This window comes from Balaenoptera acutorostrata, chromosome 3 (genome assembly GCF_949987535.1).
Source record: "Balaenoptera acutorostrata chromosome 3, mBalAcu1.1, whole genome shotgun sequence".
Taxonomy (NCBI): domain Eukaryota; kingdom Metazoa; phylum Chordata; class Mammalia; order Artiodactyla; family Balaenopteridae; genus Balaenoptera; species Balaenoptera acutorostrata.
This window is the reverse complement of record NC_080066.1, coordinates 62,522,296-62,788,154: the sequence shown is the minus strand read 5'-3', so window position 1 is coordinate 62,788,154 and position 265,859 is coordinate 62,522,296. Positions and strand designations below refer to the sequence as shown.

Below are 265,859 nucleotides of genomic sequence, written 5' to 3'. Positions count from 1 at the left end.
TCCAAGGTCACCCTGCAGAGAGGGGGCAGTGGGACCTTGGCTCTTCTCACTCAGCTGCACTTTCTCTCCCCACCCCCTCCAGGTGCTACAGAACCCAGGCAGGCTGGGTCCTGCAACAGCCTCTCACCTCCCTTCACCTCTGGTTGGGGGGGAGTGGGGAGGGAGGGAATAGGGTGCCTTCCCTGCCAACTCATCTCCTATTTGAGGAGAGATGGCGTCTGGCTGCAGCATGAGTGGCTTAGACTAGAAAGGTGTTCCCTAGGTTCTTACCTGGCCTTGGGCAGGGTGCCCTCACGTGCTTCCTGATCCAAGTGCCCAGGATACCTTGAGTCTGTCTCCCTAGAGGTCCTCAGACCCCTCCCCTGGGCAGTCCCCTATCCTGGCCCTGGGGGATGCCAGGCACAGCCATCCCCAGGGCTGCCCCACCAAGACAGGCTCTGGCCGCTGCAGTTTCCTCCTGGAGCCTTGGGCCATCGCCCTGCCACCTTCCAGCCCCTGGGTGAACACCTAGCCCATAGCTCTTGGGCCCTGGACTTGGACCTGAGGGTCCCTCTGTTGTGGATGAATCTTCTTGGCAGATTCAAAACACATCTTTGCTGGATGTCCCAGGCTGGCTAGGCCCCCTCTCCACAGCACTGACATCTGTCTGTCAAGCCCCAACCAGACTGTGAGCTGAGGGTGGGGATAACGTCTGACTTATGTGGACAAGATGTCCCAGGATGACACTTGCTTAAGCTCGTGGCCCCTGTAGTCTCTTTTGGGCACCGCATCCCCCCACCCCTGTGCTGAGGTGCCTGCATTTGGCCACAAGTGCCTCTCCTGCCACCCTCCCTACCTCAGGCCAGTGTCAGGCACCTGTGGTTCCAGGCAGAAGGCCGAGTGCAGAGCCAGGTCTGGCAGACGGTCCCCAGGTGCTGATGGCCTTGCCCAGCTGCTCATGGCCTTGCCCAGCTGCTCATGGACCTGAGCTCCCTCACTGCGGCTGGTGAGTGACACCCCTCCCCCAGCCTGCCGTCCCTTCAGGGGCCAGGCCTGGGCCCAGCTGACCTTTGTCTGCTTCTGGCCCCTCCTTTACCTGCCAGGCTCTCACTGAACATGACTGTCTTGCCCATTTCCTCATCTGTCCTTAACAGGAAGTTTATAGATCCGCTCAGGGACATTGCGTCTCTTATCTACCAGGCCCTCATTGGAGATGTGGCCACCTTGGTAGGCCTGGGCCTGGCCTTGGAGTGACCAGGAAGTCATGCTGTCCTTCTAGGATACAGCCCCCATGGTTCCCATAGGCTCTTCTCCATCTGAGCAATGGCCTGGTGGGCAGCTGCCCCTTCTCCCCTGCAGGGCACCTTGGGGTGGGGGGAGAGGGTGAGGCAAGAGATCTGGTCCTCTCTCACCCACCTGAGGCTGCTTGGAGGCAGCGTGCCCATCCCTGCCCACCTCCCACACCTGGTGCAGCGGGGCTGAGCCCCTTCCCTGCCCTCTGGCAGGTGCTGATTCAAGGTTCCCAGTGAATGTCGCTGGGGTGGGTGGGGGAGTGGCTCACAGCACTCTCCCTGCCCTTCAGACCCTGGAGAACCACTGGCCCAGTGGGCTGGCTTGTTTCCTGCACTGCCACCTCCCAAAACCTGGGGCTGCACGCCCTGTCCTTTGGGTAGGCGTAAGAAAGCAGCAGGGTTCCCACCTTTCAGGTGCAGATGCTAGCACCGCCCTGCTGTGGGCGTGTGGTGGTCAAGAATGCAGGCTCTGGAGCCCTGTGACTGTGACCTTGGGCAAGTCACTTAACTCCTCTGCCTCCCTTTCCTCGGCTTCGAGATGGGGATAATAGCACCTATTCACAGGTGCTTGATGCGTGTTAGGTTTTTAGAATGAACTGAGTTCTGGAGGAGGCAGCAGGTGGAGTGATCAAGGTAGCACTGCATGTTCATCTCTGAGCCTCTGTTTATTCAGCTGGAGAATGGGACTGTGCAGTTCCAGAGCTACTGAGAATTAAAGTCCGTGTAACGGTGGGCCGTGGGAAGTGTCCTGCAGGCCCCATCTGGCCCATGGAGAAGACTTGCTTAGGAAAGACTCCTCTGCGTGAGGGTGCTGGTTTGCCAGGCCCCTCCGCCATCCTGTAGACCCTGGTGATGTCTGTCCAGCCTGGTGTCCGCATGGCTGGCTCACCTTGCCAGGTAGACCCTTTCTCCTTACGTGTTGCAGGTACTGTCACTTCACCTCCAGAGAGACCATGCTAGGTCCCCACATGTGGGTTCCCTTCCCTGTACCTTCTCCTTCAAACCCACAGAGGTCACTGGGTGTGTCTGAACTGTACCTTCATGCAAGGCCTCATGTGATGCTTGACAGCCTGGCTTGTGGAGGGCCAGGCGACCAAAGCCTGAAGAGCAGAGGCGCTCCGCGTTCACTGGCCAGCCTTGGCCCTCAGGCTCTTTCCTGCTTATCCCACCCCCTTCTCTCCTGTATCACCTACAGGGACTCTCATGGTAAGGGGGGCAGCTTGGGAGAACAAGGCTGGCATAACCCTCCCTCCCTAAGAAAAACACTAGCAGGGATGTTTTAGGCATCCTGACGGTTGGGGGGGCATCTTGCGGGGCCACCTCCTAGTCCCTGGCCTGCCCTGGCCCTTGAGTCAGAAATCGTGGAGAGAGGGGGCTGACCCAAGATAGGTGCAGGTAACAGGCTAGTTTCTGGGTACCAAGGAGTAGAGGCTTGGGGGGCAGGGCCCCTTCAGGGGTATGAATGAAAGCTTAAATATTCCAGAAGTGCAGAGGAGTCGGCAGCCAGCTACAGTCAACCTCTACATGGTGACCTTCCTGTTGACCCTCTCTGGCATCTTGGTGCTGGCTGCTATCTTTGGCCAGGTAAGCCCATGGTCTGGGCCCTGGACTCCTGGGTCCCCTCGCCGGGTCTGCTGGCTCTTCTGTAGGTCGAGGGAGCCTTTGGGGTAAGACTACACTTGAGTCTCCTTCCCTTCTAGGTCATGGTTTCAAAGACCATCACCCCGTGCTACCAAATCTCTCACGTCCCGGCGGGCCCAGGAGTCGCTGGAGCTTTGTGGGCCAAGGCCTTCACCTCCCTGGCTGTCGTCCAGGAAAGCTGCCTCCCCCTCCAAAGCCCCACCCTCCGACCCTGAGAGGCTGTCAGTTCAGCTTCCGTCCTAGACCTTCCCCAGCTAGGCGGTCTGTTCTCTGAGCCTGGCTTGCCCCGCGGTGCCTACCTTCCCTGGCACACAGCCAGGCCTCACCTCGGCCACCAGCACCCCAAGGCCTTTGGTCTGAGGGTGACGGGCCCTAAGGCGGAGGTGGGGCTGGGACCAGGCCTTGCCCCCAAGAGTCCCCATTCCCACCCTTGACCCTGTCAGTCTTCTGCCCCCACCTCCTCCTCCTGTGGGCTCCGCTCTGAACCTCTCCTGTGTCCTCATGCTGGATGACTGCCTAGAAACAAAAGCAGTCTTTTGTACCAGCTTCTGATTGCGCCGTGTCATGTAATTTTCCATACCCCAAAAGGACCGGAGTTTGGCTTGAGACCAATGATACCTCCAGCCCCACCACCGTGTCAGGCTGGTGTGAGGGCGCCAGCTCTGTTCCCCTGCCTGCATCTTCTGCAGGCCTTCATCTCGCCCTGTTCCACTCCCCAGGGCCTGACCTGAGTATGACGATGGTATCGAGTAGTTTCCCAGATCTTCCGGGGGGAGGTGGGTGCCGTGGTTAGAGCACGCCTGGTGTGCCTGGTGTCCCTGGTGTGGGAGGTGAGGCGCTGTCCCCCCCACCCTGCCTCTGTCGCGGCCCTGGGAGTCTAGTCCTTGGATGAGCTAGGAGGGAAGAAGCCCCCCTTGCTGTGTGACCTCAGGTGGTGCCTTCCTGCTCTGGCTCTCGTTGTCAGGGTTGAGGCGCTGACTGTGAAGGCTGGGGGCAGGTGGGGGAGGAGGAGAGGTTTGGAGGGTGGTTTCAGTGGGGGAGCAGCCGCGGGAAGGGGCACCTGGGGGGGGTGGGGAAAGAACAAAAGCCAGGAGTCAGGAACAACAGTGTACCCAGAATGGTGCTACCTGCCCTCCCCCACGTCCTCCTGGCTTTTGGGTCAAAGGGGACACTGAGTTGGGGCACGTGTCCCCACTTCTTCCGGAGCGTGGGGGATCACTGCCTGGTCCTCCGGTGGTAGAGGCAAGCTCCCCTCCCCAGATCTCCTTCCCTGCTCCAGCTCTCCTGGCCACATGGGGCCCTAAGTTCTGCCTCTGTGCACCCACCCTCTGCAGCATTTCTGGGGCTAAGTGAAGCGCATTTAGAGGGTTCTGCTTGACCACCCCGGGTTCACACCCCATGACAGAGGGCGTGAGCTTTTGGGGCACAGTGACTGTACCGCCCAGGCTCTGTCAACACCCACGGGGAAATGTTTGCACGAGGCCTTGGTGGCTGGGAGGCAGCCCCCATCCAGAGTAAACGTCCTGGGGGAGCAGGAAGAACTGACCTCTGTACCTGGACACTCCGAAGCAGGCCTTCCGCGTCAGCACCTGGGACGGGAAGGGTGGGGTCAGGCCAAGCTCCCTGGCTGGAAGCCCCTCAGTTCCTGGGGTGGCGAGTGACCCCTCAGCTTGACTCAGAGGGTCAAGGGCCCAGCCTGTCTCCCGGGAAAGAGACCCTGGCCCAGTCAGACGCTCACCAGGACAAGGGCGATGCAATAAGCAGGAGCCCCAGGATGGTGAGCGCCACAGCACAGCTGGGGATGGAGGTGTGACGCTGACCTGACGCTTCAGAACAAAGTGGGGAGATGACGGCTGGGTGGGTCCCCGTTCTTCCAGACCACAGACCCCTGAGAAGGCAAAGCCAGGCCTGCAGAGAAGTTCCAGGCGAGGGGTCCTGGTCCAGAAGGTGCTACAGGAATAGAGCTCTAGAGCTGGGGACCCCTTGGAGGGCTCCCGGGAAGAGGAGGAGCCGGACCTGGGCCCTAAAGAGCAGCCAGCTGGGGGCTAGTCCAGGAGGGGGGGGGCAGGAGGGGGAAGCAGGCCTCAGAATCAGGGCCAGCAGGGGCAGCAAGGCAGCGAGCCTGAGGGAGGATGCAAATGGCCGGATGACACAGATATAGATAGAGGGAAGCCGGGAGAGAGGCGCTGACCGAGGTCTGGGCTGACCATCTCTACGGAGAGGCCCTCAGCTTCCTGCAGGGCATGCAGACCCCGGAGCACGCAGTCCTGCACGAGGGCTCGGGCCGGCGCGGCCCTGAAGAAGGTGGCACCCACCCTGGCAGTCAGAGGGTCGGGCCTGGCAGGAGGATCAGCACGTGTCAGGAGGCTAGACAGCCTGGGGGTCTCAGGAAGGCCGTTTCTCCAAGCCACTGGCCCCACCCCTAGAGCTCAGCCCTGGGCCCCAGGCCACCCAGAGCCACCACGGCCTTACTGGAACTTCTCCACCACCCCTTGGCCGAAGTTCTGCAGAGGCCTGAGGACGGTGGTCAGCTGGGGAGCAGAGAGGATGAAGAGGGTCACAGCTGTACTGCAGCCTTGTTGGGTCCCCACACATGAAGCCTCCAGCCTCCTGCTCCTCCCTCCTCTCCCCCCGCCCCCACTTCACCCATCTCGTCAGCACCCCCCGAAGTTGCTGGGACTTAGGGCCGCTTCTGTCCCGCAAGGCCTTGGTGAAGGGTTGGTCCAGGATCTGCAGCCACACTTCATACTGCACCATCTCTGCTTTCTCCGCTAGAGGGGCGGGGAGGTGGGCATCAGCCTAAGCCCCCTCTCCCGGGAGCCCTGGGAGAGGACCAAGCCCTGCCCCAGGGCTGCTCACCCCAACCTCTACGCTCTCAGCCAGCAGTCAGCCACATCCAGTCTGAGGCTCAGTCCAGCCCCGCTGCCTGTTTACGTATGGCCCATGAGCTAAGAATAGTCTTTACATTTTTAAATAGTTGAAAAACATCAAAAGGATAGTATTTTGTGGCACACCAAAGTTATGTGATATACAAGTTTCCGTATCCATCAAGTTGTACGGACACACAGCCGTGCCCATCTGTCTACATGTTGTCTGGGGCTGCCTTCTAGCTATGAGGGAGCAGTTGAGTAGCTGTGACAGATACGATGGCCCACAGAGCTTATCTATCCAGCTCCCCATCTGAGGCTCCGTATCTGATTCTTCTCAGTGGCCCCAGCACAAGAGTATTCGTGGTCGACATGAAATTCTGTCCATTCTCCAGAGGAGGAACATTGAGACCCAGAGACATTAAGAGGCTGCTGGCCAAAGACACACAGGGATCCCAGCCCTGACTCACCATTGGCCATGATGCTGGATTTCTGGACAGCAGGATCCATGATGTTCCAGGCCAGGTGATTGGCCAAGCCTGGGAGGTGGGTACTGATGGGGGTCTGGAACTTGTATTCGATGTAAACACCCACCCACTGGTCCGCATTACTAGGGTGAGTACAAGGGGGGAGTGCAGGGGTTACAGGCTCCGTCAGCACATGTTTCTAGAAGCAGGTATCCAGCCTCCCACCCCAGCACACCCTCAGGCACTAGGGCTCCCCACCTCCTAGGGCAGAGCTTTATAGGGCCAGCTGGAGCTACCTGGGACAAAGCCCTCCCTTGGTGGCCCCCAGCCCATGGCTCCCATGGCCTGGCTCGGAGTCACGCCCCCCTCTGCCCCAGGGTGGCCCCCAGGAGAGGAGCAGGGCAGGCTGGGCAGCAGGGGAAGAGCCCAACCCACCTGAAGAGGAGCAGGGGGTCTTCCTGGGGATGCGCTGTATAGAATCCTGACACCATGGGCGTGACCTGTGGGGAGTCCTGGAGGTCAGGGCAGACCTGGGGACTGTCGCTCCTGAGACCCAGCATGGGATGGGGTGGGGGCAGGACTGGGGTGAGGCAACTGAGCGTCTCCTTAAACATTGCATCCTGGGTGTCTCACTTCCTTACCCTAGTGCTGGCCCTGGATAGGGGTGTCTGGTTACAGAGCCTGACCATGTGCCCCCTGGGACAGAGCTGTCACCTCCCTCAGGCAACCTCCCCACCCCTGGGCGGGGCGTCACCCCTCAAACGGGGGCCCATCGGGCAGGGCTGTGTGCCCTCCATGCCTGCCTCCCCCCACAGGGCCGTGGCTGGGTGCCACCCCACGCCTCACCCCCAAGCCACGGAGGCCTGCACTCAAGGAAGGCAAAGTGGGTGTCCCAGGCTTCAGAGGGAGGGCAAGAGGCCACCTCACCTGTCAGAGGATCGTCTTTTCCAGCAGGACAAAGGGGGCAGAGCCAGGCAGGAGGAGCAGAGGCTGGAAGGGCCTCATGGCCGTGAGACGGATGCTGATGGTCTCCAGGGCCAGGTCAGTCAGGTTGGACCCTGCAGGGCCATGGCTGGGAGTTCAGGAGGCCCCAGGAGCCTCCTGATCCACCACACCCTGCCTCATGGCCAGGGCAGGAGTTGGACCCCTCTAGGGAGCACCCCCAGCCGTCTGTGGGCAGGCGAGGAGGCACTGAGGTAGGGGGTTGGGGGGGCGGGCGGAGACTCACCATCAGAGGCGAGGCTGCTCTCATCCAGGGACAGGTTCCCCAACATCTTCTCTGCGGCCTTCACTTTGTGGTACAGAGTCCAGAGGACTTCACAGGCAGAGGGGCCCGGGGCGGGGCCCCCAAACACAAGGGAGGCATTCACAGCTGCAGAGTCAGGCCTGGGGACAGAGACACATCCTTACCAGGGGTCCAGTGGGGGCAGGGAGGGCCCTGGGGGCTGGATGAGGACGTGGCTGGTGCACAAGTAGGCCAGTGTCCCGAGGAAGGGGAATCCACCGGAGGAGCCGTGGACTGAGTCCCTGTGTGACAGCACCCCTCTGGGTCTCAGCTGCCTCCTCGCTAAAATGCGGATAATGATTCCTTTGCTGTAGGGTTGTGTGATGACTAATGGTGCAGCCAGCAGAGCACAAAGCAGGTGCTCGGGAAAGCAGGTTCCCTCGGACACCCCAACAAACTGGCTCTAACGGGAACACTGGGAATCCCGCCCAGGGAGACGGCCGCTGTGAGCAATCAGGAAGTCAACCTGAGCCAGACTGAGAAAAACATCTTTGGTGGCATCACAGGAGCAGGGGGTCAGGAGAGAGGGAGGTGACAGGCCTGAGGAATCTCTGACAGCCTGTAGGAGGTGGACCAACTGGCCATGTCCTGAGGAGGCAGCCTGGCCTGAGCATGGGGTTGAAAGAGTTTGTGGGGAGAGATCTGAAAACAAGCAGCCTCGGGATCCAGATTCCCTTCATCCTTCCCCTGAGCACCCGTTTTCTGCTGTGCCATCCCGGGGCTGGGGAGACAAAGCTTCTGTTCAGACCCAGGGCAGGGAATTCAGAGAGAGATTTCAGTTCATTAAAAGGGGAAACTTTCTAACCAACTTGGCTCAAGGCCTGGAAAGATAGTGGTGGTGAACTTCTCATCACTAGGTATAATCAAGCCTCTATCAAGGTCTACACCGAGCTCACAATTCACACGTGATGATTTGGACCTTTTCAACCTTTTTTATGAGATTGCAGGGCTGGCATCTGCTGGCAAATCTGGCTTTAGGTCCCCCCAGCATCCCCAGGGACTCAGAACCAGAAAGGGGATTTGCATCTGTTTACATGTCATTTATGGGCTCCTGGCCCCAGGGAAGTCCTCTGCCTTTCCCACCACATTCAGGCAATGCCTGGCACCCCTGCCCAAATTCTGCAGCTGGAATTGGGGCTCAGAGCAGGCAGGAGGTCACCTGAGGTTACGCAGCCAGGGGCAGAACCAGATGTGGGCCTTCTGCCCGCCCGCTCAGGGCTTTTCCTGGCCCCTAAGGTGCTTCTGGCCTTGGTGGGGCTGGGCACGGCGGGGCAGCCTGGGCGAGTGCTCTTGCGGCCTGAGAAGACACAGACCGGCTGGCAGGCAGGTGGTGGACCCTGAAAGACTCGCTCACTTACCTGAAGAGCAGGTCACCGACACCCTGAAAGCTGGAGAAGGCCTCGTGATAGATGGACTGCAGCTGAGGACAGACAGAGCCATCTGAGGGTCATTGTGGCCCCCCACTTCTCCACAGCATTAGCCCACCCTCGTCCACTCTCATTATCTCTGGTCTGGCCCCTGCAATGGCCCCACTGGCCACCTGGACTGCCGGGGGCCACCCAAGACTTCCCCGCATGGCCGCCAGGGACCACCTGCCGATCACCCTCTACTGAGAACCACAGGGCGCCTCCAGCTGTCCAGCAAACACAGCCTTCCCAGGCCTTTCCTTCTCTGTAGTTTTATTGAAAATCACTCTCCAATCCAATTGTCCTGTATCCCTACAGCCGCCACCCTGCCATCACACCTGGACAACAGCCCCTCCTCCTCATTCTCCCCCTCCCACCCTGGGTTTCATGTCTTCTCCGTTCAGCCCCTCTCTCCTGTGGCCTCAGCCTCTACCCACCTCTTCACCTCAGGGTCCTCACACACGCTGTTCCCTCTGTCTAGAAAGCCCCTTCCCATTTTATCTGGCTGCCTTCTCTCCATCCCAGTTAAAATTCTCCTGTCTCAGAAAGGTGTTCTTGGACTTCCCTGGTGGCGCAGTGGTTAAGAATCTGCCTGCCAATGCAGGGAACACGGGTTTGAGCCCTGGTCCGGGAAGATCCCACATGCCACGGAGCAACTAAGCCCGTGCACCACAACTACTGAGCCTGCGCTCTAGAGCCCACAAGCCACAACTACTGAGCCTGTGTGCCACAACTACTGAAGCCCGTGCGCCTAGAGCCCGTGCTCTGCAACAAAGAGAAGTCGCTGCAATGAGAAGCCCGCGCACCGCAACGAAGAGCAGCCCCCGCTCGCCGCAACTAGAGAAAGCCTGTGCGCAGCAACGAAGACCCAATGCAGCCAATAAATAAATAAATAAATAAATAAATTTATACTAAAAAAAAAAAAAAAAAAAAGAAAGGTGTTCTCTGGGCCACCCCCTAACCCTGGCCATCTAAATCAGTCTTCTGTTTATCCTGTAACAGCCCCCCGCCCTCCTGGGAGAGCGCTCTCTCCACACCCACTCTCTGCAAGGGTCTCTGCCTGGCTCCCCCCTCCTTCTGGAGCCACTCACGGGACAGGGTCAGTTTTCTACCTTTTGGGCTCCCACCTTGCACCCCACATGCTCCTCCCCACACCGAGGGGAGGCACAGGGTGAGTTTCATTGACTCCACACTTCCAGTGCCCCTGTGGGCACCCAGCCCTGTGCCCAGCTGTCCTCAGGGAGCTGAGGTCTGCGGAGAGCCACAGGTTGGGGTGGGATGGTGTGGGAAAGGCAGCTCACAAAGGGAGGGATGCCGATTCTGCGGGGCAGGGGGTCTGAGTCACCAGGGGAGGCCTCTCCAAGGAGGCAGCCTTCGCCAGGCAGCAAGGGCAGCGGAGGGCGCGAGGTGGCCCAGGGTGGAGGAACAGCCCATGCCAAAGCACAGAGGTGGGACGGCCCTGGGTGCTCAGAGGTAAGTGGGGTAGGGGGTGGGCTGGGGTCAGCACGCCTGAGCAGACGGAGGAAGAAGCCCGCACCTGATGTCGGATGTTTTCACTCAGCAGCTGGTACTCCAGGGAGGCAGGGTTCCCGAGCGCCGCTGAGAAGGCTTCATTGGTGATCCTGAAGGTCACAGAGCGAGTCACGCGACTGGGTCCTGGGGAGGGAGAGCCTGAGTCCTGCAATGAGACAGCCTGGCCGGGGTGAGGCAGGAAAGACGACTGGGAGGAGGCAGCACCTCCAGGGACGCTTGGGAAGGCCAGAGGCACATCCGAAGGAGAGGGTGGTCAAGGGGGCTGGGTTGGCAGGGACCACCAGCCCAGGCTGGACTGTCCACTGAAGAGCAGCCATCCCTGTAGCCACCAGAGGCAGGGCAGGTGGGACGCTGGAAACATTGAAGGGAAGGCCTGAGGTTGTAGGTGGGAACTCAGATGCAGAAGCATCCGGAGAGGTTCCGGCTCCGGTGGTGAAGGGGGAAACTGGGGCCAGGACTGGTGATGGTGATGTTAGTGCAGGTGACGGGGACGAGGGTGGGGACGACAGTGGCAGTGATGCTGAGGACGACTGTGAAGAGGGTACCGCCGAGGGCAATGGCAACATTGAAGGACCACTGGGCGGGCGCTGGGCCCAGACTGGACGCCAGACCACTTCTGGGTGAGCCTGAGCCCACTGTGAGGGCTGTGGAGGCCGTGTCCAGCCCTGACCACACTGTTGCTACAGGGAGAAGAGGCTCTGTGGCAGCCAACGTGTTACTGATCGATGTAAACGCAAGTGGGCCCTGGGGTGCTGAGGACACGGCCTTCTCTGGGGCCTTCGGAGCCAATGTCAGAAGTGGGGCGGTCCCTGGCCTGAAGTTGCTGGCCCCTGATGCACATGGCACCCAAGCATTGGGGCTGAAGGTGTGCCTGCCCACAGGCCAGGCCAGCGGTGGTGGAGAAGCCTGCGATGGTGACGTGGCAGCTATCTCTGGAGACCCAGTGACCAAGATCTCCTCTCCAGGTCCAGCCACGTAGGACACTGGCTGGGACTCAGGGGCCCTGTGGGCTGCAGGCTCAGCCACTGCTGATGGAGCTGGTCTGGGTGTGGACCTGCCTGAGACCCCAGTGGTTCCCAAAGGGGCAGGCTGGTCCGAGTGGAGAGGCAAGTCCAGGAGCGAGCCTAGAAGAGCCTGCTGGTCCCCAGGTGCCTCTGGAAAAAGGGCTCCTGCCTTCCTGCCAGGAGCCTCCCCTGGCCTCTTGGCTGAGGGAAAGACTCCAGCGAGGACTGTCACCCAGGAGTTTAATGATGGCAGGAGTATCTTCTTGCTGTCCCCTTGCAAAGCAGATGTGCCAGAAGCCAAGGGAGACGGACCCAGGTCTTTGTGAGGAGGAAGAAGGGGCAGGGTGGAAGCCGAGACCACCAGGACAGCTGCAAAACAGGAGAGGCCTGTTTTGCCAGCCGCTTGGTGGGGTGGGATTGGCCCACAGCCTCTTAGATGCCTGCCCTCCCTGCCTCCTCCCTCCTTTAGGGCGCCTGAGGAGACCCAAACCCTGGCCCCGGCTCTGCCCCAAACCACTGGGCTACCTCTGGAGAAACTTCCTTTCTCTGGCCCTAGCCCTCCAGAGACAGGGGAACTCTGCCCTGCCACCAGAAAGGGGGACAGTGAGGGTAAAGGGGCATACCTCAAGGGTCCCTTTCTTCTCTCCCATCCCAGCTCCACCCCATGGCAGGACCCCTCCCCAGAGGAGTCTTTCCTGGTGAGACCCAGGCTGCTTGAGGATGCTGGGAAGTGCTGTTCAACCTCCAGCAAGGAAACGAGGCAATTACCTTATTCCATTCCCAGAACACAGGATGCTTCTTGAGGGCTGAAGGGGGGTGGGGGGATGGGGAGGGGACCCATCTCTGAAAGCTGTAATACCACACCTGGCTACAAGGGTGCACTGAGCCCCTTGGGGGCCAGCCCCATGCCAGGTTCCCCCAAGTGGGTGACGCTGAGTGCCCTCATGGAGCCCCAAGCGTGGGGGACTGAGGAGGGGATCCTGGCCCCGTCTCAGGATCCTCCGAGCTGACCAAAGCCAAGCTGACCTGAAGACAAGGAAGGCCAGCCCTGACGTGGGAGCCATGGAAGTCCCCCAGGTGAGTGGGTGTGGTCTAAGACAGGCCCCCCCAGGGGCCGCACCTCCACTTACCAGCCAGGAGAAGCCCAGCGGCTGGAAGCCACTGCCCGCTCATGCCGAAGGCTCCCGCTCAGGCTGCCAAGCCTCCAGGGCCACGTGGAAGGTGGCAGATGGAAGACTCCGCTCAGGTCCCCCTTCAGGAAAGGAAGGTTGCCCGGCTGTGAGCTCTGGTTGGCTGAAGCCTCCAGCCACTCCCTGAGCTGCGTCTGCCCGGCCCCTTCCACAGTTCTGCCCTGCAGCTCAGCTGCAAGCCCCTGCTGCCTGACCCTCCAGCAAAGCCCTTCTCCCTTTGGGCTGCAGACTCTGTTGAATGTGCCAGCCCCACAGCCCGAGAGGTTATAGGCCTGAAAACATATTGAAGAAGAATGAGAAGTTCTGTCCAGTCTTCAAATGCGAAGAATGGAAAGTTCTGTCCAGTTATAGGCCTGAAAACCTATTGAACAAGAATGAAAAGTTCTGTCCAGTCTTCAAATGCGAGGTGGGTGCTCTTCGTGGATGTGGTGAGGGTCTCAGTGGTGCAGATGGTCCGGGCGTGGGTGGGGGCGTGAGTGGTGCTGACGGTGGGGTGGGGTGGGGTGGCTGTGGCGACAGTGGCAGTCATGGTAGAGCTGTGATGATGGCAGAGGTGCTAACATGGTGGGAGCTCTGCTGGTGTCCAGGTAGGATGGGACTTGGTGGAGGGCAGTGACACTGACAGCCACGCCCCATCCCCTGCCCCAGCTCCTGAGGCACTTTGGTCCCCACTCCCACCACATTAGGCTAGGAGGGGAGTCTGGAGGAGGGCAGATCAGAGAACAGTCCCCATCTTGCCCGCCCCCACTGGGACCCTGTGGAATCCTGGCCAGAGACCTGGACTGGGGATGTTGGGTGTGGAGATGGGTGGGCTTTGCGTTGAGGGGTCCTTCCCGGGTACCACCGCAGACCTGGCATTCTGGGCAGACCCAGAACGGTATGCAGTCTCAACCAGAGCCTCCTGGTCCTTGCTGCAGTCATTCCTGCTTTCCGCTCACCAGCCCCCTTCCTCCCCCTGCCCCTGCAGACACAGGAGGAGAAGGACTGGGGCGGCCCTAAGAAGCTCTGAGCTGCTGAGGGCAGGAAGGGCAGGGGTCTGGTGCCTTCACAGGAGCCAGCCCGGCTTGGGGCTCAGACCATGCTCCGCATCCCTCCCCCGCCAACCTCACCCCCAGCAGCCGTAGGAAGTTTTCAGCTCTTTCAAAGCCTCTCTCAGCAGGCTCCTGGCCTGTGTGTGACCTCCGAGAGGGTCAGTGACCTGTCTGTCCCAGGTCACTCAGGACAGGCAGACCGCAGAAACCCCTTAAGGGGAGATAATCCCTAGAACCCTTCACAGCAGGAAATCAGGCTGGAAACTCCCACCCTCCTCGCCTGCCTCTTGCCACCACCCAGCAACTCCTACCTGGAGGCACTCCTTCCTCTAAGGGAAAAATCCTCCATGGTCCGACCCAGCCCTAACACATATATCATCCCAGGATCAGGCAAACCCCTCAGCCCAGCCCTTTCCCTCTATTCAATCACAGCTCAACTGCTTTGTAAACCTGCACTCCTCTGTCTGCACACCCAGCGGCTGCCTTCTGCACCCCAGCCCCTTCGGGGTGAAGAGGTTAAGAGTCCCGGCCTGGCCAGGTTGTGGGGTGGATGCCCTCCTAAGGGCAGGCTTTGGTCTTTGACAACTTATACCTCCAGTCCTAGTTCCATTGCCCCCATTCTCCCACCTACCCTTCCATAAGCGCCGCCCCCCCCAACTCTGGCCTGTGACCCCATCTCCCAGGCCAGCCAACCCACTCTGGCACCCCCATTCCGTCTCCCTTGCCTGTGCTCCCAGGATGCCCAGGTCTTACCTGGTGACGCCAGGAAGCCTCTGTCTCCGGAGATGTCAATGTTCCACAAAGGAGGGAGTGATTGCAGAGACCCCAACCTCTGCCCAGGCTGGCAGGGCCGCCCCCTTCCCAGCACCCTCAGGGCCAGGAAGATTTGATTTCTGATGGCTCCAGTCCAAGAGCAAAAGCCACTCACACCCTAGGACACTGGGTCCTCATTTCCTGGCCCCTTCAGCGCCCCTCCTGGCCAGGCCAGGCCAGTCTAGGCGAGGCTGGGGCCAAAGCTGGGGGCAGGGCTAAAGATTCTCTCAGCTCTGAGGCCGGTTTAGCAGCGATGGTCAAAGCAGGAGCTCCCAGGGGCAGGAGAGGGATGCAGGACAGAAGCATGCCTGAAGACCACTGCACACCACCGGACAAGGGCTCTGGGCTCAGGCTCCAGTGGTGGGAGAGGAGCACATGCTCACTCTCCCCATCAAGCCCCTGCTGATCAAGAACAATTTTACAGGGGGCTTCCCTGGTGGCGCAGTGGTTGAGAATCTGCCTGCCAATGCAGGGAACACGGGTTCGAGCCCTGGTCTGGGAAGATCCCACATGCCACGGAGCAACTGGGCCCGTGAGCCACAATTACTGAGCCTGCGCGTCTGGAGCCTGTGCTCCGCAACAAGAGAGGCCGCGATGGTGAGAGGCCCGCGCACCGCGATGAAGAGTGGTCCCCACTTGCCACAACTAGAGAAAGCCCTTGCACAGAAACGAAGATCCAACACAGTCATAAATAAATAAATAAATAAATAAAAGAACGTGAATTTCTAAAAAAAAAAAAAAAGAACAATTTTACAGAGAAAGCTCAATCAAGAGCTAGAGATCAGGGCTCAGCCTGTGTCTAGGATCAGGGCTTAGGTTATGCACAAGGATGGGGCTCAGTCTACGACAGGGCTGGTTCTGGAATTTGCGCTTGAGCTGGGCTAGACCTGGGGTCTCGCTGCTCTTCCCCTGCGCTCCAACAGGATGGCCATCCCAACACCTGAAATAAACTGTTCCTCGTACCTGAAATAAATTGAGTGGGAATTCTAGCTTAGATCAAGGATTTCAATACAAGAACTTTTAGAAGATTCACAGCCTCTAGGGCAGGATGGGGATCTGGCACCAAGGGTTGGGTAGTATTCCTCCTCTGTGGAGCAGCTCAAGCCCCTCAACCAGGCCCTTGCCTGGCACTGCAGCTGGTGCCAGTGCCTCCCTCCTCCTGAGCTCCACAGCCCTGAGAGGACCACAGTCTAGCGCGATTATAGTCTGACTGTTCTGTGTAAGAGCTCTGCACCGCCCCCATGCCCCATTCCTAACACAGCACAGTACAGAGGGGAACCCTCTCTCTCTGTGATCATCGGGGGCGGCGGCTTCCTGGGGCAGCAGGAGGGTCTGCACTGGGGGTCATCCTGTGACCCTAGTCCAGCACCAGAAGAGAGGGTGTGTGGAGACCCAAAGAGTCCTGGAGAACATGACAGCAGTGGGCAAGGTGAGACCCCAAAGGGAGGAACAAGACAGGTGGTCCCAGGGCTGACCAGGCAGACATTTGCCTAGACACACCGGCAGTGGGGCTGGCAGATGCTCAGCTTTGCCTATGTACCTTCCGGAGGTAAGGCCTCTCCAGCTTCGAAGGTGGGCCTCCACTTCCTGGCTCTCTCTTCCGGGCTCCCAGCCCTCTGGTGGAGGAGTCGGGGTGGGGGATCAGCTTGCACTCCTCATGTGCCCCTTGGCAGGTGCCTGCCCGATCCAGACCTTAATCCCCGTCTGTTACCTTGCTCCTCACAGGAGTGTTGCTATGATGGCCCAAGGGCTCCAGCCACTTGACCAGGACAGAATAGGGGGCTCACAGGAGGAACAGGGAGAAGAGTATGGGGGAGCCCGGGACCCTCTGCATCCTCTGCTGAGTTCTCAATTCTCCACAGCCATTGGAGGCCTCTGGCCAGCCTGCCTGGCTGACCTTAGTCCTGGCCCACTCCCCAGCCCAGCTCCAGCCCTCTCCCCTCGACCCACCCCTGCCACGACTGCTGAGGTGGCCATGTGCTGGCTGAGGAGGGACAGGAGAGGCGGTATGAGAGAGGAAACAGCACCTTCCTGCCTGACTGTGCTTCCAGGGAGGGTGTTCTGGGCCAAGAGAATAGCCTTAGCAAAGCTCTACAGGTGAGTCAGCTCATGCATGGGAGGGAGCCGCATTCCAGAGCCCCCAGTTCCCTAGCTCAGGGACCCAGTCAAGGCTCCCCCAGGGTCGGGGAAGGGTCTCCGGTTCTCCAGTTACAGCCCTGCCCACTGCTGCATCACCCAGGTATCCACGATGTCAACCCACCTCTTTCAAGCACATCGACAGGGTGAGAATCACTCTGTGAGGCCCTGTCTGGGGCAAGGACAGATAGATGTCCCTGCTGAATCAGGCAAACTGACTTCTTCCCTGCCTCTCCCCTGCCCACCTTTGCCTCACCTGCTGTCTGTCCTTCCTCCCCGGGAATAATAGTGCCCAAGTAGGAAACCTGGCCCCAGACCTGCCCTTTATCTCCAAAGGTGCGTCCTCTAAGGTCAGGGGTCTGACACCTAGAGCCATTTTTCCTGGGTTTTTCTGCCCAGACTGGCATCTGTCCTGCTGGAACCTCTGGCTGGATTTCCCCCCTTACCAAGTCAGGCTGTGTATGGTGTTGAATGATAAAAAAAGGAAAATCATGGCTCTCATACAGATAAAAAATGAACACATGTTAAAGATTGTGTTTAACTCAGTATTAATGAGGAAATCAGGCAGATGTTACAACCAGTTCAAAGGAGAATTCAAAGAAGCCTTAATTTATATGGAATAAAGGAATGTTTAAATAAATTTAGAAATACATGTAAAACTGGCTTTTTCTATTGGTGGGGGGAGGGTCTAAATCTCCAGCGAACAATCTACTTGCATGATTATAAACAATTATTTTGCACTGCTATCAGTCATCCACAAGGTACAGGTTGTAAAAAAAGAGATGTTTGTTTAAAAATATATAGAGAGAGCATCAGAAGAATGTGTTCTAATCAAAACAATGCATAGTTTTCCATTGGAAACATCCAGTAATTTTTTTTTTTTTTAATTCAAAATTTCCTTACAGTGATCAGACTCTCTGAGCTGTGAAGCAGAGGAAATGGGACTTAGTAAGTACTGGAGATGTCAGGGAAGGCTTCCTGGAGGAGAGGGGGAGGGCAGGATAGGAAAGGGGAGGGCACTAGCAGAGACCACTGGTTGTCCCTGAATATTCCTCCTCCCGTTCTTCATTACTAATACTATCTCTTATTTTTTTTAATTTATTTTTTGGCCGTGCCGTGCAGCATGTGGGATCTTAGTTCCTCAGTTCCCCGACCAGGGATCGAACCCGTGCCCCCTGCATTGGGAGCGTGGAGTCTCAACCAGTGGACCACCAGGGAAGTCCCCACTATTCCTTATTCTTAGCTGGGCATGGGGTGGTCCAGAATAAAGACTATATTTCCTAGCCTCCCTTGTAGTGGGTGTGACCACGTGACCCCGTTCTGGCCAATAGGATGAGTGCCGTGAGGGATGTAGGGTAAGTGTCCCCAAAAGGAAAAGGTGTTACTCTTTGTCCTTCTCCTTCTTGCCGACTGAAATGTGAAACTCAAGCTCTTGGACCGTGAAGTAGAGGCTGTGAGTGGAAGATGGTGGAGCAAAAAAGGAAGGTCCTAGACATCCTTGTAAAGTCACCTGACCGACCGTGGACTACCCACCTCCAAACTTGTTTGATGTGAGAGAGAAATAAATGTCTGTCTTATTCAAACCACTGTTATTTGGGGTTTTCTGGTTTTTTTTTTTTTACTGCTCTAGCCCTGACTTTACACCTGTGTTGGGTAGAAACTTTGCATGGCCTCCCTTCTCTGACTCAGCAGCCCCCAACTCAGCCAACATGAGCGGGGCTCCCTCAGTGGGGGCAGTGGACGGTCTTTGGGGCATGCATCCCTTTCAGGCAGCCCAGTCTTCTAGGCGCTCTTAGCCCTTCATGATTTTCCTCTCTTCACCCTTCTCTATGTCTCCCCAACAAGCACCCTCCACTCGGGCTAAGTGGGAACCCTCATCCTTTCCAGGTTCATTTCCAACTCCATGCTTTTACTCCTGTCTCAAGAAGGAGTAGGCAGTATGAACTGCCCATTAACCAAGGAAGAAATTGGAAAAGCAGTGCAATTTTTACCTTTAATAAAAACTCTGGCTGCAGAGAAACAGAAATCTGCTTGAAGCTGTCAGAGAGTCAACACAATAGTGAAGAATTCCTAGAGCAAGATACAGGAGGAGGCAAAAATTCAGAGAGGGAGGCTCAGCATTTAGAGCTGTTTTCCCATGGCAGGCAGCGGGGGCGGGGGTGTGTTGCCAATCCTAAAAAGGCAGCTGGGAAGCTGAGCAGTACTTTGAACAGCTTTGAGATTACTACAGAGACAAAAGTAGGAGCCCAGGGCCTGCCAAAGTTTGGGGCAGGGTGTGTGAATGGCTCTTATAAATCCACAGACCACTGGTTTGAGCCCCTGGAAGGCTGTACCTTGGGAGTAAGGGTGATCTGGAAGCCAGACCTCACATAGACTGCAGCCCAGCTTTGAGTCTCAATCCCTAAAATTGGATTAAAATGACCTTTGGGGCTTCCCTGGTGGCGCAGTGGTTGAGAGTCTGCCTGCTAATGCAGGGGACACAGGTTCGAGCCCTGGTCTGGGAGGATCTCACATGCTGCGGAGCGACTGGGCCCGTGAGCCACAGCTGCTGAGCCTGCGCATCTGGAGCCTGTGCTCCGCAACAAGAGAGGCCGTGATAGTGAGAGGCCCGCGCACCGCGATGAGGAGTGGCCCCCGCTTGCCGCAACTGGAGAAAGCCCTCGCACAGAAACGAAGACCCAACACAGCCAAAAATAAATAAATAAATAAATAAATTAATTAATTAATTAATTAATTAATTTAAAAATGATCTTTAATTTCTAGTGAGTTCAGGCACCGGGACAGGAAAACAAAATTGTCTCTGCAGGAAGATAACATTATGTTAATCCTCAAAACATGTTACAAACTAATTTTTTTTTTTTTAATATTCGGCACACAACTAAGGCAGCCAGGCACAGGAGGAGACCAGACAATTGAACCAAGAGCTAGCAGAAACAACAGACAATAGAAACACTCTCAGAGGATGGTTGCAAAACTCTTGCCTTCAAGCCTGACTGGGGCAAGGGCTATTCATGAAAAGCAGAAGCTCTTGAGTTCTTAAACCCATTTGAAGAAGCCAAGCGAACCTATGAGGAGGGTTTAAAACACAAAGCAAACAATCCTCAGCTCAAAGAGGGTTTACAGAGTATGGAGGCCTGGCTGGCAGAGAGGAAATTCATGAACCCTTTCAACATGTCCAATCTGTACCAGAAGTTGGAGCGTGATCCCAGGACAATACCTCCACCACCACCTCCTCCCAAAAAGGAGACCAAGCCAGAGCCAATGGAAAAAGATCTTCAGGAGAGTAAGAAGCAGGCACTGAAAGGAAAAGAATTGGGGAATGATGCTTGTAAGGAGAAAGATTCTGACTCAACCTTGAAGCTCTATGACAGAGCCACAGGCCTGGACCCCACCAACACGACTTTCGTGACCAACCAAGCAGCCGTGTACATTGAAAAGGGCAACTACAGTGAATTCTGGGAGCTTTTTGAGAAGGCCATTGAAGTTGGCGAAGAAGACTACCGACAGACTACCAGAGCTTATGCTCAAATTGGCAATGCCTATTTCAAAGAAGAAAAGTACAAGGATGCCATCCATTTCTACAACAAGTCTCTGGCAGAGCACTGAACCCCAGATGTGCTCAAGAAATGCCAACAGGAAGAGAAAATCCTGCAGGAGCAAGAGTGACTGGCCTACATAAACCCTGAGTGGGCTTTAGAGGAGAAGAACAAAGGCAATGCATGTTTTCAGAAAAGGGACTATCCCCAGGCCAGGAAGCATTAAACGGAAGCCATCAAACAGAACTCAAAAGATGCTAAATTGTACAGCAATCAAGCTTCCTGCTATAGCAAACTCCTGGAGTTTCAGATGGCACTCAAGGACTGTGAGGAATGTATCCGGCTAGAGCCAACGTTCATCAAGGGTTATACATGGAAAGCAGCTGCCCTAGAAGTGATGAAAGACTACCCAAAGGCCACAAATGTCTACCAGAAGACACCAGACCTGGACTCCAACTGTAAAGGAAGCAGCGGATGGTTACCAATGCTACCTCATGGCCCAGTACAACCAACACAACAGCCTGAAGATGTGAAGTGATGGGCTGTGGCTGCCTTGAGGTGCAGCAGATAATGAGTGACCCGGCCATGCAGCTCATCCTGGAACAGGTGCAGAAGTACCCCTAGGAATGTAAATTGGTACAGCCACTATGGAAAACAGTATGGAGGTTCCTCAAAAAACAAAAAAAGAGTTGCCATATGACCTAGCAATCCCACTCCTGGGCATACATCCAGACAAAACTATAATTTGAAAAACACGCACCCCTATGTTCATAGAAGAACTATTTACAATAGCCAAGACATGGAAACAACCTAAATGACCATCGACAGATGAATGGATAAAGAAGATGTGGTACATATACACAATGGAATATTACTCAGCCATCAAAAAGAGCAAAAGAATGCCATTTGCAGCAACATGGATGGATCTAGAGATTATCATACTAAGCGAAGTAAGTCAGAAAGAGAAAGACAAATACCATACGATATCACTTATATGTGGAATCTAAAATATGATACAAATCAACATATCTACGAAACAAAAACAAACTCACAGATATAAAGAACAGACTTGTGGTTGCCGAAGTGGGGTGGGTAGGAGAAGGAAGGATTGGGAGTTTGGGATTAGCAGAGGCAAACTATTATATACAGGATGGATAAACAACAAGGTCCTACTGTATAGCACAGGGAACTATATTCAATATCCTGTGACAAACCATAATGGAAAAGAATATGAAAAAACCATAATGGAAAAGAAATATCCTGTGACAAACCATAATGGAAAAGAATATATATATATATATATATATATATATATATATATATATATATATATATATATATATACATACACACACACACACACCACACACACACATATATATATGAGACCTGGGCCCCTTTGCTGCAGTGCTGCAGTGCTTGCACCTGGACACACATCTCCTCGAGCAACAAAATACAAAGGAAGTATCAATATAAGGGACTAAAAATAACTGCATGCATGCACAGTTGGGGCAAATTCCGGACAACGAGATACAAAGAGACCAAAAAGCCCAACTGCCACTGCTGAAGAGCCAGGAGTAAAAGCAGGGTACTGCGCATGCCCCCTGCACACAACACCACCAAAGGGATGGGCAAACCTCCTAAGCCACCCCTCTGGCCTGACCCCTGGTCACACCCCTACCCTCACCCCATATTAGGAACCAGCTCACCCCACCTCAGAGAGTGAGCAAGCAAGGGAACCTGTTGTTTGTTCTCGCTCCCCCGTGTTGTGGCAGGAGCCCCAATAAAGCCTTGCCTGAATTTCTTGTCTGGCCTCTGATCAATTTCTATTGATTAAGGAGGCCAAGAACCCTGATCAGTAACATACACTGTGGTGACACCACGAAGGGACTATTGGCCCCTTCCCAGGAGAGGATCTGGGCACCTCTGGGACCACTGAACGCAGCTACCCTGTGGTGACAAGCGGCCACCTGAACCTCTTGTTTCAGCGTCACCACGTTTGGTAAGTCTGCCTTCTTGGCCCCTGAGGGCCTCAGTACCCTCATTCAGGCAACGTTTTCCCCCTCTCCTTGTTCCTTTTTCTTCACCACTTTCTCTTTCCCCTTTGTCCCTTTCCCTCTCCTGAAATCTCTCTACTTCTCTCTCTGTCCTCTCTTACTTCTGTCCTATCCTTCCAAGAGAGTGGATATCAGGCAGCTACAGCATCACTCCTCTCAGCTTGTGAGACCTGCTCCCTCTCGCTGGCAATGGCTCACATTGACAGGTGACAAGCAGAGGTGGGAGAGGCTCACCTCACACCTTGGTCCAGTGGGCTCTCCTCAACTGGAGATTTGTGAGTGATAGAGGTTCAAACCTCATATCGTGTAGCGTCTGGAAGTCTGATCGTCCCAATATTCTTACCTTTATTTTCCTGCCTCCAAGAGAAGTCCTGTTGGGAATGGGCTGAAGCAGCAGATTTCTATATACTGGTGTACACGTGGGTGAGAGTCCCACCTGTGCATTGGGGACCCACAGATGACGTACAACTGGCTGGTTTCTGGGCTTGATCACCCGGTGGGCAGTGGACAGGGTGCTCCCTCCTTCACTAGCCCTTTCTGGAAGCGCACAGATTGTTGCCTGAATAGACACTGACAGGGGGCAGGTTGAAATAGCAATCTCTTTCTCTTTCTCTTTTTCAGTCTTTTCTGTCCCTCCTCCCTTTACCTCTCCTTTGGTCCTCATCCTTATATTTCCATCTCCCTGCATCCTGAAGACTCCTTGTTTGTATCTTTAAGTTTCTGTCATTGGTACATGGTTTTTTTTTTGTTTTTTGTTTTTGTTTTTTGGCTGCATTGGGTCTTTGTTGCTGTGTGCGGGCTTTCTCTAGTTGCAGCAAGTGGGGGATACTCTTCGTTGCAGTGCATGGGCTTCTCATTGTGGTGGCTTCTCTTGTTGCGGATCTCGGGCTCTAGGCACGCAGGCTTCAGTAGTTTTGGCTCACGGGCTCAGTAGTTGTGGCTGGCGGGCTCTAGAGCGCAGGCTCAGTAGTTGTGGCGCACGGGCTTAGTTGCCCCGCGGCATGTGGGATCCTCCGGGACCAGGACTCAAACCCATGTCCCCTGCATTGGCAGGAGGATTCCCAACCACTGTGCCACCAGGGAAGCCCCCTGGTACATGTTTTTGAAAGGACCTTTGTTTTATGTAGTTTTGTCTGTCTAACTGCTCGTGCAAGTCTCTGCCAACATTGTGAGCATGGTGGAGCATTTACGCCTTGAAATGAAAATGCAGCCCACATAAACTGAGACTCCAGCCTTGGGTTACTTAGTGAGATTTTAAAGAGCAAAAAAAGAAGAGAGGAGCTTGCCTCTCTCTCCTCTGCCTTTGTAATGTAACTCTGCCTGGGCTCTCAGGAACCACCTGATTCATCTGTAGTCCCCCAGATTGAGGGGAAAAATAAAAGAGGGTTTTTAAATTCAAGCAGGAAAACTCTGAGATCTCTGGTTCTGTCTTTATGTAAAAACTAACTTGTAAATAAGCTGTATTTAATTAACTTAAAGAAAATTGAGTACTTATATACATTCTCAGAAATTTAAAAGAAAACTTGGGGCTTCCCTGGTGGCGCAGTTGTTGAGAATCTGCCTGCTAATGCAGGGGACACGGGTTCGAGCCCTGGTCTGGGAAGATCCCACATGCCGCGGAGCAACTAGGCCCGTGAGCCACAATTACTGAGCCTGCGCGTCTGGAGCCTGTGCTCTGCAACAAGAGAGGCCGCGATAATGAGAGGCCCGCACACCGCGATGAAGAGTGGCCCCCACTTGCCGCAACTAGAGAAAGCCCTTGCACAGAAATGAAGACCCAACACAGCCATAAATAAATAGAATAAATAAATAAAGATACATGAAATTGCTAAAATTAAAAAAAAAAAAAGAAAACTCACCAGAATATATTTCAGGTTCATGTGATCTGGGAAATATTCAATATTGAATTAATATCTGATATTAGAGCTAGCTTAAGCTTATGGGTTTAATTAATACAGACCTGTCTTTAGAGTCATCAACATTATTTATTTATTTATTTATTTTTGGCTGCATTGGGTCTTCGTTGTTCCCTGCGGCCTTTCTCTAGTTGCGGCGAGCGGGGGCTGTTCGTCATTGCAGTGCACAGGCTTCTCATTGCAGTGGCTTCTCTTGTTGCAGACCACGGGCTCTAGGTGCGCGGGCTTCAGTAGTTGTGGCTTGTGGGCTCTAGAGCACAGGCTCAGTAGTTGTGGTTCATGGGCTTAGTTGCTTCGCAGCATGTGGTATCTTCCTGACCAGGGCTTGAACCCGTGTCCCCTGCATTGGCAGGCAGATTCTTAACCACTGGGCCGCTAGGGAAGTCCCAGGAGTCCCAGTATGTAGGGTTACTGAAAGTTAATAAGTGCATATTGTTTCTGTTATGAAATTTGTCAACGGAAAATAATCTTATATGATTAAATTTTTCAGTAAAGTTAACTGAGATAACAGCTTTTTGGTAAACTCTATAGGAATAATTATGTTTTGGTAATGTCCATCTAAATAGTCTCTCCAAATTTTGGTAGTGTGAAACTAAATTAAGTTAAATGATAGGAACTCATTGAGTATCCAGGCCATTTCAAATAAGATGAAATATTGGAATATTAATTGCTAAACAGGTCTAAATTTACCTACTTTTGTCTTCTTGTGAGAGAGAAACTAAAGCTGTTTGGTGCCGCCTTGAGATGTTCTCTACCAATCTACAGAATGCTAATGTAAAAGACAGTTCATGGTTCCTTAAGGAAAGTAGGATGTTTATTTTCAGAAAAGAAGGTATGAAGAATGGAAATATATTTCGTTAAAGGAAAAAGGGTGATTTTTGTCCTAGAGCTGGTTATTTTTGAATGGAAAGAATAAGGGACAGGATAATATGGCTACAGAAAGTTGCAGAAGGTTTGTGGGAAAGAAACATTGAGAAAAGAATTTTGTACATGGTCAGGATTTTCTAAAGTTGGGTTAAATTTAATTAGGTAAATGGATTTTCTTAAGAGTAGGCTGATCCAAGACTGGATTTGGTTTCTCTCTCTCATAAGAGAACAAAGTTTTCCTGGAATGCTGCTTTTGATAACAGACTGTGTGAGTTTCTGTGCCTTTAAGTGATCTGTTTTTATTTATTTATTTATTTTTAAATAATTTTTTAAAAATTTATTTATTTTTATTTTTGGCTGCCTTCGGTCTTTGTTGCTGTGTGCGGGCTTTTCTCTAGTTGTGGCGAGTGGGGGCTACTCTTCATTGTGGTTCGCGGGCTTCTCATTGGGTGGCTTCTCTTGTTGCAGAGCACAGGCTCTAGGTGCATGGGCTTCAGTAGTTGTGGCACTTGGGCTCAGTAGTTGTGGCTCGCAGGGTCAGTAGTTGTGACGAATGGGCTTAGTTGCCCTGCGGCATGTGGGATCTTCCCGGGCCAGGGCTCGAACCCGTGTCCCCTGCACTGTCAGGTGGATTCTTAACCACTGCGTCACCAGGGAAGTCCCTGTTTTTACTTTTGAAATCTTTTTTTCACCTTAGCTCAAGGAATAATTGTTTCACAGTGACCTACAATTCTATCCGACAAGGTGTTTTAAAAATTCTCGAAATTTTTGACAGACTTCCCAAATATGAAATTCTAATTAAAGTTCTTTTGACCTCCAGCTAACTTTTGGATGCTTCCAACGGCCCCTGGAGCACCCCAAAGAGAGATCCTAAACTAACTGGGTTCATTTGGTATGTTAAATTACATGGGAAACACTGTCCAAACTTGCTGCTGCCTGTGTCAGATAGAATCATCAGGCTCTCCTCAATTTCATCGTAGCCACCAAACAGATAGGCAAAAGGGTTTGGGGTTCTTCTGCTGTCTAGTCTCTCACCTTACTCTATGTCCAAAAAATCCCCCATGGGAATACTCCCACCTCTAGGCCCTCAGGTCCTGACCCCCATGGCATCTTCCATTGTGCCCAACTCCAATTCTTCCAGGAGTTCCTTTTTGCACCTCTAGGACCCCCTCACTCCAGGTCTTGGCAGCCCATACCTTGTTACAGACTACCTATTGGGCTGGCCAACTCCAAGCAGCCCACATCCTAGTCTTTATAGATGCTCAATTTGGAGGAATATATCCCAACATAGGGAACCTTGTTATAGGACATAAGCTTTATAGAGAACAGATCCCCCTCAAGGGAGAGCCCTGACAATGCACTGGCACTGGTTCAAATGTCCCTTATTGGGGACCCCTCGCTCGAGGGACTGGGTTGACCAGCGACATCTGGTTAGGTGATGGGAGAGTAGAGGACACTCAAAATCCCATTAGGCAAGAGGGATTTCAGAGGACACTCTGACCCCCTTCTGACAAAAGCTTCCTGGTAAAATGTCTCTGGGATGTTGGACTTCATTTCTAGAAGTGCTCTTGGTTGCAGCTTACTCAACATGGGATGATCCTCTTCTAAGCCAGAAGAAACATCTCTGGAGTGTATCCTTAAAAATTGGAAAATTTTCGATTGGTTCAAGATGGCGGAGTAGAAAGACATGCTCTCACTCCCTCTTGCGAGAGCACCGGAATCACAACTAACTGCTGAGTGGTCATTGACAGGAAGACACTGAAACTCACCAAGGAGGATACCCCACATCCACAGACAAAGGAGAGCCACAGTGAGATGGTAGGAGGGGCGCAATAACAATAGAATCAAATCCCATAACTGCTGGATGGGTGAGTCACAAACTGGAGAACACTTATACCACAGAAGTCCACCCACTGGAGTGAAGGTTCTGAGCCCCACGTCAGGCTGCCCAACCTGGGAGTCCAGCAACGGGAGGAGGAATTCCTAGAGAATCAGACTTTGAAGGCCAGTGGGATTTGATTGCAGGACTTTGACAGGACTGGTGGAAACAGAGACTCCACTCTTGGAGGGCACACACAAAGTAGTGTGCGCGTCGGGACCCAGGGGAAGGAGCAGTGACCCCATAGGACTGAACGAGACCTACCTGCTGGTGTTGGAGGGTCTCCTGCAGAGGCGGGGGGTGGCTGTGTCTCACCGTGAGGACAAGGACACTGGCAGCAGAAGTTCTGGGAAGTACTCCTTGGCGTGAGCCCTCCCAGAGTCCACCATTAGCCCCACTAAAGAGCCCAGGTAGGCTCCAGTGTTGGGTCACCTCAGGCCAAACAACCAACAGAGAGGGAACCCAGCTCCACCCATCAGGAGACAAGTGGAGTAAAGTTTTACTGAGCTCTGCCCACCAGAGCAACAGCCAGCTCTACCCACCACCAGTCCCTCCCATCAGGAAACTTGCACAAGCCTCTTGGATAGCTTCATCCACCAGAGGGCAGACAGCATAAGAAAGAAGAATTATGGTCCTGCAGCCTGTGGAACAAAAACCACATTCACAGAAAGATAGACAAGATGAAAAGGCAGAGAGCTATGTACCAGATGAAGGAACAAGATAAAACCCCAGAAAAACAACTAAATGAAGTGGAGATAGGCAACCTTCCAGAAAAAGAATTCAGAATATTGATAGTGGAGATGATCCAGGACCTCGGAAAAAGAATGGAGGCAAAGATGGAGAATATGCAAGAAATGTTTAACAAAGACCTAGAAGAATTAAAGAACAAACAAACAGAGATGAACAATACAATAACTGAAATGAAAAATACACTAGAAGGAATCAATAGCAGAATAACTGAGGCAGAAGAACGGATAAGTGACCTGGAAGACAGAATGGTGGAATTCACTGCCGTGGAACAGAATAAAGAAAAAAGAATGAAAAAAAAATGAAGACAGCCTAAGAGACCTCTGGGACAACATTAAACGTAACAACATTCTCATTAGAGGGGTCCCAGAAGGAGAAGAGAGAGAGAAAGGACCCAAGAAAATATTTGAAGAGATTACAGTCGAAAATTTCCTTAACATGGGAAAGGAAATAGCCACCCACGTCTAGGAAGCGCAGAGAGTCCCATACAGGATAAACCCAAGGAAAAAGACACCAAGACACATAGTAATCAAATTGGCAAAAATTAAAGACAAAGAAAAATTATTGAAAGCAGCAAGGGAAAAACGACAAATAACATACTAGGGAACTCCCATAAGGTTAACAGATGATTTCTCAGCAGAAACTGTACAAGCCAGAAGGGAGTGGCATGACATATTTAAAGTGATGAAAGGGAAGAACCTACAACCAAGATTACTCTACCCGGCAAGGATCTTATTTAGATTCGATGGAGAAATCAAAAGCTTTACAGACAAGCAAAGCTAAGAGAATTCAGCACCACCAAACCAGCTCTACAACAAATGCTAAAGGAACTTCTCTAAGTGGGAAACACAAGAGAAGAAAAGGACCTACAAAAACAAACCCAAAACAATTAAGAAAATGGTCATAGGAACATACATATCGATAATTACCTTAAACGTGAATGGATTAAATGCCCCAACCAAAAGACATAGACTGGCTGAATGGATACAAAAACAAGACCCATATATATGCTGTCTACAAGAGACCCACTTCAGACCTAGGGACACATACAGACTGAAAGTGAGGGGATGGAAAAAGATATTCCATGCAAATGGAAATCAAAAGAAAGCTGGAGTAGCAATACTCATATCAGATAAAATAGATTTTAAAATAAAGAATGTTACAAGAGACAGGAAGGACACTACATAATGATCAAGGGATCAATCCAAGAAGAAGATATAACAATTATGAATATATATGCACCCAACATAGGAGCACCTCAATACATAAGGCAACTGCTAACAGCTCTAAAAGAGGAAATCGACAGTAACACAATAATAGTGGGGGACTTTAACACCTCACTTACACCAATGGACAGATCATCCAGACAGAAAATTAATAAGGAAACACAAGCTTTAAATGACACAATAGACCAGATAGATTTAATTGATATTTATAGGACATTCCATCCAAAAACAGCAGATTACACTTTCTTCTCAAGTGCACATGGAACATTCTCCAGGATAGATCACATCTTGGGTCACAAATCAAGCCTCAGTAAATTTAAGAAAATTGAAATCATATCAAGCATCTTTTCTGACCACAACGCTATGAGACTATATATCAATTACAGGGAAAAAAACGTAAAAAACACAAACACATGGAGGCTAAGCAATACGTTACTAAATAACCAAGAGATCACTGAAGAAACCAAAGAGGAAATCAAAAAATACCTAGAGGGCTTCCCTGGTGGCGCAGTGGTTGAGAATCTGCCTGCTAATGCAGGGGACACGGGTTCGAGCCCTGGTCTGGGAAGATCCCACATGCCACGGAGCAACTGGGCCCGTGAGCCACAATTACTGAGCCTGTGCGTCTGGAGCCTATGCTCCGCAACAAGAGAGGCCACGATAGTGAGAGGCCCGCGCACCACGATGAACAGTGGCCCCCACTTGCCACAACTAGAGAAAGCCCTTGCACAGAAACGAAGACCCAACGCAGCCAAAAATAAATAAATAAATTAATTAAAAAAAAAAACCTACAGACAAATGACAATGAAAACACGACAATCCAAAACCTATGGGATGAAGCAAAAGCAGTTCTAAGAGGGAAGTTTATAGCAATACTATCCTACCTCAAGAAACAACAAACATCTCAAATAAACAATCTAACCTTACACCTAAAGGAACTAGAGAAAGTAGAACAAACAAAACCCAAAGTTAGTAGAAGGAAGGACATCATAAAGATCAGAGCAGAAATAAATGAAATAGAGACAAAGAAAACAATAGCAAAGATCAATAAAACTAAAAGCTGGTTCTTTGAGAAGATAAACAAAATTGATAAACCATTAGCCAGACTCATCAAGAAAAAGAGGGAGAGGACTCAAATCAATAAAATTAGAAATGAAAAAGGAGAAGTTACAACAGACACTGCAGAAATACAAAGCATCCTAAGAGACTACTACAAGCAACTCTATGCCAATAAAATGGACAACCTGGAAGAAATGGACAAATTCTTAGAAAGGTATAACCTTCCAAGACTGAACCAGGAAGAAATAGAAAATATGAACAGACCAATCACAAGCAATGAAATTGAAACTGTGATTAAAAATCTTCCAACAAACAAAAGTCCAGAACCAGATGGCTTCACAGGTGAATTCTATCAAACATTTACAGAAGAGCTAACACCCATCCTTCTCAAACTCTTCCAAAAAATTGCAGAGGAAGGAACACTCCCAAAGTCATTCTATGAGGCCACCATCACCCTGATACCAAAACCAGACAAAGATACTACAAAAAAAGAAAACTACAGACCAATATCACTGATGAATATAGATGCAAAAATCCTCAACAAAATACTAGCAAACAGAATCCAACAACACATTAAAAGGATCATACACCATGATCAAGTGGGATTTATCCCAGGGATGCAAGGATTCTTCAATATACACCAATCAATGTGATACACCATTTTAACAAATTGAAGAATAAAAACCATATGATCATCTCAATAGATGCAGAAAAAGCTTTTGACAAAATTCAACACCATTTATGATAAAAACTCTCCAGAAAGTGGGCACAGAGGGAACCTACCTCAACATAATAAAGGCCATATACGACAAACCCACAGCAAACACCATTCTCAATGGTGAAAAACTGAAAGCATTTCCTGTAAGATCAGGAACAAGACAAGGATGCCCACTCTCACCACTATTATTCAACATAGTTTTGGAAGTCCTAGCCATGGCAATCAGAGAAGAAAAAGAAATAAAAGGAATACATATTGGAAGAGAAGAAGTAAAACTGTCACTGTTTGCAGATGACATGATACTATACAGAGAGAATCCTAAAGATGCCACCAGAAAACTACTACAGCTAATGAATAAATTTGGTAAAGTTGCAGGATACAAAATTAATGCACAGAAATCTCTCGCATTCCTAAACACTAATGATGAAAAATCTGAAAGAGAAATTAAGGAAACACTCTCATTTACCACTGCAACAAAAAGAATAAAATACCTAGGAATAAACCTACCTAGGGAGACAAAAGACCTGTATGCAGAAAACTATAAGACACTGATGAAAGAAATTAAAGATGATAGAAACAAATGGAGAGATATACCATGTTCTTGGATTGGAAGAATCAATATTGTGAAAATGACTACACAACCCAAAGCAATCTACAGATTCACTGCAATCCCTATCAAATTACCAATGGCATTTTTTACAGAGCTAGAACAAAAAATCTTAAAATTTGTATGGAGACACAAAAGACCCCTAATAGCCAAAGCAGTCTTGAGGGAAAAAAACAGAGCTGGAGGAATCAGACTCCCTGACTTCAGACTATACTACAAAGCTACAGTAATCAAGACAATATGGTACTGGCACAAAAGCAGAAATATAGATCAATGGAACAGGATAGAAAGCCCAGAGATAAACCCACGCACCTATGGTCAACTGATCTATGACAAAGGAGGCAAGGATATACAATGGAGAAAAGACAGTCTCTTCAATAAGTGGTGCTGGGAAAACTGGACAGCTACATGTAAAAGAATGAAATTAGAACACTCCCTAACACCATACACAAAAATAAACTCAAAATGGATTAGAGACCTAAATGTAAGACCAGACACTGTAAAACTCTTAGAGGAAAACATAGGAAGAACACACTTTGACATAAATCACAGCAAGATCTTTTTTCATCCATCTCCTAGAGTAATGGAAATAAAAACAAACAAATGGGACCTAATGAAACTTAAAAGCTTTTGCACAGCAAAGGAAACTACAAACAAGACAAAAAGACAACCCTCAGAATGGGAGAAAATATTTGCAATGGACGAATCAATGGACAAAGGATTAATCTCCAAAATATATAAACAGCTCATGCAGCTCAATATTAAAAAAACAAACACCCCAATCCAAAAATGGGCAGAAGACCTAAATAGACATTTCTCCAAAGAAGACATACAGATGGCCAAGAAGCACATGAAAAGCTGCTCAACATCACTAATTATTAGAGAAATGCAAATTAAAACTACAATGAGGTATCACCTCACACCAGGTAGAATGGGCATCATCAGAAAATCTACAAACAACAAATGCTGGAGAGGGTGTGGAGAAAAGGGAACCCTCTTGCACTGTTGGTGGGAATGTAAATTGATAGAGCCACTATGGAGAACAGTATGGAGGTTCCTTAAAAAACTAAAAATAGAATTACCATATGACTCAGCAATCCTACTACTGGGCATATACCCAGAGAAAACCATAATTCAAAAAGACACATGCACCCCAATGTTCATTGCAGCACTATTTACAATAGCCAGGTCATGGAAGCAACCTAAATGCCCATCGACAGATGAATGGATAAAGAAGATGTGGTACATATATAAAATGGAATATTACTCAGCCATAAAAAGGAACAAAATTGGGTCATTTGCAGAGACATGGATGGATCTAGAGACTGTCATACAGAGTGAAGTAAGTCAGAAAGAGACAAACAAATATATATTAACACGTATATGTGGAACCTAGAAAAATGGTACAGATGAACCAGTTTGCAGGGCAGAAATTGAGACACAGATGTAGAGGACTAATGTATCGACACCACAGGGGGCAAGTAGCGGGGGGTGTGTGGTGGGATGAACTGGGAGATTGGGATTGACACGTATACACTAATATGTATAAAATGGATAACTAATAAGGACCTGCTGTATAAAAAAATAAATAAATTAAATTTAAAAAAATACACCAAAAAAAAAAATTGGAAAATTTTCAAAATTGACGGGATGAAAAGGGAAAAACAAACTCTATTGTAACATTACCTGGCCCTTATATAAGCTGGGGAATGGAGAAAAATGGCCTGAAAATAGGTCTCTAAATTATAATACCATCTTGCAATTGGATCTTTACTGTCACAAGATGGGAAGATGGACTGGGGTTCCCTACGTTCAAGCGTTCATGATCCTTTACCAAAACCAGCTCTATGCAGCTCCTGTCATCAAAAGCCTAGGGAATCAGAAAACACTCCTGATGTTTTAGATGACCCCATTCTAACCTTCCCCAACTCTCAGGGGGGAAATCAAGCCCCACCTACTTCCCCGGAGCCACCTACTTCTCTGGGTCCCTCTGACCAATCCCAAACTCCGCCTCGCTATGTCCCTTTATATCTTCCATTGCCCCAGGAGGGAGAGACTAGTCCCTCCAGGGTAACCTGTAGTGGAACTTCCTGTCACTCTGAATCAGGTTCAAAGTTAGCCCCCACCTCTGCCCCACAAGGCCTTTACCCCCTTCAGGACGGAGGGATGACAAGAGTGCATGTCCCCTTCTCAATGGGAGACTTAGGAATCTGTAAGGAGATGTTTGGCAGGTTCTCAGAGAACCCTGACAATTTTAGGGATGAATTTATCAGGTTGGGGTTGACATTCTCTCTCACCTGGCAGGACATCATGGTTATTCTGGCCCACTGTTACACCCCAGATGAAAAGGAGCGTATACTGAGGAAGGCCAGGGAACATGGAGATGGCCTACTGGCAACCAGTCTACACCACCATATTTATCAGGTAGGTGAGAACACAATCCCAGAACATGATCCCCACTGGGACTATGAAGATCGTCTAGGCCAGGGTAGGATGAGACATTATATCACTTGCCTATCAGAAAGAATGAAAAGATGTAGGGTGAAGCCTGTAAATTATGATAAGATCCGAGAGGTTACACAAGAAAAAGATGAAAACCTGGAAATCTTCCTGAGCTGGGTGACAGACACATTCAGGAAGAACACCAATACAGACCCTGAGTCCTCAGAAGGAAGGACACTCTTGGCCATGCGTTTTATCACCCAGGCTACTCCTGATATCCAGAGAAAATTTCAAAAGCTTGAGGCTGGTCCCCAAACCCCGTTGTCAACCTTGGTAGAGGAGGCCTTCAAGGTCTAGAACAACCGAGACTTAACGGAGGAGGCCAATAAGGATAAGAGGCTAATAAAGAAAAGGCAGCTTTGGGCTGCTCTGATTCACCCACCACCTCGAGGGGACCCTGGAGGGCCGAGAAGGCTGGACAGACCACCAAGAAGCTGCCTGGGCCCGAATCAGTGTGCCTTTTGTCGGAAAGGGGGGCACTGGGAGGGGGAATGTCCTGAGCGCCCTCTAGTGGGATGCCCGAGGGGCAACTCTGACTGGCCCCAGTTCCTTGTGAATCTCTCTGATGAGAGATTCCCACACACCGACTGACGGGGCCCGAGCACCTGCCCAGCTCCAGATCCCACTCGATCGATCCTCATTACTCCAGCGGAGCCTCAGGTGACCCTTGATGTGGCAGGTAGAAGAACTAAATTTCTTGTAGACACTGGAGCCGCCTGCTCTGTTCTGACTTGGCCAGCTGTCCCCCTCTCCAACCGAGCGTACTGGGCTGGGAGTTGATGGACAGCCAAAAGTAAGGCGATTTACATCTCCCCTTGCCTGCAGAATCGGGTCCATTAGTATCACTTACTCTTTTTTGTATATGCCAGAATGCCCTGTCCCTCTCCTCGGGAGAGATGTGCTAAATAAGTTAGGAGCTAGTATATTCTTAGGACCGGGTGAAGCCCAACGAGGTAGAGAATTCAGAGAATGCCATCTATTAGTAGCCCCAGATGACCCACCTGCTGGTCATTATAATTCTCCCCAAAACATCCCCCAAGGTGTTAGAGAATGAGTAGATCCTGAAGTTTGGAATACATCGGTGCCGTGTTCCCCCAATAAAAAAAAAAGTTTAAGGCCTGGGGAAAAATACTCCTGGAAAAGACAATATCCTTTAAAGCCTGAAGCCCTGAGGGGAATCCAACTGCTGCTCAGCAAATTCCTAAAACACTGACTCATTAGTCCCTGCCAATCCCCTTGCAATACCCCCATCCTCCCCATTCAGAAGCCTAACGGGGAATATCCGTTTGTGCAAGACTTACGAGCAGTGAATGAGGCAGCCATCCCTATTCACCCACTGGTGCCAAACCCATACACCCTCACCCATGTGCCCGGGAGCGCTCAGTATTTCTGTTTTGGACCTCACAGATGTGTTTTTCTGTATTCCCCTACATCCTTTTTGCCTTTGAATTGGATGGATGCTGACATCCTGGAGGCTACCCAGTATACCTGGACAGTGCTTCCTCAGGGTTTTCAGGACAGCCCCCATCTTTTGGGAAACATGTTAGCAAGGGAACTGAGGAAACTGGGCCTTGAGAAGGGAACTCTGCTACAATATGTTGACGTGATTTATTGATGAGTAGTGAGACCAAACAAGATTCAGATCAAAATACCGTTAGGGTCCCAAATTTTCTGGCAAAAAGGGGATGTAAAGTCTCTTCAACCAGGGCTCAGATCTCACAGCAACAGGTTCAATATTTAGGATTTGTTTTGAGCCCAGGGGCATGAGCCCTGGCCATAGATAGAAAAACAGCAATTAGTGCATTACCATCTCCAACCACAGAGGCAACTCCGAGGCTTTCTCAGGATGGCTGGGTTCTGTCGTATCTGGATTCCAAATTATGGCCTTATAGCCAAACCTCTATATGAGGCTCTAAAGGGAGAAGAAAGGGAACCCCTTCAATGGAATAAGGACTACCAGCAGGGCTTTGAGACTCGAAAGCCTGAGTTGAGCAGAGCACCAGCACTGGGGCTTCCAAATCTGGAGAAGCCCTTCACCCTATACGTTCACAAGAGGTCAGGGACAGCACTAGGAGTCCTGACCCAAAAGCTGGGACTGGATCAAAGACCAGTGGCTTACTTTTCAAAACAACTGGATTCAGTGGCCCTGGGATGGCCAAGCTGCCTGCGGGCAGTAGCAGCCACAGCTCTGTGGGTTAATGAGGCTTCCAAACTCATCCTGGGACAACACTTAGATGTGTTAACCCCTCATGAGGTACAATCTGTGCTGGAAGTCAAGGGACATCATTGGTTGACTGGCGGAAGGTTAACAAGATATCAGGCCCTCCTAATGGGTATCCCTGACATTCCCTTAAAGATATGCCAAACCCTGAACCCGGCAACTCTGTTTCCAGCGGTCGAGAGTGGAGACTCAGTGCATCTGTGTATTGAGACCATAGAACAAACTTAGTCCAGCAGGTCTGATCTTCTAGATGAGCCTTTTGACGGCCCTGAGGTCGAATGGTTTACCAATGGGAGCAGTTTTGTAGAAATGGGAACCCGAAAGGCAGGGTATGCCATAGTTAGTCTAGATGAAGTTATAGAAGCCAAGGCCCTGCCACCCCAGACGTCAGCCCAGAAGGCTGAACTAATTGCATTAATGAGAGCTTTGCAATTAGGGAAGGATAAGAAATTAAATATTTTTACTGACTCTAATTATGGGTTCCATGTGCTACAGGCTCATGCTGCCATTTGGAAAGAAAGGGGAATGTCAACCCCTAGAAATTCCCCCATAAAACATAAAGATTTGATTCTGGCTCTTTTAGAAGCAGTGCAGCTCCCGACCCAGGTAGCAGTAGCCCACTGTAGGGTCCATCAGAGGGGCGGATATTTTGTGAGCCAAGGGAACAGCAAAGCTGATCAAATTGCAAAACAGGCAGCTTGATTTCAGGAACCTGAACAAATTATGGCCCCCTGAACTCCCTAGCCTTCCCCAGTATTCCCCACAGGAACAAGAAAATGCTGAGAAATGGGACTATGAGAAAGGAAGCAAAAGGTATAAAAAGGAGGCAAAAGGTATAAAAAGGAGGATGAGGTTCTAATCCCTGAGGCCCAACAGTGGAAACTCACTAAGAGCTTACGTGATGCCACCCACTATGGGAGGATGCACTATGGGACTTGATGCAAAAGGCTTTTTCAGGGAAGGGGCTTAAAAGAACAGTAAAACAAGTAACACTTGCCTGTGATTTATGTGCCTGTAATAACCCACAGACCCATCCAATCCCCCCTTCGTTACTCAGGCCAATTCAATGCCGAGGGACATACCCAGGGGAAGACTGGCAGTTAAATTTCACCCAATGCCCCCATGATGAGGATATAAATATCTTCTGGTGTTTGTTGATACTTTCACAGGATGGGTTGAAGCCTTACCCTACCCGATCTGAAAAGACTATGGAAGTCTGTATGTCCCTTTTAAAAGAAATAATTCCTTGGTTTGGACTTCCAAAGTCCCTGCAGAGTGATAACAGGCCCTTTATAACCATAATCACACAGGGGTTCACAATGGCCCTAGGGATAGATTACAAGCTACACACTTCTTGGCACCCCCAGTCTTCAGGGAAGGTAGAGAAAATGAACCATACTTTAAAGAAAACCTTAGCAAAGCTGTGCCAAGACGCTCATGAACCCTGGACCAGCTTGCTTCCTACTGCACCCCTCAGGGTCCGTATAGCCCCCAGGAGTGGTCTGAGGCTTAAGCCATTTGAAATGACCTATGGGAGGCCTTTTCTTACTACTGACATTGTACTGGATGAGGAAGTAAACCAGGCCCTGAGATATATTATTAATCTAGGACAAGTTCAGAAGGCAATCCAGGACTATGCCCACAAAGCACTGCCAGCTCCCACTAAAAATACAGAGGAAGGAGCAGTTCCTTCACAAATAAACCCCAGGGACCAAGTTCATAAAACCTGGAAAGTTGGATCCCTGAAGACCAACTATTGCCAAAATGGAAGGTCCCCTATAAAGTAATTTTAGCCACTCCCACTGCTGTCAAACTCAAAGGATATCTAGTTGGGTACATTTGTCCACACTAAAGTTTTTACCTCCAGAAGCCCCCCAGGTCACAACAGAAGAACAATACACCTGTGAGCCAGTGGAAGATCTGAGATATCTATTCAAAAGACAGGCACCATTGACAGATAGTCTGTGTGTAACTAATACTTTCTGCTGCACCTGGATCAATGCAACAGGACAGGTAGAAGTTAATATTAAGGAAATATATGCCCGAGCAAAGTGGCTTCACAATTTTGGCAGGGGTGATACCGCCTCAGCTATCTGGTCAACAGTTAAGGAAGCCCTCCCAAAGTGAACCTGGTTCCTTCCCTTTCTAGGCCCTTTAATGGCTATTGTTGTTCTTCCCCTTTTTAGCCCTTGTTTGTTTAACCTTCTGGTTAAGGTTGTGTCTTCTAGGCTCCAACAATCTTAAGTAAGGCTCATGATGGCTCAAGGCATTCAACCCATTCCAGCGGAGAGTGGCCCAGGTCCCTACAAGTCCTTGAAACAGTCAGCAAGGGACTTCTACATCTCTAGCATAGGCTAAGGTCTGCAGCCCATCCAGGATGAAGAGTTTCAGAAGAAGAGACCTTCAGCCCCTTACCCCTTAAGAATAAAGGTGTAGAGTCTCTTGGGGGAAATGAGACAGGCTGGGACCTGGGACCCTTTGCTGCAGTGCCACAGTGCTGCAGTGCTTGCACCTGGTCAAACATCACCTTGAGCAACAAAATACAAAGAAACTATAAGGGACTAAAAATAACTGGGTACATGCGCAGTTGGGGCAAATTCTGGACAACAAGATACAAAGAGACCAAAAAGCCCAACTGCCACTTCTAAAGAGCCCGGAGCAAAAGCAGGGTACTGTGCATGCCCCCAGCACACAACACCACCTAAGGGGTGGGCAAACCTCCTAAGCCACCCCTCCAGCCCGAACCCTGGACATACCCCTACCTTCACTCCATATAAGGAATCAGCTCACACCACCTTGAGGGAAGGAGCTAGCAAGGGAAACTGTTACTTGTTCTCGCTCCCCACTGCTGCAGCAGGGGCCCCAGTAAAGCCTTACCTGAATTTCTTGTCTGTCCTCTAATCAATTTCTATTGATTAAGTAGGCCAAGAACCCTGGTCAGTAACATATGTATAACTGAGTCACTTTGCTGTACATAAGAAATTAACACAACATTTTAAATCAACTATGCTTCAATAAAATTTTTTAAAAAAGAATTACCCCTAGGCACTCAGTGAACATTGAAGAATCTTGTAATAGCATGGAAGATCCAGATCATGGATATGAGTCTGATTGCAATTTAGTGATGACGTACTCGTCATTCCCCTTCCTTTCGCCCTCATGTGGAAAAAGGAGCTGGGATTGCAGCAAGCAGCATGAAGCAGGAGGGAGAGAAGGTTGGGGAAAGTGACAACTTATCTCTCTGTACTTATACAGACCTATGTGGAAGATACAGAGACTTGTACTCATGTTATTCATGCAGCTGCTGCCTCTGGGCCCTCCCAGCCTATGCATGGTCTCTTCTGCTGCCCTTCACTTCCATTTCTCCTTCCCCTGAACCCCAGTCACTGTCTCGGCTGCTCCCTCATAGTTGGTTATTTTTTATTTGTAGCAGTGGGCATGTATGGGGAGGGGAGGATGTTTTTCCCAACCTCAGATACTGAGGTAGGAGATAGATGGGCCCCTGGGCTGGACAGCTGGTGTTTGTCAAGTGGAGTAAAATTGAAGCTTTGTTCTCACCCAGACACTCCAAGGACAAAGCTAGTGCAGAAGCTGAGCTCTGCTGAAGTAAAGAGATAAGATGACCACTCCTGAAGTCAAGGAAAACTTCCCTGTCTGCACATGCGCAGAAAGGTTCCTTGGGGGTCAAAAAGGGAGAGGGTGCCACCCCATAATAAGTGTGGACATACAGCCACAGGCCTCTGCAATGGAATCCATCTTAGCAAAAATTTGTGCACGCAAGTTGGGAAGGGTCCTAGGACCAGTCAGGTGTGAAAAAAGAAACAAGATAATTGGCCAAAGGTAAACAAAGACCCGGAAGAACTGCCCTATATAAGTGATTTGAATCACCTCTTTCCTGCACTCCTCCTCATTAGGAAGGACGCCCATACCCTTTCTCTCCGGGTGTGTATTTCTGCCTGATTCTGTTTTAAATAAACAAACTGTTTCTCTGTGTGCTCTCCCACTTGTTGTGCTGTGTCTCTAATAATAAACTTTGTACCTGTTCTTACAGTTTGTGCCTCCCTGAAACATTCTTGCTTTCGATGGGGTAAGAGCCAGGGGAACTTTGCTTCTAGCCTCTAGCCTCTGGTGGGCTACTGGCTAGGATTCCTGGTTTTCATCCAGGCTACCCAGGTTCAATCCCTGGGCAGGGAATTAAGATCTGTCTTCAGCACCACTCACTGCTGTCTCTCCGAGATCAGTACCAACTGTCTTCACGTTGTTAACTCCACATACTCTTCTCTAATAAAACAAGCCAGTCAGGCATGGTTACAAAAAAAAGAGAGAAAAGAAAAAAAGAAACACCCCCAGAGATTCCAGATATTGGAATCAACAGACACAGACTAAAAAATAACCATGCTTCAAGGAGATAAAAGACTGAGAAAACTTCAAAAACTACAAAACTACAAAAAAAAAAAAAGGCACAGCAGATTGGAAAAAAAATTGAAATAGAAAAGTACAATAATTAATAACCCCATGGATGGTTTTCATAGTCAATTAGACAAAAATGAAGAGAGAATTAGTGAGCTGGTAGATAGGTCAGAAGAAAATATTTGAATTAAACATGAAGAGACAAAAGAATAAAATATGCAGAAGGGAGAGTAGGAGAGACAGAGGATACATTGAGTAGATCAAATATGCCTTCAGTTGGAGTCAAAGAGGGGAAAGAGGTAATGAGGTTGAAGCAATATTTTAAAAATAATGACTGAGAATGTTTTTCAAATAATGAAGTCTTATAAATTCCAAGCAGGATAAATAAAATTAATTATACACCTAGCTACATTATGGTAAAACATCAGAAAAGCAAAGACAAGTACTTTTAAATCTTAGAAGAATTTGAGGAAAAAAGTCAGCTTGCCTTCAAAGGAGCAAGAATGAGGTTGAAAGCTGACTTCTCAACAGAAACAGCAGGAACAAGAAGACCATAGAATGACACCTTCAATGGGCTAAAAGAAAATGACTGCAGCTTCAAATTCAAGACATAGCAAAAATATATGTCAGAAAAGGAGGCAAGATGAAGATACTTGCAGACATATAAAAACTGAGAGAATCTATCACTAGCAGACCTAAGAGGTACTTTCAGACAGAAGGAAATCTATCCAAGTTGGAAGGTCAGGTATGCAATAGGAAATAAAGAGATAGATAGATAGATAGATAGATAGATAGATTTATAAATTCACACACATGTACATCTAAATGAATATTTCTACCCCATTTTAATGAAAATTTTCTATCTATATAGAAGAAAATATAATAATCCCATTATTCATCTTCAATAATTATTGACATATAGACACTCTTGCTTCCTCTATACTCTCCACACTCTGCTTACACTGGATTATTTTACTCAAACCCCAAACTTCATATAACATCACCTATAAATAATTCAGTTTGTATATATTCAAGATAAGGATTTTTTTTTTAACAAAAGCCCAGGACTATTATGAGACCTAAAAAGTAAAATGAATAATAATTCCTTAAAATCATCAAATGTCCAGTCAGTCCATCATTCAAAGTCCAATTTTTGTCTTTTTTTTTCAGATGGATGTTCAAATGAAGATTCTTAAAATACCCTTTTTTTATATTTGACTAATGTGTTTCTTGTGTCTGTTTTTCAAAAATTAATTTAAAAATTAAAAAAAACTCTTTTTGTTTTAAAATTTTCAAATATGAACAAAAGGAAAAAAATAGTATAATGGACCTAGTGGGAGCTAGGGTGGGTAAAAGGACCCTGTCCTCTGAATGTTGGAGATCATTTTTTTTTCTTTTTTGTTTTTTTTTTCTTTTGGCCACGCCATGCAGCTTACTTCCCTGACCAGGGATTTAACCTGGGCCCTTGGCAGAGAAAGCACAGAGTCCTAACCACTGGACCACCAGGGAATTCCTGGAGATCTTTTATGATTGCTGATTGCTGCTTCTGACCACAGAGGTGCAGAAAGAGAAGTGGGCAGCCATTTTTGTTGCACCTCCCCCCATTGTTGCAACCCCACCCCATCTGATGAAGTGACTTCCAAGAGATACAGAAGGTCAGCACCACTTTCACTCCCTTCATTTTTCCCCTTTTAGGAGCCAGACATTCAAAAACAACTAGAAAACTAGGATGCTCAAAAACAACTGCATATATGGGGAAAATTAGAATGTTACTATGCATGCCCAAGGAAAGGCTCAGAAAAGACCTAAGAAGACATTAAATGTATACCTCAGGCTGATCCTCAGCACAGAGACAGGCTACATCAATTTTTAAAAAAACCATACACACAATAAAGAAAATCAAAAACAAAAAACAGCCCTGAGGAAGGGAGAGAATCTGATTTCCAGAGTTACCACATTATTAGATTCAAATGTCCAGTGTTCAACAACAAAAAAATTGCAATGCATAAAAAGAAACTGGAAAGTATGACCCATTCAAAGAAGAAAAAAGAACTCAACAGAAACTATCTCTAAGAAAGACATAATGGCAAATATACTAGACAAAGACTTTAAAACAACTGTCTTAAAGATGCTCAAAGAACTAAAGGAAGATGGGAGAAAGTCGAGAAAATGATGTGTGAATAAAATGGAAATATCAATAGAGAGAGAGAAAACCTAAAAAGGAACCAAGAAGAAATTCTGGAGCTGTAAGTAAAATAACCAAAATGAAAAATTCACTAGAGCAATTCAAAGGCAGATTTGAACAGGCAGAAGAAAAAACTTGTGAACTTGAAGATAGGACAAAGGAAATTATCAAGGCTGAGGAACAGAAAGAAAAAAGTACGAAGAAAAGTGAACATAGCCCAAGGGACCTGTGAGATACCATCAAGTGGATATCATATATACTGTGGGAGTCCCAGAAGGAGAAGAGGGAGACAAAACAGCCAAGAGAATATTTGGAGAAATAATGACTGAAAGCTTCACAAATTTGATGAAAGACATGAATATAAGTGTCCATGAAGCTCAATGAACTCCAAGTAAGATGAACTCAAAGAAGACCCACACAGAGACACATTATAACAAACTTTCAAAAGACAAAGTGAATCCTGAAAACTGCAAAAGAGATGCAAATAAATACATGGGATTCTCAAAAAGATTATCTTCATATTTCTCATCAGAAAAGCCAACGGGCTTCCCTGGTGGCACAGTGGCTAAGAATCCACCTGCCAATGCAGGGGACACGGGTTCGAGCCCTGGTCTGGGATGATCCCACATGCCACGGAGCAACTGAGCCCCGTGCACCACAACTACTGAGCCTGTGCTCTAGAGCCCATGAGCCACAATTACTGAGCCCGTGTGCTGCAACTAATGAAGCCTATGCGCCTAGAGCCTGTGCTCCGCAAGAAGAGAAGCCACCACAATGAGAAGCCTGAGCATTGCAACAAAGAGTAGCCCCTGCTTGCCGCAACTAGAGAAAGCCCGCATGCAGCAACAAAGACCCAATGCAGCCAAAAATTAAAAAATAAAATAAAAATAATAATAAAATAAATTTTTTAAAAAATAAGAAGAATTGGAGCCAAAGAAGACAGTGGGCCAATATACTCAAAGTGCTAAAAGAAAGAAAGAAAAAAAAAACTGTCAGTGAAGAATCCTATATCCACAAAAATGGTCCTTCAAAAGGGAGGGAGAGGGAGTTCCTTGGTGGCCTAGTGGTTAGGATTCTGGGCTTTCACTACCATGGCCCAGGTTCAATCCCTGGTTGGGAAACTGAGATCCTGCAAGCTGTGCAGCACAGCAAAAAAAAGAGAAAACAAAAAAAAGGGAGGGACAAATCATGACATTCCCAGATAAACAAAAGCTGAGGAAGTTTGTGACCACTAGACCTGGCCTGCTCAAGAAATGCTCAAGAGAGTCCTGCAAAGTGAAATGAAAAGACACTAGACAGTAACTCAAAGCCATATGGATAAATAAAGATCACAATACAAGTAAATATATAGGCAATTATAAAACCCAGTATTATTGTAACAGTGGTTTGCAACTGCACTTCTTGTTTTCTACAAGATTTAAGAGACTAATGCATTTAAAAGAATTATTAGCTTTTTGTTTCAGGCACACACTGTACACAGATGTCATTTTGTGACAACAACCAAAAGAGGTAGGGACAGAGCTGTAAAAGAAAAGAGATTTTGGACTTCCCTGGTGGTGCAGTGGTTAAGAATCCACCTGCCAATGCAGGGGACACAGGTTCAAGCCCTGGTCTGGGAAGATCCCACATGCTGCAGAGCAACAAAGCCCTGCACCATGACTACTGAGCCTCCACTCTAGAGCCCATGCTTGGCAACAAGAGAAGCCACCGCCGTGAGAAGCCTGCACACCGCAAAGAAAAGTAACTTCCACTCGCCACAACTAGAGAAAGCCCACATACAGCAACGAAGACCCAACACAGCCAAAAATAAATAAAATAAAAAATAAATTAATTAAAAAAAAACAGGGATTTTGCATGCTATTGAGGTTAAACTTGTACAAATTCAAGTTAGAGTGTTATAACTTTATGATGTTAGATATAATCCCCATGGTAGCCACAAAGAAACTAGCTAAAGTATATACACAAAAGGAAATGAGAAAGGAATTTAAACATTTCGCTACCAAAAGTTGACTAAAGAACAAAAGACAGGAATTCAGGAAATGAGGGACAAAAAGGCTTAGGGCATATAGAAAACAAATAACACAATGACAGAAGTAAGTCCCTCCTTATCAGTAATTACTTTAAATGTAAGTAGATTAAATTCTCCAATGAAAAGACAGATTGGAAGATTGGAAAAAAAACACATGGCCCAATTATACAAGGGACTCACTTGAAATTCAAAGACACAAACAGGTTGAAAGTGAAAAGATGGAAAAAGATATTCCGTGCAAATAGTAAACAAAAGAGAGCAGGACTGGCTATACAAATATCAGACAAAATAGACTTTATTTATTTATTTTTTAAAATATTTATTTATTTATTTATTTATGGCTGTGTTGGGTCTTTGTTTCTGTGTGAGGGCTTTCTCCAGTTGCGGAGAGTGGGGGCCACTCTTCATTGCGGTGCGCGTGCCTCTCACTATCGCGGCCTCTCTTGTTGCGGCGGAGCACAAACTCCAGATGCGCAGGCTCAGTAGCTGTGGCTCACGGGCCTAGTTGCTCCGTGGCATGTGGGATCTTCCCAGACCAGGGCTCGAACCCGTGTCCCCCACATTGACAGGCAGATTCTCAACCACTGCGCCACCAGGGAAACCCCCAAAATAGACTTTAAATAAAACAAGTTTACAAGAAGCAAAGAAGGACATTATATGTTAATAAAATGTTCAATACAGCGAAAAGATATCACAATTATAAAAATTTATGGGACTTCCCTGGTGGTCCAGTGGTTAAGACTCTGCGCTACCAGTGCAGGGGGCCCGGGTTCAATCCCTGGTCAGGGAACTAGATCTTGCATGCCGCAACTACCCACATGCTGCAACTAAAGATCTCACATGCCACAACTAAAGATCCCACACGTTTCAGTGAAGATCCTGCACATTGCAACAAAGATCCCGCATGCTGCAACAAAGATCCAGCAGACCCAAATAATTAAATAAATAATTTTTTAAAAATTTATGCACCTAATGACAGATCAAATATATGAAGCAAAACTGACAGAATTGAAGGACAAAATAGACAGTTCTATAATAATAGTTGGAGACTTCAATACCCCTCTCACAATAATAGAACAACCAGATAGAGGGTAAGTAAGGAAATCAAGGATTTAAACACAATAAACTAACCAGATCTAATAGAACACTCCACCCAACAACAACAGCATATGCATTCTTTTCAAGTGCACATGGGAAATTTTCCAGGATGGACCATATGTTAGGCCACTAATTAAGTCTCAATAGATTTAAAAGATATCATACAATATATCTTCTCTGACCAAAATGGGATGAAGTTAGAAATCAATAACATAAAGAAAACTGGAAAATTCACAAAATTGTAGAAATTAAACAACATACTTTTAAGCAATCAATGAATCAAAGAAGAAATCAGAAGGCAAATTAGAAAATACTTACAGCCAAATGAAAATGAAAACACAATAACCAACACTTATGGGACTCCCCAAAAATGGTACAAAGGGGGAAATTTATAGCTATAAATGCTTACATTAAAAAAACAAGGAGGGACTTCCCTGGTGGTCCAGGGGTTAAGAATCTGCCTTCCAATGCAAGAGACACAGGTTCGATCCCTGGTCGGGGAAATAAGATCCCACATGCTGTGGGGCAACTAAGTCCATGCACTGCAACTAGAGAGCCCACGAGCCACAACTACTGAGCCTGCGTGCTCTAGAGCCTGCGTGCCACAGCTAGAGAGATGCCTGTGCACCACAATGAAGAGCCCACGTGCCACAACTAAGACCCGACGAAGCCAAAAATAAATAAATAAATATTTAAAAAAATAAAAAACAAGATAAATGGACTTCCCTGGCAGTCCAGTGGTTAAGACTCCAAGCTTCCACTGGAACTAAGATCCCACATTCCATGCAGCCAGAAACAAAAAAACAAAAACAAACAAACAAGAAAGATCTCAAATCAATAACCTAACTTTACAATGTAAGAAACTAGAAAAAGAACAAACTAAATAGAAGGAGGGAAAGGAAGGAAAAGAAAAGGAAAGGAAAGACAAATAAAGATGGAACAGAAATAACTGAAATACACTAGTTCCAGGTCTGGAGTTTTGCCCAAGATCACAGAATTCAGCAGGTGATATAATTAGGACCGGAATCTAATTTCAACTAGATTTTTTTCTAGGGAAAAATATATTTTTTAACTTTTTATTTTATATTGGAGTATAGTTGATTAACAATGTTTTGATAGTTTCAGGTGTACAGCAAAGTGATTCAGTTATACATATACATGTGTCTATTCTTTTTCAAATTCTTTTCCCATGTAGGTTGCTACATAATACTGAGCAGAGCTCCCTGTGCTATACAGTAGGTCTTTCTTGGTTATCCATTTTAAATATAGCAGTGTGTACATGTCAATCCCAAACTCCCTAACTATCCCTTCCCCCGACCCTTCCCTGCTGTTAAAATAACTGAAATACAGATTAGAAAAACAATAGAGAAAAATCGATGAAACCAAAAAGTTGATTCCTCAAAATAATCAACAAAATTGACTAACTTTTAGCTAGTGGACTAAGAAAAAAAGACTCAAATTACTAAAATTGGAAATGAAAGTGGTGACATTACTAATTCTGCAGAAATAAAAAAGATTATAAAGGTATTATGAAAAATTGTATGCCAAAAAATTGGATAACCTAGATGAAATGGAAAATTTCCTAGAAACACAAAACCTACCAAGATTACATCATTAAGAAATAGAAAATCTGAACAGACCTACAACTAGTAAGGGGATTGAATCAGGAATCAAAAATCTACCAACAAAGAAAAGCCATGGACCTGATGGATTCACTGGTGAATGCTCCCAAACATGTAAAGAAGAACTAATACCAATCTTTCTCAAACTTTTCCAAAACATTGAACAGGAGGGATACTTCCTAACTCATTCTGAGGCCAGCATTACCCTGATACAAAAGACAAAAAAAGACACTATAAAAAAACCACAGACCCCGAAGTGGAATTGCTTATGAACACTGATGCAAAAATCCTCAACAAAACACTAGCAAACAGAAATCAGCAGCATACTGGAAGAATTATACACTAAGACCACAAAGGATTTACTCACGGAATGCAAGGATCATTCAACATACAAAATCAATCAATAAGCCACATCAACAGAATGAAGGGAGAAAAACCACACTATCATCTTAATTGATGCAAAAATAAACAAAAAACATAAAAGCATTAGACAAAGTTCAAACATGCTTTCATAATAGAAACACTTAAGAAAATGGGAATAGAAGGAAAGTATTTACACATAACAAAAGCCATATATGAAAAACCCACAGCAAACATAATACTCAATGGTAAGAGACTAAGAGCTTTTCCTGTAAGAGTAAGGCAAGGATGCCCACTTTCACCACGTCTACTCAACATAGTACTAGAAGTTCTAGGCAGAGCAATTTGGCAAGAAAAAAAATAAAAGGCATCTAAGTTGGAAAGGAAGAAGTACCATTATCTCTCTTTGCAAATAATCTTATAAGTTGAAAATCCTAAAGCTCCCACCAAAAAACCCTGTTAGAACTAATAAACGAATTCAGCAAAGTAGCAGGATACTAAGTCAATGCAGAAAATCAGTTGCATTTCTATACGCAATGTGCAATCTGAAAAGAAAATCATAAAAGCAATTCCATTTACAGTAGCATCAAAGAGAATCAAATGCTTAGAAATCGATTTAACCAAGGAGGTGAAAGACTTGTACAGTGAAACATACAAAACACTGCTGAAAGAAATTTAAGAGATATAAATAAATAAAAACACATCCCATATTCATGGATTGGAAGACTTCGTATTGTTAAAATGTCAATATTACCCAAAGTGATCTACAGATTCAATGCAATCCTAAAAAATTTCAATGACTTTTTTTTCAGAGATAGAAAAACCCATCCTAAAATTCATATGGAATCTCAAGGAACCCCAAATAACCAAGACAATCTTGAAAAAGAAGAACAAAGTTGGAGGATTCACACTCTGATTTCAAAACCTACTATAAAGCTACAGTAATCAAAACAGGGTAGTATTGGCATAAAGACAGACATATAGACTACTGGAATAGAATAGAAAACCCAGAAATAAATCCTTTCATATATGGTAAAATGATTTTTAACACGGGAGCCAAGACTATTCAATGCGGAAAAGACAGTCTTTTCAACAAATGGTGCTGGGAAAATTAGATATCCATATGCAAAAAAATGAAGTTAGCTAAAAATGGATCAAGGACATAAATGTAAGACCTAAAGCAATAAACTCTTAGAAGACAACATAGAAGTTTCACAACATTGGATTTGGCAATGATTTCTTAGATATGACACCAAAGGTACAAGAAAAAATAGACAAGCTGAACTTCATGAAAATTAAAAGTGTCAGAGGACACTATCCACAGACTAAAAAGGCAAACCACAGAATGGGAGAAAATATTAGCAAATCATACATGTGATAAGGGATTAACATACAGAATATATAGAAAACTCCCAAAACTCAACAACAACAACAAAAACAACCAGATTTGGAAATGGGCAAAGGAATTGAATAGACATTTCTCCAAAGAACATATACAACTGGCCAACAAGCATATGAAAGATGCTCAACCTCACTAATCATTAGTGAAACACAAATCGAAACTATAATGAGATACCTCACACCCATTAGGATGGCTACTATTTAAAAAAAATACAACACGTGTTGGCAAGGATGTGGAGAATATTTTTTATTGAAGTACAGTTGATTTACAAAGTTATGTTAGTTTCTTTTTTTTATAAATTTATTTATTTATTTATTTTTGGCTGCATTGGGTCTTCATTGCTGTGCACGGGCTTTCTCTAGTTGCGGCAAGTGGCTTCTCATTGTTGTGGCTTCTCTTGCTGCAGAGCACAGGCTCTAGGTGTGTGGGCTCAGTAGTTGTCGCTCGTGGGCTCTAGAGCTCAGGCTCAGTAGTTGTGGCACATGGGCTTAGTTGCTCCACAGCATGTGGGATCTTCCCGACCAGGGCTCAAATCCCTGCATTGACAGGTGGATTCTTAACCACTGCACCACCAGGGAAGTCCCAAAGTCGTGTTAGTTTCTGCTGTACAGCAAAGTGATTCAGTTATACATGCATATATATTCTTTTCCATATTCTTTTCCATTATGGTTTATTACAGGATATTGAATATCATTCCCTACAGTAGGGAACAGTATAGTAGTGCTATACAGTGTTGTTTATCTATTTTATATATAGTAGTTTATATCTGCTAACACCAAACTCCTAATTTATCCCTACCCCCCTTGTCCCCTTTGGTAATCATAAGTTTGTTTTCTGTGTCTGTGAGTCTGTTTCTGTTTTGTTAAATAAGTTCATTTGTGTCATATTTTAGATTCCACATATAAGTGATTATCATATGACATTTGTCTTTCTCTTTCTGACTTACTTCACTTAGTATGATAATCTCTAGGGCCATCCATGTTGCTGCAAATGGCATTATTTCATTCCTTTTTATGGCTGAGTAGTATTCCATAGTATATATATACTGCATCTTCTTTATCCGTTCATCTGTCGATGGACATTTAGGTTGCTTCCATGTCTTGGCTATTGTAAATAGTGCTGCTATGAACACTGGGGTGCATGTATCTTTTTGAATTAGAGTTTTCTCTGGATATATGGCCAGGAGTGGGATTGATGGATCATATGGCAACTCTTTTTTTAGTTTTTTAAGGAACCTCCATACTGTTTTCCATAGTGGCTACACCAATTTACATTCCCATCAACAATGTAGGAGAGTTCCCTTTTAGGATGTGAAGAATTTGGAGCCCTTGTGCACTGTTGGTGGGAATGTAAAATGGTACAGCCACTGTGGAAAATAGTATGGTGGTTCCTCAAAATATTAAAAATAGAATTACCATATGACTCAGCAATTCTACTTCTGGGTATATACACAAAAGAATTTAAAGCAGGTTCTCAGAGAGATATTTGTACACCCATGTGAATAATGCTGCTATTAAACAATAGCTAAAATGTGAAAGCAACCTAAGTGTCCATTGACGGATGAATAAATAAGAAAAATTGGTATATGCATACAATGGTATATTATTCAGCCTTAAAAAGGAAGGAAAGAAAGTTGGCAGAAGAGTAAGAAGTGGAGATCACCTTCCTCCCCACAAATACATCAGAAGTACACCTACATGAGGAACAACTCCTACAGAAGACCTACTGAACGCTGGCAGAAGACCTCAAACCTCCCAAAAGGCAAGAAACTCCCCACGTACCTGAGTAGGGAAAAGAAAAAAGAAAAAACAGAGACAAAAAAATAGGGATGGGACCTGCACCAGTGGGAGGGAGCTGTGAAGCAGGAAAGGTTTCCACACACTAGGAAGCCCCTTCGAGGACGGAGACTGCGGGTGGCCGAGGGGGGAAGCTTAGGAGCCACGGAGGAGAGCACAGCCACAGAGGTGCGGAGGGCAAAGCAGAGAGATTCCCGCACAGAGGATCGGTGCCGACCAGCACTCACCAGCCCGAGAGGCTTGTCTGCTCACTCTCCGGGATGGGTGGGGGCTGGGAGCTGAGGCTCCGGCTTCGGAGGTCAGACCCCAGGGAGAAGACTGGGGTTGGCTGCGTGAACACAGCCTGAAGGAGCCTAGTGCACCACAGCTGGCCGGGAGTGTGTCCGGGAAAAGGTCTGAAACAGCCGAAGAGGCAAGAGACGTTTTCTTCCCTCTTTGTTTCCTGGTGCGTGAGAAGAAGGCATTCAGAGCGCCGCCTAAACGAGCTCCAGAGACAGACGTCAGCCACAGCTATCAGCGCGGACCCCAGAGACGGGCATGAGACACTAAGGCTGCTGCTGCCGCCACCAAGAAGCCTGTGTGCAAGCACAGGTCACTATCCACACCGCCCCTCCCGGGAGCCTGTGCAGCCCGCCACTGCCAGGGTCCCGTGATCCAGGGACAACTTCCCTGGGAGAACACACGGCGCACCTCAGGCTGGTGCAACGTCATGCGAGCCTCTGCCGCCGCAGGCTCGCCCCGCCTCTGTACCCCTCCCTCCCCCTGGCCTGAGTGAGCCAGAGTCCCCCAGTCAGCTGCTACTTTAACCCCGTCCTGTCTGAGTGGGAACAGATGCCCTCAGGCGACATCCACACAGAGGCGGGGCCGAATCCAAAGCTGAACCCCAGGAGCTGTGCGAACAAAGAAGAGAAAGGGGGGGCTGGCCGAGCGGGGTCAGGCGTGGAGGGCGCGGAACCTTCGCCACCCGGAGCTGTCCCGGCTCCAGCGCTCTGGCCGCCGGCTTTTGGGTGCAGCGTCTTCGCCGGTGAATACCGCTTCCGCTCTCCGGGTGTGGCCGCCAGTCGGGTTGCTCTGCTGTGCTCCATCTCCTTCTCCTAAAGATGCATCCTGACTTATCTCCACACTTGCATACTGAAGAATGCAACGTCTTGATTAACTTGCTTAAGGAATGTCACAAAAATCACAGCATTCTGAAATTTTTTGGTCATTGCAATGATCTTGATCGGGAGATGAGAAAATGCTTGAAGAATGAGTACATGGAAAAGAGGAACAAGAGCAGGGAGCGTGGCAACGCAATGCGAAAGAGACTTTTTAATCCTCCAGAGGAATCTGAAAAATAGATCATATTTTCACTGGATGCCTTGGCTGAGAGAAGACCCAAAGACTCTTGGGTGGTAGCTGAAGGAATCCCGTTGCATTTGGTCTCCAGAATCCTTTGAATGGAAAGTGACCCATGAGAAATCGAGCCTTGGAGAAGTATGGAAGCCCTGGATCCGGAATGTTGGTTGGGCAGAGCTGTTAGAACTCTCTCTCCTCTTCCAGCGCACCTGAGACTTCTAACGTGTTTGTTCCCTTTGCCTGTGGCCCGTTGACATTTGAGTAACTTATCTCCCTCAATAAAATCATTGATTCTAAAAAAAAAAAAAAAAAGAAGAGAAAGGGAAATCTCTCCCAGCAGCCTCAGGAGCAGCGGATTAAATCTCCACAATCAACTTGATGTACCCTGCATCTGTGGAATACCTGAATAGACAAGGAATCATCCCAAATTGAGGTGGTGGACTTTGGGAGCAATGATATATATATATTTTTCCTTTTTCTCTTTTTCTGTGTGGATGACAGGGTCTTGGTGCTCTGGCCGGGTGTCAGGCCTGTGCCTCTGAGGTGGGAGAACCGAGTTCAGGACACTGGTCCACCAGAGACCTCCCAGCTCCACGTAATATAAAATGGCAAAAAACTCCCAGAGATCTCCATCTCAAGGCCAAGACCCAGTTCCACTCAACGACCAGCAAACTACAGTGCTGGACACCCTATGCCAAACAACTATCAAGACAGGAACACAACCCCACCCATTAGCAGAGAGGCTCCCTAAAATCATAATAAGGTCACAGACACCCCAAAACACACCACCAGACACGGACCTGCCCATCAGAAAGACAAGATACAGCCTCATCCACTAGAACACAGGCACTAGTCCCCCCGACCAGGAAGCCTACACAACCAACTGAAACAACCTTAGCCCCTGGGGTCATCAAAAACGATGGGAACAACGAACTTGCAGCCAGCAAAAAGGAGCCCCCAAACACAGTAAGGTAAGCAAAATGAGAAGACAGAGAAACACACAGCAGATGAAGGAGCAAAGTAAAAACCCACCAGACCAAATAAATGAAGAGGAAATACGCAGTCTACCTGAAAAAGAATTCAGAATAATGATAGTAAAGATGATCCAAAATCTTGGAAATAGAATGGAGAAAATACAAGAAACATTTAACAAGGACCTAGAAGAACTAAAGAGTAAAAAAACCATGATGAACAACACAATAAAAGAAATTTAAAATTCTCTAGAAGGAATCAATAGCAGAATAACTGAGGCAGAAGAACGGATAAGTGACCTGGAAGATAAAATAGTGGAAATAACTACTGCAGAGCAGAATAAAGAAAAAAGAATGAAAAGAATTGAGGACAGTCTCAGAGACCTCTGGGACAACATTAAACGCACCAACATTAGAATTATAGGGGTCCCAGAAGAAGAAGAGGAAAAGAAACGGACTGAGAAAATATTTGAAGAGATTATCATTGAAAACTTCCCTAATATGGGAAAGGAAATAGTTAATCAAGTCCAGGAAGCGCAGAGAGGCCCATACAGGATAAATCCAAGGAGAAACATGCCAAGACACATATTAATCAAATTATCAAAAATTAAATACAAAGAAAAAAATATTAAAAGCAGCAAGGGAGGGGCTTCCCTGGTGGCGCAGTGGTTGGGAATCTGCCTGCCAATGCAGGGGAGGCGGGTTCGAGCCCTGGTCTGGGAGGATCCCACGTGCCGTGGAGCAGCTGGGCCCATGAGCCACAGTTGCTGAGCCTGCGCGTCTGGAGCCTGTGCTCCGCAACAAGAGAGGCCGCGATAATGAGAGGCCCGCGCACCGCGATGAAGAGTGGCCCCCACTTGCCGCAACTGGAGAAAGCCCTCACACAGAAACGAAGACCCAACACAGCCATAAATAAATAAATAAATAAATAAACAAACAAACCCAAATTAAGAAAAAAAAAAGCAGCAAGGGAAAAACAACAAATAACATACAAGGGAATCGCCATAAGGTTAACAGCTGATCTTTCAGCAGAAACTCTGCAAGCCAGACGGGAGCAGCAGGACATATTTAAAGTGATGAAAGGGAAAAACCTACAACCAAGATTACTCTACCCAGCAAGGATCTCATTCAGATTCGACGGAGAAATTAAAACCTTTACAGACAAGCAAAAGCTAAGAGAATTCAGCACCACCAAACCAGCTTTACCACAAATGCTAAAGGAACTTCTCTAGGCAGGAAACACTAGAGAAGGAAAAGACCTACAATAACAAACCCAAAACAATTAAGAAAATGGTAATAGGAACATACATATCGATAATTAACTTAAATGTAAATGGATAAATGCTCCCACCAAAAGACATAGACTGGCTGAATGGATACAAAAACAAGACCCATATATATGCTGTCTACAAGAGACCCACTTCAGACCTAGGGACATACAGACTGAAAGTGAGGGGATGGAAAAAGATATTCCATGCAAATGGAAATCAAAAGAAAGCTGGAGTAACAATTCTCATATCAGACAAAATAGACTTTAAAATAAAGACTATTACAAGAGACAAAGAAGGACACTACATAATGATCAAGGGATCAATCCAAGAAGAAGATATAACAATTGTAAATATTTATGCACCCAACATAGGAGCACCTCAATACATAAGGCAAATGTTAAAAGGGAAAATCGACAGTAACACTATCATAGTAGGGGACTTTAACATCCCACTTTCACCAATGGACAGATCATCCAAAATGAAAATAAATAAGGAAACACAAGCTTTAAATGATACATTAAACAAGATGGACTTAATTGATATTTATAGGACATTACATCCAAAAATATCAGAATACACTGTCTTCTCAAGTGCTCATGGAACATTCTCCAGGATAGATCATATCTTGGGCCACAAATCAAGCCTTGGTAAATTTAAGAAAACTGAAATCGTATCAAGTATCTTTTCTGACGACAATGCTATGAGACCAGATATCAATTACAGGAAAAAATCTGTAAAAAATACAAACATATGGAGGCTAAACAATACATTACTTAATAACCAAGAGATCACTGAACAAATCAAAGAGGGAATCAAAAAATACCTAGAAACAAATGGCAATGAAAACACGACGACCCAAAACCTATGGGATGCCGCAAAAGCAGTTATAACAGGGAAGTTTATAGCAATACAATGCTACCTTAAGAAACAAGAAACATCTCAAATAAACAACCTAACCTTACACCTAAAGCAATTAGAGAAAGAAGAACAAAAAAACCCCAAAGTTAGCAGAAGGAAAGAAATCATAAAGATCAGATCAGAAATAAATGAAAAAGAAATGAAGGAAACAATAGCAAAGATCAATAAAACTAAAAGCTGGTTCTTTGAGAAGATAAACAAAATTGATAAACCATTAGCCAGACTCACCGAGGAAAAAAAGGGAGAAGACTCAAATCAATAAAATTAGAAATGAAAAGGGAGAAGTAACAACTGACACTGCAGAAATACAAAGGATCATGAGAGATTACTACAAGCAACTATATGCCAATAAAATGGACAACCTGGAAGAAATGGACAAATTCTTAGAAAAGCACAACCTTCCGAGACTGAAACAGGAAGAAGTAGAAAATATAAACAGACCAATCACAAGCACTGAAATTGAAACTGTGATTAAAAATCTTCCAACAAACAAAACCCCAGGACCAGATGGCTTCACAGGCGAATTCTATCAAACATTTAGAGAAGAGCTAAAACTCAACTCTTCTCAACTCTCAAACTCTTCCAAACTCAAACTCTTCTCAAACTCTTCCAAAATATAGCAGAGGGAGGAACACTCCCAAACTCATTCTACGAGACCACCATCACCCTGATACCAAAACCAGACAAAGATGTCACAAAGAAAGAAAACTACAGGCCAATATCACTGATGAACACAGAGGCAAAAATCCTCAACAAAATACTAGCAAACAGAATCCAACAGCACATTAAAAGGATCATACACCATGATCAAGTGGGGTTTATCCCAGGAATGCAAGGATTCTTCAATATACGCAAATCAATCAATGTGATACACCATATTAACAAACTGAAGAATAAAAACCATATGATCATCTCAATAGATGCAGAAAGCTTTCGACAAAATTCAACACCCATTTATGATAAAAACCCTCCAGAAAATAGGCATAGAAGGAACTTACCTCAACATAATAAAGGCCATATATGACAAACCCTCAACCAACATCATCCTCAATGGTGAAAAACTGAAACCATTTCCTCTAAGATCAGGAACAGGACAAGGTTGCCCACTCTCACCATTATTATTCAACATAGTTTTGGACGTTTTAGCCACAGCAATCAGATAAGAAAAAGAAATAAAAGGAATCCAAATCAGAAAAGAAGAAGTAAAGCTGTCACTGTTTGCGGATGACATGATACTATACATAGAGAATCCTAAAACTGCCACCAGAAAACTGCTAGAGCTAATTAATGAATATGGTAAAGTTGCAGGCTACAAAATTAATGCACAGAAATCTCTTGCATTCCTATACACTAATGATGAAAAATCTGAAAGAGAAATTATGGAAACACTCCCTTTTACCACTGCAGCAAAAAGAATAAAATACCTAGGAATAAACCTACCTAAGGAGACAAAAGACCTGTATGCGGAAAACTATAAGACACTGATGAAAGAAATTAAAGATGATACAAACAGATGGAGAGATATACCATGTTCTTGGATTGGAAGACTCAACGTTGTGAAAATGACTATACTACCCAAAGCAATCTACAGGTTCAATGCAATCCCTATCAAACTACCAATGGCATTTTTCACAGAACTAGAACAAAAAATTTCACAATTTGTATGGAAACACAAAAGACTCCGAATAGGGGCTTCCCTGGTGGCACAGTGGTTGAGAATCTGCCTGCTAATGCAGGGGACACGGGTTCGAGCCCTGGTCTGGGAAGATCCCACATGCCGCGGAGCAACTGGGCCCGTGAGCCACAACTACTGAGCCTGCGCATCTGGAGCCTGTGCTCCGCAATGGGAAGGGCCGCGATAGTGAAAGGCCCGCGCACCGCAATGAAGAGTGGCCCCCGCTTGCCACAACAAGAGAAAGCCCTCGCACAGAAACGAAGACCCAACACAGCAAAAATAAATAAATAAATAAATTTAAAAAAAAAAAAAAAAAAAAAAAGACTCCGAATAGCCAAAGCAATCTTGAGAAAGAAAAACGGAGTTGGAGGAATCAGGCTCCCTGACTTCAGACTATACTACAAAGCTACAGTAATCAAGATAGTATGGTACTGGCACAAAAACAGAAATATAGATCAATGGAACAGGATAGAAAGCCCAGAGATAAACCCACGCACATATGGTCACCTTATTTTTGATAAAGGAGGCAAGAATATACAATGAAGAAAAGACACCCTCTTCAGTAAGTGGTGCTGGGAAAACTGGACAGCTACATGTAAAAGAATGAAATTAGAACACCTGCTAACACCATACACAAAAATAAACTCAAAATGGATTAAAGACCTAAATATAAGGCCAGACACTATAAAACTCTTAGAGGAAAACATAGGCAGAACACTCTATGACATAAATCACAGCAAAATCCTTTTTGACCCACCTCCTAGAGAAATGGAAATAAAAACAAAAATAAACAAATGGGACCTAATGAAACTTAAAAGCTTTTGCACAGCAAAGGAAAACCATAAACAAGACAAAAAGACAACCCTCAGAATGGAAGAAAATATTTGCAAGGAAACAACTGACAATGGATTAATCTCCAAAATTTACAAAGAGCTCATGCAGCTCAATATCAAAAAAACAAACACCCCAATCCAAAAATGGGCAGAAGACCTAAATAGACATTTCTCCAAAGAAGATATACAGATTGCCAACAAACACATGAAAGAATGCTCAACATCATTAATCATTAGAGAAATGCAAATCAAAACGACAATGAGATATCACCTCACACCAGTCAGAATGGCCATCATCAAAAAATCTACAAACAATAAATGCTGAGAGGGTGTGGAGAAAAGGGAACCCTCTTGCACTGTTGGTGGCAATGTAAATTGATAGAGCCACTATGGAGAACAGTATGGAGGTTCCTTAAAAAACTAAAAATAGAACTACCATACGACCCAGCAATCCCACTACTGGGTATATACCCTGAGAAAACCATAATTCAAAAAGAGTCATGTACCATAATTTTCATTGCAGCTCTATTTACAATAGCCAGGACATGGATGCAACCTAAGTGTCCATCGAGAGATGAATGGATAAAGAAGATGTGGCACATATACACAATGGAATATTACTCAGCCATAAAAAGAAACGAAATTGAGTTATTTGTAGTGAGGTGGATGGACCTAGAGTCTGTCATACAGAGTGAAGTAAGTCAGAAAGAGGAAACCAAATACCGTATGCTAACACATATATATGGAATCTAAAAAAAAAAATGGTCATGAAGAATCTAGGGGCTGGACGGGAATAAAGATGCAGACCTACGTCAAGAGAATGCACTTGAGAACACGGGGAGCGGGAAGGGTAAGCTGGGACAAAGTGAGAGAGTGGCATGTACATATATACACTACCAAATGTAAAACCAATAGCTAGTGGGAAGCAGCCGCATAGCACAGAGAGATGAGCTCGGTGCTTTGTGACCACCTAGAGGGGTGGGATAGGGAAGGTGGGAGGGAGGGAGACGCAAGAGGGAAGAGATATGGGGATATATGTATATGTATAGCTGATTCACTTTGTTATAAAGCAGAAACTAACACACCATTGTAAAGCAATTATACTCCAATAAAGATGTTTAAAAAAAAAAGGAAGGAAATTCTGCAGTATGCTACAATGTGGGTGAAACTTGAGGACATTATACTAAGTGAAATAAGCCAGTCACAAAAAGGCAAATACTGAATGATTCCACTTACATGAGATACTTACGTAATAGGGAAGAACAAATCTGACTCCATATTGGATCCGTTTCTTTTACTTTGTAAAAGTTTCTTTTACTTTGCATTCTATTGCTTTTGCTACAAGTTAATCACTAAAGGGATGTTGCCTATAGCTTATAGTATACATAATAGCCCATCATGGGGAACCCTGCCTCCCATGCAATGAGCATTGAGCTAAAATACCTTTGTTTAGCTCACAGAAAACATTCTGATCAGGCCCACCTGTGAATGGCTGCAGTAAGGAAGAAATTAACACCTCCCCTCAGGCACCTGGCCAGAATCAGGAAATATTTGCAACAACTCATCGCCCTTTTACTTTACCTCCTCACCTCTCCCTCTTCATTCTGTGAAAGAAACTAACGTCCAAAGCCGGGTAAGATGGTTCTTTGGGACAGTAGTCCGCCATCTTCTCAGTCTGCTGGCTTTCCAAATAAAGTCACTATTCCCTGCCCCAACAACTTGTCTCTTGATTTACTGACCTGTCGTGCAGCAAGCAGCACAAGCTTGGAGTCAGTAACACTTAGGGTAGTAAAAATTATAAAGACAGAAAGTAGAATGTTGGTTGATACGGGCCAGGGGAAGGGGAGAATGGGGAGATTTTGTTTAATGGGTAGAGAGTTTGTTTTGCAAGATGAACAGGGTCATGGGGATGGATGCTGCTGATGGGTGCACAACAACGTGACGGTATTTAATACCACAGAATTATATACTTTAAAAATGGGTAAATGGTAAATTTTATGTTACTGTATTTTACCACAATGAAAAAGAATTTTCCCTTCTCAACTCTTATATTTGGTAACCCTATAGTTTGTTTAAGAAAGGCAGAAAAAGGACTTCCCTGGTGGCGCAGTGGTTAAGAATCCATCTGCCAATGAAGGCAACACAGGTTCGAGCCCTGGTCCAGGAAGATCCCACATGCCGTGGAGCACCTAAGCCCGTGTGCCACAACTACTGAGCCTGCGCTCTAGAGCCCATGAGCCACAACTACTGAAGCCCGCATGCCGCAACTATTAAAGCCCATGTGCCTAGAGCACGTGCTCTGCAACAAGAGAAGCCACCACAATGAGAAGCCCGCGCACCGTAACGAAGAGTAGCCCCCGCTCGCCGCAACTAGAGAAAGCCTCATGCAGCAACGAAGACTCAATGCAGCAAAAATTGATTAATTAATTTTTTAAAAAGGCAAAAAAAAATACTTGATTCTTTCCCTTACCAGGTTTAGAATAAAAGTTGAATCACTAACATCCTCCAAAGGTCATCAACTTGTTTCTTCTAAATAAATAGAACGACAGGCTTGACCTGGATAACTATCAACTCAGAGCTCTCATAGCTTAACATAGTTGATGTGTTTCAATTCATAGCAGTTCTTTTTGATGCTTGAAATATTATATTTTGTCCAGCGAGAGGCTCTTCAAAGACAGGATTTAAAGAAACCCTCTTCTCCTGCCCCTGGAAAGTAGAATAGGCAGAAAATCAGACACAGAATTGAATCATAAGGATGGCAGAAGTGCAAAGGAGACTGCATGATCAACCGTAATTGATCTCCTATCCTAAATGCAGGGTCCCTGATAGAAAAGTAATGGGATCCAGATACCTGGTATGGGAAAATTTGAATGGATACACTCGAGAACATTGAACCTCCAGTTTTCCCTGAACGTGCTAGGCTAGAAGCAGCCCCCCACCCCAAACCCTAATAAGCAGAACAGCCTCTTGCTGCCTGGAGACTAGGTGAAGACCTTCCCTGAGGTGGGTACCTTACAGAATGATAAAGTGTGCCCTTCTCATTGCTGCCCCACATTGCCACCAGACCAATAACTACGGTCAGTCATCATCACGGCCCAAGATCACAAGTACAGTCCTGCTCTGGGCGTAACAGTTTATTCACCAAAAGAGTTTCAGGAGCTAATATATACTGAAAGAAATTGGGAGAGGAGGTATAAGAGAAGACAAGGGTGTTGGGCCAAGAGTAGAATAAAAGGTTGTATACATGAGAATTTATTGACCTGGGAGCACTCTCCTGTGACTAAGAATTTAGTGCCCTGTCAACAACACCTGGAGCTCTAACATGCTGCTGGAATGGCTCCTTGAAGGCTGGACATGACGTTTGCTGCAGTAAATTAGGTGGAGATCATATAACTACTTTCCCAAAGAATCAAGGAAGGACATTCCCAGAAACTGACATGAGGGCGTCAAAGGCTATGCTTTGGGAGTAAGGAAGATTCCCTAGGCATAAGGAAAAAATGGGAAAAAACACACCCTAACAAAACCTAAACCAAGCCTTGACATACATGGTCAAGTTAATCCATTAGTAATTTAATTGCTGGCCAGAACAAAACTCAGCACTATTTAGAGTACAGTAACACAATCCAAATCTCTACAATGTATGTTCAATGTCCAGCATATAAAAAAATATTTATGGGACTTCCTTGGTGGCACAGTGGTTAAGACTCCATCCTCCCAATGCAGGGGGCCCAGGTTCAATGCTTGGTCAGGGAACTAGATCCCACATGCATGCTGCACCTAAGAGTTCACATGCTACAACTAAGGAGCCAGCGAGCCACAACTAAGGAGCCCACATGCTGCAACTAAGGAGCCCAAGTGCTGTAACTAAGACCCGGCTCAACCAATATAAAACAAACAAATAAATAAATAAATAAAATTTACTAGACATGTGAAGCAGAAAGAAAATGTATCCTAAAATTAAGAGAAAAACCAGTCAACACAAGCAGACTCATAAATGGCTGAGATATCAGAATTAGGAGACAAGGGCATAAAAAAAAATCACATTAAATACATTGAAGAGCTTAGAGGAATAATTTCTTTTAGCTTAAGTATGTCCCAAATAATGCATGGGACACAGTTATACTAAAAAAAACATATTCCTTGTTTATTAGAATTCTAAATTTCACTGTGCATTCTGTATTTTACCTAGCAACCCTACCCCAATGCCAATCAGGAGAAGAGTCCAAAGCCCCAGCCTCCTGCAGGTGGCCTGGTGGGGGGCAATTGTACATTGGATGGATTTGAGATGCTCAGTCATTTACTATGTCAATTTTTGCCAGACCTGTGTACTGTTTATTTTTTTACTTAATATTTTAATTTAAATCAATTCTTTTTCAGTTTTCATTTTTTAACTTATCTGAAATCATCATAGATTCAGGGATTTCAAAGATATTGCAGCGAGGTTCTGTGTACCCTTCACTTTGTTTCCTCCAATGGTTACATATAAGTATAGTACAATATCAAAACAATACCAAATGTATAGTTCTATGTCATTTTATCACATGTAGATGTGTGTAACCACCTATGATCAAGATTCAGAACTATTTCATCACTACAAAGAGCTCCCTCTGCTACTGGTTTGTAGTCACACCTTACCTTCCGCCCTCCCACCATCCCTATCCCCTGGCAACCACTGATCTGCTTTCCATCTCTATAATTTTGTCATTTCAAGACTGCTATATAAACGGAATCATATGCTATTGACCTTTTGAGATTGGCTTTTTTTTTCTATTCAGCACAATACCCTTGAGACCCATCCAAGTTGTTGCTTGTATCAATAGCTTGTCCCTATTTATTGCTGAATAGTGTGAAAATAAAGGGAAATCTCACTAAAATGGAGTCAGAAGGCCAGAAGGGGGAGCTCTTGCACAGTACCACTCCATGTCAATTACAGGAAGAATTGTCAATTACAGACCCCAACAGGAAAAGATGTACATTGTATCTTCTACAAGACATCGACTACCTCCCCAACTCAGCCAAACAGAAACCACCATCACCCTGAACTCTCACTTTTCTCCAACGGACTTTCATTCAGAACAAACCCTCTTAATTTCCTCCTTTTACTCTATAAAATAATGTTCCTCTCCTTTGTTTGTTGGACTTGCTTATGACTTTTGCTGTAGCTTGCTTATCCAGAATTGCAATTCCTCTGCCATTTCCAAATAAACCCATTTTTGCTAGTAAAATAACTTTCTTTCTAAGGTCAACAATAGTAGTTTGTAGTATGGATATAAAACAGTTTGCTTCACCATCATTCGAGGGATATTTGGCTGTTTCCAGTTTGGGGCTCTTACAAATAAATCTGCCATGAATAATCATATATAGGGTTTTGTGCAGGCATAAGTTTTTATCTTTCTGTGATAAATGCCCAGGAGTGCAATTGCTAGGTCATATTAGGTATATGTTTAGTTTTTAAAAGAAACTGCCAAACTATTTTCCAGAGTGTTTGTACCATTTTATATTCCTATCAGCAACATATGAGAGATCCAGTTTCATCTGTATTGATATTGTCACTACTTTTTAGTTCACTACCTTTTAGTTCAGCTGTTCTAATAAGTACGTAGTTCTCTTACCATGGTCTGAATTTGCATTTCCCTAATGGTTAGTGATGTTGAACATCTACTCCTTTTTAAAACCTAAACAAATGTATTTAAAAAGGCAATTTGGTAAGTGATTCTCAGAGTGTGGTCCCTGAACCAGCAGCAACAACATCACCTGGGAACTTATTAGAAATGTAAATTATCAGGCTCCACCTCAGATCTACTGAATCAGAAACCCTGGGGAGGGGATTCCCTGGCAGTCCAGTGGTTAGGACTCAGCGCTTTCACTACCGAGGGCCCGGATTTGATCCCTGGTTGGGAAACTAAGACCCCACAAGCCACACAGCACGGCCAAAACAAACAAACAAACAACAAATGTGGTTTAATAAGCTCTTCAAGTGGAAAATCGGTATCATTTACTACAAATAGAAGGTAACTATAAGAATGAATGCATTTGTATACCACCTAAAATCATCTTGTGTACCAACAGGTTCACACACCATATTTCGGGCAGGGCCCATTCATTACTCAGCTCTGGGCACTCCATTCACACAGATTATGACAAGAATACCCTTCCTCCTCCCCCTGGAGTTGTGCAGTGCACAGCCTGCCCAGCTTTATGTGGCAGTTCTGACTTTCAGACACTGATCCAGTACTACCCACACCCTTAATTTGACCAAGAAAATCGAGGCTCTGAGGAGGGCAGAGACTTACCCAAGGTCACCCAGCAGCCTGGTTAGTCTCCTCTTCCAGTGCTCTCACCGCTGCTGGAAACCAGGGCAGGGCCCGCACAATTCCTAGCCTATTCAAAGCCTGCCACTAGTCACCGCTGAGTGAAAAATTAGGTTCCAAAACAGAATATAGGGTAGGATACTATTTTATAAAGCTTATTTTCACATTTGCTAAAAGGAAAAACGCTATTCCTCCACACTGAATACTCTGACATCAAACGTGTGGGTTTCTCCCCATACCAACCAATTCTCCAGCTGAGTGTCCTACAATTCAATTCAGTTCTGACACTGTCTACCCGAAGATAGCATCAGACCACACAGGATAAGGCTCAGTCCCACAAGACTGCCCCTTACTTCAGACACCAATCGCCAAGTAGTCGGTCCCCTGGTCGGTCCAACTTGACTGCAAATCAGGGTCCTCACAACCCCTTCCTCGGGTTAGATAATTTGCTACAACAGCCCACAGAAGCTAGGCAAATACTTACGCTCACCAATTTACTATATAATAAAGGATATGTAAATCCTTTCGCGAGGATCCATTGGAGGGCAAGTCTGGTGCCAGCAGCCGCGGTAATTCCAGCTCTAATCCTGCCAGTAGCATATGCTTGTCTCAAAGATTAAGCCATGCATGTCTAAGTACGCACGGCCGGTACAGTGAAACTGCGAATGGCTCATTAAAGGATATGATAAAGGATACAGATAAACAGCCAGATGAAGAGACACATAGGGCAAAGTCTGGGGGGGTCCCGAGCACAGGAGCTTCTGTCCCCGTGGGGTTGGGGTGTGGTTCACAGATCATTATAGAGGCTTCATCATGTAGGCAGAATCAACAGTTAATTCACTCTGCAGCCCCTCTCCAAGCTTCTAATCATGGCTTGGTCTTCCTGGCGACCAGCCCCCATCCTGAAGCTACCCAGGAGCCCACCCAGAGTCACCTCATTAGAACAAAAGAGGCTCCTACTGCCCAGGAAACTCCAAGGGATTTAGGAGCTCTGTGTCAGGAACCCACGGTGAAGACCAAATGTACATTTCTTACTGGGTCAGAGTTGCGTATGCATGGGAAAAAAGTCAGAAAGGGCTGTTAGAGTAGTTATTTGGGGAGAGAAGGGGTTTACTGATTTTTGTTTGTTTCTTTAACTTCTCTGTATTTTGTGATTTTTATTGCAATAATCTTTAGTTATATAATTCAAAGGTACCAACTATCATTTTGAAAAATCAACATGAAGCCATTACCTGTGATCCAGCCAGGGCCTGCAGTTGGCAGGGTCAGGAAGCCTTCCAGATAGAGCAGGGCCTGCTGCCACCCCAGTTTCACAAGCTGGGCTCTGCCTGGACACCCTTGTCCCGTGGTCGCCCGCCCACACCCCCTCCACATTCACACCTACCATCACCTCCTGTGAGTGAGGCCTTCCCCTTCTCAACCCTGGGTGCCCATACAATCAGAAGACATCTGAGTCTGCCTGTCTGTCTGTCTCTAAACAGAGAGGGAAGGGACTTCCCTGGTGGTCCATTGGTTAAGTCTCCGCGCTCCCAATGCAGGGGGTCTGGGTTCAATCCCTGGTCAGGGGACCAGATCCCACATGTTGCAACAAAAAATCCCGTGTGCCACAACTAAGACCCGGCACAAATAAATAAATATTAAACAAAAAAACAAAAAACTACCAACAGAGATGGGGAAACTCCTCAGTGTGGGCACCCTGCTTGACCTATCACCCCAGAGCCTGACATAGAGAAAGAGACAGTGAGTATTTGGTAAATGAGTGAATGAAGGTGGAACTAACCCCAAAGAAGGTGATTTCCTAAGACCTTTCTCCAACAGGTGCGACCAGTTCCCCTTTCAGCAGCCTCCTGGACAGGGAACCTAGTGTGAGGAGTAGCGGGTACAGAGCCCAATGTTTGCTGGGGTTTTTTAAATTATTTATTTATTTTTGGCTGTGTTGGATCTTCCTTGCTGCATGCGGGCTTTCTCTAGTTGCGGTGAGCGGTGGCTACTCTTCATTGCGGTGCACGGGGTTCTCATTGGGTGGCTTCTCTTGTTGCAGAGCATGGGCTCCAGGCATGTGGGCTTCAGTAGCTGTGGCCCGTGGGCTCAGTAGTTGTGGCTCGCGGGCTCTAGGGCGTAGGCTCAGTAGTTGTGGCACATGGGCTTAGCTGCTCCACGGCATGTGGGATCTTCCCGGACCAGGGCTCGAACCTGTGTTCCCTGCACTGGCAGGCAGATTCTTAACCACTTCGCCACCAGGGAAGTCCCCAAAGCCCACTGTTTTCTGAAGCCTGGAGAGGCAGGCTGGATGGACACGGGGCTTGAGGTGGGGTCTGGGGAGGCAGAGCTGCTGCGGGGCCGCTAGGAGGTTGCCAGTCTCACAGAGGTCAGTCCTTGGGTCCCCCCTTGCCCGCAGCTGTGGCTGTACTGTGCGGTGTGGGAAGGCCTGGCTGAGGGTGAAGATGCACAGGGACTTGTCTGGGACTGGCCCCCTGGTCCAGCCCGAGGAACTGACCCTGGACCGTGGGCCTGCGCCCCCAGCCCCTCAGACCCCCTCAAGGAGACACTCACCTCTGATGTGGGGCTGCACAAGTTTGGCAGGCAAGAGAGAAAGGCGAGGGCCTGGGCATCAGAAGCCAAAAAATCACATCCTGGCCAGAGGCTGGACCGGACTCCCATGATGATCTGTGGGGCAAAAGGATAGGGTCTTCAACTAGCCCAGGGTCCCAGGGCTCTGGTCAGGGCTCTTGTCTTATGGGCTCAGTAACTTGGGCTGCCCCTCACAGCGCTGACCTGGGGCTTTCTCTCAGGCAGGCAGGAGGTCAGACAGATGAGGCCTGAGCTCCCCTGCTTGCCTCCACCTCCTTACGAAGCCTTCCTCTCTCCACCTGTGAGGTGTGTGCGGCTGGGACAAGCAGGCGCTCACCTGTGGACCTCTGACTCCTCTGCACCAGGTGGGCCTGGAGAGCCTGGTCTACATACAATGCTCCAGCACACTCCACTAGCCACCGACCACCTTTTAATTCTTTGCTACTGGGGACCGTCCTACACCTTGTAGGATGTTTAGCAGTATCCCTGGCTTCTGCTCTCTGCCTTCTGGATGTCAGCAGCACTCCCTAGTTGTGATAACTAAGAGTATCTCCAGACATTGCCAAATATCCCCCCAGAAGACAAAATCACCCCCAGTTGAGAACCCCTGGCCTTAACACCTCTAGGACAATGTTGGGTCACAATAATGAGAGTGCGTTACTGATTCTGACTTTAACGGGAATACGTCTAGTATTAAAATATACACTAGTGGGACCTCCCTGGTGGTCCAGTGGCTAAGACTTCCTAATGCAGGGGGCCCGGGTTCGGTCCCCGGTCAGGGAACTAGATCCCACATGCTGCAACTAAAGATCTTGCACATGGCAAGGAAGATCCCATTGTGCTGCAACTAAGACCTGGCGCAGCTAAATAAATAAAATATTTAAAAATATATATATACACTAGTATCTGTATACTCCTGTCCAGGGCTAGTACACAAGTATACTCTATCAAAGTTTAACTTGCAAAAATGAAAAACATGACTTTCATACAAGTGAAGGAATGCATGTCAAATATTTTATTCAATTAATGAGGGAACAGTAAGATGGTAAAGCTAACTTGAAGGACATTCTGAGAAGTATTTCTAGTGCACTGGCAAAGGCATTTTGAAGTGTGTGCTAAGTTAGAGACAAAAGCTGATAATTTCCCATGGGGCAATAAAACTGTAATCTTTGGGGTTAACTTTTCTATTGGACAGAAATCTGTGGGTTAACATATAATTTCTCAGGTACATTTTCCTAAATGAGTGGTTTTCAAAGTGTAGTCCTCAAACTGGAAATCTCAGCACACCTGGGAACTTGTTGGAAATGCAAATTTTCAAGTCCCATCTGAGACCTATTTAATGAAAAACTCTGGGGGTGGGGCCCAACACTGTTTTAACAAGCCCAGCAGATGATCCTGATACACTGTAAAGTCTGAGAACCACTGCTCTTAATAGGCAAATAATCTTTATTTGTGAAACAAATCTGTGAGACAATGCTCCAGTATGACATTAAAAGGACATGTCACCCACCTTTTTGCCTTATTTCCAAATTTAAATAATTTGTCTTTTTGATATTTGCTGTTTTGTTTTTCAAATACTCTATCAACTTAAGGCAGTTTTCATCTATTACTAATTTTTTCTTTTTTCTTTTTAATAAAAAAAATGGTTTCCCAAATTTATCAGTTCTTTTCTTCTTTAACCTACTGAGATGATGAAATACAAATGGAACTATCCTTATACTCTTAAAATAAAAATTTTTATTGATATGGTGTATTGTAACACACTCTTGACTTCAACATGCTGATGTTTATGATTTTTAAAAAGCTCTTTATAAGTGAGATCAATTTTAGCAGGAATTAGCTTTCCATCTCTTTCTATTTAGGGAGCAGTTTAATTGCCATAGGCTCTATCTGTACTTTGAAAGCTTGAAAGCCTGCAACAATAAAACAAGCGGGGCCTAGTGTAAGGGTGAGGGGCATGGAATTGAAGACAGATCTCAAACTGTTCAATTTCTTCTTTGGTTATTGGTCTATTCTCTAGTGTATTTTTGTTGTTGCTATTTTGGTTTTTTTGTTTTTCCCTATTCAAGTGAACATGGGAAACTTAAGTTTTCCTAGACTAGCCATTAGCTCAAACTCTCAAGTAAGCAGACTAATGCAATTTAAAGCAACCTATTTTTCTCCCATTAGGTTGGGAAAAATTAAGATAAACATCTGATGTTGGTGAAGCTGCAAAACAGTTCTCCTGAGCGTGTCAAATGTTACAGGCCTTTTTGCTAGGCACCTTAAGGGATTCATCAAAATGAAATAAAATACCTAGGCACTTGAAGGAGATATCTGGGGTACTGGTAATGTTTCCTTATTTGGGTGCTGGTTACATGGGGTATATGGTTTATGAAAATTCATTAAGGGGCTTCCTTGGTGGTGCAGTGGTTAAGAATCCGCCTGCCAGTGCAGGGGACACGGGTTCCAGCCCTGGTCAGGGAAGATCCCACATGCCACAGAGCAACTAAGCCCGTGCGCCACAACTACTGAGCCTGAGCTCTAGAGCCCGCGAGCCACAACTACTGAGCCCACGAGGCACAACTACTGAAGCCCGCGTGCCTAGAGCCTGTGCTCCGCAACAAGAGAAGCCACCGCAATGAGAAGCCCGCGCACCACAACAAAGAGTAGCCCCCACTCGCTGCAACAAGAGAAAGCCCGCGCACAGCAACGGAAGACACAACGCAGCCAATAAATAAATTAATTAGTTATTTAAAAAAAAGAAAATTCATTAAGCTCTGTGTTTACACTACGTACAATTTCCTGTATGTGCATTCTATTCCAATAAATTTTTAAAATATGTCTTTTGCCACAGCCCACAGCTGTATGTAATGGCATTGCTTACAAACATGGAGACGACCTGAATACCCCGGCAGAACGGAAGGCTCCCGCTCCCTTAAGGCGAACAAATTAAACGGCTTCCACTCCCTCTTCCTACTGCTTTGGTTCTGTTCTCAGTTAACCTGGGGGTTGGCGCTGGTCCTTGCCAGGGAAGGGTTCTGGGGACTGAGAAAGCGACCCGGTATTCCGCCCCAGCAGCTCAGAGCTGCGCGACTTGCTCCCGCCCCGATCCGACAGGGTCCCCGCCCCAGCGTCACGTGACCGCCACATCACCTGACCCGGCGCGACAGGAAGGTGAAAGTCTTGGGCGCGGGCTTCCTGGCGTGATGGTGAGGGATGAGGGGTGATGCGAGGCAGGGGGTGCTGGGGGCGGGCAGAGTAGGAGACCCCAAATCTCACCGCCGCGGTTGCAGGAAGGGTGGGGCGCCGGGTGCGGGGAGATGGGAAGTCTGCCGGGCCCCTCAGCAGACACTTGGGTGCAGTCGTGAGGGCCGAGGCTCTGGTAGAAAAAAGCCTCCCTTCACCCTCCTCCCTGCAGGATGAGTAGGGCAGGGCGGGCCGGCAGGCTAGGAGTGCCTTGACGGGAAGGAAGGGCCCGCGCACCCCCAGGCCACGAGCTGGGGCTTGTCCCTGCAGGCCTTCCTCTGCCTCTCCCAAAGGTGCCCACTTCCCAGCGCTCCTGTGGGACCTGGAGAAAAACTTGCTTACAATTAAGCTCAGTCTTCTGCACTGTTAGGAAGGCCCTTCGCTCTTCCCAGAGCCAGAAAGGAGTAGATTTGGGGTTGGGATTTCCCAACTCATCCATCCATTCATCCCTTCAACAGATTGTGAGTGCCTGCTGTATACCATGCACTGTGCCAGGCACTGAGACTTTGGCTGCAGGAGGGAAGGGCTAAGTTGGAAGCTTGAATGGGCAGTCATAGTTAAGACTTGAGGGGAAGGGTCCAAACTCACCTTGTGCATAGTGTCAGGGAGGCGACCCAAGGATGACATCATATGAGGGCCTGGGAGCAGGGAAGAAAGCTAGCTGGGTGCAGTGCAGTTTGCGTACCAGGGGTTAGGAGGCATGGAGCGGGGCTGGTGGGAGGCTGTATCTTCAGACAGGGAACAGCATTCAAAGACTTCAGGTGAGAGAGAGCATGGCTCCCTAGGAATGAATGCATTTCATCACCTGGAAGAGTAGAAACTGCAGGCTAGTGAAAGATGAAGCTCGACAGGTAAGCATAGACCAAAGCTTGCTCGGTCTTGAGAGCCACATAGAGGAGTTTGGTCTTTAAGAAGAGGGTGCTGGGAAGCTAGGAAGAGCCTTTCAGCTGACTTGTGGAGGGAGCAAGAGGGGAACAGAGAGCCCAGCTTGGGGCAGCAGGCCCCCCAGGACATGGTAGTGACTTGAGATAGGGTGGAGAGAGTGGAGATAGAAGTGGGGGAAATCAGCAGGGCTCAGGGACTAAATGCATGAGGGAAAAAGGAGAGGGAGGGGTCTGGGCTTGGTTCCCAGGTGGTGATGCTCACTGGGGAGGGGGGCAGGTTTCAGCTGGAAGAGAACCAGCTACTTTGATACGCGCTGAGTGAGGCGTCTGAGCTGCCAGGTGCAGCTGGCTAGGAGACAGTCTAGATTTAAGTGTCTGGAGCTCAGAAGAGAATCTACAATGGCAGTTATAAATTTGGGAGTCATCAGCACAAAGATGATCATTGAACCCTGAAATGTGTAACCTGTCTCAGCCAGAATATGAGTTGGGAAGAGAGGACCTAGGACAGAACCTAGAGAAAAGCCAGCATTTTAAGAAATTGCACAAGGAACACGTGCTTATGGTAAAAAAGTAAATAATATAGAGATGGTAGAAGTCAGAAAAAATGCAGAGATGGTAGACTTCTATGGGTAGAAGTCAGGGACCCATGAAGTTAGGAAAAATATTACCTCTCAATTTTGGCTAACTTCAAACTGAAATTTAGTATTTTCTTCAATTATGAGTGTTGGCAACAAACCCCAGTATGATTAGCAGCACCTCTGACTTTGTCACTAATAGAAATCAGATATTTTCATGTCACATTACAGCTGTTGGCATTGTTTACATATTGTTTATGCTCATTTCTAAATTACTGTCATTATTTGACTTGAAACATATGTCACATCACCAATTTGTTTTGAATACTTTGGTAACTTTTTTTTTTTTTTTGGCCACACGACGCGGCTTGCAGGATCTACGTTCCCTGACCAGGGATTGAACCCAGGGCCATGGCAGTGAAAGCCCAGAATCCTAACCACTAGGCCACCAGGGAACTCCCTATTTTGACAACTTTTAATTAGTTTATTTTACTATGGAGTTTTTCCTATGTATTTTTTTTTTCTCCACACACACACACTGTATTTTATTTTTACAAGAGATAAATAGACTGACACCAAGCATTGTACATGGATGACCACAACAAAAGCAACAATGATTGCAATTACCAAACATGAAACACACTCATACTATGTCATAATATTGACATTCAGTCCAGTAATCCTCCACTGTAACAGCTCCTTTACTTTGCAGTGAAAATTGATTTGTATATTCTTTGCCTCTGAGTCCTTGTGGGATTTTTTTTTTTAATTCAGACAGAAAGTCACAAAAATTATACTCATCCTCATCAGTTCACTCAGTCCCATGTAATTAATTTTTTTTTTCATCTTGATCTTTTGTTAGCACTTTTATGAGTTCATCTGTTTTTCATTAGAGTTCTGAAAATGCTTATTCATTCAGTTCAGCAGTACAGTCAGTTACCAGAAACCTGTACTTGTCAGAGTCTTTTCCATGAATTTCTTGAAGATGAAACCCTTTTATAGGAACATATTTGCAAAATCATCATTTCCTATGTATTTTTAAAAATATTTATTTATTTATTTGGCTGAGTCAGGTCCTCGTTGCCTCATGTGGGATCTTTTGTTGCGGCGCTTCTTGCAGTGCGCGGGCTTCTCTCTAGTTGTGGCGTGCGGGTTTTCTCTTCTCTAGTTGTGGCGCGGCCTCCAGAGCGCATGGGCTCTGTAGTTTGTGACACACGGGCTCTTTAGTTGCGGCACGTGGGCTTAGTTGCCCCGCAGCATGTGGGATCTTAGTTCCCTGACCAGGGATCGAACCCGCATCCCCTGCATTGGAAGGCAGATTCTTTACCACTGGACAACCAGGGAAGTCCCTCCTGTGTATTTTATTTTTTTATTATTTTTTTTTTTAAATTATTTTTATTTATTTATTTATGGCTGTATTGGGTCTTCGTTTCTGTGCGAGGGCTTTCTCTAGTTGTGGCAAGTGGGGGCCACTCTTCATCGCGGTGCGCGGGCCTCTCACTATCGCGGCCTCTCTTGTTGCGGAGCACAGGCTCCAGACGCGCAGGCTCAGTAATTGTGGCTCACGGGCCCAGTTGCTCCGCGGCATGTGGGATCTTCCCAGACCAGGGCTCGAACCCGTGTGCCCTGCATTAGCAGGCAGATTCTCAACCACTGCGCCACCAGGGAAGCCCCCTCCTGTGTATTTTATACATCTAAAAACATCATTTTGGGAAAAGCCTATAGACTTCACCAGATGCCTGATGAGTCCATGCCACAAAATGGGTAAAAACTCCTGAAATAGGAGAAGTACAAGGCTGTCCTTAACACTCCCACCACCTCACCAGCAGTCCCAGTCCCCGGCCCCAGAATAATGACAGTAGGCAGCCTGCAGGGATCACCATTTGGGGGCTGGGGAAAGGAGGGTGAGCCAGAAAATGAGACAGAGGCCAGGCCATAGGGAGAAATCCAGAAGAGTATGTGGCTTCAAGAAGAAGGATGGGTTTGTGTCAGATGCTGCTGAGGAGTTGAGGAAGAGGAAGACTAGATTTAGTGAAGAAAGTCATTTGTGACCATGGCTAGAGAACTTCATTGGAGGCCCATGTAGAAGCCCCAGTGCAGTGGGGTCAGGTGTGATCAGGGGGATGACAGGTGAAAAGGAGGATTCGAGGTTGAAGGGTCATGGAGCAGGTCTGAAGTGACTGATAAGGTGAACGATGGGGCCAAGTAGAGGACATGGGATTATGGGGCTGCACTGAGGGCCCAGCAGAATCAGGAGAACGTGGACTGACCGTGTACCCAGTTTGCGGGTTTTGTTCCCATCATCTGTAAGCAGCCCAGATAGAGGGGTGGGAAGGTGAACATGTATATTGCTGTGCATTAGAGCTTTGCCACAGAAGCAGGACAAAGGACAGTTGATCGGGGGGTGGAGGATATTGTCAAGATGTGGTTGACCAGGTGGGTTTGCATCCTAACAGAGGAGATGGACCTTGAATAAGTAATAAAATGTGATATATGCTGTGATAAATGCCATGGAGATCAAGAAGGAAAGATAAACAGCTAAAGCATGATGGTGAAGAGCTGTTTTATTTTTTTTAACAGCTTCCTTGAGATAAAATCGACATAAAACAAACCATGTGTGTGTAAATATATGGTTCAATAAGTTTTGATGCGTATATGCTCATGAAAACATTACCATGATCAAGATAATGAATACATCCACTGACCCCCAAAATTTCCTTGTGTGAGGGGCTATTTAAGAAAGCATAGTCAGAGAAAGTCCATCAGAAGAGGTGTCATTTGAGCAGAGACCTGAGTGAAGTGAGAGAGCAAGCCACGTTTAATTTGCAGCAGGAGCAGCAGGGAGGCCAGTACGGCTGGAGCTGGGGAGGGAAAGGAGGAGAAGGTGAGATGGTCACTGGCACCCTGAGGCCAGGTGCTTTGTTGCGTTCCATGCTGTACCCCCAGCGCTTAGAGTGGGCTCTCCCACAGAGAGGGTGCCCAGTCATGTCTGCTGAGCACATGAATGCCTGGGACAGCCGTGAGAACAAGGTTTGGTGGCAGGGTGGGTCAGGGAGAGGGTTCGCCAAACAGCCTGGTAGTAGGGGAGAACAGGTGGGCCAGAGGGCACGCATCTTGGACAGGGAGCAGGAACCCTGAGGAGCAGTAGCGTGGGAGACGCCTGGCCATATGTCAGCCGGCCCTCCAGCCTGACCACCTACCTCACTCCCTTGCAGAGGTTCCGGTTCTGTGGTGACCTGGACTGTCCTGACTGGGTCCTGGCAGAGATCAGCACGCTGGCCAAAATTGTTGAGTGCATGGGGTCTTGGGGGTGGGGGCAGAGAGGGATTGCGGCTGGGGGTTCTGAGGGTGGAGGGTGGTGAGGTCACTCTTGAGTTGGGGCCTCCGCGCTCTCGGGCTATCCGAACATGCTGTGTGACTGATGATGTATGTGGCCAGCCCTCTCTGAGCCAGCCCACCAGCATGGAGGGGTGAGGTGGGTCAGTCTGGCTGATGTAAGGCCTTCCCCTCCAGTCCTCCGTGAAGCTGAGGCTGCTGTGTAGCCAGGTGCTGAAGGACCTTCTGGGACAGGGGATTGATGTGAGTGCAGGGCCCCGCACCCCACTGTCCCATGACCCTGTGACCCCCACTACCCTGAAAGTGCACCAGACCCAGGGAGATGGGTGATCAGCTCCCACCCTCCCTGGATACCTCGTGTCCTTACCGCAGGATCCACGCCAGGGGTTGGGGGCTGGTGAGCAGGGGCCCGGCACCCCTTGAGGGCCTCCTTTCTCCACAGTATGAGAAGATCCTGAAGCTCACCGCTGATGCCAGGTTTGGTGAGTACCCCACTGGGTCCACAGACCTTTGGGCAAACCCGGGTACTCAGCGTGGGGCCTGGCACAGAGGCCCCTCCTCCCAACAGCCCACTCTGACCCACCTGCCTCAGCAGAGGAGCATGAGGGAAGAAAGACACTGCCAGCCCTAGGGTCCTCTGCCCGCTCCCAGTGGGGCAGTAGCAGCGCTCATGGCTCAAGGAGGCCTGGGGGCTCTGAGCTGAAGATAGTGGGGTCACAAGGAGGTGGCTGGGGCCACAGTGACACCCCCCACTCCACCCACGGCTCCCCCCAGAGTCGGGTGATGTGAAGGCCACAGTGGCAGTGCTGAGTTTCATCCTCTCCAGTGCGGCCAAGCATAGCGTGGATGGCGAGTCCTTGTCCAGTGAACTGCAGCAGCTGGGGCTGCCCAAAGGTACGGGGATGAGGGCAGGCAGGTGGGTAACCTGTGGGCCAAGGGGTGCCAGGCAAAGGTCAGGCTGTGTGACCCTGAGATGCACCTTGCCCTCTCTGGGCCAGGAGCCTGAGACCTGCCCTTTGAGTGGCCTAAGCCCCAGCACCCACCTGCTAGCTCAGGGGACCTCCCTTCGGCCCCCAGAGCATGCAGCCAGCCTGTGTCGCTGTTATGAGGAGAAGCAAAGCTCCCTGCAGGAGCACCTGCGGGCCTGCAGCTTGCGAGGTGAGTGTGGGGTGCCAGGGTGGGGGCTGGGCTCCATTCTAGAAGGTGCATGTGGCTTGGGAGGTGTTGGTCCTCAGAAAGGAGACTTAACCACATCACATGTCGAGCAGTCACAGAGCTGGGATTCCTGACACCAGCCCCAGTTTCTTTCCTCTGAGATCTGCTGTGGGTAATCTGAGCTCCTGGATCAGAGGGATGAGAGCTCAAAGGCCACATAGCCCTGAAGGGTTCAGGGCTGAACCAGGGTGTGGGCTAGGGCTGCCTGGCTCCCCTGCCTGTGACCCTGCGCCCCTTTCGGTCTTGCAGTGAATAGGCTGGCAGGCGTGGGCTGGCGGGTGGACTACACCCTGAGTTCTAGCCTGCTGCGGTCCGTGGAAGAGCCCATGGTGCACCTGCGGCTGGAGGTGGCAGCTGCCTCGGGTGCCCCGGCCCAGCCTGTTACCATGTCCCTCTCAGCAGACAAGTTCCAGGTCCTCCTGGCAGGTGAGGCTCAGCTGTACCTGGAGGGTAAGGGGCCCTCCCAGATCCTGCCTAACTGCCGCCTGCCTACCAACCTCTTCCCCCTGCAGAACTGAAGCAGGCCCAGACCCTGATGAGCTCCCTGGGCTGAGAAGAAGAGCTCATGGGGCCCATGTGGAGCTGCCCTCCGAAATTCTCTTCAGGGGGTGCCCCAGCTCCAGGACCCTAGGGGCCTGGCCTCCTGGATGTCTGGCTTCCTAGGTTACCACCTGAGGATTCAGCCTAGGGATCCTGAACACTCTTGCAGCATTGTCTTCCCTCCCCCATGAAAGGCACATGTCAGTGGTTTTCATGAGAAGGAAGAATAAACAGAAGTGTAAGAAGTGTAAAGAAGTGTGTGCATGGATTTCTTTTGGGTTCAAATCAGAGGTTTTCATGAGAGAGACCAAGTGACATAGTGACCTCCCTGACCTATCGCACGTTTTCTTTTTTCTTTTCTCAGCTGCTGATTGAGGCAGGTCAGGGTTGAGGCAGAACGAGAGCCAAAATGAAACAGCTTGTCTGTAGACAGGAAAATCAGGGTTCTAGCTCCCAGTCCTATGATGCTCTTGGCTCTGCCCTCTCTGTGCTGGCCCTGTCCTTAGGCTGGCAGCAAGTGGGTGGCCCCAACACCAGATACCCCAGGTAGAGAAAGGAGAGAGCCCTTGCCTCTCTGTCATCTTTAGGAAGAGAAAAGGCCCATGCCTGAACCACTCACTGGCAAGTGGAATGGGATAATGGGCTGAATGTTTGTGATGCACCCATTCCCCACCCCCTGCCAAATTCATATGTCTAAGCCCCAACTCTCCCTGAGATGGTTTTAGGAGGTGGGGCTTTGGGGAATAATTAGGTTCAGATGAAGTCATGGGAGTGGGACCCTTGTGATGATTAGCACTCTTATAAGAAAAGGAAGACAGACTCTCTGTACCATGGAAAGCATGTACCGTGGAAAGGCCATATGAGAACATAGTGAGAAGACAGCTGTCTAACAAGGCAGGAGAGAGCCCTCACCAAGAACTGATTCTGACTCGAACTTGGACTTCCCAGCCTCTGGAACTATGAGAAATAAATGTCTGGTTTTGGGGTTTTTTTTTTTTAAATAAATAAATTTATTTATTTATTTATTTATTTTTTGGCTGCGTTGGGTCTTCGTTGCTGTGCTCAGGCTTTCTCTAGTTGCGGCGAGTGGGGGCTACTCTTTGTTGCGGTGCACAGGTTTCTCATTATAGTGGCTTCTGTTGTTTCGGAGAACAGGCTCCAGGGCACGTGGGCTCAGTAGTTGTGGTTCACGGATTCTAGAGCGCAGGCTCAGTAGTTGTGGCTCACGGGCTTTGTTGCTCCGTGGCACGTGGGATCTTCCTGGACCAGGGCTCAAACCCATGTCCCCTGCATTGGCAGGCGGATTCTTAACCACTGCACCACCAGGGAAGTCCCTAAATGTCTGTTTTTTAAGCCACCCAGTCCATGGTATTTTGTTATAGCAGCCTGAACAGACTAAGACAAGTGGCCTCCCAGGACTGGCTTAGGCCAACTAGGGTCCCTTGTAGAACAGACTGATTCCAGGTGTGGGGCAGGGAGAATACAAGGTAAGCCCAGAACATCTCGGGGTCCAAGGAAGCTATCAAAGAATAATAAGTAATGTCAACAGGAGCCAGCTCATCCCACTGGCTAAAGATGGGACAATTTAAGCATCAAAGATATAAGGACTCACTCCCCTCCTGGCTTCTGCTTCTGGAGAATTGGAGCAGATGGGCTTTTCTCTATTCCTTCCACTAAGTTCAGCTAAAAACCTTAGACATTATATATAAAACAAACATAAGACGACTATGAAAGATGACGAGAAGAAGGCAGACTGGCTAGACCTCAAGACCTGAAGAACAACACAGCAGAGAATTCCTTAGATTTTCTTTTTGCTTCATGTATCCCAAGCTGGGTGCTGGAGAAGCCATCCACCTAGAAACAACACACAGACAAAGGAAGGCCCAACAAAAGCCTACTCTCTCTAGGCAAAGGACCAGGAAAAGGACAGTCCAGCAGGACAGAAAAAGTTACAGACAGTAACGGCTGTACTCCAGCCACACCCTGCAGAACTGCAGCCCCTCTTCAACCCCTGACTGCAAAGGCTGAGTGGAAGCCTAGACTCCCACCCCATCCAGCAATAAGGAGGTGGCATACCCCTTTCCCCACTGGTACTGTGTCAGAGGAGGCCTGCTAAAAGAGAAGATTTAAATAAGATGCAGAGTCTCATAATACCCAAAATGTCTAGGATTCAATTTAAAAAATCATTGTACCAAGAACCAAGAAAATCTCAACTTGAATGAACAAAGACAACAAATGCCAACACGAAAATGACTCAGCTGTTGGAATTCTATGCTAAGGATTTTAAAACAGCTATCATAAAAATGCCTCAAGTCTCAGCAGAGAAATAGAAGATATAAAGAACCAGATAAAAATTTTAGAACTGAAAACTACAATAACCCAAGTAAAAATCTCAGTGGGTAGACCTAACAACAGAAGAAAGAATCAGTGGATTTGAAGATAAATCAATAGAAATTACCCAGCCTGAACAACAGAAAATAGCTTGGAAAACAAACAACAACAACAACAAAAACAATAAAATAGAGTCTCAGGGACCTGTAGGACTATAACAAAAGATCTAGTATTTGTGTTGTCAGAGTTCCAGAAGGTGAGGAGAAAGAAGGTAGGACAGAAAAAGTATTCAAAGAAATAATGGCTAAAGTTTTCCAAAATATGGCAAAAGACACAAACCTACAGAGTCAAGAAACTGAATGAACTCCACACAGGTTGAACCCAAAGAAATCTATGTCAAGATACATCATAATCAAACTTCTGAGAACTAAAGAAAAAAAAAAAATTGAAAGCAGCAAGAGAGTGATGACACCTTACATATAGGGGGAAAACAATTTGAATGACTGAATATCTCATCAGAAACCACAAAGGCCAGAAACAAAAAGTGCAACACATTTCGGGCCCTGAAAGAAAAGCGTCAACCCAGAATTTTATATTCAGCGAAAATCACCTCAAGAGTAAAGGGGGAGTAAAAGAATGAAATTAGAACATTTTTCTCACACCATATACAAAAACTCAAAATGGATTAAAGACCTAAATGGTAAGACTGGATACCATAAAACTGGAAGAAAATGTAGGCAGAACACTCTGACATAAATTGTAGCAATATTTTTTTGGATCTGTCTCCTAAGGCAAAGGAAACAAAAACAAAATTAAACAAATTGCACCTAATTAAACTTAAAAGCTTTGGCACAGCAAAGGAAACCACTGACAAAACGAAAAGACAATCTACAGAATGGGAGAAAATATTTGCAAATGATATGACCCATAAGGGGTTAATATTCAAAATATATAAATAGGTCATACAATTCAATATCAAAAAAACAAGCAACCTGATTAAAAAATGGGCAGAAGACCTGAATAGACATTTTTCCAAAGAAGACATAGAGATGGCCAACAGGCACATGAAAAGATGCCCAGCATCGCCAGTTATTAGAGAAATGCAAATCACAACCACAGTGAGATATCACCCCACACCTGTCAGAATGGCTATCATCAAAAAGACCACAAATAACAAATGTTGGCAAGGATGTGGAGAAAGGGGAACCCTTGTACATTGTTGGTCTGAATGTAAATTGGTGTAGCCACTGTGAAAGCAGTATGGAGGTTCCTCAAAAAACTAGCAATAGAACTACAATGTAATCCAGCATTCCTACTTCTGGGTATTTATCTGAAGAAAACAAAGGCACTAATTCAAAAACATACATGCACCCCAATGTTCATAGTGTGTGTGTGTGTGTGTGTGTGTGTGTGTGTGTGTGTGTGTGTGTGTATGTATGATATCACTCAGCCATAAGAAATAATGAAATTTTGCTATTTACAAAAATATGGATGGACCTGGAGGGTATTATGCTTAGTGAAATAAGTTAGAGAAAGACAAATAGTGTATGATATCACTTATATGTGAAATCCAAGAAATGAAATGAATGAATATAACAGAACAAACAGACTCACAGATATAGAGAACAAACTAGTGGTTACCAGTGGGGAGACAGAAGGGGGAGGGGCAAGATAGGAGTAGGGGATTAAGAGGTATGAACTACTATGTGTAAAATAAATAAGCTTCAAGGACATATGTACAGCACAGGGTATATAACCAATGTTTGATAATAACTTTAAATGGAGTATAATTATAAAAATATTGGATCACTATGTTGTACACCTGAAACTACTATAGTATTGTAAATCAACTATACTTCAATTTGAAAAATGACAAAATTGTAAGGCATTTTAAAAAAGAGTAAAGGGGGAAATCAAGACATTCACAGATGAAGGATAACTAATATAATTTGTCACCAGCAGACCTAATCTAAAAATAAAAAGGCTAAAAGGAAACCATAAACAAAACAAAAAGACAACCCACAGCATGGGAGAAAATATTTGCAAATGATGTGACCGACAAGGGATTAATCTCCAAAATATACAAACAACACATGCAGCTCAATATCAAAAAAACAAACAGGACTTCCCTGGTGGCACAGTGGTTGGGAGTCTGCCTGCCAATGCAGGGGACACGGGTTCGAGCCCTGGTCCGGGAAGATCCCACGTGCCGCGGAGCAACTGGGCCCGTGCGCCACAACTACTGAGCCTGTGCTCTAGAGCCTGTGAGCCACAACTACTGAGCCCGCGTGCCACAACTACTGAAGCCTGCGCACCTGGAGCCCGTGCTCCGCAACGGGAGAGGCCACTGCAACAAGGAGCCGGCGCACCGCAGTGAAGAGTAGCCCCCACTCGCTGCAACTAGAGAAAGCCTGTGTGCAGCAACGAAGACCCAACGCAGCCAAAAAAATAAAATAAAATAAAATAATAAAATAAATAAATATGTTAAAAAATAAATTGTTAAAAAAAACAAACAACAAACAACCCGATGAAAAAATGGGCAGAAGATCTAAATAGACATTTTTCCAAAGAAGACACACAGATGGCCAAAAAGCATATGAAAAGCGATGCTCAACGTCGCTAATTATTAGAGAAATGCGAATCAAAAGTACAGTGAGGTATCACCTCACACCAGTTAGAATGGCCATCATCAAAAAGTCTACAAACAATAAATGCTGGAGAGGGTATGGAGAAAAGGGAACCTTCCTACACTGTTGGTGGGAATGTAAATTGGTACAGCCACTATGGAGAACAGTATGGAGGTTCCTTAAAAAATTAAAAACAGAGCTATCATATGATCCAGCAATCCCATTCCTGGGCACATATCCGAGAAAACCATGATTCAAAAAGATACATGCACCTCAGTGTTCATTGCGGCACTATTTACAATAGCCATGTCATGGAAACAACCTAAATGTCCATCAATGGATAAAGAAGATGCGATACCTATATACAGTGGAATATTACTCACCCATAAAAAAAGAATGAAATAATGCCATTTGTAGCAACATGTATCGACCTAGAGATTATCATACTAAGTGAAGTAAGTCAGACAAAGAAAGACAAGTGTCATATGATATTACTTACATGTGGAATCTAAAATATGATACAAATGAACTTATTTACAAAACAGAAACAGACTCACAGACATAGAAAACAAACTTATGGTTACCAAAGGGGAAAGGTGGGGGGGAGGGATAAACTGGGAGGTCAGGATTAACATATACACACTACTAATTATAAAATAGATAATCAACAAGGACCTACTGTATAGCACAGGTAAGTCTACTCAATACTCTGTAATAACCTATATGGGAAAGGAATCTGAAAAAGAATAGATATATGTATATGTATAACTGAATCACTTTGCTGTACACCTGAAGCTAACACAACATTGTAAATCAACTATACTCCAATATAAAATAAAAATTTTGTTTAAAAAAGGCTAAAGGAGGATCTCCAAACAGAAAGGAAATGACAGAAGAAGAAATCTTGAAACATCAGGAAGGAAGAACAATGGAAAGACTAAAAACATGGATGCAGTAGACTTTCCATCTCTTGAGTATTTTGAAATATGTTCGACAGTTGAAGCAAGACAAAATACTGTTAGATGCGGTTCTCAATGTATGTAGAGTAGATATTTAAGGTTATTATAAACAAGGGAGGGTAAAGGGAAGTAAGGTTTCTCTATACTTTACTCAAATTGATAAAATGTCGACACCAGTGAACTGTGACAAGTACATACATGTGTATAGTGTAATACCTACAGCAACCACTTCAAAGGGTATGCAATATAACACACTCAAAAACAATATAGGTAAGTCAAACTGGAATTCTAAAAGATGTTCAAGTAGCCCACAGGAGGGCAAGAAAAAGAAGACAAAACGAAAAACAGGGAACAAACAAAGCACAAATAAAGTGGCAGACAAAAAAAGTCACAAAGATGGGCTTCCCTGGTGGCGCAGTGGTTGAGAATCTGCCTGCCAATGCAGGGGACACGGGTTCAAGCCCTGGTCTGGAAAGATCCCACATGCCGCAGAGCAACTGGGCCCGTGAGCCACAATTTCTGAACCTGCGCGTCTGGAGCCTGTGCTCCGCAACAAGAGAGGCCGCAATAGTGAGAGGCCAGCGCACCGCGATGAAGAGTGGCCCCCGCTTGCCACAACTAGAGAAAGCCCTCGCACAGAAACGAAGACCCAACACAGCCATAAATAAATAAATTTAAAAAAAAAAGGTCACAAAGAAATTTCCAAGTCTCATCAAATGTATAATATGAACTTGGTTTCCTAGGTAGCATTCCCTCTTCTGTGTTGTCACAGAATCCCGTAGAATCTCCTCTCATTGCTATTGTAGCACTGCATTAATTTTGTATTTACTACCTGCCTTTTACCAGCCTTTCTTAAGGATGGGAATTGTATATCCCTGTTTGTGTAGCCACAAAGACTAATATAGTACTCTTTCAGTAAGTGGGGGTAAAAGATAAAGATTGCAACAAATTTAAAGATATCAAACGTGGAAAAAAATCTATGAGTCCATTAAAGATAACCCTCCCAAATCAATTCTAATTTGTCACCATTGGATATTATTGCACCAAATTCTTAGTCTAAAAATTGATAATTAAAGAGAAGGGTTTCAGAATTTATCCTTTTTAGTATTTCAGAATACCCAAATAACCCTAGTCAATGAAGTAAATCTCTTCTTTACAGAAGAATTCCTGCTAATGTAGAAGGAATGACAGAATTAGAAAATCACCATTTTGTAACTCCCAATTAAATACTTGATTGAGGCAAGGATCACCAGTGATGATAAAGCCATTAGGTGAAAGGTTGATGTGATGTGAAACTGGGTATTTGCGTGGTGCTAAAGAATCACCACATGTAAACAACCCAATGTCTCTCTGCTGGTAAGTGGATAAACATGCTGGTATGTCTACACAGTGGAATACTACTCAGCAATAAAAAGGAATGAACTGATTGATAAGCATAACAACGTGGATGGTTCTCAAATGCATTATGCTATGAGGAAGAAAGCAGACACACAAGGCTACGTGCTGAAGATTCCATGTACAGGCATACCTCGGAGTTAACTGCAGGTTTGGTTCCAGAACACTGCAGTAAAGCAAGTATGGCAATAAGGTGAGTCACATGAACTTTTTGGTTTCCCAGTGCATAGAAAAGTTTTGTTTACACTATACTGTAGTCTATTAAGTGTGCAATAGCACTGTGTCTAAAAAAACAATGTACTAATTAAAAAATACTTTTTATTGCTGGGGGTGTGGGCGAGGGATGGATTGGGAGTTTCGGATTGGCAGATGCAAACCATTATATATAGAATGGATAAACAACAAGGTTCTACTGTATAGCACAAGGAATTATATTCAATATCTTGTAATAAACCATAATGGAAAAGAATATGAAAAAGAATATATATATAAATGTATAACTGAATCACTTTGCTGTACAGCAGAAACTAATACAACATTGTAAATCAACTATACTTCAATAAAATAAACTTAAAAAATACTTTATTGCTAAAAAATGCTAACCATCATCTGACAATGGAGAATTGCCACAAACCTTCAATTTGTAAAAGAAAATGCAATATCTGTTAAGTGCAATAAAGTGGAGCACAATAAATGAGATATGCCTGTGTATGATATTGGCAAAAACTATAGGGGCAGAAAACAGATCAGTGGTTGCCAGCGGGTACGGTGTAAGTGTTGACTAAAAAGGTGCATGGGCAAATTTTGGGGGGGGGGTGATAGAAATGTATTATCTCTTGATTGGGGTGATGATTATGAGTGTATGAATTTGTCAAAACTCATACTCTAGGGACTTCCCTGGCGGTCCAGTGGTTAAGACTCCACGCTTCCAATGCAGGGGGGCACGGGTTCAATCCCGGCTGGGGAACTAAGATCCTGCATGCCGTAAGGCACCACTAAAAAAAAAAAAAAAAAAAACCTACCCAAAACAAACAAACCAAAAAACTCACACTCTAAAAAGGATGAATTTTACTGTATGTACATTTTAACTTAATTTAAACAAACAAAAATAGACCAACAAAACAAAGAAATCACCCCATAGATTACTTAGTGGTCACAAGGTGTGAAACATACCTTTACAACACAGAAGTCTGGCTGTCACAGCCTCACCAGTGATCAATTTCAGCCTCACTAAAGTGAGACAACCAGATGTTGGGCGCCTCCTAATGTGATGCAGTTTGGAGTACAGAGCAGCACCTAGGAGACATATGTATTTCCAAGCTTTAGATCTAATTTCTGGTGTGCAGGGAAAACTAGAGATAGAGGAACAAGTTAACAACACCCAAGGAAACATCAGACAAATCCAGAATGTGATGGGGCATCTCAAAGGACAATTGGCTTGGAATCTTCAGAAAGGTCAGTATCATGAAGACCAAAAAAAAAGGAGGTGAGGTGGGTAAGAGGTGGGGAGGGTGGTTCCATCTAGATTAAAGTGACTGAAGAGACATAGAATCCTTATTTGGTCTCTGCCTTGAACAAACTAGCTATCAAAGACATTTTGCGGACAATTAGGGAAATCTGAATGTGGGCTATGTATTAGGTAATATTAAGAAGTTATTGTTGGGACTTCTCTGGTGGTGCAGTGGGTAAGACCCCGAGCTGGAGTCGATCCCTGGTCAGGGAAATAAATCCAGCATGCTGCAACTAGGACCCGGTGCAGCCAAAATAAATAAATAATAAATAAATAAATATTTTTTTAAAAAAGTTGTTAACTTTACTAGCTCGATAAAGGCATTGTCTCATTTAAAATACTTCTGTCAAAATAAATGAATAAATAGATTAAGGGGAGAGGAAGGAGAAGTAGTATGGATCCTGGCTGTGGGTCAAGCACCAATGCCTGCTACACTTAGGATGAAAGGCCAGCTCCTTACAGAGGCCTCCAGAGGTCGGACCGGACCAGACCTGACCTTGCTTGGGTGTCTGTCCTCACCTCTCAGCACTCCCCCCAGCCACCGTCTTTGAGTGGGTCAATCGCTCGCTTTCCAGCCTCCAAGCCTTTGCATTGGCAGTTCTTTGCGCCTGCCGTAACGACTCGTCCCCTCTCTTTTCCGGATGGCTCCTTCTGAGGTTTCAGCCTAAATGTCATTGCAGAGAGACCCTCCTCCACATCGGAAGTAGGTTCTGCTCTCGGCTCCTGCCTTTGGCTGCTTGGCTACACTTCATCACCCGTGGTGATGATGTTTACTTGTTATGTCTGACTAGCGTTGAAACTTAGAGCCACCACCGGGTCCCCAGAGCCTGCATTTATCACTCACCTGTTCGCGCCCTGCGCACAGCTGCAGGCGCCTCTGCTTCGGGACGGTGCTCTGTTTCCTGCTGGGAGTGCCGACCCGGTCCCGGACTAGCCGGGTGGCTTCTCACAGCCACAGAGACGGCTGCAACCCGGCACCTCAGACCTGACGCCGGATCCCGCCGTCGCCGGGCAGCGGGAAGCCAGGTTCTTCCGCCACCCCCCAGCCAGGTGACTGCCCCAAAGCCTTTCCCACACCCCAGGCCCCCCAGCTCTGGGACCCCACCCGGAACAGTCTTTGCCACCTACCTGAGGAACTACACTTCCCATCAGGCGCTGGAGCAGCGACCGCAGCTCCCAGTGTGCTCTCAGGATCCGCTCCGCCCCCGGCCTTAACCCCATAGTGGCTGCAGGCTGGCGGGAGCGGCGCGGAGCCCAGGTAGCCTGGGGGTGGGCCCGGGGTCGGGTTGTGTGTGCAGCAGAGCTGAGGAGAGGACGGGATTGGGGGCCTTGGGGAGGCAGGGAGCCAGGGTTAACCGAGGACAGGCAGCGGGGGTGGAGGAGGAGGGTGGGTGGGAGGCGAGCCATAGAGCGTCCGCCCCTCGCGAAATTAAGAACCTGGAAGTTCACCTTTTCCCGCAAAACGAACACTTTCGGGTGCCAGGTCCGGGGCGGCGCTGAGGTTGCGGCGGGGGCGGGGTGAAAGCAAAGAAGTTTGCCCTGGCTAAACGTCCCCCTCTGCCCAACACATACCTTCGCCTTCGATCTGGCGAAGAGGAAAGTGGCAAACTCTCCTCTCTCCGCCAGCGAGGGTGAGGAAGGGGAGTACGCCTCTCTCGGCCCGAGGCGCTGACCGGGGCGCTTCCTATTCCCCCCTGGATCTTGGGCTGGAGCTTGGGGAGCCCTTCTGACGCTCCTATCTCCTTCCTCGAAGTCGTGTGTACCTGACTCCAGCGCTGATGTACCTGGAGACACGTGCATTCCCTCTTCCTTGTCCTCGCTATGGTCCTGACCAGTGGGTGGTGGCAGGCCTCCACACTGCCGGCTGAGCCTCTGAGCAACCGTTTTCCCAGCTCTTCTCTTCCAGGCTCATTCCCTCAGTCATTGTGACAACCTGTGCAGGCCTGATTCCAAGCGGTGGGGTGATGAGCAAGCAGAGCTTCCACTCTGGGGTGGGAGTGGAGGTAGAGGCAGAGAAGAGATGATAAAATAATTTCAGGTTCTGGGAGTGACACGAACAAAGGAAAACGTGTAGGGGATCGGGGGGTACAATGCTGCCTTGGATAGGGTGGTCAGGGAGGTCCTCTCTCAGATGTTCCTAGACTGAGGGGGGACAGCAGGGGCGAAGGCATGGGGGAAAGAAGAGCAGTGTGCTTGAAGCAAGTGAGTCAGAGGGAGCGTGGGAGGAAATGAGATGACAGTGTGGGCCAGGGAAGGATCTGGACGTTATTCTAAAATCAGGAAGGGTTCATGGAAGCCCATGGAAAGTGTTAATGAGCAAGGCAGTCACATTTCCCTAGTCTGAGCTTTCTCACCATTTTCGGGGGGCTGGGGGGGAGGGTTGTGGAGCAGGGGCTGTGGCCAAGCCAGCTGATTTCCTGCCAATTATCAGTTGACCATGGCCCCCTCTGACCCTCTGAAAACTGGGAGTGATAATTGCTACCTCACTGGATGCACACCTGGCCCAACCTGCTGTCATCCTCCCCCACAGGGCCGGGCCACCCCTCCCACAGAATGCCTGAGGGCCCTGAGCTGCATCTGGCCAGCCACTTTGTGAACGAGGCATGCAGGGAGCTGGTGTTTGGCGGGTGTGTGGAGAAGTCCCCTGTCAGCCGCAACCCTGAGGTGCCCTTTGAGAGCAGCGCCTACCACATCGCAGCTTTAGCCCGAGGCAAGGAGCTGCGCCTGACACTGAGCCCCCTGCCTGGGGCCCAGCCCCCACGGGGGCCACTGGCCCTCGTCTTCCGCTTTGGCATGACCGGCTCCTTCCAGCTGGTGCCCAGCGATGCGCTGCCACCCCATGCCCATCTGCGCTTTTACACGGCTCCCCCTGGCCCCCGACTTGCTCTCTGCTTTGTGGACGTCCGCCGCTTTGGCCACTGGGACCTCGGGGGCAAGTGGCAGCCAGGCCGCGGGCCGTGTGTCTTGCTGGAGTACGAGCAGTTCAGGTAGGGCCAGCACCAGGTGTGATGAATACAGTCCTGGGCTCCAGGCCTGGCCGTCAGTGCCTCGGTGGCCAAGAAGAAGCGAGTTCCAGCCCCCTTTGAGCTTCAGTCCCTTCATCTGTAGACCAAGACAGTGTCCTTTCCTGGGGACAGCTCCCTGAGCTAATGGATGTGGAAACCCAAAACTGACGTGGGAGAAGGTGGGAGCAAGAGGTGGATGAGGACATGGCCAGTTAGTGTGAGAGCTGGGTCTCAGGTCAGCATCCCACTCTGTCTTTTGGCACCCTCCAGAGGCTAAGATGAAACGTGGAGAGGCTTTAACAACCTAAGAAAGAGGCTGAGCAGGAAGGAATTGCTTCAAGGGAGTGGGGAGAGGACTGCCTAATGTGGTTTCTGAATCAGACTGTGGTCTCCCACATTCTGCCTATACCCACTGGTCTGCGTCCCGAGGTCTCTGTGCCTGTCTTCTGTCTGAGGGAGGGGTAACGGCCTCACCTGGGATGTGATCCAGGTCACGTAAGATGGCACAGTGTCAGCCACTTCCCTTCCTCTAAAGATAAAACATGTATGAGTCTCTGCTTCGTGCCAGGCCAGCTCTAAGTGTTGGGGGTTCAGCAGTGATCAAGAGGGATGTGGTCCCTGCTCCCACAGAGCTAGTTCAGGTAGGGCAGGGGGAAAAGGGGACTAGATTAATTCAAATAGACACATGCCTGAAGAAAAATCCAAGAGGTAGAAAATGACTTTGAGCTGTGGAGGTGGGGGGAGGAGGAGGGTGCATTAGGAAAGGCCACCCCAGGTGACGTGTGAGCTGAGGCCTTCCTGATGAGAAGGAGCCAGCTGTGCATAGCTCTAAATTAAAAGCAATCGGACAATCACAAACACAAAGGCCTGGAGTGGACTTGGCAAATCCTTTCTTGGGGAAGGCACGCCTTCGGCTGCCCCCTGGGGTGGGTCAGGGCGTCTCTGGTGCCACAGAAGGCAGCAGACTCCTGGCCTTCCCAGGTATGACCCCAAGTGCACCCCTAGGGAAGTGTCTGTGTTGTCTTGGATTTCTCCCACTTCACCTTTTCTGGGGAGTCATGCCACAAGTTAACTCTTCGCCAGCCGAAGCTTCTCTCACAAGATGAGCATTTTGGCTTGTTTTGTCCCCCAGCTACGGAGCCTGTGGGGATCTGCCCCCCCTCAGGGATCTGAACACCCAGACCAACCTTCCACTCTTACCTTTACCCCAAAAACTCTGTCTTCTATTTCATTTGCTTCTATTTCATCTGCTTCTATTTCATCCCCTATTTCATTTGCTTCTCATGCCCATCACTGAGTCAGTCTTGCCATGATCCTTTTCCACAAAGAAACGAGATACATGTACCCTTCATGGTGGTGAAGAGAGACCCATGACCCTTGGAGGTGGGGTGGGAGCTGCTGGGGCACCCACCAGCCAGGGCTTGCCCCCTCACTCCTGCTAAATAAACAGAGCCAGTACCAGCTTCCTGGAAGATCTTCAGCTTCTTGAAAAGACCTGACCCCACCAATATCAAATCTTCATATCTAACCAACTAGAAGTCCTAGACAGGGAGTTCCAGACTGCAGACACACCTGAGGTCCTGTGATCACCTTGTTCTCAAAAATGTCTTGAGTCTGAGGCACTTTGGTGATATACACACCACATACCTAGACTCATGTGTTGAACATGCTGCTTTTGACTGGTATTTTTTTACCTTTTGTAATGCATTAAAATCCCACACTGTTGTTCCCATTTAACAGAAAACTGAGGTTCCTGCTGCCAAAACACCGAGGCTGGGAAGAGGGGAACTGGGACTCCCCATTTCCTTCCCTTGCACCCAGGAACGGGTTCCCCCAGCTCCCCTCCCCTAACCCATTGGGAGGCAGGGAGGGGTGGGGTGGGCAGAATGGGTCTCATGTGCCCAGACTGTGTCCCTCCAGGGAGAATGTGTTACGAAACCTAGCAGACAAGGCCTTTGACCGGCCCATTTGTGAGGCCCTCTTGGACCAGAGGTTCTTCAATGGCATTGGCAACTATCTGCGGGCAGAGATCCTATACCGGTCAGCAGGCAGACCCTGGGCACGAGGGCTGGGGTGGCTGGGTGTGCCCACATTCCCCACTGCTTAGCATGGCGCCCTCTCTCCACCTCACGGCAGGCTGAGGATACCCCCCTTCGAGAAGGCCCGCACGGTTCTGGAGGCACTGCAGCAGCGCAGGCCGGTGAGGCTGCAGGGAGGGACACACGCACCTATCAGTGCAGGCCGACAAGGGTCTGGGCTGGGTCAGGTGTCTCCAGCTTAACTCAAGCAGGTCCCTTCTCGGCTTCCAGCCTGTTTCCCCATCTCTTCCAGCCTGTTTCCCCATCTCTGCGTGTGTGTGGGAGGTGACGGGGGGCAGATGAACTGTCTGAGTCCTGCCATGCAAGGGGTCTGTTGCCTTCTGAGTCAGGGGTCAGCTGACCGAGGGGTCAGCTGCCTTCTGAGTGGCCCTGCCTCATGCTGACATCCAGGTCCTACCCCTGCCTCTTCTCCAGAGCCCGGAGCTGACCCTGAGCCAGAAGATCAGGGCCAAGCTGCAGAACCCAGACCTGCTGGAGCTGTGCCACTCAGTGCCCAAGGAAGTGGTCCAGCTGGGTGAGGCCTGGGAGGCAAAGATGGCCAGCTAGGTCTGCTTTGGCATATCGTGTAACCTGGGACAGTTCCTGCCCCTCTCTGGGCCTGGTTCCCTGCCTGGGGAATGGAAGTTTGTCGACCTAGTCGTTCCTAAATGGACTAAGCCTCCTTCCCTGAGCTTCACGTGTCGGGTGTCTATGTCCCCTGAGCTGCCCATGAGGAAGGCAGGGCAAGGATTCTTAACTCCAGGATGGGAAAGCCATGGCCCAGAGTGGGGAAGACACCAGCCTGAGGTCACACAGCTGGAGGAGGGAGAGCCTTGGCCCCCTGACTCAGTCCATCAGCTTGTAAAGCTGAGGTCTGAGCCAGGTCTAACTGGGCTCCCCACCACCGCCCCCCAGCCTAAGTCAGCCCTCTGACCTCCACCTGGCTCCTCTGTCCCACAGGGGGCAAAGGCTATGGGCCGGAGAGCACGGAGGAGGACTTTGCTGCCTTCCAAGCCTGGCTGCGGTGTTATGGCACGCCGGGCATGAGCTCCCTGCGGGACCGGCAGGGCCGCACCATCTGGTTCCAGGTTTGGGCTCTAATGCTCACACAGGCAAACGGAGCCCTAAGGAAGCTGGTGGGATGCAAAGACCTGGGGTCGCACTGTTCCTGAGGATCTAAGCTTTCCCCTAAGCTACGCCCGTCCCCTCCTCTGAGTCCCAGGGTCCCAGCTAGTGGAGCAGCCCAGGGCAGGGTTACCTTGCTGTTGGCTCTGACCTGGGGGGGAGGGGACGGTCAGAGAGGCTTCCTAGGGGAGGGGCTTCACTGATCTGGAAGGACAGGTGTGAGTTCTGCCTCTCCAAGGAAAACTACCCCTGCCAGACTGACTGCTGAATTCTCCTGATTCCATTTTAGGGGGATCCTGGACCCTTGGCGCCCAAAGGTAAGCTACGCCTAATGTAATGAGAGGAAAAAGGACTAGTTGCTTGCAAGGGCTACAGCACCCTTCTCCATCCCAGTCCCCACTCCAACCCTCGGCGGCACTCCAGAGTGGGAGCATGGGAGTCTAGAGAAAGGGGGCCGCGGCCACAAGACCCTCCAACCCCATCAGCAACTGTATCCTGCAGGGGGCAAGTCCCGCAAGAAGAAATCCAAGGGAGCACAGCGGGGTCCTGAGGACCAAGTGGAGGTATGTCTCCCTGATCCTACCCCCTCCCTACACCCTCTCCTGTCCTGGCTGCACCTCCCAGGCTAGGCTCTTGGGCAGCTCCTTCCCTTGACAATGGAGGGCAATGGTGGGTCCTAACCAACCTGTGACCTGCTGAGCTCCTCAGGGACCCGTGTCTTCTCCACCCAGAACCCTCCACCTCCAAACAAGGCCCCTTCAAGGAAACGAAGGGCACGGAGAGGCCTTCCTGAGCAGACTGCGGCCCAGCAGCCCGAGGGGACCAGCCTCCAATGGGACCCAGAAGCCCCCCGTGTCCCTGAGAAAGGGAAGAGGAGGAGGCAACCAGCGACCTCAGGTGGGCCTTCCTCAGCATCTTCCTCTAGGGAGGGAAGGGGCACCACCAAAACGGGCTCTCCAGGAGAGGAAGGGACGGCAGTGCGGGTGGGAGGAACACGTCGACAAAGGTGGTAGGGAGGCTGTTGGGGCAGAGTCCTCAGCCTGGGGTCCGAGCTGCCACCTCACCTGTCCTCCCCACAGGCCGCCGCAGACCCCAAAAGATCAAGGCTGACACCCCATCCTTGGAGCCTGAGGAGACCTCAGCCTCTTAGCAGGAGGGTCTCCTTGCTTGCATCCACCCCTTCCTGCTGCCCTGGATCTGGGCCTGTGCGGCTTCCTGGAAGTTGCAGGGGACTGGCTGCCCCTGGCCCTGTGGCCATTCCCTATACAACTATGATGTTTTTAATTGTACCCATTGTCCCCGTTTTTTAAGCCCACGTGAAAAATGCTGTAATTTTTAGTAAACTGATAAACCTTGAACTTCTTGGGCTGGCTGCAGGTCTGGGAAAGCCTAATGTGGAGGGCCTGGTGCCCAGCCCTGGGGACAGGAGGGCCACTGCCTCAGCATGGCAGACTGAGCCCCATCCCAGGCCTCAAGGCCCTGGCTCTCAGGACAGTCTGCCTCTGCAGGGACAGCCCTTCAGAGGTGGTGCAGAGACCCACCCCGTCCCCCGGGGCAGCCCAGGCTCTACAGCTCCTCCAGTCCAGGATTCCTCATGTGGCTGCTCCCCTAGCCTAGTCCAGACTAGTCAATGCTCCCCTCCTAGTGGGGGCCAGCCAGAACCCACCTACCAGGCGGCCTCCCCAGCCCCAGGCCCTCTGCCTGTGGACACGGGGGAAGAGCTGCTTCTTTTTTTTTTTTTTCCGGCCGCACCACATGGCATGCAGGATCTTAGTTTCCCGACCCGTGTCCCCTGCATTGGAAGCTCGGAGTCTTAACCACTGGACCGCCAGGGAAGTCCCAGAAGAGCTTCTTATATCGTGGTCTTACAGTCAGCTTATGGTCACCGATATCCCCCGTCTCTGTCATGGGGCCTGCAATCCAGACCTGGTGCGCACAGATAACCTTAGATCTTGCCCCTGTCCCCAGATGCCTGGGGTAAAAACTTACCCCCTCAATGCCTGAGTTTGGGCCCTGAGGGGACTGAGCAGGGGCTACCAGCAGGGTTCCTAAGCCAAGCATTTATTGTTCAAGAGGTAACTGATCCTTGCTTCAGGCTTGGGAGGCAGAAATGAGGAGCCCCGAAAGCCTTCCACAAACAAAACCCCACGCTCAGGGACTCAGCTCGGTGCGGGCTGCAGCACGAGCAACAGGGACTGCACTTGGAAGGGAGAAAAGGTGAGCTTCAGGCGGCTGTCCCGAAGGGGCAGGGGGCCAGCAGGGTCACGGCGCTCCAGGAGGTCACAGCTGGAGAACAGGACGGACCATGAGCGCCCCGCGAGGGCAGGACTCCCACTCCCACCCCGCGCCCCCACTCACAGGACGGCCTCCTGAACGGGCAGCGACGTGTGCAGCCAGCAGTCCACGTGGCTGCCATGGGCCTCGTACAGCCTCAGGACCAGCTTGCGGCCCTGGAGGCTGGTCTCCGCCTACGGAGGGAGGTGGGTGGTGGGTGGTGGGTGGTGGGTGGTGGGTGGTGGGCGGGGCCGAGGGCGGGCCCAGCTCGGGACCCCAGCCCGCTCCCCGCACCCCACCGGCCCTTGCCTGCTTGACGGTCTCCAACACGACTGCGGGCGAGGACACTGAAAAGGCGCTCCAGGCGGCGGCGGGTGCCGGGCCCGGGGCGGGCAGCGCCAGCAGGGGGAAGTTGAGGCTGTAGGCAGCGGGGATAACGCCAGCGTCCTGGAAGGACCCTGGGCCCAGACCGGAAAGGGACGCGTGGTGTTAAATGAGGGTAGGGGCGTGGGACTGCTGGAGTGCTCCCCACTTACCGTTGGGGCAACCGAGGCTGAGAGGGGCAGAGAGGTATCGGGGCCGCAGCACTCACCCTCATGCGGCATCAGCGCGTAGGTGAACTCGTGGCGCCCCATGTCAACCGTGGAGTCAGGGGACTTGGGCGCCCGCAAGCTGGGGTGGGGAGGGTGGGTAAGGGCCAGGCTGGAGCCGCTGAAGTTCTGTCCTGGGAAGACCGCGCTCCCACACCAGTCCCCGGGAGGCACCCCACTCACAGGGAGAGGCTGAGGACGCTGCCTCGTACTGACGCGCCATACTTGCAGTCATTGAGCAGAGCCAGCCCAAAGCCGTGCTCTGACAGATCCATCCAGCGGTGGGCCCACACCTGGAGGGTAGATCGGAGACCCACTTGGCGGCCCCGCCTCCTCCTCGTGCTCCAGAGCTCCTGTCAGTAGACTGAGGGACTCTCTGGGGCCACACGATTGAATGCCAGCTCTCACTACAGGAGGCCCTGGGCACACCACACACCTGTCTAAGCCCCAGCTCCTCATCTGGGAAAGGGGGATAAGAGTACTTACCCTACCTAATGGGCATGAATATCAGACTAAACAGAAAGCGTTTAGCACCATGCCTGGCATACAAGTCAGGAACAAGCAAATAGTGATCATCATCTCCTCCTCACCCCATACCACACAGCTAGTCTCTCCCCAGCCAGGGAGGATCCAAACCCTCCACCACACCCCACCCCACACCACCCCACGTCAGACCTCAAATCGGGCCCAGTCCCAAGAGGTGTTGTAGTGGGTGGGCCGCTGCAGATGTCCGAACTGGACCTCAAAGGTGGCCTGGGGGCTCCGCACACGGGCAGGGAACTCCACCTTCAGGAACTTGTGGGCCTCCTGCCAGTGCACCTGTGGGGGGTGGAGGCAGGGGTGCAAGGGGAGGGACCCCTCCTCACCAGCCACACCCAGGGAAGATACCCACCACCCTGTCCCCTGCTACCTCGGTGTGGAAGCGGACATAGGGGCAGCCGATGTCCAGCACAACCTCTTGGCTGAGCCGACTGTTGGGGCTGATCTGCAGCAGAAACCAGGCGCTGCCCCGCATGCCACCCTCAGTGCCCACAGCCAAGGTCCCTGCCTGGCCCAGCACTGGCTTCCTGTGGAACAGGGGAGGGAGGCGCTGAGCCAGGACAGCCTGGCGGAGGGGGCCCAATACTCTCGTATCCCACACCGCCTCCGAGTCCTGCCCACCCCGCACCGTGTTTCTAGGTGGTAGTCCATGACGTCCCACGCGTCCCAGTACAGGGGGACATCATCAAACAGCACAAACTGGTTCCCCACAGCACCCTCAGCAATGGCCTCTCTGGAAGGACATGGAGACTGGCGCTTTACAACTGTATGACCATGGTCTCTCCAGCTGTTTGAGGTGGGTGGGGTGGGAGGTAGGGTGAGTAGGCCCAGAGGACAGGAGACTCCTAACCCAGCCGGCCCCGTTCCGTGTGTGGGTCCCAGTCCTGAGCCACCTGTGGGCTACTGTGGTCAGCTGTGGCCAGAGGACAGAGGGAATGAGAGGTCTGGGGTCCCCTGCCAGGCACTGGGAGAGGGCAGCGAGGGGTTAGCACCTGCCAGAGGCCACCAGCACCAGAGACGTCAGACGGCCAGTTGGGTCCAGCCTCACCCGGATGATGCCGTTGTCCAGAGTCACAGAACCGTCAGTCTTGGTGGGAGGGGGCCTTGAGGCTAAGTCTGCAGAGGCTTCCCGCCACCAATAGCCCGCCCAACCCCAGCCCCAGGCCTGCCTTGCCACCTGCTCCAGGTTGGGGAGCTCAGAACCCCCACGTTGTCAGGGACAGCCCAGGACAGCCAGCCCCTGCCCACCGCCATGTGCCAGCACTCACCTCCTGCACTGCAAACACAGGCTGCTGGGGCAGCAGGGGCTGCAGTGAGGTGGGGGTGGGAGCAGGAGCGTAGCCCATGCCGGGCACTGTCACCAGAGCTGGGGATGAGGCCTGGGCGTCAGCGCAGCCTCCCTCACCTTCCAGGAACCATACTCGGGGAGGGGTGGGGGGGTGGAGGGGGTGAGTATTACTAGTACTCTCTAGCCTGGGGCAACCCGGGGCAGAGATCCCCAGGGGAATGCCCCCAACTCTCGATTTGGCCTTGATCCCTCCTGCTACAGTAGCCACCCTTCTCCCCAGCTCATACCTAGGCAGTGGGCCCCACCAGGCCTGGGCAGGGCCAACACTTCAGTGCGCTTCCAGGGCAGTGTGTTGACAATGAGGAGGCCCTCAGGACCTGGCTCCCCAGCACAAAGGGCTGCGGCTGCAGCGCTGAGCAGTGTGTTGCCACGGGAACGGATGTCTGGGGAGAGACTGGCTGGTCATGGGTGGGCAGTGGGTCTGGGTGACCCCTGAATGGCCCACAGGAGACACTCTGCCCTGGGTGCTGGAGAGCAGCGGAAATGTTGTCAGCCTCACCTTCGTAGTGGCACATGGCTTCCTCTGCCACCAGCTGGATGCAGCTTGCAGTCACCACATCATGGAACTGGTTCAGGAGCAGGAGCCTGCGGGGGCCGAGGGCAGGGCTGCGGAAGGCTGGGAGGGAGGGGCAGCCACAGAGGTGTCTGGGGTGAGGTTAATGGGTGGCAGGGGGCAGAAGACAGGCTGACCTCCAGAGGTCCTGCAGCTGGGCGGCCGGGTAGAGGAACTGGGCACTGCGGGCCAGGGCCAGGCTGCTGAGCAGCTCCACGTCGTGAAGGATCCGCTCACACTCCCGGTTCCCCTTCTTGATCTGAGCCCAGGGTAGGGAGAATTGGTCTAGACTCTGTTCAAGCATCCCAGGACACCTTCCAAAGCCTTCCCTTGCTCAGAACCCCTGGTGGCTCCCCAGGGCCTCTTGTGAGTTACCTGCCCCAGATGCCTCCCTCCTCTCCCCTCAGCCCAAGCCCTTCCTCCCTCAGGGATGCTCAGTCCTGCCTCCTCCAGGCTGCTGACCACCCGGCTCTTGCACTTCTCTCCTCTCAGCTCCTCCGTGGAACACAAGCCTCTTCCCCCAGGTCTGGGCTGGGCTCTGTCCCGTGCTTCCTCCTCTGACCCTCTGGGCCTCTCAAGGGCACGCCCTCCCCATTTGGCTCAGCAACCAGCTCCTGACCTGGGCATGGGTGGTGTAGGTGCCATTATGTAGCTCCAGGAAGAGCTCTCCGACCCACGTGCACAGCTGCCCCGAGTGGCCCTCCAGCGCCGAGAAGAGTCGCTCCGGAGAAGAGAGCTGCACCCTGAGGGAGACTGCAAGCCTGGGTCTCCCAGCCTGGCCGTGTGATTCACCCTTCTTCCATGAAAGGGTGACAAGAGATCCAGTCCCGACAGAAAGGAGCCACCCCCAGAAAGCTCCCTGTCCACACAAAGCCAGTTCTGGACACTCCAGGAGAGTTTTCTCTCTAGTAGGTTTAAGCCCCATCCCACCTTTAGGTTTCCCCCCACCCTACCACCAGGGTAGAAGTTGGGAGGAGTCCATGGTCCGGGATTGGAGGGGGACAAGGTTTAGGGGAGGTGTCGGGCCCAATGTTTGAGCAGAAGGAAGGACTAAGGGCAAGGGCGGAGGGTAGGGCTGAGTGAGCCCAGGCCTGACCTGGGCAGCCCATCTGTATTGCACAGCCGCTTCAAGCGGTCCACCATGGTCTGGGTGGGGCCACCACCCCCATCCCCAAAGCCAAAGAGGAAGGCACTGTGGTTGGTACGCCCCTTGTCCCGGTTTTTGGCCACAGTCTTCAGCACCTGCACAGGCGGGCTCAGGGTCAGCTTAGGACAGGACACCCAGCCCTCTCCAGCCTGCCTCCCATCCCCGACCTTGGCCACTAGGTGCCCTCTCACCTCCTCCACACTGCCCTGCATCCCATATGAGTCACCAGGCGGGAAGTGGGCCAGCACCCGGGAGCCATCCAGCCCCTCCCAGAAAAAGGTATGGTGCTGCAGGCAGGGAAACAGGTAGAAGAGAGAGGGCAGAGTCAGGGCTGAGGCAGAGCCGGGCCTCCTAGACCTGCCCTTCCTGTTGTGTGACCCTGGGGGAGGCATGCCTTCTCTGGGTCGGGGTTGGGTGGTTTGTCCAGGGCCCCTCAATCAGCCTGGACAGAGATGTATGGGCCTGGTGGGACCCAGGCCCACTCTGAGCCTGGTTCCTTGGGGCCTGCTCACCGGGAAAGAGTTCACCAAGTTCCAGCTCAGTTTTTGGGTGAGGAAGCGCCTGATGCCACAGCTGCGCATGATCTGTGGGAGCTGCGCTGAGTAGCCGAATGTGTCTGGCAGCCAGAACTGCAGGGAAAGGGCCTCTGGGCACAGGAACCGGGGCTCTCGGCAGCATGGCCACAGCCTCAGCCCCTCATCACTCAAGGGCAAGCTGCAGCCCCACGCGCCTGCAGGCGCAGCCGCTCCCAGCCTACCTCGGAGCACATCTTCCCAAACTCCTGCAGGAAGAAGCTCTGTCCCTGCAGGAACTGCCTCACCATGGCCTCTCCACTGGGAAGGTTCCCATCCTGGCAGTGAGGGAACAGGGAGGCAGCCGGGGTCAGCACCAGGTGGAATGGGCAGGAGCTCAAGCCAACCACCCCGACAGGAGCAGCCAGGGCTCTGACACTGGGTTATAGCCAGTGCCCAGGGAGTGTCCATCTCCTCACTTCAGGCCCAACTGTCTGTCTGCCAGAGGGGAGGTTTCTGGGGCCAGGTCAAGCAGACAGTCTATCACTGTGCTTGAGACCCTCCTCCCCCTTGGAGTGCCAGGCCGTGGAATTCCAGGGACTGATAAGTGCTGCCGCGGAGGGGGCATGAAGGGCCTGCAGAGAGTCACCAGCAAAGCCAAGGAGAGAAGCCCATGATGGTATGGCCTGAGGCTGAGGGGCTGCAGACTGCACTTACCATCTCCACCCAGGTGCCCCCCACGGGCACAAATTGCCCACGGCAGGCGAACTCCTGGAGCCGGGCATGCAGGCCAGGGTAGTGGCTCTTCACCCATGCGAGCTGCTGCGCCTGTGGGGCAGATGAGGCGGGAGCTGGGCCAGGGGCGACAAGAACCCCACCCAGGGCTGAGTACCTGGGGCCCAGTGGGTGGCTGAGGGTGAGGAGCCCTGTCCCTCAGGCCCCAGAAGCCCTTGGAACCTCACACTAGCGCCCATTGGGTTCCAGGTACCACCCGCACAGCCGTCCCTCTGACCTGGGAGCAGACAAAGATGAACTCAGGATTCCGCTCCATGAGCTGAACGACTGTCACCCAGCTCCGGGCACATTTCCGCACGGTCTCCTTGAAGGGCCAGAGCCAGGCTAGACGGGGAGGAGGGTGGAGGATAGGAGAGCAGCAAGGTCCCCAGCTCCTCACAGATCTCCAGCCACACCCCTGCCCCCCAGCACCCAACCAGGCCCAGCCTGGGCCTCCAGAGGGTCATCCTAGCCTTCCGTCCATCCCAGGCCCTTTCCCTGCAAAATCCTGTGGCATCTCTCCTGAGCTGTCACTTTACATCACTCTTGCAAGGTAGGAGTAGAGACTGGGGAAAGGAGGTTGGCTGGGGCTATCGGATCAATTTTACATCAGGAAATGGAGGCCCCAGTCCCTGGAATAGCCTTACTCTGAGGTTTAGACACCCCCGAGAGGATCCTATAAGAGGTAGCAGGGGTTGGCCCTTCCCCTGCACGCACATTGAAGGACAGCCTGGAACAGAGGGCACAGCTTCCTGAGATGGACCTGCCTGGGCCAGCCGTCCTGCGTGAGGCACTACAGCCTCTTGCAACCTCTAGGCCTCAGTTCCTTCTTTACCAGCCCAGAACTCTACATCCCATGCTTTGACACAGCAGAGAAAGCCCTTGTTCTGTGGTTCAGAAACTTTAGCTGCATCAGAATCAATACCTTAGGGAGTTTTTAAAAAATGTAATTTCCCATAAGCCTCACAGACACTGCAGACATACCAGGTTCAAAACTGACCTCCTGATCCTCCCCAGGAAACCTGCCCCTGGGCTTGAGTCCCCATCTCAACTACTTCCACATCACTCCTATCTGAGGACTTGGGCACTTGTCAAATTCTTACTCATCCTCACGCTGTTCAAAGGTCATCTCCTCCGAGAAACCTTTCTTGAATCCCCCAGACCCAGCTGGGTTAAATGCCTCTTCTGGTCTCCCCAGCCCCCCATCCTTCCCTCCATCATGGCAGCAACTGTGTCTGCCTATTTTGTGATCATCAGTCTCTATAATCCTACCCCCACAATATCTAGCATGGGGCCACATGGGGCATCAGATTTTGTTAAAAGAGTAAATGAAGCCACATCTAGCAGAGCCTACAAGCCATTCCCCTTTCCCCAGGGAAAACTGAGGTCCAAGAGGGGCAAGAACTTAATGTGGATCACACAGTGCTTCCAGGGCACAGCCAGGTCTTCGAGGCCACTCCTGCCTCCCCGAACCAGCCCAGCCAGCTGCTGCCCTACCTGTATCAATGTGGCAGTGCCCCAGGGCATGGATGGTATGCTGGCTTTCACCCCCACGTTGGCCAAAGAACTTGGAGGCCAGGGCCTGGGCCACTGGGAAGGTCTCCGGCTGGGCGGGGTCACATACGTTCACCATCTGGTTGGCTGTGTACAGGGCCTGGTAGCTGCGCTGGTTGTCCTCCCCGAGGCCCTGCAGCAGGGTTCTGTCCCTTAATCCCCATCTCAAGCAAGCAGAGTCTCCAAAATTAGACCCCAGCTGATCTCCCACGGGTTCTCAGCAGAGTTGCTCCCTACCTCCAACCCTGTGCTCCTGCTGGTCCCCCGCTCAGCACTGTCTCCTTCCTCCCCTTTACACAGGGAAATCCTCTCAACACTCAGGCAGGCATGAAACACCCTCCCTATTCTGGATTCCCAGAGCCCCAACTATCTGACCCAAGAAACAGCCTGCCTGGAACAGGGCTCTAGAGGGTGACCAGGTGGCGCGGGGGTGTCGAGTACCTTGGCCATACCCAGCAGCAGCTCCAGATCCACCAAGAGCTTGTGGACATCCCGGTGGAACACGGCCAGCTCAGCCCGGCTCACCTGGAACATCTTCTCTGGGTCAGGGGCTGCGATCATGTGTCCCTTCCCGGCCCCCAGGAGCCCATTGCAGGCTACTTCCACATAGAGGGTCAGGCTACAAATGTGGGGAGGCAGCCTCAGGCCAAGGGACTGGCAGAGGACTCTGGGGCTTGGGGAGGGAGGACCAAAGAGGCATCCAGCAGACCCCTCCCCATTCACCCCCAGGATCTACCACCCAGAGGAGCTCACAGTTATGTCAGGTGCGTGTGAGAGAGGGTCATGGTAGAAACAACAGACTACACCAAATTCTGCTGATGAGTGTTCTGCCTTGGTTGGGGAGAATAAGTAGCGAGGTTTGGAACCATGTGAATTATGCTGTTGTTTAGACTTTTATTTCCAAAGCTGTCTTTACAAAGCACTGCCTTGGTCTCAGAACCCTCTTTGCACATTAAAAACATGTTTGGATCTCCCAGGTCCAGTCTTTCAGAACAAAGATCCATCAGCCAACATGGGCAGGCCACTGTTTGGAGAGCATGGTGGGCTGTGGTGCTGTTCTACTCAGTCTTCAGAGAGCAAACATGACTTCCTTCGGGAAGCCTTCTATGACTCTCCTCTTATCCCTCTCCTTAGTCTAGAACAGATTTCTTATGTTGAAAGGTTTTTCTTTCAAAGCCCTCATCAGTTTTGCAATTATATAAGTATATGTGAGTCCCCCTTGCTGTCAAGAATCACATCATTCACCCTCACAGTCCCAGTGCCTGGAAACATCAGACACACAATGTTCAATAAATATAATACCTAAGAAGAGTTTTTGATGGTGTCATAAAATGCACGTTATAATATGGATTTTTAAAAAATCAGGTTAAAATATCAAAGAAATACAACCTCAACTAGTAAAAACTACATTTGAAAGAATTCCTGAGAACAATGTTGAGATGTTAATAATGGGCGTCACTAAGTGGTGGGATAATGGGAGTTATTTACTTCTTTGTGCTTTTCTGTATTTAACCCAAGAACGAAAACACTATCTTTATAGTCAGAAAAATCCTGCTTTTCAAAAATAAACTATGAGAGTTGAAGATGGTTGTACTGAAAGTGGGTGTGTTTCTCAGATCGTTCTGGGCCTCAGCTCCTGCTTGCCCACTGGTGCTCCCTCCCCTACAGCACTGGTCAACCACAGCACAGGGACTCACTCACCTCCGGGGGTCTTCTTCCCCCAGCTTGTCAGTCAGGACATAGCTGGTCTTCTCCCCCTCTTTGGTCAAACCCTGGTGGGGAGTGCAGTGAAAGAGACAGGACCTGAGGCTTGTGAACAGCTCAGATGAAGTGTAAGCTGAGGGAGGCCAGGCCCCTCTACCGGGTCCCTAGCACTGGCTCCTCTCTCCCAGACAAGGATTGACAAATCAGGGACCTCTGGTAGCAGGTGCCCCAACCCCCATGGCAGTCAGTGCCATGACCACCAAATGGCACCTATTTGCCAGCAGAAAAGCCACTGGTCTTGTGGAGTCTTGGGGAGGTATCAGGTCCTTGGTGGCTTCTGGTGGCCTCTGTACCCCTGAATAAGCATCTGAAGGGATACTCTATGAAGTTAGGGACAGGTTTACCTCATTCTCCACTATATCCCCAGTGCTTAGCACAGGGACCTGCCAGAGAGGGCACTCAGGAGACATCCGCTGAGCCAGTGAAGGGAGGGAGGGAAGGAGGGAGGGGTCTGCCATCTTTCTGTACAGGAAGAACAACAGTCCTGACCTGAGACTGAGGGTTAGTCAAACTGAAATGGAAGCTGTGTGAACCTGAGCAAGTGTGTAACCTCTATATATCTCAGTTTCTTAGTCTGTAAATGGCCATAAAGACCTACCACATAGGATTATAAAGGTTAAACCTGTTAAGGTTGGATGCATAAACAAGGTACTTAATAGTGGCTATATCTGGGGAACTGGGGGTGAGGTAGCAGGGAGATATCCATTATTTCAGGTCAAGAGGACTTTTTAAACTTTATACTATCCAGAACTGTTTCAAAGTCCCCCTCCCCGACTGCCATAAGCATATATTACATATAATAAAAACCAGTTTATTTAAAACTAAAAATAAAAAGTGATATAGTCTGCAAAGTCACTAGTCTGGCACCTAGTAAAGGGTTAATAAATGGATCTGCTGTATATATTATTGTATTTGATTAATAACTATTTTCATCCCAGAATGGGAGGGTGACCAGTCAGTGGCAGGGTTGGTTTAGTATTAATTATGTTGAGACCCTCAGCGATCCTTTCAAACATGAGAAGGAACAATTACACAGGGGCCCAAGCAACAACTTGTCCAGTCCTGAAATCCTGATACCACCCTGCAGGCTTAGCCACTCAGCTGTGGCTTCTCCAGAGACCAGGGCTGAAATGTGGCCATACCTGACCTAGGGCAGGGCTCCTCACCTGGACAGGTTCCCCATCACGCCACACCAGGCCTTCTCCATCACTTTCCCAGCGAAGGTGAACTTCCTGACCCACCCATGCCTCTGGGATGGTCAGCTCCACCCGGAACCAACAGGTCCACCATCTGCAACAGAACCACTAAGATGGGCCTAGGGATCGAAGCCCTTTCCTTTCGACATACTTCCTTGGACTAAGGGTCAGCAGGGGCTTGAGACTTTCACCAAGTATCTGCAGCATCACAAGGTATTCAGCTTTGATCCACAAGAAAGGAGCAACGGGGTGTACAGCAAGGTGAGGGAAAGAGGCAGAGAATCAGGGGTCTGTGATTTGTCCTAGAGTGTCCTGCCTAAGGGATGTCCAGGGACTGGGAGAAGGGGGGAAATGAAAATTCTCCCATGAAGTCTTGAGGGATCAGGGATCTGTTCCCAGCAGAGGGTGCTGATCTGCCCCAAGTGACTGTCTAGGGCAGAGGGCCGACAATGGAGGTGTGGCCCTTAGGGGAGGCGAGTAAGCCGGGAGCGGGGCCCTGTTGGCCACGCCCTCCCTCTAGAGCGTTACCCACGTGGGTCCGAAGCTGTCGCCGACCTGCGCGGGGCGGAAATCCTGCTGGACTGCCTCCTGGTAGGGAAGCCTTTCGGGTGTCAAGAAGCTGGAGAGCTCGGCCACTGGGCAGCTGTCTCCGAAGAGCCTGGGCGGGAGGGGCAGGTGGGCACGCGCCCGTGGGCCAACCGGCGGGTGGGGACTCGCATTCCCTCGATCCACCGCCGGGAGGGCTGCCTCACAGCTCAGTCTTCCCCCACCCCCTCCTCCTGGACCCCAGCCCTTCCCGCGGCGGGCACTTTGTCCCTCGGCCCAGGTGGCCGAAGCTTGGGTTTCCCCCCGGAAGGGAAGGCTAGAGACGCATGGATGCGGCCGGCCGGCGCCATGGGCGAGGGGGCCACACCTGCCGCGGAGATTACAGTCGGTAAAGTAGAGCGGCGACACGAATTTCTCCACCCGCTCCAGCGTAGTGCGCCAGTGCTTCAGCGCCGGCGCCGCCGCCATCGCCGCGCGCCCTCTCCTCTCCCCGGAAGGCTCCAAACGCTGCCGGCGCGGCCCACGGCCTGGAACCAAAGGTTCCGGCGTCCAAAGGGCGCCTTCCAGGCCCGGGCAGCTTTTCTTGGAACACCGGCGGCTCTGTGAAGTCTCGCTGCTCTGAACTTTGAGCAGGGAGCTGAAAGCTAAAAGCCGCGCTTCCGATGCTCTCTTCTTATCTCGTCCGAGCTGGTGGCCATTTAGGGCAAATCCCTAAATAAAATAGGAAGTTTGACGCTTTGATTCTGCAGAAGGCCTGGGACAGAGACAAGCCGTTAGGCACGACGGGTGGGAGCCTGGGTTGCTGCCGACGCAGGTCACCTATTCTCAGAAGCTGCAAGCGGGAACCTCCTTGCCCTCTGGTCCCAGCCCGCCCTCTGGCTATCTCGAAAACCCGTGTCTGCTTAACGTGGCAAGAGCCGGGGCGCCAGGACCGGTGCTTTCAAGCCAATCGGCAGACATGTGTTAAATAGAGAGGGCTTTGCACCCCAGTAACCTCAGCTTCCTCTACTACATGTTTTGTTTTATGTATATGGGTAAGTGCTGCCCATCGCCAGAAACTCCGAAGATTTTGATTTGAGACTGCAGATCACATACATAGAATTCACGATCCTAACAGAATAATGTATTTCCCTACACGGAACTGAAGAGTTCAGAGAAGCCATAATGCCAGAAACACCTCCAATTTCATCCTCACGTTACTCTGCTAATCTGTTGGCAGCTTGTTCCCCCCTCCTGGGAATGCTATTAAGTCCTTGTCTATAAAATCATTACGAAGAAAAGTATATACACAACATGAGCCCTGATATTTTAATAGAAATACTGACCAAGTTTACAACATTTCAAATGCAAATCATAGGGAAAGGTGATTAAGTACAGAATACCAAATGTGATTTAAAATATAACTTCCTGCTATGACAGGCTGAGTTGAGCTTGGAGCTCAGATGGCAGGAGGGATATAAATGCTGTTTGTGAAACCCTGGCTGTCGGTGAAGCTCCCCCTTCTTTTGGTTGCACTGGTAGGATGGGGTTTTCTCCTCTATTGGCCCTGAAACCCTATCCTGACCTGCAAGCAGCTGCTCTGGGCATAACCCTATGCAGAGACAGCAATAGCTGGGGCTGCCCCTGGTCAGGTCCCATCAGTACCCCGCCCACCCCCCCACCCCCCCAACCCACCCCCCCCGGCTGTAATTCCAAGTCGACATGGTCTTAAGCAAGCAGAGGTGAGTTATTTTTGGGAAAACCTGAAGATCTTCCCCCCCAGTATCACTCCATCTCCCAAGTCAGGCATTGCCCCAGCTTCACCAGAGAATCTCCTCCCACAAGGCTCTTTTGCCACCCTACACTTTTGGGCTCTGAGTCTCCTGTAGTTGTCCCATCCCTTCACTGCCCCCCCACCACACCCAACAAAAAACTCTAAAATCGGAAAAGTCTACCATGTGTTATGAAAGTCCAGAGCCAAAAAATTTGTGGTTTTGTGGTGGTGATGTTGGGAATTTTTAATTAAAAAGCAAAAACCACACAAATCACTGCTGGTTACTTTACAGCTATGACTAGGGTAATGGTTGCTGGAGGAAAATTCACTAGAGTACTGGGAGGGGCTCAGTTGGTCTTTGTTCAGAAAGTCCAGGCTGACCACATATAAAAATCCTAATCACTCATGTTTAAATATCTGCCAGTTTAAATTTATGTAGTTTAAAAAAATATATATGTATATATTCCATTTGCAGTTGCTAATGAAATGTATCGAATCTCCCTCCCAGCCCCATTTATACCACACACTCTGTACACACTTCTTTCAAACACTGGTTTGGTATTTAAGCTGTTCACTCCCATTTCCAATAAGGATAAGAAAAAATACAGAGAAGTACAAACTACATAGCTGCACAACTTACCCAAATATAAAATATTTCCAAACAGCTGAAATAAGGGGGGAAAATACGTACTAAAAGAATGAATAATTCTATTTAAAAAATTTAAGATATTTTGATTTGGAACACATACAACTGACTGCTAACTATTTAAAGCTAAATCCTGTTTGTACCGTAGATAAGGAACTGAAGCCCAAATCCCTGCTTCACAGTAGTTCTCTGGTGAGGACAAGGGACTTGGGTTGAGAGTTTATTCCTTAAGTAAGAACCAAGCTTTATTTATTTACAAAAAAAAAAAAAAAAAAGTTGGGGCAAGGGGGAAGACAAGTTTTACACAAAAGTACTACAACGGTAACTCCCTTTGGTAAAAAGTGTAATAAATGTCTTGTACATCTGTTCATAGGTACTAAATCTGAAGCCACATAGAACTATGGTACACAAGAAGCTAGAGCAGTTATGCTAGCACATCAAAGCATATTTCTTTTAATAAAAAATTGACAGTATGTACATTATTTACAAAAAAAAAAGAAAAACCAAGTTAAAACTGTGTGTGTGTGTGTGTGTGTGTGTGTGAGTAAAGCTGGTGGATGGCACTAGGGTAGACTAGTAAAGAAGCAGGTACAAAACAGTTCCACGGGAGCTAAAAAGGACGACTGATTTGAACTTGTTGAGGTTGAGAACCAGAGGAGAGAATAACGGGTGGGCAGCAAGGGATTCGTCAGGAATCAAATCCACAAGATGATCAATCCCAAAGCCAAACTGCAGGTCCCAGAGAAAATCTAATGGGTGATCTAGATGTGCTCAAGTGACCAGGAAAAAAAAATCCAATCCAGTTTTTTTTCCTTTTGGGGGGGAAGAGGAAAGGAGCAGTGACCATCAGAGTTACAATCCATCTAAGCATTGAGTCCTTCCCCAGTCTGTCAGTCAATGCTCGCCCATTCCAATCAAGGTGTGAACAGCATCCGGTTCCCTCATTGAAGGTCAGGCCCCAGGAGGCTCCAGTCTTAGCTCTGCTGGTGTGTGCAAGCAAACTGCATGTCCCTGTGCTTGCATGGATTTCTTCCCCTCCAGGGCAGGGTAATGCCCAAAACCCCTGGGAAAAGTTCCAGCTCCGGCTTTGTAAGGTATCCACGTTCCTTATATGTAGCCCACTTGGTGCCAGGTTGCACCAGCCACACACAGATCAGGTGGCCATGTCCCAGAGAGGCCCAGTGAGGCTTGAAAGGCATCTTCCTTGTTTCTTCGGTGTGTGCGAGTACACGTGCCCCCCCCCCCAACACACACACACCCCTCAAGTTATCTGCTCTGGCTCTGCAGTTATGGGGCTTTGAACACTGTGCCATATTTGACACGGTACTTGTTAATGCTCACAAAGTGCAGGGTCTCTGTGTCACAGGTGGTGGTGCAGGGCACCAGGCCCTCCAGCCCCTCGCCCATGAGCCACTTGCTGGTCTCCGCTGCCATTTCACGGGGCACATGCTCCTTGGTCCATTTATCTACCCAGGCCTGGAACCTCTGATGTAGCCGCTTGCTTACCCGCTCATGGGACTGCAAAATAGAATGAAGAAAAAAAAACCCATGAACTAGGACTAAAAACCCTTCAAATACAAAGCCCAATTTTCTCCTCAAGTGCCAGAGGAAAGATGTGGGCTTATCAGTGCTGATACCACTGACAAGTTAAAAAAAAAAAAAAATTAGGAGTCTGTTTAAAGAAAAGAATTGAAAGAGATTAAGAACCTAGAACACATAAGGAGTTGGAATTCATAAAGTTCCCAAAGAAATACCAACACAGGGTCTGGGCAGATTTTAGCCTCCTGCATCATTATCACGTAGTGGGGCGGGGCGGGGCAGGGGGTGGGGAGAGAACGACTTGATCAATCTGCAGTTTTAAACCAGCAACCGGGCTGATTCGTACCCGGAGTGAGACACTGAGTTGAGGCCATTAGTCACTTCTGTCAGCATGGCAATCCACTTTTAAGTAAAACAAGGTAAAGGGCTTAAAGCCCACTCTCCCTTCCCGCTATTACCCCACCCTGCCCAGCAGAGAGCTGGGCATAGCAGATCTTCAGTGGAGGTTTGTGTTCCTACCTATACATCCGGTAAATATTTATTAGTGCCCACAAGCAAGGCAGAGAAGGGGATACAAAGATAAATTAGGTGTTGCCCAGCTCCCCAAATCATTTGAATCAGAAACATGCAGGCATACAACACAGAGCACCATGAGAGAAGTATATTAAAAATCGCCCACCCTATGGTTCCCACTTGAATGTTCTGTAGTCTTTTCATCTGCCTTCCAAACCTGGTAACTCCTTCCTATTAACAGATGTACCCCTAAACTTCCCATTGACTCAAGCAAAATGAGCAAAGAAACAAAACCAGAAAACAAAAACCACCAGGCATCATCCTTAATGTTCCCCTTTCTCTTAACCTCCCTACATCCAAACATTACCACATTCAGACAGTTATATGTCCAATCTTTTTTTTTTTTTTTTGGCTGCACTACACAGCATATGGGATCCTAGTTCCCCGACCAGGGATCGAACCCAAGCCTCTTGCATTGGAAGCGTGGAATCTTAACCCCTGGACCACCAGGGAAGTCCCTCCAATCTAATTATAATTCCTCTACAACCCTGGTAGTCTGGGTAGCCATCACATCTCATATGAATGAAAGCAGTCTTTCGAGTGGTCTCTGCCCTTCCAACTTGGGGCCCTCAACTCACTCTCATCAGTCTATGTCTTTGTCAACGATGTCTCAATGTACCTCAAACAAAATCCAAACCGTGGCCTATGAGACTAAGTAATGTAGCCTCTGCCCACCCTTCCAACTTCATGCATCCCACTTTCCCTATGGCGCAAGCCACGTTGATGTTATTAGTTTCTTGAAAATGCCAAGTCCTTTCCTCCCTCCCAGCCTTGTGCTTGCTTGTTTCCTTTGCCTAAAAAGTACCAACCCCCAACTCTGCACCAGGTTGGATCCTTGTCATTGTTCAGGCCTCAAGCATCACCTCCTTAGAGAGGTCTTCCCCAACAAAAGCAGGGCCCTGCCTGCCAGTTACCCTTGATCACTTCACCTAGTTTCCTTGGCAGTGCACATCATCACACTACCTTATCTGCTCTACCTCATGGTTGTAGTCCCAGGGCCTGGCATAATACCTTGGTACATAACTGCACTAGGACTTTCACAATTCAGGTAGCATGTGAAAACAGGCAGGATTCATACAAGCAATACTACCTGAAATGTAAATGCTAGGAGTAGCTTCACTGGAAGGTGCCACCAGCTGTTATTAACTGAATTGTGTCCCCACAAATTCATATGTTGAAATCCTAGCTTCCACCCTCCAGAATGTGACGTTATTTGGAAATAACGTTGTTGCAGATGTAATTAGTTAAGGTGAGCTCATACTGTCTGTTGTAGGGTGGACCCATAATCCAACATGGCTGGCATTCTTTAAAGGGGGAAATTTGGACACAGACACGCATTTAGGGAGAATGCCATGTAAAAATGAAGGCAGAAATATGCAAGCCAAGCAATGCCAATGATTGCCAGCAAACCACCAGAGGCTAGGAAAGGCAAGGAATAGTTTTTCCCTCACAGTCCTCAGAAGGTTCAAAGCAACTCTGCCAACACTTCAACCTTGGACTTCCAGCCTCTATAACTGTAGGACAATAAATTTCTGTTGTTTAAGCCATGCAGTCTGTGGGACTTTGTTACGGCATCCTTACTCAACAATTCTCAAATCCAAGAGATTTTCACAAAGGGAGAGAAACAACCAGAAGCCTCTGGGGCAGGCCTGGTCCTGGCTGAGGAGGGAGAAGTGTGGAGAAATTCCAGTTACTGGTTCTCACCTGATGAGCTCGGAGCAAGGCGGTCCTCCGATACATGTAGTCCTCTGACTTGATCACATACACCATCTTATAGGAATTCAGCTTGAATCTACACTCCAGCTTATCCAGGCTATCCGCATTCTCCATGGTCTTCTTGCTGTTCCCTTCCTTCCCTTCCTTTTCCTGCTGTTCTCGACCACGCTGACACTTCCGGATCCGCCGCAGATTCCTACAAAGCAGCAAAGCCCTGCAGGATGAGAGCTCCTCCAGGTGCAGGTTCCCATGGCTGCCCCAAAAGCTTTCCTTATTATTTGCCTTCACAGCACTTATCACAATTTTAATTACATACATTTTTAAAAATGTCCAATGGTTTTATTGTTTAAAAAAATTTTTTTTCAACTGCAGAGATACAAAGAATAAAAAGTAGAAATTGCCAACTATCCCCTACCCCAAATCTGGAAATCCCACTTGCCTTGGCAGAGGTAGCCACTGTTAGCAGTTTTCATTTAAAATCTTCTAGGTCTCTCTCAATTTTTCACTTAATGTCATGAAGATTTTTTCATTTCACTACGCATAGATTTGTGTCATTCTCTTTAACTGCTACAGAGGAATGTGTCTTAACTGAACAATTCCTTAGCAGGAATTAATCAAGTTCTTCATCTGAACCACAGAGCACAGAAAATTACTTAAATGTCTATTTTTTTCAATTCTCCCACAGATGGTACATAACTAGTGCTATTCTACACATCTAGGAAAGAAGGTAATTCACATCAGTGGATGCCTTGGCAGGCTTAATTCCCTCCAACACAAGCAGAGAAAGGTTGTCAGCTAGACAATTCTACTGTTTCCTACACTTTGCTATTAAAAACATTGCTTCAGTGAATATCTTTGTGTATATACATTTCCGTAGGACAGCAGTTCTTTGGTCCAAGGACTACTGGGGGCACCCACGATGCTTTTTAGGAAGTTGTAAGATCAAAACTACTGTCATAATAATACTAAAACATTATTTGTCTTTCTTTCTTTCTTAAAAAAAACCCAAAACAGTATTAACATTAGCATGGGCAGTGCAATAATAATAGTGACCACTAAAAAAAAAACAAATTGGCGATGGCACCAAGCTGTCCTTAGATATCTTTGTACTCTTCTCTGGCCACACACTGGCAATTCAAAAAGGAAAGCTGGTCTGACTTAAGAATGTCCTTAATGAAACAGTAACATTTCTTATTATTGATAAATCCCAGACCCTTAGTTCACATCTTTTTAATATACTGGGTGATGAAATGGGAACTAAACATAAAGTACCTTTGTGTGCCAAAGTACCATGGGATTCATGAAGCAAAGCACTTGAGCACTGCTTGAGCTGCAAATGGTTCACCATTTTTACCTGAAAGAATAGCTGACTAGCTAATCTGGGGTATTTGGTAAATATTTTCTCAAAAATGAACAAGGGAGACTGGTACATCAAGGAAAACAACTGAGCACATTTGTTGCCAATGATAAAATTTAAGCTTTCAAGTAAAACTTTGAATTTTGGTAAACTGGTATTGGCCAGCATGAGGTGTGAGAACTTCCCACTACTTAAAGATGTGACTGATGAGGTCAACGGCAATATTAATAAATGTGGTGTTTTTCTTGGGGGAGCTGGGTGGGGGGTGGGAATACGTAAAATGAAGACGTGTCAACATTTGGTAGGTCTGCGTAACTTAGTGAACTAACATTTTCCAAATAACCAACTGCATGAAGTTATAAAACCATGCATGAAAAAAATTCAAAGTACAAGATAAACCAATGGATTTTGACATAACCACATGAAAAGTTCACTGATACTGCAACTAACCTTTAAGAAACTACTACTGGACAGTTCTGCTGTCATATCAAAGAATATCCACAATTATCTTGAAAGGATATGGAAATACTACTTTTCTCAGCTACATTTTTCAGTAAGGCCAGATTTTCTTCACATATTTCGATGAAACAAAATAGTGCAGCAGAATGAATATAGAAGCAGATATGAGAATCCAGCTGTTCTTCTATTAAGCCAGACATGAAACAGATTTACAAAAATGTAAAGCAATGCCACTCTTCACTAATTTGTTTTGAAGTAGCTTTTCATTAAAATATTACTTATGATAACACAGAATGCATTTAGCATTGTTTTTAATGAATTCATAAACATAGTAAACATTTTTCAGTTTTAATTTCTAATGTGGTAAATATTACTAGATATAATCCACATAAACAAAAGTTTTTTGGTGTATTCAATCTCTAAGACTGTAAGGGGTCTCAAAGACAAAAAGACTGAGAAAGAACCTCAGCTGTTAACAGCTGTACAGCAAATTATTAAAAATGAAAGTTCCAGGCAGGGTAAAGGTCCTATACATTTTAACTGCCCTGATCTTGGAATGATTGTATCAGTATTTCCCCCACAGTATATCAAAGTGCCTCCCCTCTTCCCCACACCCTCCATAACACAGATTACAAATCTTTTTAAGAATTTTGCCAATCTGGTGAGAAATATACAATGTTATGTTTATTTGTACTGTTCCATAAGCATGGAGGGACTTCCCTGGTGGCGCAGTGGTTAAGAATCCGCCTGCCAATGCAGGGGACACAGGTTCGAGCCCTGGCCCGGGAAGATCCCACATGCTGCAGAGCAGCTAAGCCCGTGCGCCACAACTACTGAGCCTGCGCTCCAGAGCCCGCAAGCCACAACTACTGAGCCTGCGTGCCACAACTACTGAATGAAGCCCACGTGCCTAGAGCCCGTGCTCCACAACAAGAGAAGCCACTGCAATAAGAAGCCCACGCACCACAACGAAGAGCAGCCCCCGCTCGCCGCAACTAGAGAAAGCCCGTGCGTAGCAACAAAGACCCAACGCAGCCAAAAATAAATAAATAAAATAAATTTTTTAAAAAAAAGCATGGAGACTATAAACCTGTTTTGTTGAGAAAGGGGCCTGGCACAGAGCAGCTGCTTGAAGTCTGTTAAATGACTCACTGAATGGAAGAAGCTGGCAGGGCCCTTCTGTTCACACCCCTTTCCATGTTCCAGTTAGGACTAAGTCTAATAATACTGGGATAATACCTTTCTGGGAATGTAAGACATGAGATTTCAATTCGCAAAATTTGGGGAAGGAAGAAAGCCAATCTACTACAGCAAAACCTATTTTCTACTTCTGAAACTCTGTTTTCATCCTCAGATAGAGGTCCAGCATACAATTTGCCCATATATGGGGAGGAAATTTTTAAAATTCCGTGAAGAGAGTTAACATAGCAGGCCTAAGACTGCTATCCTTTGAAAACCCTGCTTACAAGGTTGTCCCTTGGCTGGGTTCTAGGATCTTGGATTTTGGGAGAGTTTCCCCCATTCCCTGAATGATAAGAGTGCCTCACTGTACCTAAACTGCTTGTACAAAATAAATGGTTTATGCTGAAAACCTGCTTTCCTTCTGGAAGTCTGGAATTTTGGTACAAGCTAGGCAGAGGGTGCCTGCAGGACTAGCACCCAATAAAACCCCCAGGACCAAGTCTCCAATGAGCTTCTCTGGTAGGCAGCATCTCAAACATATTGTCATAGTTTGCTGCTGGAGGAATGAAGAGTGTCCTTGTGCCTCCAGTGGAAGTCACAGACCCTTAGAAGCTTGCGCCTGGCGTCCTCTGATTTTGTCACAGGCACCTTCTCCCTTTGCTGATGTAGCTTTGTATCCTTTCGCTACAGTAAACCATCACTGTGGGTATGCCTACATGCTGAGTCCTTGAGTCCTCCAAGAGAATCATCAAACCTTGGAGACTCTGACACACATTCCTAAAGGGAAGTTACTACTGACTCCTAAAACTCTTACCTCCCTGATGCTTTGGCACATGCTCCAGGTAAGCTCATGGTGTAAAAACCATACAAACCCTGAATTAGCATCCTCAGTAGACAGAACAACAGAATAAGTGAAAACCAAGAAACTGAAAGTCATCTAACTCCTCGTTCCTGGACTGTGCGTAAGTGTTATGCTGCCGATACAGGACTTGGTTCACTCACCGTGGGAGAAATACTGGTTTCCGTGCCAGATGCTCACGAAGCTCAGGAGAGGTAGTATCAGAATTCATGTATCGCTCCACATAGTCTGACCAGCGCTGGGATTGTAAACACAAAATGGGGGTGGGGGAGAGAGCACAAAAACTGAACTCCAACCTCATCAGGTTGTCTAGCAAATTCTATGACTAAAATGTCTGAAATACTTAAATTCAAGATCAAAAAAATCTCTTTCCATAATGACATGCTTGTTACTTGGTATTAAAACACAGCTTAAAAAAATCTGTGAGAATACAAAACCTAAAGTTTCTCTGAGATACTTAACAGTTACCAGAAGTCATAAATGGTTAGAAGCTGGCTCACTGACAAGTTTTATTTCCCTACAGAGGGTTTTGTTAAAGAACAAAGTGTATAGTGACAAATGTTTGAAAATCAGAATCTTTCACATCAAAATCTAAATTTCTGGCATCTCTTTTAAAAAAAATTTAAGATTTGGCAACCATGAGCCAATATTCCCATAAAACAACAGTCTCCACCCCTCCATATGCCCTCAGCATCATACATACATGTGGCTTGCATTTCTCATTAATATTACCTGCTAGACCCAGCTATGATAACCAACTCACTCTGTCTACCCCGTGGGGTTGAGAACTCCTGGCTCCATCTATCCCAATAAAAAGTAAACATGACACAAAGGGTCAAGATGATACTGGGCAGATGGCACCTAATTTGTTGTTTCTTGTGCTTTAGGAGAAAAACAAGAAAGCTGCCAACCATGAGATTTCCTCAGAGGAGAGGGATTTCCTGAAAGCTAGATGAGACTGCCATCAATCCTAAATATCTTACCACCAGGCAGTCCTTCTCTTCAGCTGAAGACATGGCTGAAATGACCTGTACTTAAGCATCAGGTCCTGACCCTTAAACAAGCTAACGCTGGCTGGGCTTCTAGAAGACACTCACTGGGCAGACTCTCAGAACAAGACATACCCTCCCCAGTTTCTCCAGTATACTCATCCATACCTCTGCTTCTACAGGGTCATCCGAGTTCTCCTCTTCCGTGTCCAAAAGCTCGATGGTCAACTGAACCTGGCCTTGGCTCTGAATGAACATAAGCTGCAAATAAGAAACCTGAATGTAAACAAAAGACCATCTCCAAAGCTCTAACTAGATTCTCAAGGGTTGAGAGGTGGGGAGGCAATAAAGTTATAAAAAAACTTTTGCTCCAATTTAAGAGATGAGGAAGATAACTCAAAAGCTTAGCAGGTGATAAAAAGGCAAAGGTCCCATCTTGCTACCAGCAAAACGAAATGTTACAGCAAGAAGCACCATTTCATGTTTCTTACTTCTTGAATTAGCTAAAACAGTAATCAATATCAGAAAGAGTGCTCAAAAGTCAGAACCATAAAATGTCAATGCCATTTCACTTGATAATCCCATTTATGGGACTTGATACAAAGATGTAAACAAGTCTACAGTGTTTAAAAAAAAAAAGGAAACTTCTCATACCAAAGTGAAATGGAAAACATCAAACAGAAAACAGCAATCACATTTCCACCACAATAAAGACTACCCAAGAAATCACACATACCATGAGGTAAGGAACACAAAGCATCAACATAAGAAGTGATCTGTTGCAATGGTACCAATCATATTTGAAATTGAGTTCTGCTAATACTATTTGTGTGATTTTTTTAAAAATTCATATTTAAAAGCAGTACACTGAGAGAGGCAAAACCAAGTCACATTTTGCACAAAAGAAGTATCAAATGGTGATGACACACAGATCTCTCTTTTTGGAATCCCAGGATTCTCAATGCCCTTATCCTAAGGGCTCGCTGCAGACCAGATCACTATTGGAATCACATGGTGAAGATCAGCGATTAGAAGAAAGCTTGAGAATCATTTATTTCAACACTCTTCATTTTACATAGGGAAAAACCTAAAATTCAGAAAGTTCTGATTTCTCAAGGCCACACAGCTAGTCAGTAAGCAAACAGGACCAGAAACCAGTTCTGGTTCACAGTTCTTCTGGAGAAGCTTTAAAAATTCCTATTTGCTAGTAAAATTTAAAAAGTAACAAGAACATAACACACACACATACAAACATAGTTACTTCCAAAACAGATTTGAAAAAAACTGCTCCTAGGAGTTTGCTAAACCCCCCTGGATTTAGGATGAATGACCTAGAGTGTCGAGATTTGTCCCACTGCTGTAAAGAAACCACTCTTCAAAGTAATATTGAGAAGACAGTCTCCTCTACATGCCTAAAACTGAGCTCAATTTCATCCCAGCAGGCTCCTCGCCTGTCTGACACCTGTCTTGTTAGGTCCTTTACCATGTGTTCACCCCAACTCTCTGACCTCTGCAACCACTCTCCAAGTCTTGACTAGCTTTATTATTAGACTGCCCACATCCATCACCCAAATTTGGTAACTGCCTCCAGTTGTAAACATGACTCTGATTCCTCCCCTCCTCCTTACTCAGCGTTACTAATCTTCCTGAAAGCTCAAATCCAGTGGAATATTTAGTCCTTAAAAATGCTTCGCTGTTCGCCAACCACAACAAAATTCATACCTTTTCCTTAGTATGGCTGTGAAGATCCTCTACCATTTGGACACCCCCACCTCCTCTCCATGGCTCCTCTGCCAATCTCCTAGGCTTCATTCAACTAACACATAGTCACTGAATGTTTGCTATTTATTAGGCAGAGGCACACGCAGAAGAGAACATGGTTTCTAGCTTGGAGAAGCTCAATTTAGTGAAGGAAAAGGGATACAAATAGCTGTATTTACATTACAACAAAATAACTACAAAGGTACTATTCTAGAAACATGCGCAATATGTTATTCCCCCTCAGTGAGATGAGAAAGATTTCACTTCACTGAAGTGACACTCAGCTGAGCACTGAAGGACAGGACATAGGGGAAGACCAATTGATTTCAGAGAAATCATGACAAAGAAAATCATATTTGAAAAAGTACATAAAAAGAACTACAACCCCTCTCCCCCGCAAAAGGTGAAGGATACGAGTAGGCCATACACAGAAGAGAAAAATAGGAAACAGTAGCAAACAGGGAAATGTGAATTAAAATATTTTTCTAATCATCTAATTGCCAAAAATAAGTTTGATAATACTAAGTGTTGACTAAGAATGGGGAAATAAATGCGCTTATCAAAGTGCACACTGGTATAGCCAGTCACTTTGGAGAGCGAAATGGGAATATCCATTAAAGTTTAAATTTTAAAATATGCATACCATTTAACCCAGTAATTTCATTTCTCTGCCTCTACCCTAAACAAACACTACCACATGCACGCAAGCATACAAATACAACAAAATGCAGTTCAATGAAGCACTATTTGAGATAGTAAAAAATGGAAATAGTTTAAAACGTTTACCCATAAGGCAATGATTTTTTAAAAAACTATGGTACAGGGAATTCCCCGGCAGTCCAGTGGTTAAGGACTTGGCGCTTTCACTGCTGGGGGCTGGGTTCCATCCCTGGTGGGGGAACTAATATCCCACAGGCCATGTGGCATAGCCAAAAAAACCCCCAAAAACAAACAAAAAAAACCCCCAAAAACTATGGTACATTCATACTATTATGTATGACACAGCAGTTGAAAAAATGAGCTGGATCTATATAAACCAAAATAGAGCAAATTCTAAGACATATTAAGTTAAAAAAAAAAAAAAAGCAAGATGTAAAATACGCTATCTAATCCAATCTAAATCTAATCATTTATTTCTACATAAACATATGTTGATATATGCAAATGCACAGAAAAGGGTCTGAATGGATATACAGAGAGCTAAACATGCCTGATTTTTAAAAAACACTGTAGAATATGCACAGAAAAAAAATGAAGGGAGAGGAGGCGGGAGGTGGGACTGGGCAGGGGATATGAAGGGCTGCTTATCCTTAGCTTAATGCTAATACTATGGATTTTTTTTCTCTATGTAAACATTTTAAAGAAAAAGGTCACTGTGATGACACAATTTTCCTGGTTACCAAGCCTTCTATTCCTGCTATTCCCTCTGCTATTCTGACAACTATTCTTATCTACAGGATGAGTCTACCCATTCCTTCATAGGCCCTCACCACACAATTTAATACACTGTTAACTCATTGTAGGTGGGGGTGATAATTCCGTCCACCATGAAAGTAAACACCCACTAAACTCATAATAAACATTTATAGATTTAAAACTCTAAAAGGGGGGCTTCCCTGGTGGCGCAGTGGTTGAGAGTCTGCCTGCCAATGCAGGGGACATGGGTTCGAGCCCTGGTCTGGGAGGATCCCACATGCCACGGAGCAACTTGGCCCGTGAGCCACAACTACTGAGCCTGCGCGTCGGGAGCCTGTGCTCCACAACAAGCGAGGCCACTATAGTGAGAGGCCCGCGCACCGCAATGAAGAGTGGCCCCCATTCGCCGCAACTAGAGAAAGCCCTCGCACAGAAACGAAGACCCAACACAGCTAAAAATAATAAATAAATAAAAATTAAAAAATAAAAACAAAAACAAACAAAAAAAAACTCTGAAAGGCTTAGGAAATCTCTTCTGTAGTGGGAAAGTCCTCGGACAGTAGAACATTAGATCTGTGACTGAACTAGAAAACTCGTTTCCAGGTCTTTGATTCTAAATTAAGCCAACAGTACAGGTGATAGATCAGAAACTAAAGAAACAGCTGAAAGTAGAAGCAGACAACTAAGTGAACAATTTGAGGGTCAGATCATTAAAGTACATGGACCATGCCCACCAAGGTCAAACTTTTATTTAGCTTAGCTCTCTCTGCTAGGCCAACTACAAACCTTATTCTGGGCCACCTAAACCTGTCCTTACATTAATACATACAGGCTTTGTTCAACTATACACGTTTATTACATAGATGCAATCATAACACACATAATTTTGTGTCCTTTATTTGTTTCAGTATTTTTATCATTTATAAGTAACTTTTAAGAGCTGCAAAATATGCCATCCAGCATTCACACAATAGGCTGCCATTAACCATTCCCGTAAAGGGTGGGACACCTAGACTGTTTCCAGTTATTGGCTTTTCTAATTAGCTATTATAATGGCGGAAAACCGGAAACAACCTAAATGTCCAACTAGACAGGCATAATTTTCTATAAAATTAAATATCAAATAGTCATAAGAAGATACTGAAGACCCAGAGGTGTTGCTAATTGAGCGAAATAAGTTCCAGAACATTTTGCCCAGTATAATCTTTTTCAGAATATATACAAGTATAGAAAAGTTTAGAAATGCCATCAATGATTATTTCTGGGAAGAACTGTAGGTGACTAGTTTTCTTTTCTCTGCATTTCCTATCTTTTCTACAACGATCATGGATTACACTTTTAAACAATAATATTTACAAAGCATTTAATACCCAAAAAAATGTTCAGAGAAGCAGCAGAATACAAAATTATAAAAATCATATGTAAGAGTTAATTTTTTTAAAAGGCAAGAAACAGACTACCCACAAGAGACTTTACTTTTCCATGTTTTTTGCAATTCTTCCAGTGAGTTCACAGGCTCTCCAAGGCAGTCTAGGAGTGGAATCACTGGGTCAAAGTACCCTGGTATGGCTTTGACTTCTGGTGGAGAGAGCTCCAACAGCTCACACTGTCGTCAGCATGGTCCCTGACTACCTGAGTACCTCTCACCTTAAAGCAATTCTCATCTGACATGAGCTGCTCAGCCTTCCTCTGATATGTTGACTCCAGGAGGCTCCTTGAGGTCTGCGTGTTCAGCTGGCCTCCAGTGGCCCCATTATTGTTTTCTGCCAGGTACAGGTCAGTCACTTGTACACAGATCTCATCACTCACGATGTGCTGCAGCTGGAATCAAGCAAAGGCAAGTCGTCAGGGAACCAAAAATATAGTTCTCCCTGTCATACACTCAGCCTTCCTTTGGTGGTTCCAATCACTCAGCTCAAAAAGGTTTTTCTGGTTGATAATTCTAGAACATTAATCATACAAAACCACTATCTTATTTTCTTGGAGAATAACCAAGCCAAAATTTTCAACCATATCTCTGGTCCATGAATAAAATGTTCATATATATTTAAAAGCAAAACCGTAAGCAACTCAGGTTAATGTGCTGCTTATTTAAAGTTCTAAGGAAGTTAAAAAAATTTTTTTTACATGAAAGAAAATGTCCGTGGCTTCCTAATTTTATGGCACTTCTTTACCACTTACAATTTCCTTTCACACGTATTCTCAGTTGATCCACACAACTACCCGGGGAAGCAGGCTGGAGAAGGGTGCCCTATTATATTGATATATGAGACAAATTTACATGTTAGATAAGAAAACTCTTGTGTGCTAAGGCGAGGAGAGGGACTTTGAAGAACCATGAAAGCAAGATTCATGTCTACATTCACAGCCCTAGTACAAAGTCTGAAACTCAATAGGCATCGAGGAAGTTGTTACTGAATTAATCTGTCATGGGTGCTCAGCTGAAGGAGGTGAGTTGGGACTAATATTCTTTCTAACACACCCCCTATTTTTCCACATCTGATAATAAAAGTATAGTATTTAAAATTGTAGGTAAATTACCTCATTTTCAACACAGGTCAATCACGACTGACTACTGGTAACTTCTGCAGCTATCTTATTAAACTATCTGATGACTAGAAAGTTGAATCTTTCAGAGATTCTGTTCTCATAGGTCATGACGATGTATCTACTGTGAAATAAAAATTCTCTCAAATGAAACTTTACCCATTAAAATGCCAGAGAATGTGAAAAACAGATACAAGAAAGCAAAATGTTAATTGCAGTATCAATTTGTCTATTTTACTTTAAAATTCTCATAACCACTAAGCCATTCTATTTTTAGGAAGATACACTCTTTTTGAAGTGCTAGCAACTATGACAACTACTTATTTTTAACATTTAAAAAACTCTTAAATGACAAGTATGTGTATTTGTAGATAAATGGACAAGGTGCAAGGTCAGAAGAGTGAGTGACCTGATGGTGGCAGAAAGGCCAGCAACTGGAGATGGTTAAATTACAATTAGTCTATACAACGGCTTTTAATGTGACCATTAAAATAATGCTTATGATAACTTGATAATACGGGGGAAAGCTTAAAATACAGTGTTTAAGAGAGAAAAAAAGCAATGCATGTCCAAAGCATGGTCTCTATCATGTAGATACTTCTTCTTTATACCTTCCTGTAAAAGGAGACCATGTCACCGACTTCCTATCCACACCCTCTTCTTGGATATCTGGCCCCTTCTAGTCTTTGGAAAGGGCAGCATTATAAATCCAGGGACAACTAGGCAACTCTCAACCCCACGCTAGGCTGGTCAGATTCTCTCTCCTGCTAAATTGAAATGACACAATGAGTGTGTCTGGTAGACTTTTTACAGAGGAGCACCTGGATGGAAAGGTTGGTAATGCCAGGGCCAGAGGCACTGCCATGGCAAGTGAAAGCCTCAGGTGCTGGAGAAGCCTTGAGTACGTGCTGAGTGTTCATCTGAAGAGAGAAGCATGAGGATGGGGGAGATGTCCAGAAAGGAGGCATGCAGGAGAGGGGAAAAAAACCTCCCCAGTCTAACCCCAGATGGTCTGGCCATATTCTGAGTCCCACGCCAGATGTCTGTGAGACTGCCTATTGTATTCTTAAGACAAACCCCTCTTAAACTAGTCTAGAAAAGTAAGATAAATATATGGTTTGACCTTGAAATATATGTTCCACCTCCAGTCAGCAATGAACTCTGGGAGAACAGCAAAGGAGATAAGGAGAGTAAGAAATGTTATGCCTCCAATTCAGGAGTTAAGCTGAGGAGCATAAACATGTTTTAAAAACACTGGATTCAGATTTCTGGATAAAACCTGTCTCCATAAAAAAAGATTGGACCTGACATATTATTGACTCAAAACCATAACCAGGTGCTTCTAGTAAATGGATTAATTGCATCTATTGTTTAGAAAACCAACCTTGGGCTTATAAAAAAAATAAATAAGCTGGTTGTATTAGATTTTTAAAGTTGTACTGGTAGTATGAAAGACTTTACTTCTAGCTGTAGCAACAGCAAACTTGTAAACAGAAACATAAGCACATGGTAACTGAAGTCTTTTATGTAAATCTAGGGGACATTAACAGGCATTAGTCTCTCAAAAATTATGACCCTAGCTGATTGTATACATGTAAAGATTTCTGTCCATCACCATAAAGACCCCTTAAGGGAAGGCCTAATAACCTCTTCAACTTTCAGCTCTCTGCCTGACAACTTTTGTGAAGATGCCAAGATTCAGTCATGTGAAGCAACATTCCTTGACTCTGAGTAGACCCTGTGAGAGGGGTGCAGAGCCATGCATCCTTCTAAATTCAAGGCAAAAGCATGAGTACTTTGTGAAGGATTCCATATTTTATCTGAGGAAAACACTGAGCAACAAGCTTTTCTTTCCATAGTAGTGGTGTGGACTCTAGAATTAGAATTTTCTTTTTAAAAGTTTTCACTTTAAAGAAAGTGGTGCACTAACAACAGACTCTGATCCCTTCAAAAGTTCAGAACTAAAGACAAAGGAATGGAAACCTATTACATGTTATTTGCTGTAAAATTATTGTTGTAAAGAACAACATATTTACAAACTCCCAGGGTGCCACAAGAATAAACCACAAAAGCAACTACAAATCTAACTCAGAGGGAATCTCAGACAGTGAGGTGGACAGAGTATTACAAAAGATGTTGTATGAAACCCTTCCTGTAAAAAAAAATGTTAAATAAGGAAAGTCCATAGAATTACCAACACCTACGGAAGAGGAAACTGAGCTCACGCCTGGTACCCGACGTAAGAGCTGGGAGGGTAGGGCAGGGGGTCAGGACCAGTGCTGGGGGTAAAACATCAGGTCTCAGGTAGGCTCATACTCCCAGGGCCCACTGAGCAAAGCAAAGGAGTCAACCACATGGCTGAAGTACTCCCACTCTGTTAACAGGAGAAATCCGACATCACATCACATTAACCTCTCCCTCCCCTCTACAGAACCATGAGTTCATAAACATCATTATATGAGGAAACTGACTTTCCTTTCCCAACAGAAATCTTGCCTTTTCTCTTTCCTGAATCCATCTGTAGACATTCTCCCTCACCAACCCTAGCCTCCGCCATGCCCTCACCTGTCTGACAATGCTCTGGATGAGTTTGTCCATGGTAAAGGCAATGTAGGCATGAATGGTAAACATCTCTCTCAGTGAATCTTCATACTGTGAAGAGTCTATGTTGCCATCCAGCAGGCTCCGCACCATATCCAGGAAAGCTGGGTAATAATCTTCTACATCAACATCCACTGTGGGAGAGATGGGAGAGATGAGGCCTTACCCTGCTAAGAAAAGATCGGAAGAGAAGGCAGGGCAAATCCCACAGCTGGCCTAAAGAGCACTTAACAGAACAAACCCTAGGTGTTTAGTCTGCTGCAGAGAGATGGGATCTGACAGGTGGCTACAACCCCCAGCACTGTCTATTAAAGGAGAGTGACTATGCAACTTTAACAGCGGCTTCTCACACCCCGACTGACCGTGGCTGAAAAACACTTATTTACAGTATGGCCTGACTATGCGTGACAGGAGAGCAAAATATCCCAGGGAAGAAGTTTCTTCAACAAGTTCTTGGCTCCCCTGCTAAGAGAGGAACCTGCTCTCGCAGCCTGCAAAGGGCATCCCTCACATGGATCGCCTGCTCATACAGCTCTTTCAACGGAGCATCAAGGGCTGAAGAGAAAAGGCAGACGGAACCATACTCTAGCACTGGGAAACCCCTCGGGAACAGAAAAAGAGGAGTGCAAATTAAATCCTCTATGAATAATGAAGTGATCTGCATTTGTCAAAGTCCTTTTGTTTAAAAATGGATTCCCAATATTGTACTTCACAAATTACATTAAATGATCTGTACTTGCTGCATATGAATCACTTCAACCACCAGCTGGAATCTTATCAGTTGTTACAGAGACGTCTGGCAACTAGCAGAGTGCACAAGGAAAGGTGAAAGGACTCCGCCTTTAGTTTACTAAAATAAGACCCATTTACATAAAGCTCAAAAACAGGCAACTCTGATCTCCAGCGCTGGCAATCAAGACTGTGGCACGACGGGGCTACTGGTTATGTTCTGTTTCTTGATCAGGGTGCTGCTTATCAGGTGTGTTTGCTTTGTAAAAATTCGCTGAGCTACACAATTCGGATGTGTATACTTTTCTGTATATGTGTTGCACTTCAATAAAAAGTTCACTGAAATGAAAAAAAATTACAACAAGAACTCTTTGTCTTTGACATTTAGTTACCTCTTTGTAAAATATAGGGGAAAAAAGGCTGAGAGCAAAAGCTGAGTCCATTTGCATTTATCTCAAGTGTGATGGATTCATTCAAGACAGGTTAAACAGGACAACTACTGTTTAAAAGAAGCAACTGGCTTGAGTTTCATTACAGAACATTACCTTGTTCAGATCCACAGCATAGGAACGGGCTGTGCTACTGCCGTGAAAAAATGCTTTCATGTCAGAATAAAGCTTTGAGCGCTATGAGCGCAGCAAACCACATGACCCACGATCAGTGTGAGGCTTGACATTATTACTCAAGAACAAACTGTAAGCCTCAAACCAGGTTAAGTCAATGGTCAAGCCAGGATTAGGCCATCTTCTGTCTCATTTCTACCCAAGCAGATGGAATCACTATACTGAAGTCTCTCAAGCTAGTATTAATCCAGATAAAGGCTTTTAGAATTAATTCCCAGGTTCATTAGCTCTTCAACAGATAGAAGGCCAGGGCTTCAAATGGGCTTCTTACACCAATAACAGTTTTTTTAAAAGAAAAGAAAGGATAATTCACTCCAAAGATTGGCTATTTCCTAAAGAGCACACAAGAAAGTCTTCACAAAAAAGCTTTCGGCTCACAGCTTAAGTACCTAACTTATGACCTGAAGAGATATCTAGAAGCAAGCAGCATAGAATTACTTAGAGGATATGGTGGCTTCCTTAATCCTCATTTATTTTCCTTTTCCTGAGTCTTCTATCTTCATTCCTGTTCTGCCTGTTCTGCTGTCTCAAACCATCTCTTGAGTCCCCATCTCCTCTTCTGCATCTGTCTCAGGCATGAACAACTAGGAATTTATGTTCTGTCATGGAGTGAAACCAACTATGATGTTTGAGTCACGTCTCTGTCCTTTCAAACACTTTGCAATAACCCAGAGATCTGCCATTTGGGAAACTGACAGTAACTGACACCCACTTCCCTGGTGTCCATAGTACCAGCTACTGAGTGTCCATGATCCAAGCAGTGCACAGGGTGCTTCGCATATATTCCTCCAATTGTCCCAACAACCCCAAGAGACAAGTAGTACCTCCATTTTACAGATAAACAGGTTCACAGAGTTTAAGTAAGGTCACACAACCAGTAAATTGCGGTGCTAGGATTTGAACCTAGCCAGCCTCTAAGGCCTGCCTGTGCTCTATGTATAAAAGAAAGCAGTCCTGAGTCTAACTAGGCCCTGAGGTCCCCAATCCCTCACATCTTCTGTAGACCGACAATCTAAGCACTCACTAGGTTCTTTGAGACGTAGCTGGATGGCGGGGCTGTCACTCTTGTCTCGCTTTATGCCCAACACTTCCCGTTCCCACTCTCTCTCTCGGTTTTCTTCTTCAATTTGCCGTTCAGCTTGGGAACAAATCCGCAGCAGCCTCAAGCAGAGTATCTGGTGCAGTCGCATAAAGATATACCAGTTATTATTAACATAGAAGAGGTTGTATACTTCATCCATCCCTCTTAACTTCTGAGCTGCTGTGTTACTAAACAGTAGCTTGGACTTAGGGGGACTGCCCCCAACACCATTGTGCTTCTTAGCCGCCCCTGTGGCTTCATCTACATCCATCTCTTCTTCTTCCTCTTCCTCCACATCTGAGAGATCACCTCTCTGAGCAAAGAGCAGATCTGGAATAAAATGATGCATGATTTGCTTGATTTTATATTTGTCCTCCTTCTGAATGCCTGTCTGCCTCTTCACATGGTGGATAATCAGAGCAGCAGCATCTTCCAGAATCTGTTTGTCTTCATAGGCAAGTGAGAGGTGTGGGCCAACAGGTACACCAGCATTTTCTTCCGTAGCCTGCTCTTGCCTCTAACAGGAGAGAGAGACAAAGTATTATGCGACATACCTACAGAAACAACAAACAGACCTATGAGACTACACCAGCAGTACTTTCTATTAACCACAGTGGCCATTATTTTTCAATCCAAAACTTCCAGAAACAAAAAGACAGTGTGCGAGTTGTGGTTTGATACCAAAATGATTGGTGCCTTCCAGACACTGAAGACTCATAAGAGACAATGGGACAGAACTGGGACCATCTTTTAAAATTCCGGATTAGTATTTATGGAGGATACGATATGAAGTCTAGGATTTACTTTAAAATCCTTCTGGGGTGGGAGTGTGGAAGGTGGCAGATACAACAAAATTGGCAAAATAGAGGTGATTAAGTTTAGGTAAGAGCTCATTTTACTATTCTCTCCCCTTTTGTGAATGTTTGATAGTTTCATAATACAAAGTTTTTTCAAATTCAGGATCACACCACTTCTAGGAATTCTCAATCACACTGTATTTGTTTCTAACCATCCCCTAAGACTGTGAGCTCAAAGAAAGCAGGATTAATTTCTTATTCATCTCTGTATCCTAGCTCCCAGTACTCTATATAATCCTGGTAAGGATGCCGAATAAACAAGGATTAGGAAGAATCTCGGGGGAGTTCTCTGGCGGTCCAGTGGTTAGGACTCCACACTCTCAGTGTGGAGGACCCAGCTTCGAGGAACTAAAATCCCACAAGCCACACAGTGCGGCCAAAAAAAAAAAAAAGTCTGGGGATCAATGATATTATTTTAAGCTGTGGGAAGTTGAGATGGGCTACACGAAGGAATATAAGGTACTGTTGGAAGGAAACAGATAGGGAGAGAAGTGGGAGATGGGGGTAGTGGGCATGAACTGAAACCAGGATGGGAAACTAGTAAAACAGCTCAGTGAGGCTTAGGTTTAAAATGGTAGAATCAGGAATAGAAGTCTAAGCTATGCAGCAAGAATCAACAAGTTTTGGAGGGTCTCACGTTCATATAACAAAGGTAATGTGCAGCAGTAAAAGCTATGCTGAACATACAGGCTGGGGACTTCTCACAGATGTAGAGACCTCCAGCTCACCTCATCATAGATACTCTCAATCTCGTTGAGTAAGCTCTTAGACCTCAGCACCTTGGTGTCATTTTGTTTAAAGTTGATGCCTTGGTGGTCCAGAGATTTCAAGTAGTATTTCTCATTTTGCTCTCTCCACACCTTGTTAAAGCCTCTCTGAGCTTCTCGCCATTCTTCCTCTTTCATCTTCAACCTAGTGGGGTGGAAGGTGGAAACAACAAGACATGGGAATCCAGATGAGGGAATTTTAAAGTAGGGAGTCATATTGGAATTCTGCACTGGAATCCTGGCTCTGCCATATTAGCCATATAAGACTGTTTCCTTATCAGTAAAATAAGGATAACAGCACCTAATCTCATACGGGTTTAGAAGTAAGAAATATGTCAAGTTTATTTTATTTCGAAGGTCAAAAGATATAGCAGATCTGTCAAAACTGTTGGCAACTTTGGGGTAAATTTTATTCAAACCAGTCTTCAACTCTGATACATGAGAAAATTACTCATTCAGGACTTACTTTGGGGAAGTAATTTGTCCCAAAGTCAGAAATCTTGCCAAGAATAGTTATTTCTCAAACAATATTCCACAGAATACCCTAGAAAAGGAGATTCTCTTCCTTGGCCAGCTAAAACAAACTGAAACAAGTTTCTTTGCTATAGGACTTCTGAGAACGTTTATTATGCTAATGTAAATGCAAAAGTCTAAGAGCAGAGAACTTGCACAATAATGTTCCTCTGGACACAGTTTGGAAATTCTAATGAGAACTGATCCTGATACTCTAGAAGAGAGGAGAGTAAGATCAAAACCAGCACTAGAACTGAAGAATATCCTCCATCTCAAAGACAAAAGTTAAATGCTACTGGCAAGGAGAGGAACAGCTTGTGCCAGCTCTTGAGGAGAACACTAGGGAGGAACAATAAAATCTGGGCACTTGTGCACTGTGCAGCAGGTTTCACCAGGTGATACAGAAGGAGGCCCCTATGAATCTTAGCTGGGATTCATAGTGTAGTACACAGTGCCATGTGCTTGGAGGAGCCTGGGCCTCAGCCTTGGCCTCCTCCTTGATACCTAGCCTTGATACCTAGGTGGGTTCAACAGCCCCTCTATACCTCAGGCTGAAGTTTTGTTAGGAGAAAGAAGGTATTCTTGGTAAAAATGGCAAGCTAATAAGTCTTTTTAAATAACACATATCAATTTTACAAAGACAAAGTGATTTTTCTTATTAAAAAACAAAGATGTGAACATTGGTTAGTACTGAGTGGCAGGAACATGGGTGGCTGTTTTCTTCTTTGTTCTTTTCTCTATTTTAAAATAATACCTCAAACACACAGAGCATTCCACTATGGACTTTAAAGGTTTGTTCTCTACTGTTGGTAACACAGAACCCCATCGGGAAGCTCCACTACCCGACACTCCACCTGATTTCCTACAACCAGGGTTGGGGAGAAATGGAGGTCTCATGGGATAACCAAGTCGAAAAGGAGAATCTTATTTAATGGACACTACATCTGTCAAGAAGCACACTGAAGCATGAAGGGCATATTCACTCAGGTACCTTTTAAGGACAATTGGGACGGCAATGGAGGGGTTCTTCCTCAGACCATCAATGATGTCAGCTGCTTTATCAGCATATATCCTTTGGAGGGCTTTTCGATGGATGACTTCTGATGTGCCCCCGAGGGTGTTGTCCAAGCGAAATTTGGCTTGTTCCTCAGCAGACAGGCGGGAAAGCTTCTTCTGTATTGCTTCCAGAACCCGGATCGTTGCCAGATTGGTCTCTAAAACTACATCAAGCTAAAGAAAAAGACAAAGTATGCTCAGGACCCCAACCAGAACAGAATAGCTGTCAGGAGTATAAGGTAGAAGAAGTCAAACTCCTTGGATTTGAATCCTGGCTCTGCCATACCATAGCCATATAAAACTCTGTGTCCTTATAGGTAAAACAGGGATAACACCACCTACTCTCATAAGGTTGTTTTCTGGATTTAACAGTACAATCCACGTAAAGGATTTAGCACGATGCCAGACACGCAACAAACATCCAATAAATGATGGCTAAGCAGTACTTAATACTTGTACCACCACCAGTGTGCTTTACTTAGGACTACTGGCCCCCAGCCCCCACACCAGAGGGACCTAATAGGAGGCAACCTTACAGACAGTTTCCCCTGAACTTTCATGAATTACTAAGATGTTACAAACAGTAACAACCACTACAACGAAATCCCAAAAAGACCATTCAAGATTACCAATCAGTCTCATGAGTAAGGTTTTTCAGGGTAACTTGAAATGTTTAAATATTTAATAGCCTTGTTCCACATCTAGTAATAATAAGAGCAGTGGCTATCATTCCTTACGGGCTTCAATGTCGTATCTGTGGGTAACCATTTAAATTCTTACTGCATTTCTGGCATTTTATTTTCTGGCAAGGGCTTAGCCTGACCTGGTTAAGGATATGACTAGCAACCTTTGAGTTAACTTTTTTCCAAGGCTTAACACAAAATTCTCCAGATGAGAAACAGAAAATGAAGTAAATGAGCAGTCTCAAGGGTCTATGACCAAATGTCTGTGTGCTTCCTAATTTTTGTAGTTTCAGGACTATGGCAGTCATTTTGTCAAATATTTCTGGTCCCCCTTTTCCCCAGTTATGGATAAATGATGGATTGAACTTCCTGGCTCCCTTGTGATTAAATAGGGCCATGCAACTAGTTTTGGCAAATGAGTTTTGCACAGGTGAGTCAAAGTAATGTCTATTACTTCTAGGCTAGAGCATTTAAGGGTGCAAGATCCATCGGAGCTCTTTTTCCCTCTAGTCACTGGCACTGTTCAAGATGGTGGCATTCTGTCAGCCTAGGTCCCCACGTAATTCTGATGAGCAGAATCTCCTGCTAAACATCATGCATATGTAGTATGATGAAGAAATAAATCTATTTTTTTAAGCCACTGAGATTTGGGGGTTGTCTGTATTGCAGGAATGTTAACCCATCCTGATGTATAAAGGATTCAAACTAGTCCATCCCATCCAATCCTAAGCATGTGCATATGCACACACACACACATTTCTTGCGTCTTCACTCCTGTAATAACAAGTGGGAAATGAGGCTGTTGCCTCTCATTTGCAGGCATACTAGTCGAGAATAGGAATATCCTGTCAAAAACAGAGGCCAGTCTCTGCTTTCTCACACATCATCTAAACTTACTAAACATAGGTAAAAAAGAAATGCTTTCTTTAGCTTGATAAACCTTTCTATAGAAGTTAACATCTGTCACGATTGAGTTTTCTGCAAATGGTTGAAGCTCCTCATAAACACTGGGGCAGAGATGGCCAACCGCCTGCCAGTGGCCAAGCAACATGGGGCTCTTCATTCAAAACATGCCAGAAACAGATGAAGCAAGTGTGAAGGGGGATAATTGGCAGAGAGCTAAATCAGTATGGATTTAAAAAGGAGCAAAATATCTCCCATCCATATGAATGAGCAGGGGCAGTCGGTTTTATATAATAAATACATTAAATAGGATGCACGTAATTTTACGTCTCAAGACACATTTAACATTCCATTTTTGTTGGTATCAGTGAACTAGACATTTAAACACACTGAGAATTGAGTCCATTTTCAGTACTCCCACTCCTGGTATTGGGGATCTCTACCAGCTCATTTCTTCACTCCAGCTCTTCCCTTCCCAACTACTTTAAAATAAAGTCCCTAACTCTACTTTCTTTCAAATGGAGCCAAATCAATATCAGAAATATGAAAGAGGAGTTCCAGTTCTCACAGGAGAGCTGGTTTGCTAACCATTTTAAGATACCTGCTAAAAATAATACACACTTTAAGATAAATAATTTAAAACAGCTGCAAGAAAGCCCACTAGGTCTAAAGATACTGATTTTATATACCATGTAGACACAATAACCTTTAAAATGTTATTGAAAATTCAAAGGAGTATTATTCAGCCATCAATGGATAATTTCAGTTACAAAGGGTAAGTCACATTTGTCATAAAAATATTACTAATACATTTGACAAAGTCATAAAACATGGTAAATACAATAAGCATTTACCACAGAAGAACGTGAGCCTCTCGCTCCTTTGTCTTAAAAAACCAACCCTCCCAGGTAGGTATTTAAGATATCTTCTCGTTCCAAATCTCCCATTTCCCCAAACTACAAATGATAAAGGAGCTTGTACCTCAAAACGTTCATCTTCACAACGATAGATATGTTCTTCATACTGAGTTTTCTTGGAACTAACAAAGGTGGAGTCCTCAGACCAGGAGGGGAAGGAAACCCAGGTATCATTTAAAACCTTTGGGTAAAAGAAGAGAAATGGAAACAAAAGTGTAACAAAGTTTTTTGGTGATTCAGCATTCTCAATAAGAAAGACAAAACTTTAGGGGAGGGAAGAAACAGTTAACATTACAAGTTTCACCTTTAGCAAGTTTAAAAAGATAGTAAGAAAAAGGTTCTCAATAAAGGTATAAAACATTTTCTTTTGAAAAAAGACAGAAAAGCATTTTGGTTTCCTCATTCATGTAAATTCTCCATCCCAGGTACCACTCCCTTCTGGAGGAAGCTGCGGATTCAGGGCTGATCCCTTCTCGGGAAGGCCTTACCTCTTTACAGAGAGGAGTCCGTCCTGTACACTTGGGCTGCTGGTAACTCTTTGGTAGGGCTCGATAGCTGGAGCCCAACCGTTTACAAGAGGCATAATCTATCTCCATGGCAATGCCCTCTGTGGCTCGTTCCTTTGGAAAGGTTTCCAGATGTACAGACTCCTTATAGCCCAGAAAGTTTTTAAACCAATTAAACAATTCTGGGAATTTCCTGAAGAATCAAACCAAAAATTGGTGAGCAATTAGAAGCATGATGCAGTAATCCTGAGGTGTGACTACCACTATCTGGTGTTGGCTCAGAACTCTACTACCATTGGACAAATTCCAATGACAATTATTATTTCCTGCCTAAGAAGCAGTGCTTCTGAATACTTGGCTTCTCCTTTTCTTATAGAGTGCTCTAAGACCAGTTAAGGTGGTGATGGAAGAACTGTACCAAAACTAGGCAATAACGAGCCATTTTCTAATCAGGCATATTGCTTCAATGTTCAGATAATTCTTAGGTTGTCAAAGTCAAGATTCTAGAACCCTAGAAGAGACTGGTCTCTATAAAACCTCCAACATTGGTCAGGGGATCAGGAGACCACTAGTCTTGGCCAATGCCCTCTCTGACTATTTTTTCATCTCCAAAGTTGAACTAGAAGACTTCCCAGAGGAGTCTCTTGACACTGACATTTTATGAGTCAACTGACCCACCACAATCAAATTAATTTTGCCTATCACATACTCCCACAAACTAAGTTTTATTTCACCTCCATATCACACATCAGGGCTAAGCTCCTGACTCCACTTACCCCAGGAACGGAGAGACTAACTGCACAAGCTCCGCCCGAGAGATCACCTCCTGGTTAAAGATAACAAGACAGCGCAGGAAATTTTCATAGGCCTCTGCACTCCGCAGAGCCTTTCGGACCTTATGGAGACAGCCGAAAGAAAAATAATTAAGCAAGGAATCAAGAGATCCTGGACTGCTTTTAAAAGACTGGGGAAATTTGAACTGTATTTGACAATATTAAGGAATCAATGTTGGTTTTCTTAGATGTGTTAATGCTTATGTTTGAAAAAAGGTATCATTTAAAAAGGAAACTTAGTAAAATACTTATGGATGAAATAATACATTATCTGAGATTTGTCCCCAAATAAGAGTAAGAGTACACATGAAACAAGTACACCGGCTAGGAGTTGAGAACCGCTGAGGTTGGATGGCGGTGGCATGAGGAGTCATTTTACTGTTCACTTTAATTTCACATGTTTAAAGTTTTCCATAATAAAAATTCTGAAAAACAGATCCTGGAGTAAAGAAGACATTCACCGTCTCACATGCCTGATTCTCTGGACCATATCAGAGTTACCCAAGCTTTTATTGCCTCTCCTAACAGGTATGTACAGCAAGAATCTTTGACAACACTCTTTTCGAACTCTGGTAATCCTGAATAAATGACCTTTTAAAATAAGGTACTTTTGTCCTCTGACCTGATTCTTTTCCTTTCTCCATTTATAATATTGAGAATTTTAATATCCAAAATGCTAAAAAAAATGGCACAAAGTAATACTAGCCTGGCTAGATGAGCAATCTGGACTTTTAATTTCATATATAGATATGTACTTAGTATTGTGGGGGGTGGAGACCCTCACACCAGGCCAAGCGGTTTATCAAAAACCCCTTCTCCAGGCTCCCATATACTTTTCGTAACGATCAATCAGTAGACACTATACCAAATGTGTACCTTCAGAGCAAATGATGAATATTTACTTTTAATTTTTATTAACTTGTAAACACATACAAAAGCAGACAGAATAGTCTTAACGAACCTCTTGTACTCACCCAGTCGCAGTGATCAATCAATACACAGTAAATTTTGTTTCATCTATGCCCATTTCCCCCACCACTGAATTTTAAAGCAAACTCCAGACTTTTCATCTACACACACTTCAGTATGTATCTCTAAGAAATAAGTACTTCAAAAATGACCAAAAAAATACCACCACTCTTTTAAAAATTAACTTACTCGGTCCCCCGTCCCTCACCCTTTCCTTGCCATTTGTTGGTTGTGACCTGGACTTCTACATTTGCCTCAAAAGCACCAAGTACCCAGGTTGCCCTCAGAAATGGTTCAAGTCAGAGCCAGGGATGCTTAACTGTTTTGCAGCACAGCTCACACAGGCAGAGAGCAATCGGGAGGCACCAATCATGGAGATGCTAAATCATTTGCCCTTTTGCAAAAACCCAGAGGTGGAAGACAGGTTAAGTCACCACCAGATCAATCCAGGCTGGTTCCTGCCAGTGAGAAGTCTGACGTTTGCCAGCTACCATGATGAAAGTAGCCTGCTAATCAAGTTGACTCCAAGGAGGAAGTCAGGCACATACCACACAACACCGTTTAGACCAGTAATCTCAACTCTGGCTGCTCATTAGAATCACCTGGGGAGCTCTGAAAACACAGTTAAATCAGAATTCCCATGAACCCAATATGCGATACCAAAAATAAGTATCACAAGCAATCAGGTTAAAAGTCTTCTTAAGTCCTCAACAATTGGTGCACTGACACTCCCCACTATACAGATCTGGATAGCTACAACAGGGAGTTCCAGATATCTTTTAAGAGTAATATCATGCATTTCTTTTAAAGCTTTCTTCCACCATAGCAAATGCTGTATTTTGCTGCAACTACTTCACAAAACTGAAGCAAACAATGCTACCATTTCTCCAGCTGTGCTAATAGTTCTTACAGACTGAAAGGACCTACAATTTGAAAACTATATTAAAAAGTAGAAAGTCCTAATCACCTTGATGCCTCTAAAACAAAATCTTCTTGGGGACAGGGTGATTTTCTTTGGACATTAGTAGCTAATTTTAAATCCAATTCATTCATTACTCACCTTATCAAAAAATAATGATTCCGTTCCTACACCATGTTTGCTGGCATCTGCCATAGAAGAATCCTTGAGGCTGAGCAGTTTGGGTTTCTTCTGCAAAAAAGGAAACACACAAACATGTAAGATTCAAAGAATGGGTTTCTCTGGGTTTTATTTTCTTCTTTTTGTTTTTTTTTGGCCGAGCCTCTCGGCTTTTGGGATCTTAGTTCCCCAACCAGGGCCCCTGGCAGTGAGAGGGCCGAGTCCTAACCACTGGACCACCAGGGAATTCCCTCTCAATTTTATTTTCGTCTCTGTTCTAAGGTTCCATCACTGACCACCACTGATTACTCATTTGCAACAAATGAGAGAATTCAAGTCACTGACTTGCCTTACATCCTAAAAAATTTCCACTCCTCTTCTCTATTTTAGATTCTCTATTGTAGATTGCCTGTCAGTTTTTTTTCCAGAGGTTCACAGATCATTCTACTTCCCAAATACTCTCTCTATAAATGGTCACAGCATTACTGTGACATTAGAATTAATATCCTCACTTTTTTCCATGGGCCAAAAGTAACTTTATTTGGAACCTAACTCCATTGCATTGTCTTCCTAGCTGTGGAGGCAGAAAAGGCTGTAAAAATATCTGGAGTACACAGAAATCAATCTTTAACCTTTACCTTTTAATCGTTCAATTTAAAAATTCATAAAAAAAAAACCAGTTTATTTTCCTAACAGAAGGAATAACCACCTTGTGAGCAATATCCACTCAAACCAACTTAAGATTGCTCTTTCAAAGCAAATGAATGGGCCATACGTAACTACCAGGCAAAAATCTTACTTTAAAAAAGCCACCTCTCAACTACCTGTGAAGAAATGCACAAATGTTTGGAGAAGCAGCACATTTACCTTTGCCACGTTGGAGTACACTCTCTTAGGAGCCATAGCCTCTGCTTACACTGCCTAAGGAGAAGGTAGATAGGGAATCCTAATCTCCCAATATAGGGTTTCCACCTGGGGGTAATCCAGTGTGGGAGGAGACTAACATTGGTCTGTATCTGCTGACCTGATTCCTGCTACTCCTATAACACTCCTTCCTAAAGTGAAGAAATATAACCTATTACTATGTTCAACTTGCTTTCAAAAGGAGAAACCATTATAAACACTGAAAAATAGTTCTTCAATAGTACTTCAAAAGTGTCAACAACACCTAACAGGTCAGTCTTTGTGGTTATTTGCTTATTTACCAGTTACTTCTTACCATTAGAAATTCCTCTAGCTTTTGTTATTCTTTAACTAAATTCCGCCGACACGTCTATCTCTTCAGTGTTACATACAGCTTTAGGATTCACTGAAGCAACATTCAATATATACACCTAGCCCGCTCCCTAGCACAGCTGCCCCACGTCAAAGAGGAAGGGAGTGGGCTCAGCTTTCTGTAGGCAGACCATCAGTGTTTACTCTAACAAGAAACATCACGTGACAGGTCACTAACAGGAGTTGAAGACCAACCGCCCTCTGCTGCAGCCCAAAGGTCCTTCCTTGGAGATTAAGATGATACAGATAAGATCTGGCAACCCAACAAAGAACCATGGACAGGATAGGCCTCTAGACCAAAGAGATCCCACACAGCATATGTGCTTTACTCACAAGAGGACCTCAGAGACCACTGACTTGTTTAGGAAACAATTATCAAACTTAAAAATCTTCTTTCTTAGCACAAGGCAGGAAAAATTAATTCTCAGAAACCCTTGGCAGGAAACAAAAAAAACAGATTCGAGCTACCAGCAAAGAAGAGAGAAAATATAAAGAAAACCAGTAAGAACTCAAAAGTACAGTAATCTGAGCAATTAGCACTATTCTAACATTCCTTCACAAGCCAGATAAAAAGCTTTGCATTGAGTTTCTGTGACATACACCAACTAACTCCCAATACCCAGGATCCAACTGTCAACCCGTGAGCACTGTCCACTAGTATTGCTCCGGAAAGTCAAAATGAGCAGCTGCGCTCTTCTTACCTTCACTGGAGGGGTGGCTCCCGTTCCAGAGTGCCTGCGGATCTGGCAGCCGTTCTGGCTGGGCCTCTGTGGCTTGTTGTTCAGTTGCGGTTTCTTCACAGTGCCTCCGTGGTCATTTCTCACAGAATCGACCTTCTCAGCAGTTGTTTTGCTTAAAAGCTAATTAAGACACATGAAAGAGATGAATGCTCTTATTAAAGCAAGTACGTTTCATTTAGAAAAAAGTCTCCTTCTGATTCCAGCTTCCTAACTTATCTAAGATAACCATTCTCAACAGTGTAGTTCTAAATAAAACTTACCACAGAGCTGTTGGCATCTGGTAGGAACTGCCCAAACTCTGACAACAGATCTTCCTGATTTTTAAAAAGACGAGCCACCTGGGCATACACCTCCTGCTCAGTCAATGCTGGAGTGTAGTTTCCTCCAGCTTCCTTGGCATTCCGCTGCTCTTTCTGATAGGAAATTGCAAATGGGAAGAGATCATATTAGAAGGCCACTGTTTTGAGTGACTCACTTTTGCACACTTTCTGAGATGTCTGGTAGGGGCTTTGTATGTTATCTATTTGGGTTGCACTTAAGAGGAAAGTCTATGTTCTCAGCACCTGTTTTGGCTTCAAACTTTGAAGTTGAGAAAGGAGTGGAAGACAGTGGCTGACAATTCCTTTTGAAAACCAGGACAGTATATGTGAATGCTCAGGGGACTACTATCAACTGATAAAACACAAAATATTAGCGAAATTCCTCCTTCTATTGGAGATTAACTATATTACCCAAATCATTCTTTAAACTTTCCAGATAAATAAGCATTCATTTCACAGAGCAGTGACTTTAAAAATCCTGACCGGCTGCTACAAGGCAATTAAAGTCAGGTAAATCACACTGGCTTTATAAACACACATCACAATTTCTAACTGGTTAATTTCCAGTAAGAATTAGTGGACACAATAATGGTTATTCAAGTCTTCTTGGACTAGCTGTCCCCGGAGGGCAACCTGGTTAAGACAGGTTGAAAGGGCAACTGTCTTACCTGATATGTGTGCAAAATCTCCAGGAACGCTTTGTAGATGTCTGGTTGGCCCTGGAACCTGTTCTTGATCTTATTGACATAGTTGATGGCATGGTTAAACTCCACAGGTTGATTGTTCTGCAAGGGCGGGGCTGTTCCCAACGAGATTGTCACTGGTGTATGAGGCTGGACAGGTGGAGAACGTGGGGACGCATATGGTGGGAGTGGGGGAGTCTGCTGACTGGCTGGAGTATGTGCTTGCAGTTGGGAAGGCTAAAAAGGAAAAAGTCTTTATTCTCCTCAGGAACACAGATGGTTTAACATATGAAAGAAAGGTCAAAGTAAAGAGAAACAAGGTGTCTGATCAACATATATACTTTATTCACTCTGGCCAGGCCACATTAGCCCAACTCAAATCACACTGGGCAGGGGAGGGAAGTGTAGAGGTTCACACATTCTAATACAAAACTTCCAGTCTCCAGTTTTCTAAACACAACCTTAAAAGTGGGCTATGTCTCCAACTACAAGGAAGAATTTTCATACCCAATTTTTAAGCTCACTTGCTGGACAGGTGCAAAGAGAAGAGGAAAAAATACCTTCATTCTACATAGATCTTTAATAGCAAAAAAGACAATTCAATTGTTGCAGTTAACTTCACATAAAAAAAAAGTCTTCTAAATCAGCTCTGCCCAATAGAAAACTCTGAGGTGATGGAAATGTTCCTTATTTGCACTATCCTGCACAATAGCCACTAGCCACATGAGGCTACTGAGCACTTGAAATGTAGCTGGTGCAACTGAAAAACAAAATTTATTTTAATTAATTTAAATTTAAATATAGACATATGTGACTAGTGACTACTGTATCAATACAGTTCTAGACTAAGAACACCCCATCATCATCATCATCAACAAGATCTTCTGCTTAGCTTGATATGACCTAATCTGGTAAATGGAGTAACTTTTGTAAAATGATGACCGTGCGGAAAACAGTGTAATCTGATCATAAGATGACCATTTCTGCCTGTGCTATCCAAGTACTACTACACAAAGCTGCCATCTGTTGGGACGCTCATGGGTTCAAAAAGCAGAAGTTGGGGGCAAAAGAGTCCTTGTAGGTTGTTGATGTGTTGATTTAAACAGATATATAAATATGTGGTATGTAAATGTGAGCCACTTTATAGGGATGCAACTACTGCATCTCCTCCACTGAAATTTTAACTTGTGTTATCTATCTAAGTCTTATACTAAGGGAAAATGTCAAAGGAGGGTGCTTTCTAGGGATGGATTTCACACGGTGCAGAGTTTTCCAAGTGCTCACCTTGCTGACTTTGGCAGGTGGGGGCTGAGGAGCTGGCTGGGCAGGAGCTGGGGCTGACTGGGCTGAAGGCTGGGAAGGATGTTGCGGTGGTGGTTGAGGCTGGGGCTGGATGCCATGGGTTGGAATCTGATGAACCTGGCCAGGAGTTGTCACATTCACCATGTCATTGGTTTGCACCTCAATCTTGTAGCCAGGGGGCAAGAAGGTATTGAAGCCCATGATCAAGTCAGGGTGGCCTTTGAACAGCTGGGACACACGACTAATCACTCCTGGAGTGTCGATGCTGATAAAAAAAAAATATTAAAGTGGCAAGCTTAACAAGCACCCTAGCAAGAAAAAAATCACATTCCACTAGGTTCTCTACACAGGAAAATAAAAATCGACCTGAATAGTACAAAATTAACGACACACAAAGAACTCTGAAATTCCAAAGCCATTTAGCTTCATAATCAAAGAGGCTTGGTCACAATTTAAATAGAATATACATTCATGCATGGTAACAGTCCTATCAAGCAGATACTCAGGCTGTAAGTTTAAAACTTCAATTCCCATGGAAGATCCAACCTCTGATATACCAGTATAAATCATAATGTATCTATCTACATTGTTCAGACGAGTTACTCTTTTATAATAGTGAACCACGCCAGAATATTAGTGTATCTTAAATCAATCCAAAAAGCAAGTAGCCTAATCATTACCGGTTTACTTCCCTGATTAAGTACTAAGAAAAATTTTACTTAAGAAAAATTTACCAGTATGCAGAAAACAAAGGTCTAGGGCCTGCAATTTTCATAAAGCAGTATATAAAAGCACAACCCATGAAAATAAAAGCATAAACCCCCCCAAAAGAGCATCCTTTATCTTTCAGCAGATAAGAATAAGCTATATCCTCCTTCCAAAATCAACATAACAAGCACAAAGCTTGAGTACAACCACGTATATCTTTTACCTCTGAGATTTAAATTCCTTCATGATGTCAAGGAAATCATTGTAGACCTGAGGCTGACTACCAAATTGCAGCTTCACTTGGTCAAGATAGGATAGTGCATCCTCCACCTGAGGCAGGGATAAATCTCAAGGTTATAAAAAGAAAGTCAAGAATTATTTTTTTAAAAATGATTTATGCCTAAATAAAATCAGCATAGTAAATGAAATAGAAATATATAGTAAACATACATAAAAATATTAAAAATTAGTATGTGTACCAGTAATAAAACTGAAGCTTAAAATAAAAATCAACTCATAAAATCTGAAGCCTTGCTTTGGATAATTTTGCATAGCATTATTATTATTTTTTTTTTTTTTTGAGCTACATGCAGGCCAGCAGGGGTGGCTGCAGCACACACTGTAAATCATTAGATAAGAAAGGGAGTAAGTCATGGGGCTTCTTTTTTTTTTTTAAGAAATTCGCGTTCTTTTATTTATTTATTTATTTATTTATTTATTTATTTATGACTGTGTTGGGTCTTCGTTTCTGTGCGAGGGCTTTCTCTAGTTGTGGCAAGTGGGGACCACTCTTCATCGCGGTGCGCAGGCCTCTCACCATCGCGGCCTCTCTTGTTGCGGAGCATAGGCTCCAGACGCGCAGGCTCAGCAATTGTGGCTCACGGGCCCAGTTGCTCCGTGGCATGTGGGATCTTCCCAGACCAGGGCTCAAACCCGTGTCCCCTGCATTGGCAGGCAGATTCTCAACCACTGCGCCACCAGGGAAGCCCCTTGCATAGCATTATTAGTGAAGAATAGTCACATTAATACATCATTCACTTATTCGTTCATTTATTCATTTCACAAATATCTACTAAGCAGCAACAACATGCCAGGCCAGGCCCAATGTGAGGTACTAAGGAGTCAGTGACAAATAAGCCACGGTCCCTGCTCTACAGAAATTCATTTCACATCCAGTTGGGAATCATAACACTGTGGGGCAAGTGGGCAATTACCGAATGCCCAGAGAGCACATGGGAAGGGCACCCCTCCACACACTAAAAAAAAAAAAAAACCTTATGGGGACATAAGGGAGGGCTTCCCCCAGAAGTGGTGTCTAAACCGAGTCCTAAGGATGAGTACTAGTTAGCAAAAATGAAGACCCATGAAGAAAGTCAGAGGAAGCAGCATCCCAGACCGGACACCATCTGGTACATTTGGAAAACTAAAAACAGTTCAGTTTGGCTAGAGGATCTGTGGTGAAAAGGAGAAATGGTGGTAGGAAGAGAGAAAAGAGATAACACAGGAGAGGATGCAGGACCTAGACCCTGAAAGGTCTTGTAAATCTTGTTAAAAAGCAATTTAGGTCTTCCCTGGTGGCGCAGTGGTTAAGAATCTGCCTGCCAACGCAGGGGACACGGGTTTGAACCCTGGTCCGGGAAGATCCCACATGCTGCGGAGCAACTAAGTCCACGCGCCACAACTACTGAGCCTGCGCTCTAGAGCCGGCGAGCCACAACTACTGAAGCCCGTGAGCCTAGAGCCCCATACCCTGCAACAAGAGAAGCCACCACAATGAGAAGCCCGCGCAACAAAGGGTAGCCCCCGCTCGCCACAACTAGAAAAAGCCCGCGCACAGCAAAGAAGACCCAACACAGCCAAAAATAAATAAATAAATAAATAATTTTTAAAAAAGCAATTTAGATTTTTATCATCTGCACTTTAGTATACTCAATTTGGTTACAGTGTTGAGAACGAGTTGGTGCAAGGCAGAAGAGATTAAAAGGAGGTAAAACCAGTCATTGTATAAGGCTAACTCATGTGTGAACACGAGTGGCGTAAATTATAGTACTGACCAAAGGAAAAGAGAGAACTGGACAGATTCAAAAGCTTTTTAGGAGATAGAAGTAACAGGGTTTGGGGACTGACTGATTGGACATGGGAGATAAGGGAGAGGGAGCATTCACAAAGAGGAACAAGTTTGAAAGGCTAGGAAGTTATGAATGTGATTTAGAACAGCTTAAGTTTTAGTTACTCAGGAGACATCTAAGGGAACTGCCTACTAGGTGTACCTTACATACTCTGGGATTATTTTTAATTATATAAAACATCAAGTTTAGGAAAGTTTCACAAGTAAACATCTGATTTGATAAGCACTACTCTTGTGATATATTGTGAAATAGAACATTCATGTTCAAATAAGCCATTAAACAGTATTCCAAGAGTTGCCCAAACTTCCACTATGGCCATGGTTAATCAGAGCATTTCAGTGTTGCTAGAGCACAGAGTGTATACTTGGTCAATATCCACTCATCTGATGGTTGGTCTTTCGGTAGTTTAGAAATAACTTGACAATTTTTGTTGGAATTCAATGGACTATTTAATTCATATTCAGAATTTTCCATATTAAAATGGTTCACTAATGACCAAATTGATGGAACTTAAAACTCACTAAGTTTGCAGAAGAAACAAAGACTCTGGAAGATATTTAAGAATAGCATTCACAGTCACAACAGAGGAGTTATCAAAAATAAACAAATACACAAAAAATTAAAAACAAAAACAAGCACTCTATGGTATAACATAATTAATACACAGAGGGAAAAAGTGCTGAAACCTGAAGGAAGGAAATTATATGTGATGTGTGTATGTTTGGAAGAAAAAGGTACAGGTCATAATGAACCACTGTTTAAATATTAGTTATAAAATAACACTACACTTAAGAAAGCCAGCATGACACCTACATTATAAATAGAAGCCTGCATGTAAGAATAGTGAGGAAATCCTCTAGTTACCTGAAGTGTAGTACAACTCTTTATAAAAGCACATATACAGTTCTAGGAATCACAGCTTAGAAAAAAACAACTTGGAACTAGTCATTTGAAAGCTGCAAGTTTAAGGAGGCACTTGGGGAGGCTCTTAGATTCTGCTGATGAATTTTCCTGGCTCACTTCAACAGGCATTTATTAGTAAGGTCCTTAACCTCCTAAAGTCCACAATCTTGTTGGGGAGACAAACACAAACAACTGTAAAGAGAACTTGCTAAATATGTGCCAAATATGTATGCTACTGGCATTCAACAAATAACTAAATCACACCAAACATGCCTCAAATTATTCAAATCTTCCTTGTCATCAATCTGCCAAAGACAAAAAAGAAAGTATAGACAATGTTGATGCTTGAAATAACCTAAGTGTTCTCACTGAACACTTCCTTATTATAGAATATAAATGATTTATTGAAGTTGATTCAAATGCTTATAAAGCATTTTAAGACTGATCCAAAAATGGCAAGCAATGTGAGAATACTGAATGAAATTACATGGAGGCACAAGAAAGCATTTTACCTCTCCTCATTAGAAAGGAAATTCAACAAGTTATGCCCAGGAATCACATTCAAGAGCTTGTAACTAAAAGAACAGAGCAAGAAGACCTAACTCTACCTGTGACTCACTCTATAACCCCAACTCTAAAGCCCTTTCATGCTTCCTTGACAGCTTCTGTAAAACATACAAAGCACACTCTATATACTTATACGCAAGTGAGGAAAGAGAATAAAATAGGTGCTATGCCTTTGATAGGACTGACTGGAAAAGGGATATAGAAATAAATATTTTTTTTTGTTAGTTTAACAGTACGTTTATAAGCTCTTTTGCAACATTAAGGTATTAACTGCTGAATACAGTATTACTATGGAATTAAGTCACACCAAACCAACTTTAAAAAAAATATTTTCAGGACTTGGTGAAGTGCTAAGTCCATAGCAATAATACATTTTGGTACACAGCCACACTCTACAAGCAGAGAGTGAAAATGTTTTAAGGAAAACATCAATATAGCTTACAAATATTTTCCCAAAGACACAGCCCAGAGTAAAGTTACAGGCCCAAATAATTTGTACTCTCTTTAAGAACTATGCTTATGTATAATCAACTCTTAATTACTTAAGCTAATATAGACAGAGTAAATTTTACAAAATCCCTCTATATAGCTTAGCTTTGGTGTGCTTTTTATTTATGTAACATTTATTTCCTTAGGCCAATATTAAAGTTCCCGAGAACCCAAACCAATGAGGGCAGGAGTCAGGGAGAACTAGATTAAGTATCAAGGAAAAGAGAGGGCCGAAATATTTGCTACACAAATACATACTTCAAGGATATGCTGTTCATTCCTACTTACAAGCTACTCGATATAATTAGTCTGGTATGACCAAAAAAGATCCAACATCTTATCTCTTTATAGTTCTTTAATTTTATATTTCTTGCACTTGATTCTAAATTTTATACAAATGTAAAACTAGAAGAAAATGAAATCTGGAAAACTTGTTACCACAATCACACGTTTTGAAAAGTAACACTCAACAGAGAGAGAAGGTTAGCTGGGAGTACAAGCTTCACTTCTCCACAGATGCCTCATGAATTTCAAAGTGGTGAAAACCTACAGCATATACTCAGCAGATCAGATGAAAACACTGACACTTCATTCACAATAACAGCCTTTCCCAAACTTCATAAAGGTTCCCCCAAAGGAGCATGTGTTTTACTAAGGATGGACTTGATGATCCCAGCCAATTTAGCTAGTCATAAACAAGAATAAAAAGATTAAACCATAATACCAGGCCCATTAACTATACAGGACTGTAGCCAACTATGTGTATGTTAATAAAACCTTATTCCACGCTAAGAACTAAGAGTTCAAAAGGAGGCATCCAAAAAATGGACTTTATTTCATACGAAAATAGCCCCTCAGTCCTGGAACGTTTGAATACCATGCATTCATACATTCCAAAAACATTTCTTGAATGTATTTTCTGGATCAGGCACTGGTGCTAAGACAGCAAATCTAAGTAGGTTTCAAAACAAAAACAAAGTAAAACTTCTTGTGATTCAACCCCCCAGTCTACTGTTAAAAGTTGTAACACCACTACCAATAGGCTGAAGCCAATGTTTCTTGCTAAGAGAGAAATGGAAGGAGTTGAATACCACCTTGAGCCTCTGAAACTGCTGCTGTCCCTGCACTGGTGCAACTGGTGGAGCTGGATGAGCATGACTCTGGACCACCTGGCCTCCATGGGGCTGCACAGCTGTTGGGTGATGATGGCTGCTATGAACTGCTGCTATGGTGGGCCCATGACTGCCGGAGCTCTGTGGAACGGCTGAAACCTGGAATGGACAAAATACAGATAAGAAGCTTCAAGCTTTATGCATTCTTCCCCAGATGCCTCTAAAGAACATGCACACATATCTTTGCATACACAAAGATAATCAGAAACTCAAATTTCCCACAAAAGGGAACTGGTGAAATAAATTATAGCCCACCCAGATTACAACAGAATTCTGCAGCTATTAAAAATTATATAGCTCAGCACATCTCAAACGATCTGTGGTAAAGGACAAGTTTTTCTTTTTTCTTAAATGCCAATCCATCATAGACCACTACTTTTATAAAATACAATAAAAATGAATTACTAGAAAAGTGAGATAAAAAATACATAAGCCCATAATTTTCATTACTAGGTTTTACAAATATAAAATTACAATGTCCAATTGCTATAAAAGTTTCTAAACACACTCCATTTCTGTACTTATCTCATTACAGACTAGTATGAAAGTATTCACATCAGCCATCTGTGGACCACAGTTTGAATAGCACTGATATAGATGCATATATATCATTTAACATTTAAAAATGTTCACAATCCATAAATTCAATGTATTGAATGTGTTGCATATGGATTTAAACTTTTAACTAATTTTTTAAAAAGCACATTACAAAGCAGTATATATAATACACTAAGGACAAATTAGGAGTTTGGAATTAACATGTACACATACTATATATAAAATAGATAACCAACAAGGACCTACAGTACGGCACAGGGAACCATACTCAGTATCTTTTAATAACCTGTAATGGAAAAGAATTTTAAAAAGAATATATATATATATATATATATATATATATATATATATATATATATTCTTTTTCTGTATCACTTTGCTGTACACCTGAAACTAACAAAACACTGTAAATCAACTATACTAGAATAAAAAAATTCTTAGTCAACACTCAGAAAAAAAATACAATTAAGATTTTAAATCCTAGACAACAAATATATAGTAAAATGTTAAATTTTATCTTGTGGTAGTAGGATTAGAGAAGATTTTTATTTTGCTTTATTTATGCTGCTTATCCTTACCTGCTACTTTTTTTTTTTTTTGGCCGCACTGCACGGCTTGCTGGATCTTAGTACCCCTACCAGGGACTGAACCCGGGCCCTGGCAGTGAAAGCACTGAGTCCTAACCACTGGACCACCAAGGAACTCCCTTATTTGCTACTTCTAAAATTAAAATTTTAAAATTTCTTCCAAATTGTTGGTGGTTTGGCCTCAAACATATTTCTTTTCTATTCTCTCTTGTCCTCTTATAAGTTTAGGAGTAAAATAAAAGCACAAGCCCCTTTCCTTCTATTTCTGTTGCAAGAAATGCTGTATAAAATTTCCAAAGCTTTTAAAATCTTCCTATTTCAGAACTATTAATCACTGCAGAAGACAACTAAGGACAATATACCTGATTTGCCACATCTCCAAAATAAGGAGACCAAATAACATGACACCTTAAAAAAATGTAAGCTGTGTACTACAACTTAAGAGAGAATGTTTTTTTCCCAAGTCCCCACAGATTTATAAGGATTACCCTGGGCAGAGCGGAGGGTGGGAAATAGAGCAACTATTTACAAATCCGCAGAAACAATAAACATTAGGAGTAAAAAGAAACTATTTAGACAATTCTAAAAGCTCTAATATATCTCTCGCAAGAAGAGTTATTATTCTGAGCTTCTATATTCCAACATGCATGTGTTGGACAGGTTTTTACAAGACTTAATTGGAGTTTATAAATACTTGAGATGGCTGGTTTTATAAGAGCACATTATAGTTTCTAGTATAGGAATAAATGTAACTGTCCCCAGTGTAGGAAAAAATCCTGAACTAGTTCAGATAAAAGTAATCACCCAGGGACTTCCCTGGTGGTCCAGCAGTAAAGAATCCACCTTACAATGCAGGGGACGCAGGTTTGATCCCTGGTCAGGGAACTAAGAGCCCACATGCCTCGGGGCAACTAAGCCCATGCGCCACAACTACTGAGCTCCTGCGCCTCACCTAGAGAGAGAAAACCCGCACGCTGCAACAAAGAGCCCATGTACCGCAATGAAAGATCCAGCGTACCACAACGCAGCCAAATAAATAAATAAATAAATAAATAAATAAATAAATAATAAATCTTACAAAAAAAAAAAAGTAATCACCCAAGGAAAACACGCAACTTTTCTTTCCTCTAAGTCCTAACCTAACGATGTGATCTGTGGTAGTCCTCCGACTGCTGCACCCAGCCCCATATGAAGGCACTAGACTGCTTCAAGGGGTACTCCAAAGGAGGAGTGACACCTAAGGAATTACCATTTCCTATTTCACCTGGGTTTCCCTCTTCCTTGATTGTTTTCTTATAATAAATTCCTAGAAATGGAATTGCTAGGTAAAAAAATAACTAAAGAATCTGACACAAACTGTCAAATTGCTCTCAAGGAAGATTATGCCAATTTATGTTCCCAGTACCAGCCAAACCTTTTTATTTTTATTTTTTTAATTTTTACTTTATTTTTTCTGGCCACACCACATGGCTTGTGGGATCTCAGTTCCCTGACCAGGGACTGAACCCAGGCCACAGCAGTGAAAGCCCGGAATCCTAACAACTAGGCCACCAGGGAATTCCCATGCCAGCCAAACCTTTTTTAAAAGTCACTAATAACTTAGGTAGAAGAAGGCCTCTCCAGACTAGTTAAATAAATTATGGCTCAGACTGACCTGGAATGGAATATTATAAATGCAATGATTTTTTAAAAACTTACTTGGATCTATACATATATTCAAGTGGAAAGTTGTCCACTATATATTAAGTGAAAAGAACAAACAGTAGAACAGTGTACACTGTATGGTCCAAATTATGTGACGAGAGAAGTGTATCTAAATAATTAGGCAGGTAAATGAACATATGCTTGTATATGCATACAAAATTTTGGATACCCGAGAAATGCACCAGTGGGATAAAGTCTGAGGTGTCAGAAGTCACATTATATCATTTTTCTTTAAATGGTGATATTTACTTTCATATAATTAAAAAGGGCAAAACACAAATTTCTTCCATTTTTACAGAACAGAGTGAACAGACAAGAGATGATCAGTTGTTGATCAGGATATGCAATGATAGGAATATAGACTGCTATGTAAATATAAATAAATTGGTACAGCTTTGGGACTTCCCTGGTGGTACAGTGGTTGAGAATCTGCCTGCCAATGCAGGGGGACACAGGTTCAATCCCTGGTCCAGGAAGATCCCACATGCCACGGAGGAACTAAGCCCGTGCACCACAACTACTGAGCCTGCGCTCTAGAGCCCGAGAGCCACAGCTACTGAGCCCATGTGCCATAACTACTGAAGCCCACATGCTCTAGCGCCCGTGTGCCTCAACTACTGAGCCCACGTCCCACAACTACTGAAGGCTGCGCACCTAGAGCCCATGCTCCGCAACAAGAGAAGCCACCACAATGAGAAGCCCGCACACCACCGCAAAGAGTAGCCCCTGCTCGCCACAACTAGAGAAAGCCCATGCGCAGCAACAAAGACTCAATGCAGCCAAAAAAAAAAAGAAAACAAAAAACTGGTAAAGCTTTGAAAAACAATTTGACATTACCTGCTAAGGGTGAAGATGTGCACACCCTATGACCCAGTAATCCCTCTCCTAGACACTCAAGAAACTTCCTGCTGTGCCCTCAGACCCGCTGAGTGGTCTGCAAAAACAAAGAGCTTGCACCAGGATGTAAACCAACTACTTCACACAGTTGTGCTTCACAACTAAGCACACTGTTTAATTCCACTGCCTTTTTAAATTCCTATAGCAAAACCCTCGTGATAAAAAACGTAGTGCATTGACTTACAATCTGTTGCAAGCTTGTCTTGTCACTGTGAATTGCCACTGTGAGTACCACTGCACTAGGAGAACCTAAGAACGTTCACCACAGTTCCTGTCTAACAGGAAAAGTCTGGAAACAGCCTGATAGTCCATCAACAGAAGAATGGATAAATTAATTGGATATATTAATATAATTCATAACTAAGTGAGACTGACTCAATTGGTCACATACTAAATATGGATAAGTCTTAGGAACCACACACTGAGTGTAAAAAAAACGTAAGTCAAAGAAGAAAATATACGTTTTCATTTATATACAAGTTCAAAAATACCCAAACTAAACAACTTTATTGTCTAGAGGTATAAACAAAATGATTTCATATAGCACAGGGAGTTCTACTCAATACTCTGTAATGGCCTAGATGGGAAAAGAATCTAAAGAAGAGTGGATATATGTATATGTATAACTGGATATATGGATATATATAGTGGATATAGTGGATATATGTATATGTATCACTTTGCTGTACACCTGAAACTAACACATTATAAATCAACTATACTCCAATCAATCAAAAATAAATAAATGATTTTAAAAAACTAAAGAAAGTCAAGGGAATAATAAACCCAGAGTTCAGATTAGTGGCTACCTCTAAAGGGAGGGAAAAGGAAAAGGGATCAGGGAGAGACAGTGAACTCCAAAGGTCATGACAACATTTTTTTTTAAAAAATGTGCATGGTAAATACACAAGTGTACATTATTTACATTATTTTTTATACCTTACATATATCCCATAAGTAAGTTTTTTAATATCTGAATGTTTAATAAAAATTTTTTAATTGGGTAAAATCACCAGTGTTCCTCTTTCACCCCTAGTCCCTTGATGGGCTCCAGTTTACCTGGTAACTGGGTGTCACAGAGTACTGAATTCCTGTGGCTGACTGCATGGTCTCAGACACCGCTTCATACACAGGAGGGGCAGGGGCAAGCACCCGGTGCTGGTGAGGAAAAGCCTCTGTGCTACCAGGGATCCGACGCTGCTGGGCCGCATACACCGGTGACTCCTGGTCATCCAAACGTCGCTTCATTCTGCACTCATGCTCAGGGATGCACTACAAAACCTGCAGAAATGAAAAGCAATGACATGCAAACCAATTCGCACTCCAATACAATGTGTACAACCAGTCACCCAAACTGGTATAAGCTCAACTCCCAGAATCGATGATTATCTACTTCATCCTAGAGATAATCACTGGGTAGTTTTGTGCATGCTGGTGCACACACTCCCAACAGTGGACAGATTATCATAACTGAAAGACAAAATTTAAATAATAACATAGTTTGAATTACTCTACAAGGTAATCAAGGTACTACAGAGTTGAAAAATAACCTCCAATTTAAAAACACAAAGATACACCTTTCTTTATTCTCTAGTTTTGTCAAGTGTCATCATCCCTAACGTTAATTATATTATTCACATGCTATAAAAACATTCAAGTGTTTCTTCCTAACTCCTCTCAAAAGCTAGTACTATAATTCCCATCTACTTTTTAAAATATGAATTGTTTCAACAATTAAATGGTATCATGCTAAGAACACTAGGCCAGGAGTAAGAGGACAATGGTTCTAGACTTGGCAATTTAAGAAACTATGTACACCTCAACAAGTTCCTCCTTCCGTGTGAGTTTGTTTCTCCAAAAATAAAATAAGGTTGAAATAGACCACTGCTAAGGTTTCTCCTGACGCTAACATTCTTTAATCCTAAAGTGATTCCAGAATCCCTTAGTTTAATAATCCCCCTGTAGGGGAACACTTCCTTTCCTGCAGCACACAAAAAGTCTAATAAACACTATGGCCAGGAATCCAGATGGGTCTTTTCAGAGCTTTTCCAACATCGGTACCATTAATATAAGCATATCAATAAGAAAGAATGCTCCGGTCATCCAAAGACAAAATAGGGCTAAGGCCTACCATTTTTTTGGTCACAAAAAAATCTTTAAAAAGACACCACTGCTGTGGTAAGATTAAAAATACTGTAACATCTCACAAGCCACTCCCTCTCCACCTAAAGTAAGGCTCTTCTTAAGACTGGGGGTGGGGGGCTTTTACCTACTTTCTACATCCACCCATACCTTTTTTCTTCATTCCCTGGGACCGTGCATGCTCTGTGGGGAAGCAGTCCTCACAAGGACTCCTCAAGGCTGCTTCACCCCTTCTCCGTCCTCATCATCATCCTCGCCCTCATCCTCAACCTGCCTGCCACTCGAATGCTCAGCCTTGAAATAGTGTCTTGGGTTTTTCTCACACCTTACAAACCTAAGTTAGACTCTGACACAGGAGCACAACTGTTTCATTTGCAAGCCAGCCATTTTCAATATTATCTTTCTGTAAATCGCAAGCTAAAATATCCTTTCTGTTGACTATAACTTATTTATTTATTTATTTAGCCACGCTGTGCGGCATGTGGGATCTTAGTTCCCCTACGAGGGATCGAACCCGCACCCCCTGCATTGGAAGCGCGAAGTCTTAACCACTGGACCACCAGGGAAGTCCCTACTGACTATAACTTTAGATCAAAGGACTAAGTCTCCCAAATTTCTATGAACACTCAATCTCAACCTACTTGGGGATAAGTCTAATAAATGGACAAGAGTGAAAAGTCTTAAAGACTTTTTGGCTGCTACTTCTATGTATACCCATGATCTAGATCACAGTTTGTTTTTGGGTTCCACTGGCTTGAAACTTAGATGCTTAAACACATCTGAGATTAATCTCTGGAACCAAAAGCCACTCAATACCTCATAAATGGAAAACCAAATTTAGATCAGAAGAGCACAGCATAGGACTATGGAAAAAAACTAAAGTACCTGTCAAGGCCTGGATTCTAGTCCAAACTCTGAGTCGAAGCTGTGAAACTTTGGTCCTGCTTCCTTATTTGCAAAAGGATGTAATTAGACTACTCTAGTGATTGCCAAATGCTGGTCTGTGGACAAGTCTATAGGAAAATGAAAAAGAGGGGGAGAGGGGATCGCAGTGAGTTTTTCATAGGTTAAGTATTAAAGAACTATGCTTTATTCTGAGATCATGTCCTATCTTTTAGCTATTAAAATATCATTTCTTTTATAAAGTGACTGTGATTCTATAAAGTATTTAACTTCATTTGCCTCTACAGAGTTTGCCTTCCAGACCATCTCTATGACACTATAGAGGCCACCCAGGGTCTGCACTTTGTCTGAACTATACTTTACTTCTTTAACAATAACCACTCTTAATTCTATTCCCTAAGTGGTTCTCAAATCAATTGCTTCTTCTCTAGCCATACAGATGTGCCCTCATTTCGAGACCTTATCATCCCTTACCTCAATTGTTACCAACACCCTCCAGCCTCTCTCCCATCTAGTCTACCCTCTACACTGCTTTCAAAATGGTCAGCCTCAGGACTTCCCTGGTAGTCCAGGGGGTAAGACTCCGCACTCCCAATGCAGGGCGCCTGGGTTTGATCTCTGGTCGGGGAATCAGATCCTGCATGCGTGCCGCAACTAAGAGTTCACATATGCTGCAACTAAGAAGTCTGCATGCTGCAACTAAGGATCCTGCATGCCGCAGTGAAGATCCCACAAGCTGCAACTAAGACCCAGTGCAGCCAAAATAAATAAATAAATAATAAATATTAAAAAAAAAAAAAGGTTGGTCTCAAATGCAAATCCAATCCAGCTGTAAATCCATCATCTTAAGTGATGGCTTCCCATCACTTAAGAAAACAATCCAGGAATTCCCTGGTGGTCCAGTGGTTAGGGTTCGGCACTCTCACTGCTGAAGGTCTGGGTTCAATCCCTGGTCGGGGAACTAAGATCTCACAAGCCGCGCAGCATGGCCAAAAGAACCCAAAAAAACAAAAACAAACAAAAAACTCCCCAAAACAAAACAACAATAACAACCTAAATTCCTTAACTTAGCCTTCAAAATTCTTCCTTACTCACTGGGGGTACAATTTAACTTACCAATTACATCCTTTCAGTCCCCACCCTATCATCCAGGCCTGTCAAGTGTCTTCCCACTCCCCTAAACAAGCCTCAAGTCTATAAGCTTCAAGGTACAGTCCTTTTCAACTCTGTCTGCATTTCCCACATTCCAGACACTCATCACAGATGCTCAAATACTGTACATGCAGAAGGGAAAGATAACTAATAGTTAACATAATAACAGCATATATTGAATGCCAAGCACCATTCTATACAATTTACCAATAATAATTTAATCCCTACAACAACCTTATAAGCAAGGTACTACTATTCTCTATTTTATAAATAAGAAAACTGAAACACAAAGATTAAAATTGCCCAAGGTTGCACAGCTAAAAGGCAAAGCTGGGATATGAATCCACAAAATCTGTCTCCAGAGCCTGGATTCTTTTTTTTTTTTTTTTAATTGAATACAGAAGTATATCCTTTTTAAAAAATTAATTGATTTATTTATTTTGGCTGCACTGGCTCTTCGTTGTGGTGTTCGGGCTCTCTAGTTTTGGCGTGAGGGCTTCCCTAGTTGCAGTACGAGGGCCCTAGAGGGTACAGGCTCAGTAGCTGCAGCGCCTGTGGGCTTAGTTGCGGTATGTGGGATCTTAGTTCCCCGATCAGGGATCGAACCCAGGCCCCCTGCATTGGGTGCGTGGAGTCTTAACCACTGGACCACCAGGGAAGTCCTCAGAGCCTGGATTCTTAACTACCTCACTGTCCTGCCTCACACAGAAGAGAAGAAAACAAGGAGGAAAGAAGAGTTCCTTTACTGATTTAACACACACATGCATTGAGCAACTTCAGCTTTAACGTCTCACACACTTAGCTCATTCATCCTTTCTTCAGCCTCAACCCAACAGCAGGAATGCTTTGGCAGCACTCATTCATTCAGTTAGCAAATACTTAGGGAGCAGATATGAAGGTGGTAGATGATCTCAGCCCTTGCCCTAGAAAAGCTTAAAAACTAGTTGGAAAGACCATATACAGCCTCACTAGTATTCAAAGAAATATAAAGTAAAATGATTTCCCAAAGGAAATGCCAAAAATTAAGAGAATGATGATATTCAGCGTAGGTGAGAATGCAGGGAGACACTACTGGTGTAAGTTTTAATTGTTATAGACTATTTGGTTGGCAACTTGCAGGCTTTTAGTAAATTTTTAAATTAAATTGAAAATGTGCATACCCTTTAATCACCTAGCAACTCCACTTCTAGGTCTCTATCCTATACATCTGCCAAGTATATTTACTGCAGCAAAGTATAAAAAATTTAAATGTCTATCAATAGCTAAATAAACTTGATCCATCCATATTAGGAAAACTTATGTAGCAATTAGAAAGATTAGGGTTCATCTACAAGGAAAGCTGTCCTGGACATAAGAAGTGAAAAGAATAAGCTACAGAATATATACAGGGTGATCTCAACACATACACAATGTACTCTTAAGATTTGTGCGTTTCATTGTATGTAAATCTGCATCAAAAGGAAAAGGCTAGAAACAAGCATTGAACTCTAGATAAGGAAATGCATGCTCAGGTACTTAGACGAAAGTGTAAGGAATTCCCTGGCGGTCCAGTGGTCAGGACACCATGCTTTCACTTTCAAGGGCCTGAAAAAAAGAAAGTGTACTAATGTCTGAAATGTACTTAGAATACCATCAAGAAATCAGTTTGGATTAATATATGGAAGAATGGATAGATGGATATATGATAAAGGAAGTACTGTAAAAATGGTAATGGTAAAATCCAGGTAGTGTGTATATATGTGTGTCAACTATAAAATTACATCAAATCTTGGGAGGAAAAACTAACAATACAAACTAGTTCACAAGTGGTACTAATAAGCACTAGAAATTTGAAAGGGAGAAGAAGTGTGTACAGTGAGAAAGAGTCTACGGAGAAGGTAAATGTTTAGTTATATCTTGAAAATTAGGGATGGATTAGGGCATAGGGGGATACAGGATGAAATTAAAATATTACAGTAACTTTGGACTTACAGGCAATAAACAGCTATTTAAAATCTTTGCCAATTCATTCACCCCACAAAGAATTCCCGAGTGCCAGGCCCTGTGCTTAGTGTTGGGGCTCCAGCACTGAATAGGACATTTCCTGATCCACAGCAACCAAGTCTTCTATATCTAACTGCTATTAGTTGATGTGCTGCTCACAACAGTCCTGTCACATGAGCACACCCAGAAGCCTCCTATTTAGAGGCAAACTAATATTCAAAGAAATTAAGTGACGTTTTCAAGGTCACATAGCTGGTTAAAGCAACAAGACGGTAGACAGACTCTTTCTCCTTGGAATACATGATCAATCTGGAGTAGAAATGTAAGAAATGCCAGATGATGGAGCCACAAGAGTCAGACAGAAAACTACTTTCAAGCCCTGCTTCAGCTGACATGATTTTCGTCTGCCACTACGGTCTCCAACTGTTTCAGATTTGAAGCTTACCCTACCCTGTTATCAAAACACTAGTCTAAGAAGACGGAATTTAAAAAGCCAAAAAAAAAGGCACTTTGAGGGACAGAAACTAGTAAAGAGAGACTAATGTGAACAAACAATGGCACAGAACACTACATAGTCATCTGGCCATGTGTTATAATAAAAAGTGGGAATAGCTCCAAATCATCATGCAAAGAAATCATAATTCCCAAATAAAGTAAGCAGAGCAGGATAATTCTGATATTGCAGGGGAGTATTCTGGAGCAGGGCAAGACAACTGACGAGCGAATGTGACACGTTTCGGACAAATGTTAGAAGGGCAGAGGTAAAAGCTAATCCTTTCAGAACAAGAAAAATAAAAACCAACTTTCTAGTTTTACAACCTAAATGTCTTTAATCACAATAAAGAGTTGGCCTCCTAGAAATCCAGACATCTCTCCATAATTATTAGAATCCAAATGGAAAATCCAACTTTAAAGAATCTTTTCATTTAAATTAAATTTCACAAATTGGCTTAAATGGAAACAATAGAATTATTTCAGTCAAGATAAGCTCAAAGTAACAGTGTGTATGGAACAAACCACCTTATTATGGAGAGTTTTAAGTCTACACGCTACTTTCTTTTTGAAATGCATTTAATTTATGGTTGACCCTTTAGTGCCTCTTGATTTTGTGTTGATATTATCTTGAATTAGGCACACTTTAAAGTTCTTTTATTTATATAATAAAAGAAAAAAATCTGAAATTATTCTCTTCCTGGTGCTTAACATCACATAAAATTGTGCCCTGGCCAGTTTATTTCAATGAGTACTCTTGAAAAAATGGAAGGCTTCTCTTCAAAAGCAAAGAAATTTTTATCAAAGCATTAAGTGAATGTAATTACTTCAACCCAGTAAAACTGCCTGCCATAGTCTACTTCAAAATCTGTCCAAAGATCCACTTCTGGATTTAAATCTGCTAGAAAATGAAAAAAGTGTTCCAGAATGAAAAAGTCAATCTATTTATATTTCCCATACTACTCAGAATAATCACTCAACAAAATTAACAACCCCTTCTTCTCAAAACACCATAATATCTGATACCCAAGCCTCGCCTGAAAGTAGTTTCACATTCTTCTGATGAGGTGGTCCCCCAACCTGGGGAGATTTTGCCCCCAGGGTGCATTTGGCAATGTTGGAAGACATTTTTGGTTGTCACAATTCCAGGAGAGGGGTGCTACTGGCATCTCATGAACAGAGGCCAGGGATGTTGCCAAACATCCTACAGTGTACAGGATAGCCCCCCACAACAAAGAATTATTCAGCCCAAAATATCAATAGTGCCAAGGTTGAGAAACAATGTAATATAATGACAATCCCATTTGACATATACCTTTTGTGAGCTTTGGTGGAGTTATGTCATACTACAGTGTGACAACAATTTTTAACAAGGTGACTCAGGACAATTATTTTGTATATGCAGACAATAACACTGCTTTCTTTACGACATGTGATTCACCTTTAACCCTCAGTGTACCACAAAAACTTATCATTACATTATCATTTATCATTTGGGCTAAAAACACCTTTATTAGAAATTTTAGTAAGAATTTAGGACTTGCCTGGTGGCGCAGTGTTTAAGAATCCGCCTGCCAATGCAGGGGACACGGGTTCGATCCCTGGTCCGGGAAGATCCCACGTGCCGTGGAGCAACTAAGCCCGTGCGCCACAACTACTGAAGCCCACACGCCTAGAGCCCGTGCTCCGCAACAAGAGAAGCCAACGCAATGAGAAGCTGGCGCACCGCTAAGAAGAGCAGCCCCCGCTCACCACAACTAGAGAAAGCCTGTGCACAGCAATGAAGACCCAACACAGCCAAAAATAAATAAATTAATTTAAAAATAAATTAATTAGTTAATTTAAAAAAAGAATTTAAACAGCAAATCCAAATTTTTATTCCGTATTTTCCTGGTTTTGAAGATATAAATACCCAAAACAGGCACTATTCTTTACAATGCAACTGACTAGTCATCAACTGTCATGGATGAACTTGGAACATAGCCATTCTATAAACTTTGATTCTAAATTTCAGGTAAATCTCCAGTAAAGTTCTAGCTTATTGTCACTTTTGGGTTTTGTTTTTTTTTTCCCCCTCACATGATCAAACACAACTTTGAAAACTTACTTCTTAATTTTGCTGAAGAGAGGACGATCATCTTCTATGCTCCACAAATGCAAGCATTCTCAGTTTTAGACTAATAAATACCAATTAAACTATCAATCCAATGATTTTTCTTTTTCATTTCTACATGTTTCCTTATAGTCACCTCCGTACACACACCTGTCTTTGGCATCTGTCCACTTACAAACCACATCATGTAAGTTTTGGTATAAAAACATCATAAAAGATGAAAGAACACCATTGTACATGCTTTTAGCAAATTGGAATGGTTTGGATTCTTGTTGAAAATATTGCACTCTGGGGACTTCCCTGGTGCTCCAGTGGCTAAGACTCCACACTCCCAATGCAAGGGGCCCAGGTTCAACCCCTGGTTAGGGAACTAGATCCCACATGCCACAATGAAGATCCTGCATGCCACAACGTAGATTCCCGCGTGCTACAACTAAGACCCGGCACAGCCAAAGAAAGAAAGAAAGAAAGAATTGCATTCTGAAGTCCTTCCTGTTGAATGATTCCTCGATGAGGACACCATACTCCCCGCCCACACCCTGCCCTCAGAAATATATTGCCCACTCATAAATTCTTCAGTTTGAGAAAATTCATCTAGGATATTGTCACCTGAAGACTCAAAGTCTGCAGCTTGGCTTATACAATCAATTCTACCATCATCATTACAGCCTACAGTGTTGCTATCTGTTGCAGTGCTTTCATCTATTAGTTCCTCTAATAACTGTGAAACGTCTTCCTCTGTTAGTTTTCTTCTCTTTGCCATTATTGGAGGAAAACGAAAGATTACGGGTTATCAAACATGTTGAATGAAAACTTAAAAAAACTGTAAAAATAGTAGTGTAAAGAACTGTCATATCCTTGTCACCTCAAATGGTAACATCTTACATAATGTTTAAGATGGCATCCCCCAACTTCTTGTACACTTTCTTGAAAGATGCTGTAATGCTTTGGGCAAAGCAGTAAGAAAAGTGAAGTAGTGATGACTTATTTTACTACTGCATCATCCTTCTAGGCAATTCATCATTCTTCCATTTTCTTATTATTTGTTTTTTGGGGGTTTTTTTTTTAGCATAGTTGGGAATAATTGATGAGTAATGATAAAGTAATTCCTAAGATGATAAAAGACCAAAACGTTTCAAGATATAGGATAACTAAGATCATCAATATCCTACAATACAGGTCAGATGTATAAGCGGTAATAGCTAAAATGAGTTTATTCCATTAAAAAGAAAATAAGTAAATTTTCTCTTCGTTCTTCTGAAGACCTCTAATAAAGAATAAAGTCATTAAATATAAATCTTTACAAGTAGTTAATACTGTTCAAAAAGAAACTCAAAAACTAAAATTGGGTCTAACTGACACTGATGTTATAGGTAGAATATGGACAAGAAAATATTTGGTTCAATTCAAAAGATATTAATAATTATATCAATGTTCACATTCTGATTTGATCACTGTACTATGGCAATTCTTTGTATTATTTTTTGCAACTTTTTTTAAGCCTAAAATTATTTCAAAATGAAAAGTTTAGGGACTTCCCTGGTGGTCCAGTGGTTAAGACTCCACGCTCCCAATGCAGGGGGCCCGGGTTCGATCCCTGGTCAGGGAACTAGATCCCGCATGCCACAACTAAAGATCCCGCATGCCACAACTAAAAATCTCATGTGCTGCAACTAAGAACTGGCGCAGCCAACTAAATAAATAAATAAATAAATTTTTTTGAAGTTTTTAAAAAATTAAGTATTAATAGTAAGGGAATATAAAAGAAAGAAATCATTGTGTATACCTATTCTCAAGGACATTAACATTTAGTTTGTGTGACAAGGTTTCTATAAACTAACTAGGAACGGTATAAAACAACAAGACTAAGTGTAACAGAAGATACACTAGCTGAAGCTATAAAGAAAGCATTATAAAGAATAGAACGCAAGGTAGTTCTTAAGATGATAGGTAGATGTGTCACTCACCTCATACTGCCTCTATCCTATTAGCTATATTTCTGCCCCTACACAGACATGGGCACACAAACCTTTAACCATCTTTGTATCCTCCACCGTGCTTAGCATAGTGCTTTGCCGTGATGGAAACCAAACCCTTCATTCACACATGCATGCATCCTCTAATATTTATTGAGCACATATGTGCCAGGAATTGTTCTGGGAGCTAGGGATATAGATGTAAATAAAACAAAACTCTCCTCCCTCAGGAAGTTTACATTTTAGTGGGAGAAATAGACAACAAGATAATAAACAGTGTTCAGCATATCAGACAGTGACAACTGCTAAGAAGAAAAAGCAGAGAATTTTTGAAATTTTAGGTAAGGGTGACCAAAGAGTACCTCAGTAATATAAAGTAACTTTTGAGTAAATGAAGTAAGGAGTTACCCACGTGGAAATCAGTAGAAGAACCATTATAGGCAGAGGGGACAGCAAACGCGAAGACTCTGATGTACATATGTGCTTGGTATTTTCCGAGAAAAGCAAAAAGGCCATGTAGTTGGAGCAGAATGGAGGAAAGAGAGACTAGTAGGAAATGAAGTCAGAGAGGTAATGGAGTTGGGGGTAGGTAGGGAGCATACCGTGTTTGTTCTCATAGGTCATAATTAAGAACTCAGACTGAAATGGGAAGCCGTTGGAGGGTTTTAAGCAGAGAATCACTTGGGTTGCTATCAATGTTAAGAACAGACTGAAGAGGGGCAATAACAAAGCAGAGAGAACAGTTAAGGTGCTACTGATATAACCCAAGCTAGAGATGTTAGTGCCACTCACTGCTGTAGTTGGGGGCTAGGGGGTGGTATCAAGTTGGTCAAATTCTGGATAGTATTTTGAATATAGAGCAAATAGTATTTATTTGCTGATAGACCACGTGTGAAAAAGAGAGATGTCAAAGATGCCTGTTAGATATCCAAGAGGAAATATGAAGTGGGCCCCTGGATTTGTTCATCAACAGTACAAAGGAGAGGTCCCCAGGGAGAGACAGAAATTTGAGAGTTATCAGTATTGTTTAGATTTTGGAAAGCTAATATGGTGCATAGTGTAGCTCTCTATAATCAAGCACATTCACATTTCTGCACCAAGTGGGACAGCGTAGAACAGGTTGTCCCCCTAAACTAGTTGTGGAACCAAACTTACCAAAAAACAAACAAACAAAAATTCTTGCATTTCAGAGTTGCAGGTAAGAAGAGATTGTGGCTCCGTATATCCTTCAACAGCCTGCAAGTCAACAAGCCTGGCACCTGGAGGATACCAGCAGGACTGAGGAAACATCCATTGCCACGAAGATGATAAATACAAGTAACATGCAGGCACACACACAGAAAAGGGGGTGAGGAGTACAAAAGCAAAAGAAGGGAGGGGCAAAAAAGAGATGTATCAGTTAGAAATTGCTACCAATAAATGCCTAACTAATTTTGAAGCCAACTGCCAACTAAACAGAGGTATCCTCCTCTAGTTAGCAAACTTTAAAATGCCATTTGAATTCAGGCTGTAAACTACTTATCTATCACCTGTGTGCCAGCATTGTCCTAGGCACTGAGGCTATCAAGAAAGTAAAGTCCCAATCTAGATGAACTGTGAGCCACTGTATAGCTCTCCCTGACGAAAACCAGTATCAGGTTGTTGACCTGCAAATACACAAGGACAAAAAAAAAAATCTGCATTTGGTTATAACTGACAACAAATCCCACTGGGCATGTCTTTCGTGTGATTTTTTGTTTTTGTTTTTTGGGGGGAGCATGTCTTTTGAAGAAACAGACCCCAAAAGAAAGTTACAAAACTAAAGAAAGTCAAAGGTTTTTTTTTTAATGTGTTGTTAAAAGACAATCGAACAGATAACTGTATAAAAACAATTAAAATTCATATTTAAAAAGAAAGATGCCTGTCAGAAAAACAAAACTCCTTGAAATATTTGGAAAGAATATAATGTAATAATGGCAGAACCCTGATTCAGACTACCCAAGTATGCTGCTAGATGAATTTCATTATTTGACCTTAACCTCAACAAAAAACAAACACCCAGAATTAATTACTTAAACTGTAACAAGGAAAAGATTAAAATCCTAAAATATTACCTCTACTACTCACTTATTAAAGTAGCAGAAACAGGAAGGCATGTGAAAGAAAAGAAGTATTACGAAACAACAGTTGACCATATTAATAATATATCTTCAGCTTGACAGAGTAACAGCAACAAGTTATGCCAAGTCCATAATTTCTTCACTGTAATTCTTAACTACCTTCCAAAGCAGTAGAAGCAATCACATCTGCAAACTGAAGAGAACAGGATGCACAAACTCTGGAAGACAGACAATTCATGTGCCATTTTCAATACAATGCCACCCCTTCTAACATTCCAAAGCACTCTCTGGGGGTATTTTGAATCTAACAACTCCCTTAAACTAGATCTATGATTTCAGACTCCTCCCTCCTGTTTCTCATTCAGTGCCCCATCTTCCTCTTCCCACCAAAAGGTGGGCTCCCCTCTGAATTCCTTACAGCTCTTTGTACTTGACTCTTATGCATTCAACCTACACTGATGTGTAGTAAAATCATATTATATGTGTATTTACCTTTCCTTCTAAGAATGTAAACTTCTTGGGAACAGAGACTCTTCCTGTGTCAGTCCAGAGCTATTTTAGATGCTCAATAACCTTTAAAATTGTGAATCACTCTGTTGTACACCTGAAACTTACATAATATTGTACATCAACTATACTTCAATTAAAAAAAAAAGGTGGTCAAGAATGCATGTTGAGGGCTTCCCTGGTGGCGCAATGGTTAGGAATCCGCCTGTCAATGCAGGGGACATGGGTTCAAGCCCTGGTCGGGGAAGATCCCACATGCCGTAGAACAACTAAGTCCATGCGCCACAACTACTGAGCCTGTGCTCTAGAGCCCGCGAGCCACAACTACTGAAGCCCACGCGCCAAGAGCCTGTGCTCCGCAACAAAGAGAAGACACCGCAATGAGAAGCCCGCGCACCGCAACGAAGAGTAGCCCCCGCTCGCCGCAACTAGAGAAAGCCCGCGCACAGCAACGAAGACCCAATGCAGCCAAAAATAAATAAATTAATTAAATAAATTTTTTAAAAAAAAGAATGCATGCTGAGGAACTTCACTGGTGGTCAAGTGGTTAAGAATCCGCCTTCCAATGCAGGAGATGCGGATTCAATCCCTGGTCAGGGAACTAAGATCCCACATGTCGCTGGGCAAATAAGCCCGTGTGCTGCAACTACTGAGCCCACATGCTCTGGAGCCTGCGCACCACAACTAGAGAGAAACCTGCGCACCACAATGAAAGATCCCATGTGCTGCAACTAAGACCCAACACAGCCAAATAAATAAATTTAAAAAAAGAAAGAAAAAAGAATGCATGTTGACTCAATTTACCTTTAGAATCTGAATCCCAATCTTTTTCCCCAATGTGCTTTCAAAAGCACATTGCTGGGGACTTCCCTGGTGGTCCAGTGGCTGAGACTCCACACTCCCAATGCAGGGGGCCTGGGTTTGATCCCTGGTCAGGGAACTAGATCCCACATGCTGCAACTAAGAGTTTGCATGCCACAACTTAAGATCCCTCATGCGGCAACAAAGATCCTGCGTGCCACAACTAAGGCCCAATGCAACCAAATAAATAAATATTAAAAAAAAAAAAAAAAAGCACATTGCTGCTTCCTCCAAAAATTAAACATAAAATTACCATATGACCTAGCAATTCCACTTCTGGGTATATACCCAAAAGAATTCAAAGCAAGTACTTGAAGATATATTTTATACACCCATATTCACAGCCGCATTACTCACAATAGCCAAGAAGTGGAAACGACCCAAACGTCTATCGACACATGAATAGATAAACAAAATGTGGATGATGGTGATGACTGCACAACAATGTGTATGTACTTAATGTCACTGAACTGTACATTTAAAAACAGATAAAATCATAAATTTTACGTTATATGTTTTACCAAAAGTGGAAAAAAGAAAAAAAACCCCGCACTGCTCCTTCTCCATTTACTATCCTTAGACCAGGCAGCTGAAGTATATAGCGTTAAGAGCGTGGACTCTGGAACCAGAATGTCTGGGTTCGAATTCTGGATTAGCCACTTAGCATATGTCTAACTTCTCTTTCCCACTGTTTCCTCATCTTTAAAACACAGATTTCATAGTACCCACTACACAGGGTTGTAGTGAAGATTAAACAGATTAATAAATGCATAATACTTAACTCAGTGCCTGGGGGGTAGTAAAGGGCTCCATAAATGTAAGTTCTCTTATTATCATTCAAGGAGACAGAGGGTGTAGTTTGAAAAAGCATTTAACATCATCTATATAAGAATCTACAGAAAATAAAGCTTAACAAACTTTTGGTTGATGGAGTTATCCAGAAGAGTAAGAAAGCCTTTGAAAGCACTGCACTAGATTACTGAATGCCATGGACATAATCTTTTAATTCCAACTAAAATTCACAGCCATTAACATCTGCCTCACATAGCTCTCCAGTATCTTGTCTGTTTGCACTTAAGATGTAAACAGGACTATGCTTTGCCAGGAATTTTATCAAATTACTACACACCACCTTCCTTAAAAAAAGAAAATTTTTTTTACTCTTTAGGTGAAACCTTCCTAATTACAAAATGCAAATCTCTCTAGGGTCTCTGACTCTGAAAAAACTATAGTATATGATACTGATATTTGGAGAGAGAAAAAGCATTTATGAAAACTTTCCTAATACAGCATATCCAGGCTCTTACTTGAATTCTTAAAGCCTATGTGGGACTTCTGACCCTGGTTCGCCAACAGACACCATATTCTTTTTTTTTTTTTTTTAATAAATAAATTTATTTATTTATTTATTTTTGGTTGCGTTGGGTCTTTGTTGCTGCATGCAGGCTTTCTCTAGTTGTGGTGCGCAGGCTTCTCATTGCGGTGACTTCTCTTGTTGCGGAGTACGGGCTCTAGACACGCAGGCTTCAGCAGTTGTGGCACACGGGCTCAGTAGTTGTGGCTCGCGGGTTTCAGTAGTTGTGGCACGTGGGCTTCAGTAGTTGTGGCACACGGGCTTAGTTGCTCCACAGCATGTAGGGTCTTCCCGGACCAGGGATCAAACCCGTGTTCCCTGCATTGGCAGGCAGATTCTTAACCACTGCACCACCAGGGAAGTCCCAACATATTCTTTAAGGGTATGAATTAGACCTTTTATGTTTCCCAGCACACAGCATTGCAAATGGTAGGAACAACTATGTGTTGACCAAACTTTCCTCAACGGTAAATTCTCCACTATTTTCACAAACTTTGTCAGTTTATAGCATCAGGAAAAACACCCAGGTTTTCTGTCTCCACACCAGTTCTACCACAGTCACCATTAACCAAACTAAAAAGCTACTGTTGCCATTGCTACTTCTTTAGCTAAGAAGGTGAGACTTAATCTCTTCACATGAGTATAGCACACGGCACCAAGCTCTCAGTCCCAACTGAGCAAAGCACAAATCTAGAATTTAACTTCAGTTCAGCTAATTAGCCAGAGGGCTTGCTCAGATATTAGTGCATAAATAAACATATTTTTTCCTTGCTTAATTTCTCATGAAAAATATCGAAAACACAAGTAATTTCTCTTAAGAAAAGATAATGTCTCCACTCAGAGCAAAACCCTCAATTAAACTGGTTCATTAAACTTGAAATGTCCTAAGGCAATTTCCCAGTACAGGTTGGAGGGCAACACTACGTAAGTCACATACACAAGGCTACACTAGTCCTCGATTTCACCCTACTCTCTGTAAAAAAAATAGGGCAAGAACTGTGTTTTATAGAATATAAATAGAAAGTGGTCTAGATGTTCTAACAGCATTACATAAAACAACCAGACTTTTCAAGAACACCTGAAGCTACCTAAATTGCAACTTATTTATTTGAGAAATTAAATAACAGAACCACCAGTACAATTAAAGCATTCAAAAATGCAGAAGCTGAAGAAATTGGAGTATTTCATTCAAAGTCTGAGTTTTTTAAAAAATCACCATCTTTTATAAAAGATCTTTTTTTTTTTAAATATAATGTAAATTCAACCCTTCCTTTTCTAAATTTCAGCCTTGGGAAGAGGAGTTTCCACATCCTTTTCTTGGCTAACCGGGTTTGAAGTTCTAAGGCACCGAAATAGTGGCGAAGTCTAACTACCCACCATCCTATTGGCTCAGAGGAAACCCCGCCCCGTACAGCCACGGTAACCCAACATCAAGGGAACTCCAGGAAAGGTTGTCCCCGGCCACATTTCTAGTCTCTGATGAGTCTCTGCCCCTCCCCCCACCATCACCGCTGCGGAAGCACGGTCTCAGCACGAGCAGCACTCGACCGCAGACTGCAACGAAAGGACCTTGAGCACCTCGCCCCAATAATTACAACCGAGAGAGGAGGGGCGGGGACCACGATCCCACTCTCCAGGCTACATGGTGCCATCCATGCTGCACCAAGCAAAGCAGAGACAACAGCTCTGGCACCTGACCCTCGTGCCCCAGGCAAAAGGCATGGCTGAGCCACAAGAGAAAGCCCTGACATCTCCACAGTTTGCAGTCTGGGGGCCCCTCCCACCCAAAAGAGACGTAGGGCGGGGCAGATCTAGGCGCCGCGACTCCCAGCCAGACCGGACAGCGGGCTTTCCCGAGCCCCGCCTCACTTGCCAAGGAGGCGGAAACCCGCGGAAGGGGGAGGACGGCCAGGGGGAGTGGCATAGCCGCTCCATACTGCCCCTCCGGCCAACCGGATCCCGGGAAGGCGGAGGAAGGCGGACTTCACGCCCCCTCCCTGCCGCGCCCCGAAGCCACAAGCGGGAGACCCCCCAGGCCGTCCCCTCACCCCAGCAGGCCAGTGCAAGGCCGCCCAGCCGAGGCCCCGCCCAACCCGGGAAGACAGGAGAGGTGGTCGACCGCAAACAGCACTTCGCACAGGGCCCAGCCCCGCCCCTTTCTCCACAATCGCACGCGCGCGCCGGCCCCGCCCCTGAGCGGCGGCGCGAGAGCCCGCCCCCTCCGCGCGCACCGGGACTACGCTCTCCTCCCCCTCCCGCACCGAGAGCTACCCCGCTCCGCCCCCCACCCCCCTCACACATCCACACGCCTCCCGCCCGCCTGCTCTACGGGAAGCCGAGGAGGTCAGTCCCCCAAAAAAATACACACCCTCGAGTCCGGCGTTACCCGCCACCAGGCTCCCTGCCCCGACCCCGGCCCGGCGTGCTCTCACCGCAAAGCTGCTTCGGCCGCTCTCACTGCGTGTCCCTCTCAGCATGAGCCTCAGGCTCAGCAGGGAGGCCCCGAGAAACGCGCGGGGCACAGGCCCGCCAAAGCGGACTGGCAGCCTCCTCTCCGCTAACGAAGCGGTCACAGGCCCCAGTGCCCAGACTGGGAAGGAGGGAGGGAGGGAGGGAGGGAAACTCCAAGGGGGGAAGGGGAGGGGGGGAAGATGGAGAAACCGTCTCCGCCGCCTCTACCGCCGCGGCCGCTTCTCTGTTACCCGGGAAATCCCGCCCACTCACCCGGCCCGCCCCGCAGAGGGAAGACTCAACTTCGCTCCGCACAGGCCGTACTATCCGCCTGTCAAAGGTTTAGCCAATAGCTGCGCCCTGGCTGCCGACTGCCCGCCCCTTCCCCCCCGGCTGGGAGGGGAGAGGGGGAAAGCCGCTCACCTTCTCCACGCCCCTATTGGCGGGGAGCTTCCCTAACTCAACCCCGCCTATTGGAGACGAATAGCTGAATCCCACCCCCAAGCTGCAACACTATTGGAGGAAGCAGGGAAGCTCTTCACGTCTCATTGGAGGACTCCACATGTCCCGCCCCTTGCCGTCTCAGCTACAGGCCCAACAACTCCGCTCCCGCCCTCGCCGGTCAATGCATTGGAAGGCTACCCCTATCTCTCTGGCTGCCCCAGGAAGGTAAGTAACCGATGTGGGGTAAAAATGTCCGTGAGATAGTCTCCTCCTACCGCACTGCCGGGCCAGGCCCCGCCCCCAACCATCGGATTGGGTATCTCGACGCCGGTAGGAGCCTCTATTGGCTAGGATGCCCGTCTAGGAAGAAGCTGACTCCGCCCTGCGCGAGGAGGCTGAACCTTAGCAGTCCTTTTGTGGAATGTTTACACTAGAGACTGAAGCGCAGAGAGTTCCAGGGCCTGAAACAGGAGGTGGTGCGGAGCTCAGCAGCGGGAATTCGATGCCCTGGGATTTGAAAGGGAGAGGCAGCAGCATTGCCACCCTGCAGGACCCCCTTACAAAAAATGATAAAAAGAACCTCATCATTCCCATACAGTTCTCTACAATTTACATTTCCGCACACTGCCTCCTTGTAAACACAAATATACGGAGCAGCCGACAGCTCCTTTCAGTAAGTATAGAATACAGAATTAAGGGCTGGAGACCAAAGTCGAGGAATAGTCCCAGGGGTTGTTCAGCCCGCAGCTAGTGGTGGCTGCATACTTCTATCGCAGACACTCCCTAAACCTGAATATGCAGTCCTAAGAGGGCGGAGATAACCAAAATGAGGGCAGGGTCCTAAGAGCCAACGCCCTGGCAAGCCTCCGGAAGGCGGAGCGTGAAGCGTAAGGCACTAGCGATCTCCAGAGTAGAACTGGAGGCATCAGACTCGAAGAACTGAGGAAGGAGACCAAACAGGCCACGGCATAAATGAATCCTACGCCACACTTAAGAGAAATGATAAAAATTCCAGAGTTGGGGACAATAATAAGAACTGTTCCCTCCTCCTTGGCCAACGAGTGTTAATGACAGTCCCTAGGCCCTCTCTGTGTAGGTAATATGGCCTTGAACAGAGAGAGACAAAGTGCTTGCGATACCTAGGTGGCTTTTATTTATTCACTAAATAGGGCGAACTGACGCTGGCCTTGCTTTGGGGGGCGCTCACGGAGCGCCAGGAGGGGAGGGGGCGGGACTAGAGTTTTCCCGCTCTCTTCCGCAAAAAGGCTACTCCCCCAAGAGAGCTGAGTCAGTATCCAAGAGGCAGGCCCCAGGTAACTCACTCCTAGGTCCTACCTTGTCCTCCCTCTGCAATCTGCCGGAGACCACAAGAAATGAGCGCTGGCAACAGGTGGGCCTGACTCCAAGCCGCAAGGACAAGGCAGCGAACTGTGAACTCCATGAATAGCCGACAGATGGGAGCAGCCTCGCCGGGAGCTAAGCCCTGCCCCAGGATGGAGCTCAAAAAATAAGTCACACCAACGAAACAAACGAGACCCCCAGGCCAAACCTCTAGGAGGTTACGAAGAAGAGGTAATTATGCAGAACTGACCGAGGGCTATTTTAAATCTGGGCCGTCCTCCGCTCCCTGGACTGGGTGCCACACGGCGCTCCCACCTGGACATCAAGAACCACTTGGAACCCAAGCATAATTGGGCCGCCCTCGACTTTTCTGTCAACAGGGGATGAGCTGCCCTGGGTCTTGCCTAAGGCATCCAGGCCAATCCTAAGTTGCTCAGAGTTTTTGATAAAGCCAAGTAAGGACAGCGGCTGCCTTGTGCTGGGAAGAAAACACTCTGCCAACGTCCGCAGCGTTCTCAAGCTTAAGCCTAGGGCGATTTCCAGGAAGTCGAGAGCCGCGGGAAAAGCCAGGCCGCGGGGTCAGAACTTTAGTACTTGGCGAGGAAGGACAGACCCCATACCCTCCTCCCAACCCTTGCAGAACCCCGAGAGCTAAGTCCCCCAAAGCCACCGTACACCGGCAACCCCTAACTTCATCGCAAAGGCTACCAGATCTCGAGACTTGGAGAAATCATTGTGTGCCTCTTGGCTCTCCCCGCCCCCCCTTGCCAAGGGCTCCAAGCCCGGGACTTCCGGGCGGGAGGACTGTTCGAAGGAGCTAGGCGGGCCTCACACATGTGCTGAGCGCGCACACACGCTAGGGGAGGGGGCGGGGAACAGGGGTGGACTTCCCCCTCCAAGCTCTCTGCGCCGGAGGAGGCGGGACTATCCATCCCACCAATCAGAAGTAGGGGCGGGACCCTTGCGCCTCACGTATGCCGCAGGAATCCTCCCTCCGCCCTTCACGGAAAAAATCTTAGCAACTTAAACTCCAGCCCGGCCTCCGATAGGCGGAGCTCGGGAGAATGTCATCCAATCAACAACCGAGAAGGAAAAAAGGGAGCTTCGCCCAGCCAGTGGAAGACAAGAGAAGGCGGGCTCTCTGGAGGAGCCCGAGATGGGTGGAAGAGAGAGGGAAAGGCCCCGCCCCTCAGCTCCTCTCCGGGCCGGTTGCACAAGCCGTCGCTGGAGTAGATAGTAAACAGGCTAGGCCAGGGAGTGGAGGCAGTGGTATCCCGGCGCTCCATGAGCCCGGGCCCCTGCGCCTCTTCTCCCGGCGTCGCCCAGCCCGGCCTCGGCGGTTCGCGCCGGCGCCCCGCCTCCCAGCCCACGGTCGCCATCCCGGCTGACAGGCGCGCCCCCCGCGCCCCTCCCGCCGGCTGATGCATTTCCTTTTCCCGATTCCGAGCGTGGAGACTGTTTTCCCAGTTTCCGACCTTCACTGCCCCTTTCAGGCCACCCCCTCGTGGGCGCGCTCACACGCCCGTACCCCCACCCCCGCCCCATCCGCGGGCAAACAGCACGGCCGGGGGAGGGGAAGGGAGCCACCGTCGCTGCCTTGGGGTGGGCGGGGAAGGAGGCAGCTCCATGTTTGCAAGGGGATCAGCTGGGGCCGCGGGTCGCGGCCGCCGAGTTCGTGGAGGTTTTCCACACCCCCAGGCCGGGTTCCAGCGCCGAATGCTGGCTCTACTGCCACGGCCCGGGAGTTCGGAGAGCCCAGACCGGCGCATGGGTCTAGTGCCGAGGCGCTGGTGCTCTTTCCGGTGGCCTCCCCCGCCCCCGGCCGCCCCTCCCGCAAGTCCGGCGTTGCCCCCGCCCCCAGAGTCCATAACAACCGCGGGCCCTAGGCGCCCGCGCCTCTTCGGAGCGCGCCCACCGCCCCCTCCGACAAGTTTGCGGACAGAAACAAAACCCTCGGGCCGCTGCCGCCCTCGCCCGGCGTGGTTAGCGGGGAAAGCCGCGGGCCCGGTCTCGGTCGCTAACTCCAGCTCTCGACCAACTCCCGGCGCCGCGGGCTCAGTGAGCCCGGCCGGCTTGGCTCAGGCCGCCGCCCCCTGCCGAGCCCGCGCGCCGCAGCCCGGGCCCGGTTCCAGTTGGTGTATGGAATCTCCCCTTTTTTCTTCTCTACAATAATTTTTTAAGGCATTGCAGGAGCGAGGGGGATCTCCTCCTGCCGGCCCCTTACCCAGTCCGTCGCCCAAACCTACCGAAACCGACTGCTCGGTGAAATAAACTAGGCAGCACGGCCAGCGCACTGGCGACCCCGGGCCGGGCCGACCCCCTCCCCACGGATCCGGCCCGGCTTGGAAACGCACACTGGTGAGCGGGCGGCGCCAAGAGCTCTCCTTCCTGGCCTGCCCCTCGCTCGGCTCCCTCGGCCGCCGGACTCCGAGCCTCCCCTAGTTCCGTCCCAGGGCCCGCAGCGCCTACACCATGGCGGACTGGCCAAAGCGACCGGCCGGCAAACAAGCCCCCCAAACCCTCGAGATTGGGGAGACCAAATTAAAAGCAGCTGTTTAACATACCTTCCGAGCCAGGCGAGGAGTACTGAATGGGGGGGAACGCCCCCCACGGGCCATTGGCTCCCCGGTGCTCGCGTCAGTCATACTGGGCCCGCCTCCTCCCCTCGCTCCACCTCTTCCCCTTCATTGAACGCCCCCTCCCTCCAAAAAATATAAACAAATTAATTAAACTAGTCGTGAGTGGGAGGCGCATCTCTGGCAGAGGTCCCTATCTCTGCCGCACCGCCGCTTCGACTTTCTTGAGGCCCTTGGACTAGGAGACCTCTTGGGACTCAAAGATCCGCTGGGTGGACCCGGAGGAGGAGCTAGCGGGGCTACCTGGCCCCCACTTCCTTCATACACACACCCCATTTGGAGCTGGGCAGAGGGAGGCGGGTAAGGATACCCTAGCGACTGGCTGGAATGTCCCGACGCCCCTGTCTGTGTAACCTGTGTCCGACCCATTCTGTTAAGTGCCTGCCTAAAAATGAGCGGTATAAGCTGGAAGTCCTGTGTTGGGGCAACAGGCATTTGCCTAAGCACCTACTGGGGTGAGGCAGACACATTCATACCGCACCTGCTGCTTGGGTGGGATTACAGAGACTGAATGAGATGCTCACTATGTACCCTCCAAGGGCATCAGACCTAGCTGAGGAGATGCTACAGAAAGAGCTAAGGCAAGGTGGAAAATGTATATGTAATTAGACATCCACAGAAGCTCAGAGCAGGGAGATTCTTTCTAGCTGAGGAAAACTGGGTGAAGTCTTCATGGAGAAGGTGGCACTCAGGTAGAAATGGAGGGGAAAGTTATTCTCAGCAAATGACACAAAGAGGTAAATGCAAAGAAACATTAAGAACCATTGCAAGTGTGGCTGTAGTAATGAAACTCCGGGTTGGAAAGATGCAGTCAAAGAGCAGAAGACTTTACTACCTTGTTAACATTCTTAGACTTGCACTGCAGAATGTGCAAGCAGCATGGCCGGTCACAGGACCACAGGCCCAGAACTATGGTTTAAGATGCTCAACATCCCAGCAGCTGGATGGATTCTGAGGGTGGGTTGAATGAGGGGTGCCTACAGGCAGCAAGGTGAGGCAGAATGGCTGTTGTAATAGTGGGTTTGGAGACTACAGAGGTACATCTTCTGGTGGGAGGGGTAGATGGAGGGAGCCAAGAGGTTTCTTCTCTTTCTCCCAGCCCCCCAATCCAGAAACCCTTCCCTACCTTCAGCAGCCCTCAAGTCAAAACTCTGACTCAGATGCTTCCCTGAATCATTTGTAGTGTTTTGGAGGGGTGGGGGAGGCTACCCCACATGTCTGTGCTCAACAGAGCTGAGCCTGGGGCCAGAATACAAGACGAGTGAGTGGGAAAGATCTGTTGATTGAGGTATCCAGTAAAGGAAGCTAGTGTGGATGAGGTGGGGTGTGCAGAATGTGAAGGGCCTTAAAGGCCTGTGGGCAGAATGGGAGCCTGCTGCCAGTTAGGCTGTCCTAACAGTTCAGGTGAGATGTAATGAAGACTTGACTAGGGCAGTGGCAATGGATAAGCAAGAATAAAAACAGAGAGATGTGTTTGAGAAAGACTCCAGAGGACTGGGTGACTGATTCAGTGTGGGTAATGGAGGGAAAGGAGGAGTCAGTGGCCTGGTGTATGAAGAGGTAGAAGAGCCTTGAGGCTAGTGGTTTGGTAAGCTGGCTTCCAGATTTAGTGTGGCCAGTGACTTAGTACTATATCCTTAGGCAAGTCCCCTCCTCCCTATGGGCCTGTTTCTCTCCTGTGAAATAGGGGTGAAAACTGGGGTAGAAAGACAGGCTCTAAGGACCCTTCCCTCCCTCAGAGTCCACGGGGGTGGGGGGGGGACTCTGATGGGGAGGGAACCTTGCTACTAAGGAGAGAGGGCAGGTGGGAAGAAGTACTGATTTGGGAAGGGAAGTAGGTCATCTCAGGTGAAGTAGGGACTAGAATTTGGGTGGCAGCTTGGTTGATGGAATCACTGAAGGGTGTAAAGGGGGAAAGACCAGGAGGTGAAGAGTGTGTGTTCAGTGGGAGGCCCAGCACCTAGCAGGGCCATGGAAGTTGAGGTTCATTCTCAGACTGGGGGCTCCCTAGAGGGAAGACCAAGTTTTTCTATATCAGAACAGACACCTTCTGATGTCTGGAGCCCTATCTCAGATTTGTGCTCTATTTCCCAAGAGGCTCTGCCCTAAATGAAGGCATAACAGATACTGTGTGAATGTAAGATGAGGCAGAGTGGGTAGAGCAGAAAGAACATTAGTCTAGAAGTTGAGTCCTATGGTTTGCACTTAGTCTTATTACCTGTGGTTCAGCCTCCTGTCCTGTACAAGTTAACATGGCAGTCCTTACCGTTATGAGGATCACATGTGATGATAAAAATGCGCTTTAATACACCTAGTGAGGCTCTGAACTTCTGTGGAGGCCAAAGGCCCAAGCATCTGACTGTAAGCCTGGACTGCAGGGGGTATACGCTGAAGGAAGTTACTTATGGAGCATTTGCAACCAGAACAGTTACTCCTGCTCAGAGAACCAGACTTCGCTGACACTTCTGACCCTCCTAAGTGCACCACGCTGATGGAAATCCCCTCTTGAATGCTCCCTAGACTGAGCTCCTCGAGGGAAGCAACTCCATCTAATTCACCTCTGAGCCCCCAGTGCCCCCAGCGGTCAGGCAAGAAAGCCCCTCAGAAGGCGTCCAGTGATTGTTTCTGACTCAGTACATTGATGCCTGTGTAGCACAGCCACTCCCAGACTCTGGGAAATTAAGAATTTGATTTGGAGACATTGGCCTTCCAGCTTCACTGAAGGTTGCATCCACCCCACCTCTCCCCTACCCTATCAGTGAGGACAAAAGAGTGAATAGATCTGGGTGAAGGCCTTCCTTGGAGAAGTCACATGGGGAAGCCAGGTTCTGATTCCCAGGAGTCCTCTTTTGTGTGAGTTAGGGATTTTCGTATTTGTAGTTGAGCAAACTGAGGCTCCAAGTAGTAGAGTGACTTGCCCAAGCCAAGTTGCCAAGGCGAGTCTGCCTGAGCTTTGTCCATTCCACCACATGCTGTCTCTATACACGTTAAGATCCATGATCCAAGTTGGGACTTCTGGAGAAAAACAGCTTCCCTTCTTGCTCCACATGCCTTCCCTCCCTGACTCCGAGAGCAGTTTGTCCCCAGATAGTTTTAAATGATTTCTGGCCCTTTCCAAAAAAATTATCCTCAAAGAAGCAATTTGTCTCCCAGTCACATACATGCATCCTCAACTCACAACCACATATACTCAAAGCTATCACACCTTCTGACACCCTGCCTCCTAGGCATCACACACACACACCCTCACAGTTCTTTAGGGTGCTTATGGTAGGTGGTGATTGAGAGATATTTAGGGCCTGCACTTCAGTGGCTCTGCCAAAAAGATGTCAGTGCCAGTGCCCTGATGACAGAAGCTCTGCCAGCTAAAGGAGACCATTGCCAGTTTGGGAATATCCAGGTGAGGGGCATCTGAGGCTTGCTTCCCACTTCCAACCCAAAGTGCCTTATACGTTCAAGGGGAAAAGCTCAAGCTATTGGTCAGAATCCCAGTTTAGCCACTTCCTAGCTGGATGTCTTTGGCAAGTCATTTATCTTTTCAATTCCCTTATCTGTAAACTAAGAATAAGAATACCAAAAAAAAAAAAAAAAAAAAAAAAAAAAGAATACCTACTGCAGTGGGTTGTTGTGAGATTAAAAATAAAGTATGCCTAGCACTCAAATGTTGTAGGACCCTTTCTTCCTTTATCTTGTCGACACTCCCTCTTCTCCTGGTCTTTCAAATGCAAAGTCCCTGGTGTTCCAGTTTGAGAGGAGACCAGGACAGGCTTAAAGAACCCCAAAATTCCACTGTGTAAATTAGAAACTCCATTTCTCTGGCAACCAACTGGTTTATATGTTGTACATATGCCATATTTCTGATTTCTAGGTGACTGGAGGCTTGGAACTTTTTTATTGGGTTTTAAGACTGCTATTCACTGCCTTGAAATGTTTTGCTCTCACCTAGCATTATTTACCCCTCTAGGTCACTTCAGCCCAAATCTAGAAAACAAATGTAACAATATGTTCCCAGTTTACCCAGCTTTATGCTTTCAAAGTGTTTTCTTCTGCATATCAGTTGTTTGATGATTTTTTTTTAAGGCAGCAGGTTCCTTTGTTCAAATGAAATCTTATTCAGAGGTCTAACACGTAAGAGATAAAGGTGGGCCTTGCTTTGGTTGAAGTGAACCCCAAGCACTGCAGTCTCTATTCCTTCACCTCCCACTCATGCCTCCTCCTTGTCAGCCCCTGCCCCAACATCACTAGTGAACCTCCATTTATTAATCCTGTTCATTCATCCCAGCTACTCCCCACTTCTCACCAGTCTGTGAGAACACAGCCTAGTCTTGACCTTGGTTACCTCTGCCTATTAATCAGAATCTTTCCCAGGTTTTTCTTCCTCCATCCTCCCCTAAATATTGGTGGCTCCCAAGGGTCTCTCCTCTCTTCTTGCTCTCTTCATTCGTCTTTGTTCTCACCCACTTCCAAGGCTCCTAGCTTCTATCTAAACTAAGTCCCCAACTGATATCTCCAGCCTAGCATCTGCTCTGAACATCATACTCCATACGTCCACTGGCTGCTAGCCACAGAATAGGTATTCATTAAAGGTCAAGGAGGTAAAACAGACTTCACAGGATAAAGTGGGTGACCTAGACTCAGCTGTGCATCTGGCCAGTCTTGAGGCTAAGATAACTATATTAGCTTAGAGAAGTAACCAGGTGCTGATGCAGGGGGAGGGGTAGAAAGAAGTGAGCCTAGAGTGGGGAAGAGGGCGCTGTGCCTTTTTTGACTACCTTCTCTACACAACTCACTGTCTTGCTTTCCTACTTTCACCTTCATCTTAGTCCTAAAAACTGTATCAGGAACATATTACCCTAAGTTATCGAAAAGGGAGCACTGCTCCCCATCTCCATCCAACACTCTAGGTTTCCGGTTTAGTTATGTCCATGTTGGCCTTAGCCAGAAAAAAATGAGAGCATTTAAGACTGCAGAATGCCAGATTTAGCTTAAACAAAAAGAAGGATTTTGTGAAAGCTATGGTGAGGGGTGAAGGAAGGCTAAACACTGCAACAGGTTTCTGAGAGTGCTAGATTTCTATTTGTGGAAAAGACCCAGTCTTCTCTGTGGTCAGTTAAGAGCAGTGCAGTCCAAAACACTTGATATTCACAACTGTTTGTGTGATGGTTAACTATAGGGTGAATATCTCCCAAGAGGAAATATAGTTCCCAAATTGGTGGAGCTTTTAGCTCCTGTCCTTGGTTAGCTAATGATGGTTTGGGGGTAGTAGTCTTGGTAGTAACCAAGGCTGCAGACAAACCTAAGACCTCGGTTGGGAGCTCTGGTAGCTTGATTAGTTCATTCCTCCGCTCTGAGTCATTCTGTCTGCCCCACATGTAACAGCACAGAAACCTTAAAGGCCTATGGGATAGCCTGGGGATAATAGGGGAGACTTGCTGCTTACCAAGTTGGGGGACAAGTGGGAAGAGAACTGAGGGAATAGGGAGGTGGCTGCACCTTGAAAGATGAGACTTTGAAAACAAGCTAAAACTGGGGATTTCAAGTGGGAGCTGACCCAACCAGAGAAGGGTCTGATGGTTCCTCTATAGGCATTTGCACTGTCCAGCAAAGAACTAGATCCTCAGAGTTGAAAGGCCTGCAGTAGGATCATCTAATACAGCACCTTCTTTTACAAAAGCTAGGACCTGGCTTGAGTTGAGTGGTGAGATCTCAAAACTACCAAAGAGCTCAGTCACTCTAAGAAGGCTTTTCTACCTGGCCATACCTCCTGACCCACCTACCTGCAGGTGTCTGATTTGTGAGAGTTTCCATATGTGTCTGGTTGTCTCTAGAGATGGGAAGACCATAAGGGCAGGAGTCCCATCTTCCTCAAGGTATGATGCTAAATAGTCCAGTCTCCCAAGAACCAGTCGCATTTTTTCATTTACCTGCACATTGTGACATGGAGATTGACAATGGAGAACCTCCCAGGCTGAGGATGCTGGGGTACCCTTCACCTCAGGAGTCCCATCCTAGCTAACAGGGATGGGCAGAATGAAGGGACTAAGCCTAGAGGGAGTAAATTAAGTGAAAAAATAGCAGTCAAATCAGAAGCAGAAGCCTGAGTTACCCACAATATTCTCTCTCCCCTGCACACTTTCTTCATCTTACGTTCTCAACTGTGCAATCCAGCATTTGATTGTGGGTTCTCTTGCTTTGTTCACCAAATCTCCTATGTGACAGCCTTGACTTCCTGGACAGATTCAGGGCTCCTCCTCTCTCTTCCCCTTTATCTCTTTTAACACCCAACACAGGTAGGCTCACACTGAGTATTAATTATCTTCCCAAGGGTAAAGGCTACAAGCAGACTACAGCAGTCGGTGGGAAGCTATTAATCTCTTTCTCTCAGATTTAGGAGACATCAATTTGCTAACCTTCCTTAGAGTCAGGGGCATGGACTAAAACAGTGGTTCAAAAACCTGGCTCATCCTGCCACTCACTCAACCACCTACTGGGCAGGACCCAGGAAACTGCATTTTTATGGAGCCCTCGCAAGTGATAACCTCACCAATCCTTAGATGTCCCATGAAGAACTCATGCATAACTTCTGAATTTACACAGCAGTTGGGCTACAGTCTCTTCAAATAAATGACATTTCAAGGCCACCTCCTCCAAATCTTTTATCATTAATCTTGTTTCCTGCATACTTCCCCAAACCCCTAACCTGATTTCCCAGATTTCATCTGTTTACCTATTATGCTTGCTTGCCCCCAAGGGAATAGAGGCTCATCCAAAGAAAGGTCTGGCTTAATTTTTGCACTATATGTCAGGTCTTGATTAAGGTAAGAAACTCAAGAATATTTTGTTGGAAGATCAGGAGATGGATCCTTAGAGGTCTGAGTCAGATGGTCCGAGTTCTTGCTGTGGCAAATTAATTTTCCTGTGCCTCAGTTTTTTTCTTCTGTCAATACGTACCTCAAAAGTTTGGTTTGAGGGTGAATGAGATAATACAGAGAAAGCACTTTGAACAGTACCTGGAATAGAGTTAAGCAACCAGTAAATATCAGATGCTGTCACTTTTATTAAGAACGCCCCATGCCAGAACTGCTCCAACTGCACAGGTGTCACTGGTCAACAGGGAGGAGCTACACAGCATGGGGAGTGGTCCAACATGGACAAAGCTTCTGGTTCTACTCTAAGAGAGAGATGCAAATGACTCAAGATCTTCCCACAAAGGTACCAGTGTAACCAAATGTATGGGGTTTCCCTGGGAGAATGACCCCTCTGGTACTCTGCAGACTCGAGGACCTGTACCAGGAGGTCCTATCTGGGAGAATCAGTCACCAACTCTGTCAGAAACCCTTCTTGTCTATTACATACAGATCTAGTCAAGATCAACTACCTGGAACTTAAGAACTGTCTATACCTTGAATAGAACATTAAAAAAACTCATTTCCAAAGACAAAACACTATCTTGATCTTTGAGATAGCAACGCAGTAAAGAGGCCAAAGCTTTGTAAGCATATCAACTTGACCTCCAGTTCTAGAGCTGGACCTGCTAAACCTTACCTTCGCTGTAACCCTCACTGTAACCCTCTGTACCTTACCTTTCTCATCTACACAGAAACAGAAGGAAGGGAGAATAACATCTCACTGGATTGTTGTGAGGTTTAAATGAGGTAATGGGGGGGAAAGCACCAACCACAGTGACTGGCACTTGGCAAGCAGTCAACTGGTGCTGGTTCCCTTTGTCTGCCCAGAGCTGGGCCATGGCCTTGGGCAAGATGGGCAGCTCTCAGAACTGAAAGGCTATGAGGCCTTGGGTTCCTCCCTGCCTCCCCATCCCTCCCAGACCAGCTCTTGGAGCCCCTCCTCACCTTCCCAGCCCCAGACTGCTACTAAATTGATGAAGCTAAAAGGATTTGATCACGTCGGTATATTTATATGTAAATACAAAACTGTATCGCTGTAAGATATCGAATATGAACATTACAATTATTTTCTGAATCTGACTCAGTCCATTGACGTTAAATACAAAATGAAAAGATTGTAAAAATAAGAATATATACATTCAAAGAGCTTATTACAGTATAAAATTATTGAGGTCTGATCAGCTGCCAACCTCATCTGTGATAGGGGAAGAAGTTTTAGGGGTTCCTGGGATTTTCTTGGGAATGTGGAATGCTAGGACTCTTGATTCCATCCCTGGCATATCAGGCTAGGTAGGCCGGGAGCAGACAGGGACAGGTTGAATGAACAGGGGGAAAACAGTGATCGCAGGGGACTGCTTCACCCAGACAGGGGTTAAGCTTTTTATTGACACAGAACCCACCCAGCTTGAGCTCCAGGGTCTGGCAGGCTAGTAGGCAAGAAAGAGATGGGCATATGAGTGGACAGGGCCAAGTTGCATAAGAAAAAGAACGTTCTAGCAAAAGAAAAAGGGGCCCCAGCTCATTCTCTCAGGGAGGGAGTCTCATAGTATGTAGTTTCCTCTCTCTCACACGTGGGCTCCCTGTCTTTCCTTCTAAGACTTCGTACCGATTGCTTTTGGCTCTGGCTGCTCAGTGAATTCATCTCTGCCCAGATCCCAATCCCCAAGGGATAGGGAAAGGGGAGAGAGGGTCTGGAATCACAGTGGCGGTCTATTCCCAAAATTGGCAAAGTAAACAGAGAAAAACCATTAGATAAGGGCAATCCATGCTGAATTAAACCAGTGTCACCACAAACCAGTATTCTTGGCTCCAACAGGCAGCATCCTGGAGAGAGATAAGTCATTATATAAGGATGAGGGCCTGTGGCAGGAGCATGGAGAGTGGATGTGTGTGTGTCCTCTTCCACCACTCTGCGGTCTGACAACAGGCAACTTGATCCCCAACCCCAGCTCGTCCAGGATAAACAGTAGGATCCAAAAAGCGAGGAGTCCTGAACTGCAACAAGAAGCCCCAGGAACTTCTACAAAGGAGTATCTCTGTGTATATGTATTTATAGAATACGACCATATTATCACATACAGTATATATTATATACACACGTACGTATGGACTCATACACATAAGTGCACATACACACACGCACACACAGAGAATGACAGAAAAGACTGGAATACACGCCCTAGGTATAAACGTGCTTGGCACTCAGGACGTTCTCTAGAATATGTAACTTGGTCAAGCTCTCTGGGAAGGAGGTGGATGCTCACCAAACCTCCCCATCAAATCCTAGCAAAGGGAAGGAATGGAAAAAGACCTTGAGAAGGAGAATGGCATTGGGAAAGGGGGGAGGGAGGTTCCTTCCCCACTTACCTCGGGGCCCCTGGCAAAAATCGATAGCCACAATTTGGTTTTAATAAGGCACAGTTCGATAGCAGGTGCTAGGAATTAAGAACACATTGCTGCTGGCCCTTTCTAGTGGCAATTTCACCACATCTATCTAGCCAAAGGGAAAGGCTGCCTTGCGTGCACGCGTGCGCCGGGAGACACAAGAAAGAGGTTGGTCCATGGCTTCAGTGTAACTGATGGCAACCTATAGGCTCAGCGGTGTCCAGGGTAGTTTAAGGAAGTCTGGCCAGCAGATAGGAGGCTCGTGGGACAGTTACTGACCCTCCATGGCCAGGAGGTTGTGGCTGGAGGGCACCATGCCCTCCCTCTCTGCAAACTCCAGGATTGCCTTGTAGCAGAAATAGTACTGCTCAGGGGTCTGGATGCTGAAGGCCCTCTGGGTCCTCATGCGGGACACTGTCTGGAACACATTTAGGGTGCCAAGCTCCTCCAGCTGTGCCAGGCAGATGTCCAATGAGCAGAAGGTACCTGAAGAAAGGAAGGAAGTGGTCATACCTGATCTACCTCTCCTCTTTCCCTCCCTCTACCAAATAACCCAGGCAGGATTGGATGAATGAATTCAATGGCAAGGTGCCTCATGGCAGGAGGCCAGTTGGCCTTAGGCCTGAAAGGGCTCAAGGAGGAGGTCACAGGGAGTGTTGAAGGCCAGAGAAATGAGAAGGCCTCTTGTCTCTCAGGACATATATGGGGGTAATAGGAAGAGTAGGTGGGAAGGTGACAGAGGGACTTCTTGCTTCGATCCCAGACAGAATGACAGCACTTCCACACCTGGGCCCTAATTTTCAGATTCCATAACTTCTCCACAGAGACCTAACACAGACCTATTCTTCCTTTCTCCCAAAGGGACCTCTGAACTAGAAGGCCAACAGTCCCTGCAATGTACACCCCCTTAAGGCAAAAGCTGCTAACTGGTTCCAGAATGGAGAGCATGGTCCAGGGTGGAAACCTCCCCAGGGAAGGGTATGGGAAGAAAGCAACAGCCCAGCTGAGCTCTCTGGGACACCCAGGTGACAGTGATGGGATCAGAAGATAATCATGCTGATGGGATGTATAAAGCATCAAACCCCTAGAGGACTTGGCTGGTGAAGTATATATTCTGGCCAGTAAACCTAACACTAGGGATACTAAAAGGACATTAAACAGGAATTTTTCATGGCAATTCACCACCAATGGATCAAATACTCACATTCTGGCAAGTAAGAGCTTTGTTATTCCTCCCCCACCCTTAGTGCCTCTGGATGCTCCAAGAGCTGCATCAGGTGCATTACCTGTCCTGCCAATGCCTGCACTGCAATGGACCACAATGGGTGGCTCAGGGCACTGCCCTTTGGAGCGTGCTCCCATGCTGCTGACAGCCAGCCTCTGCTGGTTCCTGACGGCTCTCAAGAAATCAATAAGGGAAGCTGCCGAGGAAGGGACACCATAATCTGGCCAGCTCAGGAACTGAAAGTGGGTCACGTGGCGTTTCTGCCGTTCCTTGGATGAAAAAAGAAGCAAAAGTTAATGAGGTCATTTCTCCTTGCCTCTGACTACCTTTGGCTTTTCCAGATTCTCAACCCTCTGGAATCGCTATCACCAAGGTTCCTATCACCCTCAAGTTTCTCCACAATTGCTTCTCTACGAACGCAAAGGAAAGATTAAATGTCTGGAGAGGGCAGAATTCCTATATTATATGATCCAGATTTCTTATGTTATAAAAAGTTTCATTCCTAAGTAATGCCACTGTTGTGTTGAGACAATATGGCTACTCTGGCTCTGAGCTGAATATCCTGATCCTGTTTCCAGAAGAATGGAAGTAACTTATAAGCTCCCTGGAATCCTGCCTATTCCCTTTGGACATTTTCTTTACAGTAAAGGTTTTCCCCCAGCTTCAAAAGAGTGAGAAAATAAAATTTACCTCTGTGTTGTGAATTTCTAGCGTTGTTTTCTTATAATGGTTCATATTCTCCACACCTAGATTGGTCACTGTGAGGAAGCCAAATCGGATCCGGGAGTCTTTTTCTAAAGGCCAGTATTGGCCACACTTTCTCCTGCCGCCCTCCTCGAAGCTGAAGACACACAGAGAAAGATAAGCCTTCCATCCTTCTTCTCCACAGCAATAACTCTGCTCTACCCATGACCTGCTGTACCCTTAGGCAGAAATGTCATGTCTTGCATTGCTTCTGTCTAATCTATCCCCTTGTTTCTTGGAAGAAAAAGGAAACCTTCATTCTAAACAGATGTAACAACAGCTAAATTTTCTGCATGTACTCATTTAGTGGACATTTATTGAGCACCAGCTACATCCATTTGGTCCCTTTCCTGATACCTCTTGGTACTCCTCACATATCTGGCATAAATACTGGGTGGACAAAGAAAGACAGTAGAGAAAATATGGTGGGCCAGGTCGAACTCCCTGCCCTATATCTCAGTTACTGTTCATTCTCTTCCCCAATGAGAGCCCTTGGCTGATAGAGGAGTGGGAAAGGCACAGTTCCTGGGATGCCAACAGGAGGTTTATGTAAAGGCCTAAAGTCCACCTCACTACTCTTCAGTGGCTCCAAAGTACTCCAAGGTGGTACTTCTTCTACTACCTCCCCTCCAAATCAAAGGTAGCTTGTAACAGTGCCATGAGGAAGGGATCTGAGCAAACATTCTCATTAATTTTTTTCTCCTCATCTGAAATGGGTTATAATTATCATAATGATAATGATGATACTCATGAAATAGTAATTCCTAAAGTTTTGGCAGATACGTACACCAAAATTTCAAAAATATTCCTTTCATCAAGAGCTTCCTGCCTGACCTATTATGTTTCACATCTCTTTTTTTCAAGTTCTCCTACAGGTGGAAATATGAACAAGAAGAAAAATGGTCAAAAGTAGTAGGGAAAGGGAGAACTAAGGGGAACTGGTAATTCAGAAGCCAGGAAGACGGCTGACCTTTGGAAGTAGGGAGCAGGCTAAAAGTAAATTGCTCCATGTTTCCCAATGCTTCCTCTAGTAGTTATTAAGGCCAGGACCTCAGGATAGGCTGTAACTGGCACAGGGTCACCAGAGCCATGGATTAAAGCTTTGACAAGTTAGATCTATCAATCTCCACCATACCCTGGCTCTGTTAACTCTGGGTCAGCTAAGAAAAAAGCTAAGACATCTCAAACTCTTTGCCATGGCTTTCCTAATCCTCATTGTTTCTAAGAGCTAAACTCCCCTCTAGAACCACCCATGCTTGGGGACGGGGGAGGGGGGGAAGTGCAATGGGTAGAAAAGGGATGAACTCACCGGGTGGTCATGACAATCACCAAGACTTTTTGCTCCCATACCATGAGCCAGAAATCACGATAGGTATTCTCCAAAGGGCCTACAATGAAAGTAGAAGACAGGAACGTGACCCTGGGAAGCTCTTCTTTCCTTCTTAGGCTCTTCTGTTTTTTCCCAACTACTAACTCCAAAGCACATACACGGGCTCCCTGCCTTTTTGACTATATCCCTGCTATTCAGGGTGGTCCTTGGGCAAGCAGCACCAGCACTGTATGGGAGAGTATTAGAAATGCACAGTCTGCATTTTAACAAGATTCCCAGGTAAAATTGTAGGTAGGCTACAGTTTGAGAAGCATTGCTACATATCCTCTTAGAGCCTCATCAACAGGGCTTCAGGTATCACAACCAGACTGAGAGTGTCAACTGTGCACATGTCTCTAGCTGTTTTCACCTCACCTAAGCCTTATAATCACCAGTTGCCTACTAAACCATTCCCCTTCCATGTCCCCTCATCCATCTCCTCAGACCCCGCATGTTTGCAATTCAGTCTCCTCCTTCAAAATTACCTTTCTTTCTCTACTTTCTCAACTCTGTTAACAGTACTGACATTCTTAAATCACTCAGTCTCAAAAAGCTGGAGTCAACTCTGACTTACCCATTTCTTTCATCTCCCAGAAACAGACACCAAGTCCTAGATTTTTTTTGCCTTTGTAATGTTTTTGGTTTTTACCCTTTTGCCCCTATCCTGGTCTTCCTGCCGAAATTCACTGCCACAAAGACCGTATCATCTTTTGTCTGAGTTCCTATAATACCACCTTGGTTTACTTTTCTGAATAGGAATTTTTCTTCCAGTCTATTCCGGATACGCTTGCCAGTTTAATCTTTCTAAAAAATCGCTTCATCACAATATAGACACACAAGCTCACTTCTGCCTCTATTCCTTTGTTCACATTCTCTCACCTCCATCGCCATTGGACTTTCTACCCATTTTCTTTTTTTTTTTTTCTTCCGGTTTTATTGAGCTATAATTGGCATACAACACTGTGTAAGTTTAAGGTATAGAGAGCATAATGATTTGACTTATTTATATCATGAAATGATCACCACAATAAGTTTAGTGAACATCCATCACCTCATATAGATACAAAATTTAAAAGGAAAAAAAAACCCCTTTTTCCTTGTGATGAGAACTCTTAGGTTCTACTTTCTTAACAGCTTTCATGTATAACATACAGCAGTGTTAATTATATTTATCACATTGCACATTACATCCCTAGTACTTATTCAGCTTATATCAAGAAATTTGTACCTTCTGACTGCCTTCATCCAATTTCCCCCTCCCCCCAACCCCTGGTAACCATAAATATGATCTCTTTTTCTATGAGTTTGTTTTCGAAATATAATTGGCCTACAACACTATGTTAGTTCCCGGTGTACAACATACAGGGATTTATATGTTGTTCGATATTTCTATACACTGCAAAATAATCAACACTCTACCCATTTTCAAGTGCTGCCTCTTCCTTAAAGCTTTCTCTTAACACCACATTCCTTTTTTTAAAACATTTATTTATTTATTTATTTATTTATGGCTGTGTTGGGTCTTCGTTGCTGCAGGCAGGCTTTCTTTTGGTTGCGGCAAGTGGGGGCTACTCTTCGTTGCGGCGCGTGGGCTTCTCATTGCGGTGGCTTCTCTTGTTGCAGAGCACGGGCTCTAGGCGCGCGGGCTTCAGTAGTTGTGGCATGCGGGCTTCAGTAGTTGTGGCTCACGGGCTTAGCTGCTCCGCAGCATGTGGGATCTTCCCAGACCAGGGCTCAAACCCGTGTCCCCTGCGTTGGCAGGCGGATTCTTAACCACTGCGCCTCCAGGGAAGCCCCAGCACCACACTCCTTGTAGGGCTTCCTCTCATCTCAGCTCTTGATGGCACATCTGGATCAAAACATCTTAACTATTTAACGTATATGGTCTTACATCAGTCATTTTACTTTGTGAGAAGTAATCATATCTCAGCCAAACATGGTGCTGAGGGCAAGGGCTATGTCATCAACTACTCCTTTTACAGTTAGAATCTGTACAGGGCTGGGCACTCAGCAGGAACGTTGAAGATGCCTGTGAGCCAATAACTCCCTTTCAATCAAGTGAGTAACAACTGAGGATAATTCCTTGTACTTCCCTAGTGCTTTTTCCTCCTTTGCTTTCAGGGAAGCAGGGCAGTACCAAGGGCTGATTTTGTCGTGGAAATCTGCTAATTGCACTACCATTTTTGCTAAAGTCTCTTAGGAAGCACTAACATTTTAGGATACTAGAATTCCCTCTTTGCAGAAGTGGACACTGCCAGGAGCATGTGAAGTCTTGGAAACAAGCTAAATGTCTAACAAGAGAGGATGTTAAATTATGGCATACCCCCAAATTTAAGCAGTCCATAAAGGTGATGTTATAAGATCTGTATTTTTGCTATGGAAAGGTATCCACAAGACAACCATCAACAGAAAAAAGAGAAAATGTATAGAAAAAGCTCATTTTGTTAGATAGTTTATATGTCCATATCTATTTGTATGCACAGAATGAGGTTTAGAAGGAGATGCTGCAAAATGTTAACATTTTTTCTGGGTCTCTGGGTTATGAGTGATTTTCATCTTCATTTTCTACAATGGACATGGCATTACCATAGCATGCATGTCAAGAAGATAATAAAAACACCCTTTTCCCACCTCTGACTCTTAGCCTTGTTCACATCGCACTATACTGCATCACAGCAGCTCTCATATACTTTATTTTCCACATTCAAACCACTGGCAAAATTGGTGTTGCCAATCAGAGCACCTGATAATACCACTTAGACTCAAGGCTGGACAGATAAGGGTCATAATTTCCTCAAAGGCATAAAAGAGAGATTTAGAAGGGAAAGTTACACTTCCCAGATTAGACTCTTTCTTTAACAGTAGACTTCTGTGAAGAAATATAGTCAGCAGTTTATGCTGACATGGATGAAACAATCCACTAACCTGGCTTGCAAGGACTTCTGAATCAAACAGACATGTGCCCAATCCTGTCTGTGTCACTTACTAGCTGTGTGACCCAAGGCCACCTAACCTCTTTGGGCTTCAGTTTGTTCGTGGATTAATAAACCTTCCTTGCAGAGTGTCTATAATAATTAGATGGTGATTATATATCTAATATATAATAGATACTTTCAATAAATGACAGATATTATTAGAAATATTATGAATAAAAATCAGAATACTGAATACAGCCCAGAAGGTTAACCAGACAAATCAAACCAGCCTTCTCAACATCACAAGATCCCATTTTCCAGTCCTAACAGAGTGCTGATGCCTTCTAAAGATGATCAGTGTTTAACTCAAGAAATCCTCTCTCTCGTACTCCTGGATGAGCCTCTTCTCCTGGACAAGGCCTTCAGAGCCAGCCTAAAGGATCCAATCCCTGCAGAACTAGCAACTCTAAGAAGTGTCCTTGCCTTCTAAACCTGGAGAGAGGAGCATTCTGAGACCCCTACAGTCAATCCTTACCCTCCATAAGCCCATCCATGCCATGGCCATCCTCCTCAACAAAGCCCTACTTCTCAGGCAGATCACATCCTAATCTATACCTGCCAAAAATCTTTCCTGATAGTTCTCTTATTTCTTCCTAGGGTCTTGAAAGGACTCTTGTTGGAGAGAGTAGTCCCTCCTAAGGGAAAAAAAATAAATCTGTGACCATCAGACCAATTACAATATACCAAGAATCCAAAGGCCCTTTTCCCTTTTCTTCTCCCTCAACTTCTATTTTGAAAAATTTGAAACCTACCAAAAGTTGAGGGACTTCCCTGGTGGCACAGTGGTTAAGAATCTGCCTGCCAATGCAAGGGACACGGGTTTGATCCCTGGTCTGGGAAGATCCCACATGCCGCGGAGCAACTAAGCCCGTGCACCACAACTACTGAGCCTGCGCTCTAGAGCCTGCGCTCTAGAGCCTGCGAGCCACAACTACTGAGCCCACGTGCCGCAACTACGGAAGCTCGCAGGCCTAGAGCCCATGCTCCGCAACAAGAGAAGCCACCGCGATGAGAAGCCTGCGCACCACCACGAAGGGTAGCCCCCACTCGCCGCAACTAGAGAAAGCCCGTGCGCAGCAACGAAGACCCAACGCAGCCAAAAAAAAAAAAAAAAAAAAGTTGAAAGAACGGTACAATGTACTCATACATTCTTTAGCTCGAACGCTATCATTTTTAGCTATTGTTTTGCAAAGCCTGCTTCTCTACACTTGATCTTAGCCAAAAGGCCGAGAAGCGATTAGCCTGCTTCTCTATATATACACAACACATATTTTCTCTTTTACTGAACTATTTAAGCTTCAGACATTATGACATTTCACTCCTAAATACTCGAACACGTATTTAGAAGAACAAGAACATTCTCCTGTAGAACAATCCCATTATCACACTGCAGCAATTAAACATTAATACAATAATATTATCTAATACACAGTCTCCAACTGTCCCAATAGTTTGTCCTTAACAAATTTTTTTCCAAATTGAGTTTGCAAGTATGGATGACACACTGCCTTTGGTTATCAATGTCTCTTTAGTCTCCTTTAATCCAGAACAGTTCCCTGTCTTTTTTTTTTCCCCCATGGCATTAACGTTGAAAAGTCTAAGCCAGATCTCTAGTATGTTCCACAATCTGGATTTGTCAGGTTTGTTCTCATTATTAGATTCAGACTTAAAAACTGGCAACAGGACTTCCCTGGTGGCACAGTGGTTAAGAATCCGCCTGCCAATGCAGGGGACACGGGTTCAAGCCCTGGTCTGGGAAGATCCCACATGCTGCAGAGCAACTAAGCCCGTGCACCACAGCTATGGAGCCTGTGCTCTACAGCCCACGAGCCACAGCTACTGAGCTCATGTGCCACAACTAAAGCCCGCGCTCCGCAATGAAGAGTATCCCCCACTAGCTGCAAATAGAGAAAGCCTGCGCCCAGCAATGAAGACCCAACGTAGCCAAAATTTAAATAAATAAATAAATAAATAAAAATTTTTTAAAAATTATTTATTTATTTATTTATTTATGGCTGTGTTGGGTCTTCGTATCTGTGCGAGGGCTTTCTCTAGTTGTGGCAAGTGGGGGCCACTCTTCATCGCGGTGCGCGGGCCTCTCACTATCGCGGCCTCTCTTGTTGCGGAGCACAGGCTCCAGACGCACAGGCTCAGCAATTGTGGCTCACGGGCCTAGTCGCTCCGTGGCATGTGGGATCTTCCCAGACCAGGGCTCGAACCCGTGTCCCCTGCATTGGCAGGCAGATTCTCAACCACTGCGCCACCCGGGAAGCCCTCCTAAATTTATTTTTAAAAAAACAAAACTGGCAACATACAACATAGGTTATGTTGTGTAGTTCTCACTATACCACAACAGGAGGCATATAATATCTATTTGTCCATTATTGGTGATATTAAGTATGATCATTTGGTTAAGGAGGTATCCGCCAGATCTCTTGCTGGCCATATTCCACAGTGGTCAAAGGGCCTTAATTCCATATGATGGCCTCTCATGTCCTCCTATGTTGAGATTTCTCACCACCCTCTTTGAAGGAAACCTGGCATTCTCATTGAGATGGCAAAGAACAGGTCAGGAGTAGTACTAGGACCCACAAGAATATTAACAGAGGCTCCGTGTGGAATCCTCCTAGAGCGCCCAATACTTCACTGTCAGACCTAGCAAAGACTACCCATGTCAAGAGACTGCTGGCGTGCTCTGTGATGGTACAGGGACCAGCAAAAGCCTCTTAAGCCAGCAACACCCATTCACAGACTGAACTCAATCTCTGGGAAGTCCCATTGCCATTCCTTTATGTCCTACTCGACATAAAGAGCATCTCAATGGCCAGTGAACTCTGATGTCCCATTCCCCTGGGCTTGCAACACTAAGACACAGTCCAAAAACTTGTAGTAATGTTGTGTGTTCAAATCTCTAGTTTATCTCTATGCAGTGAGTTTCCAGGCGCATCTGGTACAGAAACTCTACACCTCTCATCTGCCTTCCTCAATAACCCTCAATCTTTATGAAAGGCCAGGATCTAGTGGCTGCAACATCACCTCAAGTTACCATTTCCTTTAAAAATTATGCTATCATCTGATGCCAACAATCACAGGTAGATGACACAAAACCAATTTGTGAGGGGCAGACTACTTACCTTGTGTCCCAATGTAAGCATTCTTCTGTTTGTAGCCATCCATGAAACTGGCATTGATGTAATCTGTCTAATGATAAAAAGGAAATATCGTTGCAGCTGTGTGGGATATACCATTTGGGTAGGAAAATGATGTACTTAGTAAATAAAACTCAAGGTGTGAATTTTCTCTTTTTGTCAGGCAGAAAATGAGGAGTGAAAGGACCAGTTCAAAACCTCACTTCCACAAATGTTACTGGGACAAGTGGATATCCACATGCAGAAAAAATGAAGCTTACCCCTTCCTCACATCATATACAAAGACTAACTCCAGGAAATTCCCTGGCGGTCCAGTGGTTAGGACTCAGCGCTTTCACTGATATGGTCCGTGTTCAATCCCTGGTCATGGAAGTAAGATTCTGCAAGCCGCACAGCGAGGCCAAAAAAATCCCCCAAAAAACAAAAACAAACAAACAAACAAACAAAAAACCTAACTCCAAATGGGTCACAGACCTAATGTAAGAGCTAAAACTATAAAACTCTTAGAAGAAAACATAGGATTAAATATTTGTGACCTTGGGTTAGGCAAAGCCTCCTTTGACACCAAAAGCACAAGCAACAAAAGAAAAAACAGATAAATTGAACTACATTAAAACTGAAAACTTTTGTGCTTCAAAGGACACCATCAAGAAAGTGAAAAAACAGAGGATTTCCCAGGTGGTCCAGTGGCTGAGACTCTGCGCTCCCAATGCAGGGAGCCTGGGTTCGATCCCTGGTCAGGGAACTAGATCCCATATGCATGCAGCAACTAAAGATCCCGCATGTCACAACTAAGACCCAGTGCAGACAAAATAAATAAATAAATTTTTTTTTTTTTAAAAGAAAGAAAGTGAAAAATCCACCCACAGAATGCACACATTTGATAAGGGATTTGTATCTAGACTATATAAAGAACTCTCACAAATAAATAGTAAAAAGACAACTCAGTTTTAAAATGGGCAAAGAATCAGAATAGCCATTTTTCCAAGAAGATATATAAATGGCCAATAAGAACCTGAAAAGTTGCTCAACATCATCAGTCATCAGGGAAATGCAAATCAAAACCACACTGAGATACCACTTCACACTCACTAGAATGGCTACAGGTAAAAAATAATAACAAATATTGGCAAAGATGTAGAGAAACTGGAACCCTCATACACTGCTAGTGGTAATGTAAAATGGTGCAGTCACTTTGGAAAACCGTGGGGCACCTCCTCAAAAGGTTAAACACAGAGCTACCATATGATCCAGCAATTCCACTCCCAAGGGAAATGAAGACACAGATCTAAACAAAAAACCTCATAAACAAATATTCACAGCAGCATCATTCATAATAGCCAAAAAATGGACACAACTCAATTGTTTATCAACTAATGAATGGGTAAATAAAATGTGGTGTATATCCATACAATGGAATATTATTTAGCAATAAAAAGGAGTGAAATACTGACACATGCTACAACATGTATGAACCTTGAAAACACGCTGAGAGAAACCAGACACAAAGGGCCATATATTGTATGATTCCATCTATGTGAAATGTCCACAACAGGCAAAAAGAGTAGACAAAAAGTAGGTGGGTTTGGGGGAAATGGGGAGTGACTACCAAGGCGAGTTTCTTCTTTAGGTGATAAAACTGTTCTAAAGTTGATTGTGGTGATAATTGCATGACTCTGAGAATATATTAAAAACCAACGACTTGTACACTTTTAATGAGTGAACTGTATGGTATGTGAATTATATCTCAGTAAAGCTGTTATTTACAAAAAAGGAGTCCATTAGGACTTGTAGCACTACAGCTCAGAACCAAAGCCAAAAGGCAGGCAAGCCAAGCAACATGAGCAGGAACACCTGTCCATGCTGTGACACACAAAAGGCAAAGTGTGACTGGAGAAGGAAGAAAGCTATGCCTCATAGCTAGGACCATCAACAGCATGGGCCAAACGGGCTCCATTACTGCCTAAATTAACACAAAGCAAAAGCTACACACATTCAGAAGAGTCTCAATGAATAGCTCCTGACTCACTCTCTTCTGCGGGCCTTCTCCCACCTCCCAATGTCCTCGGTCTTATTTACATCATTAGCCATCAGGGAAATTAAATAGGATATGGAGGGTTACAGGAGGACAAAAGTAAAAAAGTTTCAACAGCAAAGTAGGGAAAATCCATACTCCACTCCACTCTAGAGAGATGGGAATGACTCCCCATCAACCCTTTCTCCACTGGGTTCCAACACTTGGAGGACAGTCTGAACTGTCAGTACCACACAGCCACCCTAAGAAAACATCTCCAGGGAGTTCCCTGGTGGTCCAGTGGTTAGTGCTTTCACTGCCGTAGGCCCGGGTTCAATCCCTGGTCGGGGAACTAAGATCCTGCAAGCTACATGGCTCGGCCAAAAAAAAAAAACATCTCCATCTCATGGTCAAACCCATGTTATTTGGATATATGTCCATTAGATAGTCAGTCTACCAACTTATCCTCCCACTCATTATTTATTCAAGAGTTTCCTGCTCTGTTCTTCTCCCACAGCAACTGGTATTGACCTCATACTACTAGTGTTCTACCCTGACTTGGACACCTTCACTGAGCTAATGGAACATCTGCAGCAGACCCAGAAAGCTAAAAGTCTCACTCACCCCAACCAGGCTTCTCAATCCAGGGCCCACCCATAGTCAGCCAAAGCCCATCCTCTGTTCAGCCTGGCACATTCAAATGGTATACACTGCAGGACCCAGGTGAGAAGGCATAGAAAAGTACAAAGGATTTACCTGGTACATGCCAATCAACATATTATATAAGTAATATATGAGCTGTTACTCTTGGAGCTACCTTCATGCTTTGAAAAGAAATGCCACCTATTTAAAGGAGACTTATTTCTTTATAACTAAGGATACCAGCTTTTAGCATCCTTGTCTCTGAGAGCACTGGGAATTAAAATCAGCAACTTCAGAAGAATCATTACATATTAAAAACTGAAAATGACCTCAGAGATAAAGTATAGACTTAGGGGCAAACTGAAATAGCAGGAAGAACCACAGCATGCACATTATGTTATGGGCCATGTTCAACTGAAACTGGACTAACGGCTTTGTAATTCCAGGTGAAATCTGTTAAACAATTCACTAATAAACCTGAATCCTCCACTTACTGTGGAAATAAAGCCTATACCAATATTTGTAGTAATGAGAGGGACTAAAACTCAAGCGATGAACTTCAGATTAATTACAGGATGACTAGAATAGTCTCCTGGGACACTGGGATTCACTCATTCATTCACAAATAATTTACTGAATGTCTGATAACTGCCAGACACTGTTCTAGGTCTTGGAGACAGAGTAGTCAACAAGACATACATTCAGATTATCTCTGACTCCAGAGCCCCAACTCAACTAAGATGATCTTGATAATACTGATGAATTTGCCTTCAGTCAGCCAGACTCTTAGCTAATGCTGCTGCAGGAAAACCCTCTGTAAGGATCCTAGACAGGATTATGAATTCAGTTTATGTGCTTGAAACACTAGGGTCAAAAGAGATTAAAGCCATGATCCTAGGGTACTGACTCATGTACCATACATACCCAAATATAAGGCAATGATTTTCCTAAGAATTATCCTCCAGAAAAAAGAGGGGGGATATAACAAGTCCCTATACTGTGTCATGTTAAGGGACACTATTTAAACTCCTTTTAAATAGTGAACAGCAACCTCAATCAATGCTGTTTTTTGATGTGCACAGAGGTCACCACACAGGACTGTTGTATCAGAAGGAAAAAGAAGAAATGTAACACCTATTTAATTGTTGACCTCAAAATTCTTAAGTGTTGGATGCTGCTGTAAACAAGTTATAATAAAGAGGACTTCAAAAAGGAATAAATAAATGATAATGCTACAGAGGATGCATGAGATACAGGATGAATGAAAAGAAAAAACTGCTAATGTTATGCTAATAGACTTTTCTGACTTAGGATAAACTTTCCAGTGACAATACCAGGCACTTAAAAAAGGAAATAAAAATGATGTATTCTGGAAAACTGTGTTAGATTGACTCAAAAAGTAGCTCAAATGAGGACAAAGAAACTGATGTTAAAGGTGTATGTGAAGAGTTTGAATAACTTTTCACTAAATATCTCTACTAAGTACATGTGATTTTTAATATGCACAGATATGATCAAATTAATACATTAAATAATAAAGGCATTTGACCAATTCATCTCTATCCCTATATATTTATGTATACACTAGTTGTCCAAAATTTTTGTCAGATCTTCTAGATGGAAAAATCAGAGGTCACTTTCTTTTTTTAAGAGTTGGATTTCCTTTTTTTTTTTTTTTTAATATTTATTTATTTGGCTGTGCTGGGTCTCAGTTGCGGCATGCAGGATCTAGTTCCCCGACAAGGGATCAAACCCAGGCCCCCTGCATTGGGAGTGTGGAGTCTTAATCACTGGACCACCAGGGAAGTCCCAGAGGTCACTTATAATGAGAGTCGCCTGGTATTGATGCATATACACTCACCAGTATGGTGGATGACACGACTATGACTTTATTAGGAGTAAAAGGCGAAATAATTGAACATTTATTGAGCACCTACAGTAATATGCCAAACTTTGTGCTATCAGCATGTACATAAAGTAGTTTATTTAATTTCTACTTAGTACTGTGAGATGGGCACATAGGGACTTGCGTATGTTAACAACTAGTATGTAGCCTAAAACTCAAACCTTGGGGCTTCCCTGGTGGCACAGTGGTTAAGAATCCACCTGCCAATGCAGGGGACACTGGCTCAAGCCCTGGTCTGGGAAGATCCCACATGCCGCGGAGCAACTAAGTCCATGCACCACAACCACTGAGCCTGCGCTCTAAAGCCCATGAGCCACAACTACTGAGCCCGCATGCTGCAACTACTGAAGCCCACGCACCTAGAGCCCCTGCTCTGCAAGATAAGCCACTGCAATGAGAAGCCCATGCACGGCAACAGAGTAGCCCCTGCTCGCCGCAACTAGAGAAAGCCCACACGTAGCAACGAAGACCCAACGTAGCCAAAAATAAATAAATTAAATAAATAAATTTTAAAAAAATATATATATAGTTTAAAAAAATAAAAAAATAAAACTCAAACCTTCTCTCTCTGGCTTACAGTCTATGTTCTTTCTACTACAGTATTAGTAAGCTTCACTTTGGAAGAGGCTTAAATTTCCCTCAATGCTCCTAAAAGGATGGCATTTATCTTTCTACCTGAGCATGGCCGCTTCGTTTTGTCAGCTTCACTCTAGTTTGGTCCAGGCAGGGTACATCCCCATAGCGGTTCTTCTCTAGGTTTCCTGGAGACCTGAAGGAAATGAAACAAACTAAAATAAAGAAAAAAAAAAACAGCTACAAGAGTTGAAAATGGATGACAATGGAAGTGGAACTGAGCGCAAGTCAGGAGATTGTTGTCATTCATTACTTTTTTTTTTGGTACTATTTGGTTTTGAAAAAATCATTTGCATACATATTGATTAAAAGCAAAAAAAAAAAAACTTATAAAGACCACGCATATAAAGTAATACTCTATATTGTTCATAGGTATGAATGTATATGTAACAGTATAAACAAAATGACCTGGTAGGAAACATACCACATTCATACTAGTGACTGCTTCTGGGAAATGAGGAGAACTGATGGTGAGGATTAGAAGGATTTCAATTTTACAATTAATTCTTTTATATAAAAAAAAGATGAAGCAAATCCAACAAAATGCTAAAAACTGTCAGTACTAATGCCAGTGATAGGAAATAGTTGTTTGTCACGTTCTGCTCTGTTCTTTTTCATATTTAAAAAAAAAAATTCCCAGACTTCCCTGGTGGCACCAGGGTTAAGAATCCACCTGCCAATGCAGGGGCCACGGGTTCGAGCCCTGGTCCAGGAAGAGCCCACATACCACGGAGCAACTAAGCCTGTGCACCACAACTACTGAGCCTGCACTCTAGAGCCCACAAGCCACAACTACTGAGCCTGCATGCCACAACTACTGAAGCCCACGCACCCAGAGACCGTGCTCTACAACAAGAGAAGCCACCACAATGAGCAGCCTGCACGCCACAACGAAGAATAGCCCCCGCTCGCCGCAACTAGAGAAAGCCTGTGTGCTGCAATGAAGACCCAACGCAGCCAAAAATAAATAAATAAATTTATTAAACACAGTTTGAGTACTCTTTGGATTTAAAAAAAAAAAATCCTTCTTCCCACACAAATAAGCCCAGCTGATATTTTACAAAGTTCCAAGAACAATTCAATAGAAAGAATACTCTTTTCGACCAACAGTGCTGGAGCAATTAGACACCTATAGGGAAAAAAATTTGAACATCAACATAAACCTTACACCTTACACAAAAATTAATTCAAAATGGATCACAGACTTAAATTAAATGTAAAACATAAACCTATAAAAATTTTAGGAAAAAAAACATAGAAAAATCTTTGGATTCTAGGGCTAGGCAATGTGTTCTTAGACTTGACACCAAGAGCATGATCCGTACAAGGAAAAACTGTTAAAGGAACTTCATCAAAATAAACTTCTGCTTCACAAGAGACCCAGAAGAGGATGAAAAAAAAAGCTACAGACTGGAAGAAAATATTCGCAAACCATGTATCCAACAAAGAGCCAGTACCTAGAATATAAAGAACTCTCAAATCCCAACAGTTTAAAAAAAAAATCCAAATAGAAAATGGGCAAAAGACATTTTACAACGAGAATATAGAGATGGCAAAGAAACACATGAAAAGATGCTCAATATCATTAGATAGTAGGAAAATGTAAATTAAAACCACAATTCTAATTTTAAGTTAGGGATCTCATCACACACCTATCAGAACAGCTAAAATAAAAAATAGTGACAACACTGAACGCTGGTGAGGATGCAAAGAAAATGGGTCATTCATATATTGCTGGGAGGAATGCAGAAGGGTACAGCCACTCTGGAAAAGAGCTGGGGAGTTTTTCATAAAACTAAACACATACTTACCATATGACCTATCAATCCCACTCTTGGACATTTATCCCAGAGAAATAGAAACCTATTTTCACACAAAACCTAGACACAAATGTTCACAGCAGCTTTACTTGTAATAGAAACTGGAAACAACCCAGATGTCCTTCAACAGGTAAATGGTTAATTGATTAACAGTTTGTACTGTGGTTCATCCATACCATGGAATATTACTCAGCAATGAAAAGGAACAAACTTGATACAAATAACAACTTGGGTGAATCTCCCGAGAATTATACTGAGTGAAAAAAGGCAATCCCAAAAGTTTACACATAGTATGATTCCATTTATATAATAACATTCTTTTTTTTTTAATAACATTCTTAAAATGATAAAATTATAGTAATGGAGAATTGATTAGTGGTTGCAGGGGTTAGGGATGGGGAGGGGTGGAATGGAGGTATGTGGTTATGGAATTCTGTATCTTGACTGCAGTTCTGTATGCACAAACTTACCTGTGTGATAGAAATTGTAAAGAACTAAATACACATACACACACTAAAACTGGGGAAATCTGAATAAGATTGGTGGATTGTATCAATATCCTGGTTGTGATACTATATTAAACTTCTGGGAGATGTTCCCATGGGATAGCTGTGGAAAGGGTACACATGATCTCTCTGTATTATTTCTTACAAATGCATGTGAATCTATAATCATCTCATAATAAAGTTAAATTCTTAAAATTTAAAGTTAAATTTTTAAAAATCCTTTGAAAGAATGGTATAGGGGAGGAAAAAAAAGGGAAAGAAAGTCACTTGGTCCACGGGCATCCTGGACAGCAGTGAATACTCTGATATCTACTTCTTAATCTAGAATTCCATGGGAAACAGTTTGTTCTGTGTAAGTAGTTCTACTGGAACTTGGTGTAAGACAGGGGCCTGAAGATGTTGAGGATTCTGGTTTCTAGTTCCTGAAGTGGGATGTTTTCACTGATCCAATAAATAAAGAGGCAAGATTGAGAAGTCCTTCCATAGGACTAGGATGTATTCTCTGATTATAACACGACAAATGCCTTGGGTGAGCACAATCCAAACCCACTTTTTTAATGTGGGGGAGGGGAACCATTGTAGAAATGACACCTCAAGGACCCCTCAGTAGAAGCACCCAGAGCAGGGTCAGAAATACCCAGGACAAGTGTGCATCCTCTGCTCTGGCTGGGAAAAAGACTGGATACATACAGGGGTCTTGAGCTGGTAGGGATGAAACAGAGCTGTGTGGGAAAGAAGAATACTCTCCCCACATGATATATACTCTGCTTTCTCTCCCTCTTTTTTTTTTCTTATTTTCCTTTGCATTCTTGTTCTGCTTATTGATTTTTTTTTCTCAATTGCTTCTTCTCTCTTACTTCCCTTATCTGTTTCCTAACTCATTATTTTCCCTCTTTTTTTTTCCTTTTCCCTCTTTCCTCACTCCCTGCATACCTTCTTTACAGCACACTGACTAAGCTGGACCAGAATTACAAGGGGAAAGAGGTACTCAAAGAATCACGGATTCCTAAAACATTTAAGCTACAAAAGAGTAAGTAGGTATCAGTGAGTCTAATATCAAATACTACACACAGGAAAACTGAGGTGCAAAGAAGAGAAATAACTTGGGTAAGTTACAGAGGGTATTTTTGGCTAAGCTGGAACTTGAGCCTGGGACCCACTGGGGAGAGCTTCCTTAATTTTCTTTTTTTTTTTTTAAGATTTTTTTTTTTTTTTGATGTGGACCATTTTTAAAGTCTTTATTGAATTTGTTACAATATTGCTTCTGTTTTACGTTTGGTTTTTTGGCCGCGAGGTATATGGGATCTTAGCTCCCTGACCAGGAAACGAACCCGCACCCCCTGCATTGGAAGGCAAAGTCCTAACCACTGGACTGCCAAGGAAGTCCCTGAGCTTCCTTAATTTTCAACAAACAATCTCAAAACTTAGAGAAAAAGAAGCTTTTGCAACAGCCAATGAAAACATGGTAAGATAAATGACAGCAGCAGTAAGAGAAATGATCCACGCTCTATTGCCAACAATAGTTATCAAGTGGTTATAAACCAGTTATAGAATTCAGGTAGAAGGAAAATCCCACAAGGCTGAATTCCTAAGAGGCAACTCTTCTCTCTTATTGACTGTGGATTATTTTAAATGGACCATTACCCCTCCTCAGAAAGTAATGTAATACTATAAATGCTGTAGGGAGAAACTGCCCAAATGAAAGGACCAGAGATCAAATCGACAGCCTACATTTTGAGCCTACATTTTTGTTTTTTTCCTAAAAACACTTGCATATCAGGGAAATATCAAAAAATGTATCCATTAGTACACAGTTCCTCCATTGGGACCAAAGACCTTCAGAAATTTCACAGCATACGCTGTTGGCAACAAGCACCAAGAGGTGCCTCTTTCTGAATGAGAGAAACTATCATCTAAGTGAGAGTGAGGCTCCTAACACAAGAAAGAGCCTCTGTTAAGGAAGTGAGGTGTGGAAGGAGGGGTACCATTGCGTGCCACAGCATCTTGGGAAGTGATCGCTGGCCCAAACCTTTCCTACTTACATGGAACAGTGGAAAGTGCCAACAGGGTTCTCACGACGGATGTCTTCATACTCCTCATATATCCCCCGCTTTTGCCTGGTGCTAACATAGTCCATCAATTCTTGGATGGTCATGGCATGGGGACCTGGGACATGCACTGAATCCCAGTCTAAGGTCGGAGGGAGGGAGAACAGGATGATCTCATCGAAGGGATCTGGGTGGCCGTTCATCTGGGATAGAAACTGGAAATTCCAAGTGGCGAGGTCAATTTTGACGTACCCACCCAGGTTTTCTGGAAGGCACTCCCTGGGCAGGTGCTGGGTGACTTCAGATGTCTTTAATATCTGAATCTGGAAGGCCAGAAAGAACCACGTGAGTATGTGGGGAGGGACGGGAACAAACAGATAAAGAAAAAAAGTGCTTTGGAGAATGATATGAGATTTGCTTGAAATACCTGGTAAACTTAGAAAAGGAGTAGACTGAATTTCATCTGCTTGGGAATGAAGACCTACGAATTTCCCAGAAAAGGTTTGACTTCTCACAATGTATATCAAATTCATTCCTGGAATTAGGGGCCCTGTTATAAACCTTATATAAATGTAGGTATAGTGAACCAAGCCTTTATACTATTTACAAGGCTTTCCAGTACCATCTCATGTGGGTATTCACCTTTTTGACTACTAAGAATGCATGGGGAGTGGTTATTTCTGTCAACCCCATACTAAGGCAACCAATTCTAAGCCTGTTGGCTTCTGTTTTACTCACAGCTTGGTATGGACATTCTCAAAGATAGGTTTCTGTGAAAGCAAGACAAGACCAGCCACCCAGAGGCTGGGTTGCCCAGGAAAAATGCTAGAGAAGTAATTGTAATACTTAATTCCTCTCTCTGCTTGGACACAGCCATACTGGACCAAATTAGCCTAGTTGGTTTTTTTTGGAATCTGTGTGGAATGGGAATGTTTGCCTTGCTTGCTGTTGCCTCTTCCTGGAATGCTGCTTCCTGGAATGCCCGCTTTTCCTCTTTGGCCTCTTCAAGGATGAGCTTATAGCTCAACCTCTTCTGTGAAGCCCTCCCTGACAGTCTGAGACAACATTCTCCTCTGTGTTTCTCAGAGCCACAGTCCTCTGAACATGTCTGTGTCCCCTTTCATGACCATAAGCTCCTCAGGAATAAGGGCTATCTCACTCAACTTTTAATTCCCAGGGCCCAGAGCCTGGACTGTAAAGGTGCTCAATATATTTTGAGTTCATACATGCATGTATATCCTTGTATATAATTCAAGTGTTAAGAACTTGCCTAAGGAGTCCTCTCAAAGAGTTATCTTAGGAAAGACATCTCCTACTCTAGGGTCACTAGGTCACTAAGTAGCTTCCGCAGAACCGAACATCTTTAGTTTCCCCTCTCCAACCCAAGTCGCCTCAGCTACAAAGATCTGTATTGTTATTATTCATATAATCTCATACTAAAAAAAAAACCCTCTGATAATATTTTACAACATTATTATCTTATTTTATTATACCAATGTTTCATATACCCTTTCTTTCAAGGGTGAGAAATGAATGAGTAAATGACTGAAACCATAATCTTTCCATCCTGGAATACTCAGGGGATGATAATAGAATCAAGATAATTTTAGACAACGCTTTTGAAGTTGGGAAGCAACAAGCTGTTTTAAGAGAAAATGCCAGGAATAAAAGTAAAAGAGAAATTGAGAGTCTCCTCCACCACCGTGGTGGTCAAGGGGACTGAATATTTCCAGTTGAACAAATTCAAACACCAGTTCTACTGATGTAATTATATTAGAAGTTGTTAAATATTAAAAGCCTGTAGAGCCACAGGACTAAATTTTGGAAGTAGTAGCTATCTCTAAGTCACTCATGGGACACATTCCTTCGATACTATCTGCATGCAAGGTGCTACATACAGGGGAAGTGCCCAAACTATGTCCAGGTCCTAACTTCAAGGAACTTGTACAGTAAGAAAGGCAGCCTATACTGGGCTGAGTAAAGAATAAAGCAGAGAATATAAGTGAACACACTAACAGAAGCAGAAAGAGAAACAAGCCAGGAAGGTTTTTTGAAGGTAGAAAATTAATTGGCAGGTTTCAGCAGTAGAGATGGAAATGTATGTATCCCACCTCCAAATAAAATTAAGTTAGCTTCCTTTACCCTCTCCCGGACTTTGTCCTTCAGAAGGAGGCTGATGATGGAATAGGGCACTCGGAACCATATGGGTGCTCCCACAATCAGCACTTTCTTCAAACGAGCTGGAAAAGCTCCCTGTGGAGAACAATACAAGGATTTAAAAATACCAATTAGGGCACTGCAACAGTGCCTAATGGGACCTTTGACTGTTCAAGTACAAAGTTTAGGTTTTTTGCTCTTCTCACCATTCTTACCCAGCAGGGGGAGTCTATAGCTTAATTCAGGTTTCACTTAGTAGCTAGAGAAAAAGTGGTTAAAAAGAAAGAAATGGGGGCTTCCCTGGTGGTGCAGTGATTGAGAATCTGCCTGCCAATGCAGGGGACACGGGTTTGAGCCCTGGTCTGGGAAGATCCCACATGCCGCGGAGCAACTGGGCCCGTGAGCCACAACTACTGAGCCTGCGTGTCCGGAGCCTGTGCTCCGCAAGAAGAGAGGCCGCGATAGTGAGAGGCCCGCGCACCACAATGAAGAGTGGCCCCCGCTCACCGCAACTAGAGAAAGCCCTCACACAGAAACGAAGACCCAACACAGCCAAAAATAAATTTATAAAAAAAAAAAAAGAAATGGAAGCAACCTAAATGCCCATCAACAGAGGAATGGATAAAGAAGATGTGGTACACATATATATATATAATGGAATATTACTCAGCCATAAAAAAAAACAAAATAATGCCATTTGCAGCAACATGGATGAACCTAGAGATTGTCATACTGAGTGAAGTAAGTCAGACACAAAAAGACAAATATCATATATCGCTTATATGTGGAATCTACAAAAAGTGTACAAATGAACTTATTTACAAAACAGAAGTAGAGTCACGGATGTAGAAAACAAACTTATGGTTACCAGGGGATGAAGCGGGGAGAGGGATAAATTGGGAGATTGGGATTGATATATACACACTACTATATAGAAAATAGATAATAAGAACCTGCTGTATAGCACAGGGAACTCTATACTCTGTAATGGCCTACATGGGAAAAGAATCCAAAAAAAAAAAAAGAGTGGACATATATAGATGTATCAATATAACTGATTTGTATACCTGAAACTAACACAACATTGTAAATCAACTAAACTCCAATAAAATTTTTTTAAAAAGAAAGAAAGAAATTAAAAGCTGATTTACATTTAAAAGTAATCATGTTATGGAGAAACAGAGAGGAACAAAAGTTTGGCCTGGCACACCTCAGAATTATAGGTGAGTGTGCTGGAATCTGCACATTTAAATGCATGGGCTTTGAGTTATTTGATCTGGACCCATTTAATGACAGAGAAAGACTTCAGGACTTCTGGTTACATTAGTAAGAAATACCCTAAAGTTTCTCAAGTCTTCCTGCAGATCTGAAAGAGGAATCTCAAAGGAAACTTTGATAACAGATGGATATCTCCTTACCATTTTTTCCTGTGATTATATTTCCCTGATCACATGAGTTCTCTATGATTTTTATTGTCAGCACAATGCTGCATTTTCAAAGAAACTCTTATTTGTGAAACAAATAAATAAAATAAAAAATAAAAGTAACAATGTTATGTTGTCAATATAAGCTTTATGGATCAAAACTACTCTGACTGTTCTTGTCAGCATACACGTGTGCATCCTTAAGTTCTGATTATTAAAACTTTAAGGAACAATTAGATCACGAATAAAATGAACATGAAACATTTCTCATAATCTTTCCTTTATTCTGATATCTGTGTGTTTATAATCATTGATTTTCCACTCATCTCTTCATCTATTTATGTATTCATTCATTCAATCAATCAATATGATCTAGCAGGCACAAGGGCAAATGAGGTCTAAAAGAAAAGAGACACCCTGATCTCCACAGGCATAAGAATGAAAAATTATTCCTTCTTAACCCATAGCTCTTAGTTTCATTCAGTTTCTCAATATTCCAGCACTTCTCATAGACAGGGATACTGAATAATACTGGTATTCTAACTGGGAAGAAATTATTCCCAGTTAGATTATAATAGTATTTTTTTTTTAATTTTTTTATTTATTTATTTTTGGCTTCATTGTGGCATGCAGCCTTCTCTAGTTGTGGTGTGCAGGCTCCAGAGCGCACAGGCTCAGTAGTTGTGGCACGCGAGCTCTCTAGTTGTGGCACACGGGCTCTCTGGTTGTGGCGTGCAGGCTTAGTTGCCCTGCGGCATGTGGGATCTTAGCTCTCCGACCAGGGATCGAACCCACGTCCCCTGCAGTGGAAGTCAGATCCTTAACCACTGGACCACCAGGGGAGTCCCCCCTATACTAGTATTTATTTTTTTTGGCTGTGTTGGGTCTTTGTTGCTGCATGGGGGCTTTCTCTAGTTGCAGTGAGTGGGGGCTACTCTTCGTTGTGGTGCACAGGCTTATAATTGCAGTGGCTTATCTTGTTGTGGAACACAGGCTCTAGGAGCGCAGGCTTCAGTAGTTGTGGCACGCGGGCTCAGTAGTTGTGGCTCACGGGCTCCAGAGCACAGGCCCAGCAGCCACAGCGCACGGGCCCAGTTGCTCTGCGGCATGTGGGATCTTCCCGGACCAGGGCTCAAACCCGTGTCCCCTGCATTGGCAGGCGGATTCTTAACCACTGCGCCACCAGGGAAGTCCCTATAGTAGTATTTTGAAGTATTATAATAGCATTTTAAAGTACAAAAGATAAATACAAATTATAATAGTATTTTAAAGTATAAAAGATAAATATGAAAAAATTAGCCACCCTATAAATAATAATCAGCATAAAAGTATAATGGTAAAAAGCCTCTGGTTTGGGGGCTTCCCTGGTGGTGCAGTGGTTAAGAATCCGCCTGCCAATGCAGGGGACAAGGGTTGCAGCCCTGGTCCGGGAAGATCCCACATGCCGCGGAGCAACTAAGCACTGGTGCTACAACTACTGAGCTTGTGCTCTAGAGCTCGTGAGCCACAACTACTGAGCCTGTGTGTCACAACTCCTGAAGCCCGCGCGACTAGAGCCCGTGCTCTGCAACAACAGAAGCCACCGCAGTAAGAAGCCTCCGCACTGCAAGAAAGAGTAGCCCCCACTCACCGCAACTAGAGAAAGCCCGCACAGCAACCAAGACACAACACAGCCAAAAATAAATAAATTAATTAAAAAAAAAAAAAAAAAAAAAGCCTCTGGTTTATAACAGCACTTGTGCACACAAGCACCATCTCTTTCCCTGTCTCTCTCCCCCTGTAAGTCACTGGTCATACAAAAAAGATGATTTATCCTTGGTGTCTGCTACGTTTATACATACATATACACGTATACATTTTTTTAGCCTAGGAATATACGTCATAAGAAACATGGAAGACACATAATTTTAAAATCTTATTGAAAGACATAACAAAAGACTTAAAAAAAATCCATAAAACAAAACATAGCATTCCCGGACAGGAGAAGATGACGCTGTAAAGATGTCAATTCTCCTTAAATTATCAATTCATTATATCCAAATTAAATCCCGAAGTGTTTTATCTTCCAGAACTTGACTGAATGACTCTAACATCCATCTAATCAAAAGATGTTGATTTTTAAAAATATTTTCTCATCAGATTTATAATTTTGAATAAGTGGTTATCTCTGGGGAATGGCACTGGGGTGTGTGAGGGAGTGGTCAGAGACTTTTCCTTGAATTACTTTTTAATTGCTCTTATAATTTATAAAAACTAGTTATAAAGTTTGTTTTTAGTATGCATGTTATATATCAGTAAAAATTTAAATAAAAGCAAATGAAAGTGCATGTAAAAGAGTAAAAGTGCAAAAAGGTCAAAACAACTTTTAGAAATAAAAGAATACAGGGAAGCTTGTTGTATAAGATATTAAACTTTATTATAAGGCTACAATAAATTAAAAAGTGAATATGTTGGTCTAGATGCCTAGATCAACAGAACAGGGAGTCCAGAAACAGACATACTTACCATATGGAAATTAAGTATAAGATAAAGGTGTTATCCCAAATGAGTAGGGAAATAAATGTATTAGTTAATAAATGTTGCCAGGACAGCTATTAGAAAACAAATTATTTTGTCCATAATATTATGCACCATATATAATATGATATATTATTAAATATACTACATGTAATATAGTATATTAAAACGATAATGAAAACTTAAGAAAACATAGTAGTATGACAGAAGACACCATAAAGTTGAACAAATTATAAACTGCAAAAATGCTGGTAACACATACTTAACAATACTCTTAATATTCTTAATAACAAATCTTGTAAATCGATGAGACAAACACTTCAATAGAAAATTGGGTAAGGACTTCCCTGGTGGCGCAGTGGTTAAGAATCCACCTGCCAATGCAGTGGACATGGGTTTGAGCCCTGCTCCAGGAAGATCCCACATGCTGCGGAGCAACTAAGCCTGTGCGCCACAACTACTGAGCCTGCACTTTAGAGCCCGTGTGCCAGAACTACTGAAGCCCACGCACCTACAGCCCATGTTCCGCAACAAGAGAAGCCACCGCAATGAGCAGCCCGCACACCACAACAAAGAGTAGCCCCCACTCGCCGCAACTAGAGAAAGCCCACGCACAGCAACAAAGACCCAATGCAGCCAAAAATAAATAAATAAATTTATTTAAAAAGAAAAGAAAAAAATGGGTAGAATTTATGAGAAGAAAAATATTTTTAAGAAATACTTATTGATGGTAAACATGAAAATATGCTAAAGTTAATCACTAATAAGAAAATACCAAATAAAGACATGAGTTGATTAAAATCCAAATAATCAGTGATGATGAGACTCTGGTGAACAGGATGTTGATGGGAGTATAAATTTGAACTAAATTTTTAGTGGACTATTTGGCAATATTTATCAAAACTTTAAATATGCCTATATTTTGACCCTAAAAATCTGCTTATAGCAATTTATCCTGAAGAAATTATGGGTCAAATATACAAAAATGTATATAAAATGATGTTCACTGAAGCCTTTTTATAACAACACAAAAAAAATGGCAGGGGACACGGGTTCAATCCCTGGTCCAGGAAGATCCCACATGCCGCGGAGTAACTAAGCCCATGCGCCACAACTACTGAGCCTGCGCTCTATAGCCCGCATGCCACAACTACCGAAGCCCACAAGCCTAGAGCCTGTGCTCCGAAACAAGAGAAGCCATCATGGGAGGTTGGAATTGACATATATATACTAATATGTATAAAATAGATAACTAATAAGAACCTGCTGTATAAAAATTAAATTAAATAAAATTCAAAAAAAAAAACAAAAACAGAGAAGCCACCACAATGAGAAGCCTGAGCTCTGCAAGGAAGAGTAGTCCCCCATTCACTGCAACTAGAGAAAGCCCATGTGCAGCAACGAAGACCCAATGCAGCCAAAAATAAAATTAAATTAAAAAAAACAAGAAAAAAAAGAAATTTACTAAGATGGGGAAAATCTACTCAGAGCAACTTAAGAAGTCAAAGATGATTTACACTTTTATTCCAGTGTCACATTTTGATCCAAATCCTCACCACAGTAACTACTGGAAATTAATTCATACTAAATAGAAATCTGGGGGACTTTTCCTGGTGGTCTACCAGTTAAGATTCCACACTTGCACTGCAGGGGGCACAAGTTCTATCCCTGGTCTGGGAACTATGATCCCACAGGGTGGCCAAAAAGTTTAAAATTTAAAAAAAATTTTAATTTAATAAATAATTATTTAATTAATTTAAAAAAGAAATCTTAAGTGTGAGATTGTGCATTAAACTTCTACTTACAACTTTCACGAGAATGAGGATGGTAGGGGACTATATTTAAAATTTTATCTGTTCCCAATGACAGAGCAGTAAGTCACTAAGGAAAACATGATATGGATTTTAAGGCAACCAAACTTTTATTTCATTCTCTTTGAACTTAATATAGCAAAACAACAACAAAACATCTACAGTAGTTTCATTATTTTGAACCAGATAAAGGAGGACACATAAACAGCAAAAGAACATTTGAAAAAAAGATACTACAATGTTATTATTTAAAGGAGTTCAAACAACAAAAAAAAGGATGTTATTATTTTAGAACTTCTAAATTCAAAAAAAGAGCAAAGGGAGGTGGGATTCCCGGACTCCGTCTGGAGGAAGCGACACTGCACCCGCTCAGGCAGTCAGAGGGAAGGGGACGGGACCGGCAGGCAGGCGGGCGGACTCGCCCTCTCGGTGACTACGCCGGTCACGTGTGCCCTGCCTGGCCGCAGGTGCCCCTGGATGAAGCCGTCCCGCGCACCCTGACCGGGTCTTGGTGCTCCGGCCGGGTGTCAGGCCTGTGCCTCTGAGGTAGGAGAGCCGAGTTCAGGACACTGGTCCACCAGAGACCTCCTGGCTCCACGTAATATCAAACAGCGAAAACTCTCCCAGAGATCTCCAACTCAATGCTAAGACCCAGCTCCACTCAACGACCAGCAAGCTATAGTGCTGGACACCCTATGCTAAACAACGAGCAGGACAGGAACACAACCCCACCCATTAGCAGAGAGGCTGTCTAAAATCATAATAAGGTCAGAGACACCCCAAAACACACCACTGGACGCAGTCCCGCCAACCAGAAAGACAAGATCCAGCCTCACCCACCAGAACACAGGCACCAGTCTCCTCCACCAGGAAGCCTACACAACCCACTGAACCAACCTTAGCCACTGGGGGCAGACACCAAAAACAACGGGAACTACGAACCTGCACTCTGCGAAAAGGAGATCCCAAACACAGTAAGTTAAGCAAAATGAGAAGACAGAGAAACACACAGCAGATGAAGAAGCAAGTTAAAAACCCAACAGACCAAACAAATGAAGAGGAAATAGGAAGTCTACGTGAAAAACAATTCACAGTAATGATAGTAAAGATGATCCAAAATCCTGGAACTAGAATGGAGAAAATACAAGAAATGTTTAACAAGGACCTAAAAGAACTAAAGAGCAAACAAACAATGATGAACAACACAAGAAATGAAATTAAAAATACTCTAAAAGGAATCAATAGCAGAATAACTGAGGCAGAAGAACGGATAAGTGACCTGGAAGATAAAATAGTGGAAATAACTACCACAGAGCAGAATAAAGAAAAAAGAATGAAAAGAATTGAGGACAGTCTCAGAGACCTCTGGGACAACATTAAACGCACCAACATTCGAATTATAGGGATCCCAGAAGAAGAGGAGAAAAAGAAAGGGACTGAGAAAATATTTGAAGAGATTTATCATTGAAAACTTCCCTAATATGGGAAAGGAAATAGTCAATCAACCCCAGGAAGCACAGAGAGTCCCATACAGGATAAATCCAAGGAGAAACACGCCAAGACACATATTAATCAAACTATCAAAAATTAAATGCAAAGAAAAAATATTAAAAGCAGCAAGGGAAAAACAACAAATAACACACAAGGGAATCCCCATTAGGTTAACAGCTGATCTTTCAGCAGGAACTCTGCAAGCCAGAAGGGAGTGGCAGGACATATTTAAAGTGATGAAAGGGAAAAACCTACAACCAAGATTACTCTACCCAGCAAGGATCTCATTCAGATTCGACAGAGAAGTTAAAACCTTTACAGACAAGCAAAAGCTAAGGGAATAAAGCACCACCAAACCAGCTTTACAACAAATGCTAAAGGAACTTCTCTAGGCAAGAAACACAAGAGAAGGAAAAGACCTACAATAACAAACCCAAAACAATTAAGAAAATGGTAATAGGAACATACATATTGATAACTACCTTAAATGTAAATGGATTAAATGCTCCAACCAAAAGACACCTCCTGGCTGAATGGATACAAAAACATGACCCGTATATATGCTGTCTACAAGAGAACCACTTCAGACCTAGGGACACATAACAGACTAAAAGTGAGGGGATGGAAAAAGATATTCTATGCAAATGGAAATCAAAAGAAAGCTGGAGTAGCAATTCTCATATCAGACAAAAGAGACTTTAAAGACTATTACAAGAGACAAAGAAGGACACTACATAATGATCAAGGGATCAATCCAAGAAGAAGATATAAAATTGTAAATATTTATGCACCCAACATAGGAGCACCTCAATACATAGGCAAATGCTAACAGCCATAAAAGGGGAAATCAACAGTAACACAATCATAGTAGGGGACTTTAACACCCCACTTTCACCAATGGACAGATCATCCAAAACGAAAATAAATACGGAAAAACAAGCTTTAAATGATACATTAAACAAGATGGACTTAATTGATATTTATAGGACATTCCATCCAAAAACAACACAATACACTTTCTTCTCAAGTGCTCATGGAATATTCTCCAGGATAGATCGTATCTTGGGTCACAAATCAAGTCTTGGTAAATTTAAGAAAACTGAAATCGTATCAAGTATCTTTTCCGACCACAACTCTATGAGACTGGATATCAATTACAGGAAAAAATCTGAAAAAAATACAAACACCTGTAGGCTACACAGTACACTACTACATAACCAAGAGATCACTGAAGAAATCAAAGAAGAAATAAAAAAATAACTAGAAACAAATGACAATGAAAACATGATGACCCAAAACCTATGGGATGCAGAAAAAGCAGATCTAAGAGGGAAGTTTATAGCAATACAAGAAACAAGGAACATCTCAAATAAACAACCTAACCTTACACCTAAAGCAATTAAAGAAAGACGAACAAAAAAACCCCACAGTTAGCAGAAGGAAAAAAAATCATAAAGATCAGAACAGAAATAAATGAAAAAGACATGAAGGAAGCAATAGCAAAGATCAAAACAACTAAAAGCTGGTTCTTTGAGAAGATAAACAAAATTGATAAACCATTAGCCAGACTCATCAAGAAAAAAGGGAGAAGACTCAAATCAATAGAATTAGAAATGAAAAAGGAGACGTAACAACTGACACTGCAGAAATACAAAGGATCATGAGAGATTACTACAAGCAACTCTATGCCAATAAAATGGACAACCTGGAAGAAATGGACAAATTCTTAGAAAAGCACAACCTTCTGAGACTGAACTGGGAAGAAATAGAAAATATAAACAGACCAATCACAAGCACTGAAATTGAGACTGTGATTAAAAATCTTCCAACAAACAAAAGCCCAGGACCAGATGGCTTCACAGGCGAATTCTATCAAACATTTAGAGAAGAGCTAACACCCATCCTTCTCAAACTCTTCCAAAATATAGCAGAGGGAGGAACACTCCCAAACTCATTCTACGAGGCCACCATCACCCTGATACCAAAACCAGACAAAGATGTCACAAAGAAAGAAAACTACAGGCCAATATCACTTATGAACATAGATGCAAAAATCCTCAACAAAATACTAGCAAACAGAATCCAACAGCACATTAAAAGGATCATACACCATGATCAAGTGGGGTTTATCCCAGGAATGCAAGGATTCTTCAATATATGCAAATCAATCAATGCGATACACCATATCAACAAAGTGAAGGAGAAAAACCATGTGATCGTCTCAATAGATGCAGAAAAAGCTTTCGACAAATTCAACACCCATTTATGATAAAAACCCTCCAGAAAGTAGGCATAGAGGGAACTTACCTCAACATAATAAAGGCCATATATGACAAACCCACAGCCAACATCGTTCTCAATGGTGAAAAACTGAAACCATTTCCTCTAAGATCAGGAATAAGACAAGGTTGTCCACTCTCACCACTATTATTCAACATAGTTTTGGAAGTTTTATCTACAGCAATCAGAGAAGAAAAAGAAATAAAAGGAATCCAAATTGGAAAAGAAGAAGTAAAGCTGTCACTGTTTGCAGATGACATGATACTGTACATAGAGAATCCTAAACATGCTACCAGAAAACTACTAGAGCTAATCAATGAATCTGGTAAAGTAGCAGGATACAAAATTAATGCACAGAAATCGCTTGCACTCCTATACACTAAGAATGAAAGATCAGAAAGAGAAATTAAGGAAACACTCCCATTTACCATTGCAACAAAAAGAATAAAATACCTAGGAATAAATTTACCTAAGGAGACAAAAGACCTGTATGCAGAAAACTATAAGACACTGATGAAAGAAATTAAAAATGATACTAACAGATGGAGAGATGTACCATGTTCTTGGATTGGAAGAATCAACATTGTGAAAATAACTATACTACCCAAAGCAATCTACAGATTCAATGCAATCCTTATCAAACTACCAATGACATTTTTCACAGAACTAGAACAAAAACTTTCACAATTTGTATGGAAACACAAAAGACCCCGAGTAGCCAACACAATCTTGAGAAAGAAAAACGGAGCTGGAGGAATCAGGCTCCCTGACTTCAGACTATACTACAAAGCTACAGTAATCAAGACAACATGGTACTGGCACAAAAACAGAAATATAGATCAATGGAACAGGATAGAAAGCCCAGAGATAAACCCACGCACATATGGTCACCTTATTTTTGATAAAGGAGGCAAGAATATACAATGGAGAAAAGACAGCCTCTTCATGTAAAAGAATGAAATTAGAACACTCTCTAACACCATTCACAAAAATAAACTCAAAATGGATAAAAGATCTAAATGTAAGGCCAGACACCATAAAACTCTTAGAGGAAAACATAGGCAGAACACTCTATGACATAAATCATAGTAAGATCCTTTTTGACCCACCTCCTAGAGAAATGGAAATAAAAACAATAATAAACAAATGGGACCTAATGAAACTTAAAAGCTTTTGCACAGGAAAGGAAACCATAAACAAGACAAAAAGACAACCCTCAGAATGGGAGAAAGTATTCGCAAATGAAGCAACTGATAAAGGATTAATCTCCAAAATTTACAAGTAGTTCAATATCAAAAAAACAAACAACCCTATCCAAAAATGAGCAGAAGACCTAAACAGACATTTCTCCAAAGAAGATATACAGATTGCCAACAAACACATGAAAGGATGCTCAACATCACTAATCATTAGAGAAATGCAAATCAAAACTACAATGAGGTATTACCTCACACCAGTCAGAATGGTCATCAAAAAATCTACAAACAATAAACGCTGGAGAGGGTGTGGAGAAAAGGGAACCCTCTTGCACTGTTGGTGGGAATGTAAATTGATACAGCCACTATGGAGAACAGCATGGAGGTTCCTTAAGAAACCAAAAATAGAACTACCATACAACACAGCAATCCTATTACTGGGCGTATACCCTGAGAAAACCATAATTCAAAAAGAGTCACGTACCACAATGTTCATTGCAGCTCTAGTTACAATAGCCAGGACATGGAAGCAACCTAAGTGTCCATCAACAGATGAATGGATAAAGAAGATGTGGCACATATATACAATGGAATATTACTCAGCCATAAAAAGAAACGAAACTGAGTTATTTGTAGTGAGGTGGATGGACCTAAAGTCTGTCTTACAGAGTGAAGTAAGTCAGAAAGAGAAAAACAAATACCGTATGCTAACACATATATATGGAATCCAAAAAAAAAGGTTCTGAAAAACCTAGGGGCAGGACAGGAATAAAGATGCAGACATAGAGAATGGACTTGAGGACACGGGGAGGGGTAAGGGTAAGCTGGGACAAAGTGAGAGAGTGGCATGGACATACATACACTATCAAATGTAAAATAGATGGCTAGTGGAAAGCAGCCACATAGCTCAGCGAGATCAGCTCAGTGCCTTGTGACCACCTAGAGGGGTGGGATAGTGAGGGTGGGAGGGAGACACAAGAGGGAGGAGATACAGGGATATATGTATATGTACAGCTGATTCACTTTGTGATAAAGCAGAAACTGACACACCACTGTAAAGCAATTATACTCCAATAAAGATGTTAAAAAAAGAAAAAAAGAGAAAATTTATGGAATGCAGTACTGGGATGGCTGAAGGAAATAGATACTTGTATTTCTTGGTGACAAGGTAAATTTTTTTCCACTTTTATGGAGGGTAACCTAGTAATGTATAAGAGAGATTAAGAATATTCATAATCTTTAGCCAAATAATCCATGTCTTAGAAATACTTTCTTAAAATAATTTAAAAGAAAAAGCTAAAATGATCATAATAGTATTACTTAAACCTGAAAACAATCTGAATAATACAGAAAGATGGTTAGATGATTAAACTGTCTATGATATATTAACTTACCAGGTTATTGTGACTCTGTTAAAACTGACAAGTAGAAAGTCTATGTTGTGGAAAGGAGGGACTATTTAGTATGCAAAACTGGAAAAAAAATAGCTATCCATATGGAAAAAAAAGTCAGATTCCTACATCTCATACCATACTCAAAAATTAAGTCCAGATGGATTAAGGTCTTAAATGACAAAAACAAAATTTTAAATTTTTAGAAGAGAATAGCTTCTCAAAAAGTTAAATGTAGAACTACCACGTGATCCAACAATTCCACTTCTAGGCATATACACAAAAGAACTGAAAGCAAGGACTAAAACAGATGCTGTAACACCAATGTTCATAGCACCATTATTCACAATAGCCAAAAAGTGGAAACAACCCAACTGTTTGACAGATGAATGGATTAACAACACGTGGTATATACAAACAATAAAATATTATTCAGCCTTAAAAAGGAATGAAATTCTGATACATGCTACAATATGGATGAATCTTAAAAATATTATGCTAAGTGATCAGACACAAAGGACAAATGTTGCATGATTCCACTTCTATGAGGACCTAGAATAGGCAAATTCATAGTGACAGAAAGTAGAATAAAGGTTACCAGGGGCTGTGGGGCAGGGTGGGGATATATTGATTAATGGGCACAGAGTTTCTGTTTGGGATGATGAATAGTTTTGAAAATGGATAGTGGTGATGGGTTGCATTGTGAATGTACTTAATGCTACTGAATTGTACATTTAAAATGGTTAAAATGGTAAATTTTGTTATGAATATTTTACCACAATAAAAAAAATCACTAAAAACATTAATACACATGGTGGAATCAGTGGTACAGCAGTAAAATAAAATAAAATAGCTAATATATTTTTTCTGACTTTGGAATAGGGAAGGATTTACAATGCAAAACATATTAAGCAGAAAATAAAATACAGACTCATTTAACCATACTAAAACTAAGAACTTGTTAGTCAAAAGGACTTTATAAAAAGTGAAAAAACAAGCTATAAACTGACAGTATATGTATGTATATGTACACACACACACACACAGAGAGAGAGAAATAGATTAGTACAAAACTACATAAATGGATGATAGGAAAATGGGTAAAAGCCATAAACAGGCATTTTGCAGCAGAAGAAAACATATATGGCCAATAAATATATGAAGAGATACTTAATCTCACTAATAAGAGAGAGGTAAGTTATACCACAAGATACCATTTTATACCCACTCTATTGGGAAAAATTAAGAAGTATGACATTATCATGTATTGGAGACGATGTGGAAATTTTACACATGGCAGGTGGGTACAACCACTTAGGAAAACAATTAAACACTATCTTATAAAACTGAATCTTCCCAGACCTTATGACCCAGTAATTCTATTCCTAGATGTATACTCTAGAGCATGCATTTTCTTTTCTTTTTTTAAAAAATATTTATTTATTTTGGCTGCACCAGATCTTAGTTTTGGCATGCAGGATCCTTTGTTGCGGCATGTGGGTTCATAGTTGTGGCATGTGGGCTTCTTGGTTGCAGCATGCGCACTCTTAGTTGCGGTATGCATGCGGGAACTAGTTCCCCAACCAGGGATCGAACCCGGGCCCCCAGCAGTGGAAGTGCGGAGCCCTAACCACTGGACCACCAGGGAATTCCCTTAGGGCATGCATTTTCAATAGAGGTGATATCACCCCCAAGGGGGTGAAATTAGTTCTGAGGAGAGTGGGGAATGGGAAAAACAACCCAAACATACACACTCTTTTTGTGCATAAAGCATAGATATACATTCAGTACATCAAGGTATATACATTAATACATTCAGTACATCAAGATATATATATTATATCTGTGGTATTAAAATTTCATTAGAAGAACAACAACTGGGGGGTGGGGGGAGTCTAAAAAAGGCTCCTTAGTGAGGCAATAATGAAAAATGGTTGAGAAACACTGCCCTAGAGATATTCTTGCACACATGCACCAGAAGACATGTATAAAAATGTTCACAGCAGCACTGTTCATAATAGCAAAAATCAGAAAATGACCCAAAGAGCCATCAAAAGAAGTGGATAAATAAACTGGTATATTCATCAATGGATGAGGAATTAAAAGGTATAAATCCTTCACCCATCAATAAAAAGGAATGAATCAAAGCTAAATGCCACAATAGGAATTTTAGTAATACAATCACAAGTGAAGTCCCAGAAAACAACATGCAGTATAATACTCTCTTTATATAATTTCTGTTGTAAAGCTGTAATAGTAAATAAACACTTCTAAACACCTAGTTCCACAGTACTCCCAAGTGAGGTCCTGGAACAAAGACTGCACAGACTCCTATAGGACTCCCCTGGTGGTCCAGTGGTTAAGACTCTGTGCTGCCAATGCAGGGGGCATGGGTTCAATACGTGGTGGGGGAACTAAGATCCCACATGCCACACAGCTTGGCCAAAAAAAAAAAAGACTACACAGACTCCTAGATCAATGTTTTTCCAACTGCAGGTTGTCACTCAGTGGGTCCTGAAATCAATTTAGTAGGTCATGACTAACATTTTAAAAATATGTTATAGAACAGAATAATCAAAATGATTGTACAGGGCTTCCCTGGTGGCGCAGTGGTTGAGAATCTGCCTGCTAATGCAGGGGACACGGGTTCGAGCCCTGGTCTGGGAAGATCCCACATGCCACGGAGCAGCTGGGCCCGTGAGCCACAACTACTGAGCCTGCGCGTCTGGAGCCTGTGCCCCGCAACGGGAGGGGCCGTAATAGTGAAAGGCCCGCGCACCGCGATGAAGAGCGGTCCCCACACCGCGATGAAGAGTGGCCCCCACTTGCCGCAACTAGAGAAAGCCCTCGCACGAACCGAAGACCCAACACAGCCAAAAATAAATAAATAAAGTAGCTATAAAAAAAAAAAAAAAAAGATTGTACAGAATAAAAGTAAAGCTTGTTTTGTGAAACTTTTTGTTTTATAAATATGTACACACACATACATACAGCTGTATGCTCGAATTCTGAAATCTAAACAGCTCTGAAAGCCACTAGTTTCTTTTGTAAGTTTGGTGCAAAAATTCATGGGACAACAAAATCTGACCTGAAATCCCATAGGTATTTATAACCTTTGTTCTTCTCCAAAGGTTATGATATGAATAATACATTTCATTGCAGAAATATTTGATACCAAAGTGACATACAGACCATGTTATCTTTTAAAGTTCAAAGTATTAAATAACACCTCTGGACCTAAGAGTTTGAGGTAAGAGATTAAGAACCTATCTATGTATATAACTTTACATGTATATGTATAGTTAGTGTACATATATTGATACTATTGTATACTAAGTTGCAATCTAAAACATATTTCTGACTAGACTGAGACAAAAAGTCTGCAAGTTACTGGTTAGGTGACATTTTTCATAAACAATGGCCATACCTAGCCTTCATTAATTCTTATTCTACAAAACTCCCGGAAAGAGACAGCCCACCTTTATGACTCAGTGTTCCTGTGTATTTTATTTTAATTCCTCCCACTTTACTTTTAAGACTGTTTCTTGTTCTGAGGAAGCAGATATTGGTCATCATTTACAGGTGACCTTTAAACTGAACATAATGTCTGAAGTTTACATCATTCCTAAATCTCATAAAGAATAGAAAAAAATCACCCTAACCATTGAAGGGGGGGTTGAAAGGGCCATTTCACAGCCTTACCTTCAGCAAGTTTAGGACTTTCTTGCCAAGATCCAGCTCAAAGTTGGCATAATTAGAACCGCACATGTCATAGATAAACACCAGTCCATTCCTCTGAGTTTCAAAGCTGTAAAGCAACCATTGAATGAAAACATTTATAAGTAATAAGATGGATGAGGCAAATTGAAAACCTGGGTCAAAAACAAAGACACAGAGAGTGTGGGACACATCTGGGACTGAAATAATTGCCTTCCTGAACTGGCCTGAACTTTTGTAACTGGCCTTACAAAAAGAATTTATAATAAGAAGTATATATTTGGTCTTTGACCCTGTTTCCTGGCAAACTTCCTAAAACTTAGAATTTCCAGAAGAGCGAGGAAGGCATCCATTGCTATATTAATGAGGTGACTTTTAGAATGCCCTTAGATCATCTAAGGATGGGGCTGATTGCCAGAGGAACCAACCACGTGACTAGAAAGGGTTGGGACTTCCAGTCCCATCCCCCCCACACACACTCAGGAAGGGGAGTGGGGCTGGAGATTGAGCTCAGTCACCAATGGCCAATGATTTAATCAATCATGCCTTGTAATGAATGAAGCCTCCACAAAATGCCAAAAGGATGAGATTTGGAGAATTTCCAAGTTGATGAACACATGCAGGTGCAGGGAGTGTAGCTCTCTCAGAGAGGGAATGGAAGCTCCATGCCCCTTTCCCCATACCTTGCCCTCTATGCATCTCTTCCATCTGGCTGTTCCTGAGTTATACCCTCTTATAATAAATTGGTAATCTATTAAGTACAACATTTGAGTCTGTGAACTGTTCTAGCAAATTAATCGAACCCAAGGAGGGGGCGTTGGAACCTCTGATCTATGGTCAGAAGCAGAGGTGACAACCTGGACTTGCCACTGGCGTCTGAAGGAGGCAGGGGACAGTCTTTTAGGACTGAACCTTTAACCTGTGTGATCTGAGGCTATCTCCAGGTACATAGTGTCAGAGTTGAAATGAAATGCAGAACACCCAGTTCATGGGGGAGAATTGCTTGGTGGTATGGAGGGAATACCCCACATGTTGGAATTGGAATTATACTTATTGATGCATATTTATCCAGACTCATCAAGTACCAAACTAACAGGCTGAGAATGTTCCAGAGCATCTAGGTTATCAAAATTTGAACTGTTTCCTCCTATATCTCTGAATCTGCCTATCCAAATTCTATACCATTCTATGTTCAACTCAAAAGTTTCCTCTTCCATGAAGGTGTCCCTGATAATTGTCACCAAATGTACTACCATCCTTCACCCCCTTGAAGCCCCATAAATCTTTCTGTGGATTTTTCTTGTGGCTCTTAATGTACTCCCACTTTGTGTAGCCATCTGAGTCTCTTCTAGAGGGCCAAAACAAAAGTTTACCTCATAACCCTCAACAGTCCCCAGCACAGTCCTTGCAAACAGATACATAATAAATGGTCACAGATTTGTAATTCAGTGGGCTAGAAGCCCATCACTAAAAAAATACTTTAGGCCCATAGAAAACTGTAAAGCAAAATTCTAAGCTCAATGATGGTGTATTTGTCTCTTATGACTTTAATGGAGGAAGAGAATAAACCCACAAATGGTCTTTGGAAGGTATGTTAAAAAGTAGATTAAGAGGTAGTGAGCCTATTACCAGATTGAGGTTAGGAACATGTGAAGATACAAAAAGTATTACTCAGTCCCATCTCCTTAATTCCTAAAGATTTCTCAAAGCTGCACTCTTCCACGAAGGCTGATCCTTACCTGCTTCTGATCTGCACACCTAAACGGTTGTTCAGAATAAATTATTTGATTGGACTACTCACTGATGATAGCAACAGTTTTCACATTTATTTATAATTGAGAAAACTTTTTGACACAAAACACATTCTTGAAATCAGAAGTCTCAATGTTATTTTGTATCCTTATTTTTTTTTGCATCACCTCCTGGAAGCCTCCGTATCTTCATCCTTTCAACAGAATACAAGGCAGAAGCACCTACCCGTGAAGCAGCATTTCAAAAACCTCTGAAGTAGGGCTTCCCTGGTGGCGCAGTGGCTAAGAATCCGCCTGCCAATGCAGGGGACAAGGGTTCAAGCCCTGATCCAGGAAGTTCCCACATGCCGCAGAGCAACGAAGCCCGTGCACCACAACTACCGAGCCTGCGCTCTAGAGCCCGCGAGCCACAACTACAGACGCCCACGTGCCTAGAGTACGTGCTCCGCAACAAGAGAAGCCAACGAAATGAGAAGCCCACGCACCACAACGAAGAGTAGCCACCGCTCTCCGCAACTAGAGAAAGCATGCACGCAGCAAGGAAGACCCAACACAGCCAAAAATAAATTAAATTAATTAATTAATTTAAAAAAAAATCTCTGAAGTAGACCCAAGTTTCTCCAGCAGACTTAATTTCAAATGGCCCTTAACATGATAAAGTGAGTGCTAAATCTTGTCTCCTTTTTTCATGACCCCAGAGAGACTGATTCACCAAGATCAAAGATTCTGTTCAGGGCTTCCCTGGTGGCGCAGTGGTTGAGAATCTGCCTGCTAATGCAGGGGACACGGGTTCGAGCCCTGGTCTGGGAAGATCCCACATGCCGCGGAGCAGCTGGGCCCGTGAGCCACAATTGCTGAGCCTGCGCGTCTGGAGCCTGTGCCCCGCAACGGGAGGGGCCGCGATGGAGAAAGGCCCGCGCACCGCGATGAAGAGCGGTCCCCGCACCGCGATGAAGAGTGGCCCCCGCTTGCCGCAACTGGAGAAAGCCCTCGCGCGAACCGAAGACCCAATACAGACAAAAATAAATAAATTAATTAATTAAAAAGAAAATCCTTAAAAAAAAAAAAAAAAAAAAAAGATTCTGTTCAATGAGTGGCACATTGAGTAGACTATCCAGATCTAGAGACTTCCCTTTTCTCCACAAGCTCAACAGGGGCCAAGCTCAAAGAATTACAGGTTTTCCCCTCACAGCTCCAGCCTGCAGCAGGATACTAAAACAAAGAGTAGTCAGTGCCAGGGGAAATAGAATTTAATAAAAAGAAGCTATGGTGCATAATGATGCAGGTTCTATATTCCTAGACCTGAAATTGCTCATCCTTTGAAGGCACATGAAATAAATACAAATGCAATAGCATTTTCACTTTTCTGGGTACAGAAGATGAGGTATACAATAATAGCACTAGTTCCCTACCAAGAATAATTGCTTCCCTACCCTACTGAGTTTGATTCCTGAGCTAGGATGTTACTGGGAACACCAAGAAGATTACCACAGTCCCTGACATTTGTTTCAAAATAATCTAGGGTAAAGGGATGGGTGAGGGGCTATCAATGAAACAAAATTGGTTACAGATCACTTTGAAGAAGATGAATGAAAGGCATGTGAAAGTTGATGACACCACTTCCTCTCCACCATGGAGATTTGGGAATTTCCCATTATATAATGTTGAAAAGAAGGTTCCCTGCCCTCCTGGAGCTTACCATCTAGCAGTAGATGAAAAAAACATCAGTATAAGATAAATGACATCATAAGGCCGTGTATAATTAAATACGAAATGATTGGTATTAGTAATAACTGCGATTAAAGTCAGAGTAAAAAGAATTTTATGACAAGTTGGAGTGGTGAGGGAACCAGTCACAGAAGTTGGGCCTTAAAGAAAGGGGACGATTTAGTGAAGAGGAAGGGTTTCCTCCTCTTCCATTCTGGTTCACGGTAACAAAGGAAAACAAGAATTTCTACTCACTAGTGAGAATATTTCATTCGGAAAAAAAAGGGTTCACATTTACTTACCTTACATGTACCCTCTGAATAATGAGGAGTCACTGAGGGTTTTTAAGAAAGGGATGGACATCACGAGAACAAAGTTTTAATTACATTTTCCCCGTGTGGTATTCCTATGGGATTCAATACTCACACTGGAAAAAGCAAGCTTTGGCCACTGTCATGCCTACACGAGAGCTCCAACTCTCTAAGCTGCTCAAAGAGGAAGCCAATGCTAAATTTTCTGGTAAAAGAGCCTTCCATTCATTCCCCTGAGCTAAAGAAACATTTCAAAGGGAACTATATTCTAGAAATTATGCCTGAAGACCAAGCATAACAAAGAAGAACTGCGAAATTCCACATTTCTGACTGGCTGCTGACCGCTGGTCCTCTCTCCTTAGTAACTTCTCTTTTTCAGAATAATGCTGTGTGTGTGGTTTGGATGTATCTCCCACTGAACACCAACAGCAGAAGCTAAGTATATGAAAGTATTAACATTAACAAGGCAGCAACAAGTGAACTAGACAGAGAGCCCCGCTTCAGACAATCCTTTGGCTATTCCCATCCTCTAAGTCCAGAAGTATGACTGAAGTGCACAGTTGTCTCTCACTATCTCTGGTCTTAGCCCTCGATATATCACATCTAACCCAGAGGACCAGCCAATGACATTGAGAGCAATAACAAACTGTAAATGGCAAGCACCAGGGAAAAAAGAAAGTAAAAGAGAAAGACAACATAGTAGGGTACAAATAGCTCTGACCGAGAGTGAAGAAACCAGGACCTTAGACCTAGCTGGATCAATATGTGATGACTGTAAAAGAGCCACAAAACTTCTTGGGGCTTCAGTTCCTTTGTCTATAGAACAGTGATAATACTATTTACATAAGAGCAGGGAGGGAGACACAACCTGAGCTGGTTCTTTTGGCTTATGCACCTATTTATAAAAATGATTTTGCTTAACTTATACTCTTGGACTCCTCTCTCCTGAATGTTGAGTCTCAAAATCCTCTGCATTATTCCTATTTTACAGACAAAGAAACTGAGGCCCCACAGGGTCTTCAACATCAGGGGAGAATGATCAGAAAGAACCAGCACAGGTCATTTCACCTTCATTCCCTTTCAATATGTCATTCTCAATACACTAAGAATTGCTAGTTAACTAGCTTTCTCAGCTTCTGTTACCCTGAAATACAGCCAAGCAGGTAAAGATGCAGAATACCCATCATCTGCATAGTACCTGGAAACATGCCAAGCCCTAAAGACATGGAATGTTTTCCATTCATAGCACTGCCCAGGGCACATCCTAGGAGCATAGTGAATGCACTGCTGAGTTTAATCAAATCAAACAGTGTCACTTTCCCATCTGGATGTAGAACATCCAAAAGATAATTTCCATGCTCACCTATCCACAGCTCTGTCTAGCAAGTAAAACAGAGCCTGAAGTACCACATGTTGGACTGACTTGTGGGGATGATGTAATCTGGCAGTGAAGAGGGCAATGGAGGCTCCTGTTGGGTCCCGAACATTCTAGAGCAAACAAAACAAGAAATATTTAGAAATCAAATAGAAAATCACAGAAATCACGAAGCCCTCTTATATCCTGCACAAAGGTTTGTTATGAAGAGAATAGATGCTGATAATACTTCTCTGACTTGCATCAATTGCTCCAGAAAAGGAAGAAAGCTTTTTATCATCCCATGTCTGATTCTCAGCAACCCCTGGATCATATTCCTGTGGTAGGAAAAAACCACATTCTCTCAACTCTTCAATTACAGAGAAATTAAACAATGGTCTACACTGGCTGCCTAGCTAATTTTCCCAGGCAGGATAGCAAAGAAATAAGCAACAGGAGAAATCCATAGAATACAACCATGTTTTCTATGCTCTGCCTTAAAAGTACTGCTGGATACTTACTGGAAAGTCTGTGGTCTCTAAGTGGAGAGAGCTTGCATTAAATAAGGAAGGATGGGCCTCTGACACATTGTATACCCATCCCAAAGGCCTTGACTAACCTTAATGGACCAGTGAAGAAGCTTTTCTAAATGCACTGTACAATTGATTTTCAATTATTTCAATTATTACTAGAATAATTTTATGCCAAACTTCACATCTGCTCTCCACTGTTGAGACTCTCTGATTCAGGATAAGATATCTAGGAACAAAGTCCAAAGAGAACAGCTACAGAAGGAAATAACAAGATACTACAAGAGGGGTTCATTAATACTCACTAAGATGGTGAATTTTCCACTAAGGATCTCAGAACGGAGAGGCTCCTCATGAGGTTTCAGCTTCACAATGCCTTCCTTCCTTCGTGTTTCCTGAAAATAAAAAAAGCAAGATGAATTAATATAAAAATACTGTACACCCATGACAGCTTTATGTAACCACCAAATCTCAGAGATAAGGGATTTTAGAAATCAGCTTACTGAATCATGAATTCCTTTGTAACCCCCCTCTAGGCCAACTGAGTGTTGTCAGAATTCTTGTCCAGTGCCAGCTTATCAGCCCCTTTGGGCTTAGGATTTTTTCTTTGAATCAGTGAGAATCCTAACCCTGAAGACCAACCACTATATATCAATCATTACAGTGCAAGGTCAAAGTTCTTAAACATGCAGCAGCACTGATATTAAAATATGCACCCAAAACTGTCTGGAAACAGATATCCTAACACATCCTCCAGGCTTAGGCCTCTCCTGTCTTAAATGGGAGCCATCCCTCCCCTCAATATACTCTCCAACAACAGCTACCATGACCTCATTTTAATTCATCTTCACAGCCAGATTCTTTAAACTCATCCTCAGTTCCCTCACACTCATTCCACTGCACTCTCGTTTCCTCCCAATCTAACTATACCTCCCAGAGCTCCTGCTCCAATGACCAGGACCTTCCAGTCACTGAATCCAATGGGCATTTTCAGTCCTCCTTTTACATGACAAGGTTGACCACTCACATTCTCTTTTTCCTGAGACATTCTCTATTTTTGATTAAAAAAAAAAATACTCTCTTGGCTTTTCTATTTCTTCAGCTACTCCTTCTAAGTCTCTTGTGGGCTTTTTTTCATTCATTTGTTCACTCATTTCACTCACTGACTCATTCATTCATTCTGACAGTATTTGTCGAGCAACTATTATGTGCCAGGCACTCAGCTAAGTGCTAAGAACACTCTGGTGAATAAAACAAACTAGGTCTTTGTTTATATTCTTCCCCAATTCATCCCTAAAATCAAATTCAAATGCCTTCAGAGACAAGGCAGCAAGTGAAGACAGTATGAGTGCTGGAATCACAGGAGAGTGCATGCCTTACATAAAGCATTCAAACTTAACTTTAAAAAACAACACTGGACCAAAGAAAGAGAGAAGTCTGAAAGGAGGTTCTGCCCTACACATCATCCTATTCCTCACACTCTCCCAGGATGACCTCACCCATTCTCATGGCTCCAATATTCACCTCCAATATTCTACTTTGGTCACTCTGAAATCACTACTTCCAGTCCAGCCTTCTTTTCCAAACCCTAGAGTCACATCCCAACTGCTTAGAGGACATGTCTATTTGGATATCCCATTGGCACTTCAACCTTAACGTGGCCAAACTGAACTCATGACCTACTCTCTCCACGTACCTGTATCCATTCAGTGTCTCTTAATTAGTGAATGCCACCACCATTTACCACCCTGCCACCCAAGTCAGAGACCTGGAATTCTCCACTTCCCTTTCCTCACACCAGTTTAATAAGCAACTCTGTCCTGTCAATTTTACTTCTAGAATCTGCCCACTTTTTCTCTATCTCCCCTGACACTACGTTTAATGACACCACAATCATCTCTCTCCTAGTAAGTACAACAGCCTTCTAATTGGTCTGTCTCCAGTATAGCCCTTCTGGTCCATCCTCTAAATCACAGTGAAAATAATCTTTCAGTAAGCAAATCTGATCAAGGCATTCTGTTGTTTATACCTTCAATGAATTTCTCTGCCCTTAAGAAAAAGCAGATACTCTCTGATCTGGCCTTGTTTACCTGCTGCTCTATCTCCTGCCATGCCCCCCACTCGCACTCAGCATTTCTGCTCAGCTCAATTTCTCTCTTGCCACTAGGCATCTGAACTTGCTGTTCTCTCTGCCATACTCCCCTACTGTCTGATTCCTACTCATTCTTCTACTCTTAATTTAGAAGTCATTTCCTTCAGGAAAGCTTCCTTGACCCTCTTAATTAAATGTGCTTTCCACAGAACCCAGTACTGTCCTATCATAACATTTCTATAATTGTTTATTTACTCTCTTTCTAAATAGTCATCTCTGCACCGGGAACATAGTAGATATACAATAAATATCTGTTGAATAAATGAAAGAATATTGAACAAGATGACCCACAAAATGGGCGTAAGTGAGCTTTAAACTCTTAAACTAATCCTACTGCCTCTTATCTCACTCTCCTTTTTTTTTTTTTTTTTTTAATTTATTTAGGGAGCTTCTGAATATCTTCAGAAGGATTTTCTCACTCCAAGGTAGGGCTCTTAGATGCCGATCCCCTTTTTTTTAATGGGAGTGGGGAGAACCACTGTTTGTGTAGACTGTGGCAGAAACAACAGCAACATAGAGAGTCCAGGTGCCACATGGCAGGTCCATCCCTGAGGTACATACTCTGTAGGAGTGAAACAACTCTATGGCACGGAGCACATCAAACTTCCGGGCCATGAGGAACTTGACGGCCACATTCCAAGAGAGGGGGGAAACGTTGTACTGAACTGTCCACTTGTTAATCTCTTCAAGAAACTGCTTGGTGGCCTGTTTGACAAAGAAAGTAAAGGATAGTTATTAGAGAATATATTTACAGAAACAAAAAAATAAGCAAGACAAAAAATATACTTTCCCCAAGCAAGTCTGAACCCAAAGTTTACTAGAGGGAGCAGGGAAAACAAAAGTTGGAAACAGATCTGAAACCAGAAATTGTTAAAATTCATACAACTCAATGAGGCCAGAAGCCAGAGGTAGGTCCAGAGAGCAGGGCTTAGCACAGGGATGTATGAAGAAATAATGAGGGGAAGATCAAGGCTCCCAAATATGATGCAAATTACTGGCCCCAAAGCAAAAAAAAAAAAAAAAAAAAAAACCCAGCAGAGTTTGTTTTTTGTTGTTGTTTTTTTTAAGGCTAAAAAAAAAAAAGTGGATGGGCCCTCTGAAGGGTTATTGCATAACGCACAGTGTAGTATAGCAGTCTCAGCTGCTGTTTTGGTCCCATAAGCCAGTCACACAAAGTAAAACAATCAGAAAATGGTTTTAGTTTTGGAATTAGCAATACTGTTGAGAGCAGCAAAATGATTAGAAGAATTTAACAAATGTAAAGGCCAACTGCTCTTTGCACTGACTGACCCCACAGGACCTCTTTGTGCTTCATGTGGCAGCCCCCAAAACTGGACACTAGTGCCCAGAGGGTCATTAACAGCGTCTCTGGATAGTGGTTTGGGAGAGGGGTGTGGGGGTAGAGAACCTACTACTGGGGGCGGAGTGGGAATTTTCATTTTCACTGTTTAATCCCAAGCTGACAAAATGCCTATTTCCATAATTATTCCTATCTCTTGATTAATCCATGCTCTTTTATCCTCTCTCACCCTATTTCTCCTTACATTTTAACCAGTCTCCGCTCTAGCCAAACCACCCTTCTGTTTCTTCATTTTAGAATAGGATTTACATCAGGATTTTTTTGCATGCATTTTCTAAATTGTTAAACGTTTTCTGCATGGCTATTTGTTCCCTTCCAATCAGAAACGTTTCTCACATATTGGTCCAAAATGTGATCAACTTGATGAGAATTCTGAAATTTAATTGATCAACCAACCAACCCCACAGTTAAGATGTATTTATTAAACTATTGTGGGGTTTTCCCTGGTGGTCCAGTCAGTAAGACTCTGCATTCCCAATGCCGCAATGAAGATCCCGCCTGATGCAATGAAGATCTGGCGCAGCCAAAATAAATAAATAAATAAATATTTTTTTAAAAAAAATAAACTATTGTGTATTTAACTATTTGTTAATATCTGTGCTACATATAAGGAATACAAAAATGAGGTTTGGGCTTCCCTGGTGGCACAGTGGTTAAGAATCCGCCTGCCAGTGCAGGGCACATGGGTTCGGGCCCTGGTCGGGGAGGATCCCACATGCGGCGGAGCAGCTGGGCCTGCGCGCCACAGCTGCTGACCCTGCGCTCTAGAGCCCGGGAGCCACAACTGCTGAGGTTCGCGCGCCTGGAGCCCGTTCTCCGCAGCAGGAGAGGCCACCGCAGTGAGAAACCCGCACAACCGCAATGTAAAGTAGTCCCCCCAACCCCCTCCCTCCGAGGGGCGAAGAAACAAAGACCCAATGCAGTCAAAAATAAATTAATAAATTAAAAAAAAAAAATGAGGTTTGTTTCAAGAGGTGTAAGACCAACCTACTATGTGACCGTGGTCTCTAATTTTTCTTTACTTTTAAAAAATATTTGTTTATTTATTTATTTTGGCTGCGCCGGGTCTTAGTTGCAGTATGTGGGATCTTTTTTTGTTGCGGTATGTGGGATCTTCTTTTAGTTGTGGCATGCGGGCTTCTTAGTTGCAGCGTGCGAACTCTTAGTTGTGGTATGCGAACTCTTAGTTGCGGCATGCATGCGGGATCTAGTTCCCCGACCAGGGATTGAACCCAGGCCCCCTGCATTGGGAGCGGGGAGTCTTACCCACTGAACCACCAGGGAAGTCCCGGTCTCTAAGTTTTCAATTCAAAAACAGGGGAGAGGACTTCCCTGGTGGGCCACTGGTTAAGACTCCACGCTTCCACTGCAGGGGGCACGGGTTTGATCCCTGGTCAGGGAAGTTCCACATGCCACATGGTGTGGCCAAAAAAAAAAAAAAAAAAAAACAGGGGAGAAAGGGTAACAGGAATGACCTACTTCAGAGTCTTGGCAACAAGTCCTACCCTGCAAATACAATCCAAATTGCTACATACGTGTTTAAATAACTAACAAACTAGAGTCCCAGGAGAGTCAGCAATACCCCATAACAGGGCACCTGATTCATTCCCCCAATTTCTAGGAAAGGATAAAGGCACTTTACAAACCAGGGTAAAATCTAAGAGGCCTGGGGCTGCACCTGAGCTTTAGAACCCTCCAACTGAGGCAATATACCTCACATCAACTGGAAAAGGAGAGAACCAGCAAAACTAATCAGGCAAAGTGCATAAAGAGAGCCAAGAAATAAAGGCTATGAAGAAAAGCTTTCAGACGATCACTTTGGCCAAGAACCAGTTAAAGTCAGACCAGAGAAATGAGTCCCAGAGAAGACAACAGGACAAACTTAGAATGCTCCACCAGAAAACAGTTGGAGTTGCCTCTGTGGGGTGAGTGGCCAGCATCAGAATGAGGGAAGACGGAAGGGAAAAGAAGCCGGCACAGAAAGATCCCAGAAACAAAACTGCAGCAAGTCCGGAAGGTCCCAGGAGATTTTGTAAAGGCTATTTGTTTAATTAACATATCATCTTCTCAAGCCAGCTCTCTCCTGGGCATCTCTGAAGCTGCCTGTAGAATAAAACACCAGAGTAACAGAATATCTTTTTCCCCTTTTTCTAATAAAAACAATCAACAGACAAAACAATATGCAGGTGGGAGGGGGAAATATAGTTAAATGACCAGGAGGTGATATGAAATCCAACTATTAAGATGATTTTTCATTTCTCATAAATAAGCCACACCCCAATAAGAGACACAGGTTTCACACACTTCCTTCCAGGTACATACTGGCTTCCTTCTTATTAAACTCAGTTCCTTCAAGGTTCTTAATGTCCTGTAGCTCCCAAGAGCTGCTGCCTTGAGCTGACCTCTGTCCCCCGCTGGTCAGGATGTTGTTCTTGGCTTTAAGCATGGGAACAATTCCTCCAGATTTGGCAGGACTAGGCCTTGCATGAAGAGAGTCCAGTGTACTATAAACAGTGATGTGATATTTACAGATACAAATACACTCATACACTGCCTGCTATGTTCAGCCTCATTCTCTCTCTCCTGCATGCCCATTCCTCTGGTCAAAGAGATGAACCTCTTAGACAAGCTAGAAAGATGGTCTCATCTTCCACAGCCCCTCTCTAAACAGTTCATCAGGTCCCTCCCTCCGTCTACACAAGGGTTTGGCACAGCCACGAAGTACAGACCAATTTGTGGTTCTGTTTGTTACCAGAAAAACAAGCCCCAGATATTTTAATGAGTGATACACTCTTCAGAAGGGATCACTGAAATTCCTGAAATTAATATTCAGTGTATTTCCTGGTGAAAGAAAGAATGGGCCAAAAGGTTAAGTCACAGCTTACAAAATACTTCAGATCAAGGTGAATGATTTGAAGCTATCTAAGCTTATGAGTAATCACAAGTTGTTCACACCTGGCAGCAAAGGAGTGGTCACAGTACAAACAGCTTTGGTCTTCCTTTGGGAAAAGGTCTGAACTGATGTACAGAAAAACCAACATTATCACTTACAACCCTCCTCAACCAGCTTGTTAGGTATGGGTAAGATTTGTTACAGCATAGTCAAAGCTTACTGTAATTACATACTTCTCCCACAATCATGTTTAAATTGATAAAAACAAGTTTCTTGACTACGAAACCAGAGAACCACTATAAAATGGCTGAGAAATCTGTCAGTTAATTGATTACACCCTGGACACTATCTACTGGTGCTGTTATATGGTATAGAAGAGAATAAAACCAACAATATAGTCTTCATGTTATATTAAGCTCCCAAGAGCAGCTATAATTTTCAGATGAGCTCTAGGCAAGGGGCTAGCAACCCAAAAGTTCCAGAAGAATGGGCTGGCACCCTTGGTTCCACAGTTGGTACCTAAAATCCTGTATTCCAAGACAACGTGGGAAAGAGTGAAACCTCCTCTTGAAATAAAGTCCTGGAATGTCAGCCATCTAACCACCAAGAAACAAGTCTAGTAGTCTAGTGGGTTTGGGAGTCAGAAAGAACCCATCCTCTCACTCACTCCTGTATGATCTGGGCAAGTCACTTAACCTCTCTGAGCCTCTGTTTCTTCATGAAAAGATAAGGCTTGAACAAGACAACAGATAGGAAGCATTCACCACACTACCTGGCACTTGGTAGGCAGTCTCTGAATGGATGTTCATCCTTTCTTCTTTTTTTTTTTTTAATTTATTTTATTTATTTATTTTTGGCTGTGTTGGGTCTTCGTTGCTGTTCGCGGGCCTTCTCTAGCTGCGGCGCACGGGGGCTACTCTTTGTTGAGGTGCGCGGGCTTCTCATTGCAGTGGCTTCTCTTGTTGCAGAGCACGGGCTCTAGGCGCACGGGCTTCAGTAGTTGTGGCTCGCGGGCTCTAGAGCGCAGGCTCAGTAGTTGTGGCGCACAGGCTCCGTCGCTCCACAGCATGTGGGATCTTCCTGGGCCAGAGCTCGAACCCATGTCCCCTGCATTGGCAGGTGGATTCTTAACCACTGCGCCACCAGGGAAGCCCATTCTCTTTTTTTCTTAACTCCAGTCATTCCACACTAAAACTTCTTTCAACAGAGAGTTCCTCAAAATCAAGTGACCTTTGTTGTTTCTCTTTAGCCTGTAGCAATTCAATCTCTCTAATCCATTTTATCCAAAAGCATAAATTTAAATTAGAAACCTCCAATATGTGTTCAACTGTAATACAAAAGTCTCTAAAGGAGCAACTTATCCTCATTCAGGGCTCTGTGGCAACATAGGAAAAGCCAGGTCCAGAAGTATTTATACCCCTGCTCCCATCTCTAAATGCTTTTGTCCCTACACTGACAGCTCTGGAGATTAACACTGCCATCCTGAGCACTAATCCTTTTTAACAGCATCAAACTGACTTGAGAGTATTTCTCATCATAATACAGGAACAATTTTGTGCAGGACAAACACCATGCAAAAAATGCAATCAGTCACCCTGCACTGAATATCTAAATAAGGAAAGTGATTCAGTATAAGACTCAGTGTCTGCCTTTTACCAAATGTGAGGTTACCTCCGTATTTCAGCAAATATGCCATTTCCCCATTAATTTCAGTGACAGATGCATTAGTAAATTAAGTTCCTCTTATGCCTGTTTTCCCACCTTACCTTCATTGTGAATTTTCTTGGTATGTCTAGTAATCCCTTTAGTCCACATCAATCCGCCAGGAAACAGAATCTGAGCTAAAATACACTAGCTTGCTATAATGCAGCAAGGTGAAGTTTGCTGAATTTTCAACCTAAAAACTACGCTCTTGGGACTTCCCTGGTGGTTGCAGTGGTTAAGAATCCGCCTGCCAATGCAGGGGACACAGGTTCGATCTCTGGTCCGGGAGAATCTCACATGCCGTGGAGCAACTAAGCCCGTGCGCCACAACTACTGAGCCTGCGCTCTAGAGCCCGCGAGCCACAACTACTGAGCCCGTGTGCCGCAACTACTGAAGCCCGCGTGCCTAGAGCCCATGCTCTGCAACAAGAGAAGCCACCGCAATGAGAAATGAGAAGCCCACGCACTGCAACGAAGAGTAGCCCCCGCTCTCCACAACTAGAGAAAGCCCGCGCACAGCAATGAAGACCTAATGCAGCCCCAAAATTAATTAATTAATTAAAAAAAAAAACTACACCTTTTCCTTTGGCCCTCTGTTATTGTGCCAAACATAGAAATAAAACTAGTCTCTTTGAATTAATATTTACTGGTTAATCTCAAATAATTTCATTTTATCAGGAAAATTTTGCCTTTTCTTAAAATGTGATTTTAAAAGAGCCAGTGCTGGGCTTCCCTGGAGGCACAGTGGTTAAGAATCCACCTGCCAATGCAGGGCACAGGGGTTCAAGCCCTGGTCTGGGAAGATCCCACATGCCTCGGAGCAACTAAGCCCGTGTGCCACGACTACTGAGCCTGCGCTCTAGAGCCCGTGAGCCACAACTACTGAGCCCAAGTGCTGCAACCACTGAAGCCTGTGTGCCTAGAGTCTATGCTCCGCAACAAGAGAAGCCACAGCAATGAGAAGCCCACGCACCGCAATGAAGAGTAGCCCCCACTCCCCACAACTAGAGAGAGCCGGCGCACAGCAATGAAGACCCAACACAGCCAAAAATAAATAAATAAATAAATAAATAGATTTTTTAAATTAATTAATTAATTTTAAAAAGAGCCAGTGCTGGGACTTTCCTGGTGGTCCAGTGGTAAAGAATCCGCCTTCCAATGCAGGGGACATGGGTTCGATCCCTGGTTAGGGAACTAAGATCCCACACACCAGGGGGACAACTAAAGCCCACATACCACAACTACTGAGCTCGCGCGCCTCAACTAGAGCCCACGTGCTGCAAACTACTGGCTCACGTGCCACAACTAGAGAAAAGAAAACCCACAGGCCACAACTAGAGAGAAGCCTACACACCACAACAAAGAGCCCAAGCACCGCAACGAAAAAAGGCACGCGGGTGCCTCATAGAAGATCCCGCGTGCCACAACTAAGACCTGACGTAGCCTAAAATAAATAATAAACAAATCTTTAAAAATAAATAAATAAAAGAGCCAGTGCTTGCTTTCTTTTTTTTTTCTTTTATTATTTTTTTATTGCCTTATATCTGAGGTTTACAACAGTGCTTGGCACTCAGCAAAAATGTAGAAATACTTGAATGAATAATTAATAACAAGTAAAGGATGGATAAGCAATTCTTCAAAGAAACTCAACTGGCCAATAAAGTTACAGAAAATATTCAACCTCATTAGTAATCATGGAAATGTAACCAAAACCAGCCAAGGTTTTTCACCCCCACCCACCCCGCTCAGTGCTACTACTTAGTGTTGGTGAGGGTTCAGCAAAGGCACTCAAGCAATCACTAAAAGACTATAAAAAACAGCATATTCTTTGACCCCGCAATTTCACTCCCAGGAAAAAAACCTGGATCTGTGAACGTTTTCATCAATAAGGATAATTAACAATAACAAAACAGTACAAATACCTCAAAAAATAAATTGGTGAAACAATGGTAGTACACAGAATGTAACATTAAGATGGAAAAATGCTCATTAAACATTAACACATTAACACAGATCATTAACGAATAGGTAACAACAGAATCTCATTTTCATTTCTTTTTTTTTAATTAATTAATTAATTACTTTATTTTATTTTTGGCTGTGTTGGGTCTTCGTTTCTGTGCGAGGGCTTTCTCTAGTTGTGGCAAGCAGGGGCCACTCTTCATCGCGGTGCGCGGGCCTCTCACTATGGTGGCCTCTCTCTTGTTGCGGAGCACAGGCTCCAGACGCGCAGGCTCAGTAGTTGTGGCTCACGGGCCCAGTTGCTCCACGGCATGTGGGATCTTCCCAGACCAGGGCTCGAACCCGTGGTCCCTGCATTGGCAGGCAGATTCCCAACCACTGCGCCGCCAGGGAAGCCCTCATTTTCATTTCTTAAAGTCTGAATATATAAAAGTATGAAAATGTTTGCAGTAGTTATTACCACCACTAAGTGTTAAGATGGACACTCTGAAATCTTGGTGTTTTCCTGTATTTCCCCAGTTTTTCCATACAATAAACATGCGTTACTTTTGTAGTCAGAAAAAAGGGGAGGGGAAGGTTTGGGAGTAAATTTGACAAATCAGTTTTGAAGTACTGAGTCCCTAGCAAAGTATTCTCCCCCAAGATTGCCACCCTTAAACCTTAGTAACTCTGCTAACTAATTCAAATCACTATAGCAGTGGTGCTGTTTGGGCACCCAAGCTTTAAATGAAGCTAGAGATGGAGCAATGTTAAATTCAGCACTTCTAACTGCTGAAGTAACCACTCTGCTCGATCCCAGCTCTACAACTTACTAGCTCTGTGCTGTTTCCTTATCTGTTAAAAGTGATAAGAGTACCCTGCTCATAGGAACGTTGAGGTTTAAATGAATTAATGTTTCATTTATAATAGAACCCAACATATGTAAAGCCTTACTTGTAAAAGCCAGTGCTCTTTTTTTTTTTAATTTATTTATTTATTTATTTTTGGCCACGTTGGGTCTTCGTTGCTGTGCGTGGGCTTCCTCTAGTTGCAGCGAGCGGGGGCTACTCTTCGTTGAGGTGCACAGGCTTCTCATTGCGGTGGCTTCTCTTGTTGCAGAGCACGGGCTCTAGGCACACAGGCTTCAGTGGCTGCAGCACTTGGGCTCAGTAGTTGTGGCTTGCAGGCTCTAGAGCGCAGGCTCAGTAGTCATGGCACACGGACTTAGTTGCTCCGCGGCATGTGGGATCTTCCCGGACCAGGGCTCGAACTCATGTCCCCTGCATTGGCAGGTGGATTCTTAACCACTGCGCCACCAGGGAAGTCCCCAGTGCTTTCTTAAATAGGGTTTTACTGCATCTTGGAAGGAAAAAGTTTTACTTCTGATTTTATCATGTTATGAAATAATGTAAGAAAATCTGCAAAAGAAAAAGGAAGAGGTCAGCCAGCGGGTGCCCCTACGACTGAACAGCTGAGGGTGGGCTGCCGTCAGTCTCTGCAGGCCGGGTCAGGCCTCCTGAGAGTCTAAGGTGGTCCACTGTGTATAAGCATTGGTGGTCCTGCACAGGGCCCCATGCTGAACACCATGAGTTAGAAGCTGGAGGACAGAGGGCTTAAGAGATGCTTGAGGGACATCCTTAACCTACGTGAAATGTTGGAGGTTGAGGTGAAAAATATGGCTTTGATATCTTCATGGAAGACTGCATTATTTCGGGACTTCCCTGGTGGTCCAGTGGTTAAGAATCGCCTTCCCATGCAGGGGATGTGGGTTCGATTCCTGGTCGGGGAACTAAGATCCCACATGCCTTGGGGCAACTAAGCCCACGCACTGCAAGTACTGAGCCCACGCGCCACAACTAGGGAGAAGCCCATGCGCCACAACTAGGGAGAAGCCCATGCGCCACAACTAGAGAGAAGCCCATGCGCCACAACGAAAAATCCTGCATGCCGCAATGAAGATCCCACATGCTGCAACTAAGACCCGACGCAGCCAAATAAATAAATAAATATTAAAAAAAGACTGCGTTATTTCAATCCTGAATCTGGTTCAGTTCCTTTATTGACTTATTACTATATTTTAAAATGTTTGTTCAATTTTAAAAAAAAAAAGGAAAAGGTCAACCAAAATCTCATCATCCTACAGCTGTTTTCATGTTTTAATCATTTAAAAGAGGACTTCCCTTGTGGCGCAGCGGTTAAGAAACCGCCTGCCAACGCAGGGGACACAGGTTCGAGCCCTGGTCTGGGAAGATCCCACATGCCGCAGAGCAACTAAGCCCACGCGCCACAACTACTGAGCCTGCGCTCTAGAGCCCATGAGCCACAACTACTGAAGCCTGCGCGCCTAGAGCTCGTGCTCCGCAACAAGAGAAGCCACTGCAATGAGAAGCCCACGCACTGCAATGAAGAGTAGCCCCCGCTCGCTGCAACTACAGAAAGCCCGCGCACAGCAACGAAGACCCAACGTGGCCAAAAATAAATAAATAAATATATTTTTTTAAAAATAATAACTTAGGGCTTCCCTGGTGGCGCAGTGTTTGGGAGTCTGCCTGCCAATGCAGGGGACACGGGTTCGAGCCCTGGTCTGGGAAGATCCCACATGCCACGGAGCAGCTAGGCCTGTGAGCCACAATTACTGAGCCTGCGCGTATGGAGCCTGTGCTCTGCGACGGGAGGGGCCACGACGGTGAGGGGCCCGCGCACCGCGATGAAGAGTGGCCCCCGCTTGCCGCAGCTGGAGGAAGCCCTCGCACAGAAATGAAGACCCAACACAGCCATAAATAAATAAATAAATAAATAAATAAATAAATAAATAAAATCTAAAAAAAAAAAAATAATAATAACTTAAAAGTTAAACTCAACAGAAAAATACTAATATATACTTTTCTAAGTTTATGTCCCCACAACCACCACACACACACACACACACACACACACACACACAGACACATGTTGGGGGAAGGCAAGAAGAAAGAGGGACCATTCAAGTATACATTGTTTTAGTTCAGAGACTTGTTTCCTCTCTGGCAACCTTCCGTGACTAGTAGCAGTCGTATCCCCCTTCAAGGCAAGAGCACAGCAGAGCTCTTTCAGGCATCCACTCACGCAGTCAGTCAAGCGTTCACAAGTATTTGCTGAGGACCTACTCTACACTAAGCAGTACAGTAGCTGTTGAGGAGACATAATTTAGAGAGATAAAGACCCATTCTGAGCAGGTTACAGTCATTTAAACATGGAGACATGTATAAATGGATCAGCATCATATAATTTGATAAGTTCTAAGACAGATCTATGAACAGAGTACTATGGGATTCAAACTCTCTAAGAGAATTAAAAACAAATCTTTCCTTTTTTTGGGCAAATACATGAAATTTCCATTTTATTACAGTTTTATACCACATGAGTTCAAATGCATTTCTCTACAACTACTCCAACAGAGCTCCTCTGGAATTACTTCAGTCATCCTTAACATGTGACTTTACCAGACTTTGAATGTAAAATAAACATATAAAATTTCAAATTAGTAACTTTTAATTATGAATGGGATAAGAAATAAAGCCATCAGATGATGGCTGGGGCTATTAACTTCCAACAAGACACTTTGTTTAAATGTTTCTTCTGATACCCCAGGTATGAATGAGAACCTTCAAAAAACAAGGGCAGACCAAAGTACAATAAAGAAGCCTCCGCAGCTTAAGCCTCCTATAGTCCTAAACCTCTGACAGAAGCTAGGCAAAGCATCTTTCTTGCAAATTAAGTGGGTTTCCAGTATTTCCATGTACTTGAACTTTCAGAGACAGACACTCAGCATATCATTAGGATATACCATCTTGGCCCTGGTTGTATTAATTATGCCTGAAGAGTTTAATACCCATCCAAGTCCAAAGGTGGAAGAACACAGAAACGGGTATGGTAATTGGCAAGAGCAGACTGTAAAAGCACAGGCTGGTTGTGCTAGTGCAGCCCTGTGGGAAGTTTTCTTCCACAGAGGACGAGTATAACAGTCCTGCTAAAGAGACCAATGGAATAAGGACAATCAACGTAGGAAGAGACAGAAACATTCTTTTCCTCCACTTATTACCCGTCACTCTGACTTTTTAAAAGGTGGATGGTATTTAGAAAATTTAGTTGTGTGTGTTGTTATTTTTAAGTATGATCTAATGCTGCTCCATTTCTTCTTGCTTCTTATTTTGATGTGTCATCCTAGCTGCCTGTGGTATCATATTAGGAATCCCATCAATAATTGGATAGGCTATTCCTAACTCTTCGTTAATCAATTCATTTGTCGATGCTTCGTATCTGAGCAGCTTCTTGGAGAGCGGGCACACCAGAAACTCCAGCAGCGCTGGGTCGAAGGCGCAGGGAGGTTTCCTCGTCCTCTCGCTCTTGTCTGTGGACGGCCGCGACACCAACACGTGCAGACACCTCTGGGCGACCGCGGACGGCTGTGCACGTGTCCCCCACAGCGCTGAGGCGAGCCGGTCGCACACTCCGCTCAGCATGTTCTGGCCAACAACAAATCTTTTTAAAAGAGTTCCTTGAAGGATGAATAGAAATTTGCCAGGAGGAGACAAGAATTCTCGTTAGAGAAAACAAAATGTGTAAAGGCAGAGTCATGAAAGAACAGGGCTTACTGGGGGATACAGTGTAGCCAGTGTGTCCAGTGTATATGACAGAGAATGACGGGAGATGAGCTGACACGGAGGCTGAGCCACACAGGAAAGGCCCATGATCCTATACACATGAAGGACTCAACAGAGATTTTTTTTTTTTCTGGCTGTGTTGGGTCTTCGTTTCTGCACGTGGGCTTTCTCTAGTTGCAACGAGCAGGGGCAACTCTTTGTTGCGGTACAGGGTCTTCTCATTGCGGTGGTATCCCTTTGTTGCGGAGCACAGGCTCTAGGCGCGTAGGCTTCAGTAGTTGCGGCACGTGGGCTCAGTAGTTGTGGCACACGGGCTTAGTTGCTCCGCAGCATGTGGGATCTTCCCAGACCAGGGCTCAAACTCATGTCCCCTGCACTGGCAGGCAGATTCTTAACCACTGCGCCACCATGCAAGTCCCTTAACAGAGATTTTTAAGAGAAGGTATGAAATACATTTAGTCCTCCTCTCCCAGCTAAAAATGACTCTGCCAGCAGTAGGGAAGCCAGACCAGAAGGAAAAAATCTAGCAGCAGGGAGGGAAGTTCCTAGCACTGTGCCTGGCATAAATAAATATCTCTAATAATATCTAATAAATATGTATGAATGAATAATGAACAACAGAACTCTAAAGAACATTAACATTTAGAGGGCAGAGGAGGAAAAACCAAGAAACTTTTAAGATTCACTTTTAGAAGTACTAGTGACCACTGAGCATCAAAGAAATGTGAATGAAAAAACAAGAGCTGTCAAATATCCCCTACACACAGACATACAAAAAATACCTACAGGCTCAGATGGTTTTTATGCCATATTCTATTAAACCTTCATGCTCCAGGTAATTCTGATGTTGTAGAAAGAGCAGTATAACAGAGGACAAATACATCATAACCAAAGAGGGCTTATCCCAGGAATGAAAAGACAGTTTAACCTACAGACATCTACCAACACAATTTTCTATATTACCAGATATTAAAGGAGAAAACGTATATAACCTTCTCAACAGATGCTGAAAATGCACTGAATAAAATTCAATACCCATTATGATTTTGTTTAAAAATGAGCAAACTAGGGACCTTCCCTGGTGGCGCAGTGGTTAAGAATCTGCCTGCCAATGCAGGGGACACGGGTTCAATCCCTAGTCCGGGAAGATCCCACATACTGTGGAACAACTGGGCCCATGCACCACAACTACTGAGCCTGCGCTCTAGAGCCTACGAACCACAACTACTGAGCCCACGTGCCACAACTACTGAAGCCCGCGGGCCTAGAGCCCGTGCTCCACAACAAGAGAAGCCGCCGCAACGAGAAGCCCGCGCACCTCAAGGAAGAGTTGCCTTCGCCGGCCGCAACCAGAGAATAGCCCGCGCACAGCAAGGAAAACCCAATGCAGCCAAAAATAAAAAAGAATAAATAATAATTTTTAAAAGAATGCTGAATCCAGATAACCATGAAGGAAGGCTTAACACCATCCTCCTGATGAAGCCACATGGGACTGGTTCTGAAATTCGAGACTCTTCCATCTATTACACATCAAGCATTGTGCAAGAACCAACAAGAATGAAAGCTAACTGCTATTAAAGGATTAACATCACAATGGGAACTGAATAGCAGGAAACCAAAAATAGGGCTGACCAAGTGAAGCTTCCCATAAGAGTCCAAAGCTTCAAGCAATACTGAAGGGCTGGAGCTAATTGAGCTATTAAACATGAAAAGCTCCTCAGTGTTAATAACTTCCTACCAGGGGAAGTGAAGTCCTAGGGTTTATCAGCACTCCACCAGCCAAGTGTGAAGGCCCCAGACCAGGAATAGCTGTTCTCCAATACCTGAGGAACAAAAAATGTTCTATTCTTTTCAAAGTGCTATTTCTATCTCCCTTGGCTCATGGTTCCCTTCATAAGTAGAGAGCATTGATCACATATTACAGTAAAGGCAATTCAATCCATTCATTTTTTAGAACAAGACTTTGCCCCTCCCAGTTCACACAGGCCAAAGAGTGTGGTCCAGCAAGAAACAGCAAAGGTAGCAACCATTTGTGAAGCATTTTAACATGCACCAGAGAAGGAACTGTACATACGTCATACTCAACAGCCTTGGCACACTGAGTATTATTAACCACATAAAGAAATCAAAGCATACAGCGCCTAAGCAAACTGCCCAAGGTCACTCAACTAATAAATGGCATAGCTGAGGTTTTGAGGTTTGAATTCAAAACTTTTCAAATTCCACAGTCTTTCCACTCACTAAGTGGCCTTGAGAAATACAGGATACACATCATTCATCTCATCAGCAGATATGTTATCTGACATATATATTATGACATATATACCAAGTCGTGTCTTTGTCTATGCACAAAATTACTCTGGAAGGATATACAAGAAACTGGTAACGTTGGTTGTCTCAGAGAACTAGGTGGCTGAGAGACATGGCAAGAAGGAGAATATTTACCAAATTCTCCTCTGTACCTTTTTAAGTTTAAATCATGTGACTATATTATCTACCCCCAAAATAAAATGTATCAATTTTATATAGTCTTTAACTAAAATATATATATAATAAGGATATCTGAACATAATGCTTTAAAAAGTACTTTAGGGCTTCCCTGGTGGCGCAGTGGTTGAGAATCTGCCTGCTAATGCAGGAGACACGGGTTCGAGCCCTGGTCTGGGAAGATCCCACATGCCACGGAGCAGCTGGGCCCGTGAGCCACAGCTGCTGAGCCTGCGCGTCTGGAGCCTGTGCCCCGCAACGGGAGGGGCCGCGATAGTGAAAGGGCCGCGCACCGCGATGAAGAGCGGTCCCCGCACCGCGATGAAGAGTGGCCCCCACTTGCCGCAACTAGAGAAAGCCCTCGCACGAACCGAAGACCCAGCACAGCCAAAAATAAATAAATAAATAAATAAATAAATATAAAAAAAAAAAAAAAAAAAAAAGTACTTTAGGGAATTCCCTGGCGGTCCAGTGGTTAGGACTCAGTGCTTTCACTGCTGGGGCCCAGGTTCAATCCCTGGTCGGGGAACTAAGATCCCACAAGCCACGTGGCGGGGGTGGGGGGGTACTTTAAACTATGCCACCAAATGGTGAGTTTGTTGATAGTCTATAGTCTTCCTATCAAGGCCAAAGATAATGAGTTAGGGAGCTCTACAAAGGGGTAAAGGATTAAAGTTGCTTTTAGGAGCTTTAGCACTAAACAGGGGATGCTCCAAGGCACTGCAGAAATTGTGCTGCACTCGCTTTCCTGCTGGAGGTTTTTTGCCAACAGCATGTTTACTAAACATAAGCTGGCATCTCTATTCTCAGGCTTAAATACCACTCTCCAGACAAAGGTTATCAAAGAGGATGAAGAACTCCCAGAGACAATGGAGGAAATAATTCAACAAGAAAATAAGGAAGTAAACATTTCTAAATTGTCACAGGAGAAAATTCATGTCAAGAGGTTGAGGGGCAGAAGAATATAACACAGAATAGAAACGTAGAAAAAAAACAGAAATCTGGAGAATAAACAGGAAGCTCCTCACCATCAGCAAGTGCAAAGTCATCCAGCTTCCCAGAAGGAGACGGGGCTGGGGGGAGTGGCGGGGGGAGGGTGCATAATTGGTCACTCCCTATAAGGAAGAACCCAAAGGCAGCTTGCCAACTGCTACCCATTCCAGCTGGTCAATAAGGGGGTGAACCACACAACCAGAAGAACCCTGGAAAGTCTTTCTAGGGAAAAAAAATCTAAAGGATTTGGAGAACCTACGGGTGGGGGAGGCCTTTAGTAACAATTTTTCTCTCTTCTTCCAATTGATGGCTGAGACTTCAGAAAGAAAGGAGGAATGTTTATGACTGTCAATAAATTGGAGTTGACCTTCCAGATCCTGCTGGAACATTCTTCTCCTTCCCTTCCTCCCAACCTTGGCTTACTCCTATTCGCCCTTTAGATGTCAGTCTAAAACCCACTTCTTCATCTGGAAGTTTTTACTGTCTTCCACCCAGGCACACAGTGTTATAAAAGCTTATGTTATTGTCTACCTGCTCCCATTAGCCTATAAGTTTAGGGAGGTGCAAGGGTCAAGTCTTCCATGCTCACAAACGCATACTCAGCACCACGCGCAGCACACGGCGCCATTCTGATGAGTAAATATATGAATGATGATGGGCTCTCAGCCTGCTAAAAGAGTGCTGTTGACAGGGAGTAGGAAGAACATGTTTGTCTGAATACTCGCCAATCTGATTATGAGAGCTTAAAATTGAAAATAAAGAGAGAAAAATTCCCGGATAAAACTGGGAAAGAACATCAGGAACAACATAAGAAAAGCAATGGGAGAGGTAACTATTAAGCCACAAAAGACAATATCCGAAAATTAAGTTGCCAATATCTTAACTGAAGACATCTATGGAATTCCCTGGTGGTCCAGTGGTTAGGTCTCTGCACTTCCATGGCAGGGGGCACAGACGGGTTCGATCCCTGGTTGGGGAACTAAGATCCTGCAAGCCACACAGCGCAGCCAAAAAATAAATAAATAAGATAAAATAAAAAGGACTGAAGGAAAGAGAAAAAGCAAAGGAATAAAGGAAGTTTATTATTTTTTAAAAAAAGACATCTATAATAGAGATATCCAAAATCAGTTAAAGTTTATGAATTTTATGAAATAAGTAAGACATGGTCCCTATCCACGAAAATCTGAGTTTAATGAATTTGTGAATGCAGTATGCCAATGATGGGCAAATCTCATTCAAATCTTAAAGGGGGAAGTGGGATGGCAGTGTGTCTCAAAATGATATTCCCAGTAGAAATCCATAAACCACACTAAAGGATTTCTGAATGAGGATAAAAGAGAGTAATGGACATGATACAGCTGCTGGAGTACCCTTCAGCCTGCTCAATAATGGAGAATATAGATTAGTTTCTTGGTTCAGATCCCCAAATTGGCCTGGTAATGATGATGTTAGAGATAGGAAACTTCAGGCACCTCATCATTAGTTGGATATCAAATTTATTTTAAAACGGGGTAGGGATTGAAAATCTGATAAAATCTTGCTGACAGTTTCATTCTAAAAGGATGAGGGGGGACTTTCCTGGTGGTCCAGTGGTAAAGAATCCACCTTACAATGAGGGGGATGCGGGTTCGATCCCTGGTCAGGGAACTAAGATCCCACATGCCGCAGGGCAACTAAAGCCCGCACACCACAAATACTGAGCTCGCGCGCCTCAACTAGAGAGCCCACATGCCGCAAACTACAGAGCCCACGCGCTCTGGAACCCACGCCACAACTACAGAGCCCACGTGCCCTGGAGCTTGCACACCACAACTAGAGAAGAGAAAACCTGCATGCCACAACTAGAGAGAAGCCCACGCACCATAACGAAAAACCCTGCATGCCTCAACGAAGATCCTGCATGCCCCAACTAAGACCTGATGCAGTCAAAAATAAATTAAATAAGTAAATAAATAAATAAATAATAAATCTAAAAAAAATAAAAGGATGGGGGAACTACTATACTGGGCTTAATCCAGACCAAGAAGATAAACTAGTTGAAAAACTGAAAGGGTCTCAAAGAGAAAGTAACCATGTAATCTTTGAAAGTGTGATAACCAAGGAGCTTCTGGGTTGCTGAACACACAGAGATTTGGGGAGAGTGGCACACCTGGGCCTGGAGAGGACATGGACGTTCTGCACCCCTTCCCACATACCTTGCCCTATGCATCTCTTCCATCTGGCTGTTCCTCAGTTTTTGTAATATATATAAATGTCAAATCACTGTGCTGTACCCCTGAAAATAATATAATATTGTGTGTCAATTATACTTCAATAAAAAAGGAAAAAGAAAAAAAAAAGAGAGAAAAAAAAGGTTGATAGCCAACAGCTGAGTGCTGTCAGAAGGATGCAGTAAAGAGAGCAAGTCCTAGATGCGGCACCAGTAATCCTGTATTAAAGACCTAGTTCTGCCACAGCTATGTGCCCTCAAGGCAGTCAAAACTTTTCACGCCATAATTTCCTCATCCAAAAAAGGGTAATACCCGCCTACTTCACAGGATCCAATAACTGGCTATCTGGGAAGGCATTATGTAAACCTTACTACACATCAGTAAATAACATCAGACCGTTAACAAAATTAGCTATTAACAACAGAAAATATTTATTGGGTATTGAGCTCTAACCACCAGTCAGATACTTAGTTTTACAGGGATTGTCAAGTCCTCTCAGTGGCCCTAGGAGGTGGATACTCTCACTATCCCCATATTACAGTTGAGAAAACTAAGATTTCCAACTGTTACGTAACATGCCCAAGGCCCCCAAACAAAAAAACTGGTGGAACCTGACTCAGAATCCAGGTTTTCTGACTCTAGAAAGCTCACATTTTTATCCATTGTGCTTTATATTGCTTTCAAAATGTAGACTTCACAAAAGTAAATCTCATAATCTAAAACTCTAAAGAGAAGACAGTTGGTATTTTTTTAAAGAAATCCTCAGAAGCGAGATTCTGACAATAAATTGTGCAATTAATTATGAATTATACCAATTCAAATTTATTTATTTTTTCTTTTTCGGGGGTGAGAGCAATCTGCCTTACACTTAAATTGGATATGATATAACCTATTGCTTTTTTTTTAATTGGGGTATAGTTGTTTTACAATGTTGTGCCAGTTTCTACTGTACACCGAAGTGGAGTAGAGTTCCCTGTGTTATAGAGCAGGTTCTTATTAGTTATCTATTTTATACATATTAGTGTACATATGTCAATCCCAATCTCCCAGTTCATCCCACCCCCCTCTCGCCAATTCAAATTTAAAATGAGAACAAGCTAAAGAAACCAGTAGTATGGTTGCACAGCATTCTCCAAGGAGTACAGATGTTAAAAGCACTCCCACAAACACACACATGTACAAAGGAAGAGGGCACAGTAAAAAAAAATAATAGAGTGGTGGTTCTGACCTAAAGGAAAAGTGCTGGGAAAGTCACAGGCCAGAATGAGCCAAGGCCCGTAAACTAAAGATAACAAAAAGAGCTTTGTGAGAACTGTCTAGATCAACTCCTACTTCTTTCATTTCTCTATCAAAAAGTACAACCTTCAACCTGAAGAGGGGAAGAACAAGCCTTGTGGAAAGCAAGAGCTGACGCTCAAAATAATAGAGCCCCTAATTATTCCAAATCAGTTCAAGCCTCCAGACCTACAAAACCTGACAATCCTGGGAACTCCATGGGAGCCTGATGAACATCTGCTATAGAACTTAAAAGACAAGAAAGGTGTCAAAGCCTCAGGATGAGCAAACATAGTCCTAACTTCAAGAGGGGGCATCTACTGAGGGCTACAAAAGTTCCCAGTCCCTGACAATTTTGACATCAATTCTTGGCAAACTGCACAACTGATCTTTCTTTCACATACATATACACCTAGCCCTGGCCAATAGATTCTTTTTTTAAAAAGGTGGGTTTTGAAGGAATTCCCTGGTGGTCCAGTGGTTAGGGCTCAGCACTTTCACTGCCGGGGCCCAGGTTCGATCCCTGGTCGGGGAACTAAGGTCCCATAAGCTGACTGGCGCGGCCAAAAAAAAAAACTGAAAACAAACAAAAAAAAGTGGGCTTTGAGCTTTTAGGAAGGGGAATACTGATCACCAGAAGTGATTTACTGAAAACAAGTCTTTCAAGAAAGAATACACTAGACTGAAAAGTAAAGGAATGTACTATACAGCAGTGCTACTCAAAGTGAAGTCTTACTTCAGCAGTCTTACTTTACAGTAGCAGTGGCATCAACCTAGGAAGTCAGAAATGCAGACCACAGGCCCCATCACAAACCTGTTTAATCAGAATCTGCATGTTAACAAGACCCCAGATGATTCTTGTGCATGATAAAGTTTGAAAATCACTGAAACACAGACCAGACCTACTTTCAGCAAGGCATTTGATGAGCATTTCATGGTATCTTTGTGGACAATAAGATTTCCTTCTATTAATTTATGTATATTTGCCAGTCAAAATGTCAAGCAGTTGACTACTTACCTCATTTAATTCTCATAATAACCCTACAAAGCAGGCATTATTATCTGTAATTTGCAGATATTCACAGTAGCAAAGATTAAACAGCACTATCTGCCAGGCACTGTTCCAAGGATTTCACATATATTAAGTTATTTAATCCTCATAACAATTCTTTATGGTAGGTACTAGTATTACGTACATTTTATATATGATGAAACTAAGGCAGAAAGAGATTAAGCTACTTACTCATAATCACACAGAAATTTATGGTACAGTTCTCTTAACCACTCCTTTCTATGGCCAAGTGTGCTGCCACAGTGGGGCAGATGATACCCTGCGGGAAACAATAAACAAACATACCCAAAGAATATTAAAAAAAAAAAAAAAAAAGATTTTAAAGGAATTCCCTGAAAGGAGGGAGACAAATAGACTAATATTTATTGAGAGCCTACAGTATGCTTGCCAGGCCATGAGTCAAGCACTTTGCATCCATGTTTTATTCAATCTTTCCAACAGCAGGTATTAAGCCATTTTATATATGAGGAAATGGAGGCCGACACAAGTTAAGGACTTTGCCAACTCACGCTACTCATGATGATACAACCAAGATTCCACAACCAAGTCTGACTCTAAAGCTCACATTCTTTCCCTTGATTTGCTCTGCATCCATCCCTGGCCTGGTCCCACTGCTATAAATGACTTAGATAAGGGCACTGGGTCACGATGACAATGTAAGAGGAGAGATAAACTAAGAGAACAAATATATTGTAAAAGAGAACACAGATCTAAAAGATCAAAACAGGACAGAACAATGGGCTAGAATGGTACTCAAAGGTGAGGCTTTGGAGTCAGACAGACATGGGTTTGAATACCAGGTTCTACCACTTATTGCTTAGAATGCAAGCAAGTTACTTCTTTGAGTCTTAATTTCTACACCTTTAAAATGGGAGTAATACCCCCACAGAATTGGTGTAAGAGGGGAGAAAACGTAATATTTGTAAAGTTTTTGGCTCATAAAGCTCAACAAATGGTAATGAACATTAAATCTAACAAAATGATATTTAAGGATAAGTGCAAGAAAATCAATTTTAGAAGCACCAGATGAAATTTAACAGAAGCCCCTAAGAAAAGACTTAGGAATCTTAGCTGACTTGAATCTATGAGTCAACAGTTTACTAAAACTGCCAAAAATTATTTTGAATTTGGAGCACATTACAGAAGCATGGTGCTCAAAACAAGGGGCCTATCAGACTTCATTTGTAATACTGTCTTCAGTTCTGATGCTAAACTCTAAGAAGGTCACTGGCAAATCAGAATCAGTCCAGGAAAAGATGAGAATGGTGAGATGCTTTGAAAACACAGTAGCTAGTTCCTTCTTTCCTGGTTTTATATTCCCTCCCACTCCACACAATGAAGCTACCTCTCACCTGCTTCCGTTCCCTAATAACTAACACACCACCCCCATACCTCCTCCCCTCCATCTTCATCTCCCTCTTTCCCTCCCTCCCCCTCTCCTCTCCCTCTCCACACATCAAGCTCAATTTTGCCAGTGTCAAATGGATCTGACAGGAGTGACTTGAGGACTTCTAGTCCAACACTTTAGGATTCAGCACGTCAGACCAGAGGCTAATCTGGCCCTGGCCTGCAGATTAGACATGCTGTTGCTAATCGACCCCAAATTTAACTGGCCCTCCTGTTTTCTTCCTGAGGCCAAGCCCAACTTATGCCTCAGGTGACCGAATCCTGAGTGTCACACATTCAGGAAACTGGGACCATGACCTAGAGCTTCATTACTGCCTCAAAGGCATACAGCTGGCTGGGAGATTGCAATTAGGCAACGTCAGTCATTTCAGACCTCAGCTATCTCAAACTCACTGCATCAATACTTCCAAATCCAAGGAGGCCTCTCAGATAAACTAAAGGACAAACCTATTCATGCTCATAAAATAGTACAAGTAGATCAGCTTACTGTATCTCAGAGGCCATTTGCAAACCTACAAAGAATGAAGCCTGGAAAAGCTGCCTACAATCTGGCTGTCCTCACTGCAGTGCCCCATTTTCAACTCTAAACAAAACTGGGCTCAGCTCCCAGGCAGGACTCAGACAGTAAAATCTGGTAACTCCTAGGTCCAGATTCTAAGGGCAACTGACATTGGAGTAACACGAGCTTTCCTATGGACTGGCCTTGTCAAAGCTGGCAGGTTTTCTTGGCTGAGTCAGAACAGCCTGTGTCTTCTTTCATTCAATACTCCCTTGGAAGCCAAGCATCTCTCTAGGGAATGCCATCTGCAGTGGACATCAAGTGTCTCAATGCCTTGTTTTGCAGACATCCTGGTTCCATTTCTATTTCTCAAGTAGACAAGGGCTCTGCTCTGTCTTTGTTTTTATTTATTTATTTACTTATTTATTTTATTTTTGGCTGCGTTGGGTCTTCGTTGCTGCGCACAGGCTTTCTCTAGTTGCAGTGAGCGGGGGCTACTCTTCATTGCGGTGCACGGGCTTCTCATAGAGGCAGCTTCTCTTGTTGCGGAGCATGGGCTCTAGGCGCGCAGGCTTCAGTAGTTGTGGCGCGTGGGCTCACTAGTTGTGGCTCGCGGGCTCTAGAATGCAGGCTCAGTAGTTGTGGCGCACGGGCTTCGCTGCTCCACGGCATGTGGGATTTTCCCGGACCAGGGCTCACACCCGTGTCTCCTGCATTGGCAGGCGGATTCTTAACCACTGTGCCACCAGGGAAGCCCTCTGCTCTTTCTTTGGATCAGAGAAATCATGGTAAATGCTATCTTTGAGAACCTTGCCTTACTGTTCCTCTCCCTTGGAACAGCACAGTTCTAGTACAGAATCAGATGATTCCTGCAGGTTTCATCCAGTTCAGACTAGCTCTAATACCTAGAGTTCCAGAGACAATTTGTAAATCCAGGCCTTCCCTTTCTGAAGTGAGCCTAAGTATCTAAACTCACTTCTAGATGGTTTCCCAACAAGCAAAACAGCACCCTAGTTATTCTCTGGACTACTAGTTCTCAAACTTGAACGTGCATTTGGAGACTTGTTAAAATGCATATTGTTGGACCTCACCTCTAGAGTTTCTGATTCAGTAGGTCTGGGATGCACTTGAATATGTGCACTTTTAACAAGCTCCCAGGGCATGCCCATGTTGCTGGTCTGGAGACTACACATTGAGAACCACTGCTCTAGATCAACAATATTTCAAGTCATTCCCAGAACTATACTGGGAATGGGGGGGCGGGGGGAGATGAGGACACTATACTTATATGGGTTCGTTTGCATCATAACACTCAGTGCTTTGTCCTACACAGAAAACTCCTTTTTCTCCTACAGAGTAAACCTCAACTGGATCTCACAGGTGAAATAAATATTCAGGAGTTCAAACAGATGACAATTCACATTCTAACAAATCATTAACATAGATACATCCTGTAACCAATAAATGGTACTTATGTAAGAGATTCTAGGCTCAAGATCAGCAGCCAAAGGAGAAGTGGAAGTAACACCTATCCTCTTTCCTTTGACTCACCAGCTGCATTATTCACTAAATGAACTAAAACCCGTAAAGCACTTTGAATAGTGCTTAGCCATTATTTTTTTACTGTGGTAAAATATACAAAATACTTATAAGGGCTTCCCTGGTGGCGCAGTGGTTGAGAATCTGCCTGCTAATACAGGGGACATGGGTTCGAGCCCTGGTCTGGGAAGATCCCACATGCCACGGAGTAACTAGGCCCGTGAGCCACAAATTACTGAGCCTGTGCGTCTGGAGCCTGTGCTCTGCAACAAGAGAAGCCGGGATAGTGAGAGGCCCGCGCAGCGCGATGAAGAGTGGCCGCCGCTTGCCACAACTAGGGAAAGCCCTCACACAGAAACGAAGACCCAACACAGCCAAAAATAAATAAATAAATAAATAAATAAATAAATAAATAAATTAAAAAAAATTAAAAAAAAAAAAAACTCTTAAATTTAAAAAAAAAAAAAAAATACTTATAATTTTTACCATTCATAAGTATACAATTCAGTGGCATTAAATGCATTCACAAAGTTGGGTAACCATCACCACTATCTATACCCAAAACTCTTCCATCACCCTCAACAAAAACTGTGTACCCATCAAACAATAACTCCTCCTTTCCATCTCCTCCCAGCCCCTGGTATTCTACTCTCTGTCTCCATGAATTTGGCTATCTAGATACCTCATACAAGTGGAATCATACATTTGTCTTCTGTGTCTGGCTTACTTCAGTAATCATAATGTTTTTGAGGCCCATCCATATTGTATCATATATCAAAATTTCATTCCTTTTTAAAGCTGAATAATATTCCATTGTATGTATATACTATATTTTGCTTAGCTATTCATCTATCATTGGACACTTGGGTTGCTATGACATGCATGTACATGTATCTATTGGAGTGCCTGCTTTTAATTCTTTTGTAACTTTGTTTTTTGTTTTTTTGGCCGTGCCACATGGCATGCAGGATCTTAGCTCCCTGACGAGGGATCGAACCTGTGCCCCCTACAGTGGAAGTGTGGAGTCCTAACCACTGGACCTCCAGGGAATTCCTGCTTTTAATTCTTCTGGATATATACCTACGAACGAAATTGCTGCATCATATGGTAGTTCTATGTTTAATCTTTTGAGAAACCATCAGACTGTTTTCCACTGTGGCTGTACCATTTTACATTCCCACCAGCAATGCCAACATTTGTTATTTTCTTTCTTTCTCTCTCTCTCTTTTTTTTTAAATTATAGCCATCCTAGTTAGTGCTTAGCCACTATCATTATCACAAGTTTGACGTGGGCTTTTACAATTACTTGTAGCACTGCAAGGACAGCATGACAACAATTAGAGGTTCTGACTAGTTTCCATGTTCAAATGGTCTTAGCAATTTCATTCAAAACACAAGTTTCTAGTTGCTTCTAATTTTCTCACAAAATCACCTCCAAAGCTAACATTTCCCTAGCTTGATATCAACTATGAAAGAAAATGATGCTTTGGGTGCTTAAAGGAAAAAAAAAAAAAGATGGATGGTTTTCAATTTTTTAAAAATGTTTCTGTTAACTTAATTCCATAACAATGCTGAGTTTTTCCTATAAACAAAATGGTGTACCAGCATTCAGTACGAGAAACGTCAGATGGTTTCTCTAAAACATTCAGAATCCTAATCTAAAAAGATTTATTTTTGAAAACAAAAGTATGCTGGAAAATTCTGTATATTTTAATCTTGCTAGCTATATCCCTGACCTAGCCAGAAATACCATTTTCTCTTCACTTCTGGAGTTTCCTGCGACAGAAGAGCTAAAGTCAATGAGACAAACGGCCATTCCCAAATAAATCTGTTTTCTTTTCCTCATGTTCATGTTCAAGGTTTCAGGTCTCTCTCTTAGTAACTCTTTTTCTTCCTTTACAAATCTAAGAAAGAGAAAATTTGTAAGTATAGAAAGTAAAAACAAGGAGAAAAAAATCCTTTTTTTGGGAAAAATTTTCATCCTCAACTTTTATACTTGGCGAGAGTTAAGAAGGGAAATCTAGTAGTAGCTTAAGTACAGACAAAAACATGGGCAAACTGAAGGTGTCATGGACAAAACAATTTAAAAAACTGTAGTCTAATCCTAAGTACCGGTAGGCAAATATACCATATATACTTCCCCATTATGCTGATAATAACATCTGAAAGATTAAACTCTACCTATAGAAAACTAAAGACTGGTTTTATAAAGGCAAAGAGCAGACCTACAACATTCTGAGAGGTACAGCCAGAGACCTATATGAAACTTCAAGTTCACTGACCCCATTAAAGCATATAATTTTTCATAAATGTTCAATAAGCAGCTAGGAACAATTTAGGCACATCTCTGTAGAGAAACTTGTGAATGGCTGAAACCAGGAACTTTTAACCCACAAACGCCAAGAAAGAGATGTTTCTGGTGTATATGTATATAGGTGTGTCATACATAGAAACACGTGGTTAAGAGAGATGAAGTTTACTAGAGAGAGCACTACATTTAATCAGAAGAGTTTGAGTTCCAGTGTTGCCTCCTCGGTGGATTACTGAAAGCCTCTGAACGTCATTCCTATGTCAGGAAGATAATCATCCTAAACAAAATAATACTTCATGGGTGTGTGAGGAATAAATAATTTCAGTGTATACAGTTTCACTCATTCTTCAGCAACATATTTTGAACTCTCACAATGTACACTAAGAATGTATAAGATTGAGTCCCTGCCCTCACTTGGTGGGTCCTCCTCCTTGGTGGGTACCCCACAATTCAAGAACTTCCTACAGAGAACTGGAGGGCAATTCCTTAAGGACAGAGAGCCCTCAATCCATGCTGAACAAGAACATAGCACACAGCAACAGACAGTAAATGCCTGCTGAATGAACAAATTGTATTTCTGTTTATGATCTGTTAAACCTTCCTCTTAGTAGACATTAACATGAAAAGGAAAAGAGATTGACACATAATAATCACCTCACTCACTGGAGGAACAGAGACACTTGGTAGCAACACAGAAATATTTGGAAGGGAAAGCAAAAATTACAATTCCCATTATCATCCTTCCATGGCAGGACTCAGTAGTGTTCTGCTTGTCATACAAAATCTCCCCATCTCTGAAAACCCCTGCAAAGGCTGTGGAAATGTCTCATTTTATCTTCTGTGATGGTTATGCTGCAAAATAATTACGTTTTAGACTGGAGTTTCTCAGTATGTGAAGTCAATTGCAGAAACCAGTATTTGAGGACACAGAATTTGAATAGTTAATGTGTGAACCAAAGACTTACCTTGAATAAAAAAGTAAGAATTTGTAACTCTGTCCCTAAGAACTACAAAATTCTTCAGTTATAAACTAGGGTTTTTCAATCTTGGCACTGTTGACATTTTGGGCCAGTTAACGTTTGGTTGTGGTAGGCTGTATGCCCACCATTATAAGATATTTGGCAGCATTATTGGCCTCTACCCACTAGATCCCAGTAGCACCCCCCAACTGTGACAATCAAATGTATCTCTAGTCATTGACAACTGTTGGGTGGGGTGTGTTTTAAAATCACCCTGGTTGAGAACCACTGAGATAAACAGTGGAATGAGAATTTTTTTCACAAAGGCTGTTCAAATAAGATATGGAAGAGGATATAAACTGTCACTCTTTGCACTCTAAATATGAGTCATTTTTAGATCATCAGATGACCATTTGAAGTTTCATCTGAAAAAAAAAAGATGATAATCAGTGCACCTAAAGAAGAAATCTATAACCTAGAAGAATAAATAAACAAATGAACCAATGGATAGTTCATTAAGTGTTAACAGCATAAAATGAGCACAGGTAGGGACTTCCCTGGTGGCCCAGGGGTTAAGAATCCGCCTGCCAATGCAGGGAAAATGGGTTTGAGCCCTGGTCCGGGAAGATCCCACATGCCGCAGAGCAACTAAGCCGGTGTGTCACAACTACTGAGCCTGTGCTCTAGAGCCCGCGAGCCACAACTACTGAGCCTGCGTGACACAACTACTGAAGCCCACGCGCCTAGAGCCCGTGCTCCGCAACAAGAGAAGCCACTGCAATGAGAAGCCTGTGTTCCACAACGAGGACCCAACACAGCCAAAAATAAATAAATAAATAAAATTTAAAACAAACAAAAAAATGAGCACAGGTAGCCTCACTACCACCTTCTAGATACAGTATTCATGCATGGCAACTGTCAGAAGTCTTAGACTACCTAGAAATCTTCTATTTCACTGCTACAAAGTAGGATTCTTAATTTTTCCTCCTATTCTTATCTGAAAAAAATTGTCTCCTGTAGCATAGAGGGCAAGAATACTATTATCGCAGATATCTACTGAGCATTTTGTAACCATAAGGGATTTTACTTAAATTCAGCAGGTCTCCTAAAAGCTCCTTAAGGAAAGAAGACAAAACAGACTCAAAAATATTAATTAAAATGCCTGGAGCCACAAAGCAAGCCGGGGATTCCTGAAGTTTACCTAAGACTTATTGCCATCATCTCCCCAAAGGCCCAGATTTCACTTGTAAATAGCTCTGTTTAGAAAAAGGCCCGATTTGCATTAATCTTAAATACTGTGATCTCACCAGTTAATAGTATAATACTAAACCTGTATAGAGCATGCAGCACTTTCTACAAAAAGTTATTCGTTTTAATTATAAAAGAAACATATGGTCATTATAGAGAATATAAAAAACCTATTTTTAAAAAGACTGATTTTAATAATGATGTCTATCGTGTAATAATGAGGTATAGAAAAGCAAATGCAAAGGTAAAGATTAGCCAGTTGTTCAAGCAATGAAAAAGTAATTAATGGATTAATGTCCCCAAACACTTCAGTACTAAAGTCATGGATGGCTCTCTTTAGAATCTACCCATCAATTCTGAGAATAAATTCTGGTTTCATAATAATTCTATTAGGCTAGTCAGATCTGTGCCACCCATGCTGGATAAAAAGACAAGAAGTGTGCGTGTGTGTTTTGAATGGATTTGGTATTCCAGAGGAAACCAGTACATATAACAGAAACTGTCTTTCCCAGAGAAAAAATGGAATACTTTCCTCAGAAGCAGAAATTAAAGAAAAAGTCACCTCTAATCCACCGTTTTGGTTTCACCATTTTATAGTCTAGACCTAAGAGATAACCAATCCTTAATAAACAAACAACTCTTCCCATGCGCTCTGAAGCTTCCCAGCCTCCCACTCCCAGCCCGCAACCCCAGGCCATCTCAGTTAGGTTCTAATGAGCCTTTTCAAAATCATATATGAAAGTGCTCATTCCAGTAAGTACAGGCCCTTCAGCACTAAACAGTGCAGGCTAAACTACCTGTTCTAGGAATATCTGCCTCTACTCCAGAGGAAGAGGAATAGAAAACAGTGATTAGGGGACTTCCCTGGTGGCGCAGTGGTTAAGAATCTACCTGACAATGCAGGGGACGTGGATTCGATTCCTGGTCCGGAAAGATCCCACGTGCTGTGGAGCAACTAGGCCTGTTCGCCACAACTACTGAGCCTGCGCTCCAGAGCCCGCAAGCCACAACTACTGAGCCTACCTGCTGCAACTACTGAAGCCCGGTGCCTAGAGCCCGTGCTCTGCAACAAGAGAAGCCCACACACCGCAACGAGGCCCGCACACCGCAACGAAGAGTGGCCCCCGCTCGCCACAACTAGAGAAAGCCCACGCGCAGCAATAAAGACCCGACGCAGCGAAAAATAAACTAAAAAAAAATTTTTTTAAATTTCATAAAAAAAACAAAAACAAAAACAGTGACTATTCCAGTGTCCAGAAAGGCCAACCAAGGATCTCTTGTGTGGAGGCACACGGTGGGGTGGTGGGGGAGGATAGTGATTGATTTGGAAAAAGAAAGTACCCCTAATTGTCTGAGACATCAAGGCAGAATGATAAAACTGGTGTGAAATGCCTGAAATTGCACTGAACTTCCAAGTATCTGAACAAATAACCAGAGTTAGGGGTTATGGCATCTAACCTTGACACTGCAGTGGACCAGCCATTCTGCTATAAAATGGGTCTTAATATGTAGAAATCAAAGTTGGAGTATTCCAACATTACTATGTCTTTTCCAACACAAAAAAGGTATACAAGTCATAAAATGAGACTCAGATGTACTGATCTACAATGAGTTTTAACTTTTACCTCTGTAAAACAGTTCAGCTCCTTTTTAGATGTCTGTCTTACTTTTCAATTCATTAGTAAGTATTAGAGGTCAGGTTCCTTGGAGAAAACCTCCAGGTCTCTTTAACATTCACACCTAAAGCCCAAGACCCTTGATATGTTCAGAAGTTTTAAGAGAATAAAATTCTCACATCCAAATGAGATTTCACCTAATTGCTAATTACAATATCTTTAGTCACCGGCAATAACGATAAGAATGAGTCTTCTTCATCTATCCCTCCTCTCCTTCCCCTCTGTGGAAGGCCTCAACATTATGAATCATTTGGTCCCTGACGTATGGTTACTTCCAGGGGGACAGATGACATTTAGCACAGGACATGTGAGGCTGTGGGAAAAGGGAAGTTCTTGGCCACAAGAACCAGGACAAAACCCCTGCCCTTGGGAAAAATTCCAAAAATCTCTGAAATCCACTGCAAGGCAGTTAAATTTTTAACTTTAGAAAATCCCGTTATAAGAACACAAACCACGGCACAGAATTAGAATAGGTTTTTGAAAACTATACTATGAAGTTGCAAGATAACTATTTTCTGGCATTCATAAAAATCCATGCTAAGCGATGGTCCCCAGCATGAATGAATATTTTCCCCCCTTGGGATTGGTTTATGCTAACTTGGCTCTAAAATCTTTCACTATTCAAAGACAGAGAATATCATGATAATGGCTAACTTAACTGAGTGCTTACTATGTAATGCATTACTATCTATGTGCACTAGCTTATTAATCTTTACAACAATGCTATAAGCTCTACACAACATGAACTCTAAAATAAAAATTTTCTTTGGAGGCTTTGAAAATCAATACTAGTAGATTATTTGTTACAACAACTTTTAAAAACTCATGAATTATTTTTAATGTGATAGAAATACTATGTAAGATATTAAGACCATCTAAAATGAAAATATGAATAAAAGCATAACTACTTTAGAAAACTACTCTACTATTCTGTCCTATCGGTCATTACTGGGAAATCCATGAAAACCCAAAAGACCCTCAAAGGCTATAATTCCTTAGATATTCCATCAAATAGCCTTATAATCCTAGCTAAAAGTCTTTCTGTTATGGTTTATTGCAAAGAGGGTGTTCTCCTCACAACTTACCCCAAATAGACGTAACCCAAGGTGCCCCACTTTCTGTAGGTTACTTGGACATAGAACAGATGAATAAGACACCCTTAACTATCCCTGGTGGTCAAGTTAATTATAATTTAGCAAATTTAATAAAATTACCAACTTCAGGTCAATTTACAAATGTGAGTATATGCTTTGGAAAAATAAAATTAAGACAATAACATAATAAGAATGAAGATGAGTACTGAAATGTAGAAATTACCCTTCACACTTGCAAATTTACAATTTTGCCAACCTATTAAGAAAGGCTTTTATATTCACACATAAAGATATCAAAAAAAGAATGTATTCCTGACACAAAAACACCTTGGTTTTTACAGTTTGGAGAAATAATATTCTTCATATTTGGCTCTAAGAATAGTTATTTCTCTTATACAAAAGAAAAAGGACACATTTTAAAAAATAAATTTTTATTGTGACCACACCTCAAAACAGAGAGTTGCCAACTCTATCTTAAGGAACAAATTTTTTCCAAGAGTAATTTCCATCATAATTTCTTGCACAGGCTGTACAATATGTTTCTGCTAGCAATAAACAGGTCTGAGCAAAGGTTTTCCAAATTTTTTCCTGTCTGCATTTTTTAAATTATATTTTAAGCATCATCATCAGGACTTCCCTGGTGGTGCAGTGGTTAAGAATATGCCTGCCAATGCAGGGGACACAGATTCGAGCCCTGGTCTGGGAAGATCCCACATGCCGCGGAGCAACTAAGTCCGTGCGCCACAACTACTGAGCCTGCGCTTTAGAGCCCACGAGCCACAACTACTCAAGCCTGCGTGCCTAGAGCCCATGCTCTGCAATGAGAGAAGCCACTGCAATGAGAAACCTGCACAGCAACGAAGACCCAACGCAGCCATAAATAAATAAATTTATTTTTTAAAAAAGCATCATCAAAATCAAACACACATATCAATACCAAAACCCACAAAATTAGTTATCATACACCCATGTAGGCATCTTATTAAACTGTTTAATTGCTTCATGAGATGTAAGGTAGTTAGTGTAATAGAGGGAACATTTGCAGTGGAGGCAGAATAACCTAGAGCTGGGTGGAAATCTTGGCTCCATCACTTGCTAGCTATGTGAACTTGGGCAATTTCCTTCTCTCAGTCTGAGTTTTCTCGTTTGCAAAATGAGATAATTATTCCAATCTTATGAGGATTAACTGTATGTGAAATGCCCAGCACAGAGCCTGATTCAAAGCAGGAGCACAGGAAACAATTACTATTATTACTCTGTTGTTATTCATGTAAACTTCTTAAAGGCAAAGCATACTTTTTTCTTGTACCTCAACTGTAGGCTTTATAATATTGAGAACTGAAAAAATAAAGGCAAGAAACATCATAAGTACAAAGGACTTGGTATAATATCAGTTCAACACATGATTAGATAGGAAATGAAACTATGAAGTAATAATGATGACCTTCAAAACATATATAAAAATAAACATCCTTATTTTTTTAATTAATTATTTTATTTATTTATTTTTGGCTGCATTGGGTCTTCATTGCTGCGTGCGGGCTTTCTCTAGTTGCGGCGAGCAAGGGCTACTCTTTGTTGTGGTGCGCGGGCTTCTCATTGCAGTGGCTTCTCTTGTTGCGGAGCACAGGCTCTAGGCGCGCGGGCTTCAGTAGTTGTAGCACACAGGCTCATGGGCTATAGAGTGCAGACTCAGTAGCTGTGGCACACGGGCTTAGTTGCTCCGCGGCATGTGGGATCTTCCCGGACCAGGGCTCAAACCCGTGTCCCCTGCATTGGCAGGCGGATTCTTAACCACTGCGCCACCAGGGAAGCCCCCGTCCTTATTTTTATAAGCCACTCTGAAAGGAGACGACACTGTCTATGTACAAATCACATATAGAACTACTCTTCATCCCACAAGTATTTCCCGAACGTCCATTGAGTGCCAGTCATTATGATCGGCAATGTGCGTATGATGGTGAGCAAATGCAGACACAGTTCCAAGCCTCACGGAGCTTCCAGTCATACAATCATACAAATAGTGTAAACTTGTGATAAGTGATATAAAGGACAGTACATGGTACTCTGAGAGCCAGCAGCAGATCTAACCTAACTGGGGAGATCAAGGAAGGCCTTCCCGAGGAAGTGAAAGCTGAGAGCTGAAGGATGAAGAGGGAGTTACCAGTGGAGGGTATTTCCAGACAGAGGAAAGCAACTTGTGCAAAGACCCTGTAACAGAAGGAAACAGGCAAGAATGCAGGACCAAAAGGCCAGTGTGCCTGGAGCAAGATGAAGTGTGAGAATTAGCTAGGGATCTAAACCACACAAGGGCTGAGGCATTGTAGACCATATTCAAAAGCTGTAACAATCATTCAAGAGCTGTCAATCCCAAGAGCGATGAAAAGCCACTGAGGGTTTTATGAATGTTTATTTTGGCGGCAGGTAGGCTAAAGGGAAGATGCAATCAGATTTGCAGGAATGCAGATGGATCAAGTAGGAAACAAAAATTCTGTCAGGATATGACAGTAGCTTGAACTAGGGTGATGATAATGGTGGTGGTGGTGATGGAAGAAGTCAAAGAATTCAGGAGATATTCAGGAAAACCTGATGATGTATAATACACAGGGGCTGAGGGAGAACAAAGTATCCAAGAAAACTTTTGGGCTTATGATTTGCATGACTGTGTAGAAAGAGGTACCATTTGAGAGCGATCTGCTGAAGAAACATCTTTAAAGCAGTTTACACACCCCACAAAGGGTCTGAAACTGTGTTATCCAGTTTGATCCCCTACTTTACCCATGAAATAGGATTCCAAAAGATTTTTTTCTATTTCCAAAAATCAAACTGACTCAAATCTACAAGATTTTTCCAACACTGAAGATATTTCAAAGATTCTGCCACAAGTTTTGAAATCAACTCCAAATGAGTTTTAAAACTGGTTTGAACAGTGAGGCAGCATTATAGAATGAATATGTCATTTCCCATGACAACTACTTTGATAAGACTAACATGCATTTGCTGCTGTTTAATTTAGATATTTTAAAGAAATCTTAACAGTTAAGAGTACTTTCATGTGATATTAAACTAAAATGTGAAATTTTATCAGGCATTACCACAATTGGAATTATGCTTTTATGTTTGTGTTTCAACATTTTGAAGTGCCTGTAGAAAACTTGGTATTTTGTAGGAAAACATATGGTTAAAAAAAACCCACATAACTTCTTGATCTTAATATACATATATTTTACTATTTCCATCCAGTCCTTGTTAATTCCCATCATATTCATTCGATGTAAAACATTTTTACTAAACACAGTTGTATATATATATACACATATACATATACAGAGTAAAGCTAATACTTTATCAATACTATGAATACTTTAATATTTACTTTTCTCAGTTTTAATTTTTTAATTCACACCCAAATGGCATTTTCATAGTGGAATACTGATGCCCTCAAGTCTTAGAAACATAAAAACTTCAAATCTGACTAGCCCTAGGAAAAGAAGTGAAAGAGTTTTGCCCCTTTAAAATCAACTGAACACCACCACACCTTAGTGCTGAAGTACCGATAGTATTTCCCTAATTTTGGCAAGGTGGACTCCTTGGCCACCTGCTTGCACTAGGCCCTGACTAGCATTTTATTAACATTAATTTCAGTTACCAGGATATTACTACCGCTTATACAGAGCAGCAGATTTTTTTTTCCCCATGCTGATTTTATCTCTAGGCGTCAAAAGAAAAGACTGTGGTCTGAAGCCAAATATGAAAAATGTCATCTCCACAAATGAGGAGAAAAGTCAAGGGCTTTTTAAAAATCAGGTCTTAAGCCCATTAACCAATATTAGTTTGTAAAACCAGACTGTTTCCACACTAGACACTGTACTACCAAATGTGGTCCTTGGGAGCAAGGGCTGGCAAGCTTGAAATGGGTTACCAGCATAGTTCACCTTTTTCTTATTTTAGGGGTTTTTTGATTGTTTGTTTTGTTTTTAAACAAATCAGACCATGGCTATATTTATTTGAGCATGGGTGTGGGCAGTGCCAAGGAAGAGACAGCGAAAAGACTTTAGGGTTCCAATCTCAGCTAGCAAGACTTTCCTACCATCCTCAGAAGGAGTGGTCCATGTCTCCCCAACAGGAATGTGGGCGAGGGAAAGTTATAAAGGCCCTGAGCTCTTCCCTTACCCAAGCCCCCCAAATGACACGACAAACCACTTCCTTCTGGGAACTTAAAGTCTTAAGCTTTAAGGGACAATGGAGCCCAATGTAGGCTTCAGAAAGATGGAGACAGTGAGATGAGATGCGGGGAGGGAAGTGGGGGTGAGGGGATGCGCCCAGCGGCAGAGAGCTAAATAGGGCGGTCAAGGCTAGGGACTTCGGGAGCCTGAGAAGGCCTGGATCTTCCAGAATCTGTCCAAGTAGGCCACAGCCCTCTAAGAGGCCCGAAGGGCTCGTCTGAAAATCTAGGGCGTCTATGGACCCAGTGCCTATCACTGTCCTGGGGAGGGGAGACAGTCCCCGCAGGAATCCAGCCCCCAAAGTGGGGCTCTTCCTGCCTTAAAAAAACCACAAACCCTCACGGAATGAAGCAAAACACGTACAGGGGTGGCAGGGCCGGAGGCAAAGTAGGTGTTCTGCAAACGTCGGGGGCGGGGAGATGTTGGCAGAGGTAAAGGGAGGCCCCCAATTCGGGAAACTTTAATCATCACCGGAATAAGGGGAGGGGGCAATATGCGACCGGTAAGCAGCAGACAGAAGAGGCCGGGAGCGGGAGCAGCGACCAGCAGCGCCCCCGGCTTCGGGGGTTGACGGCCTGGGGCGCGGCCGCCGGGGGCGGGGGGTTGGAGGCCACCGCGGACCCCCGGCCGCGAAGAGCACAGCCGGGCTAGGCCTGAGGTGTCCGGACACACCCACCGCCGCGGCCGCAGCCCCGCTTACCTGCTCCTCCTCCGGGGTCAGCTCCGGCGCCATGTCGGGCTGGGGCGCGGTCGTGGGCTCCATCCCGCCACCGCCGCCGCCGCCGCCGCCCCCGCCCGGCGGACAGAAGTCGCCCGGGAGCGCGGGGAGCCCGGTGCGGTGGGCCTCCGCTTCCGCGTGCCCGCGCCTCAGCAGCCCGGGGCCGGCTCGCGCATAGCTAGGCCGGCGGGGCCCGGCGCCCGCAGCGGCCGCAAACGCCGCTTCTGTTTCCTTAAGAAAAAGCTCTCAGAACTGTCGCTCTCTTCTGGGCGGAAATCCTTTTTTATTTTCTTCGTTCCGTTCCTCACACTCCCCCACCTCTCCCGGAAAAAAAAAAAAAAATAGTGCAGGCGAAGAGCTAATCGGGATTAAAAAAAGGAAACGTGAAATCGAGAACTTTCTAAGCCCAGAACGAAGGGCCGCGGGGGAAATTTTCGGAAGGCCGCCGGCCTCCTCGGCGTCCAGCTTCGTCGGCGGCGCTCCGGCTCCTGCAGGAGTCCTCGGGGATGCGGGGCCCTGCGACCTGCGCTGCAGCCTCTCAGCCCCGTTCCTCAAAAGCCGCGGTGACGGGAAGGAGGGAGGGAGCGAGGGAAACGCGCCCCCCTCCCGGCTCAAGGCCAGCGCTGCGGCCGCACTGCGTCCGCCCGAGCCCCCCGCGGCTCCATTGAGAAACTGAGCGTCTCATTCACAAACAGGCGACTAGGAGGGCCCGGCAGAGCGCGGACGGCGTCCGGGAGGGGGAGACAGAGAGGAGCCTGGGGGCGGGGGCAGCGGAGCTAGAGGAGGGGGACGCCGAGAGGAGGGGGCGGGGGAGGCCGGCGGGGGGAGGGGAGACCCAGAGGAACAAGGGCGGAGGAGGGGCTTCGGCGACTCAAGGAGCGAGGAGCGAAAAAAAGGAAGAAAGAGTTTCAAGAGGTTAAGCTCCGTGGAGGAGGGAAAAAATGCATATGTTTGAAAACTAGCTGCCCACGGGCACCTGGCCTGGGGTTACTTGCTACTACCACTTACTTGTGAGGAACCCGCAATCCTCATCTATTTCCACGTCACTTCCTGACTGAAAGACCCTGAAAAGCTTGCTTACTAAGTCCAGGATGCGCAGGTGGAAGGAGCAGACCCTGTCAGCTAGCTTTTCGCGGCCCTAGCTCGCTCTCTCCTCGCCCGCGGTATCCTGTAATCCATCACCTATGGCTTTTAGCCTCTCAGAAAAACAGTATCGGATTTCGAACCTCTTTCAGGAATCATGCAGCATTTGCAAGCCTTTGATTTTCACTAAGGCGAGCGCGGCAAAGAGATTGGGGGTCTAACGGAGTATGGTCTTGGGAGTCAGTTTGGGAGTAGAGGGGGCACTGGGAAGGCAGGGCTGGGTCTGGCATGTTTTTGCATCATTCCAGACCAAAAATACTCTAAAAGGGACCCAACTAACAAGTGAGTGCCACAGCTAGTGCCAAAGGCTGAAGCCTGGAGAGCTTACAGACCTAGGCCCACAGGAGAGGTCTTCAGACAACTGAGGAAGATGTCCTGAGTTCTGATGCTCCTTCTAGGACTTTATTTTTTTTTTTATTTTTTTTATTTTTTTTGGCTGCGTTGGGTCTTCATTGCTGCGTGGGGGCTTTTTCTACTTGTGGTGAGTGGGGCCTACTCTTCGTTGTGGTGAGCGGGCGTCTCTTGTGGTGGCTTCTCTTGTTGCGGAGCACGGGCTCGAGGCGCACGGGCTTCAGTAGTTGTGGCACGTGGGCTCAGTAGTTGTGGCTCATGGGCTCTAGAGCACAGGCTCAGTAGTTGTGGTGCACGGGCTTAGTTGCTCCGTGGCATGTGGGATCTTCCCGGGCCAGGGCTCGAACCCGTGTCCCCTGCATTGGCAGGCGGATTCTTAACCACTGTGCCACCAGGGAAGTCCCTCCTTCTAGGACTTTAAAAGCAACCTCTGACCTCACCTCATTTCTGCATCATTGCAATAGAAACTTCAGGCTGCACTTGGTTAGAGAAGAAACCCCTGGTGGTTGGTACTGTTTCTATCTCAGGTGGGTTACTTTATCCTTTACACCAATAAGGCTGACTCTAGGTTGAGTTCATTACCCCATACAGGAGTTACAGTTTCAGTATTCTAACCAGATGCTCCTCTGGAAGACTATTTAGCAAGTATGTTTATATGCCAGGCACTAGGCTCTGCACTAAGTTTACAGCAATGAACAAGACAGTGGTCTCTTCCACATGTAAAGAATGGAATGATCCCTGAGCTATGTTATTAAGGGAAAAAAAGCAAGACCTAAATAGTGTGTATAATATGCTGTCATTTGTATAAAGAAAAAAATGAATGTGTATTTGTAAATTTATTTATACATAGAAAAGCTTTGAGAGGATACACAAGAAAGATAGCAGTGGTTGTCTCCCAGGAGGGGAACTGGGATTCTAGGGAACAGAAGGGAAGAGGGAGACTTTTCCCTATATGGTCAATTATACATTTTAAGGGGTTTTTTTGTGTTTATTTATTTATTTATTTTTGGCTGCGTTGGGTCTTCATTGCTGTGCGTGGGCTTTCTCTAATTGCAGCGAGGGGGGCTACTCTTCATTGCGGTGTGTGGGCTTCTCATTGCGGTGGCCTCTCTTGTTGTGGATCATGGGCTCTAGGCGCGGGGGCTTCAGTTGTTGTGGCGTGTGGGCTTAACAGTTGTGGCTCGCGGGCGCTAGAGCGTAGGCTCAGTAGTTGTGGCGCATGGGCTTAGTTGCTCCGGGGCATGTGGGACCTTCCCGGACCAGGGATCGAACCCGTGTCTCCTGCATTGGCAGGGGGATTCTTAACCACTACGCCACCAGGAAAGTGCCTTTAAGGTTTTTTTTAAACTTTTTATTGACATTGTCAACTACAAATTGGCATTCTCCATTGGCACTTGCCGTCTACCTCTACAAGGATTAAATCATGTGCTGCTGCCACTGCTGACTTTCAACACCCCCTGAAAGGAGTTCAGGTGGAGAGCAGAAATGAGGCACTCCGTGCTCTGGGAAAAACTGGCAGAACAGGTCTTCAGATAGTTAGATATTTTCAAGAGCCAATTTTATGAGCCCAATTCTTGTATCTCCTCATATCTAGAAAAGCACTAAAATCCTTCATGGTGATGTCTGCTCCTCGTGACTAGCAGTAACCTGTACGAGACTAGCAGAAATCTTCTGTAAAAAATATGTGCTTGATTGCATGTACTCCCCCTTCACCAAAATCACATATATACTGACCTTCCCCCCTGCCTCTTTGGAGCAGTTTCTCAGAGCTATCTGGGATGCTGTCTCCCCAGCTGCAGTCCTCATTTTGCCCCAAATAAAGCTTAACTCGCAGCTCTCACGTTGCGCATTTTTTTTTAAGTCAACAACATATAATATACATACAGGGGCTTCCCTGGTAGTGCAGTGGTTGAGAATCTGCCTGCCAATGCAGGGGACACGGGTTCGAGCCCTGGTCTGGGAAGGTCCCACATGCCGCGGAGCAACTGGGCCCGTGAGCCATAACTACTGAGCCTGCGCGTCTGGAGCCTGTGCTCTGCAAGAAGAGAGGCCGCGATAGTGAGAGGCCCGCACACCGCGATGAAGAGTGGCCCCTGCTCGCCGCAACTAGAGAAAGCCCTCGCACAGAAACGAAGACCCAACACAGCCAAAAATACATAAATAAATTAATTAATTAATTTTAAATATATATATATATATACATACAGAAAGATGAAAATAT

General features: G+C 44.7%; 9 protein-coding genes, 2 long non-coding RNA genes, 1 other non-coding gene and 2 pseudogenes across 20 annotated transcripts; 5 read left to right on the top strand and 9 right to left on the bottom strand.

Annotated features, from left to right (window-relative positions):
• Positions 1-3,401: 3,401 nt before the first annotated feature.
• Positions 3,402-7,525, bottom strand: LOC114235941 (taste receptor cell protein 1). The gene is made up of 6 exons (XM_057544242.1): positions 7,475-7,525; positions 7,174-7,304; positions 6,682-6,746; positions 6,250-6,389; positions 4,459-4,501; positions 3,402-3,972 (listed from the first exon to the last, which is right to left on the bottom strand). The coding sequence occupies exons 3-6, from the start codon at positions 6,735-6,737 to the stop codon at positions 3,942-3,944; spliced, it is 270 nt and encodes an 89-aa protein (XP_057400225.1). The 5' UTR covers positions 6,738-6,746; positions 7,174-7,304; positions 7,475-7,525; the 3' UTR covers positions 3,402-3,941.
• A 3,501-nt stretch (positions 7,526-11,026) lies between these two features.
• Positions 11,027-20,804, top strand: LOC103011728 (stress-induced-phosphoprotein 1-like; annotated as a pseudogene).
• Positions 20,805-45,320: 24,516 nt separating this feature from the next.
• Positions 45,321-45,393, top strand: TRNAG-ACC (transfer RNA glycine (anticodon ACC)). The gene has a single exon. It is a non-coding gene; the product is annotated as a tRNA-Gly (tRNA).
• A 6,588-nt stretch (positions 45,394-51,981) lies between these two features.
• LOC130707687 (COX assembly mitochondrial protein 2 homolog) lies at positions 51,982-52,478 on the top strand. Its single transcript, XM_057544066.1, has one exon. It carries the CDS (start codon positions 51,982-51,984, stop codon positions 52,219-52,221), a length of 240 nt encoding a protein of 79 aa, XP_057400049.1. The 3' UTR covers positions 52,222-52,478.
• Positions 52,479-66,141: 13,663 nt separating this feature from the next.
• On the bottom strand, positions 66,142-69,836 carry LOC130707735 (uncharacterized). The gene is made up of 3 exons (XR_009007758.1): positions 69,636-69,836; positions 66,752-66,865; positions 66,142-66,405 (listed from the first exon to the last, which is right to left on the bottom strand). It is a non-coding gene; the product is annotated as an uncharacterized LOC130707735 (long non-coding RNA).
• Positions 69,837-69,888: 52 nt separating this feature from the next.
• Positions 69,889-76,812, top strand: COMMD4 (COMM domain containing 4). Its single transcript, XM_007197677.3, has 8 exons — positions 69,889-69,960; positions 74,672-74,743; positions 74,970-75,035; positions 75,235-75,274; positions 75,567-75,686; positions 75,870-75,950; positions 76,257-76,433; positions 76,520-76,812. The coding sequence occupies exons 1-8, from the start codon at positions 69,958-69,960 to the stop codon at positions 76,558-76,560; spliced, it is 600 nt and encodes a 199-aa protein (XP_007197739.1). The 5' UTR covers positions 69,889-69,957; the 3' UTR covers positions 76,561-76,812.
• Positions 74,235-86,420, bottom strand: LOC103000647 (uncharacterized). 2 transcript variants are annotated; one of them, XR_009007738.1, is made up of 5 exons: positions 86,214-86,420; positions 85,033-85,155; positions 75,376-75,717; positions 75,160-75,300; positions 74,235-74,317 (listed from the first exon to the last, which is right to left on the bottom strand). It is a non-coding gene; the product is annotated as an uncharacterized LOC103000647 (long non-coding RNA). The 2 variants fall into 2 exon arrangements; XR_009007739.1 differs by lacking the exon at positions 86,214-86,420 and adding an exon at positions 85,889-85,995 and having other exon boundaries at positions 75,160-75,717.
• Positions 86,421-86,593: 173 nt separating this feature from the next.
• On the top strand, positions 86,594-92,819 carry NEIL1 (nei like DNA glycosylase 1). Of its 2 annotated transcripts, none has more exons than XM_028162716.2 (10): positions 86,594-86,627; positions 87,900-87,996; positions 90,295-90,414; positions 90,511-90,574; positions 90,888-90,987; positions 91,413-91,540; positions 91,867-91,894; positions 92,079-92,140; positions 92,309-92,474; positions 92,657-92,819. In XM_028162716.2, the coding sequence occupies exons 2-10, from the start codon at positions 87,923-87,925 to the stop codon at positions 92,725-92,727; spliced, it is 813 nt and encodes a 270-aa protein (XP_028018517.1). In that variant the 5' UTR covers positions 86,594-86,627; positions 87,900-87,922; the 3' UTR covers positions 92,728-92,819. The 2 variants fall into 2 exon arrangements, with proteins under 2 accessions (XP_028018517.1, XP_007197738.1); XM_007197676.3 differs by having other exon boundaries at positions 87,900-88,356.
• Positions 92,820-93,622: 803 nt separating this feature from the next.
• On the bottom strand, positions 93,623-104,898 carry MAN2C1 (mannosidase alpha class 2C member 1). Of its 3 annotated transcripts, none has more exons than XM_007197675.3 (26): positions 104,743-104,898; positions 104,362-104,487; positions 103,800-103,923; positions 102,571-102,641; positions 101,311-101,488; positions 100,813-101,002; positions 99,554-99,660; positions 99,259-99,369; positions 98,787-98,879; positions 98,542-98,658; positions 98,221-98,316; positions 97,979-98,124; positions 97,502-97,625; positions 97,020-97,141; positions 96,829-96,914; positions 96,557-96,712; positions 96,250-96,360; positions 95,974-96,106; positions 95,610-95,714; positions 95,352-95,508; positions 95,117-95,260; positions 94,625-94,734; positions 94,444-94,523; positions 94,161-94,309; positions 93,936-94,045; positions 93,623-93,863 (listed from the first exon to the last, which is right to left on the bottom strand). In XM_007197675.3, the coding sequence occupies exons 1-26, from the start codon at positions 104,841-104,843 to the stop codon at positions 93,737-93,739; spliced, it is 3,174 nt and encodes a 1,057-aa protein (XP_007197737.2). In that variant the 5' UTR covers positions 104,844-104,898; the 3' UTR covers positions 93,623-93,736. The 3 variants fall into 3 exon arrangements, with proteins under 3 accessions (XP_007197737.2, XP_007197735.2, XP_057400340.1); XM_007197673.3 differs by having other exon boundaries at positions 95,974-96,068; positions 96,250-96,347; XM_057544357.1 differs by lacking the exon at positions 104,362-104,487 and having other exon boundaries at positions 95,974-96,068; positions 96,250-96,347; positions 104,743-104,890.
• Positions 104,899-107,204: 2,306 nt separating this feature from the next.
• On the bottom strand, positions 107,205-171,800 carry SIN3A (SIN3 transcription regulator family member A). 5 transcript variants are annotated; one of them, XM_007197671.3, is made up of 22 exons: positions 167,337-167,522; positions 152,350-152,477; positions 150,382-150,603; positions 145,499-145,675; positions 140,540-140,646; positions 139,591-139,873; positions 138,292-138,543; positions 137,564-137,716; positions 137,265-137,423; positions 135,271-135,360; positions 133,185-133,303; positions 132,391-132,601; positions 131,967-132,083; positions 129,335-129,573; positions 127,792-127,975; positions 126,150-126,723; positions 123,738-123,907; positions 120,273-120,446; positions 115,617-115,709; positions 114,603-114,697; positions 110,591-110,798; positions 107,205-108,292 (listed from the first exon to the last, which is right to left on the bottom strand). In XM_007197671.3, exons 3-22 carry the CDS (start codon positions 150,568-150,570, stop codon positions 108,062-108,064), a joined length of 3,825 nt encoding a protein of 1,274 aa, XP_007197733.1. In that variant the 5' UTR covers positions 150,571-150,603; positions 152,350-152,477; positions 167,337-167,522; the 3' UTR covers positions 107,205-108,061. The 5 variants fall into 5 exon arrangements, with proteins under 5 accessions (XP_007197733.1, XP_007197734.1, XP_057398617.1 ...); XM_007197672.3 differs by lacking the exons at positions 152,350-152,477; positions 167,337-167,522 and adding an exon at positions 171,705-171,800; XM_057542634.1 differs by lacking the exons at positions 152,350-152,477; positions 167,337-167,522 and adding an exon at positions 171,387-171,407.
• An 8,915-nt stretch (positions 171,801-180,715) lies between these two features.
• PTPN9 (protein tyrosine phosphatase non-receptor type 9) lies at positions 180,716-262,852 on the bottom strand. The gene is made up of 13 exons (XM_057542635.1): positions 262,127-262,852; positions 226,451-226,594; positions 224,043-224,132; positions 223,217-223,341; positions 218,070-218,175; positions 202,243-202,353; positions 200,095-200,423; positions 195,769-195,862; positions 190,517-190,583; positions 184,348-184,426; positions 182,985-183,135; positions 182,356-182,563; positions 180,716-181,555 (listed from the first exon to the last, which is right to left on the bottom strand). Exons 1-13 carry the CDS (start codon positions 262,187-262,189, stop codon positions 181,341-181,343), a joined length of 1,782 nt encoding a protein of 593 aa, XP_057398618.1. The 5' UTR covers positions 262,190-262,852; the 3' UTR covers positions 180,716-181,340.
• Positions 188,414-188,620, bottom strand: LOC130707824 (U2 spliceosomal RNA; annotated as a pseudogene).
• On the bottom strand, positions 237,633-237,848 carry LOC102998526 (phosphatidylinositol N-acetylglucosaminyltransferase subunit Y-like). The gene has a single exon (XM_057542636.1). The coding sequence runs from the start codon at positions 237,846-237,848 to the stop codon at positions 237,633-237,635; it is 216 nt and encodes a 71-aa protein (XP_057398619.1).
• On the bottom strand, positions 237,945-238,289 carry LOC102998798 (protein preY, mitochondrial-like). Its single transcript, XM_007197669.2, has one exon. It carries the CDS (start codon positions 238,287-238,289, stop codon positions 237,945-237,947), a length of 345 nt encoding a protein of 114 aa, XP_007197731.2.
• Positions 262,853-265,859: the final 3,007 nt, after the last annotated feature.

Excerpts from the sequence above, each read along its gene's own strand:
- LOC102998798 (XM_007197669.2), bottom strand. The coding sequence starts at position 238,289 with ATGCTGAGCGGAGTGTGCGACCGGCTCGCCTCAGCGCTGTGGGGGACA.
- COMMD4 (XM_007197677.3), top strand. Across the intron at positions 74,744-74,969 it reads TCAGCACGCTGGCCAAAATT|TCCTCCGTGAAGCTGAGGCT; the intron begins GTTGAGTGCATG and ends CTTCCCCTCCAG. Across the intron at positions 75,951-76,256 it reads GCGGGCCTGCAGCTTGCGAG|TGAATAGGCTGGCAGGCGTG; the intron begins GTGAGTGTGGGG and ends TCGGTCTTGCAG.
- MAN2C1 (XM_007197675.3), bottom strand. The coding sequence starts at position 104,843 with ATGGCGGCGGCGCCGGCGCTGAAGCACTGGCGCACTACGCTGGAGCGG. Across the intron at positions 98,659-98,786 it reads TTGGGAAGATGTGCTCCGAG|TTCTGGCTGCCAGACACATT; the intron begins GTAGGCTGGGAG and ends CTTTCCCTGCAG. Across the intron at positions 94,735-95,116 it reads GGGACTGGGCCCGATTTGAG|GTGTGGGCCCACCGCTGGAT; the intron begins GTCTGACGTGGG and ends TCTACCCTCCAG.
- LOC102998526 (XM_057542636.1), bottom strand. The coding sequence starts at position 237,848 with ATGTTTCTGTCTCTTCCTACGTTGATTGTCCTTATTCCATTGGTCTCT.
- LOC114235941 (XM_057544242.1), bottom strand. The coding sequence starts at position 6,737 with ATGGTGTCAGGATTCTATACAGCGCATCCCCAGGAAGACCCCCTGCTC. Across the intron at positions 4,502-6,249 it reads ATCCAGCATCATGGCCAATG|GTGCTGACGCGGAAGGCCTG; the intron begins GTGAGTCAGGGC and ends TTCCCGTCCCAG. Across the intron at positions 3,973-4,458 it reads CGGAGTGTCCAGGTACAGAG|GTGCCCCTTCCCGCGGCTGC; the intron begins GTCAGTTCTTCC and ends CACCCCCCCCAG.
- SIN3A (XM_007197672.3), bottom strand. The coding sequence starts at position 150,570 with ATGAAGCGACGTTTGGATGACCAGGAGTCACCGGTGTATGCGGCCCAG. Across the intron at positions 138,544-139,590 it reads CACCTGCCAAAGTCAGCAAG|CCTTCCCAACTGCAAGCACA; the intron begins GTGAGCACTTGG and ends TTTCCTTTTTAG. Across the intron at positions 110,799-114,602 it reads AAACCAGTATTTCTCCCACG|GAATCTGCGGCGGATCCGGA; the intron begins GTGAGTGAACCA and ends GCTGCTTTGTAG.
- LOC130707687 (XM_057544066.1), top strand. The coding sequence starts at position 51,982 with ATGCATCCTGACTTATCTCCACACTTGCATACTGAAGAATGCAACGTC.
- NEIL1 (XM_007197676.3), top strand. The coding sequence starts at position 87,923 with ATGCCTGAGGGCCCTGAGCTGCATCTGGCCAGCCACTTTGTGAACGAG. Across the intron at positions 90,415-90,510 it reads CGGGCAGAGATCCTATACCG|GCTGAGGATACCCCCCTTCG; the intron begins GTCAGCAGGCAG and ends ACCTCACGGCAG. Across the intron at positions 90,988-91,412 it reads CAAGGAAGTGGTCCAGCTGG|GGGGCAAAGGCTATGGGCCG; the intron begins GTGAGGCCTGGG and ends TCTGTCCCACAG.
- PTPN9 (XM_057542635.1), bottom strand. The coding sequence starts at position 262,189 with ATGGAGCCCACGACCGCGCCCCAGCCCGACATGGCGCCGGAGCTGACC. Across the intron at positions 226,595-262,126 it reads TGACCCCGGAGGAGGAGCAG|GCCACCAAGCAGTTTCTTGA; the intron begins GTAAGCGGGGCT and ends TTTGTCAAACAG. Across the intron at positions 223,342-224,042 it reads GTGGAAAATTCACCATCTTA|AATGTTCGGGACCCAACAGG; the intron begins GTGAGTATTAAT and ends TGTTTGCTCTAG.